General features: G+C 42.8%; 4 protein-coding genes, 1 long non-coding RNA gene and 3 pseudogenes across 14 annotated transcripts in view; 3 read left to right on the forward strand and 5 right to left on the reverse strand.

Annotated features, from left to right (window-relative positions):
* LOC311142493 (transient receptor potential cation channel subfamily V member 1-like) overlaps positions 1–1,145 on the reverse strand; it is an 18,032-nt gene extending 16,887 nt beyond the window's left edge. Inside the window, exon 1 of the mRNA XM_084178145.1 lies at positions 993–1,145. The gene's annotated coding sequence lies outside the window, so the exon portion shown is untranslated. The remainder of the gene's footprint in view (positions 1–992) is intronic.
* Positions 1,146–2,695: 1,550 nt separating this feature from the next.
* LOC311142836 (sedoheptulokinase-like) lies at positions 2,696–10,269 on the reverse strand (annotated as a pseudogene). The gene is made up of 8 exons (XR_014615534.1): positions 10,135–10,269; positions 9,317–9,458; positions 9,004–9,214; positions 5,027–5,182; positions 4,630–4,805; positions 4,160–4,360; positions 3,641–4,006; positions 2,696–2,893 (listed from the first exon to the last, which is right to left on the reverse strand). The product of XR_014615534.1 is annotated as a sedoheptulokinase-like (transcript).
* A 314-nt stretch (positions 10,270–10,583) lies between these two features.
* Positions 10,584–11,809, forward strand: LOC311142496 (ER membrane protein complex subunit 6). Of its 2 annotated transcripts, none has more exons than XM_084178146.1 (2): positions 10,584–10,773; positions 10,999–11,809. In XM_084178146.1, the coding sequence occupies exon 2, from the start codon at positions 11,041–11,043 to the stop codon at positions 11,371–11,373; it is 333 nt and encodes a 110-aa protein (XP_084034272.1). In that variant the 5' UTR covers positions 10,584–10,773; positions 10,999–11,040; the 3' UTR covers positions 11,374–11,809. The 2 variants fall into 2 exon arrangements, with proteins under 2 accessions (XP_084034272.1, XP_084034273.1); XM_084178147.1 differs by having other exon boundaries at positions 11,002–11,809.
* A 158-nt stretch (positions 11,810–11,967) lies between these two features.
* LOC311142497 (P2X purinoceptor 5-like) lies at positions 11,968–37,051 on the reverse strand (annotated as a pseudogene). Its single transcript, XR_014615535.1, has 12 exons — positions 36,826–37,051; positions 30,980–31,130; positions 27,496–27,567; positions 25,224–25,299; positions 24,838–24,922; positions 24,605–24,685; positions 19,221–19,362; positions 17,742–17,875; positions 17,279–17,372; positions 17,109–17,174; positions 13,487–13,569; positions 11,968–13,337 (listed from the first exon to the last, which is right to left on the reverse strand). The product of XR_014615535.1 is annotated as a P2X purinoceptor 5-like (transcript).
* A 14,921-nt stretch (positions 37,052–51,972) lies between these two features.
* On the reverse strand, positions 51,973–54,701 carry LOC311142919 (polyubiquitin-C). The gene is made up of 2 exons (XM_084178665.1): positions 54,395–54,701; positions 51,973–53,707 (listed from the first exon to the last, which is right to left on the reverse strand). Exon 2 carries the CDS (start codon positions 53,697–53,699, stop codon positions 52,098–52,100), a length of 1,602 nt encoding a protein of 533 aa, XP_084034791.1. The 5' UTR covers positions 53,700–53,707; positions 54,395–54,701; the 3' UTR covers positions 51,973–52,097.
* An 8,579-nt stretch (positions 54,702–63,280) lies between these two features.
* LOC311142498 lies at positions 63,281–87,632 on the forward strand. The gene is made up of 3 exons (XR_014614327.1): positions 63,281–63,365; positions 83,160–83,265; positions 85,152–87,632. It is a non-coding gene; the product is annotated as an uncharacterized lncRNA (long non-coding RNA).
* Positions 64,178–97,900, reverse strand: LOC311142494 (N-acetylglucosaminyl-phosphatidylinositol de-N-acetylase-like; annotated as a pseudogene). Its single transcript, XR_014615536.1, has 6 exons — positions 97,591–97,900; positions 96,988–97,087; positions 76,857–76,947; positions 72,279–72,346; positions 64,734–64,867; positions 64,178–64,254 (listed from the first exon to the last, which is right to left on the reverse strand). The product of XR_014615536.1 is annotated as an N-acetylglucosaminyl-phosphatidylinositol de-N-acetylase-like (transcript).
* Positions 97,901–98,544: 644 nt separating this feature from the next.
* Positions 98,545–226,173, forward strand: LOC311142499 (nuclear receptor corepressor 1-like). 6 transcript variants are annotated; one of them, XM_084178148.1, is made up of 47 exons: positions 98,545–98,678; positions 109,253–109,444; positions 118,239–118,333; positions 125,628–125,847; positions 126,112–126,294; positions 127,365–127,487; positions 129,790–129,846; positions 130,014–130,066; positions 131,055–131,121; positions 132,329–132,501; positions 134,719–134,809; positions 135,161–135,339; positions 150,782–150,836; positions 151,038–151,139; positions 177,406–177,536; positions 178,284–178,588; positions 181,976–182,059; positions 189,039–189,175; positions 189,480–189,570; positions 191,484–191,967; positions 192,267–192,513; positions 193,056–193,260; positions 194,093–194,254; positions 195,294–195,460; positions 196,452–196,569; positions 196,881–196,967; positions 197,846–197,904; positions 198,183–198,348; positions 198,425–198,544; positions 198,668–198,751; positions 199,176–199,432; positions 199,575–199,905; positions 200,178–200,402; positions 200,686–200,892; positions 203,016–203,165; positions 203,595–203,798; positions 204,041–204,179; positions 218,891–219,357; positions 219,630–219,782; positions 220,472–220,611; positions 221,110–221,354; positions 221,582–221,728; positions 222,089–222,231; positions 222,503–222,556; positions 222,811–222,999; positions 223,157–223,333; positions 223,537–226,173. In XM_084178148.1, exons 2-47 carry the CDS (start codon positions 109,334–109,336, stop codon positions 223,725–223,727), a joined length of 7,575 nt encoding a protein of 2,524 aa, XP_084034274.1. In that variant the 5' UTR covers positions 98,545–98,678; positions 109,253–109,333; the 3' UTR covers positions 223,728–226,173. The 6 variants fall into 6 exon arrangements, with proteins under 6 accessions (XP_084034274.1, XP_084034276.1, XP_084034275.1 ...); XM_084178150.1 differs by having other exon boundaries at positions 222,089–222,192; XM_084178149.1 differs by having other exon boundaries at positions 220,475–220,611.
* The last annotated feature ends 62,185 nt before the right edge of the window (positions 226,174–288,358 follow it).

Consider the following 288,358-nt stretch of genomic DNA (forward strand, 5'->3'; position numbering starts at 1 on the left):
TCACAGAGTGCTCTGTTGGATCACATTTTCTCTTATGTCTCTGTCTATCATATCATCCTTATATTAAATAAACATCTTAAATACACAACCGTAAGACAATTCAACCTCTATGGACAGAGGGTGTGTGTGTATGTTTGAATCTTACTCACTACTACTGTGAGTAGTAGGGAGGGATACTATGGATAAAGCGATGGGGATGAGCTTGGAGAGCAGAGCGAGAGTCAGATGCAGAAAGATAGTTAGAGCCCATCCCCAGGGAGTATCAGAGCACATTACCACCAGAGAGAGCTCTGCTCTGAGAGCTTAAAAGGCTACATGGCTGACCTTAGGTGTTATTGACCCGGCCTCTGTAGCACTGCTGAGAGAGCAATGATAAAGTGACCAGGAGATGCACAAAGGAATGAAGCTAATTCTTATGAATGTTGACAAATAACTGATTTAATGTAAAGGTGTTTTGTTAACATTATATTCAAAAGTAAATGCACATCCGTTTAGCCATTGGCTCTTATTTACTGTATGCATAAGAACCATATGTATACTATATCCCTATTGATAGAAACATAGAATACCACATACATACATTGATAAGGTGTTGAACCAACATTCTTAGTAAATCCTCAACGTTTGCATACACACATATTCAGTGCACACAATGGCATGGTAAAATTCTGCATTTCACAATCTCTGCTTCAAAAGTAAGTTCCAGTATCCTGACTTGCCCCTTGTTGTACAACATTATGTTGCAAATTCTTAAAGCCAAAATATCATCCCCTTCTCATTACTTTACACATTGAGTAGCCTACAACATTTTCCACAGCTGATCAGAGGTTTTCTAATATCCTCATAAGACCTAATGGTACTGTGTAGTTAGTTAGAGGCACAGGCATCTATCTTCTTGAATACGGTATATGTCATAACAATGTAATAACACAAACATTGATTTTTAATCTAATCGTACATAATTACATATTATCAGATGATACATTACTTACTTATTGTTTTGAATGTGTCTCTTGTCACAAGGGGCTTCCTTCTCCTTTTATATAACATTCAATTCAGTAAGCGTTTCTTCTTCTTTCTTTCAGAACAACTTTGCAGAGCTTCCTGAGTGCCTGCCTTCTCTCAGATCTGCTGTTGGTGAGTCTGTTCCTGTGACTAACATTGTGGTCGGAAAAAAACTTGTCTTGTGAGATTAGACTTATATACTGTAGTTAGAGCGATCAACAAACGTTATGACTTCTTTTACATGCTATGATTTTACATTTACATTTACATTTACGTCATTTAGCAGACGCTCTTATCCAGAGCGACTTACAAATTGGTGCATTCACCCTATAGCCAGTGGGATAACCACTTTACAATTTATTTTTATTTTTATTTTTTATATTTTTTTTGGGGGGGGGGGTAGAAGGATTACTTTATCCTATCCCAGGTATTCCTTAAAGAGGTGGGGTTTCAAATGTCTCCGGAAGGTGGTGAGTGACTCCGCTGTCCTGGCGTCGTGAGGGAGCTTGTTCCACCATTGGGGTGCCAGAGCAGCGAACAGTTTTGACTGGGCTGAGCGGGAACTATGCTTCCGCAGAGGAAGGGGAGCCAGCAGGCCAGAGGTGGATGAACGCAATGCCCTCGTTTGGGTGTAGGGACTGATGAGAGCCTGAAGGTACGGAGGTGCCGTTCCCCTCACTGCTCCATAGGCAAGCACCATGGTCTTGTAACGGATGCGAGCTTCAACTGGAAGCCAGTGGAGTGTGCGGAGGAGGGGGGTGACGTGAGAGAACTTGGGAAGGTTGAACACCAGACGGGCTGCGGCATTCTGGATGAGTTGTAGGGGTTTAATGGCACAGGCAGGGAGCCCAGCCAACAGCGAGTTGCAGTAATCCAGACGGGAGATGACAAGTGCCTGGATTAGGACCTGTGCCGCTTCCTGTGTAAGGCAGGGTCGTACTCTCCGAATGTTGTAGAGCATGAACCTGCAGGATCGGGTCACCGCCTTGATGTTAGCGGAGAACGACAGGGTGTTGTCCAGGGTCACGCCAAGGCTCTTCGCACTCTGGGAGGAGGACACAACGGAGTTGTCAACCGTGATGGCGAGATCATGGAACGGGCAGTCCTTCCCCGGGAGGAAGAGCAGCTCCGTCTTGCCAGGGTTCAGCTTGAGGTGGTGATCCGTCATCCATACTGATATGTCTGCCAGACATGCAGAGATGCGATTCGCCACCTGGTTATCAGAAGGGGGAAAGGAGAAGATTAGTTGTGTATCGTCAGCGTAGCAATGATAGGAGAGGCCATGTGAGGATATGACAGAGCCAAGTGACTTGGTGTATAGGGAGAAAAGGAGAGGGCCTAGAACTGAGCCCTGGGGGACACCAGTGGTGAGAGCACGTGGTGCGGAGACAGCTTCTCGCCACGCCACTTGGTAGGAGCGACCGGTCAGGTAGGACGCAATCCAGGAGTGAGCCGCGCCGGAGATGCCCAGCTCGGAGAGGGTGGAGAGGAGGATCTGATGGTTCACAGTATCAAAGGCAGCAGACAGGTCTAGAAGGACAAGAGCAGAGGAGAGAGAGTTAGCTTTAGCAGTGCGGAGAGCCTCCGTGACACAGAGAAGAGCAGTCTCAGTTGAATGACCAGTCCTGAAACCTGACTGGTTTGGATCAAGAAGGTCATTCTGAGAGAGATAGCAAGAGAGTTGGCTAAAGACGGCACGCTCAATAGTTTTGGAAAGAAAAGAAAGAAGGGATACTGGTCTGTAGTTGTTGACATCAGTGGGATCGAGTGTTGGATTTTTGAGAAGGGGTGCAACTCTCGCTCTCTTGAAGACGGAAGGGACATAGCCAGCGGTCAAGGATGAGTTGATCAGCGAGGTGAGGTAGGGGAGAAGGTCACCGGAGATGGTCTGGAGAAGAGAGGAGGGGATGGGGTCAAGCGGGCAGGTTGTTGGGCGGCCTGCAGTCACTAGTCGCAAGATTTTATCTGGGGAGAGAGGGGAGAAAGAAGTCAAAGCATAGGGTAGGGCAGTGTGAGCAGGACCAGCAGTGTCATTAGACTTAACAAACGAGGATCGGATGTCGTCAACCTTCTTTTCAAAGTGGTTGACGAAGTCATCCACAGAGAGGGAGGAGGGGGGGGGGGGGGGGGGGGGGGGGAGGATTCAGCAGTGAGGAGAATGTGGCAAAGAGCTTCCTAGGGTTAGAGGCAGATGCTTGGAATTATGATAACATAACAATTTAATCATTTAGTAAAAACAGCATTAAATAGTTGTAATCATTATAAATGATAGTTGTAATAATCAACAATACTAAAATCTTACAGATTGAATGATTGTTAATAACAAGCTAGCAGTAGCAGAACAATGTTTTAGTTAAAATGTCAAGTTCACTAATGCAAACATGTCAAATACAGTACATTATTTTACTGTAGTTAACTATGTCCTACATTAGCACTTACTTTAACTTTTAGTTCGTACTATAAATGTGAGACATCATTTTAATTGGAGATTGCACAATGAATTTCTAATAGTATTCGTTCATAAACATTTCTGAGGATATCACTGGATAGTAAAAGAAGCATGATCCAGAAAAAATACAGTTCAAGTATTCAAATATTCAAGTAAACAAATAGGCATGTCCCTTTTATAACTCACAGTCTGTCATGAAAGACCATAGCCACACCCACAGCTGAGTCCACATCCTGCCCGTATTCCACAGGTAGAGGAAACACCCTCTTTGCTTCCTGTCTGAGCACCGCATTATGGGAAAAGGCACTCCCGCTGCCCATTATCCTTTGCACTCCGGCCTCCAGCAGGAAGACAGGGTGCATCATGGAGGTGATATTGTCTAGAACGCCCCAGCACACCGCTCTGGTCATGTGGCCTAGGGAGAGGTTAGAGGGGTGTATTTTTTACACCTGGCCCAGGCTGAGCGGGTCGTGTATTTCCCCCAGGATGGTAGGACTCCAAGGGCACATCTGATCAGCTTCTCATACATGTTGGAGTCTCTCACCTCCACCTCTATAGGTAAAAACATGAAATAGGTGTAATGACTCAGTAGCTCGATCTCTCATGGACTTAACAGGAATTAACATGCCTTCTGTAAGTGACACAAACTTACAGGGTTTGTGACTAAGTCAGTGACAGTATGTGAATGTTTATGAATCAATTGACCTAGCTCATTCATCCAGCCACTCAGCATGCCTACAAGAGTAGCGACCACATTTCCTCCATTGAGCGATGCTGCCACCACCAAGTAGGAGCCATCAAAGTAGAGGAGGTAGGAGATGGAGGAGGTGGGATCAGGGATATTTGGCGGAGTGAAGTCAAGTGGCATGGCATAGGTCAGCTGGGCTGAAGTGCTTATATTGAGAACTGCAAATAGGGATAGAAATAGTTAGCTCAGTATAATCAATGATCAAGTTGTGAATTCTAACCAACCCCTAGCCCCTACCATTAGCATTTAGGCACTCCTGTAGATCTGAAAGATGGATAGGTGTAAGCACAGAATGCTTAGTTTTCCACCTAGCCTATTAGAAAGTGTAAGGTGGAGCTATTACTATATAACTTAAACCTATCCAATCCTCATTCAGCAATACTATTGACATTCAAAGGTCAGACCACCCCTCTTCCCCAGGATTCACCTGCATCTGTCCAGTCAGTCATGCAGGAGTAGTCAGAACACTGGAAGTCCCCCAGGGCTGCCCCTACAGGTGTGTTGGCGTGGACGCCATGCCACTCACAGCACGTCTGACCAGCCATGCAGCCAGATGGCACACACTCAGGGAGCAGGTGCACGGGAAAGCCAGCATCCTTCAGACTAGAGCATGCACACACACACAGATGCATGTTAGCTAACACACAACATAACACAACACATCCATTCATATTATGTTCAGTATGTAGTATGTCAGTAATAACAACCTTCTGTACTAAAATATAATTAGTGCTAGAAGAAGAAGATGAAGATGAAGAAGAAGAAGAAGAAGAAGAAGAAGAAGAAGAAGAAGAAGAAGAAGAAGACCAGGATATTGTGCTCACATATCTATGTTCCACTGGTTGGTGGCAATGTTGAAGTAGCCCCAGCTGGCTGCATTCTGGCCAGTCATCATGGCACAGCTCTCCGAACCACTAAGCATGGACACCACATATTCATGGTTGGTTCCTGCCACAGTGAAGTCAGACAGGAACCCCGGCCTGCATTCAAATGCAGTGAAAAGCAGAATGTCAAGCTTTCTGAATCTATCAGTATATATATCAATCAATCAATAAACTGTATTTATAAAGACCTTTTTACAAGCCCCGTGTAGCTCAGTTGGTAGAGCATGGTGCTTGCAACGCCCGGGTTGTGGTTTCGATTCCCACGGGGGGCCAGTATGAAAAATAATAATAAACGCTCTGGATAAGCGTCTGCTAAATGACTAAAATGTACATCAGCAGATGTCACAAAGTGCTATACAGAAACCCAGCCTATAGTAAACTCCTGCACATAGGATACAGTGCCTTGCAAAAGTATCCCACTCCCTTGGCGTTTTTCCTATTTTGTTGCATTACAACCTGTAATTTAAATGGATGTTTATTTGGATTTCATGTAATGGACATACACAAAATAGTCCAAATTGGTGAAGTGAAATGAAAAAAATAACTTGTTTCAAAAAATTATACAAAATAAATAACGGAAAAGTGGTGCGTGCATATGTATTCACCCCCTTTGCTATGAAGCCCGTAAATAAGATCTGGTGCAACCAATTACCTTCAGAAGTCAAATAATTAGTTAAATAAAGTCCACCTGTGTGCAATCTAAGTGTCACATGATCTGTCACATGATCTCAGTATGTTACGAACCCCGTGGCTTTAAACGTCTAGGGTGGATGGACATGAGACCCGTAACATAATTCATGCAAATTATAAGCGTGACATGGAACAGTGAGAACAAAAACTACATGACAACCATAAACTACCGTCAAACATAAAATATTTATTTTTGAACACACGGTAAAGGTTTGGGAAAAAGGGCTGAGCAGGACCCAAGAAATGAAACAATAGTGTAAAACACCCCTAAACTGATCTTGCCTGCCTCAAGAACCGCTAAGCTACTGCTAATCATACAAAAATACAGTGGGTGGTCCGCTCAGGTCTAACTAGTGTTTTTAGACAGTTTTCTTCCTACGGGTAATGTACACCCAAGGGCAACTTGCTTAAATTCCCCTTTTCCCAGAAACACACAAAGTTACCAAACAGAGTAACCAGCAAATGAGTGAGTACACAAAACACAGGACACCACAGTATCCATACTCGCATACGGAAATAGTCTCTCACAAAGTTACCAAACAGAGTAACCAGCAACTTAGTGAGTACACAAAACACAGGACACCACAGTATCCATACTCACATACGGAAAATAGTCTAACAAAGTTACCAAACAGAGTAACCAGCAACTTAGTGAGTACACAAAACACAGGACACCACAGTATCCATACTCGCATACGGAAATAGTCTCTCACAAAGTTACCAAACAGAGTAACCAGAAACTTAGTGAGTACACAAAACACAGGACACCACAGTATCCATACTCACATACGGAAATAGTCTCTCATAAAGTTACCAAACAGAGTAACCAGCAACTTAGTGAGTAAATAAAACACAGGACACCTGTGATTAGGGCAGAAGGAGAGGAAAAACACAAAAAGACACAGGATACCTGTATCCGTAACACAGTACATATACACCTTTTCTGAAAGGCCCCAGCTTCTGCAACACCACTAAGCAAGGGGCACCACCAAATAATAATAATAATAATATGCCATTTAGCAGACGCTTTTATCCAAAGCGACTTACAGTCATGCGTGCATACATTTTTTTTGTGTATGGGTGGTCCCGGGGATCGAACCCACTACCTTGGCGTTACAAGCGCCGTGCTCTACCAGCTGAGCTACAGAGGACCAAGCAAGCGGCACCATGAAGACCAAGGAGTTCTCCAAACAGGTCAGGGACGAAGTTGTGGAGAAGTACCGATCAGGGTTGGGTTCTAAAAAATATCAGAAACTTTGAACATCCCACGGAGCACCATTAAATCCATTATTAAAAAATGGAAAGAATATGGCACCACAACAAACCAGCCAAGAGAGGGCCGCCCACCAAAACTCACGGACCAGGCAAGGAGGGCATTAATCAGAGAGGCAACAAAGAGACCAAAGATAACCCTGAAGGAGCTGCAAAGATACACAGCGGAGATTGGAGTATCTGTCCATTGGACTACTTTAAGCCATACACTCCACAGAGCTGGGTTTTACGGAAGAGTGGCCAGAAAAAAGCCATTGCTTAATGGCCCAAAAGCCATGTGGGAGACTCCCCAAACATATGGAAGAAGGTACTCTGGTCAGATGAGACTAAAATTGAGCTTTTGGGCCATTAAGGAAAATGGTATCTACAGTTGAAGTCGGAAGTTTACATACACTTAGGTTGGAGTCATTAAAACTTGTTTTTCAACCACTCCACAAATTTCTTGTTAACAAACTAGTTTTGGCAAGTCGGTTAGGACATCCACTTTGTGCATGACACAAGTAATTTTTCCAACAATTGTTTACAGACAGATTATTTCACTTATAATTCACTGTATCACAATTCCAGTGGGTCAGAAGTTTACATACACTAAGTTGACTGTGCCTTTAAACAGCTTGGAAAATTCCAGAAAATTATGTCATGGCTTTAGAAGTTTCTGATAGGCTAATTGACATAATTTGAGTCAATTGGAGGTGTACCTGTGGATGTATTTCAAGGCCTACCTTCAAACTCAGTGCCTCTTTAATTGACATCATGGGGAAATCAAAAGAAATCAGCCAAGACCTCCACAAGTCTGGTTCATCCTTGGGAACAATTTCCAAATGCCTGAAGGTACCACGTTCATCTGTACAAACAATAGTACGCAAGTATAAACACCATGGGACCACGCAGCCGTCATACCGCTCAGGAAGGAGACACGTTCTGTCTCCTAGAGATGAACGTACTTTGGTGCGAGAAGTGCAAATCAATCCCAGAACAACAGCAAAGGACCTTGTGAAGATGCTGGAGGATATAGGTACACAAGTATCTATATCCACAGTAAAACCAGTCCTAAATCGACATAACCTGAAAGGCCGCTCAGCAAGGAAGAAGCCACTGCTCCAAAACTGCCATAAAAAGCCAGAATACAGTTTGCAACTGCACATGGGGACAAAGATCATACCTTTTGGAGAAATATCCTCTGTTCTGATTAAACAAAAATAGAACTGTTTGGCCATAATGACTGTTATGTTTGGAAGAAAAAGGGGGTGCTTGCATGCCGTAGAACACCATCCGAACCGTGAAGCACGGGGGTGGCAGCATCATGCTGTGGGGGTGCTTTGCTGCAGGAGGGACTGGTGCACTTCACAAAATAGATGGCATCATGAGGAAGGAAATTGATGTGGATATCTTATCACATCAGTCAGGAAGTTAAAGCTTGGTCGCAAATGGGTCTTCCAAATGGACAATGACCCCAAGCATACTTCCAAAGTTGTGGCAAAATGGCTTAAGGACAACAAAGTCAAGGTATTGGAGTGACCATCACAAAGCCCTGACCTCAAACCTATAGAACATTTGTGGGCAGAACTGAAAAAGCATGTGCGAGCAAGGAGGCCTACAAACCTGACTCAGTTACACCAGCTCTGTCAGGAGGAATGGGCCAAAATTCGTTAAGCACGCTCAAGTTCAGTTTTTTGTTTGTTTCACAAGAAAAAATATTTTGCATCTTCAAAGTGGTAGGCATGTTGTGTAAAAAAATAAAAACAATTTCAATTCCAGGTTGTAAGGCAACAAAATATGAAAAATGCCAAGGGGGGTGAATACTTTTGCAAGCCACTGTAAGTGTGAACTGGGTGGAATAGACATGCTCTTATCCTACAGGTGCAATTATCAGGAGTCGACTGGCTGTATATGAAGTACACTTATTCCTCAAAATCAGCCCAGTCATGTAGGCATGATACTATCGGCCTATGTACATGTGTCTCATGTACCAGGAGATAGTGACACAACCAAAGCCCGTGGCTATGCTGAGATGTAAGTCTGGGTTTGGAAGAGTAGACAGAAAATGACTGTTGCAGCGCACATCCTGCCGGGTGATCAGCTGACTGGTGTCTCTAGGTCTGAAGAGCTGACCGCTGTCTCCACCTGACCAATCACAGCCTGAGGGTATACAGTGATTATAAAGGACTTGTTTGGAAAAAGAGACCTGTGATTTTCTATATAAAAAATCTATATCACATAGGCCTAATAGTGGGTGACACACTATTTATGACCAAAAAAAGGTTTTACCTGTTTGGGCTTTCCAGAATACAACCCCATGCATTTGTCCAGACACCCCAATTCTACTGACATTTTGGAGCTTGTCTCTAGGCAGAGATATGATGCACTCATTCAGATTTGTTATGATTTGTGCAGTGGGCTGCTCTTTGGCCTGCAAAGGAAAACCCAATCATATATTTTTTGAAGAAATCTATAAACAGGATTATGCACAATTTAAGATCAAATACAGCAGTTTAAACTGCTAAAAAGGCTGAAACATTTAAATCTAGAATATTTTGTTGTTGTAAAATCCTTTGAGTGGCAGGTCGCCTAGCAGTTAAGAGTGTTGAGCCAGTAAACGAAAGGTTGCTGGTTCAAACCCCCGAGCTGACTATCTATCAATGTGCCCTTGAGCAAGGCACTTAACCCTAATTGCTCCTGTAAGTCGCTCTATATAAGAGCGTAAATGTACATCCATACAGTATGGACTTTTAAATTAATTATATATGCCCATTGATTCTTGAAGAATATAACTTATAAACGCCTCGTGAGCTTAGTTCAACTGTCGAACCCCATCAGAACCCCAAATATAAGCTTGTTTTATTCCTATATTTGTAAACAAACACTGTATGGCTTATAATTTTGATATCATGGATGTTCAGTCCTTGCATCCATAGTTCCATCTACGAATTTGACAGTAGTTACATTTCTCCAGGCCGATCTCTCAGTTTAAAAGAAACCCAAAACAGAGTGGGGTTCACCGCATTGTTATTGTTTCAAGGATTCTAGTTTTAAAAGAATAGCTCATTATGCACGGCGATCAGAGAGAGGCGCTGTCACATTCATACATGCGTTTCGTCGCTGATGATATCTGCCTTGGTTGGCAAAGATAAGCTATCCGTTACTGTTTTTGATCTAATATCAAGTAACACGACTTTGATTGAAGTAGTTCCTATATCTTTGCCCAGTACATAGTTCGCCATGGTTGGCTGCTTCTGCGATAGCATTAGGCTCCTTAGCCTATTAATTATTGTACGTTTTTTCCAGAGCTCATTGTTTGTAAACAGAGGGCGCTACTATTTTGATCTAAGGCAGACACCATAGACCAAAGTTCGTTTTGGTCAAAGGTCACAACACATAAATCTTAAAGATGTCACAAAATGTTAAAGTAATTGAATTAAAGAAAATGTGTAATTAAATGTAATAGATAAGCACATTCATCCATTCACTTCATCAAAAACGAGCAGTTGATACAAAAATAAAAGTCCCAGAATGCATTTCGCAAGAAAAAGGCCGATTCAGAATGACGGGTCGCATGGCTTTTGCCTCTGTGCTAGTTAGCTAGAATGTGCTTTATTTCTGTAATTACATTCCTGTAGTGAAGGTGTTAGTAAATCAATTGACACGGAATATTAAGTGTCACAAACTAGCTATGTGCTTTTGATGTGTTTGTGAAGTAAACGAAGCACTCTATAATTTTTCATTTGGTGAGTAAACCGCTTGCTATCTAACTTAGCAAGCTGCTAACGTTAGCTCCCAGTTTAGCTCCAGCTACAGTCAATATGTCAGCTGGCTATCCGGTTCGCTAGTGACAAACAGGCTTGCTTTATACAAGATTATGCAGAATTTGTACGATACCGTAAATTACGTATATGCAACAATGTAATCATTCAATATTATGTAATGTTTTTCTAATGCCCTCTTGTTTGCAGCAGCAGCTGTCATCGTTGGGAAACAAACAAGGAGGTGCCGAAATGGCCTCAGTCGTAGCAAAACGAGAAGGACCACAGTTCATCAGCGAGGTTGCTGTGAGGGGCAACGCCGCAGTACTGGACTACTGCCGGACGTCGGTGTCAGCTCTGTCGGGAGCGACAGCCGGCATCCTTGGGCTCACAGGACTGTACGGATTCATCTTCTATTTCCTCGCCTCGTTCCTCCTCTCCCTTCTTCTCATCATCAAGGCCAGTCGCAGGTGGAACAAGTGTTTCAAGTCTCGGAGGATGCTCTTTACCGGAGGGCTCGTTGGAGGTCTTTTTACCTATGTCCTGTTCTGGACTTTCCTCTACGGAATGGTGCATGTGTACTAATAAAATTGACCAGAATGATAAGCAAGTTTTAAACCTAACGTCATGCAAATCCAATTATATTGTCTAACTGCCCGCAAAATTATTTGTAGATATAGGCGATTTATTAAATACTTAGTTAGATTAACTGTTTATTATACAGCTATGTGAAGTATGTCTGTCAGCAACTCTATTGATACACTAATCAACTAAAACATGTCCTTCTTTCTCTCATTTACTGAACTGTTAACTGCTGCAGTATGTTATTGTTAATCTCTGCTCTATTGCATCTCTAGGATAACTGAATTGACCAAGTTTTCTCATCTAGCAGTTGATAAATATTATAATAAGCAAAGACGGGTAGTAGGCTACAGGGTGATGTGCCTGATGCAAAATAATTTTTCAAGTAGTGTAAATAGGATATAACAGCTCTGGTTGGATCCTTCAAAATAAATAACATCTCCATACAACCTGTTTGTACAATTTATTGATCATAAGATTTGTCAGACAAGTGATATGATTGTTCTAACAATGGCCATTAGCCCTAAAAATTCATTATCATACAATGTTTTGAATATAAAGTAAATACATTAAACAACTTGCCTCATACTCCTTTAGTTATGACTTTGTATAGACATTAAATGATAAGTATTTATGATAGACAACTCTCACGATATGTGGTGTTCCATAATATGACTCACAAGGATTTAATTGTACTACAAGCAGTCTAGGTGTGAAGAAACACCCCTGCCAGCATAATAACCTAGTTGAGCCCTCTGCCATGGTTTGATTGCATAGCCTAATTGACCCCTCAACAGATGCATTATGCTTAGATCTTGAACAAATAAATAAGACGTCAGAAATAGAATAGTGCTTTTTCCCTTTGATAAATATCTCGCTTCATAGAGCATCTGCATTGTCATTGCAGCAGTTAAGTGTAAGGAGAGCATTGCCATTTCTCTTTTCCAGCCCATAAGTCACCATGTCCAATCAGGACATGCATCACTCCTGAGAGATATTGGAAAACCAGAGCCATGTGTCAGCATCAGCAACCTCTGCTGGAAGAGGAGGAGGGTGGGCATCAGGATCAGCACCTCACCCACCCTCGTTTCACTTTCAACCTGCTACAGGACCCAGTCTAGCCGTCTTGACATTATCAGCACTTCTTTCTTTGTTTCAGGTCTCTCTTGAAAAACAGGTCTTCTGACCTCAATGGGACAACCTGTGTTAATAAAGGGTAAATAAAAATGTGTCTTGCCTTTTGGGAGCCCTAAGCGACAATGTATTATTATTTTTTAAATCCTGCAATTCTACACATTTTGCCTTGACTTATGCCATACCATTTATGTTCATACGATATCCGGGTGACTAAACAAAATCAATGGGGGCCTCCTGGAGGTAAGAGTCCCTGGAGATCAGGGCCCCTGGGCACGTTCCCTTCGAGCCCAGCAGGTAATTCAGCCTTGAAGGTTTAGATAGCTGGCTAGACTAACTTACCTAGCAATCTTATAAAATGTTAGCTGACATGGGCTGATAGAGTTACTGTCAGTGCCTGACATAACGAGAAGAACTGCTGATGCACTACCAAATTTTGAAATTGCACGTTGTCAAATTCAAATAAAAGTTTATTGGTTGTGTACACAAAGTTGTGTATTCTACTATGCTGTCTCAACAGTAAGTTGTCCTACACACAGCTTGTAGTCTGGTGTCTCACTCTGAATTAATCGTTAATCGGTTAGTGTCGTGGTCGTGGAGGGTGAGTATTATACCGTTGCCCCACAGTTCGCGGAGAGAGAATGTGAACCTCGTTTTTCTCCCCGGTTTTAAGGTCCTGTTTCTCCGCGTCCTGAGTGGTGGGCTCTGATTTCTCGTTTTTCGTAGAGAGCGTGGTGAGCTCGTGTTGTTCCCCAGCATGTTTCCTGTGTTTTCTTGTGTCTCGGTTGACCAATGTCTTCGCAATCTCTTTGTGCTTCTTGATCCGTTCTTTCCTGTTAAAGGGATGTTTTATTTGTTTTACTGACAGACAGAGAGAAGTAGCAAGGCAAACAATCCAAGACTGCAATTACTTACTTTAACTAAATAAACTACAAAGTGTAAATTCTGTAGTTAGTAGTAAAACCATGTCATAGTGTCTTACTTGAGAATCTCAAATTTCCTGTCTCGGTAGAAGGAACTCGTACTCAACATGTAGACAAATATCATATCACACGCAAATTTCCCCTGAAATAAACACAAAGCCCAAGTTTAAGTCAAGACATACAATAGAGTCACAGTAATCCTGATATAAATAAGGCCAATACCCTCAATAAAGCTTGAGGCAACTTAACAGGCCATAGCGAAAACAAAAAACAAAAAACACTAACTGTCCTGCAAGGGGATACGGATCGATTTGGAATTAAGAAGATTAGTACATTGTATGAAAAAGTATAGGGGATCGCCCTCTTGTGGTGATACAATGCATTCGGAAAGTATTCAGACCCTTTGACATTTTCCACATTTTGTTACGTTAAAGCCTTATTCTAAAATGGATTAAATAAAATAAAAATAATCATCAATATACACACAATACCCCATAATGACAAAGCGAAAACAGGTTTTTAGAAATGTTTGCAAATATGTTAAAAATAAAAAACAGAAATACCTTATTTACATAACTATTCAGACCCTTTGCTATGAGACTCGAAATTGAGCTCAGGTGCATCCTGTTTCCATTGATCATCCTTGAGATGTTTCTACAACATGACTGGAGTCCACCTGTGGTAAATTCAATTGATTGGACTTCATTTGGAAAGGCACACACCTGTCTATATAAGGTCCCACAGTTGACAGTGCATGTCAAAGCAAAAACCAAGCCATGAGGTCGAAGGAATTGTCCGTAGAGCTCCGAGACAGGATTGTGTCGAGGCTCAGATCTGGGGAAGGGTACCAAAACATTTCTGCAGCATTGAAGGTCGCCAAGAACACAGTGGCCTCCATCATTCCTAAATGGAAGAAGTTTGGAACCACCAAGACTCTTCCTAGAGCTGGCCGCCCAGCCAAACTGAGCAATCGGGGGAGAAGGGCCTTGGTCAGGGAGGTGACCTCTGTGGAGATGGGAGAACCTTCCAGAAGGACAACCATCTCTGCAGCACTCCACCAATCAGGCCTTTATGGTAGAGTGGCCAGACGGAAGCCACTCCTCAGTAAAAGGCACATGACAGCCCGCTTGGAGTTTGCCAAAAGGCATCTAAAGGACTCTCAGACCATGAGAAACAAGATTATCTGGTCTGATGAAACCAAGATTGAACTCTTTGGCCTGAATGCCAAGCGTCACGTCTGGAGGGAACCTGGCACCATCTCTACGGTGAAGCATGGTGGTGGCAGCATCATGCTGTGGGGATGTTTTTCAGCGGCAAGGACTGGGAGACTAGTCAGCATCAAGGGAAAGATGAACGGAGCAAAGTACAGAGAGACCCTTGATGAAAACCTGCTCCAGAGCGCTCAGGACATCAGACTGGGGCGAAGGTTCACCTTCCAACAGGACAACGACTCTAAGCACACAGCCAAGACAACACAGGAGTGGCTTCGGGACAAGTCTCTGAATGTCCTTGAGTGGCCCAGCCAGAGCCCGGACTTGCACCCGATCGAACATCTCTGGAGAGACCTGAAAATAGCTGTGCAGCGACACTCCCCATCCAACCTGACAGAGCTTGAGAGGATCTGCAGAGAAGAATGGGATAAACTCCCCAAATACAGGTGTGCCAAGTTTGTAGCATCATACCCAAGAAGACTCGAGGCTGTAATCAATGCCAAAGGTGCGTCAACAAAGTACTGAGTAAAGAGTCTGAATACTTATGTAAATGTGATATATACAGTACCAGTCAAAAGTCTGGACACACCTACTCATTCAAGGATTTTTCTTTATTTTTACTATTTTCTACATTGTAGAATAATAGTGAACACATCAAAACTATGAAATAACACATATATGAAATCATGTAGTAACCAAAAAAGTGTTAAACAAATCAAAATATATGTTATATTTGAGATTCTTCAAATAGCCACCCTTTGCCTTGATGACAGCTTTGCACACTCTTGGCATTCTCTCAACCAACTTCACCTGGAATGCTTTTCCAACAGACTTGAAGGAGTTCCCACATATGCTGAGCACTTGTTGGCTGCTTTTCCTTCACTCTGCGGTCCGACTCATCCCAAACCATCTCAATTGGGTTGAGGTCGGGGGATTGTGGAAGTCAGGTCATGTGATGCAGCACTCCATCACTCTCCTTCTTGGTAAAATAGCCCTTACACAGCCTGGAGGTGTGTTGGGTCATTGTCCTGTTGAAAAACAAATGATAGTCCCACTAAGCCCAAACCAGATGGGATGGCGTATCGCTGCAGAATGCTGTGGTAGCCATGCTGGTTAAGTGTGCCTTGAATTATAAATCAATCACAGACAGTGTCACCAGTAAAGCACCCCCACACCATAATACCTCCTCCTCCATGCTTTACGTGGGAATTACACATGCAGAGATCATCCGTTCACCCACATCGCGTCTCACAAAGACACAGCGGTTGGAACCAAAAATCTCACATTTGGACTCCAGAATAAAGGAGACATTTCCACCAGTCTAATGTCCATTGCTCGTGTTTCTTGGCCCAAGCATGTCTCTTCTTCTTATTGGTGTCCTTTAGTAGTGGTTTCTTTGCAGCAATTCGACCATGAATGCCTGATTCACACAGTCCCCTCTGAACAGTTGATATTGAGATGTGTCTGTGACTTGAACTCTGTGAAGCATTTATTTGGGCTGCAATTTCTGAGGCTGGTAACTCTAATCAACTTATCCTCTGCAGCAGAGGTAATTCTGGGTATTCCTTTCCTGTGGCGGTCCTCATGAGAGCCAGTATCATCATAGTGCTTGATGGTTTTTGCAACTGCACTTGAAGAAACTTTCAAAGTTCTTGAAATGTTCCATATTGACTGACCTTCATGTCTTAAAGTAATGATGGACTGTCGTTTCTATTTGCTTATTTGCGCTGTTCTTGCCATAATATGGACTTGGTCTTTTACCAAATAGGGCTATCTTCTGTATATCCCCCTACCTTGTAACAACACAACTGATTGGCTCAAACGCATTAAGAAGGAAATAAATTCCACAAATTAACTTTTAAGAAGGCACACATGTTCATTGAAATCCATTCCAGGTGACTACCTCATGAAGCTGGTTGAGAAAATGCCAAGAGTGTGCAAAGCTGTCATCAAGGCAAAGGGTGGCTATTTGAAGAATCTCAAATATAAAATATATTTTGATTTGTTTAACACTTTTTTGGTTACTACATGATTGCATATGTGTTATTTCATAGTTTTGATGTCTTCACTATTATTCTACAATGTAGAAAATAGTTAAAAAAATAAAGAAAAACCCTTGAATGAGTAGGTGTGTCCAAACTTTTGACTGGTAGTGTATATACTTCTTTTTATATACATTTGCAAAAAAAACTCTAAAAACCTGTTTTTTCTTCGTCATTATGGAGTATTGTGTGTAGATTGATGAGGGGAAAAATACAATTTAATCCATTTTAGAATAAGGCTGTAACATAACAAAATGTGGACGAAGTCAAGAGGCCTGAATACTTTCAGAATGCACTGTATATCAAAAGCATTTGATAGTATCCAACCTGGGCATGCTGCATGAAACAGAATATATTTTTTTGGGGAGAAAATAGATAAGTATGTCTATTGGAAACAAATTAATACACAAATCTATTAAATTACTTACCATGCCCATAATAGCGAGCCCAGACCCAATAGCTATTACTGTGGGAATGATGTTGAATTTTCCAGCCTGAAGAACACAATAAAGAACATTTGATCTGACACAGACTGTAATATTACTACTACCAACACATTAAATTAGATAAGTAAGTGTAACTAGAGTCACTGTCATACCCGTCCATTCACCATGATATCAAAGCGAATCCCATAGACTTTATACAAAGTCCGATAGCTCTCTCCAGCTTCATCTTTGTAATACCGTGCATATCTGGAAAACAAACAAATCAGCTGTCTGGAACAGAAATGTCAACAACTGCTTGGTAGAGCTGGATCTGAGATTAAATACAGTACTTGGAGAGAGCTCAAGCTTTATTAGCTCAAGATAATATATTTTCAGAATGAGTGCATGGATTATTATATCTACATGAAGTACAATGAGCTTAAAGATACAGTACGGGATCTTAAGCACAACACATTTGTTACATGTTATACCAATTGGATTAATAAAATATCATACGAATTGCAACAACAACAAAATATAGGGACCCGTTTTGGCTCGTGAGCACCACTTTCAAAACTTCTGGCTGAAATTATACAAAAGTTTGGGAGCATCACTTGAATGCATGTCAAGATGTACCTGAAGTTGTAGCCTGATGTGACAGAGCTGTTTAAGTTCCTATCCAAACGAGTAAAGCTGTACTCTGGGTTACACTGTGAGTAGTCCTTATCCAAATCACAGTTCCACTCAATCAGAATTCCAACTGACCCACCCTGAGAGATAGAGAGAGAGAGATTACACTGTTTATGAACAAACACCTGTGCTTGACGTTGCTCTAAATATGGAGGATTACTCTATTGCCCTGCTATTCAAGATTTACTTTCTTAACCTTGACTATGAACTGTGGTCACATTTACATAAACTCCTCGTTAAACATTAACAACTAGGAACATAAATATAATGTACTTTACAACTTTAAAATTGGCAACTCTAATGATAACACAGTAGCTACTACACTGCTGATCATCTTTGCCATATATGGTAAGAATGGCTCTGGTTAACCCATTGTCTTGTTCTATGCTGGGTGTCCGGCTATATTAACAACAAGAGGTAGTGTTTACTTGTAAATGTCTACCCTGAGCTTGCTGGGGAGTTGAGGTGAGGCCACTTTATGCAGGGCTCTTTGACAAGCCACTTAATACAGATCTAGCAACTTCTATGTTTCATATTGTTGTTGTAATTATGCAACCATCGTTGTTATTCATTTAAATGTCATGCCTAATGACTGCAGCCTATATGACAAATGTCAAATTAAATGTACTGTATTTTCTGCACTATAAGGCGCACCGGAGTATAAGCCGCAGCAGCTAAATTGAATGATATTGAATGATGTGTACATATATAAGCCGCACTGGACTATAAGCCGCAGGTGTTTTAATGTTTAATTACCATATGTAAGTGTTCGTGCACAGAGGGGATTGTCGGGAAAGAGACAAACTGTCTCGCTCTCGTAATGTCTGTCTGTCTTGCTCTCGTTCTGTCTCTCGTTCTGTCTCTCGTACCACTCTCGGTTCCACTTTTACTTTTGCGCGCTACCTGTCTCACTCTTTTCCGGCCTCCAGCTTTTCCTGCTGGAGCCCGCTGCTTAAAGGTGGGGGGCGCGGACCGGTCATAGAGCCCATAGAGTTAAAGTTGGTGGACTGTAACCTGTAAAATCCATAGATTTAGGAGGTCTTCTAGTGGCCGTTAGCTGTAAAAATCCATAGATTAGCCGCACCGTTATATAAGCCGCAGGGTCTAAAAATGGGAAAAAAGGCGCGGCTTATAGTCCGAAAATTACGGTAATCAAAATTATGGTACTTACCTAACTGCCTGAAAGCAGGCATCATTATCAAATGGACTGGAGGAAAAGAGAACTACATCACTCCCACACTGCTTGGATAAAATGATGAAAGCCTGAAAAGCCTAATCTGGATTCACTGGACTCAGTGTTTAACCAGAAACCCAACCCTCTCTGCCAGGTCTCTCTCTGCCAGGGAAACAGGTCTCCTGACCTCAATGGGACAACCTGGTTAAATAAAGGATAAATTGGAAGATAAAAAAATAAAGAATATGTACCACTACAGCCATGTCCTGAAAATCATGTCCAGTCCTGCTGACTAGGTCTCCCAGACGGAAGATGGGGCAGTAGGGATGGAGGTCGTTGTCATAGGAACATCTCTTTAGATAGGAGTCATTACCGGTGTCCAGGACATTTGACCTGAGGGGAAAGAAATTTTTTTGCTACATGATTAGTAGTCCAGTATCATACTTTTCCTTGGCTAAATCCAAAAAAGGTCATAGGCCTAAACCAGTAAGAATGAACTGAACAATTAAGTTATCTTATCAGCTTCAAATTACAAGCTTTTCTCTTTGACCCTTAGATAAGGAATAGCACAGAGCTACATATCTTATCTATAATTTCTTAAATAGCTCATATGGCACTGCAAATATAGCATGCTATTTCAAGCTGCACATCTACAAAACTGTTCTTCATTTTATTCATGTTGCTCATACAAGTAGCTAACTTCATAGTTCAAGAACTTCATAGTTTAGACACTTTCCATTCCATACACACAATATAGGGGAGAGTGGGGTATGTTGAGACATCTTTTACATTCAGTATCACTACGTCAAGGGAAATATAGTATTCTTTCTAACAAATATATCTACATATATTTCAGGATATTGTGTATCCCTGGAAATAATCTGAATTCATGTAAACATAAAATATTTGAAAACATAGCTTGTCCAAAACAAGTGGTCTCTTGGCACAACTTACCCTGGGTATGTTGTGCAATAATGCCTACCATTCAGCTGTTTTTCTAACCTCATTGTCTGAACCGTTAACGTTAGGTAGTAAGGAGCTACTGTGCTCGAAATGTAGCTAGCTTGTTGCTACCTGGATAGCTAACTAAACAATAGTTGGAACGACCTAGCAAACAGACGCGAACTGGCTGAGTCGATTCAGTGGCTAGCATTGCACTTGGCTAGCTAACAGTAGCTGCTAGGGGTAAGTTATAACCTACATTTGTGTTTTGTTTTTACATACCGGCAGCCAGAGTTGTTCAAGGGAATTCGGGACATGGGTGACTAGTTAACGTTAGCTTGGCTCTCTCTGTGTGTTCGTGCCATGGGTGGAGGGGTTTTTTCATTGGCAGAAAGCAATGGCTAGCTAGTATGCTAACTATTCTAGCTAACTAACTGGCTGAATAAGTTGACGACGGACTCGCTCAAGCTGTCGGGACTAACCCACAACGTTAGACACGGACACGAATGATCTGCTTGGCGTGTTGACACACTGGTGGTTTGTTGTGACCGAGTATTGGTGCTAAACCGTGTTGTTGGAGGCTGGCATGCTAGTTGGCTGTGGCGTCATAGGACTAGGTGCCCTGGACGGTTTTCACTGAATAATACTGTACCAAGTTAGCTAGCTGAATAAACTAAGTTAGTCTATTCCTAGAAAACATTGAACCGCTGTAGTTTACAACAATTATAGTTTCTGAGGTGGAAGTTGGGAGAGTTATATTTGGGTGTTTCAGTGAAACGTAAGTGAGGGAGGCCCCGCTCTCTCGCTTTCCCAGATGTTTAGTTCATTTCATTCCGATCTCCTTTGCATTATTGTAGCCATTTTCTGTAGCCTGTCAACTATGCCTCTGTCTATCCCTGTTCTCTCCTCTCCGCACAGGCTATACAAACGCCTCACACCGCGTGGCTGCTGCCTCTCTAACCTGGTGGTCCCTGCACGCACAACCCACGTGGAGTTCCAGGTCTCCGGCAGCCTCTGGAACTGCCGTTCTGCGGCCAACAAGGCAGAGTTCATCTCAGCCTATGCTACCCTCCAGTCCCTCGACTTCTTGGCGCTGACGGAAACATGGATTACCACTGAAAACACTGCTACTCCTACTGCTCTCTCCTCGTCTGACCATGTGTTCTCGCATACCCCGAGAGCATCTGGTCAGCGGGGTGGTGGCACAGGAATCCTCATCTCTCCCAAGTGGACATTCTCTCTTTTTCCCCTGACCCATCTGTCTATCTCCTCATTTGAATTCCATGCTGTCACAGTCACTAGCCCATTCAAGCTTAACATCCTTGTCATTTATCGCCCTCCAGGTTCCCTTGGAGAGTTCATCAATGAGCTTGATGCCTTGATAAGTTCCTTTCCTGAGGATGACTCACCCCTCACAGTTCTGGGTGACTTTAACCTCCCTACGTCTACCTTTGACTCATTTCTCTCTGCCTCCTTCTTTCCACTCCTCTCCTCTTTTGACCTCACAGTCCCCCCCTACTCACAAGGCAGGCAATACGCTTGACCTCATCTTTATTAGATGCTGTTCTTCTACTAATCTCACTGCAACTCCCCTCCATGTCTCCGACCACTACTTTGTATCCTTTTCTCTCTCGCTCTCCTCCAACACTACTCACTCTGCCCCTACTCAGATGGTAATGCGCCGTCGCAACCTTCGCTCTCTCTCTCCCGCTACTCTCTCCTCTTCCATCCTATCATCTCTTCCCTCTGCTCAATCCTTCTCCCTCCAATCTCCTGATTCTGCCCCCTCAACCCTCCTCTCTTCCCTTTCTGCATCCTTTGACTCTCTATGTCCCCTATCCTCCCGGCCGGCTCGGTCCTCCCCTCCTGCTCCGTGGCTTGACGACTCATTGCGAGCTCACAGAACAGGGCTCCGGGCAGCCGAGCGGAAATGGAGGAAAACTAGACTCCCTATGGACCTGGCATCTTTTCACTCCCTCCTCTCTACATTTTCTTCGTCTGTTTCTGCTGCTAAAGCCACTTTCTACCACTCTAAATTCCAAGCATCTGCCCTAGTTAGACCCACTTTGCCACCTTCTCCTCCCTGCTGAATCCCCTCCCCCCCCCCCCCTCTCTGCGGATGACTTCGTCAACCATTTTGAAAAGAAGGTTGACGACATCCGATCCTCGTTTGTTAACTCAAATGACACTGCTGGTCATGCTCACACTGCCCTACCCTATGCTTTGACTTCTTTCTCCCCTCTCTCTCCAGATTAAATCTTGCGACTTGTGACGGCCGGCCGCCCAACAACCTGCCCGCTTGACCCTATCCCCTCCTCTCTTCTCCAGACCATCTCCGGTGACCTTCTCCCTTACCTCACCTCGCTCATCAACTCATCCTTGACCGCTGGCTATGTCCATTCCGTCTTCAAGAGAGCGAGAGTTGCACCCCTTCTCAAAAAACCTACACTCGATCCCTCCGATGTCAACAACTACAGACCAGTATCCCTTCTTTCTTTTCTCTCCAAAACTCTTGAGCGTGCCGTCTTTAGCCAACTCTCTTGCTATCTCTCTCAGAATTACCTTCTTGATGCAAACCAGTCAGGTTTCAAGACTGGTCATTCAACTGAGACTGCTCTTCTCTGTGTCACGGAGGCTCTCCGCACTGCTAAAGCTAACTCTCTCTCCTCTGCTCTTGTCCTTCTAGACCTGTCTGCTGCCTTTGATACTGTGAACCATCAGATCCTCCTCTCCACCCTCTCCGAGTTGGGCATCTCCAGCGCGGCTCACTCTTGGATTGCGTCCTACCTGACCGGTCGCTCCTACCAAGTGGCGTGGCGAGAATCTGTCTCCGCACCACGTGCTCTCACCACTGGTGTCCCCCAGGGTTCAGTTCTAGGCCCTCTCCTATTCTCGCTATACACCAAGTCACTTGGCTCTGTCATATCCTCACATGGCCTCTCCTATCATTGCTACGCAGACGACACACAACTAATCTTCTCCTTTCCCCCTTCTGATAACCAGGTGGTGAATCGCATCTCTGCATGTCTGGCAGACATATCAGTGTGGATGACGGATCATCACCTCAAGCTGAACCTCGGCAAGACGGAGCTGCTCTTCCTCCCAGGGAAGGACTGCCCGTTCCATGATCTCGCCATCACGGTTGACAACTCCGTTGTGTCCTCCTCCCAGAGTGCAAAGAGCCTTGGCGTGACCCTGGACAACACCCTGTCATTCTCCGCTAACATCAAGGCGGTGACCCGATCCTGTAGGTTCATGCTCTACAACATTCGGAGAGTACGACCCTGCCTTACACAGGAAGCGGCACAGGTCCTAATCCAGGCACTTGTCATCTCCCGTCTGGATTACTGCAACTCGCTGTTGGCTGGGCTCCCTGCCTGTGCCATTAAACCCCTACAACTCATCCAGAATGCCACAGCCCGTCTGGTGTTCAACCTTCCCAAGTTCTCTCACGTCACCCCGCTCCTCCGCACACTCCACTGGCTTCCAGTTGAAGCTTGCATCTGCTACAAGACCATGGTGCTTTCCTACGGAGCTGTGAGGGGAACGGCACCTCCGTACCTTCAGGCTCTCATCAGTCCCTACACCCAAACGAGGGCATTGCGTTCATCCACCTCTGGCCTGCTGGCCCCCCTACCTCTGCGGAAGCACAGTTCCCGCTCAGCCCAGTCAAAACTGTTCGCTGCTCTGGCACCCCAATGGTGGAACAAGCTCCCTCACGACGCCAGGACAGTGGAGTCACTCACCACCTTCCGGAGACACTTGAAACCCCACCTCTTTAAGGAATACCTGGGATAGGATAAAGTAATCCTTCTACCCCCCCTTACCCCACCCCAAAGAAAGAAAGAAGAAAAAAAACATATTGTAAAGTGGTTGTCCCACTGGCTATAAGGTGAATGCACCAATTTGTAAGTCGCTCTGGATAAGAGCGTCTGCTAAATGACGTAAATGTAAATGTAAATGTATGGGGTATATTGAGCATAGGGACAGGGTAAGTTGAGCCGCCTTGGGGTAAGTGGGTGATGGTGTCCTGTGACAGTGGCGGGTGATGGTAGGTCAAAGTTGAATTCATGTATGCCTACATTCAGACTCAATGAAATGATGACCTCTTCTTAAATATTTGGTCACATTATTCATTTTGTGTATGGTTTCCTAGAAACAAATGGTGGCTCAATTAACCCTTTGGCTCAATTTACCCCACTCTCCCCTAATCAAAAGATCTACAACTGAAATGATGAATCATGAATTGGCAGAGGACTGATGTCTCTGTGCTTTCCTGTTAGGCTTGGAAAGACAACACCGATGTTCTGGCTGATTAACCCTTCTACAACAACAGCCTTACTGGCATGAGAGCACAGTGAGCCAATCAGATCTGTCCTGACACCTGTCCTGGACTGGGCCTGCTCTGCTGTCAAGGACATCTCAGATGACCGCTCCACTGTCTCACTGAACACACACATACACGCACCCCCACCCAGTACGAATGGCTATGGGTGTATATAAATAGAAGGGACTGTGCACCCTCATAGCTATTCAAAGCAGTTCTAGGACATGTATCCCCCCCTCTGCCCAACTCACACATACTTAATGATCTATGTCACCGACACTGACTGTTTCCCTAGAGAAAGATTGCCTCTACTACCCTGAGGTCTGCATGAATAAGCCCCACTTAACACCACTCATAACCACTTACTTGGAGAATTCAAACTTCGGAAACCTGACAGAGTTCTTGATGTAAATTGTGAAGTTTTCTGCCTTGCTTAATAAAGCATCCCTGGAAATTAAGGGGAAAAGTGTTAAACCAGAGTGACTGCTACATAATGGTAGATGATCAGGACAAGGTACTTCATACTGAAGTACACAACGTAGTGTATGTAGTGGGTGCATTTATACTGAGAGTCAATGCAAAAGAGGATGAATTCTCACGAGGGTTTACGCCCCGTCTCGACGGGACACCAGCCATGTATCTCACAGGTCCCTGTAGAGTTTAAACACAGTCCGGTCTTTACCCCTGCAGGGAAAGGCAAAGATCACTGTCAACATCCTGGAAAGACATAATAATCTGGGGGGAAATTAGGGGGAAGTGTAACGCGTAGGAGTTAATTTTGGCATGCAAAAATGCATTTTCTAAGGTAAATTCCAAGGAATTTCCTAGAGAGACGTTTGTCTAATTTCAACGCTGGTGATTCTCATAAGCTTTCTACACATTAGTGGTGTACATAGCCAGTGTTAATCTGTAAATAAATGTTAATTTTGGAAATGTAAATAGAAATGAGATAAAGACTGCCCCAGTTGACCATATTAGTCCTTACCATTGCCAGCTACCACCGCCTCACCCTCAGCACAATCCTCATTGTTTACACATTGGCCATCTGGCACCTTAGGGCTCTGGAGAAAATAGGACACGTTGCTGTAGTTAAAAATGCAAACCTGTATTCAAAGCAGTGTATTGAAGAGCCTAGAGACGACGACAACATACAATAGCATTGTGACCACAATGGGGAGTACCATTTGAATGCTAAAGCAATATAGGAATACACAATGTTATTGGACCAGTGAACAGTGACACACTGACCCCATCATACTATGAAGTTCATTAAATATAATTAATCATTCATTCATAACTTATCATAGCGGCACCGAAAGCGTACTCTAACATCAAATAAGCTATTCTTGGAAGACAATGGCAAGGTCAAGCCATCTATCTCTGAGGAAAGAACTGTTGGGCCTGAGGCATCATAAATAAAGCTCTAGGCAGTTTGGATTCTGACATCCGCCTCAAATTACTAGTCGATTTTCTGCTTGCTTTGCCATATATGGTAAGAATCATTGCATCATCAATGCTGACTTAGTGGAGTTTAATTTCCTTGTTTGATTGGATCATTATACAGTGGGGAAAAAAAGTATTTAGTCAGCCACCAATTGTGCAAGTTCTCCCACTTAAAAAGATGAGAGAGGCCTGTAATTTTCATCATAGGTACACGTCAACTATGACAGACAAATTGAGAAAAAAATATCCAGAAAATCACATTGTAGGATTTGTAATGAATTTATTAGCAAATTATGGTGGAAAATAAGTATTTGGTCACCTACAAACAAGCAAGATTTCTGGCTCTCACAGACCTGTAACTTCTTCTTTAAGAGGCTCCTCTGTCCTCCATTCGTTACCTGTATTAATGGCACCTGTTTGAACTTGTTATCAGTATAAAAGACACCTGTCCACAACCTCAAACAGTCACACTCCAAACTCCACTATGGCCAAGACCAAAGAGCTGTCAAAGGAACAAAATTGTAGACCTGCACCAGGCTGGGAAGCCTGAATCTGCAATAGGTAAGCAGCTTGGTTTGAAGAAATCAACTGTGGGAGCAATTATTAGGAAATGGAAGACATTCAAGACCACTGATAATCTCCCTCGATCTGGGGCTCCACGCAAGATCTCACAAGAACGGTGAGCAAAAATCCCAGAACCACACGGGGGGACCTAGTGAATGACCTGCAGAGAGCTGGGACCAAAGTAACAAATCCTACCATCAGTAACACACTACGCCACCAGGGACTCAAATCCTGCAGTGCCAGACGTGTCCCCCTGCTTAAGCCAGTACATGTCCAGGCCCGTCTGAAGTTTGCTAGAGTGCATTTGGATGATCCAGAAGACGATTGGGAGAATGACATATGGTCAGATGAAACCAAAATAGAACTTTTTGGTAAAAACTCAACTCGTCGTGTTTGGAGGACAAATAATTCTGAGTTGCATCCAAAGAACACCATACCTACTGTGAAGCATGGGGGTGGAAACATCATGCTTTGGGGCTGTTTTTCTGCTAAGGGACCAGGACGACTGATCCGTGTAAAGGAAAGAATGAATGGGGCCATGTATCGTGAGATTTTGAGTGAAAACCTCCTTCCATCAGCAAGGGCATTGAAGATGAAACGTGGCTGGGTCTTTCAGCATGACAATGATCCCAAACACACCACCCGGGCAACGAAGGAGTGGCTTCGTACGAAGCATTTCAAGGTCCTGGAGTGGCCTAGCCAGTCTCCAGATCTCAACCCCATAGAAAATCTTTGGAGGGAGTTGAAAGTCTGTGTTGCCCAGCGACAGCCCCAAAACATCACTGCTCTAGAGGAGATATGCATGGTGGAATGGGCCAAAATACCAGCAACAGTGTGTGAAAACCTTGTGAAGACTTACAGAAAACGTTTGACCTGTGTCATTGCCAACAAAGGGTATATAACAAAGTATTGAGAAACTTTTGTTATTGACCAAATACTTATTTTCCACCATAATTTGCAAATAAATTCATTAAAAATCCTACAATGTGATTTTCTGGAATATTTTTTCTCATTTTGTCTGTCATAGTTGACGTGTACCTATGATGAAAATTACAGGCCTCTCTCATCTTTTTAAGTGGGAGAACTTGCACAATTGGTGGCTGACTAAATACTTTTTTTCCCCACTGTAAAGTATTGCCATCTCAGCTGCACAGTCATCCAATCTCTATCTCAGGGGGATCTTTGAAAATAAATTCAATAAACAAGATTTTTGTCTAGAATATGGTAGTACAATATTGCTTTTCACTCACCTCAGCACAGAACCCAAGGCTCTGATTTGGGGTCTCGATGTAATTTGTAACAATGAAGAAGACCTGTTCACCCTGAAAAACAACAACAAGCTAAAACTATACTTTCCTCAATCAGGTTAGTCAGGGGACTGATGGACTGTGTGTTGACTGTACAAAATTAAATCCCTAAATACATATTCATTTGTCAAAGCTTTTAATACTGTAAGCTTAAATATAAATAGAACAGTTTCTCACCACATATTAATATAGCCTTACAAAATACAAAATTAAGGACATCCAGTGGTGGCTGACTGGGCTCACCATGTGGACAAGAGCAGGCTTTTCTATTGAATCTGTTTATCATTGAGTCGCTAAAGGTTAAGTGAATTATAGTGATTAGAGTTGAGAAACAACTGCCTATCTTTTATTTAACAAGACAGATGAAATGAAGTGTCTCTTGAGGAAAAAAGACTCAGTATGTTCATAGCTAAAATGTATATAACGAAAAGTATGACTGTCCTGTTGCTCTACAGGCTGTGCAGTATAATGTCCAATGACCCTAATCATTGCCATTTCCACGACCGTATAAGATAAACATTATTTAAAGAAGAATTGAAGAGCACTCTAAATACATGTCAACTTCTCATATTCTAAAACAGTACCAAATGGATGTTCAAAATAGCTGACAAACATGCTTATGCCAATGTTTCATAAAGTGCACTACTCTATCCTGGATGGATATAGATCTCATTCCGTCAGTAGAGGATGCCTGGTTGTTCCTTAAAAGTAATTTCCTCTCAATCTTAAATAAACATGCCCCATTCAAAAAATACAGAACTAAGAACCGATATAGCCCCTGGTTCTCCTCAGACTTGACTGCCCTTGACCAGCACAAAAACATCCTGTGGCGTACAGCATTAGCATCAAATAGCCCCCGCGATATGCAATTTTTCAGGGAAGTTAGGAACCAATATACACAAGCAGTCAGGAAAGCAAAGGCTAACTTTTTCAAACAGAAATTTGCATCCTGTAGCACTAACTCCAAAAAGTTTTGGGACACTGTAAAGTCCATGGAGAATAAGAGCACTTCCTCCCAGCTGCCCACTGCACTGAGGCTAGGAAACACTATCACCACCGATAAATCTACAATAATCGAGAATTTCAACAAGCATTTTGCTACAGCTGGCCATGCTTTCCATCTGGCTACCACTAACCCGGCCACCAACTCTGCACCCTCTGCTGCAACTTGCCCATGACCCCCCCGCTTCTCCTTCACACAAATTCAGACAGTTGATGTTTTGAAAGCGCTGCAAAATCTGGACCCCTACAAATCAGCTGGGCTAGACAATCTGGACCCTTTCTTTCTAAAACTAGCCGCCGAAATTGTCGCTACCCCTATTACTAGTCTGTTCAACCTCTCTTTCATAACGTCTGAGATCCCCTGAGATTGGAAAGCTGCCGCGGTCATCCCCCTCTTCAAAGGGGGTGACACTCTAGATCCAAACTGCTACAGACCTATATCCATCCTGCCCTGCCTTTCGAAAGTATTTGAAAGCCAAGTTAACAAACAGATCACCGACCATTTCGAATACCACCGTACCTTCTCCGCTATGCAATCCGGTTTCCGAGCTGGTCACGGGTGCACTTCAGCCACGCTCAAGGTCATAAACGATATTATAACCGCGATTGATAATAGACAGTACTGTGCAGCCGTCTTCATCGACCTGGCCAAGGCTTTCGACTCTGTCAACCACCGCATTCTTATTGGCAGACTAAATAGCCTTGGTTTCTCAAATGACTGCCTCGCCTGGTTCACCAACTACTTCTCAGATAGAGTTCAGTGTGTCAAATCGGAGGGCCTGTTGTCTGGACCTATGGCAGTCTCTATGGGGGTGCCACAGGGTTCAATTCTTGGGCCGACACTTTTCTCCGTGTATATCAATGATGTCGCTCTTGCTGCTGGTGACTCTCAGATCCACCTCTACGCAGATGACACCATTTTGTATACATCTGGCCCTTCATTGGACACTGTGTTAACAAACCTCCAAACGAGCTTCAATGCCATACAACAATCCTTCAGTAGCCTCCAACTGCTCTTAAACACTAGTAAAACTAAATGCATGCTTTTCAATCGAACGCTGCTGGCACCCGCCCACCCGACTAGAATCACCACTCTCGACGGGTCTGACCTAGAGTATGTGGACAACTACAAATACCTAGGTGTCTGGTTAGACTGTAAACTCAACTTCCAGACTCACATAAAGAATCTCCAATCCAAAGTTAAATCTAGAATCGGCTTCCTATTTCGCAACAAAGCCTCCTTCACTCATGCTGCCAAACATGCCCTCGTAAAACTGACTATCCTACCGATCCTTGACTTCGGCGATGTCATTTACAAAATAGCCTCCAACACTCTACTCAGCAAATTGGATGTAGTCTATCACAGTGCCATCCGTTTTGTCTCCAAAGCCCCATACACTACCCACCACTGTGACCTGTACGCTCTTGTTGGCTGGTCCTCACTACATGTTCGTCGTCAAACCCACTGGCTCCAGGCCATCTATAAATCACTGCTAGGCAAATCCCCGCCTTATCTTAGCTCATTGGTCACCATAGCAGCACCCACCCGTAGTCTGCGCTCCAGCAGGTATATCTCACTGGTAATTCCCAAAGCCAACACCTCCTTTGGCCGCCATTCCTTCCAGTTCTCTGCTGCCAATGACTGGAACGAATTGCAAAAATCTCTGAAGCTGGAGACTCTTATCTCCCTCAATAACTTTAAGCATCAGTTGTCAGAGCACCTTACCGATCACTGCACCTGTACACAGCCCATCTGAAATTAGCCCACCCAACTACCTCATCCCTATATTGTTATTTATTTTGCTCTTTTGCACCCCAGTATCTCTATTTGCACATAATCTCTTGCACATCTAGCATTCCAGTGTTAATACTATTGTAATTATTCTGCACTATAGCCTATTTATTGCCTTACCTCCATAACTTGCTACATTTGCACACACTGTATATATATTTTCTGTTGTATTTTTGACTTTATGTTTTTTTACCCCATATGTAACTCTGTGTTGTTTTTATTGCACTGCTTTGCTTTATCTTGGCCAGGTCGCAGTTGTAAATGAGAACCTGTTCTCAACTGGTTTACCTGGTTAAATAAAGGTGAAATAAAAAAATAAAATAAAAAACTCTCATGCCATGGCCAGATATACTGTCTCTATGGATGTGATATAAAGCTGCATGTGGTGGCCTGTTACTTAAAAAATTAGTTGGGTGTGATTGAAAACTGATGAAAGTGAGTTAATGGAGAGACCCCATAAAAATGTTACTCATTGTACTTGAAAACATACAATATCAATGACTTGCTGTATCACTGACTGAGCTTCGGCTTCAACTCAATTAGACTTGAATTAATCATCTAGCAGTAGGCTCTGTACTGTATGTCAGCTCTACCTGTGTACATAAAATCTCCCAAAAAGTCCCAGAATCTCACCGTTGGAGGTATGACATAATCCTCAGGCCCCCACAGGTTAAATCCAGCTTCTGTGTTGTTGGTCATGACCACTCCTTTCAGCTTGGTGATGACAGAGCTCTGGACGGTCTCTTCCCTTGATTGGTACCCCTTCTTATACACTAAAACCCACCTGAGAATTTAAACACACTGATTATTGATTGATTGATTTTTTTCTGTAATTTCATTCATTTTAACTCTCGGTCACATATGAAAATGTAGAGAAGTTGTCAGTCACGTATAAAATTGACATTGATGGTTATTTGAACAAACGTATTACAGTATGGGTCTAGTGCCCTGGATAAATTAAAGTTTTAATTCATGTGCTGAGTGTTCATAAGACACAAAAATGTCAAATGCAGTCTATAAAACGGTTATAGAATGCTGTAAAACATGTTAATGAGATGAGGGAAAGGAGGCAGTCATGAAAGGATACTTTCATTTTGTGGAGGAACAATTTGCCTCTGTGAAATGGGTGGATTATTTATGGTCAAGAGTAATGTAACAAAAAAAAATGCTTTATTTACATTTACCTAAACTGCAATTATTAATTAGATTTGGATTACATAGTACTGTATCTCAGACCAGAGGGCAGGCTCTGGAAGAAGCCACACAGATTGTGAATTGAGTCCCCTGCTCTTTGTGTTGCATTCTTCCTTTGCCTGTGTGCCATACAGCCTCTTTGCTTTATCTTGGCCAGGTCGCAGTTGTAAATGAGAACTTGTTCTCAACTGGCTTACCTGGTTAAATAAAGGTGAAATAAAATAAAAATAAAATATAAAAAAAAGGCCTGAGCACTGCTGCCCTCAGACAGCAGAGCCCATACTGACTACCTTCCTCAGCTTGATGAAACAGGTGGCAGGTGTATGTGGCAGTTTGGAGTGTGACTGTTTGAGGTTGTGGACAGGTGTCTTTTATACTGATAACAAGTTCAAACAGGTGCCATTAATACAGATAACGAGTGGAGGACAGAGGAGCCTCTTAAAGAAGAAGTTACAGGTCTGTGAGAGCCAGAAATCTTGCTTGTTTGTAGGTGACCAAATACTTATTTTCCACCATAATTTGCAAATCAATTCATTAAAAATCCTACAATGTGATTTTCTGGATTATTTTTTCTCAATTTGTCTGTCATAGTTGACGTGTACCTATGATGAAAATTACAGGCCTCTCTCATCTTTTTAAGTGGGACTAAATACTTTTTTCCCCCACTGTATAACTCTTTAATAGAAGCCATTGCTTTAATAGAAGCCATGTCTAGCACATGTTTATTACCAATTTGTTATGCATCTTTATTTCTTACTTTATTCCATGTTTCCAGACACTACTGATGATCACCCATTATTACCATGTCTACCTCCAGTTTCTAAATATAGCTTTAATCTCTAGCTATAGCTAAAAGACTCCTGATATCTCCAGGAGTGATAAGTATAATTTTTGGTATTCATCTGTTATCTAGTACTGCCTTTTTGCTAGCTAGGGCCATCTACTTAAAGTGCTGCCTGTCTTCCCAGTAGCCTACTTGGTGTGTGAACTGCTGACTGCTCATAACTTGCAGCTGATTGTTGACACATCAACCAGGATTAAGGGGCAAAACTAAGACCGTCACTGAAACAAAGACTGTTCTGCAGAGTTGTTCTGCTGAGTTTTTCGAGAAAGGAAAGTGAGGAAGGCTCCACACCATTCTCTCACTTGATCTTACCTAGTTATTTTCAGATTATCTCATTTTGCTCTTTTGTAGCTTTATCAACTATGTGTGTGTTTTCTATACCTGTTCGCTCCTCTCACTGTAGGCTTTACAGACACTCCCCACCACTTGGCTGCAACCCTTCTATCAGAACAGGGCTGCGGGCAGCTGAGCGAAAATGGAGGAAAAATAAACTTCCTAGGAGGACCTATCATCCTTTCACTCCCTCCTCTCTATCTTCTCTTCCTCTGTATCCGCTGCTAAAAGCACTTTCTATCACTAAATTTCAAGCTTCTCCCTTTAATCATAGGAAACACTTTTCCACCTTCTCCTCCCTCCAGCCACTCAAGCCATAGACTGACAACAACAGGCTCCTGAACAGCTTCCATCCCCAAGCCATAAGACTGCTAAATATCTAACAGAATGGTTACACAGACTGAGTTGACCGTTGTATTTTATTTTTTATCTTTGCACTGTCTCTATGCACACTCACAGGACTCTACATACTCACGCACACTGACACTCCAACACACACATAACATGTACACACATTTATACTGACTCTACACACACACTCACATACAATCATAATTTACACTGCTGCTACTCTGTTTATCATATATCCTGATGCCTAGTCACCACTGCTAGTCACCTTACGTCTATACATACTGTATCTACCACTATCACTCCAGTATCCCTGCACATTGTAAATATGGTATTGGAACTGACCCTATATCTAACTTCTTACTTTCTCGTGTTCTTCTTATTTCTTATTTTTATTTATTGTGTTTTTTTGTTCTACCTTATGTTAATTTTAGTGCTACATTGATATCGATTACTGCATTGTTGGGTTTGGAGCTAGCAAGAAAGGCATTTCACTGTACTTGTGCACGTACAACTTGAAACTTGAAACTAATCCTCCACCCCCTCCCTTTCTGAGGACAACTTTGTCTCATTCACTCAGCCTATTGAGTCCACTGGTCCCGCTCACACAGAACTATCATACGTTTTGACCTCTTTCTCCCCTCTCTCTTCAGATGAAATCCTGCAACTTGTGAGGTCCAGCCACCGACAACCTGCCCTCTCAACCTCATCAACTGATCCCTGATCACTGTCTGCGTCACCTCTGACTTCAAAATGTCGAGAGATGCTCCACTTCTCAAGAAACCAACACTCGACCCCTCTGACGTCAAAAACTACAGACCGAGGGCCTCCCGAGTGGAGCAGCGGTCTAAGGCACTGCATTGCAGTGCTTGAGGCATCACTACAGACCTGTGTTCGATCCCAGGCTGTGTCACAGCCGGCCATGACCGGGAGACCCATGAGGTGGCGCACAATTGGCCCAGCATCGTCCAGGTTAGGGGAGGGTTTGGCTGGCCGGGATGTCCTTGTCCCATCGCGCTTCCGGGTTAAGCGAGCAGTATGTCAAGAAGCAGCATGGCTCTCGACCTTCGCCTCTCCCGAGTCCGTACGGGAGTTGCAGTGATAGGACAAGACTGTAACTACCAATTGGATATCACGAAATTCCGGAGAAAAAGGGGCAAAGGTAACTCTGACCAACTCTCTCGCGATCTTCTTGACCCTAAACAGTCAGGCTTCAAGACGGATCACTCAACTAAGACTGTTCTCCTCTGTGTCACGGAGGCTCCCTGCACTACCAAAGCTTACTCTCTCTCCTCTGTTCTCATCCTCCTAGATCTATCCGCTGCCTTCGACATTGTGAACCATCAGATCCTCCTCTCCACCCTCTCAGGGCTGGGAGTCTCAGGCTCGGGACACTCTTGGATTGCAGGGCGCTTCTACCAGGTGACGTGGAGAGGATCTGTGTCTGCACCACGTACTCTCAGTACTGGTGTCCCCCAGGGCTCGGTTCTAGGCCCTCTCCTCTTCTCTCTATTCACCAAGTCACTCAGCTCTGTCATATCCTCACATGGTTTCTCCTATCATTACTATGCAGATAACACTGAAATACTTTTCTCCTTCCATCCTTCTGACACCCAGGCGGCGACTTGCATCTCTGCGTGCCTGGCAGATATCTCAGCTTGGATGTCGGCCCACCACCTCAAGCTCAACCTCGACAAGACGGAGCTGCTCTTCCTCCCGGGTAAGGCCTGCCAGCTCCAAGACCTCTCCATCCCGGTTGACAAATCCACGGTGTCCCCCTCCCCTTGGCGTGAACCTGCACAACACCCTGTCGTTCTCTGCAAACATCAAAGCAGTGACTTGTTCCTGCAAGTTCATGCTCTACAACATCTGTAGAGTACGACCCTACCTCACACAGGATGCGGCGCAGGTCCTTGACTTACGACCATGAGACAAGGTTGAGTATAGCCCAGGAAGATCTCCCTCACTCCACTAGCCCTAGGGGGTGCAAAACCAGATAGGAAGATTACGTCAGTGACTCAACCCACCCAAGGGAGTAGAGTATAGTGAACGAAGCCTGGCATGACCTGATGCACCCTCATAGGAATGACATGGGAGAGCGCGAGCAGGCCAGTGACTCGGCCTCCGTAATAGGGTCAGAGGAAGAGAATCCCAGGAGAGAGTGGGGAGCCGGCCAGACAGACACAGAAAGGGTGGTTCCTATTGCCAGTGCCTTGCCGTTCACCCCAATCATAGGACCTACTGAAGAGATGAGTCTTCAGTAAAGACTTAAAGGTAGAGACCGAGTCTGCTTCTCTCACATGGATCGGCACACCATTCCATAATAGAGGAGCTCTATAGGAGAAAGCCCTGCCTCTAGCTGTTTCCTTTGAAATTATAGGGACAATAAGGAGGCCTGCGTATTGTGACCGTAGCGTACGTGTAGGTACATTATGTAAGGAAGAACCAAAACAGAGAGATAAGTAGGAGTAAGTCCATGCAATGCTTTGTAGGTTAACAGTTAAATCTTGAAATCAGCCCTAGCCTTAACAGGAATCCAGTGTAGAGAGGCTAGCACTGGAGTAATATGATACAATTGTGGGGTTCTAGTCAAAACATCTAACAAGAAATGTTATTAAATACCCATAAAACCTAGCGGTCAAACAGGGAAATGGTTCCAATCATTTTTCCACCATTCATTTTTCCCATAGGGAATTTTAGAAATACTTAAAATAAGGGCAGTGTTTTGTGTATGCTTACCCTGGTGTGACGCTTTGATAACCATGTAAATCTCTCTCGGACAAGGTGACATTTATTAATATATTCGGCTCTATTTACTCTCAGATTCAAAAATGCTAATTAGCATCAAAGTAGACATCATGCAAGACTACAAATTCCTGCAAGCTCCTGCACGTCATCTATAGCTGACACCTTTGCTAACAGGTATTGTGTCAATTTAAAACTTGCACAAGACAGTTCACAGAATTGTTAATTTAAAGAAATTTAGCCAATTTATTCATTACTAAATGTAGCTAGCATTAGATCATTAATCCAGAGATTCTTACCTTTGCCTCGATTCAGCAGTCTCCTACAGATCATCATGGCATTTGTAGTTCTTTATTATAGCCACATTAGCAGCTAATTAGCATTTCATTTTGGGGCTGCGGGGGGTAAATACAGGCGAATATATTGATAAAAGTCACCTTGTCCTAGGGAGATTTACTCGGTTATCAAAATGTTACACCAGAGTAAGCCTACACGAAACACATCCCTTATTTTAAGTGTTTCTAAAATCCCCTATGGGAAAAATGAATGGTGGAAAAACGATTGGAACCATTTCCTTATTTGACTGCTATATTTTATGGGTATTATGCCTCATACTGTGGTACTCCAGGCTACCTACACCATTACTGTGTGATTATGAAATTCGAGTCTGAATCGGAAAATAAGACCTGTGCAAGAGCCTAACCTGAGGTATGTTGCTCAATTTGTTCGTTAGCTATTGAAGTTTGAAAGTCCGAATGTATGACGAATTTCGAATCTCAAACTAACTTTACCACGGTCCTGAACCGTGAATATTATAGTCATGAGGGAAACCCGAACTCCGTAGCCACGTTTCATGATGACAGCTTGAACAACCTCAAAGACACCCACGATTGACAATGAAATCTAATTGCGACTTTATATGGAAATAGTTATTGCCATTTTAATACATTATTGTCGCTGTATTATTGATTATTTCTACGTTGTTAGCATGCAATAAAATAGACATACACCTCACCCGATCACGTATGCCAGCACACAGATTTGAAAAACTCTAAATGAGATTCCCAATTTTCTGTTTTCGGCGATGACATATTTTTCTGTCTTGAAATTAAGGAAACCAAGGAAAAATGTTCCCCAAGTCAATTCGCCCATATTCCTGTCCCCAGACTTCGACAGCTGGTGATCGCGCGTGTGAGACTGGCAGCACTGAAGTGTGTCTTGGCAATTGCATGGGCTTTCATTAGTCAAGTAAGTTGCTGCAATTCCAATGACTTGTGACTAGGCTAACCTAACATGAACGCGGTTTCAGTTTCTGCTTTAAATTGATAATGAAACACAATAATAATGTGTATAAATTAACATTCTTAAATCTGATCTCATATCAGCTAATCATTAACTTCGTATTATTGCAATTAATCTATTTATTCCCATGACTGCCAATCTTAAACATTACCTTCACACTTTCCAATGGGTCGGCAACAGGCGGCCCAAGTGATTTTTTAAGGGGTCAAAAAAAGACTGTAAAATCATCAGGAATTCAGCAAAAGCAAATGTTTAATTTATAAAATATTCCTACAAATAAAAAAAGAGACGTGATTGTGTCTCAATGTAATCAAGGTATGAAATGATTGTTATTTTCAAATGCAACCTCTTTGGATTTAGTTGAGGTGAATTAGCAGTTTAGAAATTATTAGAATTATGTTCTGCCCCTCGACCATTCTCTCTGACACAACTCGGCCGCTTCTGAATCTAGTTCCCTACCCCTGCCCTATGCTATCTCTAGACCACATCACCAACAGTGCTGTTTTAAGCACTTTATTTCTGTCAATAAACCTGTAGCAAATATTTAGGCATAGACTAAAACAGTGTTTCCCAACTCGAGTACCCCAACAGCACACATTTTTGTTGTAGCCCTGGATAAACTGATTTAACTAATTGAGGACATGGTGACAAGTTGAATCAGGTGTGCTTGTCTGGGGCTACAACAGAAATGTGTATTGTTTGGGGTACTCGAGGACTGGAGTTGGGAAACACTGGACTAAAACAACAACAGGATAATTTGTATGAGCTATCATATATGGCAAGAGCAGCCTACATGGCACCCTGCTGGGCTGGGCTGCAAAAATAAAATTGTTCAGTTGAGTAGCTAACTAGAGCAAAAGTAAAAAATAGACCCTGGGTAGGTTACCGGCCACTGGTTAGAGTGGAGTGGAGTGGGGTTGTTAGGAATTCTTACATCACACATGAATGACACCTTGAATGGGAAATGTGGCCAGGACTGTCTGGGTAATAGCCTAAATCTTATGGCCATTCTAACAAGTAATATGGTGTTAGGTCTAATCAATACCAAAACACATTGGGTGTGTGTGTGTGTGTGTGTGTGTGTGTGTGTGTGTGTGTGTGTGTGTGTGTGTGTGTGTGTGTGTGTGTGTGTGTGTGTAATATGACATTGCAGACTGCTGAACTGTGTCACCTGAATTGCAGTACCATCCCATTTCATTCAATCAAACTGTATTTATAGGCTATAACACTTTTCACAACAATATTCTCACACAAAGTCCTTATCTAAATACTGTTGGAGGGGGTCAGGGGTCACAGGGTGTTCAACTCTTCAACAGTACTTGGTTCAGGTTCAGCTCATGAGTGTACTGTATACATTTAGGGAGTTACATTCTCATTCTATAGTATGGATGTACTATGTGGGCTCCTCTTCAGGTTGCAAACACTTTGATTACTGAAGCTGGAAAGGTCACTGCATATGAGAAACTTTTAGTCAGGCTGCTTGAGCCAGCTAATTTTTGTGTGGTAGTAATCCTGTTTTATGGGGGAATGTAAATAGAGTTTACTTGATCCAATCCTATTTCAGATTCAGATGGAAAGATAATACAGTCCTATGATCTTTTTCGGTGATCGTATTTCAAATAACACCACATAGTCGGGTGTAAAGTAGCGAAATAAAAATACTTTGAAGTACTGCTTAAGTAGTTTTTTGGGGGGTATCTGTACTTTAATTGAGTATTTATAGTTTTGACAACTTTTACTTTTACTCCACTACATTCCTGAAGAAAATATGTACTTTTTACTCCCATACATTTTCCCTGACACCCAAAAGTACTCATTACATTTGAAATGCTCAGGCAGGACAACAATATGGTCCAATTCACACACCTATCAATATAACAAGTTGTCATCCCTACTGCCTCTGATCTGGCGGACTCACTAAACACAAATACTGCGTTTGTAAATTGTTTCTGAATGTTGCGATTGTGCCCCTGGCTGTCAGTAAATAAAAATAAAAAAGACAATCGTGCCGTCTGGTTTGCATAATATAAGGCATTTGAAGTATAATTTACTTTTACTTTTTACCTTTACTCAAATATGACAATTGAGTACTTTTCCCTCCACTGTACTAGAGTACATTTAAAACCAGATACTTTTAGTTTTTACGCAAGTAGTATGTTACTGGGTGACTTTCACTTCTACTTGAGTAATTTTTTATTTAGGTATCTTTACTTTTACTCAAGTATGACAATAGAGTAATTTCCCCACCACTGTTATCAGTGAGCAGATACAGTTGGGGAAAAAAGTATTTAGTCAGCCACCAATTGTGCAAGTTCTCCCACTTAAAAAGATGAGAGAGGCCTGTAATTTTCATCATAGGTACACGTCAACTATGACAGACAAATTGAGAAAAAATAATCCAGAAAATCACATTGTAGGATTTTTCATGAATTGATTTGCAAATTATGGTGGAAAATAAGTATTTGGTCACCTACAAACAAGCAAGATTTCTGGCTCTCACAGACCTGTAACTTCTTCTTTAAGAGGCTCCTCTGTCCTCCACTCGTTACCTGTATTAATGGCACCTGTTTGAACTTGTTATCAGTATAAAAGACACCTGTCCACAACCTCAAACAGTCACACTCCAAACTGCCACATACACCTGCCACCTGTTTCATCAAGCTGAGGAAGGTAGTCAGTATGGGCTCTGCTGTCTGAGGGCAGCAGTGCTCAGGCCTTTTTTTTATATTTTATTTTTATTTTATTTCACCTTTATTTAACCAGGTAAGCCAGTTGAGAACAAGTTCTCATTTACAACTGCGACCTGGCCAAGATAAAGCAAAGAGGCTGTATGGCACACAGGCAAAGGAAGAATGCAACACAAAGAGCAGGGGACTCAATTCACAATCTGTGTGGCTTCTTCCAGAGCCTGCCCTCTGGTCTGAGATACAGTACTATGTAATCCAAATCTAATTAATAATTGCAGTTTAGGTAAATGTAAATAAAGCATTTTTTTTTGTTACATTACTCTTGACCATAAATAATCCACCCATTTCACAGAGGCAAATTGTTCCTCCACAAAATGAAAGTATCCTTTCATGACTGCCTCCTTTCCCTCATCTCATTAACATGTTTTACAGCATTCTATAACCGTTTTATAGACTGCATTTGACATTTTTGTGTCTTATGAACACTCAGCACATGAATTAAAACTTTAATTTATCCAGGGCACTAGACCCATACTGTAATACGTTTGTTCAAATAACCATCAATGTCAATTTTATACGTGACTGACAACTTCTCTACATTTTCATATGTGACCGAGAGTTAAAATGAATGAAATTACAGAAAAAAATCAATCAATCAATAATCAGTGTGTTTAAATTCTCAGGTGGGTTTTAGTGTATAAGAAGGGGTACCAATCAAGGGAAGAGACCGTCCAGAGCTCTGTCATCACCAAGCTGAAAGGAGTGGTCATGACCAACAACACAGAAGCTGGATTTAACCTGTGGGGGCCTGAGGATTATATGTTACTGGGTGACTTTCACTTCTACTTGAGTAATTTTTTATTTAGGTATCTTTACTTTTACTCAAGTATGACAATAGAGTAATTTCCCCACCACTGTTATCAGTGAGCAGATACAGTTGGGGAAAAAAGTATTTAGTCAGCCACCAATTGTGCAAGTTCTCCCACTTAAAAAGATGAGAGAGGCCTGTAATTTTCATCATAGGTACACGTCAACTATGACAGACAAATTGAGAAAAAATAATCCAGAAAATCACATTGTAGGATTTTTCATGAATTGATTTGCAAATTATGGTGGAAAATAAGTATTTGGTCACCTACAAACAAGCAAGATTTCTGGCTCTCACAGACCTGTAACTTCTTCTTTAAGAGGCTCCTCTGTCCTCCACTCGTTACCTGTATTAATGGCACCTGTTTGAACTTGTTATCAGTATAAAAGACACCTGTCCACAACCTCAAACAGTCACACTCCAAACTGCCACATACACCTGCCACCTGTTTCATCAAGCTGAGGAAGGTAGTCAGTATGGGCTCTGCTGTCTGAGGGCAGCAGTGCTCAGGCCTTTTTTTTATATTTTATTTTTATTTTATTTCACCTTTATTTAACCAGGTAAGCCAGTTGAGAACAAGTTCTCATTTACAACTGCGACCTGGCCAAGATAAAGCAAAGAGGCTGTATGGCACACAGGCAAAGGAAGAATGCAACACAAAGAGCAGGGGACTCAATTCACAATCTGTGTGGCTTCTTCCAGAGCCTGCCCTCTGGTCTGAGATACAGTACTATGTAATCCAAATCTAATTAATAATTGCAGTTTAGGTAAATGTAAATAAAGCATTTTTTTTTGTTACATTACTCTTGACCATAAATAATCCACCCATTTCACAGAGGCAAATTGTTCCTCCACAAAATGAAAGTATCCTTTCATGACTGCCTCCTTTCCCTCATCTCATTAACATGTTTTACAGCATTCTATAACCGTTTTATAGACTGCATTTGACATTTTTGTGTCTTATGAACACTCAGCACATGAATTAAAACTTTAATTTATCCAGGGCACTAGACCCATACTGTAATACGTTTGTTCAAATAACCATCAATGTCAATTTTATACGTGACTGACAACTTCTCTACATTTTCATATGTGACCGAGAGTTAAAATGAATGAAATTACAGAAAAAAATCAATCAATCAATAATCAGTGTGTTTAAATTCTCAGGTGGGTTTTAGTGTATAAGAAGGGGTACCAATCAAGGGAAGAGACCGTCCAGAGCTCTGTCATCACCAAGCTGAAAGGAGTGGTCATGACCAACAACACAGAAGCTGGATTTAACCTGTGGGGGCCTGAGGATTATATGTTACTGGGTGACTTTCACTTCTACTTGAGTAATTTTTTATTTAGGTATCTTTACTTTTACTCAAGTATGACAATAGAGTAATTTCCCCACCACTGTTATCAGTGAGCAGATACAGTGGGGGGAAAAAAGTATTTAGTCAGCCACCAATTGTGCAAGTTCTCCCACTTAAAAAGATGAGAGAGGCCTGTAATTTTCATCATAGGTACACGTCAACTATGACAGACAAATTGAGAAAAAAATATCCAGAAAATCACATTGTAGGATTTTTAATGAATTGATTTGCAAATTATGGTGGAAAATAAGTATTTGGTCACCTACAAACAAGCAAGATTTCTGTCTCTCACAGACCTGTAACTTCTTCTTTAAGAGGCTCCTCTGTCCTACACTCGTTACCTGTATTAATGGCACCTGTTTGAACTTGTTATCAGTATAAAAGACACCTGTCCACAACCTCAAACAGTCACACTCCAAACTCCACTATGGCCAAGAACAAATAGCTGTCAAAGGACACCAGAAACAGAATTGTAGACCTGCACCAGGCTGGGAAGACTGAATCTGCAATAGGTAAGCAGCTTGGTTTGAAGAAATCAACTGTGGGAGCAATTATTAGGAAATGGAAGACATACAAGACCACTGATAATCTCCCTCGATCTGGGGCTCCACGCAAGATCTCACCCGTGGGGTCAAAATGATCACAAGAACGGTGAGCAAAAATCCCAGAACCCCACGGGGGGACCTAGTGAATGACCTGCAGAGAGCTGGGACCTAAGTAACAAAGCCTACCATCAGTAACACACTACGCCGCCAGGGACTCAAATCCTGCAGTGCAAGACGTGTCCCCCTGCTTAAGCCAGTACATGTCCAGGCCCGTCTGAAGTTTGCTAGAGTGCATTTGGATGATCCAGAAGAGGATTGGGAGAATGTCATATGGTCAGATGAAACCAAAATAGAACATTTGGTAAAAACTAAACTCGTCGTGTTTGGAGGACAAAGAATGCTGAGTTGCATCCAAAGAACACCATACCTACTGTGAAGCATGGGGGTGGAAACATCATGCTTTGGGGCTGTTTTTCTGCAAAGGGACCAGGACGACTGATCCGTGTAAAGGAAAGAATGAATGGGGCCATGTATCGTGAGATTTTGAGTGAAAACCTCCTTCCATCAGCAAGGGCATTGAAGATTAAACGTGGCTGGGTCTTTCAGCATGACAATGATCCCAAACACACTGCCCGGGCAACGAAGGAGTGAAGACTTACAGAAAACGTTTGACCTGTGTCATTGCCAAAGTATTGAGAAACTTTTGTTATTGACCAAATACTTATTTTCCACCATAATTTGCAAATAAATTCATTACAAATCCTACAATGTGATTTTCTCGAGAAAAAAATTCTCAATTTGTCTGTCATAGTTGACGTGTACCTATGATGAAAATTACAGGCCTCTCTCATCTTTTTAAGTGGGAGAACTTGTACAATTGGTGGCTGACTAAATACTTTTTTCCCCCACTGTAATTTGATAATAGCGTTTTTTTCAATTGCTTTGGTGCAATTTTCACAAGTATGTTGTACATTTTCACAACGCTTAGTACAAAACTCAAAACAGATCAACAAAAAGGCAGTCCAAGCACATTTTCAATTGACTAAGTACAACACACAAAATCTTAGAGTAACTTTTGCAGCAAACTTAATCAGTGTTTCATCTATAAATACATGTTTCACATTGCAACATTTTCATATAAAGTAATTTATTTTCACATTGCAATGCTAACATTACTTTTGATATGATTGTCTTCTCATTTGTTAAAATACATTTTACTATTACTTAATTGATAATCACTTAAACGTTTGGTAAACCTATAGATTTTAAACAGTTTTGTCTACTACAGATTTGAGAACTACAGTGCCTTGCAAAAGTATTCATCCCCCTTGGTGTTTTTTCCTATTTTGTTGCATTACAACCTGTAATTTAAATGGATTTTTATTTGGATTTCATGTAATGGACATACACAAAATAGTCAAAATTGGTGAAGTGAAATGAAAAAAATAACTTGTTTCAAAAAATTATACTAAATAAATAACGTAAAAGTGGTGCGTGCGTATGTATACACCCCCTTTGCTATGAAGCCCCTAAATAAGATCTGGTGCAACCAATTACCTTCAGAAGTCACATAATTTGTTAAATAAAGTCCACCTGTGTGCAATCTAAGTGTCACATGATCTGTCACATTATCTCAGTATATATACACCTGTTCTGAAAGGCCCCAGAGTCTGCAACACCACTAAGCAAGGGGCACCACCAAGCAAACGGCACCATGAAGACCAAGGAGCTCTCCAAACAGGTCAGGGACAAAGTTGTGGAGAAGTACAGATCAGGGTTGGATTATAAAGAAATATCAGAAACTTTGAACATCCCACAAAGCACCATTAAATCCATTATTAAAAAATGGAAAGAATATGGCACCACAACAAACCTGCCAAGAGAAGGCCGCCCACCAAAACTCACGGAGGTTGGAGTATCTGTCCATAGGACCACTTTAAGCCGTACACTCCACAGAGCTGGGCTTTACGGAAGAGTGGCCAGAAAAAAGCCATTGCTTAAAGAAAGAAATAAGCAAACATGTTTGGTGTTCGCCAAAAGGCATGTGGGAGACTCCCCAAACATATAGAAGAAGGTACTCTGGTCAGATGAGACTAAAATTGAGCTTTTTGGCAATCAAGGAAAACGCTGCATCATGGCAGCATCATGCTGTGGGGATGTGTTTCATCGGCAGGGACTGGGAAACTGGTCAGAATTGAAGGAATGATGGATGTCGCTAAATATAGGGAAATTCTTGAAGGAAACCTGTTTCAGTCTTCCAAAGATTTGAGACTGGGACGGAGGTTCACCTTCCAGCAGGACAATGACCCTAAGCATACTGCTAAAGCAACACTTGAGTGGTTTAAAGGGAAACATTTAAATGTCTTGGAATGGCCTAGTCAAAGCCCAGACCTCAATCCAATTGAGAATCTGTGGTATGACTTAAAGATTGCTGTACACCAGCGGAACCCATCCAACTTAAAGGAGCTGGAGCAGTTTTGCCTTGAAGAATGGGCAAAACTCCCAGTGGCTAGATGTGCCAAGCTTATAGAGACATACCCCAAGAGACTTGCAGCTGTAATTGCTGCAAAAGGTGGCTCTACAAAGTATTGACTTTGGGGGGGGGGTGAATAGTTATGCACGCTCAAGTTTTCAGCTTTTTTTTGTCTTATTTCTTGTTTGTTTCACAATAAAAAACATTTTGCATCTTCAAAGTGGTAGGTATGTTGTGTAAATCAAATGATACAACCCCCCCTAAAATATTTTTTAATTCCAGGTTGTAAGGCAACAAAATAGGAAAAATGCCAAGGGGGGTGAATACTTTCGCAAGCCACTGTACATAATGAAAATGTATGTTTGTAAAGCATAAACATATAAAGTATCATAAACAGTTGAAGTCTGAAGTTTACATACACCTTAGCCAAATACATTTAAACTCAGTTTTTCACAATTCCTGACATTTAATCCTAGTAAAAATTCCCTGTTTTAGGTCAGTTAGGATCACCACTTTATTTTAAGAATGTGAAATGTCAGAATAATAGTAGAGAGAATGATTTATTTCTGCTTTTATTTCTTTCATCACATTTCCAGTGGGTCAGAGGTTTACATAAACTCAATTAGTATTTGGTAGCATTGCCTTTAAATTGTTTAACTTGGGTCAAACATTTCGGGTAGCCTTCCACAAGCTTCCCACAATAAGTTGGGTGAATTTTGGCCCATTTCTCCTGACCGAGCTGGTGTAACTGAGTCAGGTTTGTAGGCCTCCTTGCTCGCACACGCTTTTTCAGTTCTGCCCACAACTTTTCTATAGGATTGAGGTCAGGGCTTTGTGATGGCCACTCCAATACCTTGACTTTGTTGTCCTTAAGCCATTTTGCCACAACTTTGGAAGTATGCTTGGGGTCATTGTCCATTTGGAAGACCCATTTGCGACCAAGCTTTAACTTCCTGACTGATGTCTTGAGATGTTGCTTCAATATATCCAAGTAATTTTCCTTCCTCATGATGCCATCTATTTTGTGAAGTGCACCAGTCCCTCCTGCAGCAAAGCACCCCCACAGCATGATGCTGCCACCCCCTTGCTTCACGGTTGGGATGGTGTTCTTCGGCTTACAAGCAACCCCCTTTTTCCTCCAAACATAACGATGGTAATTATGGCCAAACAATTATATTTTTGTTTCATCAGACCAGAGGACGTTTCTCCAAAAAGTACGATATTTGTCCCCATGTGCAGTTGCAAACCATAGTCTGGCTTTGCTATACAGGTTTTGGAGCAGTGGCTTCTTCCTTGCTGAGCGGCCTTTCAGGTTATGTCGATATAGGACTCGTTTTACTGTGGATATTGATACTTTTGTACCTGTTTCCTCCAGCATCTTCACAAGGTCCTTTGCTGTTGTTCTGGGATTGATTCGCACCAAAGTACGTTCATCTCTAGGAGACAGAACGCGTCTTCTTCCTGAGCGGTGTGACGGCTGCGTGGTCCTATGGTGTTTATACTTGCATACTATTGTTTGTACAGATGAACGTGGTACCTTCAGGCGTTTGGAAATTGCTCCAAATGATGAACCAGACTTGTGGAGGTCTACCATTTTTTTTGGCTGATTTATTTTCATTTTCCCATGATGTCAAGCAAAGAGGCACTGAGTTTGAAGGTAGGCCTTGAAATACATCCACAGGTACACCTCCAATTGACTCAAATGATGTCAATTAGCCTATCAGAAGCTTCTAAAGCCATGACATCATTTTATGGAATTTTCCAAGCTGTTTAAAAGCACAGTCAACTTAGTGTATGTAAACTTCTGACCCACTGGAATTGTGATACAGTGAATAATAAGTGAAATAAACAATTGTTGGAAAAAGTACTTGTGTCATGCACAAAGTAGATGTCCTAACCGACTTGACAAAACTATAGTTTGTTAACAAGAAATTTGTGGAGTGTTTGAAAAACAGGTTTTTATGACTCCAAGCTAAGTGTATGTAAACTTCCGACTTCAACTGTATACTGTAATGTACTATTACAGTTTTTTTCAATCACTTTGGTGCAATTTTCCCAAATATGTGGTACATTTTCACAACTTAAAGCACAAAAATCTAAACAGATCATTAAAATAGCTCATGTTTCAAAACTCTAAGCACATTTTCAATTGACTGAGTACAAAAAACAAATTCACAAAGTCACTTGTTCACTGCACCAAATCACTCTTTCAATTTGGATACACATTCAATCTTAGTATCTGCTTTTAAAAATGGAATATTCACTTTACATTTTATATTATTTTAATTTGTTAACAATACAATTAACTATCACTTAATAAAACTGCTCAAAATTGAAAACTACTGAACCAAAATGATTTAATGCCTAGTTAACCTATATAGTTTGATAACTGCTGAGCACTGTAAAATTCGATATTTTTACCTCATAAATGTATCAATTTGATGTCAATTTATGTTGGAAGGAAACCAAATCATATATAGATGTGGCTGTAAATACTACATAATCATTCTCCATCAGCCAGTGTGCTTCAATCGGACAAAGTGGAGTCACTTTATTGTATGTGCTACCATTTGAAATCATTATGTACTGCTGAAATACCTGGGTTGTATATAACAATATATTCCACTCATTATCTGAATTTCATTGATACACTGTAAACTGATTAATTTCAAGCAGAGAGACAGATGATACTGTATCAGTTGACAAGTCACGAAGAAAAGGTGATCTTATACAATGCTGCATGGGGCAGAAATGGCATACAACACGGTGCTATGTTTTTACAGTAGCCAACTACTTTACAATACTATTTTTTCCACAGCTTCTGATGATTTGTCCTACATTTGTACTGTATAATGATAATGAAACTGTAAGACTGACATATTTCTCAACATGCTCACAACTTGCCATTGGACAAAATATATATATATATATTTTTATTGCATGTCAAGATATAGTCAAATACTGTTTGGAAAATTCTATTTACCATCTACTATTCTTTCTATTCAGCACTTCAAAAAGAACACTTTTGAAATGTGTATTTTTTTTGCTATTGGATTAAATGGTAGTTAAAATGACTAAATGGTGAGCCTATCATTATCTGATGCATTGCTGTCTAAACAAAATGTTCTCATGGTATTAACGGAAAATGTTGATTTTGCATTAATGACTCAGGGGTGAAAGATGTGTGAAAACCCAATGAATGCACAACCAAAGGTTCTGAACATAAAAAAGGGGCATTACAAGTGTTATCAGTTTAGAGTTTTGTACTTAGAGTTTTGAAAATATACCACTTACATCTGAAAAATGTGCCAAAGTGATTGAAAAAAGACGGTCTGATATTGACAAGATCAGAGATGTATTGTATTTAACAAATGCATCCCCTATACAGTAAACATGTATTCAAAATGAAGTTGCTGGTGTCTTTTTGATGGGGGGGTTTCACACTGAGATACTAATATTGCATTGGCCAGTAAAGTGTTGTAATACCATTATATATTCCATTTACATAGCAGGCACTTTTATCCAAAGTGACAAACCACATTTTCCTATGTGACTCTAGTGGGAATCAAACCCACAACTCTGGTGTTGCTAGTGCCATGCTCTTACTAACTGAGCCACACAGGTCCACTACAATACATACTGTAAGTACAATACAATACTGTAAAATACAATACATGATTACAATACAGGTGGAATGTGTATGTTTGCCATCCCCATGAGCGTGCCACCCTCCTTCAGGCCATGGATGAGGCATGCAATTACGTCAATCCAGATCTACAGTACCAGTCAAAAGTTTGGACACACCTACGCATTCCAGGGTTTTTCTTTATTTTTACTATTTTCTACATTGTAGAATAATAGTGAAGACATCAAAACTATGAAATAACCCATATGGAATCATGTAGTAACCAAAAAAGTGTTAAACAAATCAAATATATTTTATATTTGAGATTCTTCAAATAGCCACCCTTTGCCTTGATGACAGCTTTGCACACTCTTGGCATTCTCTCAACCAGCTTCATGAGGTAGTCACCTGTAATGCATTTCAATTAACAGGTGTGCCTTCTTAAAAGTTTCTTTCCTTAATGCGTTTGAGCCATACAGAAGATAGCCCTATTTGGTAAAATACCAATTCCATATTATGGCAAGAACAGCACAAATAAGCAAAGAGAAACGACAGTCCATCATTACTTTAAGACATGAAGGTCAGTCAATACGGAACATTTCAAGAACTTTTAACGTTTCTTCAAGTGCAGTCGCAAAAACCATCAAGTGCTATGATGAAACTTGCTCTCATGAGGACCGCCACAGGAATGGAAGACCCAGAGTTACCTCTGATGCAGAGGATAAGTTCATTAGAGTTACCAGCCTCAGAAATTGCAGCCAAATAAATGCTTCACAGAGTTCAAGTCACAGACACATCTCAACATCAACTGTTCAGAGGGGACTGTGTGAATCAGGCCTTCATGGTCTAATTGCTGCAAAGAAACCACTACTAAAGGACACCAATAAGAAGAAGAGACCTGCTTGGGCCAAGAAACACGAGCAATGGACATTAGACTGGTGGAAATGTGTCCTTTGGACTGGAGTCCAAATTTGAGATTTTTGGTTCCAACCGCTGTGTCTTTGTGAGACGCGGTGTGGGTGAACGGATGATCTCTGCATGTGTAGTTCTCACTGTAAAGCATGGAGGAGGAGGTGTTATGGTGTGGGGGTGCTTTGCTGGTGACACTGTCTGTGATTTATTTAGAATTCAAGGCACGCTTAACTAGCATGGCTACCACAGCATTCTGCAGCGATACGCCATCCCGTCTGGTTTGGGCTTAGTGGGACTATCATTTATTCCCCCAACAGGACAATGACCCAACACACCTACAGGCTGTGTAAGGGCTATTTTACCAAGAAGGAGAGTGATGGAGTACTGCATCAGATGACCTGGCTTCCACAATCCCCCGACCTCAACCCAATTGAGATTGTTTGGGATGAGTCGGAAGGCAGAGTGAAGGAAAAGCAGCCAACAAGTGCTCAGCATTTTTTGGAACTCCTTCAAGACTGTTGGAAAAGCATTCCAGGTGAAGCTGGTTGAGAGAATGCCAAGAGTGTGCAAAGTTGTCATCAAGGCAAAGGGTGGCTATTTGAAGAATCTCAAATATAACATATATTTTGATTTGTTTAACACTTTTTTGGTTACTACATGATTCCATATGTGTTATTTCATAGTTTTGATGTCTTCACTATTATTCTACAATGTAGAAAATAGTAAAAATTAAGAAAAACCGTTGAATGAGTAGGTGTGTCCAAACTTTTGACTGGTACTGTATGTCAGGCTTGGATTCACCATGCCAAAAGGTTTTTCCACAGGTACATGAACAATGAGGCCATTTACTGCGATGTTGATGAGAACCTATGGCCAAATGTGAAAACAGTGTAATGTACTGTTATTTACAGTAGTGTAGCATATTACATTCAAAGGGCAATTTTGAAACATATATTTTGCTATTGGATTAATTGGTTTTTAAAACAAATAAATTGAGAAGATATCATATTGTTGTGTTTTGGGGTTTAAATCAATGTTCTCATGGTATTCCACAGTAAACTTATATTTTGGATAAATTGTTGTGTGGTGAAAAATGTCTCCAAACAAAACGAATGCACAATCAAAACTTTTGAATACAAAACTTGCTGCGTTACAAGTGTTACCAGTTTGGAGTTTTGTATAAAACGTTTTTAAATTCACCACATGCACCAAAGCGATTGAAAATAAAACGTTATTGCTCCATTCTATAAACTGTAGCGTTGGTTTGTTGTTTTAATATTTAGTCAACAGGGGGCGGCAAAGGCTCATTAATTGGAATTCAGGTTTTTGGCAAAGGCTCATTAATGGGAATTCAGGTACAAAAACAGTAGGTAACTGCCTGTGACCTTTCTTTTAACATTTGGTGTTGGGGAGTATTGAACTACATGTAGTTCAACTAGTAATTTAACGACATTTTGCAGTAGCTTGGTGGTCATTGAACTAAATGCAAATCTAGGTAGTGTTTTCAGTAGTGAATTACTTTATTGCTATGTAGCGGTGTAGCTAAATACTGGCTACACACTACTTATTTTTACAAAATTAAAATATGGTTGAAGAAAGCAATAGATTTTTATAACTAACCCAAGATAGACCACAGCCTGTCGTAACCAATGGGAGCAAATTAATCCTAGTGGGCAGAGCCTATTGGCGCGTTCTAGCATGTATTTGCATTAGGGGAACGCCTATTCTGTGAAGTGTGCAACTAAATTCGCCCCTGCACTCCTAAACGCAATTTTTTGAAACTTTGGCAAAGGGTAAAGTCTATAAAACTTAGTCCACTCTGTACGTAAGACTGTCGTTTTGGAAACAAAACTATATTGAGATGAAATGTTTCAATGAGAAAAGTAGCAGAAACTCCAAAATCCAACTCGCACTGCCGGCCACTGGGCTTCCTCACCACATTTGGTAGGGAGTGGAAATGCAAACTGGATGTTTCACATTTATAAATCCCCGAAATATCACTCATTGTTGTGGCAATAATTCCCAATTTTGGATCAAATACATCCCCAGCCATTTCTTGTAGGTCAGATGGGCCGATTCACTCCAGCTTTAAAACCAGTGAAGTATCACTGTGGCAGATTTAAATATTTTACAAAAATCACTCATCCATCTTATGATACGCCTCCTATATAGGGCATTGGCAAGTACTAAGCGTGATGGCCACTCAACATAGGCAGCTGTTTTCTGTACATATTATAGCACACTTTCACAACAAGTGTGAATTAATGTACCATGTTCCTTATACTTCATAAGTGACACCTCATGTAACCAATTTAAGATAATATATTAAGTTAAATTGTTTGCTATCACAACACTTCTCAGAAAGCAATGAAAGTAAACACTGAAGAACAAATAAATTAAATGCCTTTATTGACTTCAATAATAAAAATCAAACATGTGGAAAAAACTTAACTGAAAACATTTTTGGTCAGAACAGAAGCAAGGGAAACTATTACTGTCCTCCCCAAAGGGAAACTGTTACTGTCCTCCCCTGAGTCGCAGCACAAGATGGAGGGTGGACTCTTTCTGGATGTTGTAGTCGGAGAGGGTGCGGCCATCTTCCAGCTGCTTGCCTGCGAAGATCAGACGCTGCTGGTCTGGGGGGATGCCCTCCTTGTCCTGGATCTTGGCTTTCACATTCTCAATAGTGTCACTTGGCTCCACTTCTAGTGTGATGGTTTTGCCCGTGAGGGTCTTGACGAAGATCTGCATGCCTCCCCTGAGACGCAGCACAAGATGGAGGGTGGACTCTTTCTGGATGTTGTAGTCGGAGAGGGTGCGGCCATCTTCCAGCTGCTTGCCTGCGAAGATCAGACGCTGCTGGTCTGGGGGGATGCCCTCCTTGTCCTGGATCTTGGCTTTCACATTCTCAATAGTGTCACTTGGCTCCACTTCTAGTGTGATGGTTTTGCCTGTGAGGGTCTTGACGAAGATCTGCATGCCTCCCCTGAGACGCAGCACAAGATGGAGGGTGGACTCTTTCTGGATGTTGTAGTCGGAGAGGGTGCGGCCATCTTCCAGCTGCTTGCCTGCGAAGATCAGACGCTGCTGGTCTGGGGGGATGCCCTCCTTGTCCTGGATCTTGGCTTTCACATTCTCAATAGTGTCACTTGGCTCCACTTCTAGTGTGATGGTTTTGCCTGTGAGGGTCTTGACGAAGATCTGCATGCCTCCCCTGAGACGCAGCACAAGATGGAGGGTGGACTCTTTCTGGATGTTGTAGTCGGAGAGGGTGCGGCCATCTTCCAGCTGCTTGCCTGCGAAGATCAGACGCTGCTGGTCTGGGGGGATGCCCTCCTTGTCCTGGATCTTGGCTTTCACATTCTCAATAGTGTCACTTGGCTCCACTTCTAGTGTGATGGTTTTGCCCGTGAGGGTCTTGACGAAGATCTGCATGCCTCCCCTGAGTCGCAGCACAAGATGGAGGGTGGACTCTTTCTGGATGTTGTAGTCGGAGAGGGTGCGGCCATCTTCCAGCTGCTTGCCTGCGAAGATCAGACGCTGCTGGTCTGGGGGGATGCCCTCCTTGTCCTGGATCTTGGCTTTCACATTCTCAATAGTGTCACTTGGCTCCACTTCTAGTGTGATGGTTTTGCCCGTGAGGGTCTTGACGAAGATCTGCATGCCTCCCCTGAGACGCAGCACAAGATGGAGGGTGGACTCTTTCTGGATGTTGTAGTCGGAGAGGGTGCGGCCATCTTCCAGCTGCTTGCCTGCGAAGATCAGACGCTGCTGGTCTGGGGGGATGCCCTCCTTGTCCTGGATCTTGGCTTTCACATTCTCAATAGTGTCACTTGGCTCCACTTCTAGTGTGATGGTTTTGCCCGTGAGGGTCTTGACGAAGATCTGCATGCCTCCCCTGAGACGCAGCACAAGATGGAGGGTGGACTCTTTCTGGATGTTGTAGTCGGAGAGGGTGCGGCCATCTTCCAGCTGCTTGCCTGCGAAGATCAGACGCTGCTGGTCTGGGGGGATGCCCTCCTTGTCCTGGATCTTGGCCTTCACATTCTCAATGGTGTCACTGGGCTCGACCTCAAGGGTGATGGTCTTGCCGGTGAGGGTCTTCACGAAGATCTGCATTTCTACACCTGAAAAGACAGTGAAACTTTTAATTACCAAACCAAATTAATTATTAAAGCTACCACTGACGTCCATTCCCGCAAGATGAAAATATTTTACTTTGCTAGTTACTGCGGTTACTAGCACTCACTAACTCGCTCTGGATAAGAGCGTCTGCTAAATGACTAAAATGTAAAGTTAAACCTCAAACTTTTATTCAGATACCATTAACTTAAGAACATTTGTATTTAACGTATTAGCTTTTATGAAAGCGCAAGTCGGTCCAAAAACTGACTTAAACAATTGTAGAACTGCGTAGCTATCGTTTGGATTACGAATTCGATCGGGCGCCATTTCGCCAGTGCCATTCGTTCAGCCGGCTAAAGTACGATAGCTAAAGCAGCATGATGGGGGGGAGAAGAAAAAAAAACGGACAATCGTCGCCATGGCTAGCAAACTTGTAGATAGTAAGCCATACGAGGAGAAGTCACAATTTCTTGTAACAAGGCTTATTTAAATTAAGGCACAAAATCTAAATATTTTGTGAGGGAAGGGCGAAAAACGACGGTTGGTCAACAACACCATTCGAGAAGACTAACGTTAGGTCAGGCCGAATTGTACAAAGTAACGTTGCAACTCCAGCACAGTAGTTCACACATGAATATCAGTAAAATACAAAAATTAAACTGACAGAAATATAAAATGTAGCTACTTACGATTAACCTCGACGTTAATTTCACGAAACCTTCTTCTTGCTTCTGTGTTCAATATGATTCACGAAGGGCGCGGACACTGTATTTATACTAAGAAAACATTTCGACGTGGAAAAGCGTCATGTGACAATATCCATCCGCGTTTGAAAATATAGTCCGTGCTTTAACTTTAAAACGTACAATTTACATTTCATTAATTCATTTAGATTCGAATAAATACACATATTATAACACATACACTAATTATTGATTAAGACAAGATGATTTTAAAACATATTACTCTCGGCGGAGTTACATTTATTTAATGTGTGCTGAGACGTCTGTAGAAATTGCTAGAACGACCCACATCAAGAACCCCCCCCCCCCCTCAAGTCTGTGATTGGACGCTTATATTGTTTGTCTGATCAACGATTGGTGGATACTGTGTTGGTAATGTGACTTTTTTTAAACCTGTCTGACTGTACCATGAACTTTGTCAACAACACTGATCTGCTGGAAAAGCCAGTTACATAATAAACATACGTGGTTTGTGTAATTTGAAATACTGTAAAAACTGTTTTAGGCTCAAATGATTATTTCCCTTGTTTCCACGTCACAATGTTTTCTTAGTGTAAATACAGTATCAGTGTTGAGGGATAATTAATGAAACAATGGAAACTTTTGAGACTTGTGTGTTATGCATTTTAACAATATGTACTGTCTGTCTCATATCCTATTGATATAGGCCTACTCATATCAACACCAAGACAAACCCTTCATTCATGCTATATGGCACAACCTGTCCAATACAATTATTTGTCAGTTGTCACATTTGTTTCATGTAAACATAATACATAGAGAGCAAATGTCATGGCATTTCCCAATCCTAAAAAAATCCCAACATACTTCTTAATGTAGAGCAGAAACTTGCAGCATGAGGTCCAGCCTCCAGCAGATGAGAACATGTTTCCCAACATATGCTACCAGCTGCTTTATCTGCACATGTAAAATAGGTCAGGCTGAAGAGAAAGCTGACACTCTACTACCAGTACAGCTCTCTACCTTTCCTGCTCTACAGAGCGCCTCCATGAGAAATGATTGAGAAATTCAGAGACATAAAGCAGAATGAGTAAAAAAAAAAATATATATATACAGGCATGAAGGGCCTTACTATTTTCAGACAGAACAACTTGAGGATTGTAATGTATAGGCTATTCATAATGGTAAATACAGTTGCTTGGTAACACAACATAGTACCTAAATACTGGTTTGCCACACAAGTGCATATCTTTTTTGAAGGCCAGATATAAAAAAATAAAATAAAAAATAATTACATTGTTTCGACTTTGAACAACTCCTTTGACTCCTGATTCAGGATGAGATACAGATCAACCCAGTTCTAACCTTTACCATCCTGACCCAATAACAAATCTGGTTTGGATTGAATTTACACTCTTGATTCAGTTGGTGAACTATTGCACCGTTGGAGGTCAGGTCCAAAGTTGACAGTTGTTTATTCAGAATGAACCAGGCCGAAATTGTAAAACGGTGCTCTTTTGCTCTGCTTATCTAGATCCACTGCACTGTGAAAATGTTAACATTGTTAGGTTAGGGGCAGGGCTATGAGATGAATTCCACAGGCAGGGCCAACAGCTGCCTGACACCAGATTGTTGAGCCAGTTGGGTCCTGGAACAGCAGCAACTACTAAAACACAAGCCTGACATTTTCCATACCTTCACAGTCTTTTATTTTCATACATTATTTAACACACTTTTCCTGTTGCTATAGTCCTTCTGTTTTATTTCAAGAGGAGGCATAGACTGGTGGTCATAATGACCAAGCAGTTATCATCAGTTATTTTTAGGTGCACTGATTTGGCAGTGTGAAGGTAAAATGTATATCTGTCACATGTCCATACTGAGCACCATCTAGACTAGAGACTTGACCTGAGCTGGAATATACTTAAAGGCCCACTGTAGTCCATTAAAGGCCCACTGTAGTCCAAAATGTGATTTTCCTGTGTTTTATATATATTTCCACACTATGAGGTTGGAATAATACTGTGAAATTGTGAAATTATGTTAATGCCCTTTTAGTGTAAGAGCTGTTTGAAACGACCGCCTGAAATTTCAGCCTGTTTTGGTGGGATGGACTTCTGTCCTGCCTGGTGACATCACCAGGCGGTGAATTAGTTAATAAACCAATAAGAAAGAGTTCCAAACCTCTCTGCCAATAACAGATAGTTTTCCCTTCCCAGCTCAGACCACTCTCAGACAGTCCTAACAAAATTCTTGCTTGAGAAATTGGTCTTTGCTAAGAAGCTATTTTAGTGTCTTTTTGACCATTTTAATTGAAAACAATCACAGCAAAGTACTTAATTGTTACCCAGAAATGTTTTGATATTGAGATAAAAATGGCTGCATTGGACATTAATAATAACATAATATTTGTGACATTATTAGATTCAAGCATTTTAATTTAAGTTTGATGAACAGTGTACTGACAGCCATTGAGATGCTGAGGGTCTAGTTTGATATTTTACTTCCTTCTAGGAAATCCGTAACTGGCCAACTGTACAGTATATTGAGAGCAAAGAGTGGTCTGGTCTGGTTTAGGTCAGTCACAGTATTCCAATGCGGATACACAGCAGCACTGTGGACTGTTGATTCTTCTTGTGACTCAATCCCAATGCGTGATCTCCACGTCACTCTTTCCTCAAGACTGGTTGAGCTTCACTGGAATGTGTTTGTGAAAGCCTCCAGTACTTTGCAACCCAGTCTGACTGTTTATAATTATGGGAGGGAGGAAAAGTTTTCATGCAAAACATGATCCATAAGTCTCTGTTGAGTACTGTATATAAAGAGCTGCTTCAGCAGTGTTGATGTGATTTGAGAAAGTGTAAATTATTGTTTTTGAAAATATATTTCACAACAGACAGACATATGTCAATATATGTTTCTTGTGTGCTACAATAACCACAGCCCTTTTTGCATAAGGTTATTTTATAATAACCCCCTACTCGATGTGATCATCTTTATAAAAGGGATAGTTCACCCAAATGACATATTGGTTTCCTTACTCTGAAAGCAGTCTATAGATAAGGTATGACAGCAATACATGATTTGGTTTTATTTCCCTGGCATGGTTTCCAAATCATGTAAAATAAAATGTTATTTGTCACATGCTTCGTAAACAACAGGTGTAGACTAACAGTGAAATGCTTACTTACGGGTCCTTTTCCAAAAAAATATACAATAAAAATACAAATAGTGACACAAGGAATAAATACACAGTGAATAACAATAACATGTAAAAATATATACAGAGTACCAGTATCGAGTCGATGTGCAGGGAGCGGAACAAGGTAATTGAGGTAACTACAGTGGGGAAAAAAAGTATTTAGTCAGCCACCAATTGTGCAAGTTCTCCCACTTAAAAAGATGAGAGAGGCCTGTAATTTTCATCATTCCTCCATGCAGATCTCCTCTAGAGCAGTGATGTTTTGGGGCTGTCGCTGGGCAACACAGACTTTCAACTCCCTCCAAAGATTTTCTATGGGGTTGAGATCTGGAGACTGGCTAGGCCACTCCAGGACCTTGAAATGCTTCTTACGGAGCCACTCCTTCGTTGCCCGGGCGGTGTGTTTGGGATCATTGTCATGCTGAAAGACCCAGCCACGTTTCATCTTCAATGCCCTTGCTGATGGAAGGAGGTTTTCACTCAAAATCTCACGATACATGGCCCCATTCATTCTTTCCTTTACACGGATCAGTCGTCCTGGTCCCTTTGCAGAAAAACAGCCCCAAAGCATGATGTTTCCACCCCCATGCTTCACAGTAGGTATGGTGTTCTTTGGATGCAACTCAACATTCTTTGTCCTCCAAACACGACGAGTTGAGTTTTTACCAAAAAGTTATATTTTGGTTTCAGCTGACCATATGACATTCTCCCAATCCTCTTCTGGATCATCCAAATGCACTCTAGCAAACTTCAGACGGGCCTGGACATGTACTGGCTTAAGCAGGGGGACACGTCTGGCACTGCAGGATTTGAGTCCCTGGCGGCGTAGTGTGTTACTGATGGTAGGCTTTGTTACTTTGGTCCCAGCTCTCTGCAGGTCATTCACTAGGTCCCCCCGTGTTGTTCTGGGATTTTTGCTCACCGTTCTTGTGATCATTTTGACCCCACGGGGTGGGATCTTGCGTGGAGCCCCAGATCGAGGGAGATTATCAGTGGTCTTGTATGTCTTCCATTTCCTAATAATTGCTCCCACAGTTGATTTCTTCAAACCAAGCTGCTTACCTATTGCAGATTCAGTCTTCCCAGCCTGGTGCAGGTCTACAATTTTGTTTCTGGTGTCCTTTGACAGCTCTTTGGTCTTGGCCATAGTGGAGTTTGGAGTGTGACTGTTTGAGGTTGTGGACAGGTGTCTTTTATACTGATAACAAGTTCAAACAGGTGCCATTAATACAGGTAACGAGTGGAGGACAGAGGAGCCTCTTAAAGAAGAAGTTACAGGTCTGTGAGAGCCAGAAATCTTGCTTGTTTGTAGGTGACCAAATACTTATTTTCCACCATAATTTGCAAATCAATTCATTAAAAATCCTACAATGTGATTTTCTGGATATTTTTTTCTCAATTTGTCTGTCATAGTTGACGTGTACCTATGATGAAAATTACAGGCCTCTCTCATCTTTTTAAGTGGGAGAACTTGCACAATTGGTGGCTGACTAAATACTTTTGTATGTACATATACAGTGGGGAGAACAAGTATTTGATACACTGCCGATTTTGCAGGTTTTCCTACTTACAAAGCCTGTAGAGGTCTGTCATTTTTATCATAGGTACACTTCAACTGTGAGAGAGGGAATCTAAAACAAAAATCCAGAAAATCACATTGTATGATTTTTAAGTAATTAATTTGCATTTTATTGCATGACATAAGTATTTGATCACCTACCAACCAGTAAGAATTCCGGGTCTCACAGAACTGTTAGTTTTTCTTTAAGAAGCCCTCCTGTTCTCCACTCATTATCTGTATTAACTGCACCTGTTTGAACTCGTTACCTGTATAAAAGACACCTGTCCACACACTCAATCAAACAGTATCCAACCTCTCCACAATGGCCAAGACCAGAGAGCTGTGTAAGGACATCAGGGAAACTTGTAGACCTGCACAAGGCTGGGATGGGCTACAGGACAATAGGCAAGCAGCTAGGTGAGAAGGCAACAACTGTTGGCGCAATTATTAGAAAATGGAAGAAGTTCAAGATGATGGTCAATCACCCTCGGTCTGGGGCTCCATGCAAGATCTCACCTCGTGGGGCATCAATGATCATGAGGAAGGTGAGGGATCAGCCCAGAACTACACGGCAGGACCTGGTCAATGACCTGAAGAGAGCTGGGACCACAGTCTCAAAGAAAACCATTTGTAACACACTACGCCGTCATGGATTAAAATCCTGCAGCGCACGCAAGGTCCCCCTGCTCAAGCCAGCGCATGTCCAGGCCCGTCTGAAGTTTGCCAATGACCATCTGGATGATCCAGAGGAGGAATGGGAGAAGGTCATGTGGTCTGATGAGACAAAAATAGAGCTTTTTGGTCTAAACTCCACTCGCCGTGTTTGGAGGAAGAAGAAGGATGAGTACAACCCCAAGAACACCATCCCAACCATGAAGCATGGAGGTGGAAACATCATTCTTTGAGGATGCTTTTCTGCAAAGGGGACAGGACGACTGCACCGTATTGAGGGGAGGATGGATGGGGCCATGTATCGCGAGATCTTGGCCAACAACCTCCTTCCCTCAGTAAGAGCATTGAAGATGGGTCGTGGCTGGGTCTTCCAGCATGACAACGACCCGAAACAGACAGCCAGGGCAACTAAGGAGTGGCTCCGTAAGAAGAATCTCAAGGTCCTGGAGTGGCCTAGCCAGTCTCCAGACCTGAACCCAATAGAAAATCTTTGGAGGGAGCTGAAAGTCCGTATTGCCCAGCGACAGCCCCGAAACCTGAAGGATCTGGAGAAGGTCTGTATGGAGGAGTGGGCCAAAATCCCTGCTGCAGTGTGTGCAAACCTGGTCAAGACCTACAGGAAACGTATGATCTCTGTAATTGCAAACAAAGGTTTCGGTACCAAATATTAAGTTCTGCTTTTCTGATGTATCAAATACTTATGTCATGCAATAAAATGCAAATTAATTACTTAAAAATCATACAATGTGATTTTCTGGATTTTTGTTTTAGATTCCGTCTCTCACAGTTGAAGTGTACCTATGATAAAAATGACAGACCTCTACATGCTGTGTAAGTAGGAAAACCTGCAAAATCGGCAGTGTATCAAATACTTGTTATCGAAAATATCTAAAATTGATTGTGAAGCTCAACAAAATCACTTATAGATGATTTGAACATGATGCGCAAAAAAATTGAATATCGGTACCATGACTTGAATGGGATTTGTACCCCAAATACTAAAACGTTACCATTTGGAAACAGTGCCAGGAAACTAAACCAAAGCATGGATTGCTGTCATACCTTGTCCATAGACTGCTTACAGGGTAAGGACCCCAACATGTCAATTTAATTAACCTTGAGTGTTTGTTTGTCAACTGTTACCACCAAGCTACTCATTAGCTTTGGATACAGTAGTAGACCTATCAGTGTTTTGGGACAGAATGATTATTCAGCATGTAGGATGGGACATGTATTGCCAAGCACCTCAACTCCTCCACAGAGTTGAGCGCAGACTAGAGTTTTTTAAATGAACCTCCGACTCACTATGAGTTGATACTTCAAAAATGTAAATTCTTAAACCCTTACCGTGTACATACGTTTGTCCTATGTTGTTGATTGCCTTTCTTTGTTTGCTAAAATACATACTTTTTAATAAAACGTCAATCAAATAGAGAGCAATAGTAATTGCGTCCTTTTGTAGGCACTAACTCCACCATGGTTCATTGGACAAAGCCTATGTGAAAACTAATGGAGTTTCTGGAGGGTTTTTAGATAACCACCGAAAGATCTGTGGTAAACACAGGCTTAGGACATCTTATACGTTTTGTTCTATGAGATAATCTTCATCAGCTAACTTTTTGTGAATTTTGAAGACTTTATGTAATCCAAAAAAGCATATATAGGCTTCATAATTCATAAATGCACTATGCAGAAATCGCTCAGCCATTTCCTGGTTGCAAAAATTGTAATAGTTAGCCTAATTTCAGTTTATGTGACAAAACAAGCAAGTATAGTGTAGAGAATCATTGTACCATCTAAACCGCTGTAAAATATATTTTCCATAACTAAAAATATTGTATTTTCAACTGTTTGAAGCTGGTGGACAAAACCGAAAGTAAAAGACGCAAAAATGAAATTTAAGCACGGGAAGCATAGAAATAGCACACATAGAACAGATATACCGCTTCTTAAACTTGCTTAAATGAGAATGACAGATTTATAACTCACATTTCTATGTGAATATGTGGCAGCTTTAACTGACTGATATTATCTCATAGAACAAAATGAATAAGATCTCCCTAAACCTGTGTTAACCTCAGACCTTATTTTCAGCGTTTCTCCCAAAACCCTATTCTTTCCCTATAAGAATGGCTGAATGAACCACAGGTAACTCGTTTCCGGATTTTAGGACTATACGCTGGCTAACTAACTCAAAAACCGACCGTTTCCTTTTTGAGATTCAATTGGCACATGCGCATTCACACTGAGTTGCCATCAGAGTAACAGCAATAAGGAAATAGTCTGTGGTTGTATTTGATTTCCGTTTTATTAAAATGTATGGATTTCAGCAAACAAAGAAAGGCACGCAACAACTGAGGACAAACATAGGTACAAGGTAAGTGTTTAAGAATGTCCTTAAAAAAAAAAAGTTTCTACGCATAGCGACTCGGAGGTTCAATTAAAAAACTCTAGTCTACGCTCATTGCCTTGGAGGAGTTGAGCTACTTGGCAAGGACATGTGAACGTTCTTATTATGCCTCAGTGCATGTGACTATGGTTACAGAAGAAGGTGGCAACAGTGGTAGACGCCACGTGATTCCATGTAAACAAGGGAACTTGTTGAGATGTGTCACTATCTTGTTTGGTGGAATGTTTCATGAATAGACTGGAATTCGCTTTCCATTCCATTGAAAGGTTACACGGGAAAACGGGGTGTAACCGGAAGAAAAAAGGAGTCGCTGTCAGTTCTGAAAATAATCATTAAGTAATGCCTCACGAACAGTCTAAATAGGTTGTGTTGTCTTTACACGGGGTGGGACTGGTGATGGATCACGTGAAGCACACAGGCGCATGCCATTGTGGGGCTGTCCGATTCGAAGTCTGGAATTCCCCAGAACTTATCGTTTTCGATTGCGAGTATGCCGGTTCTTTACCATTCCAATAATACCTGACAGCGTATCGTTAATTTTAAAAAATGGAGAGCATCTGATCTTTTCACATTGAACAGAATGGTTTAACAAACACTGGACATCAAGGCATCCTTTTTAATAGTGATGGAATAGAGAAACAGGTCTGACTGAGAATGAGAAAAAACGGCCCTAATCACAAATGGGGAACTGTCATGACTCATGTCTCAATGTTATAATGCAATAACTGGACATAACATAATTACTGCAATTCATGAAAGAAATGTAGTATGACAAAATGACTCACCCATGTTTCTTTACCTAGCTGTAGAATTTGCACCAAGAAGCAGAACTATCATTATATTGTGCCAAAGAATCAGTTTACCCTTTTAAAGGTTGGATAACGTTCATATGTATAGAGGTGTCACTCAAAATGTATTCATATATGGTTCAGGTTCATTGGTAGTGAATCCTGCAATTAACGTTTAAAAACGGATTTTGATTATCTTGTTTTACAGGGTATGGATAATCTGACCACATATACATTCAATACACACGCTGCCATGCACACCTTCTTTAGGACCTGTGGAGTCCAAAGTTTCTACACCCCACGCTCCAATCCTGATGGAGATGGTAAGGACGACCAGTAACAAACACAGTAACAGTCATGTTTACCTTTTTATGTAAACCTGAAACACGCCCTGTATTGTTGTTTGTGGTAAAACAGGGAGGATAGCAACATGTTGGTGTGTCTCACATGCATGAAACTGAACCGACGGGTTTGGGTGTGTGTTTGTTCCCACCCCAGACATAGCTCCACACTGTTCGGACCCAGGTACAGTACGCAGTGTGACAGTAGAGAAGTTCTGTAGGCAGAAGTAGGAGGAGACCATGTAGAACTACCCAAATATCAGAGACTTGTCTAAGCCTGTAGCAGACACACACAGCTGAGATAAAACACAGTCCCTTATTGTGTTATAACTGAGACAACTTTTTATTCTAAATCAAATTAACTTTATTGGTTCATGAACAATTTGAACATTTGTTCTAAACTATTGTATATCATTTCCAAAAATAAAAAGACCAAACCTACCCTGTTTGGTTACAGTCAATGTATGCAAATGTTTCTTATATTTGGCAAATTCACTATTCATTTATGTCAACATTTGTACGGTAAACTGAGAATAGTAGTGTATTAGGAATCATAAGTAAACTGTTCTTGACTAGGAAAATAGACTTTAATAACGTATTTCCTTCAACAATAGTTCATTCTGGATATATCAGTGCTATATGATCAATAATCGGAATATGTCAGATACATAAAAATCAGAGCAAACAGATGTAACTACATACTGTAAGATTAACAAACCCAAGTAATAATGTTCTCAGAAGACTAATAGATCTTCAGATTATTTGGTCCTTGATCAATAACTTGGAATGTGTTGACAATCATATAGCGTCAAAACCAAATCTAGAGGTAACGAAACCACAGGAGCTGAGTACGGTGACAGAGCATGGCCCTCTGGTGAATAGAAAGGAGGGGGGTCTATTAGACTAGAGAAATATCTATCAGAGTTAGAGAAAATTGTCAGACACCCCTTGCTGGACATCAGTTGTTACAGACATACAGATTGATTATAACTGCTGGAGAGATTCATGCTTTTACCCTGCATCAATATTCATAGTCAAAGACTTTACATGCACTCTTAGTGCCAGGGTCAGTACCAGTCAACTCAGGTGTTGAGACCTCATTTCACTTTTATAGAGAAAGAGAGAACAAGGACTTTTACTTTGTGTACTCCGAGCTTAGGCATAGTCTTTTACACTTGCGGATGTAAAACCCAATGCTGTTTTTATACATGCCTCACTCTAACTAAACATTGGGTAGGCTATTGCATGTATCATTGACATTTGTCCCCTAATAATAAGAGTAGGGATGTTTGTAGAACTGACGTAACATTTGTCTATTTCGAGGTCTAATGTAGGCTTATGATGACTCACCTTAACTTTGCCGTATCCCTTTGAGCCTATGATGCAGCAGAGATCTGATGGGAGGAGCCAGCTGATAGGGAACTCCAGGAAGGAGAGGTACTTCCTGAGGACACCGATGGTTGACAGAGAGAGGAGACTGCAGTCTGTGGCAGAAAGGAGAAACCTAGTTAGTGTACCACTTAAGGCCAGGCACCACAGGCTGAACTATCTTTTTTGCATCTACACCTATCAATCTTGAGATTTGTTGGCATTTTGGTCCAGTAATCTTAGTATTTTCAAAAGGTTTACATAAAAATTGTCAAAAATGTGAAATGTTTTATTTTGTTTATCATACTACCATCATTAACATTTTAATGAATTTTAACCACTTTAAAATGGACATCAATAATTTCAAAGCTCACTACATTAAATTACACAATTTAAAAGACCATTTCAAACTGGACTATATTTAGTAACTTTCTTTGAAGAGATGTGATTCGGTCTAAATATGTGTTTGTTGTTTGTAGTATAAATTAGTGTACTTCTCTTTAACTGCAATTTCCCTTTACATTTACATTTTAGTCATTCATTCAAGGGTTTTTCTTTATTTGTACTATTTTTTTACATTGTAGAATAACAGTGAAGACATCAAAACTATGAAATAACACATATGGAATCATGTAGTAAACAAAAAAGTGTTAAACAAATCAAAATATATTTATTGAAATAGCCACCCTTTGCCTTGATGACAGCTTTGCACACTCTTGGCATTCTCTAAACCAGCTTCACCTGGAATGCTTTTCCAACAGTCTTGAAGGAGTTCCCACATATGCTGAGCACTTGTTGGCTGCTTTTCCTTCACTCTTCAGTCCGACTCATATCAAACCATCTCAATTGGGTTGAGGTCAGGGGATTGTGGAGGCAAGGTCATCTGATGCAGCACTCCATCACTCTCCTTCTTGATAAAATAGCCCTTACCAAGCCTGGAGGTGTTGGGTCATTGTCCTGTTGAAAAACAAATGATAGTCCCACTAAACCCAAACCTGATGGGATGGCGTATCGCTGTAGAATGCTGTGGTAGCCATGCTGGTTAAGTTTGCCTTGAATTCTAAATAAATCACAGACAGTATCACCAGCAAAGCACCCCTACACCATAACACTTCCTCCTCCATGCTTTACGGTGGGAAATACACGCGGAGATCATCCGTTCACCCACACTGCGTCTCACAAAGACACAGCGGTTGGAACCAAAAATCTCAAATTTGGACTCCAGACCAAAGGACACATTTCCACCGGTCTAATGTCCATTGCTCGTGTTTCTTGTCCCAAGTAGGTCTCTTCTTCTTATTGGTGTCCTTTAGTAGTGGTTTCTTTGCAGCAATTCGACCATGAAGGCCTGATTCACACAGTCCCCTCTCAACAGTTGATGTTGAGATGTGTCTGTTACTTGAACTCTGTGAAGCATTTATTTGGGCTGCAATTTCTGAGGCTGGTAACTCTAATGAACTTATCCTCTGCAGCAGAGGTAACTCTGGGTCTTCCATTCCCGTGGTGGTCCTCTTGAGAGCCAGTTTCATCATAGCGCTTGATGGATTTTGCGTCTGCACTTGAAGAAACTTTCAAAGTTCTTGACATTTTTCGTATTGACTGACCTTCATGTCTTAAAGTAATGACGGACTGTCATTTCCTTTTGCTTATTTGAGCTGTTCTTGCCATAATAGGGACTTTTACCAAACAGGGCTATCTTCTGTATACCACCCCTACCTTGTCACAACACAACTGATTGGCTCAAACGCATTAAGAAGGAAAGAAATTCCACAAATTAACTTTTAAGAAGGCACACCTGTTAATTGAAATGACTACCTCATGAAGCTGGTTGAGAGAATTCCAAGAGTGTGCAAAGCTGTCATCAAGGCAAAGGGTGGCTATTTGAAGAATCTCAAATATAAAATATATTTTGATTTATTTAACACATTTTTGGTTAGTACATGATTCCAATGTAGAAAATAGTAACAATAAAGAAAAACCCTGGAATGAGTAGGTGTGTCCAAACTTTTGACTGGTACTGTATTCTCCAGACTTGCCCAGAGGGAATTGTTAATTTAAATAAAATGTTATTTTCAAAAATGCGCCAAAAACGCATTGAAAGTATCTTAAAGATAGAAAGATGAAAAAAGTATTAATCCACAATCTGCTCTGGACAAGTTCGGTCCTAGAGTGTCTTAACAAAATGACTTCATCCAGTGTCCAGAAAAATTGATTTGTGCGATATGTAAATATACACATATTTACAGTGCATTCGGAAAGTATTCAGACCCCTTCACTTTTTCCACATTTTGTTACGTTACAGCCTTACTCTAAAATGGATTAAAATGTTTTTTTCCCCTCATCAATCTACACACAATATCCCATAATGACAAAGCAAAAACTGGTTTATAGAATAAAAAACGGAAATATTCAGACCCTTTACTCAGTACATTGTTGAAGCACCTTTGGCAGCGATTACAGCCTCGTCTTCTTGGGTATTACGCTACAAGCTTGGCACACCTGTATTTGGGGAGTTTCTCCCATTCTTCTCTGCAGATCCTCTCAAGCTCTGTCAGGTTGGATGGGGAGCGTCGCTGCCCAGCTATTTTCAGGTCTCCCCAGAGATGTTCGATCGGGTTCAAGTCCGGGCTCTGGCTGGGCCACTCAAGGACATTCAGAGACTTGTCCCGAAGCCGCTCCTGCGTTGTCCTGTTGGAAGGTGAACCTTTGCCCCAGAGGTCCTGAGCGCTCTGGAGCAGGTTTTCGTCAAGGATCTTTCTGTACTTTGCTCCATTAATCTTTCCCTCGATCCCGACTAGTCTCCCGGTTCCTGTCACTGAAAAACATCCCCACAGCATGATGCTGCCACCACCATGCTTCACCGTAGGGATGGTGCCAGGTTTCCTCCAGATGTGACACTTGGCATTCAGGCCAAAGAGTTCAACCTTGGTTTCATCAGACCAGAGAATCTTGTTTCTTATGGTCTGAGAGTCCTTAGGTGCCTTTTGGCAAACTCCAAGCGGGCTGTCATGTGCCTTTTACGGAGGAGTGGCTTCCGTCTGGCCACTCTACCATAAAGGCCTGATTGATGGAGTGCTGCAGAGATGGTTGTCCTTCTGGAAGGTTCTCCCATCTCCAAAGAGGAACTCTGGAGCTCTGTCAGTCTGACCATCGGGTTTTTGGTCACCTCCCTTACCAAGGCCCTTCTCCCCCAATTGCTCAGTTTGGCCGGCCAGCTCTAGGAAGAATCTTGGTGGTTATAAACGTCTTCCACTGTGTTCTTGGAGACCTTCAATGCTGCAGACATTTTTTGTTACCCTTCCCCAGATCTGTGCCTCGACACAATCCTGTCTCGGAGCTCTACGGACAATTCCTTCGACCTCATGGCTTGGTTTTTAATCTGACATGCACTGTCACCTGTGGGACCTTATATAGACGTGTGTGCCTTTCCAAATCATGTGGTAAATTCAATTGATTGGACATGTGGACTCCAATCAAGTTGTAGAAACATCTCAAGGATGATCAATGGAAACAGGATGCACATGAGGTCAAATTTGAGTCTCATAGCAAAGGTTCTGAATACTTATTTACATAAGGTATTTCTGTTTTTTATTTTTAATACATTTGATAAAATTTCTAAAAACCTATTTTGGCTTTATCATTATGGGGTATATTGTGTGTAGATTGATGAGATTTTTTATTTATTTAATCCAATTTAGAATAAGGCTGTAACGTAACAAAGTGGAAAAAGTGAAGGGGTCTGAATACTTTCTGAATGCACTGTAATTAAATATTGCGTAATTTGCATATTCTAATAAGTTATTTCAGATTTCTTTTTTATACAAAAAAGTATTATATTTGTGTCTACATTCAACTGGTAAAAGTTGATTGTGATATGATTAAGGGAAAACAATTACCCTATGAGGGTGTGGTGTCTGGCCTTAAGCAACATGTCACTCAATGTCAATGAAAAACACTGATCATTTACATCTTTTGAGGAGACTGTGAAACTTGGATATCTACAGTAAATGGTTCATGGGGCAAAAGAGGCTTTAGGTAAGCTGGTGAAAATGAGAGGGGAGTAAATGTTAGCTTTGCTAACAGGCTTTAGAATCACATTGAGGCTTATCTCTCTCTCTCTCAACACTGAACACCAATTTGAAATCACACACTTTAAGGTCTGGGTGTGGCATGTTTACAGCTAATCAACTTGTGAAAAAACAACCCTCTCTCAACAATGCTCATCATTAGATAAAAGGTTCCTGGCAGAAATCTAATGAACAGGTTGATCTCACACCCTATAGTAATAGAAATGTGTCATCTCTCTTGTCTGTTCTCTAGATTAAGGGGAAGGAGGACAGGGTATAGAGTGGTAAATGGTCTTGTTTGTTCAAAACAGTGATCAAGAAAGTCCCACTCTATAAGTCTAATAACACTTAAAACATGCAATATTTTCTACTGTGAGCCATGATGTGGCACAGTAATAACATTATCTAGTAATAGCAGTAACTACTTAATTTACACTTAATTCACAATAAGAGTCAAGATCCAGATAGCTGGATTCAAGAGTCTGAATATTATGTAAGAGGAAGGTTTGAATCAGACGTAAGGCAGATTAATCTAGGCCAAGATGGAGTTAACAAGAGAGAAAGAGATCTGCCCATCTGCTACATTAAGAGGGGTTTAAAAGTTGGACCCTGGCCTAAGCAGTGTAAAGCTTTAGGAGGGGCTGTGATGATGTGGCTCCACTATCTTACAAAGGCCAAAGTCCTAAAGAGTTGGCGGAAACACAAGTGTAACAGAGGAGGGAGGGTGTTGTTGTATGGGAATAGATTCACATCCAGTTGGGAGAAAGGGACAGATGGCGACTGTGATAAAGGGGAGTTGTAGGTCCACTTGTAAAATGCCCTTTGTCTTTTATTACTGTAATTGTGAATAGGCTGACTAAGAATAAAGTACCTGCAGGATTTTTAGGTACTTAATTCATATTCAGCCTATTTACAATTACAGGAATATCACCCAGTTTGTTGTGTCCCTACCTACTCCTTACTGCCACCAGCTGACTAAGTGCAAGTGACACTAATTTCAACAGTAGGTGGCGGTCTTTGCTTAGGCTCCAGTTCCAACTACACTGCTTTAGATCAGTTCTCCCTTCTTGTCCTTACGAGCTTATACGTGTACCAATTTAGATCTGTTGTTCAAAACTCAATTTACCAACATGCAATGTCCTGTAACTGATGCAAATTGTTTTAGATGTGTAATTTATAATAGGCTAAATCCCTTATGCTGACAATTATTATCTGAATACAGGTATTTGATAAGGGCTTGGTCAAATGAAATCTTTGACTTGCAAGAAAATCCTACAGATAGGCCTACTTGCTTTCCCCAGGTTTTCCTATGAGACAAAAAGTTACATAAAATCTGGACAGGGAACTAATTACATTGCCAAAGTTCTGGGCAGTGAAAGACTTCGTGTGAGTGAACAATACACAATAATTATCAGGACACAGTATGGCCCTTCCAGCCATATTAAGCCCGAAGGTTCCGTTTCCCTGGTTGCAGCTCAAATGGGTAAAAGGTCAACATCTTTAAGCCTTCACAAGGGAAAGTAGCAAGGCAGCAAAGTAACCTCTCAAATGTTAGGAATAAGATAATATGCAATTTGGGATGGTTGTCAACCTGTTTATGTTTTCTAATGAATTGTCATGTGGTTCATGATCATTTATGGATGGATTATGGTCTCTGGATGTTCCATGTCACATTCCACACTCTACAGTAACTCTACCTCTCCTCTCCCACTCTCATCAGTGTCTGAAACTAGAGAAAACTTCACTTCTCCTCTTCCCTGTTTAGTACAACCTCTCATTGGAGACTTAATCCAAGTTGAGGAAATACAGATGGCCTTATACATTCACTTCCACATAGTTTTCCCTCCACATCCTGGGGATTTGGCACAGTGGAGAAAATGGTGTGCATCACTTGTGGGTCTAAGTCTAATGTCACATTCAACACTCGCTACAGTAACTCTACCTCTCCTCTCCCACTCTTTCTCTCTTGTTAACTCCATCTTGGCCAAGATGAATCTGCCTTACGTCTGATTCAAACCTTCCTCTTACATAATATTCAGACTCTTGATTCAGATCTGGACACACCACACACTCATCCTTCCAGACAAGAGATGAGGTCTGGGTGTTGGAGGAGAGCCAGGGAGGCTCAGCTCAGAGCAATCTGGTCTCAGAGCATTTCATATGATTCTGTACGTAAATCCGAGACACTCCATTTAGTATGATATGTTACGTTTCATGTGGTATGAATTAATTTGTGAATGTCCATCACCCATTTCGTATTATATGTTACGAATTTGCAAAAAGTACAATATATTACGAATTTGCAAAACGTACAATACGTTACGAATTTGCTAAATGTATATGTTACGAATTCTAGCAAGGTGGCTAACGTTAGCTAGCTGGCTAACATTAGCTAGGCTAGGTGTTAGCATTAAGGTTAGGGGAATAGTTAGGGGAAGGGTTAGCTAAAAGGGTTAAGGGAAGGGTTAGGGGAAGGGTTAGCTAACATGGTAAGTAGTCGCAAAGTAGCTAAAAAGTAGTAAGTAGTTGAAAAGTTGTTGATTAGCTCAAATGCTAAAGTTGTCCATCATGAGATTCAAACTCGCAACCTTTGGGTTGTTATACATTCACGTTATACGCCCAACCATCCACCCTGACCTTGCCTTAAGTAATCATCTGTCTTATGTAACCATACCAAACGTAACATATACTAATTTCAGTGTCACGATTTACATTTACTATGTCATGTCTAGCCTATGAGACCAGGCTGCTCAGAGAGGAAGTGACCGAGCAGGAAGCACTAGTCAATGAACACATCTGTTCTCTTCACTTACTGTGTAAACCTTACTACACTGTAATGCAGCTACAGTACACATCACAATAATTGCTGAGGGAACCCAAAACCAAATATCCTGTGCGCGCTGGCCAGCTACTACATTTTTAACATCTATTAGTTTATCACATGAGACTATGATACGACCAAACACAAAAACAGTCTTTATTTCATTTCACAATAGTCTGATGCTACTGTTGGACTGGTGTCCTCTACAGTTCTCCAGACATCCTCTCTCCTCTTCTCCTTCGCTAGTTCTCCTCCCTACTCTCGTTAGGACGTGATTTTGTGTGGGTTTCTGAGAGCAGGGCCATCTGCAGATCCAGCGGTGGAGTGTGTTTTTGTATGTGTGTGTGTTTGTAGGGGGGTGTGGGGGAAGGGAGGTTGATGTGTGCCGAGATTTTTAGCATGTGGTGTGTGTATGCTTTATAATTATGGAGTCTCGGAATGTAGCCTACAGAGCTGGTTTCTGGAATAGGTCCTGGATCTGTGGACAATGTGTTTCTTAGAGTACTTCCCTTGGGACGGCATGTGCTTTCCACAAACAGATGAAGAACACACTATTAAAATACAATTAAATCTAAAGGACACACACAGGTCCGCCTTACAATGACGGACAGTGTTTTAAGGACATAGTCTAGTTCGTACCTGACAGCCTTGTAGATGGCAGTGGGATTGCTATGGCCACTCACTCCTCTTCCATTGAAGGTCAGCACCTGAAACAACAAAAATATTAATTTGAAGATACTTTATGCCATAACATAAGATAGTTATCAAATATCAATGTGAAATGTACGCTATATGCTAAATAAATACATTGAACAAAAATATTAAACCCAACATGCAACAATTTCAAAGACATTACTGAGTTAAATTCATTAAGCCCTAATCTATGGATTTCACTTGACTGATAATACAGATATGCATCTGTTCGTCACAGATACCTTAAAAAAAAAGTATGGGGCGTGGATCAGAAAACCAGTTAGCATCTGTTGTGACCACCATTTGCCTCATGCAGCGCCACACATCTCCTTTGCATAGAGTTGATCAAGCTGTTGATTGTAGCCTGCGGAATGTTGTCCCACTCCTCTTCAATGGCTGTGCGAAGTTGCTGGATATTGGCGGGAACTGGAACACTCTGTCGTACACATCGATCCAGAGCATCGCAAACATGCTCAATGGGTGACATGTCTGGTAAGTATGCAGGCCATGGAAGAACTGGGACATTTTCAGCTTCCAGGAATTGTGTACAGATCCTTGCGACATGGGGCCTTGAATTATCATGCTGAAACATGAGTGGATGAATGGTAGGACAATGGGCCTCAGGATCTAGTCACGGTATCTCTGTGCATTCAAATTGCCATTGATAAAATGCAATTGCGTTCGATGTCCGTAGCTTATGCCTGCCCATACCATAACCCCACCGCCACCATGGGGCACTCTGTTCACAACAATGACATCAGCAAACCGCTCGCCCACACGATGCTGCTCTGCCATATTCCCGGTACAGTTGAAACCTGGATTCATCTGTGAAGAGCACACTTCAAATCAAATTGTATTTGTCACATGGGCCGAATACAACAGGTGTAGACCTTACAGTGAAATGCTTACTTACAAGCCCTTAACCAACAATGCAGTTTTAAGAAAAATAAGTGATAAGTCAAAAATATAAATAATTAAAGAGCAGCAGTAAAATAACAGTAGCGAGGCTATATAAAGGGGGTACCGGCACAGGTTAGTAGAGGTAATTTAGGTAATATGTACATGTAGGTAGAGTTAAAGTGACTATGCATAGATAATAAACAGAGAGTACCAGAAGCGTAAAAGAGGGGGTGGGGAATTAATGCAAATAGTCCGGGTAGGCATTTGATTAGCTGTTCAGGAGTCTTATGGCTTAGGGTTAGAAGCTGTTAAGAAGCCTTTTGGACCGAGACTTGGCGCTCCGGTATCGCTTGCCGTGCGGTAGCAGAGAGAACAGTCTATGACTAGGGTGGCTGGAGTCTTTGACAATTTTTAGGGCCTTCCTCTGACACCGCCTGGTATAAAAGTCCTGGATGGCAGGTAGCTTGGCCCCAGTGATGTACTGGGACGTACGCACTACCCTCTGTAGTGCTTTGTGGTCAGAGGCCGAGCAGTTGCCATACCAGGCAGTGATGCAACCAGTCAGGATGCTCTCGATGGTGCAGCTGCAGAACCTTTTGAGGATCTGAGGACCCATGCCAAATCTTTTCAGTCTCCTGAGGGGGAATAGGCTTTGTCGTGCCCTCTTCACGACTGTCTTGGTGTGTTTGGAACATGATAGTTTGTTGGTGATGTGGACACCAAGGAACTTGAAGCTCTCAACCTGCTCCACTACAGCCCCGTCGATGAGAATGGGGGCGTGCTCGGTCCTCTTCTTTTTCCTGTAGTCCTCAATCATCTCCTTTGTCTTGATCACGTTGAGGGAGAGGTTGTTACCTGGCACCACACGGCAAGGTCTCTGACCTCCTCCCTATAGGCTGTCTCATCGTTGTCGGTGATCAGGCCTACCACTGTTGTGTCATCGGCAAACTTAATGATGGTGTTGGAGTCGTGCTTGGCCATGCAGTCATGGGTGAATAGGGAGTACAGGAAGGGACTGAGCACGCCAGTGGCCATCGAAGGTGAGCATTTGCCCACTGAAGTCGGTTACGGCGCTAAACTGCAGTCAGGTCAAGACCCTGGTGAGAACGACGAGCACGCAGATGAGCTTCCCTGAGACGGTTTCTGACAGTTTGTGCAGAGATTCTTCGGTTCTGCAAACCCACAGTTTCATCAGCTGTCCGGGTGGCTGGTCTCAGACGATCCCGCAGGTGAAGAAGCCAGATGTGGAGGTCCTGGGCTGGTGTGGTTACACGTGGTCTGCGGTTGTGAGGCCGTTTGGACGTACTGCCAAATTCTCTAAAACAACGTTGGAGGGGCTTATGGTAGAGAAATGAACATTAGATTCTCTGGCAACAGCTCTGGTGGACATTCCTGCAGTCAGCATGCCAATTGCACACTCCCTCAAAACTTGAGACATCTGTGGCATTGTGTTGTGTGACAAAACTGCACATTTTAGAGTGGCCTTTTATTGTCCCCAGCACAAGGTGCACCTGTGTAATGGTCATGCTGTTGAATCAGATTCTTGATATGCCACAACTGTCAAGTGGATGGATTATATTGGCAAAGGAGAAATGCTCACTAACGGGATGTAAACAAATTTGTGCACAAAGTTTGAGAGAAATAAAGCTTTTTGTGCATATGGAAAATGTCTGGTATCTTTTTATTTCAGCTCATTAAACATGGAACCAACACTTTACATGTTGCGTTTATATTTTTCTTCAGTGTAGATCAATTTTATGTCTGGTTAATGGAAGCTTGCCTTGAATATCTGTGTCTCTGCCTGCATCCCGAATGGCACCATATTCCCTATCTAGTGCAGTTCTTTGACCTGGGCCCTGGTCAAAAGTAGTGCACCAGAATAGGGTGACATTTGGGATGCACAGTCTTGGCAGGAGACAACTGATATTTAAGAGCCTATTTCTGCTTGCATGCGTGTTCACAAGAGAACTAAGGGAAGATGGGAAAAAGAGGAGAAAGCAGGTCAAAGGGAAAGTAAAATAACTTGACTAAAGACGCATCAGTTTGAGAGTGATATAGGCAGAGGCTAAACGATGACCATGATTATGCCCCTGAAACCAAACATAAAGTAGGACACCACCCACCTTCTAATTTAACCCATGAACTGTGTGCTCAGAGCAGAGAGAATCCCTTGCCATGTACTGGCCTGAGGGAGATATTTTACATCTGTCAGAGTTTAAGTAGTGATGGGGGGGAAAAAATGGATACAGTTACATAGAGATATTATTTTTGACAATATATCGTATTGTATAATTTTTGACAAAATCGCAATATAATTTTTGCGCTAGTTTGCTGTAGCTGCACCAAAACTCCTGTTTTTTTCCTTCATAGCTTGTTCTCCATCTTCTTTTAAAATAGGGAGCCAATTCGTTTTCAGCACTTTTATTTCCATGACTGATCAATACTCGTTTTCTCCTGGCTCTCTCTTGACCCTCTGTAGAAGACATATGGTGAGCAATATGTTTGGAACATCGAATCGCAATAAAATCACAGTATAGAATCACAATACATATAGAATCGGCACCTAAGTGTCGTGATAATATCGTATCGTGAGGTCCCTGGCAATTCCCAACCCTACTTGGATGAGACAAAAATATATAATTACACATAAAAACACCAGTTTCTATAAATATTAGGTGTTGCCAAAGCAAACAGATAATAACAATGGCTTCCAAGCGGGGAGAGAAGTGGATATCTGCTTTAACTCTTTCTTTGCTTATTCTAGGCTTAGACTTAACATGCTAAAAACTCTAACAGCAGTAAACCAATAGGAATAGGTTATATTATGGGAAATATTATATTTAACTTTTATGATTTAGTAAATCTTTGTGCATAATCCTTAACAGGATGGGGGAAGACATAACCATCCATTGTTGTCTTTGATTTAAAAAAACACATCAGTAGGATAGCCTACACTGAGCTGTTTGGTTCTTAAGTGAAACTGCTAGCATCCTGCTGTGCCCTCTCATGCTTATTTATTTATCTGAGAAAGACTGCATTCAGCTTTTGTCAGAATACTAATGGTTAAGGGCAGACATAAAAAAAACAAATAGTTAAGATCTCAATTCCCAAATTCCTTTTGGTAAATGTCCTGGAACGTCTTTGTGCGGTTGATAGAAATCTGGGAGTAAACATGCCAACAGTGACCCGATCTCCAACTAGCACCACAACCACATTCTGCTGCTGCAGACAGCAGCCATGTTGTTCCTGAGAGATGTTTACATGTCGCCTAGTCCCAGATCTGTTTGCGCCGTCTTGCCAACTCCTATGCTCATTGCCATTATGTTGCATGACAATGACTATAGGAGTTGGCAAGACAGACAGCACAAACCAATCTGGGATCAGGCTAGTTTACATGTAATGTGGGGTTAATACAGAGAAAGAAAGACATGGCCCTCTTTCATTTCATTATTAGTGGAGCTTGGGAAGCCTGTGAGAGACATATGCAGATACAAAACACTATTGACAATGATCATGAGACTGTGGTGCCAAAACTGATATACACACAACAGTCTATACAAATGATCCAGCATTTTTCAGGATTAGAAATAATAGTGAGATTTGTCGATGAGTTGATCATCATACCAGGTTGATGGAGTGTGCTCTGATGTGCTTCAGGATTAGAGAGGAGGCCATTGAGATGCTCCATTCTACGTTGGGGTCGTCTGGCAGTTATCTGAAAGATGAAGAGGGGAAAACGTTAGAGTTACACTGGGGCTCTGGTTGAAAGTACGAACAAATATGAAAATGTATGCACTCACAACTGTAAGTCGCTCTGGACAAGAGCGTCTGCTAAATGACTAAAATGTCAATGTAAAATGAAAGTAGTGCACTATATATGGAATAGGGTGCCATTTGGGACATACACAGTATTAACAGAGGCCTATGCAGGCCCTTCTCTGCCTGGCTAGAATATTGCAGCACACCAACCAACCAAAACAGTAGCCTGACTTCAATTCAACAAAATGGTTGCCCAGTTTTAGAATTAAAAGTTAGTTTTTGCCACTGATCCACACCTTTTGGATTTAGGAAATGTAGCCAACTTCTTACTATGCAGAAGATTCACACACTGAGCACACTGGAAAATGTGTTATTTCTTTTAGAATGTATGCCAGCCAGGGTTTACTGTGGCTGGGAGGTTAGGGGTCAGTGGGGCCTTAGCATAGCCTGGCTTACGTGACCCACGTGACTCACAGCGCAGGGAGAGCTGTGGCCACACTGGTCTGAAAAAGGAGGCTGTTTGTTAATGCAATATTTGCTCAGAAATTGTGCAACGGTTTTGATTGGTTCTCTCAAATGCAATTATTTTCTCAGGGGTTGAGACCTCTCGTTGTTTGGATTTCAAAATACAACTATTGTAATTGAAGGGGGTGGCGCTTGGGGGCTGTGTGTGGCTGGGTGTTTGAGTGATAAAGACACAGAGGAGAACCAAACAGTAAAAGCACAGCCCCCTTTATTGTCGACGCATTGTGCCGACAACATCAAAGAGCCATTCCAGACTCTGAAGTCAGGAGGACTGAGAGTTTTAGGTGTTAGCCAGACTAGCCTTAGCATCCTATTCAACTGAAACTACAGCCCAGCGAGAACAAAGACCATAACAGTTACATCGCACACACCACTGGGTTCAAATAGTATTAACCCTTTTCAAATACTTTAGCTGTGCTTGATTGAGCCACAGAGTTTCTAAACCCAGAGGTGTAACATCGTGAGACTTCCGGGAACGCTTGCAAAACAGACCAAGCAGACCAGGCCAGGGTTTGAGAAGTCATTGAAAGAAGTGAAAAATTCTTCCTTAGTTGTTAATTTTCTCAAAATCTGAAGGCACAACCTAGATTTGAGCCATTGTCTTAAGTAGTTGAACATATTACTCCAACCACGTGAAAGTGACAAACTGACACGTTTTCATTTTCGGCGTCATTGCCCATAGGAGGCACAGGGGCACGTGCCCCCTCAGGACAAATCTGGGGGGCACATGCTCTACCAATTGAGCTACAGAGGACCACATTACATGTTTTGTTGTTGTTTCTCTGTAATACTACTAGCCAGCTAGCAATTTTATGAAGTTGGCTTTAGCTAGCCCAGATAGGTTCCCAATCTCCCAACCTCATAACTAGCTACCTCTGTAGCTCAATTGGTAGAGCATGGCACTTGTAACGCCAGGGTAGTGGGTTCGATCCCCGGGACCACCCATACGTAAAAATGTATGCACACATGACTGTAAGTCGCTTTGGATAAAAGCTTCTGCTAAATGGCATATTATATTATATTATTATAAGCCATTTCAGGCTATCAATCAAGTTAGCGCTAGCTTGTCTAACTATCTTAGCTGGCATACCTGCTGGCAAGATTGGTAGACTATAGAGATCAAATCAAATCAAATGTTATTTGCCACATGCGCCGAATACAACAGGTGTAGACATTACAGTGAAATGCTTATTTACAAGCCCTTAACCAACAATGCCATTTTTAAAATCTCTCTAAAATCTTCAGTCATCCAAAAGTTATACTTAAATCCGAACTGGTTCTCAAGCAAATTAGTAAGATTGTCTCACCCACTGTTCAAGAAAGGCCTTTTTCCCTTTATTCAGATTACAACCTCTCACTTTCAGTTATTTGAAAAGGAAATAATCTCCCAAATGTCACTATTTCTAAAACAAGCCATAGAAAGTTGGTTGCAATTTCAATTTAATCCTCCAGAAACGACAGAACAAATAATGCAACAAATATTGTGGTTAAATTCAAATATACTAATTGACAAAAAACCTTTATTTTTTGACAGAATGTTTAAAAAAGGTATAATCTTCGTAAATGATATCATCGGTAGGACTGGTGGAGTTATGTCGCACATGCAGCTAACAAAAACATATGGAAATGTCTGCTCTACCCAAAATTACAACCAAATAATTGCAGCCTTACCGCAAAAGTGGAAGAGGAAAGTTGAAGGGGGAGAAAGTAAGGAACTTGTCTGTCGGCCTTGCATTAAAGAACATAATTGGTTAAGGAAAACTGTGATAAATAAAAAAGTATATCAGTTTCACTTAAGGACCAAAGGATTGACAGCCGTCCCATATAGATTGCAAAATAGTTGGGAAGAGATCTTTGACGTACCGATCCCATGGCATAGTGTTTATGAACTGACACGCAAAACGACACCGGATTCAAAAATTAGAATCTTTCAATTTAAATTATTATATAAAATTCTTGCTACCAATATAATGTTATTTATATGGGGGATACAATCTTCCCAGCTCTGCAGATTTTGCTGTGAAGAGACAGAATCATTAGATCATTTGTTTTGGTTCTGTCCATTTGTAGCTTGTTTTTGGACACAGGTCCAGGAATGGCTAAAGGATTGCAATATTTACCTGGAACTAACCTTGCAGATAGCATTACTGGGTGATCTGAAAAGTCATAGTCAATCAATCAATAATATAATAATACTTTTAGCAAAAATGTTTATTTTTAATTCACAATCTGTAGAAGCAATGAGAATAGAAAGGTTCAGAACTTTTGTAAAACATCACAGTACGGTTGAAATATATATGGCAAATAGAAATCCTATATGGATGGTGTTAAGAGATAGGTGGGAGGTATTGAATAGAGTTGAAGGATGGGACTAATAACAAATAACAACAAATAATAACAAAGATAGCTAATAATGTAAGCATACTGTGTCCATAATAAATATATAGGTTGTATGTTGGGAGCTTTTGGGAAAGAGCACAGTTAGAAAGATATGGCATTTAGAAGCAAACCGGATGGACATCATGAAAATGATCGGAGAGGTTGAGAGTAGAAGAAGTTCAGGAGCAAAAAAAAAAAAAAAAATATATATATATATATATATATATATATATATATATATATATATATATATATATATATATATATATATATATATATATATATATATATATATATATATATATATATATATAGAATTATTGTAAAATTAACTCTGTCCATAAGGTGTAGATAGTAAGTATAGACCGGAAGTAGAGGCCTGGGCGTTGTTGTTCACTAATTTACTCCAAGTAGGGAAAGGATGGTGGGGTTGAAAAGTAATAAAGGGGAATATATATATAAAAAATAAAAATAAACATGGGGGATTGGAAGTGATGCAGACAATTACATTGATAGAAGATACAATCTATCTGCAATATTAAGCTGATCCATTCCCCCCGAAAAAAAAAAAAAAAAAAAAAAAAACAATGCCATTTTTAAAAATGTTTTTTCTTTTTTCTTTTTAAGTGGTAAGTAAAATAGAAAAAAAGCTAACAACCAAAGAGCAGCAGTAAAATAAAATAACAGTAGGGAGGCTATATACAGGGGGGTACCGGGGCAGAGTCAATGTGCGGGGGCACCGGCTAGTCGAGGTAATTGTGGTAATATGTACATGTGGGTAGAGTTAAAGTGACTATGCATAAATAATAGACAGAGTAGCAGCAGCGTAAAAGAGGGGGGTGGGGGTGGGGTGGCAGTGCAAATAGTCCGGGTAGCAATGATTAGCTGTTCAGGAATCTTATGGCTTGGGGGTAGAAGCTGTTGAGAAGCCTTTTGGACCTAGACTTGGCGCTCCGGTACCGCTTGCCGTGCGGTAGCAGAGAGAACAGTCTATGACTAGGGTGGCTGGAGTCTTTGACAATTTTGAGGGCCTTCCTCTGACACCGCCTGATATAGAGGTCCTGGATGGCAGGAAGCTTGGCCCCAGTGATGTACTGGGCCGTACGCACTACCCTCTGTAGTGCCTTACGGTCGGAGGCCGAGCAGTTGCCAAACCAGACGGTGATGCAACCAGTCAGGATGCTCTCGATGGTGCAGCTGTATAACTTTTTGAGGATCTGAGGACCCATGCCAAATCTTTTCAGTCTCCTGAGGGGGAATAGGCTTTGTCGTGCCCTCTTCACGACTGTCTTGGTGTGTTTGGACCATGATAGTTCGTTGGTGATGTGGACACCAAGGAACTTGAAGCTCTCAACCTGTTCCACTACAGCCCTGTCGATAAGAATGGGGGCGTGCTCAGTCCTCTTTTTTTTCCTGTAGTCCACAATCATCTCCTTTGTCTTGATCACGTTGAGGGAGAGCAAGCAATTACTAAATGTACTGAATAAGACTCACATTCCTTTAAATTTTTGCAGGGAAGCATATTTTGTAAAAAAAAACTTTTAAAAAACAAATGTTTTCTTACATAGAATTAAGCATAATGGTTATGGCTCCAGATTGCAGGAAAAAGCTGTTTCAGGTGTTAGAAAAATTCTAAATTCTCCAATTTACGGATGGGAGGCCTAACCCCTATTCCTGACCACCCCCCATCCTTCCTTACGTATTTTGTGCCCCTTCAGATTTTTGGGGTGCATGACGCCCCTGCCTGGCACAATGGAACCAATGGAATAGCCCCAGAAAGTGTAAAACCCACCCATCTGGTACTCAAGGCAGACTCAATCAAGCAGACATAGTATTTGAACGATTTCAAATACTATTTGGACCCAAGTCTGCATCTCACACCTTCCTGAGCTACCCAAGTCTGTTCATCAGACAACCTGATCACTCAACACACCATCTATCTATGGGGGTCACTCATTGGCTAAATGCTGATCACTCTCACAGCCCCCCCCCCCCCCCCCCCCTCTTTCTCTCTTGCACACTCTTTCCCTCGCTCTCAGTCCCTTTCATTCTCTCTCTTGCTCTCACATCGTCTTTCATTCCTCTCTCCCGCCTCTCTCTCCCTCCAGAGACATCAAACATTAAAAAGAGAGAGAAGGAGAGAGGCAGTGGAGCATGTCAAGAATGATTCAGACACACTCGGGTCGACGCAGTTCAGATGAAAACAAGGCGGGTGGAGGCAGTTCAGGTTCCCTCTCCCTCTCTCTCTCTGGTTAGCCATTCTCTGCTAGCTACATGTTGGTCCTCTGTAGCTCAGCTGGTAGAGCACGGCGCTTGTAACGCCAGGGTAGTGGGTTCGATCCCCGGGACCACCCATACACAAAAATGTATGCACGCATGACTGTAAGTCGCTTTGGATAAAAGCGTCTGCTAAATGGCATATTATTATTATTATTATTATTATTATTATTATTATTATTATTATTATGTTGATCTGAACCACAACAAGAATAGGAGGTTTGACTGGTGCAAAATGGATGCATAGGGCTAATAGAACACATGATGATATTGGGGGGGGGGGGGGGGGGGGGGGGGGGGGTGTAGACACTGGACAGACAGCAATGACCTGATGTCTTGTACATTTTGAGATGAGGATGGGGGGCGGAGGTGATGGGGTAGAGGGTGAATAGAGGTCGTCCCACCTCCCCTTGGTTCTTCACAATGGGGGCAGGACAGTTGTTCCTGTGGAGGGGCTGATGGATCAGGAAACAAATCAAATGCCTGCCTGTGCTATGGGGTCAGGCCTGAGGGGTGCTGCGTCACAGGGGTGGGGGCTGGGTGCATGAAGGGTGTTCTGGGAGGGGGGAGTATTGGGGTTGAAGTAGTCTGCACTCCTACAGCATTATGATGATTCCTAATTATGGTTATATGCTCCATGTTGTCTTATTTTTTGGACTTTGGTCCAAAGCATTGGTAAATGGTCATTAGGTTAGTATGCATGGAGGCACAATGTGGAAAAAAGTAAAGCGTGATATAAAATTAGAAATGTCCTATGGTTGCAAAGGCGTGAGACGTCGAACAAGAACGTTCGGCTTCACGTCCACATCTCCATTAACAAGACATGCAAATAACACCAAAACACATCATCAACTTTAATCCTTCATACCCTTCACAGCGAACAGCTATTGTTTATTTTTGTAAAATGTTGCTTTGAAGTGCAACTGTAACTTTCTGTTCTTCTTCCACAAGCCTGTAAAAGAAAATTACGATTCCGTTTTTACCCAGGCAACCGTAGCTGAGCAGAAGAGGACAAGGAGAGGGAAAAAAAGAAAATTGAACAAAAGACAGATGATCTACCTGACCTTTCTTGAAGCGGGATGCAGGCAGCAGAGTGAGTGTCGGCTTTGCTATGGCAACAGTGCCAAACGCCCTAGAGTAACCTCCCCCTCCCCTTCCCTAGCCCCCCTCCTGCAGCTTTGCATGTGGATGTTTAATTGCTTGCAGGCGTTTGGATGGAGTGGTTGAACTTTGGTCCAGTAGACTAGAGGGCACTGGCTTGTTTAGTCTGGTCACATGGGCCAGCCAGAGGCCTAGGAAACAGCCACGCAAGTTCGAGCTCCTGTCCCCACTGTCAGGTTTATAGGGCATGCTGGGACAATGCTGAGAACCACCACTGGTTGGTTGACTCCTTCACGGCACACTGACCTTACATGACACACAAAATGTCTTATATAAAAGAAAACACTGCAATATTGAATTTATTTACTTAGGAACCGTGGGAAGTCTAGTGTAGTCTAAATTGTGTTACACAATGTGTTTTGTTAAATGTTATCTTTTACAGAGGGGATGATTGGCTGTGATTTTACTTTCAATATTTCTACAATGTTTTATTTGTACCCTTATAGGCCTACATGTATTTAACCTTAAAACAGCTGTAGCAAATACAGTGTTCAGTCAGATAAGGGCTGCTATGCAAAAACACCTATTCTTCTCAATATACGCACACATTATTTACTATAAGCTGAGCTCCATCATATCACTTTATTTCCCCCATCCAAAATGGACAAGTGTGCCCTTGAGATGATGAAGCGTTTCAACCATCAACAGACAATTTTTTACTCTAGGGCAATTCCATGGTAAGAGAGTGACACTGAGACTGAGATTTTTCACTTTAAAATGTATGTCAAACAAAAACCAATGATTGCAAAGTTAAACAAACCATACAACTATGCACAAGGACTACTTTTAACATTATCCACAGAACATTTTACAAAAACACATTTACTTGAAGAACAAAGTTTGGTAACAGAATGACTGCACAAACGGCACAAACTGTCATTCTGTTACCAAACTTTGCATTTGGACTGTTTTTCAGGTAAATGTGCTTTAAAAAAAAAAATATCTGTGGAAATTGCTAAAAGTAGCCCATGTGCATATAGTTGTTGGTTTATTTAACTTTGCAATCATTGATTTTTCTTACTCTAACACCATGGAATTGCCCTCTACTATACTCCCCCATGTGTTGCTGTGATTGCATTAACAGGAGGCCAGGACAGGACAGTGTGTTGAGTGGCTGATATGGGAACACAGTGAGGGGTCAATGCCAGGGCCAACACCGTGGGGTAGGATGATACTTGGTGACTCTGCTCTGAGTGACTCCTGCCCTCTCTTTACTCTTAATGGATACCAAAACAACAAGTTGGCTATGACACTTATATCCTACCAAACTATCAGGGTCAGGGTCATCTTCCTTAGGAAATACTGTATCTACTTGGTGCAGTGGACAGATCAACATAAACACAAAACGTATTTTAATTTGTGGAGCGACACTCAGGTCCAAATGAGGCTGTGATGAGGCCACTGAAGTTAGTCACCTCTGCAGAAGTTATAAAGCAGTGAGGTGGCCTGTGTCTCAAATGGCTCCCCATTCCATATATCGTGCACTACTTTTGACCAATGCCCATAGGTGGTCCTCTGTAGCTCAGCTGGTAGAGCATGGCGCTTGTAACGCCAAGGTAGTGGGTTCGATCCCCGGGACCACCCATACACAAAAATGTATGCACGCGTGACTGGTAAGTCGCTTTGGATAAAAGCGTCTGCTAAATGGCATATTATTTATTATTATTGTCAAAAGTAGTGCACTATATTGGGAATAGGGTGCCATTTTGGATGCATCTATGAAGTTGCTGCTGTACTCAGTCAGAGGGAAGACTACAGTACAGTCTGCTCCATGCCAATGCGCCGACCGACAAGTTCTCTCCCTCTCATGTTGTGCAGGGGGTGAACGGAGGTCGCGCCAGTGCAAGTGGAGAGGCAGTGGAGCATGCTCAGATAAGGGCTGATCACAAAGGCCATGCCCCGTGATGCACTGGGGCCCTGCACAGAGACTGTCAACACAGCTGTCCTATTCAGCTGGCATTAAGGTCTGATGAGGACGAGGGCCAGACAGCCAGCCACCAGTACGACTGACTGACTGTCTAGAAGAGAGGCAGAACACTGACTGACGAGAGAGAGAGCGATAGATAGAATATAAAAATAGAGAAAAGAACAGCATGCTCCACTTAGGATATGCATGCATCACATGATGGTGCAGGGGCCCAAGTAATTTTTTTTGGTGCTAATGCCTGATTTTAGACGTTATGCTGAACTACAGTGCCTTCAGAAAGTATTCACAGAAAAACCTGGTTCAGTATGCTTTCTACCACACTGGGAGATTAATTCACCTTTCAGCAGGACAATAACATAAAACACAAGGCCAAATCTACACTGGAGTTGCTTACCAAGAAGACAGTGAATGTTTCTGAGTGAATGTTACAGTTTAGACTTAAATCTACTTGAAAATCTATGGCAAGACCTGAAAATGGTTGTCAAGCAATGATCAAATACCAAGTTAACAGAGTGTGAAAAATGTTGAAAAGAATAATGGGCAAATTTTGAAAAATCCAGGTGTGGAAAGCTCTTAGAGACTTACCAAGAAAGACTCACAACTGTAATCGCTGCCAAAGGTGCTTCTACAAAGTATTGACTCATGGGTGTCAATACTTACGTAAATGAGATATTTCTGTATTTCATTTTGAATAAATGTGCAAAAATGTCCCCCAAAAATGTTTTCACTTTGTCATTATGGGGTAATGTGTGTAGATGGGTGAGAGAAAAAATACATATAATCCATTTTGAATTCAGGCTGTAACACAACAAAATGTGGAATAAGTCAAGGGGTATGAATACTTTCTGAAGGCACTTGGCTCTAGAGACTGGGTAAACCATATTAATTAAATCACTTTTTGACAGCATCCCTTTTGATTTGAACAAAACTTTCCATACATGTTTGCCCATGGAAGAAGCGTCAGAAAGTGACTTTTTGGACCTGAATGACAAAACATTCAGGAGATAGAGGTTCTCAAAGTTGACCTATTTTGCATACCCCACTGTACCATGAGACATCCATGTCTTCATCCCTGGAAAAAATACACGGTTGAGTTTGATATAATTTAAGCTTACAAACAGGTTTAATAATTGCTTTTATTAAATTTTTTAACCTTTTAATGTCAACAATTACTGAGTTACAGTTCATATAAGGAAATCAGTCAATTGAAATAAATTCATTAGGCCCTAATCTATGTAGTTCACCTGACTGGGAATACAGATATGCATCTGTTGGTCACAGATACCATTTAAAAAAAAGGTAGGGGTGTGGATCAGAAAACCATTCAGTATCTGGTGTGACCACCATTTGCCTCATGCAGTGCGACACATCTCCTTCGCATAGAGTTGATCAGGCTGTTGATTGTGGCCTGTGGAATGTTCTCCCACTCCTCTTCAATGGCTGTGCGAAGTTGCTGGATATGGCGGGAACTGGAACACGCTGTCGCATCCCAAACATGCTCAATGGGTGACATGTCTGCTGAGTATGCAGGCCATGGAAGAACTTGGACATTTTCAGCTTCCAGGAATTGTGTACAGATCCTTGAGACATGGGGCTGTGCATTATCATAATGACAGCGATGGCAGCGGATGAATGGCACGACAATGGGCCTCAGGATCTCGTCACGGTATCTCTGTGCATTCAAATTGCCAACGATAAAATGCAATTGTGTTAGTTGTCCATAGCGTATGCCTTCCCATACCATAACCCCACCGCTTGTAGCATCATACCCAAGAAGACTCGAGGCTGTAATCGCTGCCTAACGTGCTTCAACAAAATACTGAGTAATACTTATGTAAATGTGATATCAGTTTTTTATTTTTAATACATTTGCTCAAATTTCTAAAAACCTGTTTTTGCTTTGTCATTATTTACATTTACATTTACATTTACATTTACGTCATTTAGCAGACGCTCTTATCCAGAGCGACTTACAAATAGGTGCATTCACCTTATAGCCAGTGGGATAACCACTTTACAATTATTATTATTATTTTTTTATGTAGTGTTGTGGTGTCTCTCTTGTCGTGATGTGTGTTTTGTCCTTTATTTTATTTTTGCCCCCGTCCCTGCAGGAGGCCTTTTGACTTTTGGTAGGCCGTCATTGTAAATAAGAATTTGTTCTTAACTGACTTGCCTAGTTAAATAAAGGTTAAATAAAACAAAATAAAATAGGACTTTGCCTGTGCTTAGCTCCATTCCGTTTCTTTCTTATCCTGAAAGACTCCCCAGTCCCTAACGATTGCAAGCATACCTATAACATGATGCAGCCACCACTATGCTTGAAAATATGGAGAGTGGTACTCTGTAATTGGATTTGCCCCAAACATAACTCTTTCTATTCAGGACAAAAAGTTACTTTAGTGCCTTGTTGCAAACAGGATGCATGTTTTGGAATATTTGTATTCTGTACTGGCTTCCTTCTTTCACTCTGTCAATTAGGTTAGTATTGTGGAGTAACTACAATGTTGTTGATCCATCATCAGTTTTTCCTATCACAGCCATAAACTCTGTAACTGTTTTAAAGTCACAATTGGCCTCATGGTGAAATTACATTTACATTTACATTTACGTCATTTAGCAGACGCTCTTATCCAGAGCGACTTACAAATTGGTGCATTCACCCTATAGCCAGTGGGATATTATGGGGTATTGTGTGTTGATTGATGAGGAGGGAAAAAAACTATTTAATCCATTTTAGAATAAGGCTGTAACGTAACACAAGTTGGAAAAAGCGAAGGGGTCTGAATACTTTCCGCACAATTTTTAAGACACACATTTTGTCTCCTCCTCTCCTGACTGCATGTGCTACCATAGAAATAGAATGAGTAGAACATGCATCCAAATTCAACTCAATGATGGCATAATGGGTGGACTGGTGGCCATTGAGAGGGGGACTCCCTAAAAACACACCACTTCGATACAGCTACGACCAGAAGTGACTTTTCGTAGCAGGTTAAGAGAGTATTTTCCTAACCTTAACCTACTTTTCCCAACCTGCTCCGTTGATTCTCCTAACCTGCTGCTTAAGTTCTCCTAACCTGCTACGAAAAAGTCACTTCCGGTCATAGCGGTATCGAAGTGGTGTGTTTTTTTAGGGAATCTCCATTGCGAGGAGCATAGCAAGAAGTAAAAGCAAGTGTACCCATCAATATGTGCTGTGATTTGTTGATTAAACTCAACTGACATTACAAAACATACGTTCCATTGCATGAGCCACATCAGAATGAAATTATTCCAGAGTCACGGGGTAGGAGTTGTGTTCAAAAGTTGTGGAGTTGTGCTCACATTATGGGGGAAAAGTGGAGGGTTAAAAGGTGGAAACAAATAGTAGGATACCTTTCACTTTCACAATCCCCAGTGGCTGTAGCAGGAAATGATGGAGGTTCTCAGAACAGAACATCAGGTCTGTCTGCCGCGTGAGATTACACAGTGGCTCGCCAGGACAGGAGTGTCATGTGAACCTGACCTGGAACTGGCAGTAATAAGATGGTAGCGTGCCCAGATTGTCTGCCCCACAGTACATTGTTGGCGTTTCATAACCCCCTCACACCCCCCCCTCTCCATTTTATCATCTTGTGCACACAGAGACATGGATGAACTTTGATCTGAGTCAACGTTGTGTGTGAGTATGTGTGCTGAACTCTACACTACACCCATCCTATGCTATGACCCCCACCTTGTACTAGTGGCTTCCCCCTTCTGTGTTTTTGGTGCCTAAAGGACACACCCCCTAAACTACTCTTCAAGATCACCACCCCTACCTCCACCTCAGTGGATGCTGCTGAGGGGAGGACAGCTCATAATAATGGCCGGAATGGAGTGAATGGAATGGTATCAAACACAATGTGTTTGATACCATTCCATTCACTCCATTCCAGCCATTATTATGAGCCATCCTTCCCTCAGCAGCCTCCACTGCTCCACCTTCTCTCTCTCTCTCTCTCTCTCTGTCTCTCTGTCTCTCTGTCGCTCTCTCTCTCTCTCTCTCTCTCTCTCTCTCTCTCTCTCTCTCTCTCTCTCTCTCTCTCTCTCTCTCTCTCTCAATTACATGGATTTATTGGCATGGGAAACGTGTTTACATGTCAAAGCAAGTAAAATAAACAAACAAAAGTGAGAAGACAAAACAACATCAACAAAAAACTATTAGAATTTAACAGGAAATATTGCACCCAAAAAGGTTTAAAAGAGATAGACATTTCAAGTGTTATATTATCAGGATTTTAGCCATGTGCAACTGGTTATACTGTAGTACAAATAGTAGGGGAAGATTAATAACAGATAGATGTTGGTGGTATTTACATAGTTGTTTACTTGTTTGTGCTCCACTGGTTACCATTTTCTCATGGCTACAGGCCACAAATCTTGCTGCTGTGATTGCACATGGCAGATATGGGAGTTTTGTCAATGTTTGATTTGTTTTCAAATTCTTTGTGGAGCTGTGTGAAATATGTATCTCTAATGTGGTCATACATTTGGCAGGAGGTTAGGAAGCGCAGCTCAGTTTCCACCTCATTTTGTGGGCAGTGGGGACATAGCCTGTCTTCTCTCGAGACCCAGTTCTGCCCATGGCGACCTCTCTCAATAGCAAGGCTATGCTCACTGAGTCTGTACATTTTCTTAATTTTGAATCAGTCATAGTGGTCAGGTATTCTGCCACTGTGCACTTACTCTATGTTTAGGGCCAGAAAGCATTCCAATTTGCTCCGTTTTTTGGTTGATTCTTTCCAGTGTGTCAAATAGTTATCTTTTTGCTTTCTCATAATTTGGTTGGGTCTGATTGTGTTGCTGTCCTGGGGCTCTGTTTGCGTTTGTGAACAGAGCACCAGAACCAGCTGGCTGAGGGGACTCTTCTCTAGGTTCATCTCTCTGTAGGTGAGGGTTTTCTGGTGGAATGTGTGGGCATCGCTTCCTTTTAGGTGGTTGTAGAATTTAACAGCTCTTTTCTGGATTTTGATAACTAGCGGGTATAGTCCTAATTCTGCTCTGCATGCATTGTTTGGGGTTTTACATAGTAAACTAAGTATATTTTTGCAGAATTCTACATGCAGAGTTTCAATTGGGTGTTTTTCCCATTTTGTGAATTATTGGTTGATGAGTGGACCCCAGACCTCACAACCATAGAGGGCAATGATTCAAGTATTTTTAGCCAGATCCTAATTGGGACATAACGTTTTTTGTTCCTTTTGATGGCGTAGAAGGCCATTCTTGCTTTGTCTCTTAGATAGCTCACAGCCTTGTGGAAGTTACCTGTGGTGTTGATGTTTAGGCTGAGTTAGGTATAATTATGTGTGTGCTCTAGGGCAACGGTGTCTAGATATAATTTGTATTTGTTGTCCTGGCTACTGGACCTTTTTTGGAACACAATTATTTTTGTCTTACTGAGATTCACTGTCAGGGCCCAAGTCTGACAGAATCTGTGCAGAAGATCTAGGTGCTGCTATAGGCCCTCCTTGGTTGGGGACAGAAGCACCAGATCATCTGCAAACAGTAGACATTTGGTTTCTGAGTCCAGTAGGGTGAGGCCAGGTGCTGAAGGCTGTTTTAGTGCCCTCGCCAATTAATTTATATACAGCATATGTTGAAGAGGGTGAGGCTCAAGCTGCACGGCCCTGAGGAAAGAAATCTCTGTGTTTATTGCCATTTTTGTGTGTACATTGATTTTATAATGTCATATGTTTTTCCCCCAACACCGCTTTCCATCAATTTGTATAGCAGACCCTCATGCAAAATTGAGTCAGAAGCTTTTTTGAAATCAACAAAGCATTAGAAGACTGCTTTTGTTTTCTTTGCTTTTCAATAAGAGTGTGCAGGGTGTATACGTGGTCTATCTTACAGTATTTTGGTAAGAAGCCAATTCGACATTTGCTCAGGACATTGTTTTCACTGAGGAAATGTTGGAGCCTGCTGTTGATGATTTTTCCCAAATTCCTGTTGACGCAGATTCCACTGTAATTATTGGGGTCAAATTTGTGGGGTGATCAGTCCTTGGTTCCAAATATTGGGGAAGATGCCAGAGCTGAGGATGATGTTAAAGAGTTTAAGTATAGCCAATTGGAATTTGTGGTCTGTATGTTTTATCATTTCATTTAGGATACCATCAACACCACCGTCCTGGGTTGGAGGGTTTGTATTTTGTCCTGTAGTTCATTAAATGTAATTGGAGAATACAGTGGGTTTTGGACTGGTCATCTTTAATAGCTGATTCTAAGATTTGTAGTTGATCATGTTTATGTTTTTGCTGTTTGTTCTTTGTTATAGAGCCAAAAATATTTGAGAAGTGATTTATCCATACAGCTCCATTTTGGATAGGTGGCTCTCTGTGTTGTTGTTTGTTTAGTGTGTTCCAATTTTCCCATAAGTGGTTAGATTCTATAGATTATTCAATTACATTGAGATGATTTCTCATCAGCTGTTATTTGTTTTTTCTTAGTGTATTTCTGTATTCTTTTTGGCTTTTTGGATTTCTGTGTTTTTGGTTGGATATGTTTCTCAATTTCTTTCTTAGGGTTTTGCATTCTTCATCAAACCATTTGTCATTATTGTTTATTTTCTTAGGTTGTCTGCTTCACATTTTTATATTTGATAGGGAGGGTGAAAAGGTCAACATTACAGTTTGGCTTTCTACTGCCAAGTTTACACCTTCACTATTGCAGTGAAAAGTTTTGTCCAAGAAGTTGTCTAAACGGGATTAGATTTGTTGTTGCCCAATAGTTTTTTGGTAGGCTTCTACACTACTTTCCTTCCATCTATAGCATTTCTTAATAGTATGCAGTTTGTTCGGCTTTGATGCCTCATGATCACTTAGGTCTAAGTCCCTCACAATCAAGTCCTAATATTCACCAATTAGTCTCAACAATTCCTGAAAGAATGTGTGGCCAAAATATCATATCATGTTGCAGACCTGGTGCGATTTCAGAGGGCAGAGAGAGAATGTCCAACAGGGGCAGACCTCTCAAAGCCTCTGGGGTCTAAGCGTTTATGGCCCCTAGTGACAGAGTAGGCCAATATATCAGGCCAGGCTGACTAGGCTCTGTTATGGTAAGAAAGGAGGAGTTTGATTTGTGGCTGGCTCACTGTTTGTTCTGACAGACACTGGGGGAGGTGGAGGGGCCAGGCAGAGCTTGATGTGCTGCTAATGGGCAGGCATGCTGGGTTCAGGGTCCTGGGCTGGCTGGGGGTAGTGCACTGCACCACACACTGTTTCTTCATGTTTGTTTTTACTTTTCACCATCAGCCCCTAATTTAAAACAAGGCAACAGTAAACAACTCGTCTATGGCAAGACGCACCATTCACCCAAGTTTAGTCAAAATCAGGCCAGTGGTGTCTGAGATATCGCGTGGGTTAGCTAGACTCATATCCCTGAGCATATGCACCAAATTTCATAACTCTGAGCTAAACAGATCAAGTGATATAAACATGTGTCCATTATAGCGCCACCGTGAAGTCTATATGAATGTTCTTGCAAATGTTGAGTCTTGACAATGTTTGCAACATGTGTACTACATTTTGTTACAATACGAATACACTTGACTGATTTACTGTGCATTCAGAAAGTATTCAAACCCCTCGACTTTTTCCACATTTTGTTATGTTACAGCTTTATTCTAAAATGGATTAAATAAAACAAATCCTCATCAATCTACACACAATACCCCATAATGACAAAGTGAAAAAATATTTAGACATTTTAGCAAATGTATTACAAATAAAAAACAGAAATATCTTATTTACATAAGTATTCAGAACCTTTGCTATGAGACTAGAAATTGAGCTCAGGTGCACCCTGTTTCCATTGATCATCCTTGAAATGTTTCTCCAACTTGATTGGCGTCCACCTCTGGTCAATTCAATTGATTGGAATGACTTGCCTGGTTGGTAGTATCATGCTGGGGAGATGTTTTTTAGCGGCAGGGACTGGGAGACTAGTCAGGATCAAGGGAAAGATGAACGGAGCAAAGCACAGAGAGACCCTTGATGAAAACCTGCTCCAGAGCGCTCAAGACCTCAGACTGGGGCGAAGGTTCACCTTCCAACAGGACAACGACCCTAAGCACACAGCCAAGACAACGCTTTGGGACAAGTCTATGAATGTCCTTGAGTGGCCCAGCCAGAGTCCGGACTTGAACCCGATCAAACATCTCTGGAGAGACCTGAAAATAAATATCTTTTTTTTTTTTAAGGGAAATGTTTTGTCCATTAAAATAACATCAAATTGATCAGAAATACAGTGTAGACATTGTTAATGTTGTAAATGGCTATTGTAGCTGGAAACGGCTGATTTGTCTCTAACCAGAATAGAAAGAGGAGTGGGAGGCCCCGGTGCACAACTGAGCAAGAGGACAAATACATTAGTGTCTAGTTTGAGAAACAGATGCCTCACAGGTGCTCAACTGGCAGCTTCATTAAATAGTACCCGCAAAACACCAGTCTCAATGTCAACAGTGAAGAGGCGACTCCGGGATGCTGACCTTCTAGGCAGAGTTGCAAAGAAAGGGCCATATCTCAGACTGACCAATAAAAAGAAAAGATTAAGATGGCCAAAAGAGCACAGACACTGGACGGAGGAAGATTGGAAAAAAAGTGTTATGGACAGACAAATCAAAGTTTGAGGTGTTTGGATCACAAAGAACAACATTTGTGAGATGCAGACCAAATGAAAAGATGCTGGAGGAGTGCTTGATCCCATCTGTCAAGCATGGTGGAGGCAATGTGATGGTCTGGGGGTGCTTTGGTGGTGGTAAAGTGGGAGATTTGTACAGGGTAAAATGGATCTTGAAGAAGGAAGGCTATCACTCCATTTTGCAACGCCATGCCATACCCTGTGGACGGCGCTTGATTGGAGCCAATTTCCTCCTACAACAGGACAATGACCCAAAGTACAGCTCCAAACTATGCAATAACTATTTAGGGAAGAAGCAGTCAGCTGGTATTCTGTCTATAATGGAGTGGCCAGTACAGTCACCGGATCTCAACCCTATTGAGCTGTTGTGGGAGCAGCTTGACCGTATAGTACGTAAGAAGTGCCCATCAAGCCAATCCAACTTGTGGGAGGTGCTTCAGAAAGCATGGGGTGAAATCTCTTTAGATTACCTCAACAAATTGACAACTAGAATGCCAAAGGTCTGCAAGGCTGTAATTGCTGCCTATGGTGCTTCAACAAAGTACTGAGTAAAGGGTCTGAATACTTACAGTACCAGTCAAAACTTTGGACACACCTACTCATTCAAGGGTTTTATTTATTTTTACTATTTTCTACATTGTAGAATAATAGTGAAGACATCAAAACTATGAAATAACACATATGGAATCATGTAGTAACCAAAATAGTGCTAAACAAATCAAAACATATTTTATATTTGAGATTCTTCAAAGTAGCCACCCTTTGACTTGATAACAGCTTTGCACCCTCTTGGCATTCTCTCAACCAGCTTCATGAGGTAGTCACCTGGAATGCATTTCAATTAACAGGTGGGCCTTGTTAAAAGTTAATTTGTGGAATTTCTTTCCTTCTTAATGTGTTTGAGCCAATCAGTTGTGTTGTGACAAGGTAAGGGTGGTATACAGAAGATAGCCCTATATGGTAAAAGACCAAGTCGATATTATGGCAAGAACAGCTCAAATAAGCAAAGAGAAACGACAGTCCATCATTACTTTAAGACATGAAGGTCGGTCAATACGGACAATTTCAAGAACTTTGAAAGTTTCTTCAAGTGCAGTCGCAAAACCCATCAAGCGCTATGATGAAACTGGCTCTCATGAGGACCGCCACAGGAAAGGAAGACCCAGAGTTACCTCAGCTGCAGAAGATAAGTTCATTAGAGTTACCAGCCTCAGAAATCGGCAAATAACCTCAGATTGCAGCCCAAATAAATGCTTCACAGAGTTCAAGTAACAGACACATCTCAACGTCAACAGTTCAGAGGAGACTGCATGGTCAAATTGCTGCAAAGAAACCACTACTAAGGACACCAATAAGAAGAAGAGACTTGGATGAGCCAAGAAACACGAGCAATGTTACATATTACTTCAACTACCTCAACTAGCCGGTGCCCCCGTACATTGACTCTGCACCGGTACCCCCCTGTATATATAGCCTCCCTACTGTTATTTTATTTTACTTCTGCTCTTTTTTTCTCAACACTGTTGTTTTATTCTACTTTTTTATTAAAAATAAATGCACTGTTGGTTAAGGGCTGTAAGTAAGCATTTCACTGTAATGTCTGCACCTGTTGTATTCGGCGCATGTGGCCAATAAAATTTTATTTGATAGACCGGTGGAAATCTGTCCTTTGGTCTGATGAGTCCAAATTTGAGATTTTTGGTTCCACCCGCCTTGTCTTTGTGAGACGCAGAGTAGGTGAACGGATGATCTCTGCATGTGTGGTTCCCACCGTGAAGCATGGAGGTGGTGGTGTGATGGTGCTTTGCTGGTGACACTGTGATTTATTTAGAATTCAAGGCACACTTAACCAGCATGGCTACCACAGCATTCTGCAGCGATATACCATCCCATCTGTTTTGCTCTTAGTGGGACTATCCTTTGTTTTTCAACAGGACAATGACCCAAAACACACCTCCAGGCTGTGTAACGGCTATTTGACCAAGAAGGAGAGTGATGGAGTGCTGCATCAGATCCCCCAACCTCAACCCAATTGAGATGGTTTGGGATGAGTTGGACCGCAGAGTGAATGAAAACTAGTAACCAAGTGCTCAGCATATGTGGGAACTCATTCTAGCATTCCAGGTGACTACCTCATGAAGCTGGTTGAGAGAATGGTGTGTCCAAACTTTTAACTGGTACTGTATGTAAATGTGATAGTTGTTTTTTATTTTTAATAAATGTGAAAAAAATGAAAAAAAATGTTTTTACTTTGTCATTATGGGGTATTGCGTGTAGATTGTTGAGGGGAAAAAAACTACTTAATCAGTTTTAGAATATGGCTATAACGTAACAAAATGTGCCAGACCACGCCCCGTGAATGTATATTGGTCATGTTGTTTTAGGTACTAGTCTGGAAAATATTGTGTTGAGAGACCTTTGTCCATAGATGCCACTTATCAAATGTCGTGCAGATCGGTCATTCGGTACCAGATGTGTAGCATTTTAAGTGTTTTTCACAAAATTCAAAATTGCGGAAAATCCATCATGCGGACCATATGGGTCCCTAAGGAGAGGGACCTATGTTCTGAATTTCATGACTTTAGGTCAGATGGGGTGAAGGTCGTGACCTTTCGAAGTTGTTATTTTCAATCTCCTGTTATAGCGCCATCATCTAGCCAATTAGTGTAATTGTGTAAATGCCAGATCTCTATGGCAAGATGCCTCATTCACCCAAGTTTTGTCAAAATCAGGCCAGTGCTATCTGAGATATTGCGTGCAACTAGTTCGTACTAACGGACAGAGACAGATCCACAGTCCCCTCCCCGATTTCATCGTGGGGGACAAAAATCACATTATGGGTTAGGCTTAATAAATTGACCATCGGTTGACTGTTCTGACAAGGTTACTTATAACAACGATTTTATGCTAAGCAGGCACTTCTTATTTAAAACAGCAGATTACTTTCTAAACCTAGATCAATGGCTGTTTTTAAAAGGAATGTGTGGGACTGGTTGGCCAGTATGTTCTGATAATTGTGCTGAAGATTGCCTACTTGCTAGCCTCGCTGACAGAGACAACTTACTTGCAGTCATGTATAGTGACTCTGGAGGCTGGTATTCCCAACACTGCACAGCTGCCTAGAAGCTCTTCTCGACGCTGTACACCTTGATTGTAGTAATTGCCTAGGTAATTATTTTGAGAAAACCAAATTACTTTATATGTTGTCATTTAAAGCATTGCTACATGGCTATATAACGACATATAAAGGAATTAACACAAAAAAGTTACATTCACCGAAAAATGTTATAACCTTCCGACCTGTGCATAGCAGTAATGTTAATGCTATCCGGGATCCTTGGGACGTGAGCGATTCATTAGAGGTGGAAAATAGTCATTTTTTTGGTTGCTTGTACATTTTTATTTAGACCTTTTTTTAGAAGTACATACCGGCCGTGACGGCAGTAAATGACGATAGTTAGTAATCGAAACTCCATTTTTGGTGAGTAACGCCCGTATTTTGACATTAAGCTTGAAAAGCTGTTGCATGGCAAACTGAAAGGCTGCTTCCTGGGCTTAAAGGAGATTCGCCATATCAATGTCTCCTGTAAAGCCAGATTCTGGTTCAGGAATACATAGGCTACTCAAACAAATCAAAACCATAAGCTGTTTTCTATTGTAAACCCACCTTGAGATAAACACACTAAATGAACAGAGACATTTAGTTCCACGAGTCTTAAAATTGCTGGTGCAAAGAACATACATTCATCATCTGGATGGGCAGTTAAAAAGAGTGCTCGAACATCGCCAGACAAATCGCTTGTTTGAGACGAGTTGAATTGCTTGTCTCTACATAACATAAATTTAAACAATTGTTTACGTGACTTTGCTGAATTCTGCCTTTAGTAAATGCATTTTATCCAAACAAAGTAGGACAAAAGTGCTACGAAAATTACAAATAAAACATGCACTATTTTCTTTACCGTTCTTATAAACATTCCGCATTTTCAAAGTCTCATTTTCCAAAGGTTCCGCCAAAAGTAAATATTCTGCTACATTTCCTGTTTCTGGAACGCAACATAACATTTGAACACCCGACCATGTATAATATGTAGTTACAAATACACAGAAAATTGGCATAAGTAAACGAATATCCATTTGATATGAAATTCAGAAATGTTCTAATTATAACGTTAGTTAGGCATCTGAAAGTTGCCCGTTTCTGTTGCATGTGTAAGGTTAGGTAAACAACCAACCGATCATTTGTAGACAAGTAATGTATTAAAAAATTAAAAATAAAATCTAAACTGTGGACACATTATTACTTATATTTTTGTTATGGATAAATCATAAATCAGGATCAACAAGCATGTTCTGTGTCAGGCGGGAGCCACAATTGATATTTAGTTTGCCTGTGGGAATGGTTTGAACGTTACACAACCTTATCCTCTTTGGTATATCAAATAAAAATACTTTTAAAAAATCGCCTAATTTAGACAGCATTTATTTAAAGTCTAATCACTGTTGTAATCTATCTTTAACACACACAGTAAGCACTGAGAAAATATGCAAATGTTATTAATGAAAGTACTGATTTTTTCCCCCCATATAACAATTTATACAATCCTACCAGGACATCGACAGACAAATGTGGTGCAGCGTTCTGTCTCCTACAACCGTCTACAGTCCGTCAACTGCGGATTTACAAGCATCTGCCCTATAAGACCAATAAGAACACATTTACTTCTTACAGGGTATTTTTTTCCCGAATGTGAGGTGAGTGTCTATCTCTTCATATGTGCACAGAAGTTACATGTTTTTAAAATAGGGCAGAACTTTGGGTTGCGTTTTGCTAGCAAGTTAGCCACTTTAGCGTACTATATCGAGGCTGCAAATTTCCCTTTGCAAGATGGCGGCTTGCTTGAGAATTCTAAGGTGAAATATTGTAGCTATCAACACAATGTCGTTTCGCAGCATCCAATGTTTTTATGCACTTTATAAGGTTCAAGTATGCTGTATTTTACATATTTATGGAAAATCAATGCTAATTCGTAAATTCAAACTAAAATTAAACGCACATATCCTTCAATTCAGCAACAAACAATTTATATTGTAAGTTAGCTAGCTTACCCAGTTAGCATACAAGCTAACAAGGCAAACAACACCTGAGGAAGGTGTAGACTGCGAAAAGCATTACATTTGTCAAGTTGCTACTAATGTTTGCAGCTGTAATCTTGTTTAATACGTTTAGACAATCATAACTAATAATTGATTTCACCTTATGTAAAACGTTTCGCGCCATACAGTAGTATCTGCAAACTATCTAGCTAAGCTAGCTAGGTAATCATGGCATGTAGGCTAACTAACGTGATTACAAACTAGCTAACGTTAGCTAACTAGATAGGTAACTATTATTGTAAACGTCTGTATAACCAACATCATCAGCAAACCCAAAAGTAACCATTTGCATCTTTCATGGAGACACCATCCATGGTTAGTCAATAAATTGCGCTAATATGATCTTAGTGTGGTTTGTTGCAATATGTGCTTGTTATTTATTCAGCCTCAACAGTAGGTTTTGTCCTTGCAGCTGAAATTCAACATCTGGTCCTGCCTGTCAACAAACTGGTATTAAAGGATAATGAGTTATATAAGATATGATGTTCTGTATTGATGAGAACTCACTACTGAGGAGAATGTAAACTAGTTCAATAATGTAAGCTGGCCTAAAGATACAGACTCAAATAATCCCGTTTATTTACAAAGTGCACACTTAACCAGTGTCCTCCTCATTGATTGTGAGTTGGTTATGATTTTATTTGTTACTTTTTATGTCAAATGATATTGAGGGAAGTGGAAGAGACTCATTCAACACTTTAATTGGTTGTTGTGATGTTGCATTGCCTTAGGTTTTATAACTGTTACATTTCTTACAGAAGATAATTATTGTGCTGTCCGTGTGGGCATGCAGAACAAGCATTAGAAATGCACTGGGGCAAGCTGCCACTTCACCTTGAATTTTGGGCCTTGTTTGCACTCGCGGCTAGTGCAATTAGTTTTCTGTAGCCTCTATCCAAACTGTATCAGAGATGGTTTACAATCAGATTAAGAAATTCCCATGAGAGGACTAGATTTTTTTTTAGTCTCCATGTTTCCTCTTAGGCTAGGTGGTGTGTAGAGTTAATTCCAAGTATTAATTTGGATAGCGTTTCAGCAGCATATTTTAAGCATTTGAAGGAAAAACTCACTCAACACAATATTTTCTTCCCTCCAACATACACCTGTCTTTTTTTTTTTTGAAAAGCAGCATGGCATTGTAGATGCATAACAGTTCATGATTTGTCTGACAGATTAATCCTGGCAAAAAGTGTGCCAGGTTTGGGATTCCTAGCATTCTTGTCGTCGCCATATCTGCCTGGATGACACCCCATGTAGCAGAAGTTTTTGACAAATCCTAGATTTTAAGAGGACCGGATGTTCATCAGATCAAGATTCAGGCTTTCCTTCTCAAACAGACTCTGTACAGGCTGCCACTTGTCAGTGTAACTCTGAAACTATAGGAAGATAGGGACCTTAAATGTAAGCGGTTAAAAAAATTACATTATAGCATGGCATTTCAAAATGGTGTGTGTGTAGTGTGCTCTCTTTATTGGACAAGGAGGAGGTTTGCCCTCTATGAGGTTTGCTCCAGAGAGCCCCTCCGTTTACATTTACATTGGGCTCCAACCTTGCAGCAGTCTCCTACTAAACTGCCAGATCCTCCCTTCCAGACTTCATGCTATCATCAGATAAATGTAGGACATCGATGGATGCTTGTATCTATGCTGCATTCTGCAGTATTAGAACCCTGCACGGGCATGAATTTTAAGCCTGAGCCCTACCCATGCCTGTGACGTTCAGGCCCTAACCTACCCAGGCCCGAATGCATCTGCCAAATTTAAGGCCCTGTAGGTAAACCTGTAGGTAAATCCATTAGCTGCTCCTCTCCGTCTGTCACTCACTCCCTGCACGCTCTGCATGCTCTCTACTCATGGCAGGTCTGAGTCTGTGAGTAAACATAGCAAAGGCTCTGCTTGGGCTGCTCTGCTCAATGAAGAGACATGAGAGAGCAGTTAGCTGTTAGCTACTTTTCATCACTCTAAACTCAGACAAATTATTTTCTGTGAAATAATCTCTCCTGTCTTTTTTGACGAGGTTGAAGCACTTCTGACACCATGTTATGATCTTAGTCAGATATGAGCTGTACTGCGCAGCAGAACATGAGAGAATAGTTCAGCTTCAAAATGTTTAATGATACCCGAGCCTTGCCCGTACCCTAGTTATTGATGAAAAAACAGGCCCTAACCTGACGTATAATGTCGAGACCCGTCGGGGTCGGGTAGCAGAACTCTATACAGTGAGGGAAAAAAGTATTTGATCCCCTGCTGATTCTGTACTTTTGCTCACTGACAAAGAAATGATCAGTCTATAATTTTAATGGTAGGTTTATTTGAACAGTGAAAGACAGAATAACAACAAAAAAATCCAGAAAAACGCATGTCAAAAATGTTATAAATTGATTTGCATTTTAATGAGGGAAATAAGTATTTGACCCCCTCTCAATCAGAAAGATTTCTGACTCCCAGGTGTCTTTTATACAGGTAACGAGCTGAGATTAGGAGCACACTCATAAAGGGAGTGCTCCTAATCTCAGCTTGTTACCTGTATAAAAGACACCGGTTCACAGAAGCAATCAATCAATTAGATTCCAAACTCTCCACCATGGCCAAGACCAAAGAGCTCTCCAAGGATGTCAGGGACAAGATTGTAGACCTACACAAGGCTGGAATGGGCTACAAGACCATCGCCAAGCAGCTTGGTGAGAAGGTGACAACAGTTGGTGCGATTATTCGCAAATGGATGAAACACAAAATAACTGTCAATCTCCCTCGGCCTGGGGCTCCATGCAAGATCTCACCTCGTGGAGTTGCAATGATCATGAGAACGGTGAGGAATCAGCCCAGAACTACACGGGAGGATCTTGTCAGTGATCTCAAGGCAGCTGGGACCATAGTCACCAAGAAAACAATTGGTAACACACTACGCCGTGAAGGACTGAAATCCTGCAGCGCCCGCAAGGTCCCCCTGCTCAAGAAAGCACATATACAGGCCCGTCTGAAGTATGCCAATTAACATCTGAATGATTCAGAGGAGAACTGGGTGAAAGTGTTGTGGTCAGAATACCAAAATCGAGCTCTTTGGCATCAACTCAACTCGCCGTGTTTGGAGGAGGAGGAATGCTGCCTATGACCCCAAGAACACCATCCCCACCGTCAAACATGGAGGTGGAAACATTATGCTTTGGGGGTGTTTTTCTGCTAAGGGGACAGGACAACTTCACCGCATCAAAGGGACGATGGACGGGGCCATGTACTGTCAAATCTTGGGTGGGAACCTCCTTCCCTCAGCCAGGGCATTGAAAATGGGTCGTGGATGGGTATTCCAGCATGACAATGACCCAAAACACACGGCCAAGGCAACAAAGGAGTGGCTCAAGAAGAAGCACATTAAGGTCCTGGAGTGGCCTAGCCAGTCTCCAGACCTTAATCCCATAGAAAATCTGTGGAGGGAGCTGAAGTTTCGAGTTGCCAAACGTCAGGCTCGAAACCTTAATGACTTGGAGAAGATCTGCAAAGAGGAGTGCGACAAAATCCCTCCCGAGATGTGTGCAATCCTGGTGGCCAACTACAAGAAACGTCTGACCTCTGTGATTGCCAACAAGGGTTTGGCCACCAAGTACTAAGTCATGTTTTGCAGAGGGGTCAAATACTTATTTCCCTCATTAAAATGCAAATCAATTCATAAAATTTTTGACATGCGTTTTTCTGGATTTTGTTGTTGTTATTCTGTCTCTCACTGTTGAAATAAACCTACCATTCAAATTATAGACTGATCATGTCTTTGTCAGTGGGCAAATGTACAAAATCAGCAGGGGATCAAATACTTTTTTCCCTCACTGTATATGCGGTGTACAGTTTAGGGTATTTAATAGGGTACACAAAACAAAAACTGCAACCTATAATGTGATTGAAATTGTATACTTTGTTAAGTCCAACACTAAAAACATGAACATACAGTGCATTCAGAAAGTATTCAGACCCCTTCACTTTTTCCACATTTTGTTACGTTACAGCCTTATTCTAAAATGAAGAGAACCTTAACCTGACCCAACTATTCTCCTCCCGCTCCTGCTGGCTTTCGCAGATTCTGCCATTACTCTCCTGAAGTTGCCGGTAATAGGCTACACGAGGAGTCAGCAATCTTTCTCATGTGGAATGCCAATTTATCTTACGATTTTTACCAATCTGTGTGCCAGTTATGGTTTTCGTATGCACATTTTTGTGAAACAGTTTAATTTAATTTATAGTAACATCTTCATATCTCAAAATCATTGTCATGTGGTTAATCAAAGTTCTATCTAAATGAAAATGATACAAACCTAAAAAGTAACTATTGTTGCCATTGCCAACTATGTAAAAATATCCTACATAAAGCCAACAAATTAAAACATTGCAGCCTGCAGGTAGAAAATATCCTGATAAAAATAAATATCCTATAACTCACATTGGCTACACATGGCCTATCTGCAACAAACTTGATTTTTTTTATCAACTATTAACTTTGATCAGGCCCGAAGCTTGCGCTAGTGAATTTACAACATTGTATAAAATATTCTGGGCCCTCAGTTTCCTGCGCCAGTGAGCTCAGGACAAACACAGTTGTAGGCTATTTGCGCAAGGGATAAGAAGCAGTGCTTGACTTGAGCAGGAGTACCGGCACCTCAAATTTTCTACTGCTTGAGCTCCTGTTCCTCTTATAGAATATTAGCTCAAAAGTACTGTGGAGCTCCTGCACCTAAATGTAAACAGTACCAGCACCCAAAATGAGTACCGGAACCTATTTCAGTCCAAGTCAAGCACTGATAAGAAGTAATCAGATAGGCCTATTTTGTTAAGTGTTCCACTGGATCAGAGCATAAAATGTTTCCCTTTCACGCTGAGTGGTTATCGAAAGGGAGAGAAATTGAATGATTTTTCAAATACTTTGAGGAACTATTGTAATTCTCAATGGATGTAAAAACACTTTTTTGCTTGCTATTTGATGTGAAGAAAACATTACTTTGAGAAGCTCCACAGGTCTTTAGTGGTGGTGCGTTAAGCCAATCAGAAATACTATCAGATCCCCAAATGGGCACATTTTATATGCCTACATTTGCACACAGGCCAGGTAGCCTATAGGCCTACTTCTATGCGTGCGTGTCCTTACTTAACATTGACAGGAGCGCTCCAAACAAAAGACAATGACTAAATTGACAACTCGTAAATGGAATGAAATAAACAAAACTTGTTTCTCACAAGTGTAGCATAGGTTGTGCACTCTTCTGACAATGTCCTCTTGGACAATGATAACGGGAAGACTGGAAGAATAATATTGAATGCATTAACAGAAATTACCATAACCAAAGTAACAAACATTGTAGATTAGGAATTAACGGTAAGTGTACTACTGGTGGTATGTAATGGGGAATTGATATACACTAACAATAAAATGCAAACAGTTCACACAGTTAAGTTATGAAACTATGAATGTGCACAAATGGTGGGAGAGACCGAATTCTGAAGAGAGAAGTGCATTGTGCATCTGGGCACATGGTCAATCCGACGCCTGTATTGGCCATGCAGAATTTACGGTGATACGGCCTCCGCAGAAGTCAGGGCATTCATACTACTTGCGCTTCGCGGAGAAGTACAGAGCTGTTGTCAAGGAAGTGAGTTTGTTTTCTACAGGATGTACCGCCCCCACCTATCGTCAACCAATCATGTCAATGCGGAGCTATACAAAGCCATACGCATTGTTAAAACATTTAGGAGGCGCATGGCGATGCGGTGCGGAGCTCGATTTGGCCTCTGCATGCTTCTGGAGGCTATGCAATTGCGTCACACCCTTCATATGGAGACTCCAACCACATTTTCGGATCAAGCATAAATTTAATTTTAGTCTGAGATGGCCGCAAATATATACAGTACCAGTCAAAAGTTTGAAAACACCTACTCATTCCAGGGTTTTTCTTTTTACTATTTTCTACATTTTAGAATAATAGTGAAGACATCAAAACTATGAAATAACACATGGAATCATGTAGTAACCAAAAAAGTGTTAAACAAATCAAAATATATTTGAGATTCTTCAAAGTAGCCTCCCTTTGCGCACTCTTGGCATTCTCTCAACCAGCTTCATGAGGAATGCTTTTCCAACAGTCTTGAAGGAGTTCCCACATGCTGAGCACTTGTTTGCTGCTTTTCCTTCACTCTGCGGTCCGACTCATCCCAAACATCTCAATTGGGTTGATGTCAGGTGATTGTGGAGGCCAGGTCATCTGATGCAGCACTCCATCACACTCCTTCTTGGTCAAATAGCCCTTACACAGCCTGGAGGTGTGTTTTGGGTCATTGTCCTGTGGAAAAACAAATGATAGTCCCACTAAGCGCAAACCAGATGGGATGGCATATCACTGCAGAATGCTGTGGTAGCCATGCTGGTTAAGTGCCTTGAATTCTAAATAAATCACTGACAGTGTCACCAACAAAGCACCCCCATACCATTTACATTTTAGTCATTTAGCAGACGCTCTTATCCAGAGCGACTTACAGTTAGTGAGTGCATACATTATTATTATTTTCATACTGGTCCCCCGTGGGAATCAAACCCACAACCCTGGCGTTGCAAACGCCATGCTCTACCAACTGAGCTACATCCCTGCCGGCCATTCCCTCCCCTACCTTGGACGACGCTGGGCCAATTGTGCGCCGCCCCATGGGTCTCCCGGTCGCGGCCGGCTACGACAGTGCCTGGATTCGAACCAGGATCTCTAGTGACTACCATCACACCACCTCCTCCATGCTTCACGGTGGGAACCACACATGCGGAGCATCCGTTCACCTACTCTGCGTCTCACAAAGACACAGCGGTTCGAACCAAAAATCTCAAATTTGGACTCATCAGTCCAATTGACAGATTTCCACTGGTATAATGTCCATTGCTCGCGTTTCTTGGCCCATGCAAGTCTCTTCTTCTTATTGATGTCCTTTAGTAGTGTGTTTTCTTTTTACAGCAATTCGACCATGAAGGCCTGACTCAAACAGTCTCCTCTGAACAGTTGATGTTGAGATGTGTCTGTTACTTGAACTCTGTGAAGCATTTATTTGGGCTGCAATCTGAGGTGCAGTTAACTCTAACTTATCCTCTGCAGCAGAGGTAACTCTGGGTCTTCCTTTCCTGTGGCGGTCCTCATGAGAGCCAGTTTCCTCATAGCGCTTGATGGTTTTTGCGAATGCACTTGAAGAAACTTTAAATCCTTAATGTTCCTTATTGACTGACCTTAATGTCTTTTTAAAGTAAAGCTGTTCTTGGCAGAATATGGACTTGGTCTTTTACCAAATGGGGCCATCTAATGTATACCACCCCAACCTTGTCACAACACAACTGATTGGCTCAAACGCATTAAGAAGGAAATCAATTCCACAAATTAACTTTTAAGTAGGCACACCTGTTAATTGAAATACATTCCAGGTGACTACCTCATGAAGCTGGTTGAGAGAATGTCAAGTGTGCAAAGCTGTCATCAAGGCAAAGGGTGGCTACTTTGAATAATCTCAAATATAAAATATACTTTGATTAACACTTTTATTTGGATTACTACGTGATTCCATATGTGTTTTTTCATAGTTTTGATGTCTTCACTATTATTCTACAATGTAGAAAACAGGAAAAATAAAGAAAAACATTGGAATGACTAGGTGTGTCCAAAGTTTTGACTGGTACTGTGTGTGTGTGTGTGTGTTACTGCTCGACCAAAACAATCTGTCTACCAACAGCTTAATGACCGAACAGTCGACTAATTGGGGTCAGCCCTAATCCTGTTTCCGTTGATCATCCTTGAGATGTTTCTAGGACTTGATTGGAGTCCACCTGTGGTAAATTCAATTGATTGGACAAGATTTGGAAAAGCACACACCTGCCCTTTATAAGGTCCCACAGTTGACAGTGTCCCCAAGGACACAGTGGCCTCCATCATTTTTAGGTGGAAGAAGTTTGGAACCAACACGGCTCTACCTAGAGCTGGCCGCCCGGCCAAACTGAGCAATCGGGGGAGAAGGGCCTTGGTCAGGGAGGTGACCAAGGACCTGATGGTCACTCTGACAAAGCTCTAGAGTTTCTCTGTGGAGATGGGAGAACCTTCCAGAAGGACAACCATTTCTGCAGCATTCCACCAATCAGCCATTAGAGTGGCCAGACGGAAGCCACTCTTCAGTAAAAGGCACTTGACAGCCCGCTTGGAGTTTGCCAAAAGGCACCTAAGGACTCTGAGACCATGAGAAACAAGATTATCTGGTCTTATGAAACCAAGATTGAACACTTTGGCCTGAATGCCAAGCGTCACGTCTGGAGGAAACCAGGCACCGCTCATCACCTGGCCAATACCATCCCTACGGTGAAGCATAGTGGTGGCAGCATCATGCTGTGGGGATGTTTTTCAGCGGCAGGGACTAGAAGACTAGTCAGGATCGAGGGAAAGATGAATGGAGCAAAGTACAAAGAGATCCTTGATGAAAACCTACTCCAGAGCGCTCAGGACCTCAGACTGGGGTGAAGGTTCACCTTCCAACAGAACAACGATCCTAAGCACACAGCCAAGACAATGCAGGAGTGGCTTCAGGACAAGTCTCTGAATGTCCTTGAGTGGCCCAGCCAGAGCCCGGACTTGAACTCTGGAGAGACCTGAAAATAGCTGTGCAGCGACGCTTCCCATCCAACCTGACAGAACTTGAGAGGATCTGCAGAGAAGAATGGGAGAAACTCCCCAAATACAGGTGTGCCAAGCTTGTAGCATCATACCTAAGAAGACTCTAGGCTGTAATCGCTGCCAAAGGTACTTTAACAAAGTACTGAGGAAAGGGTCTGATTACTTATGTAATTGTGATATTTCATTTATTTTATTTTATAAATGTGCAAAAATGTCAACCTTTTTTTATGCTTTGTCGTTTTGGGGTATGGTGTGTAGATTGAGGCAAAACATTAATTTAATCCATTTTAGAATAAGGCTGTAACGTAACAAAAAGCCCATGGGGCGGCGCACAATTGGCCCAGCGTCGTCCAGGGTAGGGGAGGGAATGGCCGGCAGGGATGTAGCTCAGTTGGTAGAGCATGGCGTTTGCAATGCCAGGGTTGTGGGTTCGTTTCCCACGGGGGGCCAGTATAAAAAATGATGTATGCACTCACTAACTGTAAATTGCTCTGGATTAGAGCGTCTGCTAAATGACGTAAAGGTAAATGTGGAAAAAGTGAAGGGGTCTGAATACTTTCCGAATGCAATGTACATAAGGAAATATTTATTTGCTCTTGTTTGTTTACCTAGTATTTAATTTTCAAAGGAGAGTGACAAGGCTAGGCAGTCTCTGAGGAGACTAATCTTGGTCAACCATAATACTTGACCTAATCCATTACCAACTGATTCATATGGTGCATCATAATCCAATACAGTTCAGATGTAGCTCAGCTGCAGAAAAACTGCAACTGCCACAATGCATATTCAATAGATTTGTGCATGAATTGAGTTATTGAGCTTGTTTTGGCTGATTTCGCCGGGCTACAGATGACAATCTATTTCCCTTCCATTTGGGACATATTTTATTGTACTGATCAACAACATTTGCATAGAAGTAGCTTTTGTAATTTTTTCCCAGAAGTTACGTCATTCACGAGGCAGTCAGTGTGCTGAGGCAATAGAGAATGTTTGGGTGAGAGACGGAATAAGTGAATGCCACCAAAAACGTTATTCAATCAGCATATTTAGCATAATGGTTAGCAAATCATCACGAACAAGGTACTAGGGTAGTGAATTGATGTTATCTTTAGCTGTCAGCTAGCAAGGAAAGTTAGCCTACAAAGCTGGAAGCTACCGGTATCTTCTTCCATTGTAAAGTGTTCTAGCCTGTTTTGCAAACAGCAATTAACAGTTTCAACATTTCTACATGCCGTGTCATATTATTAAAGTGTGTTAACTACTGTGCAGCTTGAGTGGGGAGCTAACATGCACCAGCCCCCCAGTGCAGGCTAGCAATGAGTAAGTAGGCAGGCACGGTGTACGCTATAATAAGGGGTAGGCTGCGCTGATACAGACTTGATCTGTGAGACACATTTGACAGAAGTACCAAAAGTAACATTCTAGTACCAAACCGTTTTTCATGTTCTAGTATCGAAGTTTCGGTATACCGTGCAACTCTAGTGTCCATCTATCTGTCCTACCTCAGGTGGTTTGGGTCTCCAGCCATGCTCCAGCAGAGCCCCTGATCAGTGCAGCAACAGCCCGCCCGGCTCAACCCTGAGCCAGGATGTCCAGTAGCTCGGGCTATCCCCCTACACAGGGCAGCTTCAGCAGCGAGCAGAGCCGCTACCCACCACACTCTGTCCAGTACACCTTCAGCAACACACGCCACCAACAGGTAAGAAACTGAGCTCAGAGAAACATCATAACTCTCTCATAGCCTCTTAATGATGGCAGTGGCGCTGCACTGCACTGAATCTCATTTTTATTTTTTACATCTACTGCTGGTGAGAATTTCTCTCTTTCTCTCCATGCAAATGATTCACTATTGCATATGAATGCTGAATCCATAAAATAAGGGAAAATAGAGATTTCAAGCTGAGACATGCCTCGGGATCTGCTCTGGAATCATGCAGACTTCTCTTCAAAACACATTTTATTTGCCACATGTGCTGAATACAACAGTTATAGACCTTACAGTGAAATGCTTACTTACAAGCCCTTAACCAACAATGTAGTTTTAAGAAAATAAAAATAGCAAATAATTAAAGAGCAGCAGTAAAATTTAAATAACAGTAGGGAGGCAATGTACAGGGGGTACCGGTACAGAGTCAATGTGCGGGGGCACCGGTTAGTCAAGGTAATTGAAGTAATATGTACATGTGGGTAGAGTTAAAGTGACTATGCATGTATAATAAACAGAGTAGCAGCAGCGTAAAAGAGGGGGTGGGGGTGACAATGCAAATAGTCTGGGTAGCCATAATTAGCTTAGTCTTATGGCTTGGGGGTAGAAGCTGTTAAGAAGCCTTTTGGACCTGGACTTGGCGCTCCGGTACCGCTTGCCGTGCGGTAGCAGAGAGAACAGTCTATGACTAGGGTGGCTGGGGTCTTTGACAATTTTGAGGGCCTTCCTCTGACACTGCCTGGTATAGAGGTCCTGGATGGCAGGAAGTTTGGCCCCAGTGAAGTACTGGGCCGTACGCACTACCCTCTGTAGTGCCTTGTGGTCGGAGGCCGAGCAGTTGCCATACCAGGCGGTGATGCAACCAGTCAGGATGCTCTCGATGATGCAGCTGTATAACATTTTGAGGATCTGAGGACCCATGCCAAATCTTTTCAGTCTCCTGAGGGGGAATAGGCTTTGTCGTGCCCTCTTCACGACTGTCTTGGTGTGTTTAGACCATGATAGTTCGTTGGTGATGTGGACACCAAGGAACTTGAAGCTTTCAACCTGTTCCACTACAGCCCTGTCGATGAGAATGGGGGCGTGCTCAGTCCTCTTTTTTTCCCTGTAGTCCACAATCATCTCCTCCCTATATGCTGTCTCATCGTTGTCGGTGATCAGGCCTACCACTGTTGTGTCGTCGGCAAACTTAATGATGGTGTTGGAGTCGTGCCTGGCCATGCAGTCATGGGTGAACAGGAAGTACAGGACGGGACTGAGCACGCACCCCTGAGGGGCCCCCGTGTTGAGGATCAGCGTGGCAGATGTGTTGTTACCTACCCTTACCACCTGGGGGCGGCCTGTCAGGAAGTCCAGGATCCAGTTGCAGAGGGAGGTGTTTAGTCCCAGGGTCCTTAGCTTAGTGATGAGCTTTGAGGGCACTATGGTGTTGAACACTGAGCTGTTGTCAATGAATACCATTCTCACGTAGGTGTTCCTCTTGTCCAGGTGGGAAAGGGCAGTGTGGAGTGCAATAGAGATAGCATCATCTGTGGATCTGTTGGGGCGGTATGCAAATTGCCTCGAAGCGAGCATAGAAGTGATTTTAGCTCACCGGGCAGCTTGCGGCTGTGCTGTGCTTCCCTTTGTAGTCTGTAATAGTTTGCTAGCCCTGCCACATCCGACGAGCGTCGGAGCCGGTGTAGTACGATTCAATCTTAGTCCTGTATTGACACTTTGCCTGTCTGATGGTTCGTCTGAGGGCATAGCGGAATTTCTTATAAGCGTCCGGGTTAGAGTCCCGCTCCTTGAAAGCGGCAGCTCTACCCTTTAGCTCAGTGCGCATGTTGCCTGTAATCCATGGCTTCTGGTTGGGGTATGTACAGTGGCTTGCAAAAGTATTCAACCCCCTTGGCATTTTTCCTATTTTGTTGCCTTACAACCTGGAATTAAAATTGATTTTTGGGGGGGTTGTGTCATTTGATTTACACAACATGCCTACCACTTTGAAGATGAATTTTTGTTTTGTTGTGTGAAACAAACAAGAAATAAGACAAAAAAACTACTTGAGCGTGCATAACAATTCACCACCCCAAAGTCAATACTTTGTAGAGCCACCTTTTGCAGCAATTACAGCTGCAAGTCTCTTGGGGTATGTCTCTATAAGCTTGGCACATCTAGCCACTGGGATGTTTGCCCATTCTTCAAGGCAAAACTGCTCCAGCTCCTTCAAGTTGGATGGGTTCCGCTGGTGTACAGCAATCTTTAAGTCATACCACAGATTCTCCATTGGATTGAGGTCTGGGCTTTGACTAGGCCATTCTAAGACATTTAAATGTTTCCCCTTAAACCACTCGAGTGTTGCGTTAGTAGTATGCTTAGGGTCATTGTCCTGCTGGAAGGTGAACCTCCGTCTCAGTCTCAAATCTTTGGAAGACGGAAACAGGTTTCCTTCAAGAATGTCCCTGTATTTAGCGCCATCCATCATTCCTTCAATTCTGACCAGTTTCCCAGTCCCTGCCGATGAAAAACATCCCCACAGCATGATGCTGCCACCACCATGCTTCACTGTGGGGATGGGGTTCTCGGGGTGATGAGAGGTGTTGGGTTTGCGCCAGATATAGCGTTTTCATTAATGGCCAAAAAGCTCAATTTTAGTCTCATCTGACCAGAGTACCTTCTTCCATATGTTTGGGGAGTCTCCCACATGCCTTTTGGCGAACACCATACGTGTTTGCTTAGTTTTTTTCTTTAAGCAATGGCTTTTTTCTGGCCACTCTTCCGTAAATCCCAGCTCTGTGAAGTGTACAGCTTAAAGTGGTCCTATGGACAGATACTCCAATCGCCGCTGTGGAGTTTTGCAGCTCCTTCAGGATTATCTTTGGTCTCTTTGTTGCCTCTCTGATTAATGCCCTCCTTGCCTGGTCCGTGAGTTTTGGTGGGCGGCCCTCTCTTGGCAGGTTTGTTGTGGTGCCACATTCTTTCCATTTTTGTAATACTGTATTTAATGGTGCTCCTAATCTCAGCTTGTTACCTGTATAAAAGACACCTGTCCACAGAAGCAATCAATCAATCAGATTCCAAACTCTCCACCATGGCCAAGACCAAAGAGCTCTCCAAGGATGTCAGGGACAAGATTGTAGACCTACACAAGGCTGGAATGGGCTACAAGACCATCGCCAAGCAGCTTGGTGAGAAGGTGACAACAGTTGGTGCGATTATTCGCAAATGGAAGAAACACAAAATAACTGTAAATCTCCCTCGGCCAGGGGCTCCATGCAAGATCTCACCTCGTGGAGTTGCAATGATCATGAGAACGGTGAGGAATCAGCCCAGAACTACACGGGAGGATCTTGGCAATGATCTCAAGGCAGCTGGGACCATAGTCACAAAGAAAACAATTGGTAACACACTACGCCGTGAAGGACTGAAATCCTGCAGTGCCCGCAAGTCCCTTTGGAGGAGGAGGAATGCTGCCTATGACCCCAAGAACACCATCCCCACCGTCAAACATGGAGGTGGAAACATTATGCTTTGGGGGTGTTTTTCTGCTAAGGGGACAGGACAACTTCACCGCATCAAAGGGACGATGGACGGGGCCATGTACCGTCAAATCTTGGGTGAGACCCTCCTTCCCTCAGCCAGGGCATTGAAAATGGGTCGTGGATGGGTATTCCAGCATGACAATGACCCAAAACACACGGCCAAGGCAACAAAGGAGTGGCTCAAGAAGAAGCACATTAAGGTCCTGGAGTGGCCTAGCCTGTCTCCAGACCTTAATCCCATAGAAAATCTGTGGAGGGAGCTGAAGGTTCGATTTGCCAAACGTCAGGCTCGAAACCTTAATGACTTAGAGAAGATCTGCAAAGAGGAGTGGGACAAAATCCCTCCTGAGATGTGTGCAAACCTGGTGGCCAACTACAAGAAACGCCTGACCTCTGTGATTGCCAACAAGGGTTTTGCCACCAAGTACTAAGTCATGTTTTGCAGAGGGGTCAAATACTTATATCCCTCATTAAAATGCAAATCAATTTATAACATTTCTGACATGCATTTATCTGGATTTTGTTGTTGTTATTCTGTCTCTCACTGTTCAAATAAACCTACCATTTAAAATTATAGACTGATCATGTCTTTGTCAGTGGGCAAACGTACAAAATCAGCAGGGGATCAAATACTTTTTTCCTCACTGTATATACTGAGATCATGTGACGGATCATGTGACACTTAGATTGCACACAGGTGGACTTTATGTAACTAATTATGTGACTTCTGAAGGTAATTGGTTGCACCAGATCTTATGTAGGGGCTTCATAGCAAAGAGGATGAATACATATGCACGCACCACTTTTCCGTTAAATTTTTTTGAATTTTTTTGAAACAAGTAATTTTTTTCACTTCACCAATTTGGACTATATTGTGTATGTCCATTTATATGAAATCCAAATAAAAATCAATTTAAATTACAGGTTGTAATGCAACAAAATAGGAAAAACTCCAAGGGGGATGTATACTTTTGCAAGGCACTGTATGTACGGTCACTGTGGGAACGACGTCATCGATGCACTTATTGATGAAGCCAGTGACTGATGTGGTGTACTCCTCAATGCTATCGGAAGATCCCGGAACATATTCCGGTCTGTGCTAGCAAAACAGTCCTGTAGCTTAGCATCTGCGTCATCTGACCACTTCCTTATTAACCGAGTCACTGGTGCTTCCTGCTTTAGTTGTTGCTTATAAGCAGGAATCAGGAGGATATAGTTATGGTCATGATTTGCCGAATGGAGGGCGAGGGAGAGTTTTGTACGCGTCTCTGTGTTTGGAGTAAAGGTGGTCTAGGGTTTTTTTATTTTTTCTCCTGTTGTTGCACATTTAACATTCTGGTAGAAATTAGGTAGAACGGATTTAAGTTTCCCTGCATTAAAGTCCCCAGCCACTAGGAGCACTGCCTCTGGATGAGCGTTTTCCCGTTTGCACTCAATGAGCTGTATAAGGCCATAAGCAATCTTAGTGCCAGCGTCGGTTTGTGGTGATAGATAGACAGCTACGAAAAATATAGATGAAAACTCTCTTGGTAAATAGTGTGGTCTACAGCTTATCATGAGATACTCTACCTCAGGCGAGCAAAACCTTGAGACTTCCTTAGTATTAGATTTTATGCACCAGCTGTTGTTTACAAATATACACAGATCGACACCCCTTGTCTTACCGGAGTCAGCCGTTCTATCCTGCCGATGTAGCGTATATACCGCCAGCTGTGTGTTATCCATGTCGTCGTTCAGCCACGACTCGGTGAAACATAAGATATTACAGTTTTTAATGTCCCGTTGGTAGGATAACCTTGATCTTAGGTCGTCCAATTTATTTTCAAATGATTGAACGTTGGCTAATAGGATTGATGGAAGAGGCCGTTTACTTTCTCACCATCGTGTCCTTACAAGGCACCCCGACCTACGTCCACAATATCGCTGTATCTTTCTCATGCTAATGATGGGGATTTGGGCCTTGTCGGGGTGTCTGTAGAATATCCTTCGCGTTCGACTCGTTGAAGAAAAAATCTTTGTCCAATACGAGGTGAGTAATCGCTGTGCTGATATCCAGAAGCTCTTTTTGGTCATAAGAGATGGTGGCAGAAACATTATGTCCAGAATAAATTACAAATATCGTGAAAAAACACACATAATAGTACAGTTGGTTAGAGGGCCGTAAAACGGCAGCCATCTCCTCCGGCGCCATCTTGTGAAAGCATGAGAGTATGCACTGGCTTGAACAGCCAAAAGGTACAACAGATCAGAGTTATTCTGAAGTTAGTTTTTTATTCTGGCTGCTTTAGTATTATTACATTGCACATGTGGTTATAGTGATCAACCGATTATCGCCTAATGATGAAATGATCACTAATCAGAGAGGACGAGAGGCCCAACTCCTCAAATCTGTCTCACTCCAGCAGGTGGTGTGTTTTCGTTGTTTCGCCCACCAAGCAAGGAGTTTTTACGAGTGTATTGAAATACACTATATATACAAAAGTATGTGGACACCCCTTCAAATTAGTGGATTCAGCTATTTCAGCCACACCCGTTGCTGACAGGTGTAAAAAATTTAGCGCACAGCCATGCAATCTCCTTAGACATACAAACATTGGCAGTAGAATGGCCTTACTGAAGAGCTCAGTGACTTTCATTGTGGCACCGTCATAGGATGAGCTGCTCCGGTCAACTGTAAGTGCTGTTATTGTGAAGTGGAAACGGCTCAGTGGAAACGGCTCAGCCGAGAAGTGGTAGGCTACACAAGCTCACAGAACGGGACCGCCGAGAGCTGAAGTGCGTAGCGCGTAGAAATCGTCTGTCCTCGGTTGTAACACTCTCTACAGAGTTGCAAACTGCCTCTGGAAGCAACGTCAGCACAATAACTGTTCTTCGGGAGCGTCATGAAATGGGTTTCCATGTCCGAGCTGCCACACACAAGCCTAAGATCACCATGTGCAATGCCAAGCGTTGGCTGAAGTGGTGTAAAGTTCGCTGCCATTGGACTCTGGAGCAGTGGGACCGCCTTCTCTGGAGTGATGCTTCACCATCTGGCAGTCCGACGGACTGATCTGGTTTTGGCGGATGCCAGGAGAACGCTACCTGCCCGAATGCATAGTGCCAACTGTAAAGTTAGGTGGAGGAGGAAAAATGGCCGTTGTGATTCTCTACACTATGCTTGCTTGTTTTGTCACAAACTGAAAATAGGGGAACTTAGAATTTTAGCAACCAGGAAATGGCGGAGCGATTTTTGCGTAGTGCATCTTTTTAACATCCCAAATGTGAACAACAAAGTTAACTGCCAACACTCTGTGCCGAGGTGCTTAGTACCTATCGGAGGTCAGATTTCTCGTTGTGTCTGACCCTTGAGACTTCATCAGAGAATACATGTTTATTTCGGTCATTGGGTTATTATGGAAATTACTCAGTGTGTGAAATATGTTTTTTGTATGGTAGGCAAAGAGCTACAAAAAGCTGCAGCCTGTAAAGATTTGAGGTGTGTGTGTGTGTGTGTGTGTGTGTGTGTGTGTGTGTATTTCTGAACACTTCAGTGTTTTATCTCTCCTAGAATATGCCAGAACTTACTGTTCTAGATAAGTTTAGCATGGCTCTAGCCAGACCAGAGCTATGCTGTGTTTTTCTCTCCACCACTTCCCCCTGGTCAGATGAGACTCCAGAAAGCGCTGAGTTTCCATGGCTATAAATCAATTTGGTTATCACTGCTCAGTGTTGTGCATTCCTCAGGCTGCTTTCACTCTGGTTTCACATTTAATGCAACATAATCCTCAATGACTGATAGTTTTACATGGAATTTACTTTCTGCATGTGTGTAGGCCTATGTGTTGAGGTTGGGTAAATGGAGAGTACAGTAAAAGGCCTATGTTTTGTGGTTTTGTGCAGACACTATGTAACTGTTTTGAGATTAATTAGTTAGCAGTTGGTCTGACAAAGTTGAGATGCACTAGGTTTTCTTGCAGTTATAGTAACATGATCCAAAAACACATCACAAAGGTCATTTAATGTTTGTTAGGTTGATTTGATTAGCGGTCAATTGTACTTTTATTTTTTTATTTTTGTACTAACATACAATGGGGGGAAAAATAAGTTTCTTTTTAGGAAATGTTTGGTCTAGGTAGGGCTGAACTTTCTGTTTAAAGTGCGTTGCCATGCTCAGGTTTGTTTGTAGGTCATTGTGCTGATAGCAAAAGGGCATGACATGCTAATAACTCCCTGATCGAAGCCTTTTAAAGGCCCAGTGCCGTCAAATGTGATTTTCCTGTGTTTTATATATATTTCCACACGGAGGTTGGAATAATAATGTGAAATTATGATAATGCCCTTTTTTAGTGTAAGAGCTGTTTTGGAAAAGACTGCCTGTTGTGGTGGGATGGAGTTTTAGCCTGCATGGTGTCATCATAAATTAGTTAATTAATAGACCAATTAAGTTCCAAACCTCTCTGCCAATAACAGAACGTTTTCAGTTTTCCCCTCCCCACTCAGATTACGCACAGACAGTCGTAGCTAAATTCTTGCTTGAGAAATTGCTCTTTGCTGAGAACAATCACAGCAAGGTACTTAATTGTTACCCAGAAATGATTTGATATTTAGAGACAGATGCATTTAAAAAAAAATTAAAAACACGTTTAAATAAATTCACTGTCCTCACTTGAAAGCAAAAAAAACAATTTTGATTTCTAGTGTGATAGATTAAATAGGTGTTCGTGTCACATTTGACCGAGGTAATAAGGTGCTTGAGGACGTGTGCGTTGATGTAGCAGTTGTGCCAATAACCGCAGTGACGCACAACCACACCCTCAAGTGTCTTGTTGCTTCTCTGCGGTGGCTGTACAAAGAGTTTTGTTTAGATCGTTAATAATCATCATCAAGTAGAGAGGTTTCCCCTTTGATAGTGTCTGTATCATAGGCATAAATGTCTCTGCCTGATTATACACCCTCACAAACACATTACCTTGCAATCTAACATGCTGGATTCTGCAATGCTGGGCTTTTAAAAAATGTATTATTTATTTTATTTTAATCTGAAAAGCATAGGGTCCTACAAGTAGTTTTATCTTAAACAATTTTGTAAAAATTGTAATCGATTGGTTTGGGCTATAGATTTGTTGTTTTGGTGAGATGTGTTGTTGCTCTGACTTGCCATGTGTTAGCAACAGGCTGTCTCTCGTGGCTGTGCAGACCTGCCCTGTTCACTGTGCGACTTGCTCTAGTCTAAACCAACATGTTATTATAATTTGCTTACTGTGTGTGTGTGTGTGTGTGTGTAGGAGTTCACCGTCCCGGACTACCGAGGTCACCTGCAGGACCAGCAGGGTCGACGAAGGCCTTCCTTGCTTTCTGAATTCCACCCTGGAACTGAGAGGTACTTAACAATACCAACAGCCATCTCAGCTTAAAAAGCCTGTTATTATAGTCTGTTGGGGGGATGATGACAGTCATTTCTGGGATGTTTCAGTTATCATAGAAGTAGCACAAAAGAAAAGATCCACTCATATGGCCAGTTTCCCTGACCCAGATTAAGCCTAGTATTGGATTAAGAAGTACTTCCAATCGAGAGTCTCCACATGCCTTTTAGTCTAGCACTGGGCGTTGTCTGGGAAACCAGCCTGTAGAGCAGGGTTGTTGAATTCCGGTCCTGGTTTGTATTTGCACTCACCTGGTGTCACAAGTCTTAGAAGGAGAGGATGAAAACCAGAAGTGTTTCGGCCCTCCAGGACCGACATTGAACATCCCTGCTATAGAGTGTACTAGTGCATAGATCCCCCATACTCAACTGGCGGACTGCGTTCCGGATCCGGACTCAGAACAGGGTCAATACGTACAGCGGGTCCTAGGGCTGACCCCATTTTGTCAACTGGTCGATAGGCTGTTGGTTGACCGAAATTTCTTTAGTCGAGCAGTAGCAAAAAATTATAATAATTTTATGGTGTACAAGACACCTGTCTAATTCTCGCCTGTCCATGGTGGAGTCCGTGGGGATGGTACAGTTCATCACTGACGTGCTACTGCAATTGTATATGGTTATATTACGTAAGAACAATGGTGCAACACTAATAAAAATATTATTTTATAACAAATGCGCTTTCTCCCACGTTTGATAGCGGTCGCTGTCCGCAGTTATGAAGCATCAGTGCGCTGTTGAATTAGCGCTTTTTCCTAGACCATGTTGCTATGTGCGTAATAGCGAAGTTAACCAGCAACATGCAGCGGCGTTGAGACGAAAAACAGCACTTGCCTTAATTGTCTAAGAAAAGTGAGGAGAAGACGTTCTAAGGAACTGCATCGCAGTGCTAGAGGCGTCACTACAGACCCGTGTTCGATCCCAGCTGTGTCGCAGCCAGCCGTCACTGGGAGAACATTGAGGCGTTGCCCAATTGGCCCAGCATTGTCCGGGTTAGGGGAGGGTTTGGCCGGTCGGGATGTCCTTGTCCCATCGCGCTCTAGTGACTCCTTGTGGCGAGCCGGGCACATGCACGCTGACTACGACCTTTGCCTCTCCTGAGTCTGTACGGGAGTTGCAGCGATGGGACGAGACTGTAACTACCAATTGGATATCACAAACATTGTGGAGAAAAAGGGGTAAAATGTACCAAAATAAAGAAAGAGAAGTGAGGAGAGGAAACGGCAACTTAATTAGGTCTATAATCAATAGCCTTCGGAATGTATTCAGACCCATTGACTTTTTCCACATTTTGTTAGGTTACGGCCTTATTCTAAAATTGATCAAATTTGTTTTTCCCCGTGTAGCTCAGTTGGTAGAGCATGGCGCTTACAACGCCAGGGTTGTGGGTTCGATTCCCACGGGGGGCCAGTATGAAAATGTATGCACTCACTAACTGTAAGTCGCTCTGGATAAGAGCGTCTGCTAAATGACTAAAATGTAATGACAAAGCAAAAACAGGTTTTTAGACATTTTTGAAAAATACTAAACAGAAATATCACAAAAGCAATTTTTATGTCCATTAAAATAACATCAAATTGATCAGAAATACAGTGTAGAGATTGTTAATGTTGTTAATGGCTATTGTAGCTGGAAACGGCTGATTTGTCTCTAACCAGAATAGAAAGAGGAGTGGGAGGCCCCGGTGCACAACTGAGCAAGAGGACAAATACATTAGTGTCTAGTTTGAGAAACCGACGCCTCACAGGTCCTCAACTGGCTGCTTCATTAAATAGTACCCGCAAAACACCAGTCTCAATGTCAACAGTGAAGAGGCGACTCCGGGATGCAGACTTTCTAGGCAGAGTTGCAAAGAAAAAGCCATATCTCAGACTGGCCAATAAAAAGAAAAGATTAAGATGGGCAAAAGAGCACAGACACTGGACGGAGGAAGATTGGAAAAAAGTGTTATGTACAGACGAATCAAAGTTTGAGGTGTTCGGATCACAAAGAAGAGCATTTGCGAGACGCAGACCAAATGAAAAGCTGCTGGAGGAGTGTTTATTATCTGTCAAGCATGGTGGAGGCAATGTGATGGTCTGGGGGTGCTTTGGTGGTGGTAAAGTGGGAGATTTGTACAGGGTAAAATGGATCTTGAAGAAGGAAGGCTATCACTCTATTTTGCAACACCATGCCATACCCTGTGGACGGCGCTTGATTGGAGCCAATTTCCTCCTACAACAGGACAATGACCCAAAGCACAGCTCCAAACTATGCAAGAACTACAGTGGGGGGGAAAAAAGTATTTAGTCAGCCACCAATTGTACAAGTTCTCCCACTTAAAAAGATGAGAGAGGCCTGTAATTTTCATCATAGGTACACGTCAACTATGACAGACACATTGAGAAAAAAAATCCTGAAAATCACATTGTAGGATTTTTAATGAATTTATTTGCAAATTATGGTGGAAAATAAGTATTTGGTCCCCTACAAACGAGCAAGATTTCTGGCTTTCACAGACCTGTAACTTCTTCTTTAAGAGGCTCCTCTGTCCTCCACTCGTTACCTGTATTAATGGCACCTGTTTGAACTTGTTATCAGTATAAAAGACACCTGTCCACAACCTCAAACAGTCACACTCCAAACTCCACTATGGCCAAGACCAAAGAGCTGTCAAAGGACACCAGAAACAAAATTGTAGACCTGCACCAGGCTGGGAAGACTGAATCTGCAATAGGTAAGCAGCTTGGTTTGAAGAAATCAACTGTGGGAGCAATTATTAGGAAATGGAAGACATACAAGACCACTGATAATCTCCCTCGATCTGGGGCTCCACGCAAGATCTCACCCCGTGGGGTCAAAATGATCACAAGAACGGTGAGCAAAAATCCCAGAACCACACGGGGGGACCTAGTGAATGACCTGCAGAGAGCTGGGACCAAAGTAACAAAGCCTACCATCAGTAACACACGACTCAAATCCTGCAGTGCCAGACGTGTCCCCCTGCTTAAGCCAGTACATGTCCAGGCCCGTCTGAAGTTTGCTAGAGTGCATTTGGATGATCCAGAAGAGGATTGGGAGAATGTCATATGGTCAGATGAAACCAAAATAGAACTTTTTGGTAAAAACTCAACTCGTCGTGTTTGGAGGACAAAGAATGCTGAGTTGCATCCAAAGAACACCATACCTACTGTGAAGCATGGGGGTGGAAACATCATGCTTTGGGGCTGTTTTTCTGCAAAGGGACCAGGACGACTGATCCGTGTAAAGGAAAGAATGAATGGGGCCATGTATCGTGAGATTTTGAGTGAAAACCTCCTTCCATCAGCAAGGGCATTGAAGATGAAACGTGGCTGGGTCTTTCAGCATGACAATGATCCCAAACACACCGCCCGGGCAACGAAGGAGTGGCTTCGTAAGAAGCATTTCAAGGTCCTGGAGTGGCCTAGCCAGTCTCCAGATCTCAACCCCATAGAAAATCTTTGGAGGGAGTTGAAAGTCCGTGTTGCCCAGCGACAGCCCCAAAACATCACTGCTCTAGAGGAGATCTGCATGGAGGAATGGGCCAAAATACCAGCAACAGTGTGTGTGAACCTTGTGAAGACTTACAGAAAACGTTTGACCTGTGTCATTGCCAACAAAGGGTATATAACAAAGTATTGAGAAACTTTTGTTATTGACCAAATACTTATTTTCCACCATAATCTGCAAATAAATTCATTACAAATCCTACAATGTGATTTTCTGGATTTGTTTTTCTAATTTTGTCTGTCATAGTTGACGTGTACCTATGATGAAAATTACAGGCCTCTCTCATCTTTGAGTGGGAGAACTTGCACAATTGGTGGCTGACTAAATACTTTTTTCCCCCACTGTATTTAGGGAAGAGGCAGTCAGCTGGTATTCTGTCTATAATGCAGTGGCCAGTACAGTCACCGGATCTCAAACCTATTGAGCTGTTGTGGGAGCAGCTTGACCGTATAGTACGTAAGAAGTGCCCATCAAGCCAATCCAACTTGTGGGAGGTGCTTCAGGAAGCATGGGGTGAAATCTCTTCAGATTACCTCAACAAATTGACAACTAGAATGCCAAAGGTCTGCAAGGCTGTAATTGTTGCAAATGGAGGATTCTTTGACGAAAGCAAAGTTTGAAGGACACAATTATTATTTCTATTAAAAATCATTATTTCTAACCTTGTCAATGACTACACTTCCTATGCATTTTGCTATATTTCCTATTCAAACTCATTTAATGTATGTTTTAATGGAAAACAAGGAAATGTCTAAGTGACGCCAAACTTTTGAACGGTAGTGTAGCTCTGCAGCGACGCTCCCCATCCAACCTGACAGAGCTTGAGAGGAACTGCAGAGAAGAATGGGAGAAACTCCCCAAATAAAGGTGTGCCAAGCTTGTAGCGTCATACCCAAGAAGACTCGAGGCTGTAATCGCTGCCTATGGTGCTTCAACAAAGTACTGAGTAAAGGGTCTGAATACTTACAGTACCAGTCAAAACTTTGGACACACCTACTCATTCAAGGGTTTAATTTATTTTTACTATTTTCTACATTGTAGAATTAATAGTGAAGACGTCAAAACTATGAAATAACACACATGGAATCATGTAGTAACCAAAAAAGTGTTAAACAAATCAAAACATATTTTATATTTGAGATTCTTCAAAGTAGCCACCCTTTGCCTTGATAACAGCTTTGCACCCTCTTGGCATTCTCTCAACCAGCTTCATGATGTAGTCACCTGGAATGCATTTCAATTAACAGGTGGGCCTTGTTAAAAGTTAATTTGTGGAATTTCTTTACTTCTTTAATGTGTTTGAGCCAATCAGTTGTGTTGTGACAAGGTAAGGGTGGTATACAGAAGATAGCCCTATTTGGTAAAATACCTAGTCGATATTAAATCGCTATTGTAGCTGGAAACTGCTGATTTTTAATGGAATATCTACATAGGCGTACAGAGGCCCATTATCAGCAACCATCAATCCTGTATTCCAATGGCACGTTGTGTTTGCTGATCCAAGTTTATCATCAAAGGCTAATTGATCATTAGAAAACCCTTTTGCAATTATGTTAGCACAGCTGAAAACTGTTGTGCTGATTTAAAGAAGCAATAAAACTGGCCTTCTTGAGACTAGTTGAGTATCTGGCGTATCAGCAATTGTTTGTTCGATTACAGGCTCAAAATGGCCAGAAATTAATAACTTTCTTCTGAAACTCTTCAGTCTATTCTTGTTCTGAGAAATGAAGGCTATTCCATGCGAGATATTGCCAAGAAACTGAAGATCTCGTACAACGCTGTGTACTACTCCCTTCACAGAACAGCGCAAACTGTCTCTAACCAGAATAGAAATAGGAGTGAGAGGCCCCGGTGCACAACTGCGCAAGAGGACAAATACATTAGTGTGGTCTTCTGTAGCTCAATTGGTAGAGCATGGTGCTTGTAACGCCAGGGTAGTGGGTTCGATCCCCGGGACCACCCATACGTAAAAATGTATGCGCACATGACTGTAAGTCGCTTTGGATAAAAGCGTCTGCTAAATGGCATTATATTATATTATAGTTTGAGAAACAGACGCCTCACAGTTCCTCAACTGGCAGCTTCATTAAATAGTACCCGCAAAACACCGGGATGCTGACCTTCTAGGCAGAGTTGCAAAGAAAAAGCCATATCTTAGACTGGCCAATAAAAAAAGATTACGATGGGTAGTCTGAGATATGGGTTTTTCTTTGCAACTCTGCCTAGAAGGTCAGCATCCCAGAGTTGCCTCTTCGCTGTTGACGTTGAGACTGGTGTTTTGCGGGTACTATTTAATGAAGCTGCCAGTTGAGGACCTGTGAGGCGCCTGTGTCTGTTTTTAATCTTTGCTATGCTGTAATAAAGGCTTTACACTTTTTTTTCGTTAGATCATCCTCTGGTATTACTTATAATTTATTTAGTGTTTACACTCTTCCAAATTGTCTGAAAGATAATATTTATTATAATAATAATAACACTCCTTTTTCTTAATCTTATTGTTATTATAATAAGTAATGTCGTTATCATTAGTAGGCTTAGTATAGCAGCCTTGTATAACCACCATCGAGCTGTAGGCCAAAGAGCACATCCTGTTTAGGCTTAATACCATAACTTTCTTTGGCTTATATTTCAATACTTATAAGCTACTGTATCAATCAATCATTCATTCGTTCATGTCATCACACAGCATATGAGTCATTCATGATTTGAAAAGCAATCAAGCATTTTCGTTTTAAAATAAAATAAAGCGACCCTTAATAATTAGCGTAAACAATAAATAAACAGTTCCATTTCACTAATGAATGTGACTGTTTTTAGTCTTTGCCGTAAACAAAAAAACAGACTCTGGTACGCTTATAATTTATTTAGTGTTGTTTACATTGTTCCAAACTATCATAAATTATATTGTAATCTAACAGCACCTGTTTGGCACACATAATATGGACGCAGTGCTTGCTCCTTACTTTCTTTATCTTGATCTCCAGTATTTATTGCACACATCCGACTTCCCATTTACTTCCTGAGCAACCAGTAAACATTCCCCCATTTCAAGTTTATTTGTCACGTCCTCTGCGTCCATTTTGCTGTCACGTGTTGGACTTTGTTATATCCAATTTATTGATGTGATTGTGATATGCTATAGGTCAGGCCCTATTGGTCACGTGCATGCGACGCATACATGTGTCACGTAAAGAGAGCAAGGGTTGAGGGAATAGGGTATGTTCTTACTAAATTAATTAGGGATTTTTGGAAACAGAACCTTTCAGTCAGAAATGGCTGTGATTATGTTGCAGCTTCAGCAACATGGACACCGCGTTACAAACTGTTGAAGTTCTTTAGTGGTCGCTGCAGCATGGAGGAGAGCGAGACAACAGGCGCAGCAAGTCTGAGCACAATCAAATCAATTGCAGTCGGACTCCCTCTAGTCTTAATTATTTCATCAAACGGTGCGCTTAAAGCATCAGACAATCTCAGTGCAAATAGTTGATATGATGAAATCACATACGATGTGTCTATAAATGGAAAAATACACATTTTAACATTTCAACCAATCAATTGGTCGAAAGAACAGACAACTCTCGGTCGACCAAGATTTTTTGAAACTCGGAAATTTGTGTGACCGGACCTTCTCAAATAATACTTGAGTACCCCTGTGAAAGATGTTATTGTAGAAGGCAGTCACTATAGATGGTATTCCTGTTTCAGGAGGAGTGTGTGTGATGTGATGTTTACCTTCCCCCTCCAGGCCTCCAGAGAGACGTCATGGCTACGAGCAGCAGTTCCACAGCGTCACCTCCCAGCAGCAGGCCGACGGCCACGAGGCTCTGGAGGCCAAGCGGCCCCGCATGGAGACTGTCTCGGAGGCCCACTTCGCCCGCGGTGCCCTGCCCGGGGGCATCATTTTACCCCTGCAGTCCCACCAGGTCCAGGACAGCCTCAGAGCCACCGTAGGGGAGGTCAAGAAGGTGCACGTTGCCTATCTACCTAGTTCTAATACAGACATAGAAAACAATTGCTAAAGCAATGTATTAAACCCTCAATGACTTTCAGTATGTTTGAGGGTATCGATTTCAGCAAGGTGAGGTGCAGCATGGCTCATTTTGATCACATAATGAGTATTTATTTGGGATACAAGTTCATTTGTAGATTCTGTGCAGTCCGACATGCACAATGTATTGAACCCTCGTTGACTGCAGTGAATTCACACTTTCTCTATGTCTGTGTTCCAGGAGACCCAGTTCAGTGGCATGAAAGCCGAGTCCCAGGCCCCAGGAGGACTGCACCATGGGGGAGAGGAGCAGGACAGCTCGCCCTCCAGATTGTCCAAGGAGGAGCTGATCCAGAGCATGGACCGTGTGGACAGAGAGATCGCTAAAGTGGAGCAGCAGATCTTCAAGCTGAAGAAGAAGCAGGTTGGTTAGGCCATTGTGACGTGACACACTTTACTAGCCTGCCCCAGACCTGTTGGAATGATTAATATTCTGTGATTCTGTGATAGGAAATATTTTCTATCTTAGATCTCTAGCCAATAACATAAATATTGGAGTAGATTTAAACAGTGTCCATAAACCAAATGCAGCAAAATTACAGCTGACTGAATGTTGATTGAACTAAACAAATCTCTTTTTGTCACTCATACATACCCACTAATACAAATATTTCACAAGAGTTAAAAGCCTCTTATCTCAATGACAAGGAGGTGGAACTGAGCCAGTCTCTGTTGGAAGTGAGCCAAGCAGGGTGAAAGGGCTTTAAGTTAAGCCCCACAGGTTAGCTAGTAGTCCCAGGGAGGGCCACTCATCTCCAGGCAGAGCTACAGGTTGCCCCTCTGCCTTCACCGCCACGTTTGAAGACACATCTCTGGGGCTTTAAAATGCTTACCACGGGAGTACAGGTCAGCTAGCTTGTTGCACACCTATGTCTTCTTCGAATTACTTGCTCTGGCTTTGGGAGGAAGTCCTTTTTTGTGTCGTTTTCCTGAAGCGTTTCCCAGGATTTTCGGGGATTTATTTATTCAAGGTATTCCAGGAGCCCCTAATCTCAGGTGGCCCTCTGTAAACTGGTTGTTTACTTAACCTTAAGCATGTAAACACACAGACACACCAGTTCAACTATCAGTCAACAGTCTTAGATGGTGCATAGATCAGCCATTATCAGTTACATTACAGAGTTCTTAAAATAAATGCCCTGAAACAAGTGGGTGGGGAATAATCCAGCATGAGCCTGACATATCAGAGGCTGCAATCAGATTAGCACGGTTGAGTTAAAATGGAACCTTGTCCTCCTGTCCAGCCACCACCATTAGCTGTATGGAGGTGGAATTAGAAAACATGAAAATTTATATGCAGCATGAAACCCATGCCTAATTCTTTAACTGAATGATTTATGGAGGAGAGGAAGTTTACCATATCGTATTTTCCTGTGTGTGTCTAAGCACACACTCATTTATTGACAGATGTTATGTGTTGCTGTTGTCTCTTAGCAACAACTGGAGGAGGAAGCGGCAAAGCCAGTGGAGCCAGAAAAGCCAGTGACCCCTCCCCCTATACCACAGGAACACAACAAGCACCGCAGCATTGTCCAGATCATCTATGACGAGAACAGGGTGGGTTTACCAGGGAATCCCCCTCTACTGTACACCTACTGCACTCCACTTTTACTATACCTGTGACTACACAGACAGCTCTCCATGTGTCTGGTGGTTTTACTATGCTGTACTGTTATCTACTCCATACATGCTAAAAGTTATAAATCTGGAGGGGCAATGCATAACAATACTTAAATCTTAGAACGCTTGTGTATGTTTCAAGGGCTTGAAAGGCTTGAATGTCATCCAGGATTCCGTGAAGTCTTGTTCTTCATGCATCATTTATATTTTTTCAAGACAGTCCCTGTGGAGGTGTATGTGTGTGTGTGTGATCTCAGTCTGTGCATGATTAAATGTGTGCACTGTTCTCTGTGTGTGTGTGTTGTGCTCATGTGTATTTCTGTCAGCGAGTGAGACATAGAGAGAGGGCAATGGAGAGAGACAGGGTGCGTTCATAGCCGAAAAAAGTGTCCCAGCTGTCCCAAAAAATTACGCCGCCAGAAGTGGAGTCACTGCCTGCGTCAGCGAAATGGCCGCGAATTGCGCATCGCTATAGGTGCTCTCCCCCGCCTGGCTCACGCAGCAATGCTGCTCAATGAACAAATGGGAAAGAGGGAAAGAGGAGCTGAGCACAGTGTTATGCTAATTATCGCCATCTACACAGAAGGTGTGAACTGCATGCAATTACCACATGCCATGTGCTCAGGTAGAAGCTATTAGCCATAGCCATTAGCCCAAATGAGTAAAACCCTGTTTCAAAGTTGATACATTTGCATCCAGGAATACTGATGTGGGTGAGTCAAATTATTTGAATGACATTATTTCATATGATTTAACACATGCTATTAACAAAGTGTGTTCCATTTGAAGTAGAACATCGAAAATAAACTTGATTACATAATATAAATGTTTAATCATTTAGAGACTACAGGAAATAGGTTGACTGCTATGTTAAACAACTGCAGCCATGGTTGCCTTGTTTGTCTACATCCTAGTGGCTACTGTAGTCTTTGGACTGTAGAAAAACGGTTATCTCTGAAGTGTTCCCAGGTGTGGCAGGCAGCATGCGAGGGAGGGCCAACTGCCCCTGCGCAGTACACCGACTGAGCAAAGGAGTATGGCCACAGACTGTGTGCATCTGTGTTTTTTAGCAGAAGGAAAAGGGAGGGAGTGACTGTGTGTGTGGAGGTTACTGTAGGTTGTGTCTGCTCTGCATCCTTTTCAGCCAGCCATTAACCCTTTTAGCAGGAAAGCCTCTCCTCAGCCCAGCCGGTGAGAGCAGCGCTACAGGCAACATAGAACATTCCCCCTGTGGCCTTGGTTATCTGCCACAGCAGTCTCTGGGCAGAGTTTCTATGAAAATATATTTTTTATTTTTTTTATTTACGTGTTTTTAAGTTGTTGTTTTTTACAGAGTTGACCGTCTTGTGTGATACGAGATCGGCCACTAGTGCCAAGGTCTATTCATTATGCTCTACCGGAACTCTATTTTCTCTCTGTCTTTGTATTGTCTGCTTTTCAAACAACTTTTTCTCAATTTTTTATGCATTATTTGGACAAAAGCTTAGAAACCACAAAAATTCACATGCAAAAATAATTCAGAGATGGACACATTACTATTCTCTAAAATAGTTTTGAAATACAGTACATGGAGATAACATGCTTCAGGGCATTTATCCGGTCGCTCCCTCAGCTGTTCGAGCTTCTTATTGAAACTTGTTGTGTAACCTCACCCGACAATCTCCCTTGGCGTTCCTCTTTTGGGCAGGGAGATTCACCACGCGGAGCTGCCTGGGGAAAAAATATGTGGTATTTTCAGAGTTCAGAGGCTTGGGAAGACTAAAATATTGGAGTGTTTCTTTTATGTCATTGTGTGTAGTTGAGGGGGGAAAAAGTGAAGATATTTTGCAAATGAATGGGTCCAAATTCTGCTGCTGCTCTTTAATTATTTGTTACTTTTATTTCTAATTTTTTTAGGTATTCTTTCTTAAAACTGCATTGTTGGTTAAGGGCTTGTAAGTAAGCATTTCACTGTAATTTGTAAGTCGCTCTGGATAAGAACGTCTGCTAAATGATGTAAATGTAAGGTCTACACCTGTTGTATTCGGCGCATGTGACAAATAACATTTGATTTGAAATAGTTATTGTCCTACACTGGCAAGAATTTTTGCAGCTGTAATCAAACACATCGAACCACAGAGCCTGCAGGCCACGTTTTGTGTTCAGTCACCAAGGACTACTACTTTGAGTGAAAGGTTTCTATTATTTTGATGTCTACTAACTATCATCATATTGTGTATTTTATTACATTTTTTTGCAGAAAAAAGCTGAAGAGGCCCATAAGATATTCGAAGGTCTTGGTCCTAAGGTTGAACTGGTAGGTGGTTGAGGGGTTTTTCAATGGTAGAATGATTATTGTTTTCTAGATAAGGTTCTTCGAAAACTGCATATGGTAGCAATGAGTTGAGCTATTACAATGCTTGTAGCTAATGATAGTCATTACTTATAGACTGATTTCTCCCCCACCCCCCCCTCTTTTCTTAGCCCCTATATAATCAGCCATCGGATACTAAAGTTTACCATGACAACATAAAGACGTGAGTATGCACTTTTGTTTCTGGCGTGTAGAGTTTATATATAGAAGTGTGTGTGTGTGTGTGTGTGTGTGAACCTTTTGACCTCTATTTTGATAACCTGAACTAGTGGTTTAGTGTTGTCTGCACTGTCAGCCGGGTCATCAATTCTCTGTTTGCTCCATTGACACTAGTGAGAAAGATTGAAAAAGAGGATCTGTCGGTGTAAAGTGAAAACATATAGCTAGGTTAATGTAGGGGTGTAGTTGGTAGGGTTGAAGGCCAGGCTGTCTGGGTCTAACACTCATATCACCCTGTACCATGAGAAACTGGCCTCAGGTTGGGGCCTTTTATCAAGGACTTTACTTTTGGGAGAATCCACTGTACTGACTCTCAGGGTCAAGGTAATGAGAGCGCCTCCCCTGGCCTGTGTGTGTAATGTACTTGTTACGCACCGATCACACTGCTGTTATTTTTCTCAGACGGCAAGTAAATGAAATATAAAATTAACCTGTTTCTTGTGGATCGATTAGGATTGTTTACTGTGTCTGCAATCTCAGTATGTGAAATACCTCATACACTGCATGTTGCTTTTGGAGAGAATGCTAGTTACTACACCACAGATGTTTTCCCCACTCTATTGCTTTGGTGCCCCTCTCAAGTTGTGACTCTGCAGTCTGCTGCTGTGTTGTAGGAAGGAAGTAGTGATGTTGTCCAGATCTTGTTGACCAATTATAGACTGCGGTTGTGTTGTTGATACAGGATACTCTCATTATCGAATTCTTTATATCAATGGAGAGGTGAAAGGCAGATTATTATGCTGATTATTTTAGTACAGTTAAAAAGAAGCATGTTTTGTGAGCATATAATCTTGTGTGCCCGTTTTAGTGCATCCTTGGTATTTCCTATAGGATCATTTTGTTGTTGTAGTGTTTACAGTAACAGTAGTGTCCCTATGGGCCCTAGATCAGTGCACACCTCACTGAACAAACTGTTTTTCTCTCTCTCCCAGTAATCAAGTGATGAGGAAGAAGCTGATTCTGTTTTTCAAGAGAAGGAACCATGCTCGTAAACAAAGGGTAAGTCTCTCTCCCTGCTGTTGAGGGAGGGATTCAAGGGAAGGAAACTTCAAGGAATGTGCTGGATGCGTTGAACAAAACAGACTGATACACACGGACAGCCTGACTGACATGGTCGTAAATCTCCACCACACACAAGCTGTGCTCTCATAGAGATGACCCAAACAGATCATGGGCAATAATACTTTGATTGTTTACCCCATTGGCAAGCTCTCTAACCCTCTAATTGTATGCATGTACAGGACGTTAAACTGCATCGCATTTCTTAATTTGGTGGCGTTTTATTGTCTGCTGCAGGTCTCTGATGCCAATTTGAATTTTTAAGCAATAGGTGGCAATCACGCACACTAGCTTTAACTTACATGCCATCCTATTGGTTTCAGAATTTCATGGTTGATATGTTTGTAACACTAATACTGTTTGAACAGGGTATCTCCTTGCATCCCTGCTAGTATGGTACTGCAAGTCTGATCAGTGGCTTTCCCTTGGTCAATGGATTTAGTAACCAATGTCATCAAAGGGACAGACCTCAGACTGAAACAGCACTGGCTAGCCAAATTACTCCTTTTTGTTATGTCAGTCAGTCAGCCCATGATTAAATGTAGTTTAGTCTAATAATCACCCCATGTGGAAACATTTTCCTTTTTTAAATGATGTAGGTAGCTAGTTATGGTTAACTGAGTGCGACTTTTAGCAGGCTCCTTCCAGGCAGGGTCAGAACAATGGCAGCAGAGTACGCAGCTTGGCAACCTGCCAAGAGGAAGGTGGATTGTTTGGCCCTTGCTGGTCGAGAGTGGAAACAAGGCTGTATTGTCTTCCCTGTATGGGACTCTCTCCATCTCTTCTAGTCTTTTTTTTTCTCTCTCTCTTTTGTAACAGTAAACTCTTGGTTAATGCCCATCATTTGTAGAAGCCTTAATGTTCCACCTCAAACATCTCACATTTCAAGTCCAAGATGGCCAATGGAACTCTCTGGATTTTAAAGTTGTGGCCAGCATTATTTTTGAGAGGCATGGTGAAATATGACCAATAGGACAGGGTGTCATCAGCAGAAGATTTGTGATTTTGGATACATTCTACTTAGCCATTTGCTTTCAGATGTAGGTCAGGAGAACCATGGCTAAGGTTTGCTTTAGGTAATCGTCATCATGTTGTACCTCAACATTCAAATCCCCTTTTTATAAATGTGTATTATTGTGTGGTTCAGGAACAGAACATCTGCCAGCGCTACGACCAGCTAATGGAGGCATGGGAGAAGAAGGTGGAGCGGATGGAGAACAACCCGCGTCGCAAGGCCAAGGATAGCCGCACCAGAGAGTACTACGAGAGACAGTTCCCCGAGATACGCAAGCAGAGAGAGCAGCAGGAGCGCTTCCAGAGGTAAACTGAGGGAACAGTGAACTGGAATTAAACTTTTCTCTTGTTCTGCCTGGCAGCTACAATGCAACAGTAGAGCTGGGATGAATCTAAAAAGTCTTCCCTCGATTGCTTGCGTCCTCTTGCCGCCACTTCAAAATGCATTGGCAAGGATCCGAGGATCCTCCCCTCCTCCCAATGTTTTGACACCGCAAAGGTGAAAGCAATACAATCAGTGCCTCATATAATAAGAAATTGCTATCACCTGTCCAGTTTCTTTCAGGTAAGTGCAGAATAATGAAGGAGATGAAACAAGGAGAGCAGGCCTCTTTACACTATTCAGATGCATCCTAGGTGGTGTGCTGCAGGCAGTCTGCAGGGGGTTTATCAGCTGGCTGTGTCAGGGGTCAGAGTCCAGCCAGCATCTGGCTGTTCCTGGCACACAGGCATGGGTCTTTCGCTGAAATCTCAGAGCAAGGATGTTAAGAGGCAGGTCAGGGCTGTTTGTTCAGACTGGTAGTACTAGACGAGGCAGTGAGAGAGCGCAAGCAGTGATTAGCCCCAAAAAAGTCTAGCAGATTTATCCCCCCCCCCTTTTTTGTACACCAATGTCCCTGTATTTTAAACTGTTTCCTTTTGAGAATTCTTCACATGTTTTGGATGCTATCATTGTAGCCATAAAGAATCACCATTAGGGTCAGGATGTGTCATGGCATGTTGATTCATGATGCAATACAGTCCAGATTAAAAAGTTAATTGTGTCCTTTTTAGAAGTCAACTATGCAGTAATTTCCCCCCAGTTTGAATGATTTCAGTCAATTTAAAGACTAACTTGTTTTTTGTTGGCTATGTTTCATTTCATTCATGTTAGCTCTTTGCCTTTTGTACTTTTGTTGACAGTGATTTCGTTTTTTTTTTATGAACTAATTGAGCTATTGTTGCCCCAGCATTAAGAAATTAACCACCATTACAAGTTCTTAAGAACAAGGAAGCAACTGTACACGTCTTTGATCCTTGTGATTTTCAGTTTTCCACTTCAAAGGCGTTTGCGGAACCCTCCCTAAATGTACACTTTTAATCATTTTACTATCATTCATTTTTACTTATTTTAGAAAGTAGGTTAACCCCTAAAAGTATTTCGTGTGGAGGGGTGGGGGTTCTACTAAGCTAACATTTGGAATTGTTTTAAGATGGTCATACAATGGATCATTTTGCTATTTGATTTGGAATTTTAGGACCCCTGTAGGTATCAAAAAATATATAGAATGTGTCCTTTACATTTTAGTCATTTAGCAGACGCTCTTATCCAGAGCGACTTACAGTTAGTGAGTGCATACATTTTCATACCTATGACATGCAAACAATTAGATCAATAGATAATGCTAAACCAATAGTGACAGTATGACACACATTTGTACTCATATGACAGGTTTAGAACACTATACAACCAATAGTGAAAGTATTGACGTCTTTATGTACTCATATGACAGTGTTGGATCACTGACCATTTCATATGTCTGCATGGCAAGCTGCACTTTGTCATTGCTGAACTCTTTGCACTTGCTGTAAGAACACTGGATCTTCTGCAGGTGCTCAACCCTCTGTTCCGAAGCCAAGTTCCTTACACTTGAGATGTACTCCTCCGCCAGCTTGTCGATCTCCTTTTTTCTCTTCAGTTCTTTTGTCTTTACTGCTATAGCCCATAGAAACGCATTGAATAACACACATTAATAAATGGCAAAACAGACAGTCAAAACATTTATCATAAGGAATAAGGTTTTCAAGTGTCTTTCCTATAGCTAGAAGATATAAGAAAGTTCAGGGAATATATATACCTTTTTTTGGACACATTTAACCCTCATTTTTTTTGTTGCACAAAACTACTTCCATAAAATTTTTTTGCGGGTACCGGGTTACCTTCAGACGAGTCCCATGACACTTGTGGGGGTCGTAGAGCAAAACAGAGTGTTCGTGAGTCTCTCATCTTTCCATATAGTGGTCATATTAGTTTGTGGGTCAAACCGTTCGGACGCTACATACGTTGTTATAGCTTGATTTAGCCTTTTTTCTTTCAAGTAAAGAGGTGACAGAAGGGTCATGAGGGAAGGAGGGGCACACTGTGATTATGTGATGGCACCTACCCAGCATTGTTATATGGAGAATGCGAATTTGGTATTTTTAAACGGTCATTATGTTTCCGGTAGTTTCTTTAATTTCCCTGTTTGTTTCTTCTCCCATTAGGGTTGGTCAGAGAGGAACTGGAATGTCTGCGACCATTGCCAGAAGCGAGCATGAGATTTCTGAAATCATCGACGGCCTTTCTGAACAGGAAGTGAGTGCTGTCAACTTTGAAACATCTCAGTTTAAGGTCATCGTCCATTACCACTTCCTCTAGTTCTCAAGAATTGTAGGCTACATCCCGATTGTCCACCATTCTCTCTGTGCACTTACGCTCTTCCTGTAATGGATTTCGCAATGGTTGAAACTCCCTCCAGCCAATGCTTACACCAATCCTATGCTTTTAAATTCATGATGGGAAGTGTGCAAGTGCACACTTAGGGAGAACGGTGGAGAATCTGGATGCAGCCATCAACCCTCACAGAGGAGTCAAATTCAAGTTGAAACAAGGTTAACAAAAATTGCAATTTCTAAACCCCTCCTCTCCACACCCCTCGTCCAATAGAACAACGAGAAGCAGATGAGACAGCTGTCCGTCATCCCACCCATGATGTACGACACAGAGCAGAGGCGAGTCAGGTTCATCAACATGAACGGCCTGATGGATGACCCCATGAAGGTGTTCAAGGCTCGGCAGTTCATGAATGTGTGGACCGAACACGAGAAGGAGATCTTCAAGGAAAAGTGAGTACCAGTTATTTGGTTGTCCTTATAGCATCAACTAGATTCAGCCGCGGGACGATTTGTTCTTGAGCAGATGGTCAGGGGGCCAGAACATAATTACAAATAATTAGTAGACTGCAAATTGACTGCAAGAAGCCCAAACAGACACTATTTGATTAGAACATAATAATTTCAAACCTTGCTTACATTTGTATACGATCACATACAGTGGGGAGAACAAGTATTTGATACACTGCCGATTTTGCAGGTTTTCCTACTTACAAAGCATGTAGAGGTCTGTAATTTTTATCATATGTACACTTCAACTGTGAGAGACGGAATGTAAAACAAAAATCCAGAAAATCACATTGTATGATTTTTAAGTAATCAATTTGCATTTTATTGCATGACATAAGTATTTGATACATCAGAAAAGCAGAACTTCATATTTGGTACAGAAACCTTTGTTTGCAATTACAGAGATCATACGTTTCCTGTAGGTCTTGACCAGGTTTGCACACACTGCAGCAGGGATTTTGGCCCACTCCTCCATACAGACCTTCTCCAGATCCTTCAGGTTTCGGGGCTGTCGCTGGGCAATACGGACTTTCAGCTCCCTCCAAAGATTTTCTATTGGGTTCAGGTCTGGAGACTGGCTAGGCCACTCCAGGACCTTGAGATGCTTCTTACGGAGCCACTCCTTAGTTGCCCTGGCTGTGTGTTTCGGGTCGTTGTCATGCTGGAAGACCCAGCCACAACCCATCTTCAATGCTCTTACTGAGGGAAGGAGGTTGTTGGCCAAGATCTCGCGATACATGGCCCCATCCATCCTCCCCTCAATACGGTGCAGTCGTCCTGTCCCCTTTGCAGAAAAACATCCCCAAAGAATGATGTTTCAACCTCCATGCTTCACGGTTGGGATGGTGTTCTTGGGGTTGTACTCATCCTTCTTCTTCCTCCAAACACGGCGAGTGGAGTTTAGACCAAAAAGCTCTATTTTTGTCTCATCAGACCACATGACCTTCTCCCATTCCTCCTCTGGATCATCCAGATGGTCATTGGCAAACTTCAGACGGGCCTGGACATGCGCTGGCTTGAGCGGGGGACCTTGCGTGCACTGCAGGATTTTAATCCATGACAGCGTAGTGTGTTACTAATGGTTTTCTTTGAGACTGTGGTCCCAGCTCTCTTCAGGTCATTGACCAGGTCCTGCCGTGTAGTTCTGGGCTGATCCCTCACCTTCCTCATGATCATTGATGCCCCACGAGGTGAGATCTTGCATGGAGCCCCAGACCGAGGGTGATTGACCGTCATCTTGAACTTCTTCCATTTTCTAATAATTGCGCCAACAGTTGTTGCCTTCTCACCAAGCTGCTTGCCTATTGTCCTGTAGCCCATCCCAGCCTTGTGCAGGTCTACAATTTTATCCCTGATGTCCTTACACAGCTCTCTGGTCTTGGCCATTGTGGAGAGGTTGGAGTCTGTTTGATTGAGTGTGTGGACAGGTGTCTTTTATACAGGTAACGAGTTCAAACAGGTGCAGTTAATACAGGTAATGAGTGGAGAACAGGAGTGCTTCTTAAAGAAAAACTAACAGGTCTGTGAGAGCCGGAATTCTTACTGGTTGGTAGGTGATCAAATACTTATGTCATGCAATAAAATGCAAATTAATTACTTAAAAATCATACAATGTGATTTTCTGGATTTTTGTTTTAGATTCCGTCTCTCACAGTTGAAGTGTACCTATGATAAAAATGACAGACCTCTACATGCTTTGTAAGTAGGAAAACCTGCAAAATCGGCAGTGTATCAAATACTTGTTCTCCCCACTGTATATCTCTCTATTATGCACAGATAATAGAGAGCTAGGGCTGACCCCTAGTCGATTGTTTGGTCAACAGGCTGTTGGTCGACCGAGATTTCTTTAGTCGAGCAGTAGCAAAAAAAATTAATTATATCATGGTGTATAAGACGCCTGTCTGATTCGCGCTGAGTGGACTGATCATTAAGGGGGCCGTGGGGATGGCACAGTCCATCAGTCTAAGACGTGCTACTGAAATTGTATATGGTTATATTACACAAGAACAATGGTGCAACAATAATAGAAATTATATTATTTTATAACAAATGCGCTTTCTCCCTCGTTGGATAGCGGTCGCTGTCCATGGTTCTGAAACACATCAGTGTGCTGTTGAATTGGCGCCTTTTTCTAGACCATGTTGCTATGTGCATAATAGCAAAGTTAACCAGCATATTGGTGTTGAGAACAATGCGGCGGAGACAGCAGCAGAATGAGATGAGAAAACAGCCCTTGCCTTATTGTCTAAGAAAAGTGAGGAGAGCGGAAACCTGAACTTAATTAGGTCTATAATCAATAGCCTAACATGCTGACCACACTGCCCGCGTACACATACATGTTATTCAATCATTGCACCCACACTGCTCACGCACGTCAACGAGAGTCTGCGTAGCCAGGCGATAAAATAAAATAAAGTCCCGCCTGTCCCATCTCCTCGTTGGTATTTAGGAGCACATACCCACGTGGGTGATTGAAAGATGAACTGAGGTCCACACCCCAGTCCAGTTCGTTGTGCTAATGCACCTTTAAAGTTGGTTGCCAACCGCCATATAAAGTCCAAAGAAGAAGAAGAAGAAGCCCGAAGGAGGAGAAATTACTAGAAACGAACTCGGTTTACCCTTTTATCTGTGGATTAATTGTCGGAGTAGAGGATCTTTTGCATTTCAGGTAAAATAACAACCCAATGTTTATATCCCAGAACAAATTAGCTAGCAACAGCAAGCTAGCTAGCTAAATTACCATAAATGTTTAATGCTTTTCAACCTGTCCCCAAATTAATATAGTTTGTTCAGAGTTTGTTTTGATATTTCAACCTGCGTGTCCTGATCGTGTCTGGTGTGGGTGGACAAAATCAACATGCGCGCGAGCAGTGTGGTCAGCATGTAACTGTTAAATGTGCCTGACTTTATAAATCAGCAATATATCTACAGAAATAAGACAGATCCTGCATTTGTTGCCTGTTTGAGTGTTTGTTTAATAGCCTACTGATTCTGTGAGCACCAAGCCTCACACAACTACAGTTGAAGTCGGAAGTTTAATACACCTTAGCCAAATACATTTAAACTCAGTTCTTCACAATTACTGACATTTAATCCTAGTAAAAAATTCCCTGTCTTAGGTCAGTTAGGATCACCACTTTATTTTAAGAATGTGAAATGTCAGAATAATAGTAGAGAATGATTTATTTCAGGTTTTATTTATTTCATCACATTCCCAGTGGGTCAGATGTTTACATACTCAATTAGTATTTGGTAGCATTGCCTTTAAATTGTTTTAACTTGGGTCAAATGTTTCGGGTAGCCTTCCACAAGCTCCCCACAATAAGTTGGGTGAATTTTGGCCCATTCCTCCTGACAGAGCTGGTGTAACTGAGTTAGGTTAGTAGGCCTCCTTGCTCGCACACGCTTTTTCAGTTCTGCCCACACATTTTCTATAGGATTGAGGTCAGGGCTTTGTGATGGCCACTCCAATATCTTGACTTTGTTGTCTTTAAGCCATTTTGACACAACTTTGGAATTATGCTTGGGGTCATTGTCCATTTGGAAGACCAAGCGACCAAGCTTTAACTTCCTGACTGATGTCTTGAGATGTTGCTTCAATATATCCACATAATTTTCCTTCCTCATGATGCCATCTATTTTGTGAAGTGCACCAGTCCCTCCTGCAGCAAAGCACCCCGACAGCATGATGCTGCCACCCCCGTGCTTCATGGTTGGGATGGTGTTCTTCGGTTTGCAAGCAACCCCCTTTTTCCTCCAAACATAACGATGGTCATTATGGCCAAACAGTTCTATTTTTGTTTCATCAGACCAGAGGACATTTCTCCAAAAAGTACGATCTTTGTCCCCATGTGCAGTTGCAAACCGTAGTCTGGCTTTTTTATGGCGGTTTTGGAGCAGTGGCTTCTTCCTTGCTGAGCGGCCTTTCAGGTTATGTCGATATAGGACACGTTTTACTGTGGATATAGATACTTTTGTACCTTTTTCCTTCAGCATCTTCACAAGGTCCTTTGCTGTTGTTCTGGGATTGAGTTGCATTTTTCGCACCAAAGTACGTTCTTCTCTAGGAGACAGAACGCGTCTCCTTCCTGAGCGGTATGACGGCTGCGTGGTCCCATGGTGTTTATACTTGCGTACTATTATTTGTACAGATGAACGTGGTACCTTCAGGCGTTTTGGCTCCCGAGTGGTGCAGTGGTCTAAGGCACTGCATCTCAGTGCTTGAGTCGTCACTACAGAATCCCTGGTTTGATTCCAGGCTGTATCACAACCGGCTGTGATTGAGAGTCCCATAGGGCGGCGCACAATTGGCCCAGCGTTGTCCGGGGTTGGCCGGTGTAGGCCGTCATTGTAAATACGAATTTGTTCTTAACTGACTTGCCTAGTTAAATAAAGGTAAAATAAATTGGAAATTGCTCCCAAGGATGACCAGACTTGTGGAGGTCTAAAATTTTTGGCTGATTTATTTTGATTTTCCCATGATGTCAAGCAAAGAGGCACCGAGTTTGAAGGTAGGCCTTGAAATACATCCACAGGTACACCTCCAATTGACTCAAATGATGTCAATTAGCCTGTCAGAAGCTTCTAAAGCCATGACAGCATTTTCTGGAATTTTCCAAGCTGTTTAAAGGCACAGTCAACTTAGTGTATGTAAACTTCTGACCCACTGGAATTGTGATACAGTGAATTATAAGTGAAATAATCTGTCTGTAAACAATTCTTGGTAAAATTACTTGTGTCATGCACAAAGTAGATTTCCTAACCGACTTGCCAAAACTATAGTTTAACAAGAAATTTGTGGAGTGGTTGAAAAACGAGTTTTAATGACTCCAACCTAAGTGTATGTAAACTTCCGACTTCAACTGTACATGTCAAGTCAACAATTTCACAAATTGTGCTGTTTTTAATCTTTGCTTTGCTGTAATAAAGGCTTTACAGCCTCTGGTATTATTTATTTAGTGTTTACACTGTTCCAAATTGTCTGGATGATGATGATGATAATAATAATAATAATAATAACACTCCTTTTTCTTCATCTCATTCTCATTGTTATTATAATAAGTAATGTCATTATCATTAGTAGGCTTAGTATAGCAGCCTTGTATAACCACCATTGAGCTGTAGGCCTAAGAGCACATCCTGTTTAGTCTTAATACCCTAACTTACTTAGGCCTAAATTTCAATACTTCTATAGGCTACTGTATCAATCAATCAATCAATCATTCATTCGTTCATGTCATCGCCCAGCATACGAGTCATTCATGATTTGAAATGCAATCTAGCATTTTAGTTTTAAAATAAGATAAAGCGAGCCTTGAATAATTAGCTTAAACAATAAATAACCGTTCCATTTCGGAAATTGCATTCACGAATGAATGCGACTGTTTTTAGTCTTTGCTGTAATAAAGTCTTAACAAAAAACGTTACAACAGACTCTCTGGTACGCTTATATTTGATTTAGTGTTGTTCAGAGTTTGTTATAACATTTTAGTCATTTAGCAGACGCTCTTATCCAGAGCGACTTACAGTTAGTGAGTGCATACATTTTCATACTGGCCCCCCATAACCCTGGCGTTGCAAGCGCCATGCTCTACCAACTGAGCTACACAGGGCCTAACTAATTTATTGATGTGATTATGATATGCTAAAGGGACGGCCTGCCCGCTCATTAGGGCAGCATTTTCTGAGCTAAACTGACACGCCTCCAACAACAACACATAAAACCTCACATAATTCTGCCCAAAAACAATGACAATTTCTCTGTGGCATATGGGCTTTTTAGGTGAGTGCTGATACCGCCCTTTGATAAGCAGTGCCCACTTTGTCAAAGGCAGGGGCGCAAAATATTTTGCTTGTCCATTCCCAGCGCGCCTCTCCAGGGTGCTGTTGGAGAGACGCATCTCTGCAGCGCTCCACCAACGTTCAGTCTAAAAAACATATCTAACATAAATCATGTAGCAGATATAGGATATGGTAGAAATAGTACAGTATGTGTCATTTTATGAAGCCTTCAGGCTGGAGATAAAAATGTATAACAATGTAATGAGACGGACACTTTTTACATCATGCAGGTTTTTCTGATCAAATAGCATAAATGGCGCTCAATCATATAAAAATGAGCTGTCATGTTAACAAACAACAAATCCTGAAAAACAGGACAGGTCAAAGTAAAATGGACATTATGGAATGGAGAATCACAACTGTTGTCCAGGAGTTTCACCCCATTGTCATGATCAGTGGTTTCCAGTTTGTATCTGTCAATTTTTTGACAAGCTGATCAAGCTTGCGATAACTCCTGATAAAGTTGGGTAGCTGATATTCAGTGCTTAAATAGCCAAATTGATTAGTCACATGAATCAGGACTAATAAAGCCAACGCAATGGCCTGTTTTACAAACAGTGGGCCTACCACATGGATGGGCATTTATAAAATGTAATTGTGGGCCGACATGGTAAGCTACAACCTAGTAAGCACGAGCAGTCGTCTTTTTTTGGTCCTGTCCGGACGTCGTTTTTTGGTGTTTTACAAACTATAGGCTTACAATATAGATGGGCGTTCATAAAATTCAATTTCAGGCAACACTGTAGGCTACACCTCAGTAAGCATAGACAGACGGCGATGCCTTTTGGATGTATTATTTTGGTGCAGTTCCGGACCGGCTTTGATTTCCACATCCATGGACATTGGTTTTGGTCCGGTATGGACCAAATCTGAACCAATCATAGACGTTTATAAATGATTATTTTCAACTTTCATTCAGAACCAAAAATTAATCTTATTTCAATGTCCGGAAAATACTTATTTTTTCAACGTCCAGAAAATATGCCTTTACGCCGTTTCCGCAAGAAAATAATAACTGATTTGGTAAATTGAACTAACTGCTGTGCGTAAGCTATATATGAATGGCCTACACTACCAGTCAAAAGTTTGGACACACCTACTCATTCAAAGGTTTTTCTTTATTTTTCTATTTTTTAAATTGTAGAATAATAGTGAAGACATCAAAACTATGAAATAACACATATGGAATCATGTAGTAAACAAATTATATTTTATATTTGAGATTCTTCAAATAGTCACCCTTTGCCTTGATGACAGCTTTGCACACTCTTGGCATTCTCTCAACCAGCTTCACCTGGAATGATTTTCCAACAGTCTTGAAGGAGTTCCCACATATGCTGAGCACTTGTTGGCCGCTTTTCCTTCACTCTGCGGTCCGACTCATCCCAAACCATCTCAATTGGGTTGAGGTCGGGTGATTGTGGAGGCCAGGTCTTCTGATGCAGCGCTCCATCACTCTCCTTGGTCAAAAAGCCCTTACACAGTCATTGTCTTGTTGAAAAACAAATGATAGTCCCACTATGCCCAAACCAGATGGGATGTTGTATCGCTGCAAAATGCTGTGGTAGCCATGCTGGTTAAATGTGCATTGAATTCTAAATAAATCACAGACAGTGTCACCAGCAAAGCACCATCACTCCACCTCCTCCATGCTTTACTGTGGGAAATACACATGCGTCGATCATCCGTTCACCCACACTGCGTCTCACAAAGACACGGCGGTTGGATCCAAAAATCTCTTAATTTGGACTCCAGACCAAAGGACAAATTTCCACCGGTCTAATGTCCATTGCTCGTGTTTTTTGGCCCAAGCAAGTCTCTTCTTCTTATTGGTGTCCTTTAGTAGTGGTTTCTTTGCAGCTTTACAGCCTCTGGTATTATTTATTTAGTGTTTACACTGTTCCAAATTGTCTGAAAGATAATATTTATTATTATAATAATAACACTCCTTTTTCTTCATCTTATTGTTATTATAATAAGTAATGTCATTATCATTAGTAGGCTTATTATAGCAGCCTTGTATAACCACCATCGAGCTGTAGGCCTAAGAGCACATCCTGTTTAGTCTTAATACCCTAACTTACTTAGGCCTAAATTTCAATACTTCTATAGGCTACTGTATCAATCGATCATTAATTCGTTCATGTCATCACACAGCATACGAGTCATTCATGATTTGAAATGCAATTAAGCATTTTAGTTTTAAAATAAGATAAAGCGAGCCTTGAATAATTTGCTTAAACAATAAATAAACTGTTCCATTTCCACCGGTCTAATGTCCATTGCTCGTGTGTTTTTTGGCCCAAGCAAGTCTCTTCTTCTTATTGGTGTCCTTTTAGTAGTGGTTGGGGTCCCACCCCCCACCCCCCTTGTCACAACACAACTGATCGGCTCAAACGCATTAAGAAGGAAATAAATTCCACAAATTAACTTTTAACAAGGCACACCTGTTAATTGAAATGCATTCCAGGTGACTACCTCATGAAGCTTGTTGAGATAATGCCAAGAGTGTGCAAAGCTGTCAAGGCAAAGGGTGGCTATTTGAAGAATATAAAATATAAAATACACTGCTCAAAAAAATTAAGGGAACACTTAAACAACACAATGTAACTCCAAGTCAATCACACTTCTGTGAAATCAAACTGTCCACTTAGGAAGCAACACTGATTGACAATAAATTTCACATGCTGTTGTGCAAATGGAATAGACAACAGGTGGAAATTATAGGCAATTAGCAAGACACCCCCAATAAAGGACTGGTTTTGCAGGTGGTGACCACAGACCACTTCTCAGTTCCTATGCTTCCTGGCTGATGTTTTGGTCACTTTTGAATGCTGGCGGTGCTTTCACTCTAGTGGTAGCTTGAGACGGAGTCTACAACCCACACAAGTGGCTCAGGTAGTGCAGCTCATCCAGGATGGCACATCAATGCGAGCTGTGGCAAGAAGGTTTGCTGTGTCTGTCAGCAGGCGCTACCAGGAGACAGGCCAGTACATCAGGAGACGTGGAGGAGGCAACCCAGCAGCAGGACTGCTACCTCTGCCTTTGTGCAAGGAGGAGCAGGAGGAGCACTGCCAGAGCCCTGCAAAATGACCTCCAGCAGGCCACAAATGTGCATGTGTCTGCTCAAACGGTCAGAAACAGACTCCATGAGGATGGTATGAGGGCCGATGTCCACAGGTGGGGGTTGTGCTTACAGCCCAACACCGTGCAGGACGTTTGGCATTTCCCAGAGAACACCAAGATTGGCAAATTCGCCACTGGCGCCCTGTGCTCTTCACAGATGAAAGAAGGGTTCACACTGAGCACATGTGACAGACGTGACAGAGTCTGGAGACGCCGTGGAGAACGTTCTGCTGCCTGCAACATCCTCCAGCATGACCGGTTTGGCGGTGGGTCAGTCATGGTGTGGGGTGGCATTTCTTTGGGGGGCCGCACAGCCCTCCATGTGCTCGCCAGAGGTAGCCTGACTGCCATTAGGTACCGAGATGAGATCCTCAGACCCCTTGTGAGACCATATGCTGGTGCGGTTGGCCCTGGGTTCCTCCTAATGCAAGGCAATGCTAGACCTCATGTGGCTGGAGTGTGTCAGCAGTTCCTGCAAGAGGAAGGCATTGATGCTATGGACTGGCCCGCCCGTTCCCCAGACCTGAATCCAACTGAGCACATCTGGGACATCATGTCTCGCTCCATCCACCAACGCCACGTTGCACCACAGACTGTCCAGGAGTTGGCGGATGCTTTAGTCCAGGTCTGGGAGGAGATCCCTCAGGAGACCATCCGCCACCTCATCAGGAGCATGCCCAGGCGTTGTAGGGAGGTCATACAGGCACGTGGAGGCCACACACACTACTGAGCCTCATTTTGACTTGTTTTAAGGACATTACATCAAAGTTGGATCAGCCTGTAGTGTGGTTTTCCACTTTAATTTTGAGGGTGACTCCAAATCCAGACCTCCATGGGTTGAAAAATTTGATTTCCGTTGATAATTTTTGTGTGATTTTGTTGTCAGCACATTCAACCATGTAAAGAAAAAAGTATTTAATAAGATTATTTCATTCATTCAGATCTAGGATGTGTTATTTTAGTGTTCCCTTTATTTTTTTGAGAAGTGTATGTTTTGGTTTGTTAACACTTTATGTTACTACATGATTCCATATGTGTTATTTCATAGTTTTGATGTCTTCTCTCTTATTTTACAATGTAGAAAATAGTAAAAAATAAAGAAAAACCCTGTTATTAGTAGGTGTGTCCAAACTTTTGACTGGTAGTGTACATTTAGCCTTCACTTTCACAGTGAATGCTTTTGTTTATATGTTTTGTGCGTATGAATTGAATATTACCAAATGCATCAGTAAAAAATATTGAGCCTATTTAATGCAACCCTTGCTGTTAATAGATCACAAAGCAGCAGCAGCATACAACTGACCTAAACGTTTGGAAATGATAAGTTAACTTTCTCATCCATAGCCTTAAAATGCATCTCAAGTGCAATTGCACTGTTTAGCTGACATCTGAAGGCTGGGGGGCATTTAGGACGTACTATGGATCGCTAAAATATCCTAATGATTATGATCACTCTTCCTCAATTCAAATATTATGTTCACACTCTAGGAAAGATGGTTTAGAAACTTTAGAACCAAGCTCGAGTTATCAGTGTGGCCCTATCACCTGGACATGTTGAAATACTGTAGGCTTGCGTCTTAATTGTCAATTTATTGGGAAAAAATAAAGAATTACAGTGGGCCGTTTGGAAAAAACTAATCCCGTCCAAATCATCCTCTGGAATAACTGAAATTCAGGAGGAATGATTACATAACCAACGTTCTATAGTAATACTAGTCCCATGCGAATAGGTCTTTGGTCACGTGCATGCAGTGCATACATGCATTCGGAAAGTATTCAGACCCCTTGACTTTTTCCACATTTTGTTACGTTACAGCCTTTTTCTATACTCAGTACTTTGTTGAAGCACCTTTGGCAGCGTTTACAGCCTCGAGTCTTCTTGGGTATGACGTTACAAGCTTGGCACACCTGTATTTGGGGAGTTTCTCCCATTCTTCTCTGCAGATCCGGGCTCTGGCTGGGACACTTGAGGACATTCAGAGACTTGTCCCGAAGCCACTCCTGCGTTGTCTTGGCTGTGTGCTTAGGGTCGTTGTCCTGTTGGAAAGGTCCTGAGCGCTCTGGAGCAGGTTTTCATCAAGGATCTCTCTGTACTTTGCTCCGTTCATCTTTCCCTCAATCCTGACTAGTCTCACAGTCCCTGCCACTGAAAAACATCCCCACAGCATGATGCTGCCACCACCATGCTTCACCGAATGGATGGTGCCAGGTTTCCTCAAGACGTGACGCTTGGCATTCAGGCCAAAGAGTTCAATCTTAGTTTCATCAGACCAGAGAATCTTGTTTCTCATGGTCTGAGAGTCTTTAGGTCCCCTTTGGCAAACTCCAAGCGGGCTTTCATGTGCCTTTTATTGAGGAGTGGCTTCCGTCTGGCCACTCTACCGTAAAGGCCTGATTGGTGGAGTGCTGCAGAGATGGTTGTCCTTCTGGAAGGTTCTCCCATCCCCACAGGAACTCTGGAGCTCTTTCAGAGTGATCATCGGGTTCTTGGTCACCTCCCTGACCAAGGCCCTTCTCCCCCGATTGCTCAGTTTGGCCGGGCGGCCTGCTCTAGGAAGAGTCTTGGTTGTTCCAAACTTCTTCCACTTAAGAAAGATGGAGGCCCATGTGTTCTTGGCGAGCTTCAATGGTGCAGAAATGTTTTGGTACACTTCCCCAGATCTGTGCCTCGACACAATCCTATCTCTGAGCTCTACGGACAATTCCTTCAACCTCATGGCTTGGTTGTTGCGCTGACATGCTCTGTCAACTGTTGGACCTTCTATAGACAGGTGTGTTTCTTTCCAAATCATGTCCAATCCAATTGAATTTACCACAGGTGGACTCCAATCATCTTGTAGAAACATCTCAAGGATGATCAATGGAAACAGGATGCACCTGAGCGCAATTTCGAGTCTCATAGCAAAGGGTCTGAATACTTATGTAAATAAGATATTCGTTTTTTTTTTTTTTTTTTTTTATACATTTGCAAAAATTCTACAAACCTGTTTCCGCTTTGTCATTATGTGGTATTGTGTGTAGATTTTATTTATTTATTTATTTAATACATTTTAGAATAAGGCTGTAACTAAACAAAATGTGTAACAAGTCAAGGGTTCTGAATACTTTCCGAAGGCACTGTAAAGGGAGCAAGGGTTGAGGGAATATGGAATGTTTTTCCTAAACAAATGAGGGATTTTGGTAATAGAACTTTTCAGTCAGAAATGGCTGTAATTATGTTGCAGCTTCAGCAACACGGACAGCGCGATAAACAGTTTGATGTTCTGTGGTGGTCGCTGCAGAAGGGAGCAAGTCTGAGCCCGGCCCAGCACAATCTAATCAATTGCTGGTTGGACTCCCTCTAGTCAATTGTGTGTCTGTTTAATTATTTAATCAATCCGTGTTCTTATAGCATCAGACAAGCTCAGTGAATATAGTTGATTTGATTAAAACACATAGGATGTGTCAATATATGCAAAAAGACACGTTTAAAAATGTAGACCAATCGATTGGTCGAAAGAACACTTTTTTTTTAATTATTTTTTTGTCGAGGACAGCCCTACTTGGAGCTGATTTACTGGTGTTTTTACGGTCTTATGTCCAACAATAAAATATTATAATAATATTCTTTGCTCAGAAAACTTGGGGCCAACTAAAATCACCCACGAGCCGCCAGTTGGGGAACCCTACCTTATAGGTTGTCCTTAATAGGTTGTCTAGAAGGTTGTCCTTGGTTGATATCACAGTAACTACGTCTATATCACTGAAAGGAATATTATATACAGTGCATTCGGAAAGTATTCAGACCCCTTGACTTTTCCACATTTTGTTACATTACAGCCTTATTCTAAAATTAATTAAATAGTTTTTTTCCCTCATCAATCTACACACAATACCCCAGAATGACAAAGTGAAAACAGGTTTTTAGAATTTTTTGCACATTTATGAAAAATTAAAAAACATAAATACCTTATTTTCATAAGTATTCAGACCCTTTGCTATGAGACTTGAAATTGAGCTCAGGTGCATCCTGTTCACATTGATTATCCTTGAGATTTTTCTACAACTTCATTGGAGTCCACCTGTGGTAAAATCGGGGGAGAAGGGCTTTGGTCAGGGAGGTGACCAAGAACCTGATGGTCACTCTGACAGAGCTCTAGAGTTCCTCTGTGGACATGGGAGAACCTTGATGGACAACCATCTCTGCAGCACTCCACCAATCAGGCCTTTATGGTAGAGTGGCCAGACGGAAGCCACTCCTCAGTAAAAGAGACATGAAAGCCCGCTTGGAGTTTGCCAAAAGGGACCTAAAGACTCTCAGACCATGAGAAACAAGATTCTCTGGTCTGATGAAACAAAGATTGAACTCTTTGGCCTGAATGCCAAGCGTCACGTCTGGAGGAAACCTGGCACCATCCCTACGGTGAAGCATGGTGGTGGCAGCATCATGCTGTGGGAATGTTTTTCAGCAGCAGGGACTGGAAGACTAGTCAGAATCGAGGTAAAGATGAACGCTGCAAAGTTCAGGGAGATCCTTGATGAAAACCTGCTCCAGAGCGATCAGGACCTCAGACTGGGGCGAAGGTTCACTTTCCAACAGGGAATCAACCCTAAGCACACAGCCAAGACAACGCAGGAGTGGATTCGGGACAAGTCACTGAATGTCCTTGAGTGGCCCAGCCAGAGCCCGGACTTGAACCCGATCTAACATCTCTGGAGGGACCTGAAAATTGCTGTGCAGCGACGCTCCCCATCCAACCTGACAGAGCTTGAGAGGATCTGCAGAGTAGAATGGGAGAAAGTCCCCAAATACAAGTGTGTCAAGCTTGTAGCGTCATACCCAAGAAGACTCGTGGCTGTAATTGCTGCCAAAGGTGCTTCAACAAAGTACTGAGTAAAGGGTCTGAATACTTATGTAAATATCATAGTTTAAAAAATATATACATTAGAAATAAAATCTAAAATAACAGTTTTTGCTTTGTCATTATGGAGCATTGTGTGTAGATTGATGAGGGGGGGAAAACTATTTAATGATTTTTAGAATAAGGCTGTAACGTAACAAAATGTGGAAAAAATGAAGGGCTCCGAATACTTTTCGAATGCACTGTAGATCTATCCATAGTCCAGGCCCATGGGAATGGTGCCCACTCTGGGTGCTATGCTCCAACACTGGCCTTGAAATGCAGAGGACACATTCAATAGTGAGTTTGAATAGAGCATTTAACTCGCATTTGTTTCTGTCAGAATCAAAACTGGCAAGAAGCAAGGCGCATTTTTTGTTGTATTTTACCCCCTTTTTCTCCCCAATTTCTATCTTGTCTCATTGCTGTAACTCCCCAGTGGGCTCGGGAGGCGAAGGTCGAGTCATGCGTCCTCCGAAACATGACCTGCCAAAATGCTCTTCTTAACACCCACCCGGATCCAGCCGCACCACTGTGTTGAAGGAAACACCGTTCACCTGATGACCGAGGTCAGCCTGCAGGCGACCGTTTCGTCACAAGGAGTCGCTAGAGCGCAATGAGCAAAGCAAAGCTCCCCGGCCAAACCCTCCCTAAACCCGGAGACGCTGGGCCAATTGTGCGCCGCCCTATGGGACTCCCGATCACGGGCGGTTGTGATACAGCCCTGGATCGAACCTGGGTCTGTAGTGACGCCTCTAGCACTGCGATGCAGTGTAGTGACGCCACTCGGGAGGCCCTCCAATATCCTGTATCTTATCCACAGATACTTCTCTGACCTCTTTTGGCTAGTGCTTTGTGGAAAAATACAATTCTAAACAAATTAGTCCCTCATAATGATTTTAATTTAGTTTCCTACCACAAGTCAAGTTCACTTGGAATTCAAAAATGTAAAATGTGTTAAATGCCTGCCGAGGATGGAAAAGCATTTAGTGACTGTAGGGCCGCAAATATTATTTATGGAGCTTTGTGGCGTCCTAACTCAACATTGTATTCTTTGACTTAGCATAAGCTCTTTAGCTATGAATTTGAGAGGGGATACATTTCTTTAGCACCATCCCTCTAGCCTGATGACTCACACTAAAGTCGTTTGCGACATACTTTAGTCTGAGACTGCCATCACTGAAGTCATTTGTTGTGAGGGGCATGAGGGGCGTTGTACAAATCAGTCATCAGCGATTGGATCGCCGCTTTACCCACGTGTGTTGTGGCTCTGGACCAACCCATCGGTTTCTGGACCAATCAGACGGCCCCGAATGTGTTCGCATTTGGTGACGTGTCAGGGAAGGTACTCAGATCCAGACTTTTGCAGAGAAGAAACTAACGTGGTGTAGCGTTTGGCCGGAGCAAGGAGTCTGGGTAGCCAGGCAACCATCCCTCAGCTGTATACCAAAACAAGTGGCAGGGCTGCCATTTGTTCTTTTTTGAATCCCAGAATGTAGCTTTAATCGTGACTATTTTCCCTTTTGTTTTTCTCACAGGTTTGTTCAGCACCCAAAGAATTTTGGCCTCATTGCTTCCTATCTAGAGAGAAAGGTAGGCTACGGTGGATTGAATTAATTCTCTGGTGATTTTACTCTGTAGTAACCCCCATTCTCCACTCTCCCCCCTCTGTTTATGAAGTTAATCGAACAAACCCAAAAGCATATGGTTTGCATTTGTTGTCTTGTCTGTTGTTATTTATATGTTTTTCATGTGCTCATATGTCCCTCTGTCGTCTCCTCTCTCTCTCTGCAGTGTGTGTCCGATTGTGTCCTTTACTACTACTTGACCAAGAAGAACCAGAACTACAAGACACTTGTGAGACGCAACTACGGCAGACGGCGAGGGAGAAACCAGGTGAGTTCTAGAGGGCATCTTCACTAGGGAATGACTAAATGTATTTGTGTGTTCATGAATGTGCTTTGGAAATACAGAGAGGCTGTCTGGATGGGATTTAACCAATAAATTATGCTTGTGTGTCAGGGCCTGGCATGCCAGAGGGGGAGACCCTCTTTGTATAACACTCTATGGCTCAATCCCAATACCTCCCCTTAGCCCTCCCCTTCTTTTTGGAGTGTCCCTCGATGGGGGAGTGTCCCTCAAACGGAGAAACTAGTTGTACGGAGAGATAAATAACCCTATGGAATGGGACATCACTACATCACTCGCGAACAGAAGATGCGCCAAAGGATAGCCTACCACGCAATTCATTGATGACGAGCCTTGTGTTTTTCACAAGGCCTGCACTGGCGGCATACCTTATATTTCTCATGCAACAAATACGTACTTACCATATGAGCAACATACAGTATGAGAACTGCAATACAATAATGTGCCCGTAATGTACCTATCCTCTGGCTGTAGTTCAATGTGGAGTAGTAGTGAAGCAGGACTTTCCATAATAGCAGTTTGACATTTAACAGTTGCATTTCCTTTGCGCAGTCATTTTCTGCAATTACTGAACCAGTGGAAGCAATTAAACATGAAAACCATTGTTCTGAACTAATATTTATACCAACTGTTTTAGGATCCATACACAGATAAGCTACTACGCATTCTTTTCATTCTCCACTACACAGTAAGCAAGAAAATAGAGAGTTATCAACATTACTGCCGCTGTTGCATTTCAAATATCTCTAACGTTAACGTTACTACAATAAAGAACAATGACAAGTTGGACATTGAACTATTTTTTTATGAAAAGCAAGGCAAGCTTACAAAATGTATTTATTCAATTTACATCCACTGGGTTTCACAAGATGACAGCCTGGTTTGCTCAGGAGTACCTAAAACATTAACAGGGATGCAAACTCATCACTTTTTGGCGATATCCGCCATTTTGATTTCAAAATAGTTCATCCACGTGAATCGTGTAAAACTGAAGAAAAAAGTTTGGGGTGGGGGGCATGTTTCTCATATAAAAATTATTGACTGATCACAGAATGCATCCCTGCGCTTCCTATAATGAGAATATCAGTTCAGAGCGCAATGTCAGATGTGTCATATCAGAATGAGTGCTTCATCCAATATCACGTGTGACAGCTGTGATCAGTCAGCCACATCACCTAACCAGCCATTAGTATTAGGCCTACATTAGCCTACTCAGCTTCTTCTGTCTGTCTGCTGTTTCTGCGCATCTCCATCAGTTTTTAAATGTAATTTAGCCGTAATGGCGATCTGGGGTGGGCTGACTGAGGCTTCTGTTACATTTGTTTAATTATTGGCTCACAGCCGGAGCAACGTGGATACATTGTATATTTGAGCTTCGGCTGTGAGAACAAGTGCACATGCCAGTCTGACTTCGCTGTCATCGCAGCCTCTGAGTGCCACTGCCATAGAGGAGGATCCGAGCGTCACCAGCATCAAGAGCGACATCATTGATATACACAGAGAATAGAGTCGGCCCAAGAATTGAACCCTGTGGCACCCCCATAGAGACTGCCAGAGGTCCAGACAACAGGCCCTCCGCTTTGACACATTGAACTCTATCTGAGAAGTAGTTGGTGAACCAAGCGAGGCAGTCATTTGAGAAACCAAGGCTATTTAGTCTGCCAATAAGAATGCAGTGGTTGACAGAGTCGAAAGCCTTGGCCAGGTCGATGAAGACGGCTGCGCAGTACTGTCTTTTATCGATCGCGGTTATCGCGAGGGGGCTGTTCGATGCTAATGCAGTACGCCACAGGATGTTTTTGTGCTGGTCAAGGGCAGTCAAGTCTGAGGAGAATGGGGCATGCTTATTTAAGATTGAGAGGAAAGCACTTTTAAAGAACAACCAGGCATCCTCTACTGATGGAATGAGGTCAATATCCATCCAGGATACCCGGGCCAGGTCAATAAGAAAGGCCTGCTCGCTAAAGTATTTTAGGGAGCGTTTGACAGTGATGAGGAGTGGTCGTTTGACCGTGGACCCATTACGGACGCAGGCAATAAGGCAGTGATCGCTGAGATCCTGGTTGAAGACAGCGGAGGTGTATTTAGAGGGTACATTTGTCAGGATGATATCTATAGGTTGCCCATGTTTACAGATTTAGGGTTGTACCTGGTAGGTTCGTTGATAATTTGTGTGAGATTGAGAGCGTCTAGTTTAGATTGTAGGTTGGCCGGGGTGTTAAGCATATCCCAGTTTAGGTCACCAAGCAGTACGAACTCTGAGGATAGATGGGGGGCAATCAGTTCCCATATTGTGTCCAGGGCACAGCTCGGGGCTGAGGGGGGTCTGTAGCAAGCGGCAACAGTGAGAGACTTATTTCTGGAAAAGTGGATTTTTAGAAGTAGAAGCTCAAACTGTTTGGGCACAGACCTGGATAGTATGATGGAGCTCTGCAGGCTATCTCTACAGTAGATTGCAACCCCACCCCCTTTGGCAGTTCTATCGAGACAGAAAATGTTGTAGTTGGGGATGGACATTTCTGCATTTTTGGTGGCCTTCCTAAGCCAGGATTCAGACACTGCTAGAACATCAGGGTTGGCGGAGTGTGCTAACGCAGTGAATAACTCAAATTTAGGGAGGAGGCTTCGGATGTTAACGTGCAAGAAACCAAGGCTTTTACGGTTACAGAAGTCAACAAATGATAACGCCTGGGGAGTAGGAGTGATACTGGGGGCTACAGGGCCTGGGTTAACCTCTACATCACCAGAGGAACAGAGGATGAGTCGAATAAGGATACGGCTAAAGGCTTTAAGAACGGGTCTTCTAGTGCTTTCGGTACAGAGAAAAAAAGTGGCAGATTTCCGGCCGTTGTAGAATAGATTCAGGGCATTATGTACAGTCAAGGAAATGGAAGGATATGAGTACAGTAGAGGTAAACCTAAGCGTTGGGTAACGATGAAAGAGATGGCATCGCTGGAGGCACCGATTTGAGTCGGTCTCCACGTGTATGGGGGGTGGGACAAAGGAGCTATCTAAGGCAGGTTGAGCTGGGCTGGGGGATCTACAGTGCAATAGTACAATAAGAAATAACCGAAACAGCAATAAACAAGGCATACTGACATGGGAGAGAGGCATAAAGCAATCACAGGTGTTATTCGAGAGAGCTAAGACAACAGCTGGTAATGGCGACAAAGTTTGGGCTGAGGCTAAACATAAACAGGATGCGGTACCGTATAAAGGAACAGTCCAGCAGGCATCAGCTGTATAGCTGAGTTATCATAAGGTCCGGTGAACAGCAATAGGAGAGTTCGGGGGCTGCTACAGCACTGGCGAGAAAGAGGCCACGGCTTGCGTGTGCTAGCGGGCTGGGGCTAGCAGATGGATCTTCGTGGTCGACGTCGTAACGGGAAGCCTGTTGAAACCACATCAGACGATTTCGTCGGCAGACCAGTCGTGTTGGATCGGCGGGGCTCTGTGTCAATACTAGGAGGTCCCGTCCGGTTGACAGAGAGGTAGATAGCCGGGAGATGGGCCTGGCTCGAGGCTAGCTCAAGGCTAACTGGTGCTTGCTAAGGGGCAATGGTAATTAGCCAACGACAACAGCCATTCGGTTGCAGCTAGCTAGTTGCGATGATCCGGGGTTAGGGTCCAGTGATTCCGGCAGAAAATCTGATATGCTCTGGGTCGATAGCACGCTGTGCAGACTGGCCGACAAATTGTCCAGGCTAGAGCTATAGCTGGCTGGTGGGTAGTGGAGGCCACGGACAATGGTTTAGACCGCTAACGGTGGCTAATAGCAAGTAGCTAACTAGCTGGCTATAACAGCCATTCGGTTGCAGCTAACTAGTTGCGATGATCCGGCGCTAGGGTCCAGTGATTCCGGCATTAAATCCGATATTATAATAATAATATAATAATTAGTCATTTAGCAGACGCTCTTATCCAGAGCGACTTACAGGAGCAATTAGGGTTAAGTGCCTTGCTCAAGGGCACCGACAGATTTTTCACCTAATCGGCTCGGGGATTAGAACCAGCGACCTTTCGGTTACTGGCACAACGCTCTTACCCACTAAGCTACCTGCCGCCCCTATGCTCTGGGTCGATAGCACACTGTGCAGACTGGCCGACAAATTGTCCAGGCTAGAGCTAGTGCATCCATTTGAGAATGACAATAGTTCCTCAACATAGCCTATTTGAAAACCTATATATTTCGATAACCACTCAGCGTGAAAGGGGGAAAAAAATGTCATGCTCTGATCCGGTGGAAACGACATAAAACAGGCCTACCTGATTGCTTCTTATCCCTTGCGCACATATCCTATAGCTATGTCTGTCCGGAGCTCACTGGAGCAGGAAACTGAGGGCCCAGAATATTTTATACAATGTTGCAAGTTTTCTAGCATGAGCTTCAGGCCTGACCCAAGTTAATAGTTGATACAATGTTTCAAGTTTCTTGCAAAGACAGGCCATGTGTAGCCAATGTGATTCATAGGATATTTATTTTTATCAGGATATTTTCTACCTGCAGGCTGCAATATTTGTATTTGCTGGCTTTATGTAGGCTATTTTTACATAGTTGGAAATGGTAATAGAAGTTACTTTTTAGGTTTATCATTTAAATTTAGATTTGGATATAATTTTGATTAACCACATGACAATGATTTTTAGATACAATGGAATGGCCGGCAGGGATGTAGCTCAGTTGATAGAGCTGTGGGGTTGTGGGATGCAATGCCAGGGTTGTGGTTTCGATTCCCACGGGGGGCCAGTATAAAAAAATATGTATTCACTAACTGTAAGTCGCTCTGGATAAGAGCGTCTGCTAAATGACTAAAATGTAAATGTGTGTATAAGGGAAAAATACACATTTACAAATTTCAACTAATCGATTGGTCGAAAGAACAGACCAAGATAAAAAATAAAAAAATTGGGTAGAGCCCTAAGCTAATATAATCATAGTAAGGAGATGGATATGTTTTGTTTTTGTGTAGCACACGTATAGAAAACGGTATCTTGATACTTGACTTGGTATCACATCGTTAGTAAAATGTTGGTATCTTGACAACCCTACTCTGAAAATATGGCAATTTTCTTGCAGTTTACACAGAATTGATGCGTTTCCGTTTCACGTTTTTGGGCATTCACCTGTTTGCATCCCTGCATTAAACAACAAGAATTACAATTCATACAAATGTCAAATGCACATAAAGCAAGCTAAATGTATATCTAGCTGGCTATGTTAGCTAGTCAGCTTGTTAAATAACGATGTTCTTTAACTTTGACAGAGAAATATGCATAATCGTTTGTCTCCACATTAACTAACATATTCCTCTTAACTGTAAATGTTTTACATGATTCATTGGGAAGTTATAATTACTTACATTTGTTTACATCCTAGTATTTTTGTCAGCCATTATTCTTGAAGCAACTCTCCAGTGTTGGGTCTCAGCGCTTCATGGGAGTTTTGGGAAACACTTGATAGAAAGTCTGCTCGACGTAGTTCTGTGCCACATGACAATTGTAACGCGCCTTATCATCCCTTCCGTAGCCATGAGGGCAGTGTAGGCAATGAAGCTTGCTTGGTTCCTTGATCTGATCTATAGGCTATTGGCTATGCATCAAAGTAGACTATTTTGCATTGATAAGCAAATATAATCTCAGCAACTGTTCACACAATAAACCAAAAAACATTGTAGCCTTATCATTATCCCCCCCAAAAAAAGTATTTTGTTTAGATGTAATAACTAGTGATTCCAGGTTACTGGTAAAAACCGCTGCGAGATATGTGCTTTTTCTCCACGAGCAAAACATGATGTTCTATTTTTAGCTGATATGGGAGCAAATACATTGAAGCAGCATATCAAATTAGGATAATGTTGTAGATTACACTGGCAAGTATAAGAATATTTGCCAGGGCATATTATTTAATTATAAATCTGATAATTTCACATGAAGATGTGGGAAGCTAAAAGGTTAGCTAGCTTGCAGTGTTTAGCCAACTTGCTAGCAAGGGAAGACAATACTATTTTGCTTTCACAACAAATGAAAAGACAACAAGAAAACCAAAGAATCCACCCAAAAGTATTTTGTTTAGAAGTAATACCTAGTGATTCCAGGCTATTGTGAAATGGTAGACCCTGCTGTAGCCAACTAGCTAGCCATGTGCTTTTTTTCTCTGTGACCAAAACACAACATTCTATTTTTAGCTGATATGGGAACGAATACACAAGCAGCATATCAAACTGGGATAATGTTTTAGGTTACACAGGCAAGTGTAATATATTGCCTGGCATATTTTTTCTTATAAATCTGATTATTTCACATGGAGATGTGGAAAGCTAAAAAGGCGAGCTAGCTTGCAATGTTTTTAGCAAGGCTAAAACCAGCTAGCCAGGCTGCCAGCTAGCTACTACTAGCAAGGAAGGGCGACTCAAAATGAAAAGACAATAATCAAATACTTTGCTATTGCCCCCTTGTGAATGGGAGTGGGATCGGCGAGGATGTCATGTTACCAAAAGGCGCATGCATGCACATAGATCAACAGAGTGGAGCTTGTAGTAACCTTTAGCCCACAGTGCCTCCTCAGCTCTCCCTCCCTCCCTCCCTCTCTCTGTGTATCAGGCTAGCAGTAGAACCACAGGGGCTTATGAGGAGTGTGAGGTTTGGGAGCCGAGCGAACAGAGGCTCTTGATGTGCTGTGTGGGTAAATAAGAACCAGGCCCCAGGCATAGAAGCAGAACAGAGTGGTGCTAGGTCTGGGCTGGCTTGCTGGGACTGATTTATGGAAGGGGAGCAGCAGACGTTCCCAGCAATCTTTTTAATCTGGTTGCCATAGTCGGGAGGCTCCGTGTTGCTTTCTAGAGCCTGAGGAAAGAGAAAGAGAGAGGGAGGTCAAAAAGGAAAGTCAGACTCCCTCTCTGTGAAAACTCACCCGGTCATCCTCTATTCTAGTCTCCGTCCTTCCTTCTAACTGCTGAAATATGTTGATGCACATCAGTAGGCTCTTTTGTTTAACTTTTTCGGGAGGTTTAAGGTAATTTCCTCAATTGTTTATGGTGAGAAACTTGTCAGAACCTTTATTCCTGCAGAGGGAGTGAGAGGGTGGCGGTTGCTTTTACATTGGATGAGTTGCAGACTTCACTTCACACAACAAGGTTATCCGTTGCCATGGAGCTATGCTTACCAGCGGAGTGCCCGTGCTGTTTTACTTCAGACGTGTTTCAAATTGTTTCCCTCTAATCACAAGAACACTGGAGGAGTTTTAATCAATGAGGTTCTTGCACATTTTGTCATTTGTTTCGTAATCTCCTACTCAGCCCTGAGACCCGGTGGTGTTGTGTTCCCTCATTCAAATTCAACAAGGCGCTCTGCCTGGAGAGAAGAAAAAAAAATAAACCTAGTTGGAGGCTGCAGTTGAGTTGATGATTGAGTGTTTTCCATTGGATTTCAGCAGTGGGCTGAATGTGGGTTAGCGTTACATACAGTGCATTCGGAAAGTATTCAGACCCCTTCACTTTTTTCCACATTTTGTTACGTTAGCCTTTTTCTAAAGAATTTTTTTGGGTACTTTTTTAAACAAATCTACACACAATACCTTATAATGACAAAGTTAAAACAGGTTTTGGGAAGGGTACCAAAACATTTCTGCAGCATTGAAGGTCCCCAAGAACACAGTGGCCTCCATCATTCTTAAATGGAAGAAGTTTGGAACCACCAAGACTCTTCCTAGAGCTGGCCGCCCGGCCAAACTGAGCAATCGGGGGAGAAGGGCCTTGGTCAGGTAGGTGACCAAGAACCCAATGGTCACTCTGACAGCGCTCCAGAGTTCCTCTGTAGAGATGGGAGAACCTTCCAGAAGGACAACCATCTCTGCAGCACTCCACCAATCAGGCCTTTAAGGTAGAGTGGCCAGACGGAAGCCAATCCTCAGTAAAAGGCACATGATAGCCCGCTTGGAGTTTGCCGAAAGGCACCTAAAGGACTCTCAGACCATGAGAAACAAGATTCTCTGGTCTGTTGAAACCTAGATTGAACTCTTTGGCCTGAATGCCAAGCGTCACATTTAGAGGAAACCAGGCACCGCTTATCACCTGGCTAATACCATCCCTACGGTGAAGCATGATGGTGGCAGTCATGCTGTGGGGATGTTTTTCAGCGGCAGGGACTGGGAGACTAGTCAGGATCGAGGGAAAGATGAACGGAGTAAAATACAAAAGAGATCCTTAATGAAAACCTGCTCCAGAGCGCTCAGGACCTCGGACTGGGGCGAAGGTTCACCTTCCAACAGGACAACGTCCCTAAGCACACAGCCAAGACAACGCAGGAGTGGCTTTGGGACCAGTCTCTGAATGTCCTTGAATGGCCCAGCCAGAGCCCGACTTGAACCCGATCGAACATCTCTGGAGTGACCTGATAATAGCTGTGCAGCGACACTCCCCATCCAACCTGACAGAGCTTGAGAGGATCTGCAGAGAAGAATGGGAGAAACTCCCCAAATACAGGTGTGCCAAGCTTGTAGCGTCATACCCAAGAAGACTCGAGGCTATAATTGCTGCTAAAGGTGCGTCAACAAAGTACTGAGTAAAGGGTCTGAATACTTATGTAAATGTGATATTTCAGTTTCTTTTAATAAATGTGCAAAATGTCTGAAAAGCTGTTTTTGCTTTGTCATTATGGGGCATTGTGTGTAGATTGAGGGGAAAAAAACGATTTAATCTATTTTAGAATACGGCTGTAACGTAACAAAATAGTGAAAAATTGAAGGGGTCTGAATACTTTTCCCGAATGCACTGGAAGTGTGGTAGTGATATACCCTGCGGCTGCTGTTGAAGCAGCCAGCCTGCACTCTAGGGCTGGGCGATATGGACGAAATATCATATCACAACATTTTTGACGGTATTTTATGTTTTTCAATAATACGTTTTAAATATGCTTTCGGAGTAGTTGAAGGCCCTAGGGTGGCAACACATACATTATAATTTATTTCAATGGGGCTTTCTCCATTTATTCTGTTCAATCCAACTCCAAAAAAATTATAATCTAGGCCTAGTTAATTGTTAGTCATGGAAATATAATGATTATTCTAATTCTATAGATATAGTAGGCATCACCTTGACTACATTGTTTAACATGAAAACAAATGAATAAGCCAGTGAGGAATTACTGACAGGGTAGGAAAACAAAGTTTTCGTCAGTGTTTCCAGGTGAACCTAATTAGATGTTACATTAATGTTTTCATACTTCGTGTAGCTAGCCAAGATATTTATGCTTTGCCTATTCCTCACTGATAAGATACCGTTGCACAAACATGCTTATCTAGGCCTATACCAGCACTGGTACCAGGCAGTGTTAGCTAACTAGCTACGTTTGCTCTGACTCTTAGTACATTTAGCAAGCTAGCTAGCTAGATAACTAGCGATTAGCATTTGCGGCTAACACTCATTATTTTAGCAACACCTTGCTAAGAAAAGACAAACTAGCAGACCGAATGATACACAAACGAATGGTGTAAATATAGAACACTTGCGGAAAGCAGCATGTCACCAACATTGTTGCATCCATCTGACCATGCGGAGTGAATGGCAAGAAAATGCTTGTGACTCCGTGGTCGAGCAACTGCTCTCTCCTTAAGTGACTGGGGGCAGGGCTTGGTGTGGTTAGTGGCATGCATTTAGAGGGATGACTCAAAAAGCAAACGGGGTAAACTATAAAAATTGACATTATACTCGCCGGAGTTGCATATCACGTTTAACAAACCAAACACTGAAATACCATTATAGAAGTAAACTGAAAACTCAAACCGGTCCGTGCGTCAATACCAGTATATAGTAAACTACGGTATACCACCCAGCCCTACTTCACTCTGGGGTTGTTCCAGCCTCTTAGTTGAGCAGAGGCCAGGCAGTCCCAGAGCAGCCTAGGGCAGGGTAAGGGATGGCACACAGGTGGGCTATACGCCTAGATAAGGGTTGTGTGGGTGAGAGAGGGACTAGTGTGTATTGTGTCTGAGGACAGTACACCAAGTCCCATCTATTAACTGTTTGCAGGGTTACGATAATATAAACCAAATGCAGACAAAATGTTATGAATTGTTGTATGCTAAACGCTGTGTCTGTGCCTTTTGCATACGAAGTGAGTCGATGATCATCTCCATGACTCACCTGTGACTGTTTCTGGGCGACAAACATTTAACCCTGTTCTGAAATCCCCAGCATAGATCTAACAGCTGATTTCATCATTCATTCATTACCATCATCTCGTGTGGTGTCTCCTCTCTCTTACTGGCTGTGTCCCAGGAGGATGGACTGCCTTGGCTTTCCCTCTTGGGCTTTTCTGCCTCATCAATGCCTCTGGCTCTTCTGCCTCATCAATGCCTCTGGCTCTACCTCTGGCCCCTGTATGTGTACTTCATTCATGCCCCTCTATGTGCAGAACATACAGTGCGGTCCGGAATTATTGGATCCCTTGATAAAGATGAGCAAAAAAGACTGTATAAAATATAGCTATATTGTATGCACATAAAAAAAGAGATTATTTTATACTAATACAATTGCTCAGAGAAAGAGATTTTGTTTAACAAGTAATAAAAAAATATAAAAAAGATGGGGGTCAAAATGATTGGATCCCCTGTTTTCAATACTCCAGCATCCTCCCCTTGTGAGAATAACGACACTGAGCCTTTTTCTAAAATGTTTTATGAGATTGGAGAACACATTAGGAGGGATCTTAGACCATTCATCTGTACAGAATCTTTCCAGATCCTTGATATCCTTCATCTGCGCTAACAGACTGCCCTCTTCCACTTGCGGCCAAGTGTCAGCCTCCTGGCGGAGTCAACCAGGTTTTTGCCTAAAATGTAAAGTTTGTGATGCTGTTGACCTTAACAAGGGCACCAGGACCAGTGGAAGCAAAATAGCCCCATAACATCAAAAGTACCACCACCATATTTTAAAGTAGGGATGAGGTATTTTCTGCATATGCATTTTTCTTTTGAAGGCCTAACCCACTGCTGGTGTGCGTGGTCAGAGACTTTTTCGTGTCATATGACCATACCATATAGCTCAGTATTTGTACTAGGCTATTTATTAGTCTTTTTTGCTCATCTTTTTCAAAGGATCCAATAATTCCAGACCCCATTGTACATGTACTTCATTGATCCCTGTGGCCCCTGAATGTACAGAACATGTCTATGTATGGATTATGCCCCCAGCCAACCAAACACATAGATCAGGTCACAGAAAGGGCAGAGCACCAAGAGGGACCACGTCAGAGACTTAATAATAATCGGTTAGTCTAGCAATAGTGCTGCCTGCTGCCTCCAGACCAAATATTGCACACCCCCTGGAGACCGAGGTTCGATTCACCGGTCCATCTCGTCTCATCTTCTCCCTCTCTGACGTACCACTGTCTGTGGAAAAAACTTACAATAAAATACAGGTGGGAAAGGGGGTGTAATTGATGTGAGAAAGTGTTGGTGTGGTGCAGTTGTATTAACAGTATCTTAATAGTACATCACATTTTATCAGTGATGTAACATCGTGTTCCTCTCACTCTTGTGTTTCCTGCTGCCTGGTGACCTTCAGTCTTATCTCGGTTGGCAGAGTAGCTGTGTATAACTGCAGAGTGGAGGCCCGAGTGGACTTCCCTACTTCTGAACCACTGTAGATTAATGCCACCAGTCAAGTGGTAAGAATCGTGTTTGTAGTACACATACTTGATGAGAGAATAGACTAGTGTGTTAAGTCAGACATTCCTGCTACTACTACTTGAGAGTGCATTAAAGGATTGTCTGGCTTCTGAACAAAAATATAAACACATCATGCAACAATTTGAACGATTTTACTAAATTAATTAGGCCCTAATCTATGGAATTCACATGACTAGGCAGGGGCACAGCCATGGGTGGGCCTGGCTCCCAAGTGGGTGGGCCTATGTCCACCCTGGCTGGGGAGCCAGGCCCAGCCAATCAGAACGAGTTTTCCCCCACTTTATTACAGACACAACTACTCCTCAGTTTCATCAGCTGTCTGGGTGGCTGGTCTCAGATGATCCCGCAGGTGAAGAAGCCGGATATGGAGGTCCTGGGCAGGCGTGGTTACACGTGGTCTGCGGTTGTGAGGACGGTTGGACATACTGCCAAATTGTCTAAAACGACGTTGGAGGAAGCTTATGGTAGAGAAATTAACATTAAATTATCTGGCAACAGCTCTGGTGGACATTCCTGCAGTCAGCATGCCAATTGCACACTCCCTGAACACTTGAGACATCTGTGGCATTGTGTTGTGTGACAAAACTGCACCAAAAAGTGGCTTTTTGTTGTCCCCAGCACAAGGTGCACCTGTGTAATGATCCGGCTGTTTAATCAGCTTCTTGATATGCCACACCTGTCAGGCGGATGGATTATCTTGGCAAAGGAGAAATGCTCACTAACAGGGATGCAAAACATTTGAGAGAAATAAGCTTTTTGTGCTTATGGAAAATGTCTGGGATATTCTATTTCATCTCATGAAACATGGGACCAACACTTTACATGTTTCATTTATATTTTTGTTCAGCATAGTTAGAGGAAATGACTCTGTTACTATATGTCAGTCTATACAAGCAACTACAAAAGAGGGGGCTCTGTTTGCCTCGGAGACAGGAGGACATACTGTATCACAAGCATGATGTGTCCAGCAGCCCTCAGCATCATCAGTTCAATAATCACAACTATTAGCCTGGCTCAGCCAGAGCACACAGCCACTGACCTTCTCACATGCAAATTCATCAGCCAGTCATTTCTTCTGCTATAATAGGGTTGTATGTAACAGCGGTGTGAAAAATGTGTTTGTATACATTATTGACAGGCCGTCATTATATATAGGAATTAGTTCTTAACTGATTAGTCTGTTTACATGAAAGTTAGGTAAAGTTCATATCCAGTCATGTGTTACGGTATGCATTTAAAATGCCCATTGTCAGTGAAGTGTAAATGCCACGGCCTTGTCATTTGGTGGAATGTAGCTCAGCCCGCCCCAGGCGGGACGTCGTGCTGATCCAAACAAGCCGTTGGCTGGAGTTTGTGTAAATTCTCTGAACATCCCCAGAGACTGTGTGTAGAGTGACTTGCGAGAGAGGAGGGAGGGGGAGCAATGGAAAAAGAGTGAGGGAGAGTGGAAAAAATTGAAAAAAACACTACAGTCTCAACCGATAACCCCCCTCAGTAAAAGCAGAGTGGTACGCCCCAGCGATCTGACAGGCCCAAAAAACTTGCTGTGCTGCTGCGAGTGCCAATCAAAGAGAAGCGCTCGGCAGGGATTACCTTGAGTGACCCCGCATAGATTAGAGTGCATGTGAGATGAGCGATTCTTCATGCGGTTTAAACGGACTGATGACTTGCTTTCCTGGAATATGTGCAGCAGTGCCGGGGACAGGCAGCCCTTCTAAGGAGCTCTGCTATGATGCTGCTATCCTGTCCTGCTGTGTCTGTAGTGCTGCTACCGTTACCACTGCAATGGAGATACTGCTACCGGGGGTCCGGCCAAACTCACGCCTGCTACGCCCATAGGCTGTGGCTTGCTCAGGGGCAAAGGGCTTTTATGACCGACAAATGAATTTGCAGGTATGTCGCGTCTGGCTTTGAAACTAGTACTGTGGTGTGTTGTCGCCCCCCCTAATCTGTCTCGTTCTCACTTTTTCAGTTTCTTTCTCCTCGTGCTCTGTTGCTCTCTCTCCCCCTCTTTCAGTTTCTCCCTCTTTCAGTTTCTTGGGACAGCCACAGTTTCTTGCATTCATGTTTTTTTTCTGTACTGTTGTACAATCACACAGTTGCATAGCTACAGTGCCTGCTTTTTGTTCTTGATGATGTACCCCCCTCCCTCCCTCCCAGGGTGAATGAAAATGAGTGAAGTACATAGGAGGGATCTGAAATAATTATCTGCGCTTGCCCATAGACGATGTTATTGCTCCATAGCCGCCGTCAAAAAATGACAAATATAAAATAGATCGCTACGCATTTGGAGGGCATGCTACGGGAGGGACGAGAGGAATCATGACATTAACTAAATATGTTTAGTGGGGCCAAATCTTTTCGAATAGCCTATTCCACTCTGGTGGAGCTGTGGCATGAAAGATATGTAGTAGTTTAGGCTAGTATCTGTGTGTCTATTATGTGCCGAAGCGCGTACATTGAGCGAGTGACAGTCATCGAGCCTCGCTGGCTGTGCGTCTTGTGATGGGTTGTAAATCATCATGGCAACTCTGCTGTCCTTAGAACTGGATAATTATAAACTGATTTGCAGTTTTCCCTCTTCCTCTTCTCTTATTAGGCCTAGGCTACTATATACGTTTTTAGGTAGGTTGCACATTGCTAGAATAATATGGAAATAGTCCTAGGCCAGCTACATATTTTCATTCATAAACTTTCCACAGCTGTAGCGTAAGTTTTCTTTTGACTTTTCATTAGATTTTTCCATCTTGGTATTGTTTGCTCACTTTCACAGCTTGTGTCCTAAAATATTTGTCATTCAAAATAAACATTTGAATGTGAATAGCATAGACTCCGACTTTTAATAATTATTCCCATTTAAAAGCTGCAACTTTAGGATGTTAAACACTTTATTAGAATAGTTGGGAAAATACTCTTCATAACCAGTGGTGTAAAGTACTTAAGTAAAAACACTTCAAAGTACTACTTAAGTAGTTATTTTGGGGGTATCTGTACTTTACTTTACTATTTATAGTTTTGACTTTTACTTAACTACATTCCTAAAGAAAATTGTGTTTTTTTACTCCATACATTTACCCTGACACCTGAAAGTACTCGTTACATTTTGAATGCTTAGCAGGACAGGAAAATGGTCTAATTCACACACTTATCAAGAGAACATCCCCTAGTCATCCCTACTGCCTCTGATCTGGCGGACTCACTAAACAGTGTGTGTGTTGGAGCGCGCCCCTGGCTATCCGTCTGGTTTGCTTAATATAAGGAATTTGAAATGATTGATACTTTACTTTTGATACTTAAGTATATTTAAAACAAAATACTTTTACACAAGTAGTATTTTACTAGGTGACTTTCAATTTTACTTGTCATTTTCTATTAAGGTAACTTTACTTTTACTTAAGTACGACAATTGGGTACTTTTCCCACCACTGTTCATAACTTTAATTTGCCTTAATGATTTAATGATATTTCAGTTAGTAGTATTAGGCTTTTGGTCGTTTGGTTCGCAACGGAGAGGAGGGATTTTTTTCCTGGCCTCGCATGCATGCATCATTTCGGTCTTACAATGCTTTGCTCCACTGTAAGGTTTGTTGAAATTTCTCATTAGATTTTTATATCTTGCTATTGTTTCTTCTATCTCTTCTCATTATTACCTTAGGCCTCCCAATTTTGGGGGTTATTCAAAAACAACTTAACTTTCTGAGCCTGGAACTCTGTTAGATTCATTAGTTTGATCATGAAATATCACAGCAGTAGAAATATAGCATGCATTAAACTGAAAGAGTGGCTTAATAGGCCAAGTCATATATAAAATGGAGAGAAAAAAAAAAGTGGGCTTCTATAACAATAAGACACGAGTGTCCGCTATAAAAAAATTAATTGACTTTTGCTATTGGCCCAGATCATATCCGAATGCACTGTATACAGTGGGGGAAAAAAGTATTTAGTCAGCCACCAATTGTGCAAGTTCTCCCACTTAAAAAGATGAGAGAGGCCTGTTATTTTCATCATAGGTACACGTCAACTATGACAGACAAAATGAGAAAAGAAACTCCAGAAAATCACATTGTAGGATTTTTAATGAATTTATTTGCAAATGATGGTGGAAAATAAGTATTTGGTCAATAACAAAAGTTTCTCAATACTTTGTTATATACCCTTTGTTTGCAATGACACAGGTCAAACGTTTTCTGTAAGTCTTCAAGGTTTTCACACACTGTTGCTGGTATTTTGGCCCATTCCTCCATGCAGATCTCCTCTAGAGCAGTGATGTTTTGGGGCTGTCGCTGGGCAACACGGACTTTCAACTCCCTCCAAAGATTTTCTATGGGGTTGAGATCTGGAGACTGGCTAGACCACTCCAGGACCTTAAAATGCTTCTTACGAAGCCACTCCTTCGTTGCCCGGGCGGTGTGTTTGGGATCATTGTCATGCTGAAAGACCCAGCCACGTTTCATATTCAATGCCCTTGCTGATGGAAGGAGGTTTTCACTCAAAATCTCACGATACATGGCCCCATTCATTCTTTCCTTTACACGGATCAGTCGTCCTGGTCCCTTTGCAGAAAAACAGCCCCAAAGCATGATGTTTCCACCCCCATGCTTAACAGTAGGTATGGTGTTTTTTGGATGCAACTCAGCATTCTTTGTCCTCCAAACACGACTTTTTTTAACCAAAAAGTTATATTTTGGTTTCATCTGACCATATGACATTCTCCCAATCCTCTTCTGAATCATCCAAATGCACTCTAGCAAACTTCAGACGGGCCTGGACATGTACTGGCTTAAGCAGGGGGACACGTCTGGCACTGCAGGATTTGAGTCCCTGGCGGCGTAGTGTGTTACTGATGGTAGGCTTTGTTACTTTGGTCCCAGCTCTCTGCAGGTCATTCACTAGGTCCCCCCGTGTGGTTCTGGGATCTTTGCTCACCGTTCTTGTGATCATTTTGACCCCACGGGGTGAGATCTTGCGTGGAGCCCCAGATCGAGGGAGATTATCAGTGGTCTTGTATGTCTTCCATTTCCTAATAATTGCTCCCACAGTTGATTTCTTCAAACCAAGCTGCTTACCTATTGCAGATGCAGTCTTCCCAGCCTGGTGCAGGTCTACAATTTTGTTTCTGGTGTCCTTTGACAGCTCTTTGGTCTTGGCCATAGTGGAGTTTGGAGTGTGACTGTTTGAGGTTGTGGACAGGTGTCTTTTATACTGATAACAAGTTCAAACAGGTGCCATTAATACAGGTAACGAGTGGAGGACAGAGGAGCCTCTTAAAGAAGAAGTTACAGGTCTGTGAGAGCCAGAAATCTTGCTTGTTTGTAGGTGACCAAATACTTATTTTCCACCATAATTTGCAAATAAATTTATTAAAAATCCTACAATGTGATTTTCTGGATTTTTTTTCTCTCAATTTATCTGTCATAGTTGACGTGTACCTATGATGAAAATTACAGGCCTCTCTCATCTTTTTAAGTGGGAGAACTTGCACAATTGGTGGCTGACTAAATACTTTTTCCCCCCACTGTATATACACACTACCGTTCAAAAGTTTGGGGTCACTTAGAAATGTCCTTGTTTTCCATGAAAGAATACATGAAATTAGTGAGTAGGAAATATAGCAAAATGTATAGGAAATGTAGTCATTGACAAGGTTAGAAATAATGATTTTTAATAAAAATAATAATTGTGTCCTTCAAACTGCTTCATCAAATAATCCTCCATTTGCAGCAATTACAGCCTTGAAGACCTTTGGCATTCTAGTTGTCAATTTGTTGAGGTAATCTGAAGAGATTTCACCCCATGCTTCCTGAAGCACCTCCCACAAGTTGGATTGGCTTGATGGGCACTTCTTACGTACTATACGGTCAAGCTGCTCCCACAACAGCTCAATAGGGTTGAGATCTGGTGACTGTGCTGGCCACTCCATTATAGACAAAATACCAGCTGACTGCTTCTTCCCTAAATAGTTATTGCATAGTTTGGAGCTGTGCTTTGGGTCATTGTCCTGTTGTAGGAGGAAATTGGCTCCAATCAAGCGCCGTCCACAGGGTATGGCATGGCGTTGCAAAATGGAGTGATAGCCTTACTTCTTCCAGATCCATTTTACCCTGTACAAATCTCCCACTTTACCACCACCAAAGCACCCCCAGACCATCACATTGCCTCCACCATGCTTGACAGATGGCATCAAGCACTCCTCCAGCATCTTTTTATTTGGTATGCGTCTCACAAATGATGTTCTTTGTGATCCGAACACCTCAAACTTCGATTTGTCTTTCCATAACACTTTTTTCCAATCTTCCTCTGTCCAGTGTCTGTTATTTTGCCCATCTTTTCTTTTTATTGGCCAGTCTGAGATATGGCTTTTTCTTTGCAACTCTGCCTAGAAGGTCAGCATCCCGGAGTCGCCTCTTCACTGTTGAAGTTGAGACTGGTGTTTTGCGGGTACTATTTAATGAAGCTGCCAGTTGAGGACCTGTGAGGCGCCTGTTTCTCTTGCTCAGTTGTGCACCGGGCCCTCCACTCCTCTTTCTATTCTGGTTAGAGCCAGTTTGCGCTGTTCTGTGAAGGGAGTAGTACACAGCGTTGTACGAGATCTTAAGTTTCTTGGCAATTTCTCGCATGGAATAGCCTTCATTTCACAGAACAAGAATAGACTGACGAGTTTCAGAAGAAAGTTCTTTGTTTCTGGCCATTTTGAGCCTGTAATCGAACCCACAATTGCTGATGCTCCAGATACTCAACTAGTCTCAAGAAGGCCAGTTTTATTGTATCTTTAATCAACACAACAGTTTTCAGCTGTGCTAACATAATTGCAAAAGGGTTTTCTAATGATCAATTAGCTTTTTAAAATGATAAACTTGGATTAGCAAACACAACGTGCCATTGGAACATAGGACTGATGGTTGCTGATACTGGGCCTCTGTACGCCTATGTAGATATTCCATTAAAACGTTTCCAGCTACAATAGCCATTTACAACATTAACAATGTCTACACTGTATTTCTGATCAATTTGATGTCATTTTAATGGACAAAAAAAGTATATACACGGTACCAGTCAAAAGTTTGGACACACCTACTCATTCCAGGGTTTTTCTTTATTTTTACTATTTTCTACATTGTAGAATAATTTGAAGACATCAAAACTATGAAATAACACATATGGAATCATGTAGTAACAAAAAAAGTGTTCAACAAATCAAAATATATTTTATATTTGAGATTCTTCAAAGTAGCCACCCTTTGCCTTGATGACAGATTTGCACGCTCTTGGCATTCTCTCTACCAGCTTCATGAGGTAGTCACCTGGAATGCATTTCAATTAACAGGTGTGCATTGTTAAAAGTTAATCTGTGGAAATTCTTTCTGTCCTTAATGCGTTTGAGCCAATCAGTTGTGTTGTGACAAGGTAGGGGTGGTATACAGAAGATAGCCCTATTTGGTAAAAGACCAAGTCCATATTATGGCAAGAACAGCTCAAATAAGCAAAGAGAAACGACAGTCCATCATTAATTTAAGACATGAAGGTCAGTCAATCCGGATTTTTTTTGAAAGTTTCTTCAAGTGCAGTCGCAAAAACCATCAAGCACTATGAGGAAACTGGCTCTCATGAGGACCGCCACAGGAAAGGAAGACCCAGAGTTACATCTGCTGCAGAGGTTGAGTTCATTACAGTTAATTGCACCTCAGATTGCAGCCCAAATAAATGCTTCAGAGTTCAAGTAACAGACACATCTCAACATCAACTGTTCAGAGGAGACTGCGTGAATCAGGCCTTCATGGTCAAATTGCTGCAAAAAAAAACTACTACTAAAGGCCACCAATAAGAAGAAGAGACTTGCTTGGGCCAAGAAACACGAGCAATGGACATTAGACCGGTAGAAATTTGTCCTTTGGGCTGATGAGTCCACATTTTTAGATTTCTGGTTCCAACCGCTGTGTCTTTGTGAGATGCAAAGTAGGTGAACGGATGATCTCCGCATGTGTGGTTCCCACCGTGAAGCATGGAGGAGGAGGTGTGATGGTGTGGGGGTGCTTTGCTGGTGACACTTTCAGTGATTTATTTAGAATTCAATGCACACTTAACCAGCATGGTTACCACAGCATTCTGCAGCGATACGCCACCCCATCTGGTTTGCACTTAGCGGGACTATCATTTGTTTTTCAACAGGACAATGACCCAAAAACACCTCCAGGCTGTGTACGGGCTATTTGACCAAGAAGGAGAGTGATTGAGTGCTGCATCAAATGACCTGGCCTCCACAATCACCTGACCTCAACCCAATTGAGATGGTTTGGGATGAGTTGGACCGCAGAGTGAAGGAAAAGAAGCCAACAAGTGCTCAGCATATGTGGGAACTCCTTCAAGACTGTTGGAACAATATTCCTCATGAAGCTGGTTGAGAGAATGCCAAGAGTGTGCAAAGCTGTCATCTAGGCAAAGGGTGGCTGCTTTGAAGAATCTAAAATATATTTTGGCTACTATATGATTCCATATGTGTTATTTCATCGTTTTGATGTCTTCACTATTATTCTACAATGTAGAAAATAGTAAAAAAAAAAAAAAAAAAAACTTGAATGAGTAGGTGTGTCCCAACTTTTGACTGGGACTGTATGTTTTATATAGACCTGCATTAGTAGTTAGTACCTCATAGTTATTGCATTAAAAGTGATTGCATTAAAACGCCATCAAATTGAATACTGGAGAAAAGCATTCACAAAAAGTATACACATTACACTTGTATTTCCAAAATGGCTGTCTATCCACCAGACCCGTTGTGTGTCCCTCTGCTTGGCTGCCTGCATGTTGAAATGGATCCTGACTGGAATAGCTGTTATTTCATGAGGTGACAGAGGCTGCTGACCTTCTCCTCCAGCCACGTCCTCCAGGGCCAAAGGGCGTGTGTGTGTGTGTCATGGAGTCGTAAAGGTGACCTAGAGAGGAGTTCAGTTCACTGGGCTGTAACTAAGTCCCAATGCAGGTTACATGGGAATTTCTACCCCCACTAAAAGCCACACAGATGTTACTCTAGTCAGGAAGGCGGCAGACTTCTACACAGACAGCAGGAGAAGAAATTAAATGTAATTGTAGGGAAATTAGTCAGCGCTATTGCCACGTCTTTCTTTTACACTACTTCAATAATGCCTGCTCCTGTTGAACATGCAATGGCAAGAAGTGGTTTACCTCCCTTGTTCTTTTCTTCTTTGTAATCACTTGGCAGTGAATGTTCATCTAGCAGCAGTCAAGCAGAACCCATTAGCTTTGGATAGCGACGCCAAGAGAGCCAAGCCTTCAGAGCCTAAATGACCAGGTGCCTACTTGGCACGGTTACCTGGAGCATGACATGAAGTGGGAGAGTGGATGAGCCACTGTATTTGAGTTAGACATGTGTTCAAATACTATTTGAGTCTTTCAAATACTTCGCGTGTTTGGTCTAGCCCACCTGGAGTGCCAGATGGACAGGTTTTGCTGTTTTGCAAGCTCAATAAAGCACAGCGTATTTGAACCCAGGTCTGGAGTCCAGTGCAGTGGAGGACAGAAATTCTAGTAAGTTTGTTATCTAATTGGATTAGCCTATTGGATCATTGGATTGTAAAAGGTCAAACTGAACTGTAGGTAGGTGGGTTAGATGGCTTGCGGTAGATGGTAGATAAGTATTTTCTGCGAAGTTAATTCTTTTTTTCTTTGCTCTCTTGGAGAGGAAACCAAATCTGACTGAATTGTACATGGTGAGTGTGTTCTGAAAGGGTTATTCAGTTTTTTCCGCTCATTTGAGTTAAAGGTCATACCAAACTGAATTGTAGGGAAATAGGTAGGTTGAATAGCTAGCAGTAGATAGTAGTGTGTTTTTGAACGGTCTATTCTCCTCCCTTTCCTCATTTACAGTTTGTTGATAACAGCAAGTGTGTGTGTTTGAAAGATCTCTCTGATGCCCCATTAAACTCCAGGTTAGGAAAAGGAAAATATTAGCTTGTGGTTGTCATTTCCTAACTCAAACAGCACTAGGGAATCAGTGAAAAGAAGGTGAGAGAGGGGGGGGGAATTAAAACTCAGACCAGGTCAGGGCGGGGAAAAAACTCCATCTAAAAACCTGGCAAACAGGGCTCCATTGAGTTTTGGAGAACATCAGTTGTGTGGAAGCAACACTGGAAGCACTTGAGCAGAATGGGGAGAGAAGACAGGAATGCCATCGTGGTGCCCAGATGGCCTCTAAAATAAACACGGGTGATCCCTGACCCCACCAGGACTGCTCTAGTGTGGAGGAATAACTGTGGTACAGAAAACCGAAACCTTTCAAATGGAGTTTAACAGGTGGTATTACCTGAATGTGTCCAAAAGGAACAGAGATTTTTGTTGTTGCAAAATAATTTCAGTTTTTTTGCTGAACACAACCTATGTCTACTTGGCCAAATGGTCTCTCGGATCTGTCTGTAGATGGAGCCCACCACTAATGTCTGTCTTCATACATTCAAATTCATCCTTGTCCCTCTTCCTGCTTTTTAAATGATAATGTCCCTCTTCCTGCTAAAATGTAAATGTAAATGTAAATGATCTCCTTATCTTCTCTGCCTTTCTCTCTTTTTCTACTATTTTCTCTCTCGTTCTCTTTCTCTCTTGCTCTCGCTCATTTTCTATTGTCTTCTCTCTCTGGCTCCTTTTATCTTCTCTGCCTCATTCCCCCTCTCCTCTGCCGCACCACTGAGTTTTGAAATTCCTTGGCCCCATCCGGTACCAGTATGGGATGTTTGGCTTGGCATAGCCAGACATGTTCCAGCACAGCACTTTCGTGGAACAGGCAGAGGAGGGAGGTAGTCTGTGGTGTCCTGCGCCAGCAATGATAATAAAGAACGTTGCTGTATTCTCAATCACGCAGTGGGACTTGTCTTCAGACCTGTATCTGACTCGGGAGTTCTGCTAACTAGTATCTACTGCTTTTAGTGAATACATTGAAAACTATTACCAGTAAATATGTACAGTATGTAATGTATGCTTATGTGTTATGAACATTCACTATGTGAATATATATAAATGTGTACTTTAGTATTTATAAACAAAAATGCAACGTTAAGATCCTTCCCATCATCGGTGCATCAGTATTGACCTTTGTAGCCAAAAGTGATATTGATTGGTGGCTGCAAAAGTAAATCTTGGTTTGTACAGTATCTGTATTCATGCTGTAAGCTAATGTGATTATTAGTTGTCATGGGCAATCATAATGACTTGAATGATTGATCATATGAACTCTGCTTTCTATAAGTTGGGTTGTGTTGGGGTGGTTGTGGGTTCAGGACCCGGACACCCTCTCATCACCCCATCTATTACAGTGTAATTCTCTTCATTTAGTCATGTGAGGCCTTTGATTTTCTACAAAGGCTGAATCCGGGGGGGAACAATAGCATGTATTGTGCTTATGTTGTGTGTGTGTGTGTGTGTGTCATGATCCTGTGGACACCCTCTCCATGTGAAGATCATCAAAGGAAGCATAGTCATAATCTTATCTACAATGGGTGCATGACCAGGCTGTTAAACTCCACTCCACTTTCCCTCTGTCCGGTTGCCTTTCTTTTCTTATCTGGTTAGCGTTGAGGAAATTGGACTGCCTGGTAAGCGGGGGAATAACCCTAGGGAAGTTAGGCTAGCTCATCACATTATGACATAGTACTGTTGTTGACGCAGTGGGGCAGTCTGTCTGCTCTCTCATTAGTCTGAAGAATTAAGCAGCAGTATGCATCTTTCACAGTGAACCGTTGGCATCTTTCAGTGAATTTTATCGTCTTTCACAGTGAGCCTTTTAGCGTCTTTCACAGTGAGCCTTTAGCATCTTTCACTGAACTTTTTGTATCTTTCACAGTGAACTTTTAGCAGTCTTCTGTATCTATAACGGGTCAGATGGTGTGAGTCTGGATGATTGCTGCAACAGTAAAGGTACAGTTGAAGTCGGAAGTTTACATACACTTAGGTTGGAGTCATTTAAAACTCGTTTTTCAACCACTTCACAAATGTCTTGTTAACAAACTATAGTTTTGGCAAGTCGGTTAGGACATCTACTTTGTGCATGACACAAGTAATTTTTCCAACAATTGTTTACAGACAGATTATTTCATTTACGATTAACTATTTCACAATTCCAGTGGGTCAAAAGTTTACATACACTAAGTTGACGGTGCCTTTAAACAGCTTGGAAAATTCCATAAAATGTCATGGCTTTAGAAGCTGATAGGCTAATTGACATCATTTGAGTCAATTGGAGGTGTACCTGTGGATGTATTTCAAGGCCTACCTTCAAACTCAGTGCCTCTTTGCTTGGGAAAATCAAAAGAAATCAGCCAAGACCTCAGAAAAAAATTGTAGACCTCCACAAGTGTGATTCATCCTTGGGAACAATTTCCAAACGCCTGAAGGTAGCACGTTCATCTGTACAAACAATAGTACGCAAGTATAAACACCATGGGACCACGCAGCCGTCATACCGCTCAGGAAGGAGACGCGTTCTGTCTCCTAGAGATTAACGTACTTTGGTGCGAAAAGTGCAAATCAATCCCAGAACAACAACAAAGGACCTTGTGAAGATGCTGGAGGAAACCGGTACAAAAGTATCTATATCCACAGTAAAACCAGTCCTATATCAACACAACCTGAAAGGCCGCTCAGCAAGGAAGAAGCCACTGCTCCAAAACCGCCATAAAAAAGCCAGACTACGGTTTGCAACTGCACATGGTAACAAAGATCGTACTTTTTGGAGAAATGTCCTCTGGTCTGATGAAACAAAAATAGAACTGTTTGGCCATAAGGACCATAGTTATGTTTGGAGGAAAAAGGGGGTGCTTGCAAGCTGAAGAACACCATCCCAACCGTGAAGCACAGGGGTGGCAGCATCATGCTGTGGGGGTGCTTTGCTGCAGGAGGGACTGGTGCACTTCACAAAATAGATGGCATCATGAGGAACGAAAATGATGTGGATATATTGAAGCAAAATCTCAAGACATCAGTCAGGAAGTTAAAGCTTGGTCGCAAATGGGTCTTCCAAATGGACAATGACCCCAAGCATACTTCCAAAGTTGTGGCAAAATGGCTTAAGGACAACAAAGTCAAGGTATTGGAGTGGCCATCACAAAGCCCTGACTTCAATCCTATAGAAAATGTGTGGGCAGAACTGAAAAAGCGTGTGCGAACAAGGAGGCCTACAAACCTGACTCAGTTACACCAGCTCTGTCAGGAGGAATGGGCCAAAATTCACCCAACTTATTGTGGGAAGCTTGTGGAAGGCTACCTGAAACGTTTGACCCAAGTTAAACCATTTGAAGGCAATGCTACCAAATACTAATTAAGTGTATGTAAACTTCTGACCCACTAGGAATGTGATGAAATAAATAAAAGCTGAAATAAGTCATTCTCTACAATTATTCTGACGTAAAATAAAGTGGTGATCCTAACTGACCTAAGACAGGCAATCTTTACTAGGATTAAATGTCAGGAATTGTGAAAAACTGAGTTTAAATGTATTTGGCTAAGGTGTATGTAAACTTCCGACTTCAACTGTAGATGGATTTAACTGCTGTTTGATTTGTAGCTTCGCTTGGCCTGAGAATGCATTAATAGGCCATGAAATGGTATATCATATCCGAAATAAACCGTAGGTCGCTCTAAGATTTATAGGTCCGTCACTATATTGCTTTGTGAAGGGTTCTGAGTTGCGAATGGTAATGAAGATATTGAGAACAAACGCTTGAATCCAATTCAAGTCTTTGAATTTACATCGCAATGGAAGGATCGTGCTCAGACGAAACACCTTGCCAAACAAGTTTTACACCTCATATACTGTCAACTTAAACATGTTCATTTGTCTCATCATTTGTCAAGTACAGAAACACCTATACATTCTCATTGATCATTTACATGAACACTTTGTGAATTGGTCAACATGGCAACATATGGCTTCTAGACAGTACTGAAGGTTGTGTATGCATTGGTACATTTTATCTTCTTAGTTCTCTGTGAGACGTCCAAAGCGGCCCAAACCTTCCCGAGATGAGTTACCTATTCACACACACAATTAACATACTACTATGTGTTGTGTTCAAATGGATATTAGAAGTGTGTTTTGGGCATATTACAGAAATACACATATTATACACATATTACACTGTCACTGCATGTTATTTTTCATCCTGAATCCTTTCTTTCCTAAAGGGTGTTATTCTGGCGCACCACTATTATGTTGTTGCCTTAAAAGGAAAGTGGGTCATGGCGAGCTGCTTTAGCTGTGTGCCTCATTAACCCCACTCACTCAGTCACGAAATAGGAATTCAAACATGCCCAGACCTTTAAAACTAGACGTGAATGAGCAGTGGGCTGCCTTTTTGTAAACTTTCTGGCCCAGATTGAACTGCGTCATCATGATGAACTTGCATAGACTAGAGTGCTCTCTGTCTGGCATCATGAGAGTCTAGAGAATCTCCCTATTTGATCACTCTGGTCAAGAGTTGGCATGTGTATATATTTATACTTTTTAAAATAGTAAAAACAAATTATCCTTGTGTTTTTTCTAGCAAATAACACGATCCTCGCAAGAAGACAAGTCAGACGATAAACCCGAAGAGGACAAATCGGAGAAGTCAGAGAAAAAAGAGGACGAGCAGAATAAGGAAGAGGAAGAGAAAGATGAAAAGGAGGACTCCAGGTGAGTGTTGAATAGCTCTGTGTGTGCGTATAAACGTGGGCATGGGTTTCCCACAGGTACTGCTGTTAGTCCTGGCTAAAGTCAGCCTCTGGCCTGGTCCGCCTCTGACACTTTTAGGGAGAATCTGTACCTCCCAGTAAATGTTTGCCCTCAGTTGAGGCGACAGGAACTCTGGAGCCTTATCACAGGGATCAGCATCCCTCATAGATGTGTTGTAAATTAGGCCATAGAGAGAGTGCGAGCGGGAGAGAACCACTGCCCTTCTCTGGCGTGATGGACAGGCTGACCAAACCACCCACCACCCGCTGCTTTCAGTGTTCCATTGATAACTTGTGTCCTCTCCTTCGAATGTTCTACTCCAATTAATTTTGAGATGGAGAAAGAATGAGAAGAATTGAGGAAAGGCGAATTGAAAAAGAGCCACTGACTCTTAAGAGGCAGACATCTTGACCCCAGGACTCTGATCCTTTAGCCAGATGACTCCCTGCCTTTTTACCCAGCTGGATCAGTGGGCAGCAGTTAGTCATAACTCATGTGTCCTAACCAACCACTAAATGAGAAATGCAAGTGCCTGTAAAAAAAAAAACCTGCTAATGAAAATGTATTTTATTTAGATTTTGATTGGACTATTATTTTGATTTTCCTAAGAATTCAGCTGTGCAAATAATAGGCTTGTACAGTTAATGAAAATGTCCATTGCGGAGGAATTGAATAAAATAAAACAATCCCTTCTCTTGTCTCCTCCAGGGACATCGGCAAAGACAAAGACAAGTGTGACGGCGGGGAGGACGAGGACTGTAAGGAGCAGAGCACGCCACGCGGCAGGAAGACCGCCAACAGCCAGGGCCGGCGCAAGGGAAGGATCACCACGCGCTCCATGGCCAATGAGGCTGCCTCTGTGGCGGCCGAGGAACCACCGCCACCCGCCCCCGAGCCTGCCTTGCCCACCGAGCCCCCTCAGCTCCCCAAACCTGAGCCTACTACCCAGAAGGCTATGAGAGAGCCCACCAAATCTGCAACGGGGGAACCCCCCATGGACCCTAACAGAGGAGGTAAGCACCTCGGCTATTCTACGCTTTTATTAGCCTACTACCATCCCCTCTTTCTTTTTTTTTATGAAGATGCATCTCAAAAAGATAGAGGAGGAGACTTACGCTTACTAAGGTGGTTTACTAGTTTTATGGGTATGTTGTATTTGTGACCATGGGACTTAGTAGATAATATAACTCTCTACTCCTGTCCACTCGCGGTATTGATCCTCGGTTATGAAAGTTTGAACGAGTGTGTGGAGTGCGAACTGTGGCTTCATGATTATCTTATGTGAGAGATCAGCTGTTGTGTGTTTTTATCCTGGAAAGGCCCTGAAATATAATAGCATTGTGAGGATGCTGTTATAGGTCACTGCTGTAGAAGAGGGCGGCACAACTTGAGAGCCTAAACAAGTCCCAATGGTCATGCAGCTGAGCTGAAACACCTCTAGCTTCAAGAAAAACACCACCACATACCATATAAACAACCCCAATTACCTTTACACACACACACACACGTGATAGGGTGGTCAGTTAACAACTGGGGTCAGTTCCATTCATTAGCTATATTTCTAAATAAGGAATTGTCAGCTCTATTCATTAGCTACATTTATATCTGTAATGTCACCGTTCTGAATGCATCCCTGGTTCACCAGGTTCAGGTTGTTGTTGTTTTGCTCCTCAACACAATGCCATAACAGACTTCTATCTCTCACTTCTGTAACCCAGCCAGGGGTTCGGTCTCAGTCTAGCCCTAGCCTATACCCTAGCCATCATCACCATGGCAATAGTGTGGTGTCTGGGGTGGACCTGTTGTCATGGCTCCTCACAGCTGTACTTCAGCCTAGCCACTTAATTTGTCCTTGTGCTGCTCTGAGAGCTTATTTTGATGTTTGTGTGCTGAATGTCAGACAGACAGTGCAGGCCCAGGGCTCTAACCAGAACATTCAAGCAAACACAAAAGTATTTTAGAAAGGTCAATTTAGGCTACATCCTTGAATGGATAATCAATTATTCCATTCTAATCTATCTCAGAAAGGTGAATATCCATCCAAGGAAGTAAAATCAAATTGTATTATTTTTCAAGGAATTTTGATTTTTTCAGTCTTTATGGCTGATTCTGTATTAACCAAAAGCTACATGTTGTGCTGTCCTTCCCTCCTCTCTGCTCTGTGTCTTAAGTCTGCACCTTATTTCCCAGTCAGTCTGTCAACCCCCTGACCCCCCTTGGCTCTGGTGCATCAGGGATTTGCATAGGCCCATGTCAGGTTCAATCTTTTGAAATGACTGACTGCTGAGCAGACTGTGCTTGTCTCCTCTCCTGATTCACTGGGGATTCACAGCCTCCGTGCTGGTTTTGTGTGTGTGTGTGTGTGTGTGTGTGTGTGTGTGTGTGTTAGGCTTGGGCGGTATCCAGATTGTCATACCTTCATATCTTGTGCCATCCTGAGCTATTCTGTAATACCAGCACTGAACACAAGGGGCGCTATTTTCAAACCCCACTGAGCCTCTGTAATCCGAAGGGTAGCAATGTTAACAAGTACATGTAAAATCCCATAGAGAATGCTAACGAGCGCATTGCGAACATTTTATACGTCCTCTGACTTACACTATTTGCAGAACAGACATCCCAGCTCAAAGTTATACAAGTAACAAAAAAATGCTACTCACAGTTTGCTGCACGCACAAAACAAATATTAGATCCAGGAGGGGATTCTCTGCTTTTACCAAGAGAAGCTTGATTTTGGAAGAAGCTAACCATTTAGCTAGATAGCTAACTAGCTACTAAATCAGCAAACCAAAAGCACAACTGCATTTAGCACATTTTACACTGTTAACTTAGTAGTTATAAGACATCTAGCTGGCTAACATTTAGTTGTGAATTCCAAACTGTAACTAGGTCACCTGGCGCATTCTGCACAAGAGTGAGTAACTCTCAAGGCTCCGGTCTCTCGTCGTTGTGTGCTTGTAAACAAACACCACGTGACTGGGGACTACCGGTAAGCTTCATAATGATAAATTATGTGACAGGTGAAATTAATAATGCGATCTTCTTTCTCTCCTAATGTATTGCACAAGTTAACTGCAGGTATTTGCTTAAAAATTAGCTACAAATATTCAAATTTATAAAAATACTTCAAATAAATAGTAGCTCAGTTGGTAGAGCATGGCGCTTGCAACGCCAGGGTTGTGGGTTCGTTTCCCACGGGGGGCCAGTATGAAAATGTATGCACTCACTAACTGTAGGTCGCTCTGGATAAGAGCGTCTGCTAAATGACTGAAATGTAAATGTATTGAAAAACCATCCTGTGGCTATTTCCAAATACCCCGGGATACGGTATATACGGTATATCACCCAAGCCTAGTGTTTGTGTGTTTTAAAACCTGGTTTGATCTCATTAGGAGTCACAGAGGGGGTCCCTGTCTGTTGTAGCCTCCTACTCTGTATTTATAACTATATGTATGCATCTGAAATGGCACCCTATGGGCCCCTATTCCCTATATAGTGCTCTACTATTGACCAGAGCCCTATGGGCCGGGTCAAAAGCAGTCCATTATATAGGGAATAGGGGGCCATTTTGGACTGACCCTATCTCTTCAAAGAGCCAGGCGAGATTAATGACCTGCCCACCTCCCTGGATCTTAACAGGCCAGATGGGGGCACGAGGGAATGGGGGTAAGATTAGGCGAACACGTTGAACGTACCACGGGACAGGAGCAGCGATTCAGCAATTGTTTGAGTAGATTTAAGTCTGTGAGGCCCCAGACCGTTTTTTCTAGGAGCTGTCTAAACAGTGAGAATGGATCTCCTCAATAATTTATTTGGGTTGTAAATGTCAGGGGTTCATACTGCAGCTATATTGGTCCAAATGTTTACACAATCTCTGTGGGTCCAATGGAATAGAGTGGGCCAGGGTTCACTCTCTCTCTCAGCCCCAGCCTCCATCAGCACCCATCAGTGTGTGTGTGTGGTTAATAGTTACTTTGCATTGTAGCAGTGATATGAGTGGTAAGTCTCTGTCTGTCGGCTGTTCTCTCTGTCTGTTTTGTCTCTGTCCAAGGCCGTTTCCCAAAGAGGGGGAAGTTGGGAGGCGCGTCTCTCTACTCCTCCGCTGTCTGGAGCCAGATCAGGTGACATGGAACCTCCCCTTGTGGGGGAGAGAGAGGAGGAGGGGATTGGGAGGTAGAGAGCGAAAGTGCAACAGAAGGAGGGAGAGCGAGAGAAAGGGAGTGTAAGAAAGAGAGAGGGAGAGAGCGTGAGGGGCAGGTCTCGGCAGCGAGCCACAGAATGTAAACGGATTATTAGATTAGCAGCCATGAGAAGCAGACGGCTGAGAAGCGGAACGAGCTCGGTACTTTCTCTCTCTGTGGGCTGTTATGAAGGTTTCTGTTCTCTCTCTGTGACTTAAGCAGGAGGAGCTGCTGCCGCTGCGAACGGCGAAACCGGAGAGACTTCTCGCTGGACCGAGGAGGAGATGGAGGTTGCCAAAAAAGGTAGCGTTATCATTTTATTTCTCTATCTACCGTTTCTCTCTCTCTCTCACCCCTCTCTCTTTCTATTTTGATCTCACTCTCCTCGTCATTTGTATTTGTATTTATTATGGATCCTGCCAAGGCAGCAGCTACTCTTCCTGGGGTCCAGCAAAATTAAGGCAGTTATACAATTTTAAAAACATTACAATGCGTTGATAACAGATTTCACAACACATTGTGTGCCCTCAGGCCACTACTCTACTACCACATATCTACAACACAAAATCCATGTGTACGTGTGTGTATAGTGCGTATGTTATCGTATGTGTGTGTATGCATGTGCCTGTGTCTCTTCACAGTCCCCGCTGTTCCATAAGGTGTATTTTTATCAGTTTTTAAAATCTAATTTTACTGCTTGCATGAGTTACATGATGTGGAATAGAGTTCCAAGTAGTCATGGCTCTATGTAGTGCTCTGCACCCTCCATAGTCTGTTCTGGACTTGGGGACTGTGAAGAGACTTCTGGTGGCATGTCTTGTGGGGTATGCATGGGTGTCCGAGCTGTGTGCCAGTAGTTCAAACAGACAGCTCAGTGCATTCAACATGTCAATACCTCTCATAAATACAAGTTTGCTCCCACACAAACTGTCTCCTCTGACACTCTCCTGGCTGGGTGCATAAATGGTGGAGGCTTTTAGGGGGAAGCAGGACGGAGTGGTTTGAGCGAGGATGCTTTTTCTGGTAGCTAACTGCATAGGCTCTGCTCTGTTTTGCGTGCCTCTCAAAACTGACCTATTAGGGCCAAAGCATGAAGTAACCAAGCGTGACAGTTTGAGTTTCCTCTAAAGATCAAATCTATTATTCACAAAAACACTTTGCCAGGCCTCTGGATCTTGTAGGACTTCACCTTAAAACATTTTTTAAAGTTTTTATCATTTTTCTCTCCAAAATAACTTATTTTGAGAGGTGAGTGTTTCATTTCATGGAGTTGCTGACAGTGGACACACCAGCGTTTCTGCTTTCACCAGTTGCGTCACACACTCAGTCCATGGGAGATTGACCCCTAACCCCAACCCCCATCGACCCATAGCTACCTTCTAGCCAGGCCAGTACTCCTCCATATTTGTCAGTGTAGACTCTGGTGGACAGAGGGAGAAAAAGGGAGCGGGCGAGACTGATGTCGAATTTCCATCTGAGATTTATCCTGGTGTTTTACCCAAAAGGCTCAGACTTTTCTGTTTCCATCTACGTGGACCGGCACCCGTGTCTCACTGGGTCATGTCTCCGGCGGACCTGCTCTGACCAGGCCACTGGTACCTTTCAGCTGTTATTTACATAATAATGGAAAACTGTGAACTTTAGCACCTTCTCACAAAGTAACAGTCTTGATAATGTAGAGGTTGTTGATTCTGCTCGCCCCAAGTCTTTAGTGTCACACTCCTGATGGAGAAACAATAACACTAGAGCTTACATTAATATAAATCACTGGCAATACTTTGGTGTGGGGTAAGTCTTAAGTGGAAGTGCAGCATGAGAGGCCCAATGGGGATAAGCTCATTGGACTGGGGAGAGTAAATAGAAGGATTGATGGGGATTAATTAAGGCTCTCTTGGGTGGGTTTGAGGATTTGGTCATTCCTCCCCAACCCATGTACATGTTCGCTTTCTCCCGTACATACACTTCAGTTGACAAACCTAGCCTATATATTACCTCTGCTCTGCTGTGTTTCTGTATTTATGTATCGCAGATGCCAGATACAGTATTATTCTTTGCCATTGGTATCATATTTGGTTGGTCATACATTCACAGCCAAAAGTGAATCACTGTGATCTTACAGTAACTAGGGCTGTTAATTTAGAATAGTCTGGTTGAATTAACAGGGTCTATCAGAGATGCCACTATCATACCCAAGGTCTTAAATCTGGAGCTCTTCCAGACCAGACAGTACAGAGGGGGAGTTTCTAAAAGCTGACACGTTTGAAAGGAGCACCCCCCCCCCCCCCCCCCTTTTAATTAACAGAGTAGCAGCAGTGTAAAAAGATGGGGTGGGGGTGGAGGGGCAGTGCAAGTAGTCCGGGTAGCCATGATTAGCTGTTCAGGAGTCTTATGGCTTGGGGGTAGAAGCTGTTGAGAAGCCTTTTGGACCTAGACTTGGCGCTCCGGTACCGCTTGCCGTGCGGTAGCAGAGAGAACAGTCTGACTAGGGGGGCTGGAGTCTTTGACAATTTTGAGGGCCTTCCTCTGACACTGCCTGGTATAGAGGTCCTGGATGGCAGGAAGCTTGGCCCCAGTGATGTACTGGGCCGTACGCACTACTCTCTGTAGTGCCTTTTTTTTTTTTTCTCAGACGTTTTTTCCCCCCTATCTTCAAGTAAGCTGTAACAGGGCTCGTACATCAAATCAAATTTTATTTGCCACATGCGCCGAATACAACAGGTGTAGACGTTACCGTGAAATGCTTACTTACAGCCCTTAACCAATAATGCATTTATTTTTTTATAAAAAAAGTAAAATAAAACAACAATAACAAAAAAGTTTTGAGAAAAGAGCAGAAGTAAAATAACAGTAGGGAGGCTATATACAGGGGGGTACCGGTGCAGTCAATGTGTGGGGGCACCGGCTAGTTGAGGTAATATGTACATGTGGGTAGAGTTAAAGTGACTGCATAAATAATTAACAGAGTAGCAGCAGCGTAAAAAGATGGGGTGGGGGTGGGGGGGCAGTGCAAGTAGTCCGGGTAGCCATGATTAGCTGTTCAGGAGTCTTATGGCTTGGGGGTAGAAGCTGTTGAGAAGCCTTTTGGACCTAGACTTGGCGCTCCGGTACCGCTTGCCGTGCGGTAGCAGAGAGAACAGTCTGACTAGGGGGGCTGGAGTCTTTGACAATTTTGAGGGCCTTCCTCTGACACTGCCTGGTAAAGAGGTCCTGGATGGCAGGAAGCTTGGCTCCAGTGATGTACTGGGCCGTACGCACTACCCTCTGTAGTGCCTTGCGGTCGGAGGCCGAGCAGTTGCCATACCAGGCGGTGATGCAACCAGTCAGGATGCTCTCGATGGTGCAGCTGTATAACTTTTTGAGGATCTGAGGACCCATGCCAAATCTTTTCAGTCTCCTGAGGGGGAATAGGCTTTGTCGTGCCCTCTTCACGACTGTCTTGGTGTGTTTTGACCATGATATTTCGTTGGTGATGTGGACACCAAGGAACTTGAAGCTCTCAACCTGTTCCACTACAGCCCTGTCGATGAGAATGGGGGCATCCTCAGTCCATAATCATCTCCTTTGTCTTGATCACGTTGAGGGAGAGGTTGTTATCCTGGCACCACACGGCCAGGTCTCTGACCACCTCCCTATAGGCTGTCTCATCGTTGTCGGGGATCAGGCCTACCACTGTTGTGTCGTCGGCAAACTTAATGATGGTGTTGGAGTCGTGCCTGGCCATGCAGTCATGGGTGAACAGGGAGTACAGGAGGGGACTGAGCACGCACCCCTGAGGGGACCCCGTGTTGAGGATCAGCGTGGCAGATGTGTTGTTACCTACCCTTACCACCTGGGGGAGGCCCGTCAGGAAGTCCAGGATCCAGTTGCAGAGGGAGATGTTTAGTCCCAGGATCCTTAGCTTAGTGATGAGCTTTGAGGGCACTATGGTGTTGAACGCTGAGCTGTAGTCAATGAATAGCATTCTCACATAGGTGTTCCTCTTGTCCAGGTGGGAAAGGGCAGTGTGGAGTGCAATAGAGATTGCATCATCTGTGGATCTGTGTGGATCTGTTGGGGCGGAAGCAAATTTGAGTGGGTCTAGGGTTTCTGCGATAATGGTGTTGACGTGAGCCATGACCAGCCTTTTAAAGCACTTCATGGCTACAGACGTCAGTGCTACGGGTCGGTAGTCATTTAGGCAAGTTATCTTAGTGTCCTTGGGCACAGGGACTATGGTGGTCTGCTTGAAACATGTTGGTATTACAGCCTCAGTCAGGGACATGTTGAATATGTCAGTGAAGACACTTGCCAGTTGGTCACCACATGCTCGGAGTACACGTCCTGGTAATCCATCTGGCCCTGCGGCCTTGTGAATGTTGACCTGCTTAAAAGTCTTATTCACATCGGCTACGGAGAGCGTGATCACATAGTCATCCGGAACAGCTGGTGCTCTCATGCATGCTTCAGTGTTGCTTCCCTCTAAGCGAGCAGAGAAGATGTTTAGCTCGTCTGGTAGGCTTGTGTCACTGGGCAGCTCGCGGCTGTGCTTCCCTTTGTAGTTTTCAAGCCCTGACACATCCGACGCGCGTCAGAGCCGGTGTAGTACAATTCAATCTTAGTCCTGTATTGACTCTTTGCCTGTTTGATGGTTCGTCATAGGGCATAGCGGGATTTCTTATAAGCATCCGGGTTAGAGTCCCGCTCCTTGAAAGCGGCAGCTCTACCCTTTAGCTCAGTGCGGATGTTGCCTGTAATCCATGGCTTCTGGTTGGGGTATGTACGTACGGTCACTGTGGGGACGACGTCATCGATGCACTTATTGATGAAGCCAGTGACTGATGTGGTGTACTCCTCAATGCTATCTGAAGAATCCCGGAACATGTTCCAGTCTGTGCTAGCAAAACAGTCCTGTAGCTTAGCATCTGCTTCATCTGACCACTTTTTTATTAACCGAGTCACTGGTGCTTCCTGCTTTAGTTTTTGCTTATAAGCAGGAATCAGGAGGATAGAGTTATGGTCAGACTTGCCAAATGGAGGGCGAGGGAGAGCTTTGTATGCGTCTCTGTCTGTGGAGTAAAGGTGGTCTAGAGGTTTTTTTCCTCTGGTTGCACATTTTTAACATGCTGGTAGAAATGAGGTAGAACGGATTTAAGTTTCCCTGCATTAAAGTCCCCGGCCACTAGGAGCGCTACCTCTGGATGAGCGTTTTCCTGTTTAGTTATGGCCTTATACAGCTCATTGAGTGCAATCTTAATGCCATCATTGGTTTGTGGTGGTAAATAGACAGCCATGAAAAATATAGATGAAAACTCTCTTGGTAAATAGTGTGGTCTACAGCTTATCATATGATACTCTACCTCAGGCGAGCAAAACCTCAAGACTTCCTTAGTATTTGGTTTGGTGCACCAACTGTTGTTTACAAATATACACAAACCACCACCCCTTTTCTTACCGGAGTCAGCCGTTCTATCCTGCCTATGTAGCGTATATCCCATCAGCTGTATGTGTCCATGTCGTCGTTCAGCCACGACTTGGTGAAACATAAGATATTACAGTTTTTAATGTCCCGTTGGTAGGATAACCGTAATATTAGGTCATCAAATTTATTTTCAAATGATTGAACATTGGCTAATAGGATTGATGGAAGAGGCAGTTTACTCGCTCGCCGTCGGATCCTTACAAGGCACCCCGACCTATGTCCACGATATCTCTCTCTTTCTCCTGCGAATGACGGGGATTTGGGCCTTGTCGGGTGTCTGTAGGATATCCTTCGCGTCCAACTCGTTGAAGAAAAATTATTCGTCCAATACGAGGTGAGTAATCGCTGTCCTGATATCCAGAAGCTCTTTTTGGTTATAAGAGATGATGGCAGAAACATTATGTACTGAATAAATTACAAATAACGCGAAAAAACACACATAATAGTACAATTGGTTAGAGGGCTGTAAATCGGCAGCCATCTTCTCCGGCGCCATTAATGTGAGGAGGGGGATGGGTGATTTTATTTTGGTTTGTGGTAGGCCTCATGATGAATATTAGGGATCAGTCTGTCTGAAACCCGAATTAAGTCATACACAATTTAATTCATACATATCCCCCAAAAAATTTACGCCTTTTAACTTTTAGGAAAGACCCTGATATGATTACTTCTATTAACCTAAGAGATGAGTGAATACATCATTCACAGTATTCACACGTTTTCAAATAAAATCAACATTTATTTATCACGTGCTTCGTAAACAACATGTGTAGACTAACAATGACATGCCCTTCCCAACAATGCAGAGAGGGGGAAAATATACATAGTAGAACAAATAGCAAAAAACATTGAAAAATAATAACACGAGGAATAAATAAACTATGAGTAACTTGGCTATATACACGAGGTAACAGTACAGAGTCGATGTGCAGGGGTACGAGGTAATTGAGGTAGATATGTACATATAGGTAGGGATAAAGTGACTAGGCAACGGGATAGATAATAAACTGTAACAACAGCGTATGTGATGAGTCAAAAGTGCAAAAAGGGTCAATGCAGATATTCCGAGTAGCTATTGGTTAACTATTTAACGAACTATTTAGCAGTCTTATTGCTTGGGGCTAGAAGCTCTTCAGGGTTCTGTTGGTTCCAGATTTGGTGCATCGGTACTGCTTGCCGTGTGGTAGCAGAGAGAACAGTTTGACTTTGGTGGCTGGAGTCTTTGACAATTTCTGGGGAGAATGGATAATGCCCATGTTGTATGTGGCCAGTCACTAAATAGGGCAACTGGACCACCATTATCATTTTGAAGTGATTACTACTACTAAAAAAAATATCTAATCATAATACTGTATTACAGTCCAAGAGCCTGAAATCCTCCTCACCCGAAGTCTCTTGTAAACAAGTGACTCAAAACGTGACGCTAAATGTTCTGTCCAGTGTCCTCTGTCTTCCATTAATTCAGATGGTGTTGTAATGGGCCTTTGTCCTATTCTGGGCTCCAGTCTGAGGTGATTTGTCAAAGTGCCAGTGTCCTTTAGCTCAGAAATGCAGTGGAGGGAGGGAGGGTCAAGAGACACCCTAATTTCAAAGGTAATCGGCTGTCCACTGCACCTCTCTGTAAGCGTGGTCTGTCTTTCTTAAACAGTTTATTGAGACTCCATTAAAGCTAATTGTTGGATTAGATAAGTACTGTTGGCCTGCAGGGTTTTACCAGGTGAGGTGGTGTGAATCTGTAGTAGGTTAATATTCAATGAATAGGCTTAATCTGGGCCTGTTTTAGGTTCCGATCCCAACCCAGTCTCCCTCCCTCTCCTCTGCCAGGGCTTGTCGAGCATGGGCGTAACTGGCCAGCCATTGCCAAGATGGTGGGCACCAAGAGCGAGGCTCAGTGCAAGAACTTCTACTTCAACTACAAGAGACGGCACAACCTGGACAACCTGCTCCAGCAACACAAGCAGGTACAGCAACACTCAACACGATTGTGTTCATATGGGCACACAAAAAATGAAATTAAAATACAATGGCAATAAAAGAGCTTACCTTATCGTCCAAGGAGTCCCTCCCGGTTTCAGTTTGTTTTCTTCAGTTTAGTGCCTAATGAATACACCCCTGTTCAGGTACAATGTGAAGAGGTTTTATTTCTGTAACGTCTATCAGAACATGTATGTCTGTCACTGTCTTTAAACTATCTTTAAGGTATTTTCTGTATTAACCAGAGGAGCAGTGAAGTTGTAGTCTGTTCTATAACCTGTGTTTGTTCAGGACACACGGCGGGCGCGGGGTGATCGAGACCCGTCGCAGAGCGAGAGCATGGCCTCAGCTGACGACGACGAAAACCCAGAGGAAAGCGATGGTCAGTCAGAGAGATGACACACCCACACCAGAGTCGCACACCATCCATCTGTTTATCCAAACTCACATTCAGACACACTTACACTGTCTGCACAGCCCAAAACACAAACACAACCATTGTTAAGAATTGTTTTTGATTATTATTTATTTACTTTTGATCTGAGTGAATGTACGATGTAGTAGTGAGTGTGTGTGAATGAGCGAGAGAGAGAGAGAGAGAGAAAGACACTGGGAGTTAGAGAAACGCCTCTATAGAAGAGTGAAGAGAACTGTAAGAGTGAGTCCACTTCAGAAAGAACCTCTTGAACTGTCTGTCTTGTGAAAATTTGATTTGAATGAATGGCGAAGGAGCCCCAGTAATTTCTCTATACTGTCTATAGTTTTAATGAGAGAGAAAAAAGGGATCAAATGTAAAGGGAGAAGGCGGGGGGGGGAAAGCGAGAGATAAAAGATGTGAACTAATTCTGACTGCTGGGCCTGGGTTATGTAACTGTTCCTTGGCTTTGAAGAGTCAAGAAAGCATTCTGCATGGAATGCTGAGTGCTGCTCCACTCGTTTGATCCACAGGGCCTCCCCGTCTCTCTCTTTCTCCCCTTTGCTCTCTCCCGCTCTCTCTCCTCCTATCCCCCTCTCTGTCCTCCACTCCATCTCTCCCCAACTCTCTGCTCTCTTCCCATCACTCCGTCTCTTTCTCCCTCTCCTCTGCATCTCTTCACTCCCCCATCACTCTCCCTCTCCACTTGCCGTCTTCTCTCTCAATCTTGCTCTTGCTCTCACTCTCTCCACTCTTTAAAGTTCTAAAATGCTGTCGGAACAGGGCAGAAAGGGCCTGTTTTGAATATTCAACTCCCTTGCCCTACAATGCTCTGCCACGTATGGGGATGGGTTAATGGATGTGAGTCCAGATTAAGTCTGGGACCTTTCCATTTCATCCTGGCCCTAAATGTCCTCATGAATTCAATGTCTCCCTGGGTTTGTCACAGACCGATCACTCACTGTCTGTCACTCTTGGCCATCTCTCTCTCTCTCTCTCCCTCTCTGCTCCCCTTCTCACCCTCTATCTCTCTATTTCTCTATTTTGGAGTGGAGCCCCAATCTCCCTCCAGCTTTTGGCTGTGGTAAAGTAAAGTGGCTGAGGTGAAGCAAATCGGTTTAGGGTTGAGCCTCTCACCTGACCGGGAGGAGGGAGGTAGTAGAGGCTTTCCCGTACTCTTGCAGCCTGCTAGTCTCTCTGTGCCTGTCTCTCTCTCTCCCTCCCACTGCCTCTCTGCCCCTCCTGATGACAACCAACTACGATCCGGTAGTTGAAAAGTTGTCGGGACTACAGGAGGTCACTATATCATGTGTTGTTTTTGAAGCTCTTATTGACTCCCAAGGAAACCCAAATCTGTCCTCAAGGTCTTAGTTGGTTGGTGTAACTGCCTGCTGACTGCAGAGTGTCACGTGGTTGAGCATGGCCAGTAATGCTGCTGGGAGGGCAATGTTCAGTGTTCTTAAAACCCTGCTTCTGTCTGAGGGGACACATTTTGATTAGTTTTTTTTGGTCACCTTATCTGGACAGAATCTTTGGCGTTTGATTTGATTCAGTTTGACCTCTGTGTCAGATTTATCTTGGCATCGACATATGCTTTATTTTATTATTTTCATTATTCAAGGTTCAGGTTTCTTCTCTCCATGGCAACAGTGCCAGACACAGGCAACATTGCATGCATCATTGGTTTTATGGTTTGCAGTATATTTATGCATTTTATGTGGTCTGTGTTTTTATCTATACTGCATATTTTTATCCATAACATTTCTATCTGCATTGATCAGTATGTGTCCCTCTCCCCAGGGTCAGTTCCTATGTATGCCATGCAGAGGGATTTGAGTGCGTCTCACCCATGTCTTCTCCTGTTCTGTGTGCCCTTACAGGTGGAGAGAATAGCTCAGACACAGAGAGCGCCCCGTCCCCGTCCCAGGCGGACCCCTCCAAGGCCGGAGGGGATTCCCAGAGGGGAGACAGAGCTGGAGGGTCAGAGAACCAGCGGTCTGACCAGGACAAGGGCCAGGCTAGCAATGGGAGGGTCCAGGAGCTGCCCTACGGGGAGCTGAGGGTCAAGCTGGAGAAGAGCCCCGAGGTAGAGGCCAGAGAGCCTGGCTATCAGGAGGACGGGGAGAGGGCCCAGGTGGCCTACGAGGGCCATGGGCACCCCAAGAGCGAGCCCCAGGACGTGGACATGAAGCCTGGGGGTGCTGGGGCCGGGGAGGTGCAGGTGAAGGTAGAGCCTGACTCTGCCAAGGAGAAGGGGGACAAGGGGGAGCATGAGAGGCAGAGGGAGGGGCACCACTCGGACAACGACTCCAGCGCCACCTGCAGCGCGGACGAGGATGTAGACGCTGAGCCCGAGAGACAGAGGTGGGTCAGGCTGGTGATCACAGGGATGGGATTAAGGCCACTTGAATTTAAAAACTAAGCTATTTGGGTGAAGCTAATGATCACTCAGCTGTTGATACTATCAGTATAGGAGATCAGATGAGGGCAAAATGTACTTGGATTAATTATTAAGGTGGTAAATGGTTGATATTATTAGTGGTAATTGAATCGTTCCATACAGGACTCCTTTATCGTAACTCCTGTGACCATTACCTCAACTCTTTCTGACCAGTGTGTCTCACCGTTCCTCTGCTGTCTCCCCCTCTCTCCTGTGACCTCAGGATTTTCTCTAGTATGGACAAGCCTTCGTTGCTCAGCCCTCCTGGCTCAGTGCTGATGTCCACGGCCAAGCAGGCCCACCTCAACATGCAGCAGCTCCAGCAGCGCGCCGCTACCATCCCGCCCATGGTCAGTCACTATAGCAACCCACACTTTTCTATGATCAGATATGCCCATTCGGAGAGGCAGGCACACGGAGGCAGGCAGCAGGGGGAAAGCATGTCTTATTTAGACCAACCTCCCTGTCAAGTGAGTCCATCATCCCCTGCACTTTTCCAACCAACCTGTCAATCAATCAATTCTTACCAATCATTAATTTTCTGTCATTGAAATGTTCAATCAATCAGTTGATCAATGTGTCAGCATGGATCTAAATCAATCAAATTGTGCCCATCTGTTGTGTAATCTAATCATGCTAATGTGCTGACACTGTCAAATTGTTTTCTGATGTCAATTTATTTCCCTCCAATGATCTCTTCTATGGTGCTTCTGTCTCTCTATTTCTTATGGAATGAGATCAGACAAACTGGATCGTTTAAGCAGTGGGGCCGAGATTTGCGTGCAAAACACGAACACTATCTAATCTGACAGCTGTTTAGCTAATTTCTTTACATTTCATTCATCCAATAAGGTCCATTATCTGTTCTCTGGGATGGTTTAAAGACATGCGCTAGTACTATTCTTAGTACTATTAGAGGGCAATGCATCAGCCGCTCGCTTCACTGGTACAGAGCTTGTGTGTGTCCCCAGTCTTCCTCACATGGGCATCTCTCCTCACCCCCTTCCTGTAGGTGGGGCCTTTCGGCCCTGGCGGAATGCCCATAGGAGCCCCCCTCAGCGGTTTCGCCATGTTCCAGCACCAGATCACGGCTGTGCACGAGTCGGCCCACGCTGAGGAGAAACAGAGGCAGGACCAGGCTGACCCCGAGCGCAGCAGACAACCCCCCAACTGCCCCGGCTTCACCACCCACAGCCCCACCATACTGGACAGGGAGGGTAAGAGAGAGTACACACAAACACATACACGCCTACACACACACCGATATCCTCCCTCTGAGCCCCTACCTACCTGAGCCTCTCAACCAACAGCAGCCTATTTGTAGCCAATGCATTTATTCTGTCCCGTTCGCTGTAGTTCACCGTCAAAAAAGGAAATATGAGAGGAGAGAGAGAGCAGGTTCAGACTGCCACTCTAAAATGTCTCTGAGCCAGAACAAGATGTTAGCTGACCCCATTTTACCTGTGGTGCGAACATCAAAACCTGAAGCCTCTGATGGGGAAGGCTTGTTTTTCCTGAAATGCCTCTGGGGGAAGAGAGGGATTCTGCTGTCAACTTTTGAAGGAGCATGTCTTGACTGTGTCAGAGCAGGACACAGTCAGTGCCTCCCAGGCAAACCGACAGAGAAGGGGTCCTATTTTTAACAGCAGGAGAGTCATTCAGCCACAAAGGTCACATCAGCCTAGCCTGTTTCGGAGTCTGAATGGTGAAAGAGGGAAAGTGTGTGATTAGACACCCAAGCTAAAAAGGTTTTCGGATAGTCTCGTAATACCATATTTGAAGAAGCCTGCAAAATCTAAGTTCGTGTTGGTGCAGTAAAGCAGGCTGAGGTTGTTTTGTGAAAACTGCGAATTCATGCCAAGATGCTTCTCAATAATTTTTTGTTGATTTTGGAATGTATAATCAAAATCAACAGCATGTGTCCTCAGATAACTGATGAATTTCCTTTAATTGTGTTTCATCTTCTGATTCTTTGTCTATTTGTGTGTGTAATTTATCTTGTGGCAGTGTTTTCATTCATGTGTCTCTGTTCTGTGTTGTGTTCTCCAGGTAAGCCCTTCCCCTACATGCCTTATGATATGAAGATGGCTCTGGAGCAGGAGGCCCAGTCTGGTCGGCCAGGCTCTCCCTACAGGCTCTCTCCCAGGGACATGAGCAAGGCCTCTCCTCAGCCCAACGACCCCAATGCCTCCCGCTACAGCGTGCCTCCAGGTGACCGCCCTCTGCTCTATCCTCCCCCATCTGGCCTCCTCTCTACCATTCACCTAGCCTGGTCCCATACTGTTTGTGCTGTAGCCAACTCTTCTTCCGTTGGCTAAAGCTCGTACAGAACAGTTGGCCTTATTTTTTTCCACCCCACCCCCTACTCTTTCCCCTTTATCTCTGTGAGTAGATTAAGCTGCATTGTAGCTGGCCTTGAGCATCTATCTGTCCCTATCATGAATTAATATTAACATTACACACACAGCCTGGCTGCAGAAAGGCTTTATCAGTATTTCATTATGGAGTAGCTTGTTTTCTTATCTCTCGGTGTGAGCTGCAAGGGTGCTGACATCTGTGCCTTCTGTAGGAACTCCCCCAGACAAATTAGCATTTTTGATTTAGTAAAGTGCAGGGGCATGGAGGCCAGGCGTGCGGCGGGGCGGAAGGGAGCGGGAGTTGCTTCCTCAAGGAAGGTCACTCCTGGTCACCGTGACTCACTAACAGGATAAAACACAGACCGACATCTCTCCCTGAGGCCCCGAGGCAGCTCCTACAGATGTCTAGGCCTGCCCCAGCATTTTAACTCTAGCTACCAAACTCACTTCACTGTTCGCTTCAGTCTGGGAAATCTGTGGGGGCAGGCTTAAACATCTGTGGGAGCAGCCTCAGGGCAAATCAATATTTGATCATCGTGCACTCATAGATGGGAGATGGGCTGCTGGTGGAGCCTTTTGTTAAGACTAATTAATGATTCACTGGCTGAGAATGAGAAACAATTTGGGCTGAATTGAGTTGCAAATTGAAGGAAATGGCACCCCCAAAAACAATATCCATACTGGACATCAATTGAGTTTCTTTTTTCCTGAGGTGTTTTTGGTGCAGTAGTGCAGATACTTTTCAGTGCCTCTGGATTCTCTATTCTTGCCACACATTTGTTGTGTGTTTTCTCTTTCCTTACTTACCCTATCCTGGACAAGTCTCATGCTAAATGACCATATTATTGAGGGTGTCACTTTCTAACTTTGGCTGTTTTTCTTTTCTCTCCCAGTGCTCCACCCAGCTCCCAACCAGGTGGTCCAGAGCCTGCCCGATGGAGTCCGTGTGACTTTCTCCAGACACAGCCGTCCCGCCAACATTCCATCTCCTCCGCCGCTCATTCCAACCTCCAAACCCACAGACAAGCCTTCCTTTATCCAGGGTGGCTCCATCTCACAGGTAAGACCCCTATCCATCAGGTGAGGGCTCAGTTCCAGCCAGCCCCCTGGTAAGACCCACACAGGTGTAGCTGGACAGGGCCGTTTCTAGCATTTTGAGGGCCCTAGCAGTCCCTTGTGCAGCCTTTCCCAAGCTAGGGGTCGCGACCTAATGTGGGGTCGCCTGATTTGAAAATGGGGTCGTGAGAGAAACTCTGAAATACATTTTAAATGCACTTGTTTCATAGAACTGGGCGGTTTCTGTTTTCTTCCTACAGATGTGACTCTATCATTTGAACGGTTTATGCTACAAAATATAATGACCCCATCACCGAAAGATAAGACTCTCAGGAACACGTATGGGTCTTCTGTTTCCCTCTACAATGCAACAAGCCTCATTAGAACAGAGTAGTCATGAGGAGGCACTAAATCAGAGTGTGGGAATAAGAACATCAATGATGATGTTCTTTTCTACGCAGAAGATCATACAAAATTATTGCCTGATGATCTTCTGAACTTCCCAATACCTTTCTGATGCATTTCAGTCACTTGAAACTAAACTGTCTTCAGATTGAAAAACTGCCAAAACTACTGTCAGACTGATTTGTAATATAATGTCATAGCCCCAATTAAAAAAGTAAGCATTGGCTGTTGATAACATCACTTTTTATACATGTATATTATATCGTTTTTCGGCACCATTCTCTCTTTCTCGTTGTCATAATATAACAGTATTTGTTGTGTGATAATGATTTACTAAGAAACCGATAAGGGTATTTGCCTTTGTAGCACACGGTAGTCTGTTTTTCTAACTGTTACTAGCCAATATGCCAAAGGGGAAACTTTGGTACATGTCACTTGGATCCACCTTTATTTGTGGACATTGCACCTTCCCTGTATTTCCCTGCTGTATAATTCCAGACAAGTTTCAAGGTTTTTCAGAAATCCCAGTTAACCAACTGGAATTTTGCAACCCTGACCTGATTCTGACCTGTCTGTTCCGGCCATTTCAGGGGACTCCTGGTACGTACCTGCCGTCTCACGCGGTCTACGGTGGCCCAGAGGGGGCAAAGAGCTCTGTGGGCTCCATATCCCTGGGCCTGCCCAGGCAGCAGGACCCCCCCAAGCCTGGTATGACAAGCCAGTCTGGACAACACACACACCCTACCCACATTCCAATTACTAAACTAGCATACTACTTACAATAAATGCCCAATACATGTCTTCTTACTAAGTGGTATGCTAGTGTGGATAATGGAACATAGCCCTGCTGTCTATCATCATCTCCTTTCCTCTCACTGCTATTAGATTGGCATGAGAGAGAGCCATATTGTCAAAGTTTGATCTCATTCAGACCTGATGTGACAGTCCCAAATGTCCCACTTCCCTTCCCTAATTGTCCCCTGTTCATTCCCTCCATCTCCCTCCCTTCCTCTCCCTAGTGACCTACATTAAGCAGGAGGAGTGTTCTCCGCGTGGCCAGTCTGAGGGCCTCCTCTCTCGGACGCAGTATGAGGGGGTAGTCAGAGGTGCGTGTCTGTCAGTATGTCCATCTCACAACCTTTCCATCTGTGTGTCAACCTGTCTGTCCTTGCCTTCTGTGTGTTTCCCCTTTCACCGTGGTAAAGTGTGTGAGTATGTCACTCACCACACCCGTGCTGATTCCAACAGTGAATACTCAGAAACCACACCTGTTCAAATAATATATGAAATCTTTCAAATACTCAGTGTTTGTCTGCCTGGAGTGGCAGATGGGTGGGATTTGCATTTCTGGGACTAAATATTTCAAATACTATTTGAACTCAGGTCTGTGAGACATTTAGAGAAAAATAGCATTATCGCAGGCTGAGGGAGAAAATAGAAGAATGAAGTGGATGAGTCTGGCCCTGACCTCCACCCTACCTCCCTCTGTTTGCACAGACCTGACAGAATGTGGCATGCTGGTGAGGGAGGGAGGGAGAGAGAGGGAATGGGCCTTCACAAGCCCAAGTTCAACGAGCACCTCCTCTCACCAGTAGTCCTCCTCACACCTTCTTCTACAACTGACCTCTGAGATGACATGGGGGTGTGGTGTGGAAACCTCAGTCTCCCTCTTTCAGGCTTCAGCCAATTGCTCTACTTTTCTCCCTGAAGTGTGCATTTGTTCACTCCCCCTCAAAGATTTAAAAGCATTACATTAGTGTAGCCAGAGTGTACCATATTTCTTACACCAATTATTTTAAAAGTACACAGTTCAGGGAGAATGAGGGAAAATTGGAATTGGGCTTGAGTGATTCTGACCAGGAATATAATGCGAACAACTGTACAGCCCTCATGTATCCATGCATACCAACCTCTCTCTCTCTCTCTCTCTCTCTCTCTCTCTCAATCTCTGTCTCTGTCTCTCTGTGTGTTGTCTTCCTTCTAGGAGGCCCAATGGATGGGGGTATCAGCAGAGGAAACCCAGCCAGAGGATCAATCACACAGGTATTAGAATGACATTAACATTGTTAAACCAGTCTGCGTATCCAAGCACCACCCTGTCTATGGACATCTTATAGAACAACTTCGTTTATGATTATGTATATCTGTGTGTATACTATGAAGTAGTCTAATATTCTTGGAGCAAATTTCTTCGAAATGAAAAATGTAACATTTTTAAAATAGTTGAGTTTCTGGTTGCTGATCTTCTCCCTCTCTCTGGACCTATTTCTCTCTCCTTATCCCTTTCTCTCTCTCTCTCTCCCTTTCTTCTGTGTGACCAGGGCACGCCAGCCCTGTCCGGGTCCAGCATTGCGGCTGACCTGCTGAAGGGCACCATCACCAAGCTGCCCACGGAGGACCTGAGCAGCCCAGAGAAGGCTCGGGAACAGCTGGCCAAGGGACACGTCATCTACGAAGGCAAGAGTGGACACATCCTCTCCTACGACGGTAAGGCTAAGTTCTGTTAGTGGTCACTCTGACTTGATCCTCTTGTAAATCTGTAATTAATCTCCTGTCTCTGTAGCCATTAAGAACCCAAGAGAGGCCACGCGTAGCCCCAGGACAGGCCATGAGCTCAAACGCTCCTACGATATGATGGAGGTCGCCAGAGGCCACCCCGGGAGAGAAGGAGCTCCCTTCGAAGGTAAGGCGCGTGTGTGTGTGTGTGTGTGTGTGTGTGTGTGAGTTTTTTTTTTTCTTCTACCCTCATCTCTGTGCATATATTCAGGCCACTGTGTGAGAGTGACTGACTGTGTGTGTTTGTCAGGGTTGATCAGCCGAGCCCTGCCCAGAGACAGTCCCCACGGGGAGTCTAAGGAGAGGCCCATGATGGCTGGATCCATCATGCAAGGTAATTAAGTTATCAGGTGTCATCACAGCTCCAAAGCTCAGATGTACTGGGGCATGAGCCAGAACGTGGCAGTTCAGAGAATTACAATGCAGACAAATGTATGTAAATCAGTAAATTGAAAACAGCTAATTAAATTAAATTCAGCAGATATGATTTTTACTATGTAAATGTAACCCACATTAAAGCTGAAATCTGAAATGGCACCACTGTTCGCCCCCCCAGTGCATTTATTGTTTTTGTTTTGTTGATGAAACAGAGGAACAATGCTGTTCAATCGCATGTGCAATGATGTCCGAGGGAAATAAAATGTGTTTGTTGTTTGAAGTAACTTCTTTGTTGTTATATCGTGTCATTTTCACCAAGTACAGATTCCAGCTTTAAGCCAAGTTTCAAATTCATTTGTGTTTTTCTCTTCCCACTCCAGGTACACCCAGAACCTCTGCAGAGGCCTATGAGGAGAGCATGAAGTACAGCAAGCAGATAAAGAGGGAGAGCCCACCCATCCGCTCCTTTGAGGGGGGGATAGGTAAGGGTAAGCCCTACGAGGGGGTGAACACCATTAAGGAGATGGGCCGCTCCATCCACGAGATCCCCCGCCAGGAGCAGCCTGGACAGGACCCCCGCAAGACCCCCGACATGGCTGGCAACATCCGAGCCTCCATGGAGGGCTCCATATCCCAGGTGCGTGTTTGTGAGGGAGAGGGAGCACATTGGTGTGTGTGTGACAGTGTGTGTTATTAGCTTGATTTGACTGAGTTCATCCACTCAGTCTGTCTGTTCTCACCAGCAGACACTCTAATTCCTCCTCTCCTTTCTCTACCAGGGCCATCCTCTGAGCCAGTCGGCCATCAAGCACAACGTCAAGTCCCTGATCACCAGTCCCAGTAGGCTGTCCCACGGCCACACCATGCCCCCGCTGGAGGCCATGGAGCGAGCCAAGTATGAGGAGAGCAAGGCGGCGGCGGAGCAGCGGGCGCGCCACACCTCTGTGGTCAACTCAGCCACCTCCGTCCTGCGTTCCACCCACCAGGAGCAAGGAAAGTCCCAGCTCAGCCCGGGCATGTACCAAGATGCCGACGCCCGCAGGACCCCGGTCAACTACAGCACTAGCTCCATGTCCAGAGGCTCACCAATGCTGGGCCGAGGACAGGAGGGTACGTCTTGTCTGACCCATCCCTCTCTTAGTCTTCACTTTCAATGCAGATGTATCCTGTCAGCTGTATCTGACTGCACCATGTAGTTTCACTGTACAGCAATTATTCACAAGCAATGATGGGGCCATCATTACAATTTGCCGACATTGAAAGTGTTGAACACATTTTTGTATTAGATATTCATTTTTACTGTACTATATATAAACCAAGTTTATTGTGACTTTGTATTGATGAAACCCATTTGTAATTGTGATCATTTCTCCCCTATCCAGGCTCTGGGAAGCCTGCGTCCCACGACAGGAAGAGTGCCATGACCCCTACTCAGAGGGACAGTGTTCCAGCCAAGTCCCCTGTGTCAGGGGGTGACCCCAACCACCCTATGGCCTCCCACAGCCCCTTCGACCCCCACCACCGCCCCATGGCCCCCGGAGAGCCCCGCTTCCACCTGCCTCCACACCTAGACCCTGCCCTCTTCCACAGGGCTGTCCTGGACCCAGGTAGGACACTCACACACACCCTGCTACCCAGCCACCCCCAGTGAACCTAAGCCAACCTCTGTTAAACGACAAAATAATAGACCTGAATCCTGGAATGATAGAATGATTCTGGGTAAACTGATGAAGGGTATCTTTGGCATCTCTCATTCGTAGGCACTGAATGTCCTGTCTAGTCTCCGGTTGAGTCAATTGACGTCAGTAGGGAGTGATTACTCTGTTCGCCTGTTGTTCATATTATTGGTCTCTGTTTGCTCCTCACCTATCCCCCTCTTCCCCCCTGCAGCTGCGTACATGTTCCCGAGGCAGCCGTCCCCAACGGGCTATCACAACACCTACCAGCTGTACACCATGGAGAACACGAGGCAGACCATCCTCAATGATTATATCACCTCCCAGCAGATGCAGGTTATCCCACGGCCCGACGTTACCAGGGGCCTGTCGCCACGGGAACAGCAACCAATAGCTCTGTCTTACCCTCCCGGAGCGCGAGGTACTGGACTCTGGTGGCTGGCTTGTCTGTGTGTCCCTCTCTCACGGGAGGGAGGGAGGTGGGGAGGTGGTTGGGTGGGTAGTATGCAGGCTGTGTGCTTGTGAATTAGTGGCTACCTTTTCCAGACGCTCAGAAGCAAATGACCCTGACAAATTGCCTCATCATATTGATTTAGAATTTTATTTTATTATTGCTGATTTGTTTATGTACAGTGGGGAGAACAAGTATATGATACACTGCCGATTTTGCAGGTTTTCCTACTTACAAAGCATGTAGAGGTCTGTAATTTTTATCATAGGTTCACTTCAACTGTGAGAGACGGAATCTAAAACAAAAATCCAGAAAATCACATTGTATGATTTTTAAGTAATTAATTTGCATTTTATTGCATGACATAAGTATTTGATCACCTACCAACCAGTAAGAATTCCGGCTCTCACAGACCTGTTAGTTTTTCTTTAAGAAGCCCTCCTGTTCTCCACTCATTACCTGTATTAACTGCACCTGTTTGAACTCGTTACCTGTATAAAAGACACCTCTCCACACACTCAATCAAACAGACTCCAACCTCTCCACAATGGCCAAGACCAGAGAGCTGTGTGAGGACATCAGGGATAAAATTGTAGACCTGCACAAGGCTGGGATGGGCTACAGGACAATAGGCAAGCAGCTTGGTGAGAAGGCAACAACTGTTGGCGCAATTATTAGAAAATGGAAGAAGTTCAAGATGACGGTCAATCACCCTCGGTCTGGGGCTCCATGCAAGATCTCACCTCGTGGGGCATCAATGATCATGAGGAAGGTGAGGGATCAGCCCAGAACTACACGGCAGGACCTGGTCAATGACCTGAAGAGAGCTGGGACCACAGTCTCAAAGAAAGCCATTAGTAACACACTACGCCATCATGGATTAAAATCCTGCAGCGCACGCAAGGTCCCCCTGCTCAAGCCAGCGCATGTCCAGGCCCGTCTGAAGTTTGCCAATGACCATCTGGATGATCCAGAGGAGGAATGGGAGAAGGTCATGTGGTCTGATGAGACAAAAATAGAGCTTTTTGGTCTAAACTCCACTCGCCGTGTTTGGAGGAAGAAGAAGGATGAGTACAACCCCAAGAACACCATCCCAACCGTGAAGCATGGAGGTGGAAACATCATTCTTTGGGGATGCTTTTCTGCAAAGGGGACAGGACGACTGCACCGTATTGAGGGGAGGATGGATGGGACCATGTATCGCGAGATTTTGGCCAACAACCTCCTTCCCTCAGTAAGAGCATTGAAGATGGGTCGTGGCTGGGTCTTCCAGCATGACAACGACCCGAAACACACAGCCAGGGCAACTAAGGAGTGGCTCCGTAAGAAGCATCTCAAGGTCCTGGAGTGGCCTAGCCAGTCTCCAGACCTGAACCCAATAGAAAATCTTTGGAGGGAGCTGAAAGTCCGTATTGCCCAGCGACAGCCCCAAAACCTGAAGGATCTGGAGAAGGTCTGTATGGAGGAGTGGGCCAAAATCCCTGCTGCAGTGTGTGCAAACCTGGTCAAGACCTACAGGAAACGTATGATCTCTGTAATTGCAAACAAAGGTTTCTGTACCAAATATTAAGTTCTGCTTTTCTGATGTATCAAATACTTATGTCATGCAATAAAATGCAAATTAATTACTTAAAAATCATACAATGTGATTTTCTGGATTTTTGTTTTAGATTCCGTCTCTCATAGTTGAAGTGTACCTATGATAAAAAATTACAGACCTCTACATGCTTTGTAAGTAGGAAAACCTGCAAAATCAGCAGTGTATCAAATACTTGTTCTCCCCACTGTATATGTTGGGGCTGCAGCTGACTACAGCTAATACTCAATTTTATAAATTGGGTGTTGACAAACTTCCAATTTTCATTTGCCCAGTGGTTACCTCTTACAATGTGACCACCACTCCACACACCTTTTTGAAAAAATAAGCAGCCCTTTTACAAAAAAAAATATATTATTTTTGAGCACTGTTCAGAGTAAGGTGACTGGTAAAACCAAGGCTACTGTACACAGTGTTCATTCATAACTCTTCAAATTGATCCTATGGATTTGGTTCGTGTTGCTCACCGTTGGCCCTTTGCTTCTGTCTGTAAAAGGGATTATTGATCTAGCCCAGATGCCTCCAACTATCCTGTTGCCTCACCCTGGGGGAACAGGTACTCCCACTTTGGACCGCATCACCTACATCCCTGGAGCTCAACCCCCTTTCCCTCCTAGGCCTTTCAACCAAGCCTCCATATCTCCAGGTGAGGACCCCATCCTGCCCCAACCCCGACCTGACACCCCTCTTGTTCCTTTATACCCTCCTCCTAACCCCACAGCCCCTTATGCACTCTGCCCTGCTGCACTCCCCTGAGGTCTGAGAATCTGAGCGTACCTCTACGCACCTCTATGGACCAGATCTAAATAAACACATAGTTCAGTAACTTCTCTTCTCAAAATCAGACTTTCGGTTTGCCTCATTTATTGGGAAATGTAAACAATAAATTAAAAATAGTTCAATTTGAGGTCAACATCACGGTGGGACACTCTTCTCTCTGTCTTGTCAGGCATTCACAACAGCACTGTGTGCTTAAGGCGGCCCAACCACTCTTCTTACCCCTCAGCGATGGTGTCCTAAGTAGAGATGGTGTGTAAACCTACTGTGTGTGTTGTCTGTTTCTTTGTGTCTACAGGCCACCAAGCCCACCTCGCAGCTACTGCAGCGGCCAACCAGGAGCGAGAACGAGAGAGGGAGCGTGAAAGAGAAAGGGAGCGAGATCGAGAGCACCGAGAGAAAGAGAGAGAAAGGGAGCACAGGGAGCGGGAACAGGAGCACAGACAACGAGAGCGTGAGCGAGCAGTGGCTGCAGCGGTTGCCAATGACTACATGCGTGGAGGTGAGACTCATTGTCATTATATTGTATATTGCTGTACAGTGTCATCAATAATACAGAAATGTATGTGAATGTGAACAATTTAATAGTAGTTTATTTCGATTGAACCTGGCTGGACAGATGCTCTTCCGGAGTTAAGGATTTATGTAGCCTGGCTTTTGCACAGTGGTGGAAAAGCCATTATAAGCTTCTATCTTTGAATTGCTCTTCTCTGTTATTGAAGTCTACTCTTATTTGTCCCCCAGGTCCAGGGCAGCCAGACAGACCAGGTAGCCGTGGTTACCTGCGTAGCCCCTCCCCCTCTATGAGGTCACAGGATGCCCAGCAGCAGCGGCCCAGCATCTTCCAGGGAGCCAACAGCAAGGGTGTCATCACCCCTCTCATGTGAGTCTAAGCATGCTCTTCTCTGGCCTCATAAGCCCTGACCTCACCTCATGTAAACTCTGAGTCTTAGTGTGTATGTGTACTGTTAATCCATTCTTATGGGCATACTTTCAGTTGCACGTTAGGAGCATACCTGCCTGCACTAAATATTTTATAATGTTATGCCGTTTGCAATGAAGACCCTCACAAAACATAACAGCCCTTCTTACCCTCTACCTTGTTCTATATATATATATATATACAGTGAAGGAAAAAAGTATTTGATCCCCTGCTGATTTTGTACGTTTGCCCACTGACAAAGACATGATCAGTCTATAATTTTAATGGTAGGTTTATTTGAACAGTGAGAGACAGAATAACAACAACAAAATCCAGAAAAACGCATGTCAAAAATGTTATAAATTTATTTGCATTTTAATGAGGGAAATAAGTATTTCACCCCTCTGCAAAACATGACTTAGTACTTGGTGGCAAAACCCTTGTTGGCAATCACAGAGGTCAGACGTTTCTTGTAGTTGGCCACCAGGTTTGCACACATCTCAGGAGGGATTTTTGTCCCACTCCTCTTTGCAGATCTTCTCCAAGTAATTAAGGTTTCGAGCCTGACGTTTGGCAACTCGAACCTTCAGCTCCCTCCACAGATTTTCTATGGGATTAAGGTCTGGAGACTGGCTAGGCCACTCCAGGACCTTAATGTGCTTCTTCTTGAGCCACTCCTTTGTTGCCTTGGTCGTGTGTTTTGGCTCATTGTCATGCTGGAATACCCATCCACGATCCATTTTCAATGCCCTGGCTGAGGGAAGGAGGTTCTCACCCAAGATTTGACGGTACATGGCCCCGTCCATCGCCCCTTTGATGCGGTGAAGTTGTCCTGTCCCCTTAGCAGAAAAACACCCCCAAAGCATAATGTTTCCACCTCCATGTTTGACGGTGGGGATGGTGTTCTTGGGGTCATAGGCAGCATTCCTCCTCCTCCAAACACGGCGAGTTGAGTTGTTGCCAAAGAGCTTGATTTTGGTCTCATCTGACCACAACACTTTCACCCAGTTCTCCTCTGAATCATTCAGATGTTCATTGGCAAACTTCAGACGGCCCTGTACATGTGCTTTCTTGAGCAGGGGGACCTTGCGGGTGCTGCAGGATTTCAGTCCTTCACGGCGTAGTGTGTTACCAATTGTTTTCTTGGTGACTATGGTCCCAGCTGCCTTGAGATCATTGATAAGATCCTCCCGTGTAGTTCTGGGCTGATTCTCACCATTCTCATGATCATTGCAACTCCACGAGGTGAGATCTTGCATGGAGCCCCAGGCCGAGGGAGATTGACAGTTATTTTGTGTTTCTTCCATTTGCGAATAATCGCACCAACTGTTGTCACCTTCTCACCAAGCTGCTTGGCGATGGTCTTGTAGCCCATTCCAGCCTTGTGTAGGTCTACAATCTTGTCCCTGACATCCTTGGAGAGCTCCTTGGTCTTGGCCATGGTGGAGAGTTTGGAATCTGATTGATTGATTGCTTCTGTGGACAGGTGTCTTTTATACAGGTAACAAGCTGAGATTAGGAGCACTCCCTTTAAGAGTGTGCTCCTAATCTCAGCTCGTTACCTGTATAAAAGACACCTGGGAGCCAGAAATCTTTCTGATTGAGAGGGGGTCAAATACTTATTTACCTCATTAAAATGCAAATCAATTTATAACATTTTTGACATGCGTTTTTCTGGATTTTTTTGTTGTTATTCTGTCTCTCACTGTTCAAATAAACCTACCATTAAAATTATAGACTGATCATTTCTTTGTCAGTGGGCAAACGTACAAAATCAGCAGGGGATCAAATACTTTTTTCCCTCACTGTATATATCACACACACACACACACACACACACAGTGCATTCGGAAAGTATTCAGACACCTTCCCCTTTTCCACATTTTGTTTAGTTACAGCCTTATTTTAAAATGGATTAAATAACTAAAATTCCTCATCAATCTACACACAATGACAAAGCGAAAACAGGTTTTTAGAATTTTTTGCAAATTTATAAAAAGAACAAAACAGAAATACCTTATTTACATAAATATTCAGACCCATTGCTATGAGACTCGAAATTGAGCTCAGGTGCATCATGTTTCCGTTGATCATCCTTGAGATGTTTCTACAACTTGACTGGAGTCCACCTGTGGTAAATTCAATTGATTGGACATGATTTGGAAAGGCACACACCTGTCTATATAAGGTCCCACAGTTGACAGTGCATGTCAGAGCAAAAACCAAGCCATGAGGTCGAAGGAATTGTCCGTAGACTCTGAGGCACAGATCTGGGGAACGGTACCAAAACAATTCTGCAGCTTTGAAGGTCCCCAAGAACACAGTGGCCTCAATCATTCTTAAATGGAAGAAGTTTGGAACCACCAAGACTCTTCCTAGAGCTGGCCGCACGGGCAAACTGAGCAATCGGGGGAGAAGGGCCTTGGTCAGGGAGGTTGACTAAGAACCTGATGGTCACTCTGACAGAGCTCCAGAGTTCCTCTGTTAAGATGGGATAACCTTCCAGAAGGACAACCATCTCTGCAGCACTCCACCAATCAGGCCTTTATGATAGAGTGGCCAGACGGAAGCCACTCTTCAGTAAAAGGCACATGACAGCCCGCTTGGAGTTTGCCAAAAGGCACCTAAAGACTCTCAGACCATGAGAAACAAGATTATCTGGTCTGATGAAACCAAGATTGAACTCTGGCCTGAATGCCAAGCGTCACGTCGGGACGACACCTGGCACCATCCCTACGGTGAAGCATGGTGATGGCAGCATCATGCTGTGGGAATGTTTTTCAGCGGTAGGGACTGGGAGACTAGTCAGGATCGAGGGAAAGATTAACGGAGCAAAGTACCTCAGACTGGGGCGAAGTACCTCAGACTGTATGGGTGGTCCCGGGGATCGAACCCACTACCCTGGCGTTACAAGCGCCATGCTCTACCAATTGAGCTACAGAGGACCACAGGTGATTGTGGAGGCCATTTCATCTGATGCAGCACTCCATCACGCTCCTTGGTCAAATAGCCCTTACACAGCCTGGAGGTGTGTTTTGGGTCATTGTCCTGTTGAAAAACAAATGATAGTCCCACTAAGCCCAAACCAGATGTGATGGCGTATCGCTGCAGAATGCTGTGGTAGCCATGCTGGTTAAGTGTGCCTTGAATTCTAAATAAATCACAGACAGTGTCACCAACAAAGCACCATCACACCACCTCCTCCATGCTTCACGGTGGAAACCACACATGCGGAGATCATCCATTCACCTACTCTGTGTCTCACAAAGACACGGCAGTTGGAACCAAAAATCTCAAATTTGGACTCATCAGACCAAAGGACAGATTTCCGCTGGTCTAATGTCCATTGCTTGTCTCTTCTTCATATTGGTGTCTTTTAGTAGTGGTTTCTTTGTAACAATTAGACCATGAAGGCCTGATTCACGCAGTCTCCTCTGAACAGTTGATGTTGAGATGTGTCTGTTACTTGAACTCTGTGAAGCATTTATTTGGGCTGCAATCTGAGGTGCAGTTAAAACCTCTTAAGGATCTGACTCTTTTTATTTCCAATTTCCGCCTAAAATGACATACCCAAATCTAACTGCCTGTAGCTCAGGACCTGAAGCAAGGATATGCATATTCTTGATACCATTTGAAAGGAAACACTTTGAAGTTTGTGGAAATGTGAAATGAATGTTGGAGAATATAACACATATCTGGTAAAAGATAATAGAAACAAAAAAAAACATGTGTTTTCTATTTTTTGTTTAGTTGCATCAGCTTTGAAATGCAAGAGAAAGGCCAGACAGTGATGTAGGAATATAGGTGTAATTTAGATTTAGTCCACAAGATGGCAGCATTGTGTGTGCAAAGTTTCAGACTGATCCAGTGAAGGATTACATCACTACACAATATTTTGTATCAAGTCTGCAAGGAGTTTTCCCAAATGTTCCGAATTGGTCAATTTATACAGTTTCAAGTACATAACTATAGAGAACATACAAAAATGCTATGGTAATTTTATTTTTTATTTTACACACTCCCAGGAATGTCATACATGGTGGATCATTAGCTTCCCTACAGAAAATACACTAACCTTCACACATCTAGATGGCCGGAGGGAGATGTGGTGTGGGGTGTGGAGCAAGAGACAGCAGGGTGTCAAACTATAGAACCCAGTTCCTACATTTGAATATAAAAATAGATTTTATAAAACAAAACTATGCTACATTTTATCTCTGGGACCATCAGGACAACAAATCCGAGCAAGATTACTGAATGTAAGTACATTATTTACCTTAAGAGGTGAATGTATCAAACCAGTTGCCGTGACAAAAGTGTTTTGTTGTGCACTATCCTCAAACAATAGCATGGTCTTTTTTAGCTCTAAAAGCTACTGTAATTTTTTTTTTTTTTTTTTTTATTCGCCTTTATTTAACCAGGTAAGCCAGTTGAGAACAAGTTCTCATTTACAACTGCGACCTGGCCAAGATAAAGCAAAGCAGTGCGATTTAAAAACAACAACAACACAGAGTCACATATGGGATAAACAAAACGTACAGTCAATAACACAATAGAAAATCTATATACAGTGTGTGCAAATGTAGTAAATTATGGAGGTAAGGCAATAAATAGGCCATAGTGCAAAATAATTACAATTTAGTATTAACACTGGAGTGATAGATGTGCAGAAGATGATGTGCAAATAGAGATACTGGGGTGCAAAATAAATAACAATATGGGGATGAGGTAGTTGGGTGGGCTAATTACAGATGGGCTGTGTACAGGTGCAGTGATCGTTAAGCTGCTCTGACAACTGATGCTTAAAGTTAGTGAGGGAGATAAGAGTCTCCAGCTTCAGAGATTTTTGCAGTTCGTTCCAGTCATTGGCAGCATAGAACTGGAAGGAATGGCGGCCAAAGGAGGTGTTGGATTTGGGGATGACCAGTGAGATATACCTGCTGGAGCGCATACTACGGGTGGGTGTTGCTATGGTGACCAATGAGCTAAGATAAGGCGGGGATTTGTCTAGCAGTGATTTATAGATGACCTCGAGCCAGTGGGTTTGGCGACGAATATGTAGTGAAGGCCAGCCAATGAGAGCGTACAGGTCACAATGGTGGGTATTATATGGGGCTTTGGTGACAAAACAGATGTCACTGTGATAGACTACATCCAATTTGCTGAGTAGAGTGTTGGAGACTATTTATTTTGTAAATGACATCACCGAAGTCAAGGATCGGTAGGATAGTCAGTTTTACGAGGGCATGTTTGGCAGCATGAGTGAAGGAGGCTTTGTTGCGAAATAGGAAGCCGATTCTAGATTTAACTTTGGATTGGAGATGCTTAATGTGAGTCTGGAAGGAGAGTTTACAGTCTAACCAGACACCTAGGTATTTGTAGTTGTCCACATATTCTAAGTCAGACCCGCCGAGAGTAGTGATTCTAGTTGGGCGGGCGGGTGCAAGCAGAGTTCGATTGAAGAGCATGCATTTTGATTTTACTAGCGTTTAAGAGCAGTTGGAGGCTACAGAAGGAGTGTTGTATGGCATTGAAGCTCGTTTGGAGGTTTGTTAACACAGTGTCCAATGAAGGGCCAGATGTATACAAAATGGTGTTGTCTGCGTAGAGGTGGATCTGAGAGTCAACAGCAGCAAGAGCGACATCATTGATATACACAGAGAATAGAGTTGGCCCGAGAATTGAACCCTGTGGCACCCCAATAGAGACTGCCAGAGGTCCAGACAACAGGCCCTCCGATTTGACACATTGAACTCTATCTGAGAAGTAGTTGGTGAACCAGGCAAGGCAGTTATTTGAGAAACCAAGGCTATTTAGTCTGCCAATAAGAATGTGGTGATTGACAGTGTCGAAAAGCCTTGGCCAGGTCGATGAAGACGGCTGCACCGTACTGTCTTTTATCGATCGCGGTTATAATATCGTTTAGGACCTTGAGCGTTGCTGAGGTGCACCCATGACCAGCTCGGAAACCAGATTGCATAGCGGAGAAGGTACGGTGGTATTCGAAATGGTCGGTGATCTGTTTGTTAACTTGGCTTTCAAATACTTTCGAAAGGCAGGGCAGGATGGATATAGGTCTGTAACAGTTTGGATCTAGAGTGTCACCCCCTTTGAAGAGGGGGATGACCGCGGCAGCTTTCCAATCTCTGGGGATCTCAGATGTTACGAAAGAGAGGTTGAACAGGCTAGTAATAGAGGTTGCGACAATTTCGTCGGCTAATTTTAGAAAGAAAGGGTCCAGATTGTCTAGCCCAGCTGATTTGTAGGGGTCCAGATTTTGCAGCTCTTTCAGAACATCAGCTGTCTGAATTTGGGTGAAGGAGAAGCGGTAAATTGAACACTGCAATTAGATTAACACGATTTTAAGCTTTCTGCCCATATAAGACATGTCTATGTCCCGGAAAGTTGGCTGTTGTTTACAACTCCATTCTAGTCACATATCGCGTATTGAGCAGCAACCGTCCCGGTATAGGGACACCGATCCTGTAGAGGTTTAACTCGAATGAACTAATCCTCTGCAGCAGAGGTAACTCTGGGTCTTCCTTTCCTGTGGCGGTCCTCATGAGAGCCAGTTTCATCATAGCGCTTGATAGTTTTTGCGACTGCACTCCGGATTGACTGACCTTCATGTCTTAAAGTAATGATGGACTGTCATTTCTCTTTGCTTATTTGAGCTGTTCTTGTCATAATATGGACTTGGTCTTTTACCAAATAGGGCTATCTTATGTATACCACCCCTACCTTGTCACAACACAACTGATTGGCTCAAACGCGTTAAGAAGGAAAGAAATTCCACAAATTAACTTTTAAGAAGGCACAACTGTTAATTGAATTGCATTCCAGGTGACTACCACATGATGCTGGTTGAGAGAATGTCAAGTGTGCGCAAAGCTGTCATCAAGTCAAAGGGTGGCTACTTTGAAGAATCTCAAATAAAATATATTTTGATTTGTTTAACACTTTTTTTTGGTTACTACATGATTCCATATGTGTTATTTCATAGTTTTAATGTCTTCACTATTATTCTACAATGTAGAAAATAGTGAAAATAAAGACAAACCCTGGAATGAGTAGGTGTCCAAACTTTTGACTAGTACTGTATATATACTGAACAAAAATATAAACGCAACATGTAAAGTGTTGGGCCTATGTTTCGTCAAATCAAATTTTATTTGCCACATGTGCCGAATAAAACAGGTGTAGACATTACAGTGAAATGCTTACTTACAAGCCCTTAACCAACAATGCAATTTTTTATATATATAAAAAAGTGTTAAGTAAAAAAATAAAAGCTAATAACTAAAGAGCAGCAGTAAAATATAATAACAGTATACAGGGGGGTACCAGTGCAGAGTCAATGTGCCGGGGCACCGGCTAGTCGAGGTAATTGAGGTAATATGTACAGTGAGGGAAAAAAGTATTTGATCCCCTGCTGATTTTGTACGTTTGCCCACTGACAAAGAAATGATCAGTCTATAATTTTAATGGTAGGTTTATTTGAACAGTGAGAGACAGAATAACAAAAAAATCCAGAAAAACTCATGTCAAAAATGTTATCAATTGATTTGCATTTTAATGAGGGAAATAAGTATTTGACCCCTCTGCACAACATGACTTAGTACTTGGTGGCAAAACCCTTGTTGGCAATCACAGAGGTCAGACGTTTGTTGTAGTTGGCCACCAGGTTTGCACACATCTCAGGAGGGATTTTGTTCCACTCCCCTTTGCAGATCTTCTCCAAGTCATTAAGGTTTCCAGGCTGACGTTTGGCAACTCAAACCTTCAGCTCCCTCCACAGATTTTCTATGGGATTAAGGTCTGGAGACTGGCTAGGCCACTCCAGGACCTAAATGTGCTTCTTCTTGAGCCACTCCTTTGTTGCCTTGGCCGTGTGTTTTGGGTCATTGTCATGCTGGAATACCCATCCACGACCCATTTTCAATGCCCTGGCTGAGGGAAGGAGGTTCTCACCCAAGATTTGACGGTACACGGCCCCGTCCATCGTCCCTTTGATGCGGTGAAGTTGTCCTGTCCCCATAGCAGAAAAACACCCCCAAAGCATAATGTTTCAACTTCCATGTTTGACGGTGGGGATGGTGTTCTTGGGGTCATAGGCAGCATTCCTCCTCCTCCAAACATAGCGAGTTGAGTTGATGCCAAAGAGCTCGATTTTGGTGTCATCTGACCTCAACACTTTCACCCAGTTCTCCTCTGAATCATTCAGATGTTCATTGGAAAACTTCAGACGGCCCTGTATATGTGCTTTCTTGAGCAGGGGGACCTTGCGGGCGCTGCAGGATTTCAGTCCTTCACGGCGTAGTGTGTTACCAATTGTTTTCTTGGTGACTATAGTCCCAGCTGCCTTGAGATCATTGACTAGATCCTCCTGTGTGGTTCTGGGCTGATTCCTCACCGTTCTCATGATCATTGCAACTCCACGAGGTGAGATCTTGCATGGAGCCCCAGGCCGAGGGAGATTGACAGGTCTTTTGTGTTTCTTCCATTTGCGAATATTCGCACCAACTGTTGTCACCTTCTCACCAAGCTGCTTGGCGATGGTCTTGTAGCCCATTCCAGCCTTGTGTAGGTCTACAATCTTGTCCCTGACATCCTTGGAGAGCTCTTTGGCCTTGGCCATGGTGGAGAGTTAGGAATCTGATTGATTGATTGCTTCTGTGGACAGGTGTCTTTCATACAGGTAACAAGCTGACATTAGGAGCACTCCCTTTAAGAGTGTGCTCCTAATCTCAGCTCGTTACTTGTATAAAAGACACCTGGGAGCCAGAAATCTTTCTGATTGAGAGGGGGTTGTTGTTATTCTGTCTCTCACTGTTCAAATAAAGCTACCATTAAAATTATAGACTGATCATGTCTTTGTCAGTGGGCAAACGTACAAAATCAGCAGGGGATCAAATACTTTTTTCCCCTCACTGTACATGTGTGTAGAGTTAAAGTGACTATGCATAAATAATAAACAGAGTAGCAGCAGCGTAAAAGAGGGGGATGGGGTGGGGGGGGTGGGGCAGTGCAAATAGTCCGGGTAGCCATGATTTAGCTGTTCAGGAGTCTTATGGCTTGGGGGTAGAAGCTGTTGAGAAGCCTTTTGGAACTAGACTTGGCGCTCCGGTACCGCTTGCCGTGCGGTACCAGAGAGAACAGTCTATGACTAGGGTGGCTGGAGTCTTTGACAATTTTTAGGGCCTTCCTCTGACACCGCCTTGTATAGAGGTCCTGGATGGCTGGAAGCTTGGCCCCAGTGATGTACTGGGCCGTACGCACTAAGTCCCCTGTAGCTCAGTTGGTAGAGCATGGCGCTAGCAACGCCAGGGTTTTGGGTTCGTTTCCCAAGGGGGGCCAGTATGAAAATGTATGCACTCACTAACTGTAAGTCGCTCTGGATAAGAGTGTATGCTAAATAACTAAAATGTAAATGTAAATGTAGTGCCTTGCGGTCGGAGGCCGAGCAGTTGCCATACCAGGCGGTGATGCAACCAGTCTGGATGCTCTCGATGGTGCAGCTGTAGAATCTTTTGAAGATCTGAGGACCCATGCCAAATCTTTTCAGTCTCCTGAGGGGAAATAGGTTTTGTCGTGCCCTCATCACGACTGTCTTGGAGTGCTTGGACCATGTTAGTTTGTTGGGGATGTGGACACCAAGGATCTTGAAGCTCTCAACCTGCTCCACTACAGCCCCGTCGATAAGAATGGGGGCGTGCTCGGTCCTCTTCTTTTTCCTGTAGTCCACAATCGTCTCCTTTGTCTTGATTACGTTGAGGGAGAGGTTGTTGTCCTGGCACCACACAGCCAGGTCTCTGACCTCCTCCCTATAGGCTGTCTCGTCGTTTCGGTGATCAGGCCTACCACTGTTGTGTCATCGGCAAACTTAATGATGGTGTTGGAGTCGTGCCTGGCCATGCAGTCATGAGTGAACAGGGAGTGCAGGATGGGACTGAGCACTCACCCCTGAGGGGCCCCCGTGTTGAGGATCAGCGTGGCGGATGTGTTGTTACCTACCCTTTATTCCTGGGGGCGGCCCGTCAGGAATTCAAGGATCCAGTTGCAGAGGGAGGTGTTTCGTCCCATGGTCCTTAGCTTAGTGATGAGCGTTGAGAGCATTATGGTGTTGAACGCTGAGCTGTAGTCAATGAATAGCATTCTCACATAGGGTTCCTTTTGTCCAGATGTGAAAGGGAAGTGTAGAGCGCAATAGAGATTGCATCATCTGTGGATCTGTTGGGGCGATGTGCAAATTGGAGTGGGTCTAGGGTTTCTGGGATAATGGTATTGATGTGAGCCATGACTAGTCTTTTCAAAGCACTTCATTGCTATAGACGTGAGTGCTACGGGTTGGTAGTCATTTAGGCAGGTTACCTTAGTGTTCTTGGGCACAGGGACTATGGTGTTCTGCTTGAAACATGTTGGTATTATAGACTCAGACAGGGAGAGGTTGAAAATGTCAGTGAAGACACTTGCCAGTTGGTGAGCGCATGCTCGGAGTGCCTGTCCTGGTAATCCGTCTGGCCCTGCGGCCTTGTGAATGTTGACCTGTTTAAAGGTGTTACTCACATCGGCTACGGAGAGTGTGATCACACAGTCGTCCGGAACAGCTGATGCTCTCATGCATGTTTCAGTGTTACTTGCCTCGAAGCGAGCATAGAAGTAATTTAGCTCGTCTGGTAGGCTTGTGTCACTGGGCAGCTCGCGGCTGTGCTTCCCTTTTGTAGTCTGTAATAGTTTGCAAGCCCTGCAACATCCGACGAGCGTTGGAGCCGTTGTAGGACGATTCGATCTTAGTCCTGTATTGACGCTTTGCCTGTTTGATGGTTTGTCGTAGGGCATAGCAGGATTTCTTATAAGCTTCCGGGTTAGAGTCCTGTTCCTTGAAAGCGTCAGCTCTACCCTTTAGCTCAGTGCGGATGTTGCCTGTAATCCGTGGCTTCTGGTTGGGGTACGTACAGTAACTGTGGGGACGACGTCATCGATGCACTTATTGATGAAGCCAGTGACTGATGTGGCGTACTCCTCAATGCCATCGGAAGAATCCCGGAACATATTCCAGTCTGTTTTAGCAAAACAGTCCTGTAGCTTAGCATCTGCTTCGTCTGAGTCACTGGTGCTTCCTGCTTTAGTTTTTGCTTCAGGAGGATAGAATTATGGTCAGATTTTCCAAATAGTGGACGAGGGAGAGCTTTGTATGCGTCTCTGTGTGTGGAGTAAAGGTGGTCTAGTGTTTTTTTCCCCTCTGGTTGCACATTTAACATGCTGGTAGAAATGAGGTAAAACAGATTTAAGTTTCCCTGCATTAAAGTCCCCGGCCACTAGGAGCGCCGCCTCTGGGTGAGCGTTTTCCTGTTTGCTTATGGCCATATACAGTTCATTGAGTGCGGTCTTAGTGCCACCATCGGTTTGTGGTCATAAATAGACAGCTACTAAGTATATAGATGAAAACTCTCTTGGTAGATAGTGTGGTCTACAGCATGTCATGAGATACTCTGTCATGCTATTCATCCGCCGCCATCACCTCATGTTTCAGCATGATAATGCAGGACACCACATCACAAGGATCTGTACACAATTCCTGGAAGCTGAAAATGTCCCAGTTCTTCCATGGCCTGCATACTCACCCATTGAACATGTTTGGGATGGTCTGGATCGACGTGTACAACAGCGTGTTCCAGTTCCCGCCAAGATCCAGCAACTTCGCACAGCCATTGAAGCGGAGTGGGACAACATTCCACAGGCTTCAATCAACAGCCTGATCAACCCTATGCGAAGGAGATGTGTCGCGCTGCATGAGGCAAATGCTTGCACACCGTTCTGGCGCTCCACGTCCTTTCCAACCACTCCGCTACAAACCGCTCTGCGCTCACAGGGGAATAAACTACTGCTCCATTCATTTAAAATCACAATTTAACCAACACCCATCTATTTTTCTGACTACCTGGACCTACCACTTGGTTTTGAAGTATTGAAACCAAACCATATGATTTGAATGAGAAGTATTTTAATAAACATGAAAAGGTGAATGTAAGAAGCGCTCAACATTTCAAAAAAGGATACATGTCATATTAAACAGCATGTAAACACTCTAAATAGGTCAGGAGCCAAACACGGCGCCTAAGAATGAATGAAAATGAATTATTTAGACAATTATTTCAAGGCAATATCCTACAAAGAAATACATTGTGAATACATTTGCGAGTGCGACACAATGGGCTGGTAGGGACATAAAGAGCTCAGCATTTAAACAACATTTCGTTGTATTAAATCATTATAGTCTATAAATTGCGCATATAGGCTGTGACTTACTTACAATTACAGTGAGGGAAAAAAGTATTTGATCCCCTGCTGATTTTGTACGTTTGCCCACTGACAAAGAAATGATCAGTCTATCATTTGTCAAAAATGTCAAAAATGTTATAAATTGATTTGCATTTTAATGAGGGAAATAAGTATTTGACCCCCTCTCAATCAGAAAGATTTCTGGCTCCCAGGTGTCTTTTATACAGGTAACGAGCTGAGATTAGGAGCACACTCTTAAAGGGAGTGCTCCTAATCTCAGTTTGTTACCTGTATGAAAGACACCTGTCCACAGAAGCAATCAATCAATCAGATTCCAAACTCTCCACCATGGCCAAGGCCAAAGAGCTCTCCAAGGATGTCAGTGACAAGATTGTAGACCTACACAAGGCTGGAATGGGCTACAAGACCATCGCCAAGCAGCTTGGTGAGAAGGTGACAACAGTTGGTGCGATTTTTCGCAAATGGAAGAAACACAAAATAACTGTTAATCTCCCTCGGCCTGGGGCTCCATGCAAGATCTCACCTCGTGGAGTTGCAATGATCATGAGAACGGTGAGGAATCAGCCCAGAACTACACAGGAGGATCTTGTCAATGATCTCAAGGCAGCTGGCCCAATAGTCACCAAGAATACAATTGGTAACACACTACGCCGTGAAGGACTGAAATCCTGCAGCGCCCGCAAGGTCCCCCTGCTCAAGAAAGCACATATACAGGCCCGTCTGAAGATTGCCAATGAACATCTGAATGATTCAGAGGAGAACTGGGTGAAAGTGTTGTGGTCAGATGAGACCAAAATCGAGGTCTTTGGCATCAACTCAACTCGCCGTGTTTGGAGGAGGAGGAATGCTGCCTATGACCCCAAGAACACCATCCCCACCGTCAAAAATGGAGGTGGAAACATTATGCTTTGGGGGTGTTTTTCTGCTAAGGGGACAGGACAACTTCACCGCATCAAAGGGACGATGGATGGGGCCATGTACCGTCAAATCTTGGGTGAGAACCTCCTTCCCTCAGCCAGGACATTGAAAATGGGTCGTGGATGGGTATTCCAGCATGACAATGACCCAAAACACACGGCCAAGGCAACAAAGGAGTGGCTCAAGAAGAAGCACATTAAGGTCCTGGAGTGGCCTAGCCAGCCTCCAGACCTTAATCCCATAGAAAATCTGTGGAGGGAGCTGAAGGTTCGAGTTGCCAAACGTCAGCCTCGAAACCATAATGACTTGGAGAAGATCTGCAAAGAGGAGTGGGACAAAATCCCTCCTGAGATGTGTGCAAACTTGGTGGCCAACTACAAGAAACGTCTGACCTCTGTGATTGCCAACAAGGGTTTTGCCACCAAGTACTAAGTCATGTTTTGCAGAGAGGTCAAATACTTATTTCCCTCATTAAAATGCAAATCAATTTATAACATTTTTAACATGTGATTTTCTGGATTTTTTTGTTGTTATTCTGTCTCTCACTGTTCAAATAAACCTACCATTAAAATTATAGACTGATCATGTCTTTGTCAGTGGGCAAACGTGCAAAATCAGCAGGGGATCAAATACATTTTTCCCTCACTGTAAATAGAAATTAAACGAAAAATGCCTTATTAGTAGGCTCAGTCTACAGTGCCTTTTTGAATTAATTTTTTTAAACACGAGTTTGGCCAGAGTCTGTGGCTTCAGGCTCATGTGATGGTGCCTGGAGAGCAGGCCAGCAGCGGAGAATATCCTCACTCCTTTGGGAATCTCACTCTGCGCTCTAGTACAATTTGGTATGCTCTGCTCCTCGCTCTGCTCCAGCTCTGCTCACATACTCTGGTGGTCACACAAGATACTGACTGGTTTTCTGATCCATGCCCCTACTTTTATTTTTTAAAGCTATCTGTGACTACCAGATGCATATCTGTATTCCGAGTCATGTGAAATCCATAGCTTTGGGCCGAATGAGTTTATTTCAATTTACTGATTTCCTTTATATGAGCTGTAAATCAGTAACATGTTAGAAATTGTTGCATGTAGCGTTTATATTTTTGTTCAGTGTATATATAAATAATATCAATACATAATGTTAACGCCTCGATCACACCGATAGTGTCATTGCATTTTGCTACACCAGAAGTACATTCATTTCCAATGGAACGCTGCGTTTGCCTTGCAGCGTTGCAGAGGCAGTTGCAGTGCGTTCTGTGTGGTGCATATGTTGGATTTATCGAACGTATGCATGAAACTGTATGCGTAGACAGCTTGACAGAAATGGTAGCAGAAGGTGAATGTTGAACTTTTGTTCGACACATATCCAGATGCTGCTGCATACCATTTTGCGGGATGGCGCTGTCGGTGTGATCGAGGCGTAACCCTCTACCTCTCTCTGCCCCCTCCAGGCCGGCAGCAGCAGCAGCCCAGGCAGGAGCCCGCTACAGCACTGCAGCCGATGCCCTGGCTGCCCTGGTGGATGCCGCCGCCTCCGCCCCTCAAATGGACGTCAACAAGGGCAAGGACTCCTCCAAGCACGATCGAGACGACGACATGTCTTTATCATCTGCGGCGGCCAGGCGGCAGCACGAGCTGCAGCTGGAGGCAGACAGGCGCTCCATGCAGTCTCCCTACGGCCCCATGTCTCTGCCAGGGGGGAAACTCCACCCAGGATACGCTGAGGGGCCCGGTGGTCCCCAGGGGAGTAAAGACAAGGGTCCTCCCAGCAAGTCACGCATCGAGGAGGAGCTGAGGACCAGAGGAAAGACCACCATCACGGCCGCCAACTTCATTGACGTCATCATCACGAGCCAGATCGCCTCGGACAAGGACTCCCGGGAGAGAAGCTCCCAGAGCTCCGACTCCTCCAGCAGCTGTGAGTCTTCCACATAGAACAACATAGAACAGGGAACAGTATAGAACGTAGACACGATGGGACAGATGGGATGGAAGCCAGTACTGTAACACTGCTGTGGTGGGTGGATACCTGGATATAGATTTGGTTTGCGTTTTAATTCCCAACATTTCTAACATGTAAGGCTTAACAACATAGCAAATAACAAAAAAAAAATATATATATATAATTATAATATCTCATATGTTAGTGAGAGGGTTGTTTTTAAAGTGTGTCTGTGCCTGGCCCTGCAGTGTCGTCCAGTCGGTATGAGGTCCCCAGTGGAGGAGCTATCGAGGTGATCAGCCCAGCCAACTCTCCAGCCCAGTCCCAGCAGGAGAAGCAGCAGCAGCAGGACGACAGGGAGAGGGCCGACAGGGACAGGGCCGCACAGGCAGCAGCACAAGGTGAGATGGCTCTATATACTGTGAAACATACAATAATAAGATGTGTTCTCAGTGCTGGTTTCCCTGACACAGATTAAACCTGCACCTGGACTAAAAAAAGCTTGCTCAATAGTGAATATCTATTGAAAGTGCATTTCAGTCAAGGCTTAATGTGTCCGGGAAACTGGCCCTTACTGACCGGTAAAGCTCTATAGATGCCATATATGGAGACTTGACTTGAAGTATTCTCTTGACGCTCTCAATCACTCCCTTTCTCAAGTACTGTTTTCCTTTTCCAAGGTTTAAGTTACCTACCATGTCCTACTTGATTACAGTACATTCTCTGTACTGAACTGACTTCTAATACTAAATTGAACCGGCTCAGCTCTACAAGCTGTATTGAATTCAGGTTACAACTGCAGAGGCATACAGTATCTTATAGTGATGATATGGAGTAAACATACTACAACCCGAATGACTCTTCACCCGAGTCATCTGAGTACAACAGATATAGCAGACGATACCATTCCATTCCCAACTAGCCCCCGTCTGGTCACCAGACCGCTCCACAATCTATTTCTGTCCGCTGGAGGCAAATGTGTATCAGCTGGTGCTGGAATACAGTGCAGTGCTACCCCTCCTCTCCCTCATCTCCCCCTCCCCCAACTCAGTCTGGTGTGTGTGTGTGTTTGTGGAATATTCTCACTCAGCAGCTGGCATGCGTCCCTTTGACATGAGCCGCTACCGACAGTCAGCGGAGTCACAGCAGCCCCCCTCCTCCCAGGCTGACGGAGGGTACTCCCAGGTCCCCAAGACCCACCGAGTCATGACCCTGGCTGACCACATCTCGGTAAGATACTCTGGTAGCTTTCCACGGTTGCATGCCATGTCATTGCATGCGCAGTCGGGCATCAGATAGCTATAACATATTATGTGGCTATCTAATATGTTAAACAGGTCTGAGAGATCTGGCAGGCATCTGCAATGTAGTCAGCCTGGAACGCACCCACTGACTGAAGAAGAGCCCAATGACTCATTAATTCATAGCCCTTTTTAACTGGAATCCTGAATCCTGAGGCAAACAATCCATATTCTGTGTAACCAATACAAATGACTTTACCAAAAATGTATGTACCTCCTATACCACTTTTTGTTGAGTTATGATATCTTGAGTGATCCATCGACTGAACTGCAAATTATGATCTGAACAACTCTGACAACAGCCTCTACTAGACATCTTAATAGAGAAATACTTTTAAGAGTAGTGACTGAAAATTGATGTATGCCTCCAAGTAATAACATATCCCTGATGTCTGTCCTTTTGTCCTCTCCTCTTTCTCCTTTATAGCATATCATCACCCAGGACTTTGCCAGGAACCAGGACCCTCCTCAGTCCTCCACCACCATCTCCTCCACTGCCACCACCACTTTCCAAAGTGCCCAGCTGCCCGTGTCTATCTTGGGCCCCGGGGGCCGTGCCAAGGGCCCCAGCCGCTACAGCCCAGAGAACCAGGCCCAGGCCCCATCACACCACCAGAGACCCACACCCAGCAGAGTGTCTCCCGATAACGCCCCTGACAAGCCCAGAGCCAGGTACAGTAACAGCACCCGCCGGTAGCCCAACACAGCCTCTTCACCAAGCCAGCCTGGGACATGGTCATTAGGGTACACCATAGCAAAATGTTTTGCAACAAAAAACAAAAACTTGTGTTCAGGTAAAAAAAAACATTTTCTCCCTACTGAACATAACCCTGGTGGTGCACCTCTGACCATTCCATCAGATTCTCACTTTTCCCTCTCTTCCTCTGTGCCTCCCCCAGACCTGGTAAATCCCCTGATCGGGGTGGCAGGGGGGCATTGGAGAGCTATGAGCCCATCTCCCCTCCCCAGAGCTACCAGGATAAACAACAGGAAGCCAGAGAGCAGCAGCAACCCCAGAGACGAGAGGCTGACCAGCCTGAGATGAGGTGTGTAGGACTGGTATATCTTCATACGTAGTGGGTGTACTCGCATTTGTTTATATTCACGTAACGTTGGCTTTCAATGTTATAGCTAGGCATATCTGTATGTTTCGGTATCTTTAAGGTTTAAGTGACAAACCGAAAAGCATAAGATCATTTTTGTTGTATGTCTACATGCATTTGTGTGTGTGTGGATACTAGATACCTTCCCCTGGCACATGGATTCAGTGCCCATGGGCAGAATGTGTCTTGTGGGCAGCTGTGACCCATTTGGCTTGCCAACAGAGTGGAAACTGGGGAGAGGTGCCAATGGCACACTAGCCTACCTGACTCTTAACCCCTGTGGTGGCCTTTCTCTGGTTACAGGGGTGACTCTCGCTCCCCTGGCAGTGTCAGCTACCTGCCCTCCTTCTTCACCAGGCTGGAGAACACCTCCCCTATGGTGAAATCCAAGAAGCAGGAGATCATTCGTAAGTTGAACTCCTCTTGTGTCAGTGATTCTGATGTTGGTAAGTGTGCTCTCTTCTTATCTACCTTGTACTTACGTCATTTAAGAAAGCTTGCCATGATGGAAATAATGTAATAATTTGATGGAACTCAACTTATACAGTATTATATTAATATATAATGGGATGCATTGCACTCATTTCTCATTTTCACAAGGGAAAACATTGTAATAGGAAGGCATACTGTAAAACGACTAACAATTAACTTTGTCTTTAGCGCCATTTTAGTTTCAGTCAGACATTTTGTTTACTGTGCTATCATTTCTCCTTTCAGGAAATGCACAACCAGGCACAGAGATCTTCAACTTGCCTGCTGTGACCAGCTCAAGTGAGTGTAGATATTTCTAACAACATAGGATCCCATTCTATCACCATACAAACTCTTCTCATATTCAAACAAACTAGAATCATTTAAACCAGCCACTTGTTGGTAGTGTTCAGTAAGCACCAAATGGAATAAAATACATTTAAACACGTTTCAAAATGTTTTCTGTTTGCATACCCTAATGAACACGACCGTGCTGGCTGCTCCATGTCTTCCCTGTCTAATCAGCCTGTGTGTGCGTGTGTTTGGCCCTCCAGGCAGCGTGAACCCCAGGAACCACTCCTTCAGCGACCCGGCCAGTAACCTGGGCCTAGAGGACATCATTCGCAAGGCCCTGATGGGCAACCTGGAAGAAAGGCCAGAGGAGCACCAAGGAGGGCCTCAGCCCAGCTCTAACACCCCCAGCAACGAGGCCCGCCAGGAGGCCAACCCTTCACCTAGCATGGGTCAGTGGCAAACAACCACACCAACTAAAACCCATCATGGGAATCAAATTATTTTAATTTCTGATATTTAGAACAAACTCACCAGACTAGTTCTAAGCTTTTGCTAACTCTCTTGCATTATTGCTAACACTCTTGTATTTGTCTGATTGTCCAACAGGCAAACATAAACAGCAGAGCAAAGCCAACAGCCGAAAGTCAAAGTCGCCCAACCCAGGCCAGGCATACGCAGCAGCAGGAGGGGAGCGGCCCTCTTCAGTCTCTTCCGTCCACTCAGAGGGAGACTACCACCGGCAGCCCCCGGCCTGGTCCTGGGAGGACCGGCCCTCATCCACAGGTACATTAGGCCCTTAGCCCCATATAAACCCTGTCTGTCTGGCCATTTGTCTGTACACCATTCCACATTAACAGCCACACAGGTATTCAGAAATCTGGATTGTATTTTCTTGTCTCTCAAACATTTATTTTCAGCCTGACATAAGACACAAATGAACAATCTGAATCCCTCTAACGACAATCCTGTCTCACTTTACTCTCCAGGCTCCATGCAGTTCCCCTATAACCCCTTGACCATGCGCATGCTGAGCAGCACACCCCCCACCTCCATGCAGGCCCAGCAGCCTCCACCTGGAGGCCCTCCGGGACCCCAGCAGCAGCAGCAGCAGCGTGTATGGGAGCGGGAGCCCCTACTGTCGGAGCAGTATGAGACCCTGTCAGACAGTGACGACTGAGCCCTGCCACTAGAGTCCTACCTGCCCCCCATCCCACCCCAGAGGAAGGGCAGGCCTCTCAGTACAGGCCTGCATGCCCACCCCCTCCCCCCAAAACTATCCTCACTCACTGGTGCTGATCGAGTGTTGGGAGAACAGGGGGTATGGCGGTGTCCATTTCGGTGCAACAGCGCCCTCTAGCTGCCAGCAGGAAGAAAGGCAGCAAGTGACTTCTGACTGGCTGGAATCTTCAGGATAGACTGACTGACTCCCTTTATGTCCAGAAGCTTTGATAGACACAGCCTGTCAGGACAGAGAACGCCTGAGTGGAAGATATGATGAAAGATTAAGATGAAGAACTTGTAATGTAAAAAGATGAAAAAACCCAACGTTTTTTTGTGGTCTTTCTATAAAGAAATGTTTTTGTCTTTAAGAAAAATCATTGTATGTAAATAGTGAAACCTTTTGCAGTGTTTTTCTTTCTGAACTTGATTATTTCTCATTTTAGTGATGCTTTTAAATGGATCCACTTTGTTATTGAATGAATTGGGGGGGGGGGGTTAATCTTGAATATCACAGTCGGTCTCTCCCTGTCCATCTCTTACCCCCCACCTATCTAGCACCACAGTGAAGCTGAGAGACACAGAACCTGTGGGTTGTACTTGATAATGAGTGGGGAACAGAGAAGTGTAGGAGGCGCCCTAACCACCAAGCACCACCAAAGCCTGAATATTGTGGACATAAGTGAATGAAACAAACACACATGTTAACATTTAAATTACGGCTTTGTAATTTGATGCCTGTCTTTGCAACACTGTGGAGAAAGATGATGCATGGATCTAACAATATTCCCCCTGATCTAGAATTTAAAGAAAGCTTTTGTCAGTCCGTCACCACACCCTTGAGAAAAACAAAACCAATGTCTTTGGTACAAGTTGAGAACACTGGTGTAGGAGCAAGCAGAAAGGCAAAAGAAGACTAATTAATAAGCTTGACGTTGTCCCAAGTTGTTTCTTCTACTCATGACTACTTTACTTCTGGGCCCCCATGTTGATCTGAACTCTGTCATTGAGCCAATAGTTTTTGGATTAAGCTGGCCACCACCACGGTGGGTGTACTGTATGGCGCACAGTCTGACCCGTAGCTGTCCCTCTAGGGTTTCCAACAAGTGCAGAATGTTCTACTTACAGTACTCTGCAACCCATGTTGTCAAGGTAACTAAAGTACATCAGGAACCTTTTTTTAGAGGTTCGCCCATGCCTTGTGGCTGGAGAAAAATAAGGCAGCTTTAAACACATTTTCTCAGAGCTATACGTTGATGTTTTTTTGTTATGTTTCCGTAGTCCCTCTTAACTTTTTTTTATACTGTCTTGACAGAAAACCGATTTGTGTGATTTGTCTTTTATGTTTTAGACAAAAAAAGACAACTAACCAAACATAAATGGTCTGCACCATTGTTGCACTTTTTGCTTTGTAACCTTTGACAACAAAAGCATACTTTCTACCTGTTGTATAACTTATTCAAGCTCCTGCAGAGGATTGTACTGAGATGTGCTTTGACTTTGCCCATCACTCATGGAAACCTGGATGTTTATGACTGAGTTCCTGTCTTCTCTTGTAGCTGGTACATGGTTTTGTAGTGTGACACATGCATTGCAGTTTTACTTTTGTGTAGGGTACAGTCAAGATGTTAAGGAAGAGTAGTTTTTTTGCTGTCATGGTGACTATTCAAATCCATGGCCTCGTAATCTATTCTCTCAATATTCAAGATTTATATCAACCGTTTTTTGTCAACAGACATGTAGCTTCTTTAAATGTTGAATTATGACTAGGTCAGCATTGATAATGACAGTAATGTTCCATTGAAAGACCTTTATGTCCGGATATGTGAAAGCATACCATGTGTTTTGGTTCTCTCAGCTTTTGCTTTGCTTAAATAACAATCCCAATCTGCTCTAAACCAGATCTTTTCATTTATTTTCATTTTCTTTTTGCTTTTGAATTGTTAAGTCCTAGAGCTGATTTTCGGATTTTTTTCCTATCATTTTCAACATCAGTTATTCAACATCCTATTTTTGATGGGATGTCAAGTGTTTACAACAGCAATGACAAAAAGTTTACAAAACTTGAATCTTAAAAAAGAAAATCGAAATGAAGCCAGAAAATAATTAGTGCGTCTTTTCAGCTTGATGGCTGTGTCCACAATGGCAACCTATTCCCTATATAGTGCACTACTTTTGACCAGAGCCTGTGGACCATATAGGGAATAGGGTGCCATTTGGGTGGCATCCAATCTGTCAAACATCCAGTGCTAACTTTTTTTGGCTGTTTTAAAATTTGAGACTTGAAAACCCATGTATCCCGTGATGTTGAAATGCAATGTTTGTATCGCACAATGTCTCTTAGTAGTCTATTACAAGAGTTCAGACCAATCAATAAAGTGGGTCAGTTCTCCACCTCAAACGTGTGCATCTTTGTTTCATTCTCTGATTGGTCATTGGCTTACAGGTTCTGAGACCTCCATCACTTAGCCTCTCGGCCTAGCCCTAGACTAACGGCTCATCTATAATGACTCCTTACAGTATAGTGAAATGACCACAACAAAACAATAAACTTTAATTGCTAAAATGTTCTATTTGGTATGCCGAAGAACCCTCAACGGAACAGCCTTTTCACATTCCTGCTGAAGACCAACAGATGGTATATCAGGGCAAAAGCCAGCAGCAACAGCCACAGAGTGGTGGTAACTCTGCGAGTGCAAGTTGTTTTGGTGTGGTGAGGAGAGAGCAAGGTCGCAGATGCCCTGATCCCTCTGCGTTTCTGGTCCAATTGTAGCAATCTTTTGTTTGGAACGTGTGATCTTTACCATGAGGTACGCCTGAAACACAAGACAACTTTTTTTAGAGAACAGACACGAATGATAGGGGTTAAAGTTCTAGTCTATGCTGTTTCTCATAGTTGTTTGACAGATCTGCTCTTTTTTTTGTGGTATTTTAGTCCCGTTTTCCACCCAATTTCGTGGTATCCAATTGGTACTCAGTCTTTGTCCCTGCCGGCCAAACCCTCCCCTAACCAGGACGACGTTGGGCCAATTGTGCGCCGCCCCATGGGTCTCCCGGTCGCGGCCATCTGCGACTGAGCGACAGATCTGCTCTCTCACCATATGTCTTCCGCTCCCCGGTCTCTTCAGCAGCCTGAAGGCCCACAGCAGGAGGTGGGCAGGGTCCTGGCCGGGTCACGGCTCAGGGTCGGTGCCCATTCGGACCATGACCAGTGGCTGGCCCAGGGAAAATAGCAGGAAATGCATCCTGAACCCACCCAGCCAGAGAGACATAGGGAACAGTTAAAGTTAGATGAGGACTGTACCTGGTCTATAGACACAAACTGTATAATGTAAACTGATCACAACAAAAAGTTGATAGCCTATTTGTTGTATAAGCCAAGACAGTCAGTTAGCCTAGCATCCATTTGGGGTTTTAAAGATACATTCTAGTCAATGTGTGCTAAGGGCCTCCTGAACTGGGCAGTCCCACCTCCTGAATACCTCACAACCCTCTGCGCATGGCAGACTCAGGCTTTTTAAGCCAGATGGCTGGCCCCTCTTAAGTCCATCATGAGGATCCTGGATGGGGGCAGGCACCCTGGTCCATCCTTCTGCAATGACCTGAGATCTCAACAGCTCCCTCCCTCATCCTTTCCAAGTTCCTGAAAAATAGGAAATGTATCACTTAAAGCAGTCCGGTGGTCTTCAATTCAGAAAATGTAATTTGAGAAACGAATGTAAGTGCCCAGGTATAGGATTGCAGCTTGGTATAAAGCACTACACTCAACAGTCTACTCTTATAGAAACACCTATTTCTTACATTAAACATATACCACCTTTGCATTGGAGTCAAATTCATCTCAGTAATTTAAGGGATAAATACAACCTAAACATGCTCCAAGAAATAGAAATAAAGCAGCTAGAGAAAACTGTCACTCTCCTGAACATATTTTACATCGACATTTTAGTCACTTATCCAGAGCGACTTACAGTGCATACATTTTTGTACTTTTTCGTACTGGCCTTTGAACCCACAAACCTGGTGTTGCAAGCGCCATGTTCTATCAACTGAACCACACGGGACCCACACACATATTGCTCAGGATCAGCAGGGCAGGCCAGTCAACCGTGTGAAAACAAAACAATATGCCTTGCTTGTTCAACTAGAAATGTAGCTGAGGAACGCTCAACTCAAATTTCAAATTTTAATGTCACGTGCACAAGTACAATGAAATGCCTTCCTTGCAAGTTCCAAACCCAACAATGCAGTAATCAATGTAGCACTAAAAATAACATAAGTTAGAACAAAAACACACGAGAAATTAAAAAGCTATATAGAGGATCAGTTCCAATACCAGATTTTGCAGGGACACTGGAGTGATAGAGGTAGATATTAGAGGAGCTTGTTGGGAGGAGCTATAGGACGGGCTCAGTGTAATGGCTGGAATGGAATCAATGAAACGGAGTCAAACACGTTGTTTCCATGTGTTTGATGTGTTTGGTACCATTCCAATGATTCCATTCCAGCCACTACAATGAGCCCATCCTCCTATAGCTCCTCCCACCAGTGTCCTCTGTTAGATATCTATAGGGGTAAGGTGATTAGGCTTCAGGATATATGATAAACAGAGTAACAGCAGCAGCGTAAAGTATGATTGCATGTGAGTGTGTGCGCGTGTGTTTAGAGTCAGTATAAATGTGTGTGCATGTTATGTGTGTGTTGGAGTGTCAGTGTGCGTGAGTGTGTAGAGTCTTGTGAGTGTGCATAGAGACAGTGCAAAGATAAAATACAAGGGTCAACTCAGATAGTCCATGTAGCCATTCTGGTTTTTAGCAGTCTTATGGCTTGGGGATGGAAGCTGTTCAGGAGCCTGTTGGTGTCAGACTTGATTCACCGGTACCGCTTGCTGTGCGGAAGCAGAGAGAACAGTCTATGGCTTGGGTAGCTGGAGTCTTTAACGATTTTCCGGGCCTTCCTTTCAAACTGCCTGATACAGAGGTCCTGGATGGCAGGGAGCTCGGCCCCAGTGATGTACTGGGCTGTCCGCACCACCCTCTGTAGCGCCATGCGATCGAGGGAGGTGCTGTTGCCATCCCAATCAGTTATGCAGCCAGTCAAGATGCTCTCAATGGTGCAGCTGTCCCTGGGTCCTAAGTTTGGTGACGAGCTTGGAGGGGACAATGGTGTTGAACGCTGAGCTGTAGTCAATGAACAGCATTCTCACATAGGTATTCCTCTTATCTAAGTGAGTGAGGGCAGTGTGGAGTGCAATTGAGATTGTGTCGTCTATGGATCTGTTGGGGCGGTATGCAAATTGGAGTGGGTCAGGGATGATGGAGTTGATGTGTTCCATAACCATCCTTTCAAAGCACTTCATGATTACAGATGTGCGTGCTACAGGTTGGTAGTAATTGTGGCATGAAGATTTAGAGTTCTTGGGAACAGGAATGATGGTAGTCATCTTAACACATGGGGATTACAGACTGAAAATTACAGTGAATATGCCTGCCACCTGATCTGCACATGCTCTGAGAACTCGCCCTGGAATACCGTCCGTCCCTGCGGCCTTGCGAGTGTTGACCTGATTAAAGACCCTACTCACTTCGGCCTCGGAGAGATCACCCAGTTCTCTGGGTCAGTAGGGGACTCACACACGGTACCATGTTGTTATTGTGGAAGCGTGCATAAAATGCATTGAGTTTGTCTGGAAGAGAGGCATCGTTGGGCAGATCAGGACTTGGTCTTCCTTTGTAATCCGTAATGGACTGTAGCCCATGCCACATGCGGTGGGCGTCGGAGCATGTATAGTATGAGTCCACCTTATTCCTATATTGTCCCTTTGCTCGTTTGATGACTCTGCGGAGATTGTAGAGGGACTTCCTGTACTTGTTCCTGTCCTCAGTCGTAGCCTCAGGGTTGGCTGCAATAGCCCTGTGTGCGGTAGCCCTGTACTCTACTGAGTTGAGCGTTCCTCAGTTAAGTTTTTCACTAATATACAGTGGCCGTTTCAGGCCTGCAAGTCATATTATGCTGGCTTGCAAAGTGATATTCAATTCCTATTGGAATCCAGCAAGACTGGGGATATCCAAGGAACTTTTATTCACCCACAATCTGCATTCAGAATGACAGTCAAGGTTAGAAAGATGAATATGTAAATGAGACTACCAAACAATTTTAAACTGGAACAACCATTTCAGTAACGGGTGCAATAAATCCAACTAACAGATTCGATTAGTTTAGAAAAATTTATGTTATTTATCTTTGTGCATAACATTTACTAATCAATCAATGCAAAAACACAACAAAAAATATATTGAAACAAACAATTCTAAAAATCTAACTGCAATAGAGCATGCTAGGAAATATGATAATTGAGGCCGTGGTTTTGCCAGTCTGGCTTGACCAGTTAGACCAGGGGTTTTCAACTCTTACCCTACAAGGTCCGGAGCCTGCTGGTTTTCTGTTCTACCTGATAATTAATTGCACCCCCCTGGTGTCCCAGGTCTAAATCAGTCCCTGATTAGAGGGGAACAATTAAAAAACACAGTGGAACTGGCTTTGAGGTCCAGAGTTGAGTTTGAGGGAGCTAGACCATGCTGGACCAGCATAGACCAGCATGGACCAGCTTAGTCACCAGCATACCAGCAATAAACTGGTCACCAGCATACCAGTATGAGCTGGTCACCAGCATCACCAGCATACAAGCAAGAGCTGGTCACTAGCATCACCAGCTTGACCAGCTGGTCAGCTAGCCTAACCAGCTAGACCATGCTGGTCAGACCAGCATGACCAGCATAGAAGAGCATGGATCAGCATAAACCAGCATGGACCAGCTTGAAAATGAAGGCTGGTCTATGCTGTTTTTTTCAGTAGGGTAGTTCTCATATAATTCTCAATATAGCAAGATGTGTTATTTAGGAAATGTTTTACTAACATACGCAGGCCTCAGCGTCAAGGATGGATGTAGATCAGGGGTACTCAACTACTATTTGGGAAGGCCACACACATTTCCTAGGTGGCAAAAAGTCCAGATGGATATTGTAATTTATCGGTGTAGTAACAAACCCCCACCTCGCGACCCATGTGACCCCAAACTGTTCACAAACCTCTTGTTGTCGGAAAGAAAATGTTGCAATTTGTAAGTTAATTTCCTGCAATTCAACACATTTTGCCATGGGGCGGAGATACATTTTGACCGTTTTTAGCGTATCATTTTTAAATGTGAGCAGGCTTTTCTCTTCCAAAAAAACAACAGCTGATTTAAGGGGGTGTGGCGGATTTCAAAACTCTTCCGTGGTAGGATACACCTGAGTATCTTCCGCCGGAGGAGGCAATCGAGGATTGACACTGTCCTACATATGGCGCCCACTTTCCGGGTCAGAGATCCGAGGAGAGGAGGGCGGAGGAGTCGAGGAATGACTTTTTTCCAATTGAGAATCTCCCATACTCCCATAGACTTTGTCAAATTCCGGAAGCTGTAGCTACAATTCAACTGTTGTATTTTGGAACACCTACCTATGTTCCAAATTGTAACAAAATAAAACAAACATTACCACAATAATTTGTCAGTTTCTAATATACAGAGGGAAAACACATAAAAAATACCTTACATTCATTTCACACACCCATACACAGAGATCCTATTAAATCACCAGTGTGTATGCCTATAGAAAGTCTACATCCCCTTGAACTTTTTTTACATTTTGCTGCGTTACAAAGTAGGATTGAAATAGATTTAATTGTACTTTTTTTTTATTGATGTACAAAAAAACTAAAAAATATATATATACACACTGCTCAAAAAAATAAAGGGAACACTTAAACAACACAATGTAACTCCAAGTCAATCACACTTCTGTGAAATCAAACTGTCCACTTAGGAAGCAACACTGATTGACAATAAATTGCACATGCTGTTGTGCAAATGGAATAGACAACAGGTGGAAATTATAGGCAATTAGCAAGACACCCCCAATAAAGAAGTGGTTCTGCAGGTGATGACCACAGACCACTTCTCAGTTCCTATGCTTCCTGGCTGATGTTTTGGTCACTTTTGAATGCTGGCGGTGCTTTCACTCTAGTGGTAGCATGAGACTGAGTCTACAACCCACACAAGTGGCTCAGGTAGTGCAGCTCATCCAGGATGGCACATCAATGCGAGCTGTGGCAAGAAGGTTTGCTGTGTCTGTCAGCGTAGTGTCCAGAGCATGGAGGTGCTACCAGGAGACAGGCCAGTACATCAGGAGACGTGGAGGAGGCCGTAGGAGGGCAACAACCCAGCAGCAGGAACGCTACCTCCGCCTTTGTGCAAGGAGGAGCAGGAGGAGCACTGCCAGAGCCCTGCAAAATGACCTCCAGCAGGCCACAAATGTGCATGTGTCTGCTCAAACGGTCAGAAACAGACTCCATGAGGGTGGTATGAGGGCCCGACGTCCACAGGTGGGGGTTGTGCTTACAGCCCAACACCGTGCAGGACGTTTGGCATTTGCCAGAGAACACCAAGATTGGCAAATTCGCCACTGGCGCCCTGTGCTCTTCACAGATGAAAGCAGGTTCACACTGAGCACATGTGACAGACGTGACAGAGTCTGGAGATGCCGTGGAGAACGTTCTGCTGCCTGCAACATCCTCCAGCATGACCGGTTTGGCGGTGGGTCAGTCATGGTGTGGGGTGGCATTTCTTTGGGGGGCCGCACAGCCCTCCATGTGCTCGCCAGAGGTAGCCTGACTGCCATTAGGTACTGAGATGAGATCCTCAGACCCCTTGTGAGACCATATGCTGGTGCGGTTGGCCCTGGGTTCCTCCTAATGCAAGACAATGCTAGACCTCATGTGGCTGGAGTGTGTCAGCAGTTCCTGCAAGAGGAAGGCATTGATGCTATGGACTGGCCCGCCCGTTCCCCAGACCTGAATCCAATTGAGCACATCTGGGACATCATGTCTCGCTCCATCCACCAACGCCACGTTGCACCACAGACTGTCCAGGAGTTGGCGGATGCTTTAGTCCAGGTCTGGGAGGAGATCCCTCAGGAGACCATCCGCCACCTCATCAGGAGCATGCCCAGGCATTGTAGGGAGGTCATACAGGCAGGTGGAGGCCACACACACTACTGAGCCTCATTTTGACTTGTTTTAAGGACATTACATCAAAGTTGGATCAGACTGTAGTGTGGTTTTCCACTTTAATTTTGAGGGTGACTCCAAATCCAGACCTCCATGGGTTGATACATTTGATTTCCATTGATCATTTTTGTGTGGTTTTGTTGTCAGCACATTCAACTATGTAAAGAAAAAAGTATTTAATAAGATTATTTCATTATTTTAGATCTAGGATGTGTTGTTTAAGTGTTCCCTTTATTTTTTTGAGCAGTGTATATGTATATAGTCATTGCATAAGTATATAATAGGGGTTGACATAATTTTTTTATGACTACCCTGTCTGTCCCCCATACAGTGCATTCGGAAAGTATTCAGACACCTTGACTTTTTCCACATATTGTTACGTTAAAGCCTTATTCTAAAATTGATTAAATTGTTTTTTCCCCTCATCAATCTACACACAATACCCCATAATGACAAAGCAAAAACAGGTTTTTATTTAAAAATATTAAAGACCCTTTACTCAGTACTTTGTTTAAGCACCTTTGGCAGCGATTACAGCCTCGATTCTTCTTGGGTAGCTTGGCACACCTGTATTTGGGGAGTCAGGTTGCATGGGGAGCGTCGCTTCACAGCTATTTTCAGGTCTCTCCAGAGATGTTCGATCGGGTTCAAGTCCGGGCTCTGGCTGGGCCACTCAAGGACATTCAGAGACTTGTCCCGAAGCCACTCCTGCGTTGTCTTGGCTATGTGCTTAAGGTCATTGTCCTGTTGGAAGGTGAACCTTTGCCCCAGTCTGAGGTCCTTTGCGCTCTGGAGCAGGTTTTCATCAAGGATCTCTCTGTACTTTGCTCCGTTCATCTTTCCCTCGATGCTGACTAGTCTCCCAGTCCCTGCCGCTGAAAAATATCCCCACAGCATGATGCTGCCACCACCATGCTTCACCATAGGGATGGTGCCAGGTTTCCTCCAGACATGACGCTTGGTATTCAGGCCAAAGAGTTCAATCTTGCTTTCATCAGACCAGAGAATCTTGTTTCTCATGGTCTGAGAGTCCTTTAGGTGCCTTTCGGCAAACTGGCATGTGCCTTTTACTGAGGAGTGGCTTCCATCTGGCCTCTCTACCATAAAGGCCTGATTGGTGGAGTGCTGCAGAGATGTTTGTCCTTCTGGAAGATTCTCCCATCTCCACAGAGGAACTATGGAGTTATGTCAGTGACCATTGGGTTCTTAGTCACCTCCCTGACCAAGGCCCTTCTCCCCCGATTGCTCAGTTTGGCCGGGTGGCCAGCTCTAAGAAGAGTCTTAGTGGTTCCAAACTTCTTCCATTTAAGAATAATGGAGGCCACTGTGTTCTTGGGGACCTTCAATGCTGCAGACATTTTTTGGTACACTTCCCCAGATCTGTGCCTCGGCTCAATCCTGTCTCGGAGCTCTATGGACAATTCTTTCGACCTCATGGCTTGTTTTTTGCTCTGACATGCACTGTCAATTGCGGGACCTTATATAGACAGGCATGTGCCTTTCCAAATTTACATTTTAGTCATTTAGCAGACGCTCTTATCCAGAGCGACTTACAGTTAGTGAGTGCATACATTTTTCATACTGGCCCCCCGTGGGGTGGGGTGGACTCCAATCAAGTTGTAGAAACATCTCAAGGATGATAAATGGAAACAGGATGCACCTAAGCTCAATTTCGAGTCTCATAGCAAAGGGTCTGAATACTTATGTAAATTAGGTATTTCTGTTTTTTATTTTTAATAAATGTGCAAAAGTCTGATTTTTTAAAATAAAAACCTGTTTTCGCTTTGTCATTATGGGGTATTCTGTGTAGATTGATGAGAAAAAAATATTAAATCAATTTTAGGATAAGGCTGTAACGTAACAAAATGTGGAAAAAGTCAAGGGGTCTCAATACTCTCCGAACACATCTGTAAGGTCCCTCAGTCAAGTATTGAATTTCAAGCACAGATTCAATTACAAAGACCAGGGATTTTTTCGAAAGCCTCATAAAGAAGAGCAGTGATTGGTAGATGGGTAACAATAACAAATCAGACATTGAGTATATCGTTAAGCATGTTCAAGTTAATGATTTTGCTGTGGATGATGTATTAAACCACCCAGACACATCAAAGATGCAGTCGTCCTTCTGAAATGAGCTGCAGGACAGGAAGGAAACTACTTAGGGATGTCACCATGAACGCATTGGTGATTTTAAAACAGATACATAGTTCAATGGCTGTGATGGGAGAAAACTGAGGATGGATCAACAACATTGTAGTGACTCCACAATAATGACCTAAATGACAGAGTGAAAAGAAGAATACAAATATTAAGAATAAAAATATTCCAAAACATGCATATGTACTGTAAGCAACAAGGCACTAAAGTATACTGCAAAAAAAAAAAAAAAACACGGCAAGGGAATACACTTTTTGGCCTAAATGGAAAGACTTAATTTTGGGCAAATCCAACACAACACATCGCTGAGTAACTGCCTCCTTATTTTCAAGCATGGTGGTGGCTGCATCATGGTATTGGTATGGTTGACATCGGCAAAGCCTGGAGAGTTTCTCAGGATGAAAAGAAACGGGATGGAGCTAAGCACAGGCAAAATCCTAGAGGAAAACCTGCTTCAGTCTGCTTTATACCAGACACTGGGAGAGGAATTTTCCTTTTAGCAGGACAATAACCTACAACACAAAGCCAAATCTACGCTGGAGTTGCTTACCAAGAAGACAGTGAATGCTCCTTAGTGGCCAAATTACAGTTTGACTTAAATCTGCTTGAAAATCTAGAGCAAGACTTAAAAATTGCTGTCTAGCCGTGATCCCCAACACCTTGACAGAGATGATATAATTTTGAAAAGAATAATGGGCAAATATTGCACAGTACAGGTGTGCAAAGCTCTTATGAGACTTACCCAAGAAGACTCACAGCTGTAGTCACTGCCAAAGCTGTTTCTAACATGTATTGACTCAGGGAGGTGAATACATGGTCCTCTGTAGCTCAGCTGGTAGAGCACGGCGCTTGTAAAGCCAAGGTAGTGGGTTCGATTCCCGGGACCACCCATACATAAAAATTTATGCACACATGACTGTAAGTCGCTTTGGATAAAAGCGTCTGCTAAATGGCATATTATTATTATTATTATTATTATTACATATCTAATCAAGGTATATTAGTGGGGGTTTTCCACATTCATCTTTGTAACACAATAAAATGTGAAGATATCCAAGGGGGTATATACTTTCTATAGGCACTGAATGAATTACAGGTAACTGCCTAAATAAAGGGATACAAAGTACTGTAGCTATTATTATTTTACTATTGGCTAACTCTAATGTAAACAACTCAGTACTTTGACCAACCTATATCCCAATCCCAGTATGCACTACACATATTGCGAGCTTCTAATGGATTACAGGTAGACTTCTGCTTCATTTTGTATCATACATTTTGTATCTCATGCCTTAATGTTGGCATTTTGCCCATAAACTTTTCTCTGGCACATTTGCAGGTTCTGAGATGCCTTTATTTCAAAGACATACAGAAGACATAAGAGAAAACTCAAAGTAAGTTATAGCTTGAAAAAAACACTAGTTCCTGTATCTCATCTGTGAATGTTATGCAGACACATCTCTAGTCGGGTGTGCCAGCCAGCAGATAGCACTGTTATTATGGCTTTGTTATGACTGACCATTTGGCTGAGTTTCCTGTTTTTATCACATCTGTTGAGGCAACACAGATGTTTGTCTGAAGACAACTCGCATTGGACTGAAAACTGTTCCATTAATTGTATCAGCCAGCCATATTCTCCCTTCAACATTTTGCCATGGATTAAATTCTAACAGGTTTTTAGTTATTTCTCTCTTTCCTTTGCGCCACTGAGATTTCCTCTGTGTGTAGATTCTGGGAATTCTCTCTCCTTATTACTCTCGCCCCCTCAGAGTATCACTCAGCCTGGCTTAGTCATCACTGGTAGACTATATTTGCATCATAGACAAGAGGAAAGATAGCTGTGGCTGGGTCACATCCTGTCCTGTGTGTTGTTAATCCTGAAGGGTCATTTGCCTGGTTTAGCACTTCTTCCTCCCTCTTCAGTCTTTTGTTACCTGCTTTCACTTAGATAATTAGCTGAGTGTGTTAGGAATGATGCCATCAGGCTTACTGTCTCAGTCGCTCTCTTACTCAGGTGTTTGTTTAAATGAAAGTATTTTCATTAAAAGTGCTACGACAGTCCATGGCTAGCCTTAATATGGGTCCCTCTCCCTGCCTGTCCCCTGTCCCTGTCTCTCTCCCAGGCTAAGGTTTGTGTTTGGCTCCTGTGCCCTGCAGGCCCTGGACCTGGTGGACCAGCGCTCTGTCACCTGTGTCTCATCCCCCAGTGGACGGACAGCATATCAGGTAAACATCTGCTAACCACTTTGTACTAGGGTTTAATACTGGTGACCGGTATCCCGAGATATCCCAACCAAAAAAAATGACGGGTACTGGGGACTTACAGTCAGCTCCAAAATTATTAGCACCCTTGATAAAGACTAACAAAAAAGACTGTATAAAATAAATGATACAAACACTGAGCTATATTGTATGCAAAAAAAGGGGAAATTATATTATTTTATACCAATACAGTTGCTTAGAGAAAGAGATTTTGTTGAACAAGTACAACATTATTGTCATCCCTAAAGATTCTTAGAAATAAAATGAAACAAAATACAATCTGCATGAACATTTTGCATTTATAAGTTAATCTAATTTTAAGAAACTGTACTGTGCGCTTCCATTGCTTCCTGTGCCACTGGTGTATAAAAATGAGGTAACACTATGTAAAATGCGTTTTTCATTCATCCCCTTGGGGAAAGGTAAAGAACTCACAAACAAAAAATAGACAAATGGTTGTTGACCTTAAATCAGGCACCATTTTTAAGGCAATAATGAAGAAGTTTAAAGCCACTGGAACAGTGGTAAACTTGCCTGGTAGAGGACCACGTGTAACTTGTCCCCCCACATAGTGAGGAGGATTGTTCTGGAGGCAAAGAAAAATCCAATGGCCACAGGTGGAGAATTACAGAATTTGGTTGCATCCTGGGGTCACCAAGTCTCTTAATCTACAATTAGTGGCCACCTCCATGCCAATAGGCTATTTGGAGGGGTTGCCATAAAAAAGCCTTATTGAGAATAACCAACCAATGTAAATGCCTAGAGCAGGGTTCCCCAACTGGCGACTTCTCACCAAGCTGCTTGCCTATTGTCCTGTAGCCCATCCCAGCCTTGTGCAGGTGTACAATTTTATCCCTGATGTCCTTACACAGCTCTCTGGTCTTGGCCATTGTGGAGAGGTTGGAGTCTGTTTGATTGAGTGTGTGGACAGGTGTCTTTTATACAGGTAACGAGTTCAAACAGGTGCAGTTAATACAGGTAATGAGTGGAGAACAGGAGGGCTTCTTAAAGAAAAACTAACAGGTCTGTGAGACCCGGAATTCTTAATGGTTGGTAGGTGATCAAATACTTATGTCATGCAATAAAATGCAAATTAATTACTTAAAAATCATACAATGTGATTTTCTGGATTTTTGTTTTAGATTCCGTCTCTCACAGTTGAAGTGAACCTATGATAAAAATTACAGACCTCTACATGCTTTGTAAGTAGGAAAACCTGCAAAATCGGCAGTGTATCATATACTTGTTCTCCCCACTGTATGTGATCATATACAAATGTAAACAAGGTTTGAAAGGATTATGTTTTGGTCAAATATATCTGGTCTACAAATGATTTGTAATTATGTTCCGGCCCCCTGACCATCCGCTCAAGAAAGAATCCTTGCGGTTGAATCTAGTTGATGATCCCTGGCCTAGAGCTTGCTAAATGGCATTGGCACTTGGATTGGAACCAGGTGTTATGGTGATATAAGAGAAAAATAGAAGGATTTGACCACACACACCAGCGGTGGGATGCATATGCATATGTGGTTTGAATTGAAGAAGACAGTTCACAAGTGCAGACCAAAGGATATCAAGGATCTGGAAATATTATATATGGAGGAATGGTCCCAATGTGTTCTCCAATCTCATAAAACATTATAGAAAAAGGCTCAGTGCTGTTGACTTCATTCATACATTAGACAAGTCATCTCAACGCTAGCAGCATACCATTAGGCTACTCAGCATAAAGTCTCCAATAGAAAACATCACTTACATGGCGTCTATAAATCGAGTTGCTGACTATCATGTGTAGGCCTAGGCTACACGCAACCTCTCGACGCAGTTATGGTAGACAATCTCCATCTCACATTCACACATCTCCAAACAAGCTGTGTGACACTTGTAGGGTCTCAAAATATAAATTGTGGCTACTCACTCTTAACAAAACGGCTGATACACTGTGTCCACAAAAGCACTTGAGGAAATAGACATTTGCAATATTGTTCCATGATGTTACACTAACAAAAGCGAGAGCACTGCGAGTTTAGTCAGATTCGCGGGCAATTGATCTACTGTGGCACTCACTATTAATGTGGCCTAGTCAGCTGATGGGCGCTAGATCTGCACTATCGTCTAGGCCTGATGTGCGTTGCCGGTAATACACTCGTGTCCCCCGTGGACCAGCTCGTACAGTGAGCTCCAAAAATATTGGGACAGTGACACATTTTGTTGTTGTTTTGACTCTGTACTACAGCACTTTGGATTTTAAATGATATGAGGTTAAAGTGCAGACTGTCAGCTTTAACTTGAGGGTATTTTCATCCATATCGGTTGAACCGTTTAGAAATTACAGCACTTTTTGCACATAGTATTGGGACAAATTCACTTATATGTGTATTAAAGTAGTACAAGTTTAGTTATTCTAATGGTGAGAGGTTAGCATGTCTTGGGGGGTATGATATTTGTGCGTCTGTAACTTTCACACTCATCATTATTCACAATTCACTCAGGACTATCCGTAATCATGGTTGCATCCACATTAATGTAGAAGTGTTTAGAAACATATTCTATTCTTGTTTACAATAAAAGTGACTCCAAAATGACACAATACATTATTTACCATTAATTTCTACCATATTCTTACAATTTCTTACCATTCAGTGAATTTGTTCCAATACTTTTGGTCCCCTAAAATGGTGGGACTTTGTACAAAAGGTGCTGTAATTTCTAAACGGTTCACCCGATATGGGGGAAAATACCCTCAAATTAAAGCTGAGTCTACACTTTAATCTCATAATCAAAGTGCTGGAGTACAGAGCCAAAACAACAACAAATTTCACTGCCCCAATACTTGTGGAGCTCACTGTACATAAAACATCCTCCATTTAGGCTGCAAAGGCATCATTTTCCTCCTTAACTAGCTTTAATGGCAAGAAGGCGGAAAATAACGGGAAAACTAGGCGTACTTTCTTTATGGAACACCATTTCCCACCACCATTTTTGTATTTTCGGACAATTTAAGGTGTTGCACACCACGTTCAGCCAAGGATGTGCGATATCCTAAATTGTCTGAAAATGAGGGGGAAATTAACAGCTAGGTCTTGAGAATGTTGACCATCTTTGAGCAGCTTTTATCTTCCCAACACTTTACATCAATGCCAGGACTATGCTTATTACTGCTATGCTTATTCTCATGGAAAACCCATAACCATTCCCTACAGTACCAGTCCCAGACTCCCTGTAGGTCATATCCTCTTGGCTGATAGCAGGGCCTGTCCAGTCCAGTCAGTGTAGTTCAGTTGTGGTCATTGTGACTTAAGTTTCCTGTAAATGCCTTCGACAGCTTTTATATAATGGGACAGAAAAAAACACAATGAGGCTGAATATAGACAGCGGTTTCTGTTTCTTTGGAAGATATTGTTTTATTCCCTTTCCCTCAAGGTTTTGGTGACTACTGTGGTCTAATTATGTGCAGTTTATTGGAAATGATTAGGCTATAATATGATGTGGTTCCGGGCACAAATTCAGTTCTACATTTCCATAGAAATGTACATATTTTTAATGATGTGATTACAACATATGCGAGTGAAAAGCACAAATCCTACTACACAGATAAAGTGTTGGAAAGCCTAAAAAGAAACAAGAAGGTCTTCCAATAACACCATTTACAACATACTGTCAGGTCTGAAATGATTGGATCCCTTGATAAAGATGAGCAAAAAAGACTGTATAAAATAAATAATACAAATACTGAGCTATATTGTATGCCACCCAAAATTAAAAAAGTATATTATTTTATACCAATAAAATTGCTTAGAATCTCAAAAGTATAGGGGTCAAAATTATTGTATCCCCTATTTTCATTACTTTTTCATTACTTAAGACACTGAGACTTTTTCTAAAATGTTTTATGAGATTGGAGAACACATTGGGAGGAATCTCAGAACATTCCTCCATACAGAATCTTTCCATATCCTTGATATCCTTCATCTGCGCTTATACAGTGCATTTGGAAAGTATTCAGATCCCTTGACTTTTTCCACATTTTCTTACATTACAACCTTATTCTAAAATGGATCAAATGAAATAAAATCCTCATTAATCTACCCCATAATGACAAAGCAAAAACCGGTTTTTAGAAATGTTTGCAAATTTATAAGTATTCAAACCCTTTGCTTTGAGACTCGAAAATTGAGCTCAGGTGCATCCTGTTTCCATTGATCATCCTTGAGATGTTTCTACAAATTGCTTGGAGTCCACCTGTGGTAAATTCAATTGATTGGACATGATTTGGAAAGGCACACATATGTCTATATAAGGTCCCATAGTTGACAGTGCATGTCAGAGCAAAAACCAAGCCATGAGGTCGAAGGAATTGTCCGTAGAGCTCCAAGACAGGATTGTGTCGAGGCACAGATCTGGGGAAGGGTACCAAAACATTTCTGCAGCATTGAAGGTCCCCAATAACACAGTGGCCTCCATCATTCTTAGATGGAAGAAGTTTGGAACCACCAAGACTCTTCCTAGAGCTGGTCTCCCGGCCAAACTGAGCAATCTGGAGAGAAGGGCCTTGGTCAAGGAGGTGACCAAGAACCCAATGGTCACTCTGAAAGAGCTCCAGAGTTCCTCTGTGGGGATGGGAGAACCTTCCAGAAGGACAACCATCTCTGCAGCACTCCACCAATCAGGCACATGACCGCCCGCTTGGAGTTTGCCGAAAGGCACCTAAAGACTCTCAGACCATGAGAAACAAGATTCTCTGGTCTGATGAAACCAAGATTGAACTCTTTGGCCTGAATGCCAAGCATCAAGTCTGGAGGAAACCTGGCACCATCCCTACGGTGAAGCATGGTGGTGGGAGCATCATGCTGTGGAGATCTTTTTCAGCAGCAGGGACTGGGAGACTAGTCAGGATCGAGGCAAAGATGAACGGAGCAAAGTACAGAGAGATCCTTGGTGAAAACCTGCTCCAGAGCGCTCAGGACCTCAGACTGGGGCGAAGGTTCACCTTCCAACAGGACAATGACCCTAATCACACAGCCAAGATAACTCAGGGGTGGCTTCGGGACAAGTCTCTGAATGTCCTTGAGTGGCCCAGCCAGAGCCTGGACTTGAACCCGATCGAACATCTCTGGAGAGACTTGAAAATAGTCTCTCCAAATACATGTGTGCCAAGCTTTTTGCGTCATACCCAAGAAGACTTGCGGCTATAATCGCTGCCAAAGGTGCTTCAACAAAGTACTGAGTAAAGGGTCTGAATACTTATGTAAATGTAATATTTCAGTTTTTTATACATTTGTCATATGATCATAGCAATGGTTTCAATCCAAGTGCCAATGCAGGCAGTGCTATGGTCAGATGACATGAAAATAGAGCTCTGTGGTTTGAATTGAAGAGGGCAGTCAATAAGCGCATACGAAGGATATCAAGGATCTGGAAAGATTCTGTACACCATCAGTGAGCTGTGCTATCTTCCAATATATTTGGAGTAACTCATTACCGTGGCTCTGTTGTTCTATAAAAACATAAACCCCCAAAATCATGAAATGCAAGCTATGTCATTCCTCTTAAATTACTTTCTCTCCTCCTGTCTTTTACTTTTTGACCACTAATCTTTAGGGAGAAAGTGATTTGAGAGCAAATGTCACCAAGCTATTGTTTTCAATCCACCCCTGGACCTTTCTGTCATACGGTGGAAAGGAGGTCATTCAGAAGTATTGGGACACATCCCGAGGGAGGAAGTGCGTAAGTGTGTGGGTGTTTTTGTGTTTGTGATAAACTGGTCTTCATTTAGGTTAGGGTGCCTTGTTTTGTGGTCAGAGGGGGGGGGGGTAGACCATATTTGGACAGTTGAGAGTCAAGGTTTCCTCTTATTCATTAGTGGAAGACCTTTTGTTTCCCTCCTCCCCTGAGTTCTTAGCCAGGAGGGAATACTTTGTCCTTCTCTGAATTTAATTGAACTTTGGTCTCCGGGGGATTTTAATCAACATGTCAATTACAGTATAATGGGCAATAAAACAATGCAACCTGGGGCAACCATCCAAGTGGCACAACGTTGAATGTCATGGTGATCATGGTGTTGGAGGATTGCCACAGCACCTGCATCCTATTTTTCTTCCATTTGGCAACCCTCCAAATGAAAACCAGGGCTATTGACATATTGTTTTATTTTTAAAAAAGAGTGTGTTTATGTTCTCTCTTTAAAATGCCTCGCTGCAGAATCCCTAGTCAGACAGTAGCCTACAGCCCAGTGTCTGTATTACGTTGTCAGCCCTGGCTAGAGGCTCCTATAGTTCTAGTGTGGGATACTAACTAATAGTAACCATTTTGCATGGCCTTTCTCATGAGTTTGTTTTATAGAGACAAGAGGTTGATAAATGAGACTCCCTTCTCCTCTTCTTCTCTTCTGCTATCCCTTCTTCTAATTTCCCAGTGTTCAGTTACACAGATGGTAGTTAGTTATGCTTGCCAAGATATCTTGTAGTAGCGGTCTAGAGTTGTATCTATAGTTGTAAATCATTGTTAAAAACCTGCCCTACTCTCTGTGTTCCACGCTCATAACCAGGGCGTAACCCATGGAGTTACAGATAATTATCTCTACCTGATTGTTTTGTATCATGACTACAGATATCACCTTTCTGCCTGTGAAGGACACACAATACGCTCCTTATCCCAGTACCTGAGGACACATGATGAATGAATCTGTTGGATTGATTGCACATTGCTTCCACAGTCTTAGATGGATTGATTTACAGTACAGTAGTATGGCATTTAGCACCACTTATGGAATACATTCATTCAAGAAGACATTTATGAGACAAGTGTGAGGATTTCTGTCCAAAGTCATATAAAAATTGGCTAGGAGACCTTCTGTAGGCTGTTGGGTGGACAGATGTTACCAGGGGTACTCTGCCCCGGCCTTTACGAAAACGTTTCCCAGAAAGATTCCAGGAGCATCATTTAGGGTAAATCTGTCAGCAGCATCATGTATGAGTCTGTCCATTGTCATCTCACCAACCCACGCCTCTGACTCTGTCCAGCAGCTCAATGCTTTTATGATGTCAGAGAAACTTCAGACCCCAGATTTAGTGTCTGGAACCATGACACAGCCAGTTGGACGTCACTTCTGAGGAGAAGCTTGCAATAACACCTACCTAACTTAGTCTGAGGAGTTTAGCCTAATACTTTAACCCCCTTGTCCTATGTACTTTGTAGCTCTGGGCTAGGGAGAGGAGCCGCTGGGGGACTTGTTGCTCTGGTCTTTGTTTTTGATTGTGTATGCTGTGAAACTAATGAATAAGATGGCCTTTCCCTGCTCATAGGTTGCTACTGTTTGTTTGCCACATTGGCTCATCAATAACTTTGGGTGACCTTTTCCGTGAGAATATGGGGTTGTCTACTGGTTGACAGTTGTGACCCATTGGTTGTGACAGGGCACAGAGTATCAGGGAAAAGTTTAAGGTGGAATAGCAATGTGCTCTTTTGTAGCAGCTTTTCAAAGGGCATAATACTTGGAAAGCATTTTCTTTTTTTTATGCTGTAAAATTATTGTTGACGTACTGTATCTCATCAAGTATCCGACCTTGTAGGTAGGTCTTAAATCCAAAACATTTGTCCACAACATTGGGACTTAATATTGGCTAATATTTGGAATATTATGAACAATTAAGCATATACATTTAGCTCTCTGCAGTTGTAAGGATTAGACCTGATATGTGTAGCAACATCAGCCCCCTTTTGATACACTATCGGTCAAAAGTTTTAGAACACCTACTTATTCAAGGGTTTTATGGAATCATGTAGTAATCAAAAAAGTATTAAACAAATCAAAATATATTTTATATTTGAGATTCTTCAAATAGCCACCCTTTGCCTTGATGACAGCTTTGCACACTCTTGGCATTTTCTCAACCAGCTTCATGAGGTAGTCACCTGGAATGCATTTCAATTAACAGGTGTGGCTTCTTAAAAGTTAATTAGTGGCGTTTGAGCCAATCAGTTGTGTTATGACAAGTTTGGGGTGGTATACAGAAGATAGCCCTATTTGGTAAAAGTCAGTCAATACAGAACATTTCAAGAACTTTGAAAGTTTCTTCAAGTGCAGTCAAAAAAAACATCAAGCGCTATGATGAATCTGGTTCTCATGAAGACCGCCACAGGAATGGAAGACCCAGAGTTACCTCTGCTGCAGGGGATAAGTTCATTAGAGTTACCAGCCTCAGAAATTGCAGGCCAAGAAACACGAGCAATGGACATTAGATTGGTGGAAATGTGTCCTTTGGTCTGGAGTCCAAATTTGAGATTTTTGGTTCCAACCGCTGTGTCTTTGTGAGACGCGGTGTGGGTGAACGGATGGTCTCTGCATGTGTATTTCCCACCGTAAAGCATGGAGGAGGAGGTGTTATGGTGTGGGGGTGCTTTGCTGGTGACACTGTCTGTGATTTAACCAGCATGGCTACCACAGCATTCTGCAGCGATACGCCATCCCATCTGGTTTGGGCTTAGTGGGACTATCATTTTTTTTTCAACAGGACAATGACCCAACACACCTCCAGGCTGTGTACGGGCTATTTTACCAAGAAGGAGAGTGATGGAGTGTTGCATCAGATGACCTGGCCTCCACAATCCCCCAACCTCAACCAAATTGAGATGGTTTGGGATGAGTCGGACCGCAGAGTAAAGGAAAAGCAGCCAACAAATGCTCAGCATATGTGGGAACTCATTCAAGACTGTTGGAAAAACATTCCAGGTGAAGCTGGTTGAAAGAATGCCAAGATTGTGCAAAGCTGTCATTAAGGCAAATGGTGGTTATTTGAAGAATCTCAAATATAAAATATATTTTGATTTGTTTAACACTTTTTTGGTTACTACATGATTCCATATGTGTTATTTCATAGTTTTGATGTCTTCACTATTATTCTACAGTGTAGAAAATAGTAAAAATAAAGAAAAACCCTTGAATGAGTAGGTATTCTAAAACTTTTGACCTGTAGTGTATGTCTACTGTAACTAAGTAAAGACTACACTGTTTCTTAACAGGGGGGATCCATATTTATGAACAGAACACAAAAAAAATTATTAGGTTTTGCTACAATAAATTAAATTGAAGAAATGTTTTAACACTCAGAGCACCAGAATTCCATAACATAACAACTAAAATGGCCATGATGGTCATTTATATTTAAATTGTATAAATATTGCTAAATTAATGTATTTATTATGTTAAAATAGGTCATAAGAAACCTCAGGACACCAAATGCAAATTGTAATCAGTTGGGAAATGTATTGATTGATCCTGAAGTGCATAGACTTTAAATGCTAAAATAAAATTATAGTGTATTTTCTCACTGTAAGACAACAGTTGCCTGCCCAGTTGGCCCGTCCAAACTACACCTAAACTATATTGAAACTAATTTCACACATATAATAATAATAGATGTGGCCTAAAGACAAGATTAAATTGACAATGGGTGACAATATTATCAACTGTCAATTATACAACGGGTGGGTCTAATCCTGGATGCTTATTGGTTAATGCCTATTTACGCTGTTCCATCTCAATGCGCAATCCACTTCTCATCAGCCCAGCCAGGCAATTTATAAAATGTATCTCTACTATAAAAAGCATCTAGACATTATATACCACTGTTTGACGTGACTGTAAATTAGCCGTAGTTGGCTAGCTAGCAAGCAAGGGATAAGAACGTTGCCAGCCAGTATGGCAATGGAACATTTAGAACAAACGACTGGGTCGCTCGCGCCCATAGATACAGAACAAAAAGACTAAACAACTGGGTCGTGTCTCTGGCAACCGAATCGATAGAAAGAACGACCAGCTGGCTTGGGTAGCAACCTTAGATCTGTGTCGGGACTATATCTTGTGGAAGGATGAAATAGTATGAATAAATTCAGCAAAATAACTTTTTTTATGAAAATATGTCAATCATTATTTGAATATGTTGGTAGCCTGTTGTATAAAAGTGATAATGCCCTCGAAGCTGGTGTTTGGAGGATATATTGGCACGGTTTGCTGGCCTTCGAATTCGTCTCGGGCCTAACAACACCCGTGCTAATATACACCCGTGCATTATCACTTAAATAGAGAATGAAGAGACTGATGACCTGTGCAGTGTGCATTGACTGCGTGCAATGACAAAGAAGCAAGGAGCTTACCAAATAGCACTTCTTCCATATCATCCTACAGAGGTCCATGCAGGCCAGACGTAGGCCTGCCTGCATGGGCTAATAAACCTATTTTTGCCAAACAACTGTACAAATTGCACAGATGGTCTCTGTTTCAAAATATAACTTTTTCCTAAGAATAACCGTAGCTCCATGCATTCCTCATGTGAGTAGGCTAATCGTGACAATCAGCAATAGCCATTTGGGATATTCCATTATATTCTTACTGTAAAATATTCTGTTCTTTTGAAATAAATTGCCTTGATCATGTTTTTTATGACCTACCTAAATTAAATGTTAATGGTTTTATTTGTGATTGTGTATATGAACACTAGAAAGGCAGAGAGCATCATAATGACTCAAAACTAATTTCAATGTTTAATTACTCTGTCATTTTTAAAGTCATGTCCCCCTCATCTTTGACTTTTCCTAAATAAGTCTATATAACACAGTCGTTGTTAGAATCTTAATATCACAAACAGAACTGGAGTTATAACCAGTTTTAGGAGGGCATGTCATTTTTTTTATGGTTTTCCCCGGCCTGCTTCGCTCCTTCTCTGATAGTTGAATGTGCCATGCCCAGTTGATAATCACCCTGATAATTGCCTCGAAACTGAACCTAAACTATACCGAAACGTATTTCACACATATAACAACAGATTAAATACATGACGTATAGTATGATGGGGGAGAATGGGTGAGTTGATGAGTGAGGGGAAGGGAAATTATGCATAATGATGTAATCACCAATTGTGAATGAAGAACAGGGCGGGCCATTCTATTGTATTCATCTATTCTAATTATAATCTCAATACGCTGTAGTCTGTATCAGTCCACCGAATCCAAGCAGTTGTATTAGTCTACTCTGTGCCTACTTGGAGTAGGCAGGGCCGGATTAAAGGAAAACTCCCCCCAAAAACTATATTTTGGTATTTGTTTCATTAGTCCATTGTTGATATAGTCCCAAATGTTTTGCATGACAGCAATTACGTTTTCAAGATACAGTGGGGGAAAAAAGTATTTAGTCAGCCACCAATTGTGCAAGTTCTCCCACTTAAAAAGATGAGAGAGGCCTGTAATTTTCATCATAGGTACACGTCAAATATGACAGACAAAATGAGACAAAAAATTCCAGAAAATCACATTGTAGGATTTTTTATGAATTTATTAGCAAATTATGGTGGAAAATAAGTATTTGGTCAATAACAAAAGTTTCTCAATACTTTGTTATATACCCTTTGTTGGCAATGACACAGGTCAAACGTTTTCTGTAAGTCTTCACAAGGTTTTCACACACTGTTGCTGGTATTTTGGCCCATTCCTCCATGCAGATCTCCTCTAGAGCAGTGATGTTTTGGGGCTGTCGCTGGGCAACACAGACTTTCAACTCCCGCCAAAGATTTTCTATGGGGTTGAGATCTGGAGACTGGCTAGGCCACTCCAGGACCTTGAAATGCTTCTTACGAAGCCACTCCTTCGTTGCCCGGGCGGTGTGTTTGGGATCATTGTCATGCTGAAAGACCCAGCCACGTTTCGTCTTCAATGCCCTTGCTGATGGAAGGAGGTTTTCACTCAAAATCTCACGATACATGGCCCCATTCATTCTTTCCTTTACACGGATCAGTCGTCCTGGTCCCTTTGCAGAAAAACAGCCCCAAAGCATGATGTTTCCACCCCCATGCTTCACAGTCGGTATGGTGTTCTTTGGATGCAACTCAGCATTCTTTGTCCTCCAAACACGACGAGTTGAGTTTTTACCAAAAAGTTCTATTTTGGTTTCATCTGACCATATGACATTCTCCCAATCCTCTTCTGGATCATCCAAATGCACTCTAGCAAACTTCAGATGGGCCTGGACATGTACTGGCTTAAGCAGGGGGACACGTCTTGCACTGCAGGATTTGAGTCCCTGGCGGCGTAGTGTGTTACTGATGGTAGGCTTTGTTACTTTGGTCCCAGCTCTCTGCAGGTCATTCACTAGGTCCCCCCATGTGGTTCTGGGATTTTTGCTCACCGTTCTTGTGATCATTTTGACCCCACGGGGTGAGATCTTGCGTGGAGCCCCAGATCGAGGGAGATTATCAGTGGTCTTCCATTTCCTAATAATTGCTCCCACAGTTGATTTCTTCAAACCAAGCTGCTTACCTATTGCAGATTCAGTCTTCCCAGCCTGGTGCAGGTCTACAATTTTGTTTCTGGTGTCCTTTGACAGCTCTTTGGTCTTGGCCATAGTGGAGTTTGGAGTGTGACTGTTGGAGGTTGTGGACAGGTGTCTTTTATACTGATAACAAGTTCAAACAGGTGCCATTAATACAGGTAACGAGTGGAGGACAGAGGAGCCTCTTAAAGAAGAAGTTACAGGTCTGTGAGAGCCAGAAATCTTGCTTGTTTGTAGGTGACCAAATACTTATTTTCCACCATAATTTGCAAATAAATTCATTAAAAATCCTACAATGTGATTTTCTTGAATTTTTTTTCTCAATTTGTCTGTCATACATGACGTGTACCTATGATGAAAATTACAGGCCTCTCTCATCTTTTTAAGTGGGAGAACTTGCACAATTGGTGGCTGACTAAACACTTTTTTCCCCCACTGTTTGTAACTTTCAAAATACAGAAATATGGCCGTATGATGCATTTACATGACAGAAGACTTTAGCCTAATCTTTTTTAATACCCCACAAATGACCGAAATGAGTGGCTACTCTGACTGACAAACTGAGATCAATCTGGTCTTGAATTCAAACCAACAGTAGACCAGGCCAATGAAGCAACACACAGATTGTACAATATTATGAGGAAATATATATACAGTATATATACAGTGAGGGAAAAAAGTAATTGATCCGCTGCTGATTTTGTACGTTTGCTCACTGACAACGAAATGATCAGTCTATAATTTTAATGGTAGGTTTATTTGAACAGTGAGAGACAGAATAACAACAAAAGAATCCAGAAAAACGTATGTAAAAAATGTTATAAATTGATTTGCATTTTAATGAGGGAAATAAGTATTTGACCCCCTCTTAATCAGAAAGATTTCTGGCTCCCAGGTGTCTTTTATACAGGTAACGAGCTGAGATTAGGAGCACACTCTTAAAGGGAGTGCTCCTAATCTCAGTTTGTTACCTGTTTAAAAGACACCTGTCCACAGAAGCAATCAATCAATCAGATTCCAAACTCTCCACCATGGCCAAGACCAAAGAGCTCTCCAAGGATGTCAGGGACAAGATTGTAGACCTACAGAAGGCTGGAATGGCCAAGCAGCTTGGTGAGAAGGTGACAACAGTTGGTGCGATTATTTGCAAATGGAAGAAACACAAAATACTGTCAATCTCCCTCGGCCTGGGGCTCCATGCAAGATCTCACCTCGTGGAGTTGCAATGATCATGAGAACGGTGAGGAATCAGCCCAGAACTACACGGGAGGATCTTGACAATGATCTCAAGGCAGCTGGGACCATAGTCACCAAGAAAACAATTGGTAACACACTACGCCGTGAAGGACGGAAATCCTGCAGCGCCCGCAAGGTCCCCCTGCTCAAGAAAGCACATATACAGGGCCGTCTGAAGTTTGCCAATGAACATCTGAATGATTCAGAGGAGAACTGGGTGAAAGTGTTGTGGTCAGATGAGACCAAAATCGAGCTCTTTGGCATCAACTCAACTCGCCGTGTTTGGAGGAGGAGGAATGTTGCCTATGACCCCAAGAACACCATCCCCACCGTCAAACATGGAGGTGGAAACATTATGCTTTGGGGGTGTTTTTCTGCTAAGGGGACAGGACAACTTCACCGCATCAAAGGGACGATGGACGGGGCCATGTACCGTCAAATCTTGGGTGAGAACCTCCTTCCCTCAGCCAGGGCATTGAAAATGGGTCGTGGATGGGTATTCCAGCATGACAATGACCGAAAACACACGGCCAAGGCAACAAAGGAGTGGCTCAAGAAGAAGCACATTAAGGTCCTGGAGTGGCCTAGCCAGTATCCAGACCTTAATCCTATAGAAAATCTGTGGAGGGAGCTAAAGGTTCGAGTTGCCAAAGGTCAGCCTCAAAACCTTAATGACTTGGAGAAGATCTGCAAAGAGGAGTGGAACAAAATCCCTCCTGAGATGTGTGCAAACCTGGTGGCCAACTACAAGAAACGTCTGACCTCTGTGATTGCCAACAAGGGTTTTGCCACCAAGTACTGAAGTCATGTTTTGCAGAGGGGTCAAATACTTATTTCCCTCATTAAAATGCAAATCAATTTATAACCTTTTTGACATGCGTTTCTCTGGATTTTTTTGTCGTTATTCTGTCTCTCACTATTCAAATAAACCTACCATTAAAATTATAGACTGATCATGTCTTTGTCAGTGGGCAAACGTTCAAAATCAGCAGGGGATCAAATACTTTTTTCCCTCACTGTATCATGGGCTATTGTAGGCTACTAAATATAATTTCCAGTGGTACACTGATTTACCTAATGATGAAGATGAAGCCATAGGCTACTCATGGTGATGGCCGGTGCGCTTGTCGTGCCAATAGCCTATCTCCAGATGAGCTACTTTGAAAAACAGTGCTGCTGTTAGCTAATAATTAGGAGCTGTTGAGAAGAAAAAAAATCTATTGGTTCTACAGACAGATTAGTCTCCTCTTTTCAGCAGTAGGCATTTGCTTTCTGAACTGTACGTTTTTCCCGCGATTGTATTTTGAAATCTGCAAAAGGCAAACCAACAGCCGCAACCAACCATGGAAATATAATCCATAGATGGCAGTTCCCATTGAAGTTAGGACTGGCAGCCACTGCTAGTGTTCCCATGAATTTAACAGTCAAATTGCCAGGGTAAGAGGTTACAAAACCCTTCTATGGATTATATGTCAATGGCCACAATGAAATGTATATTTGGCGTGCATGATGCCCAAACTGTGGTAACTGCCAACATAAAGGAAACACTTGAGTAACCAAGTATATGTTATGGTGTGGGGTGTATTTTCCTGGCATGGTTTAGGTCCACTTGTAGAATCTATGCCATGGTGTATTGAAGCTTTTCTGGTAGCTCATGGTGGCCCAACACCCTTTTAAGACACTTTATGTTGGTGTTTCCTTTATTTTGGCAGATATCTGTATGCGCTTGTTATAAAACTTAATCCACAGTTATTTTTTATACACTATTGATCCTCTGTGGCTAAATTATGCTCTCTGGTGTATTTTGAACGTTGACAGCGGGCTCCTGTGGTTGGATAAAAAATAATAATAATAGAAAAATAACATATTGGGCCACCTACAGGCTGGGGCCCAGCCCTTGACTCACACAATTGACCAGTCACATTTATTTATTATGCAGTTTATTTAAACATTTTTATGAATCAGTTACCCAATCAAGGCAGGGCCCCCTACCTCCTCTCCTCCCCCATCTGATAATTAGCAGAGCGGCAGCAGCAGGCGGTCTACACTCATTGAGAGCGGGCTCCTGAGTCCTCCTGCGGTTGGCGGTTGCAGTAAAAAAAATTAGGCCCTATATAATACATATATAATATATACTGTATATATAATATATACAGTATATATTTCCTCTGTAATGTTTTGAGGTAGATATTATTAGTATTTAATGTTTTGCTTTCTCTTGGGCCCCCCACGGGCCTGGGCCCAGGGGCTTCAGCCCTGGTAAACCCCTGCATGAAGCCTGCCCTGGGTGTAGGCTACACAGTGAGAGCGTGAGTCATTTGCAATGGCAAGACCAAGACTACAAAATCTGAATGAAAACAACTCAGATGGCGGGGAATAAATGGATCATGACATCTCTGATTATTATTATTCTGATTCATGCTGAACGGCTTTCCATATCTGGGAAAGGATCCATATCGGGTAGCAAGTGAGCGAGTGTCTGATAATGTTTCGGATCAGCTGGCATGGCTGTACTAGGTGAGAGGAACTTGCCACTGGCCTGTTGCTGTTTTCTACAACATTCTTGACTCAAGCAGTGCATGAACAACACCATGAGCAGGAGTGACTTCATCATGAGTCTGGCACACGGGCTACGTGAGAGACATATGAGGGCCAAGGCAGCAGCAAAGATTCCACGCGAGCCGTTACACGAGCAAAATTGCACACAGCTCCCGGGGAAGAGAAGCTGCAAGGTGGGCAGATGCACTCTGAACAACATCTGTTTCAGCTGCAAGTGACTTGTTTGTGGGAAGTGTTGCAACCCTTAATGGTTCCTCAAAGAGCCTTTTGGGGTGAAAAAAATTACCCCCCACCCCATTATTATTATTATTATTATTATTATTATTATTATAATCAGCATAACAATAACACAATATTTTAGTTGTCAGTGTTTATTATGCTTTTAGTGGCAAAGCAGAATTAAACAAAAACAAATATGAGGTAAACTTTTAAGAATTAAAAGTGACAGTCTCTAAAATGGAAACGGACGTTAGGGAACTAAAAAAGGAGAACAACCTTCTGAGAGAAGCCTTACTAGACATCCAAACTAGATCGATGAGGGAAAATCTAGTACTTATGGGTATTCAGGAAAAGGAGGGAGAAATAACAGAGAATATTATGAAGGACTTCCTGCATACAGCGCTACAAATCCCACTCGAGGCTGTCGATAAAATCCAACTCGAACGTGTACACCGTTTTGGAAAAAGAGGACAGAAATATGAGCGCCCAATCGTTGCCAAATTTGCTTTTTTTAAGGATAAAGCTATGGTGAAAAGCCTAGGAAAAAGACTTGCTGGCACGAAAATAGGCACGAATGATCAGTTCCCGAGGGAGATTGTAGAAAGGCGCAAGTTCTGTATCCAATCTTCAAGGAAAACAGATTAAAAGGGAAACGTGTTGCACTCGTGGTGGATAAACTATATATTGACAACCAAATGTTCAGAGACACAAAGACTACTCCATGGCTATTCTAAAAGTTGTAATAGAGGAGTCGAATATTGGAGCACCTGATACTAGCAATGATAGGGATTGTAATATTAAATAACATTTATAGTAAGTATAGTATTTTATAAAAGGATAAAACGACATAACAAGCAGAATAATACATCTTTAAATACAAATAATTAGAACATGGCTTTTTTGGCGGGAGGTTGTTGTTTTGGCGGATGGTTGTGGTGGTTGGTCCTGTGTTCTCTCTGGCGTCCTTTCCCCCTTGCGGCAGATGCGGGTGCGTTTGCACGCTCGGCCCATTTCTTCCGCAGTCAACCATGTGGTGTGCATTTTTGTGTTTGAAAAGGTGCTGCGTTAAGTGAGTGAGAGGGGAAATGGTTGCATATCCCAGAGCCGACCGGGGGTCTATGAGCAGGGGTAGTGAGAGAGAGCTTTCAATTTTGTGTAGATGAGGGATATACATTTTTAAATATAGTATACATCTAATCTAATTTTTCATTGTCCTATCATGATGGAAAGATCCCTAACCCTATAACCTGGACACCCACCTGAGCGACCCATACACCAAAGAGAAGTTCCCATCTCTTTTATGGACCTGCTGTGAGTATGCAGCCTAAACAGAGAAATAAATGCAGTCAGAGACCTACTTGAGCAGCACCGCCCCCTCAAGATTCTGAGCCTGCCTGGCAGGGTTGGTCCTACAAAGCCAGAGCCCCCTGAAGGGAGAGCATAATATACAAGGAAATTCTCAAAGCTGCTAATGAGAACCTTGACGACCTTTTACCTAGCCGGTGGGGATTCCGGTGGGGTACGCCCACCCAGGTAGTGGCAGTGCTGGCAACACTGGCTGCAGTAACCCATGGGGAGGGGGTCACACTCGGACAATCAGAGAGGGGGTTTATCATTGTGGCCCAGGTGGCACAAAATAATCAAAGGTCTGACCGCACGGAGATGCTTGGGAAAATGGTTACAACAGGGGATCAGAGTGTTTGTGTCTCAGGTGAAGAGGGTGGATCTGATCTCCATCACCTAGGACTTGACATAGATTAAGTAGATTAATCAAATCTCACATTGTTATCAATTTCTGCTCAATCTGCATGCTTTCTCAATCAGCTTTAACTGTATGTGCACTCGTAAATCAAGTTATTTTTCGAGTTGGGCTCTGGGATATAACAGCCGTTGAGTATCTGATTTTATGGTGGATTGTGGAGGAGGGGGGTTGAGTGTGTTGGAGTATGTGAGTATGTGCGTGTGTGCTTGTCTGGCATCTGTTGTGGGGGGGTGGGGATGTTGGGGGGGGGGGGGGTATGGGATGGACCATGGGAATTATTTGCTAGGATAATAATTGCTTGTCAATGAATTAAATGTAATACAATGGCAATCCGGGTTATATGTTAGAATCCTACGCGTGAACTGCCGACATTATTACGCATATTAATTGATAATGATGGAAAATAGGATATGCATAATGTTTTTTAAATAGTTAAATAGATATATATAGAGAGAGGTGAAAGCATTGGAAATGCTTTTGGTGGTTAATCTGCTTCTGTTTTGTGGGTGGCACTGTGTGCTGTTTTCGATGGATGGGTCCTGGCCTCTCGGGCCTTAGGGATCCGGAGGGACGTGGGTGGGATGCTGATCACTGGGATGACGGCTCAACTTGGGATGGGGAGGGGCTTTAGCGGGGGAATTAGTGGAGAACAATTAAAGGGTTACTCCGTAGTAATGCAAATATCACGGTACAGCTATATGGACACTCAATCATTACGGTATTTTTTATTGGTAAATTTACAAACATATATAATGATAAATAGACTTGAAACTTGTATCTCATTATGGTGTATGGTGAAATAAGTATAGCCAGTTATAATTGTAATGGCTTAGCTGATAATAACAAAAGAAGAACAATATTTACATGGCTCAAAGAGAAGGAATATAATATCTATTGTATACAGGAAACTCATTCAACAATTCGAGATGAAGTAGCGTGGAAAAAATAATGGGCAAAGAAATTCAAAAGGGGTGATGATATTAATTAATAGTAATTTCGATCCGAATGTGCAAATTGTCAAAATAGATAAGGTAGATGGATTATTTTAAATATGTTATTGGACCATAAACAGATATGGCTCATTAACCTTTACGGACCATATAATGATGATCCACAATTCTTTGACAATATATATAATAAATTATCAAGCCTGCAAGCAATTCAAGACAATATTGTTATGGTGGGGGATTATAATACTGTTTTAAATAGCTCAATGGACCGTAAAGGAAATCACACCACAAACAATCACCCACATGCTCTTAAGGAAATTGTGAATGTCATGGATACATTAGAATTAGTAGATATATGGAGGCTTAAATATACTGATCTAGTGAGATATACATGGCGGAGACTGAATCAAGCTAGTTGTCTTGACTTCTTTCTTATCTCATTCTCGTTGGCACCAAAAGTAAAAAAAGTGTTGATTGGGGACAGAATGCGGTCGGACCATCATATAATACATTACTCTTACTGAATTTCCACGTGGGCGAGGATATTGGAAATTTAATCAAAGCCTATTGGATGATAATTTATTTATAATTAGAACAAAGGAATTTATAACTGACTTTTTCCAACATAACATAGGTACAGCGAATCCCCTCATTGTATGGGACACCTTTAAATGTGCCTTTAGAGGCCATGCAATTCAGTACTCATCTCGAAAACAAAAGCAATTTAGGTCAAAAGAGTTTATACTAAGAAAGGAAATAGAAAGTCTAACAGAACAGATAGATGGCAATAATAACTGTAACATAGAGGCTCAGAATAAATTAGAGGAAAAACAAAAAGAAATGGAGAAACTTATTCAAGAAAGATCAAGTGTAATATATTATAAAAATAAAGCAAACTGGATGGAATATGGGGAAAAATGCACAAAATTCTTTTTTAATCTTCAACATAGGAATGCTACCAAAAAGAACTTAATGAAACTAGTTACAATTGACGGAGTCACCCATATTTCACCAAATTATATTTTGAAGGAAGAAACAAAGTACTTTAAGCATATGTTTTCTTTTCAGTCGCCTCCATCTCCTCTAACTGAAGCTAATTGTAGAGATTTTTTTTCTATTGATAATGTCAAATTAACAGCCACACAGAAAGACTCATGTGAAGGTGAAATTACAGAGGAGGAACTTCTGGATGCAATTAAAGACTTTAAGTCTGGGAAAACTCCAGGGTTGGATGGCATACCGTTATTAGCATGTTTTAACCACTCCTATGTAAATGGTAGAATATCTGACACTCAAGAAGAAGGTCTGATCTCATTATTACTGAAACAGGATACAAGTGGAAAATATAAAGATCCAGTCCATTTACAAAATTGGAGGCCCCTTACACTTCAGTGTTGTGATGCAAAAATCCTAGCAAAATGTATAGCGCATAGAATTAAAAAGGTATTGTCGGATATTATTAATTCTAATCAGACAGGTTTTTTACATGGAAGATACATTGGAGATAATATAAGGCAAGTATTGGAAACAATAGAACACTATGGAAAATATGGGAAACCAGGCCTGCTATTCATAGCAGACTTCGAAAAGGCATTTGATAAAGTTAGACTGGGGTTTATATATAAATGCCTGGAGCATTTAAATTTTGGAGAATCTCTTATAAAATGGGTCAAAACCCTAGGTGTAAAATAGTAAATAATGGCTATTTCTCAGAAAGTTTTAAACTGTCAAGAGGAGTGAAACAATGTTGTCCACTATCGGCATATCTATTTATTGTGGCCATCGAAATGTTAGCTATTAAAATCAGATCCGATAATAATATCAGAGGATTAGAAATACAGGGCTTAAAAACAAAGGTGTCATTGTACGCTGATGATTCATGTTTTCTTTTAAATCCACAACTAGAATCCCTCCACAGCCTCATAGAGGATCTAGATACATTTTCTAACCTCTCTGGATTACAACCAAATTATGACAAATGTACTATATTACGTATTGGATCACAAATTTTTTTTTACATTACCATCTAGTTTACCAATAAAATGGTCTGATGGTGATGTGGATATACTCGGAATACATATCGCAAAGGAAATAAATGATCTCACTTCAATACATTTTAATAGAAAGTTAGCAAAAATAGATAAGCTCTTACTACCATGGAAAGGAAAATACCTGTCAATTTGTGGAAAAATCACCCTGATTAACTCTTTAGTATTATCCCAGTTTACCTATTTGCTTATGGTCTTGCCTACGCCTAGCAAACAGTTTTTTAAATTATATGAGAAAAAAATATTCAATTTAATTTGGAACGGCAAGCCAGACAAAATTAAAAGGGCATATTTACAGTGGGGAAAAAAAGTATTTAGTCAGCCACCAATTGTGCAAGTTCTCCCACTTAAAAAGATGAGAGAGGCCTGTAATTTTCATCATAGGTACATGTCAACTATGACAGACAAAATGAGAAAAAAATTTCAAGAAAATCACATTGTAGGATTTTTTATGAATTTATTTGCAAATTATGGTGGAAAATAAGTATTTGGTCAATAACAAAAGTTTCTCAATACTTTGTTATATACCCCTTGTTGGCAATGACACAGGTCAAACGTTTTCTGTAAGTCTTCACAAGGTTTTCACACACTGTTGCTGGTATTTTGGCCCATTCCTCCATGCAGATCTCCTCTAGAGCAGTGATGTTTTGGGGCTGTCGCTGGGCAACACGGACTTTCAACTCCCTCCAAAGATTTTCTATGGGGTTGAGATCTGGAGACGGCTAGGCCACTCCAGGACCTTGAAATGCTTCTTACGAAGCCACTCCTTCGTTGCCCGGGAGGTGTGTTTGGGATCATTGTCATGCTAAAAGACCCAGCCACGTTTCATCTTCAATGCCCTTGCTGATGGAAGGAGGTTTTCACTCAAAATCTCACGATACATGGCCCCATTCATTCTTTCCTTTACACGGATCAGTCGTCCTGGTCCCTTTGCAGAAAAACAGCCCCAAAGCATGAAGTTTCCACCCCCATGCTTCACAGTAGGTATGGTGTTCTTTGGATGCAACTCAGCATTCTTTGTCCTCCAAACACGATGAGTTGAGTTTTTACCAAAAAGTTATATTTTGGTTTCATCTGACCATATGACATTCTCCCAATCCTCTTCTGGATCATCCAAATGCACTCTAGCAAACTTCAGACGGGCCTGGACATGTACTGGCTTAAGCAGGGGGACACGTCTGACAATGCAGGATTTGAGTCCCTGGCGGAGTAGTGTGTTACTGATGGTAGGCTTTGTTACTTTGGTCCCAGCTCTCTGCAGGTCATTCACTAGGTCCCCCCGTGTGGTTCTGGGATTTTTGCTCACCGTTCTTGTGATCATTTTGACCCCACGGGGTGAGATCTTGCGTGGAGCCCCAGATCGAGGGAGATTATCAGTGGTCTTGTATGTCTTCCATTTCCTAATAATTGCTCCCACAGTTGATTTCTTCAAACCAAGCTGCTTACCTATTGCAGATTCAGTCTTCCCAGCCTGGTGCAGGTCTACAAATTTGTTTCTGGTGTCCTTTGACAGCTCTTTGGTCTTGACCATAGTGGAGTTTGGAGTGTGACTGTTTGAGGTTGTGGACAGGTGTCTTTTATACTGATAACAAGTTCAAACAGGTGCCATTAATACAGGTAACGAGTGGAGGACAGAGGAGCCTCTTAAAGAAGAAGTTACAGGTCTGTGAGAGCCAGAAATCTTGCTTGTTTGTAGGTGACCAAATACTTATTTTCCACCATAATTTGCAAATAAATTCATAAAAAATCCTACAATGTGATTTTCTGGATTTTTTTTTCTCAATTTGTCTGTCATAGTTGACGTGTACCTATGATGAAAATGACAGGCCTCTCTCATCTTGTTAAGTGGGAGAACTTGCACAATTGGTGGCTGACTAAACACTTTTTTCCCCACTGTATATAATGAATATGAATTCGGAGGACAGAAATTATTAAATATTAAAGCATTAGACCTATCACTAAAAGCCTCAGTCATACAAAAGTTATACTTAAACCCGAACTGGTTCTCAATCAAATTAGTAAGATTGTCTCACAAAATGTTCAAGAAAGGCCTTTTCCCCTTTATTCAGATTACAACAACTCATTTGCAGTTATTTGAAAAGGAAATAATCTCCCAAATATCACTATTTCTAAAACAAGCCATAGAAAGTTGGTTGCAATTTCAATTTAATCCTCCAGAAACGACAGAACAAATAATGCAACAAATATTGTGGTTAAATTCAAATATACTAATTGACAAAAAACCTTTATTTTTTGACAGAATGTTTAAAAAAGATATAATCTTCGTAAATGATATCATCGGTAGGACTGGTGGAGTTATTTCGCACATGCAGCTAACAAAAATATATGGAAATGTCTGATCTACCCAAAATTACAACCAAATAATTGCAGCCTTACCGCAAAAGTGGAAGAGGAAAGTGGAAGGGGGAGAAAGTAAGGAACTTGTCTGTCGGCCTTGCATTAAAGAACATAATTGGTTAAGGAAAACTGTGATAAATAAAAAAGTATATCAGTTTCATTTAAGGACCAAAGGATTGACAGCCGTCCCATATAGATTGCAAAATAGTTGGGAAGAGATCTTTGACGTACCGATCCCATGGCATAGTGTTTATGAACTGACACGCAAAACGACACCGGATTCAAAAATTAGAATCTTTCAATTTAAATTATTATATAAAATTCTTGCTAGCAATAGAATGTTATTTATATGGGGGATACAATCTTCCCAGCTCTGCATATTTTGCTGTGAAGAGACAGAATCATTAGATCATTTGTTTTGGTTCTGTCCATTTGTAGCTTGTTTTTGGACACAGGTCCAGGAATGGCTAAAGGATTGCAATATTTACCTGGAGCTAACCTTGCAGATAGCATTACTGGGTGATCTGAAAAGTCATAGTCAATCAATCAATAATATAATAATACTTTTAGCAAATTTTTTTATTTTTAATTCACAATCTGTAGAAGCAATGAGAATAGAAAGGTTCAGAACTTTTGTAAAACATCACAGTACGGTTGAAATATATATGGCAAATAGAAATCCTATATGGATGGTGTTAAGAGATAGATGGGAGGTATTGAATAGAGTTGAAGGATGGGAATAACAACAAATAATAACAAAGATAGCTAATAATGTAAGCATACTGTGTCCATAATAAGTATATAGGTTGTAAGTTGGTAGCTTTTGGGAAAGAGCACAGTTAGAAAGATATGGCATATAGAAGCAAATCGGATGGACATCATGAAAATGATCGGAGAGGTTGAGAGTAGAAGAAGTTCAGGAGCAAAAAAATTAAAAAATTAAAAAAAAAAAAAAATATATATATATATATATATAATAGAATTATTGTAAAATTAACTCTGTCCATAAGGTGTAGATAGTAAGTATAGACCGGAAGTAGAGGCCTGGGCATTGTTGTTCACTAATTTACTCCAAGTAGGGAAAGGATGGCGGGGTTGAAAAGTAATAAAGGGGAGTATATATATAAAAACATGGGGGATTGGAAGTGATGCAGACAATTACATTGATAGAAGATACAATCTATCTGCAATATTAAGCTGATCCATCCCCCCCCCCCCCCAAAAAAAAAAAAAAAAAAAAAAAAAAAAAGAGGTAAACTTCAGCAGAGCCCCAAGTCCATCGGGTATTAACTCTGGCGTGTTGATGTTGATGTGTTGAATGTCCTCTGTAGGCTATCCATAGCCAGAATGATTTTGCAGTGCATGGTGATCAAACAGGTTTCCTGTTATATTCATCAGAGGTGTAGGGAGGGTGAAGTCTATGAATGCAAAAAATTATAATTATACAGATGATTAACACCTTGGTTTTTGTGGTAAATGTGAATGCAAAAACGTTTCACTTTTGACAACAATTTTTATACACATACCTTGTCCATAATGTAGAGAGGCCTTTGGGATCTTCATTGAAGAGTTAAGGGAGGAAGAAGATGGCTGCTGTGATCTACATAACATTATGCGGCAACCCAATAACAATTGCACATACCTTTGTGTGCCTTCTCATCAGTATACAAGCAGACACAGACACACCCAAATAAGGGAGCAGTTTAGTCATCTTGCGCCCAAGGCAGCTATCGCTTTGACATATTCTTACATATTCTCACCTCTTTGTTGATTGATATCCATTGAACTGTCTCCATTTTCTATTTTAGAAATACTTTTAAAAAGGGAGAACGTGTCAAACAATAGCCATTTGCACAAATATGAAAAGATAGATGGTATCATCATAAAAACAATATCAATTTAGATCATAAAGGGAGAAACCTTACTTTAAATTGAGGAGACCTTACATTCTTCTGAGTAAGTGCCAAATTCAAATCAAACATTTTGGTTGGGCAGTTAGCTTCCTGCAAGAACCCCCAAGAACTGAAGGGGTTTCTCAATGAACCCCACCTCCTATGGGGTTCTTGGAAGAACCTTTTGGGGGTATTTTTCAGTGCCAAGAACCCTAAGGTTCTTCGAGGAACTTTGAGGATCTTAGAAGGATCTTAGGATCTTAGAAGAACCCTTGTTGAACCTGTAATTTTTAGAGCAGGCAAAGTGAAATGATACAATTAATTTGCTCGTGGTGATCGCAGCTCAAATTATATGTAACAACACCATTGGACCAACACCATCGAACATGTAACAAATGTAACAACAGCACAACAAAATAGATAAACAATTTTCTTTTGCAGGTGCCTTTTAATTTAAACACCGGTGGTGCCATTAGTGCTTTCTAACTGCACTGAACCAAAACAGTGGCGTGGGAGCGAAGCAAAACTTTACAGTGGCGATGGTGGGAGGGGGTGCAAAATGCAATCTGATAATTATTATATCACATACACTGAGTGTACATGACATAGACTGAACAGGTGAGTCCAGGTGAAAGCTATGATCCCTTATTGATGTCAGTTGTTCAATCCACTTCAATCGGTGTAGATGGAGGAGACAGGTTAAAGAAGGATTTTTGCACCCATATTTTGAAAGTGGGGGTGCAGCTGCTCCATTTGTGCCATTGCTCAGGCCCCTATGTCTCTAACTATCTCTCTGTCTCCCCATTAATGTATATTAGTCTATGGGCCACAGGGTAGAGAGGGGGGCTGGGGGTGTTGCTGATGAGTCCTCACCAAACCTTAGCCCCTGGATATTGGCTGTGTGTAAACTCCAGGCAGTAGCAGCAGCTCTCCAATCCGTGTTATAATTTCACCCACTCAGCCTTTGCTCTTCTAAACCATCCTTCCTGTTGGAATGTAAGCAGAGTCGCCCTCAGTGACTTTTAAAAAGTCAGTTTATCACTTTAAAAAGAAAAGTTTGCAGTTTGCAGTTTCATACACGTGTTGTTGGCTGCTGACTCTGGTTTTTGTCACTTTTCAGCTTTCCTTCCAGTAATAAAGTTTAATATGGATCTCTGCCATGTGGTTATAGTTTGAGGCCTTAAATGTGGTGAAATATTTACCACGTTTGGTTGAAATATGACTCAGTTTTTGACTCAGAGTTAACGCTGAAAGGCAGACATTTCACCAATTTATGACAAATCTAGCCAAACAATCCAGAGTTATGATGCAGTCTGAAGCCTTGAGTAAGATGCATCATTGGCCCTGTGCCTGTCGTGACTTCCCACAAACAACTGCAGTCCTCCCTGACGGGCTGTAACTGATAATCGGGGCTGGCACTGATGGACTGTTGACAATGCCGTCCCTCCAACCCTCTGAGCTCTCTGGCACATGATGGCTTCCCTCTAAGTAGTCCAGCGAGAACCCGGCATTCCTACCATAAAAATAGAGAAGCCAACTCCAGTCACACTGGGGCTGAATCTCATGTTTATGTCACTTGCTGAGATTGAAGAGTAGCTTGTGCTTCTTGATTTACAGTCTAGCTGACTGTGGAATCCCCTTGCTAGGATAGCTTGTACATCTGCCAAACAGTGGAAGGAGAATACCAAGGAGCATTTAAGTGTGGTTTTGTGTTGGGCCTACCCATTGGCTTTGTGGCCAGAGCTCAGCAGTGGTACATTCTGAAATGTCAGCAGAGGACAAAAAAGACCCAAATGTGAGTTGGCTTTCAATGACTCTAATGCTTTAGAGGGTTCAGCATCACTGATTGGCCTAGGCCGGTCCCATAGAAATAAAATACATTTTATTTATTCTATTTTTTACATTTAAGTCATTTAGCAGACTCTCTTATCCAAAAGCAATTAGGGTTAAGTGCCTTGCTCACCTAGTCGGCTCAGGGAATTGAACCAGCAATCTTTCAGTTACTGGCCCAATTCTCTTAACCGCTAGGCAACCTGCCGCCCCTGAGTGCAAAAGTATGTGGGTGTTTGTAGTTGGGATAACCTGGTCTTTTAGGTTAGGGTGCCTTGTTTTGGGATCAGGGAGGGAGGGTAGACCATATTTGGACAGTTGAGAGTCAAGGTTTCTCTCCTCCCCTGAGTTATTAGCCAGGAGGGAATACTTTGTCCTTCTTTGAATTAAACTTTGATCTCCGGGGGATTTTAATCAACATGTCAATTATAATGGGCAATACAACAATGCAACCTGCGACAACTGTCGCAGTGTTAATTAACTATTTTTTAGATTTTGTCTAGTCTTAGTCATTTTGACTAAAATATCATTAAGTCTAGTCACATAGCCTTGTCCTACCAACATATTTTTTCGGCATAACATCCTATTCTCTTCCCAAAAGCAGAAATATGACAAACATATATAAGAATATATAACAATTATCTGGCTATGTAAATTCTTAATTCAGCCTACATGGATATTGCATATTACATACAAAACAGACACACACAAGCAGAGAGAGAGAGAGAGAGAGAGAGAGAGAGAGAGAGAGAGAGAGAGAGAGAGAATCACGAGATGGTGCCGCAAAGTAGTATGGGTTGCACCTACGTCACTCGGTCGCGTCATTGCCATTGTTATCAACGTTCCACAGTCACCGCAGCCACATCGAGTCCAAGTCCGAGTCGAGTCACGAGTCCCTATGGCTGAAGTCCGAGTCCCTGTGCTTGAGTCCTGATCCAAGTGCTCAAGCCTGAGTCACTGGGTCATTATTAACTGAAAATAGTTATTTATCCAGTCAGATATAGTGTAGTGGCAAGAGGAATTTAGTCAATAAATTGTTTGCGTTTCCTTTCTTTCTGTGCCACCAAATGTTTGGATATAGGCCACATGTAATGTTACCAGGGCCACGTTCAGTTGTAAAACATTCTCAATCATTGCAGATAGAAATTCCATGAATAGAGCCAACGTTATTCCTTATTCAAAATGTCAGAGAGGCATGTTTGTCTACATAGCATATTTCTTTCTGAATGTTCCAAAATGTTGCGTCCTGCTGAACGCGCCCCCAGGTTGTTAGTTAGGCCTATAGCTAGCTAATGAGGTAACATGACTGAACAAGGTGTAACCTAAACAAGTGATTATCGGTCCAGTCCACAAGTAGCCTAAGTTTAGAACGGCCCGCGACATGCTTTTTGAATGTACAATGCAGCCCGCCAATGCATGATAGAAAGAAAAGAAAGTTGCGCCGGTATTATGGGTCATGTCTTTTGAACGGTAATCTCTCAAGCAGTTTTCTCTGAGGAAAAGAAGGAGACTTGGCTACGTTGGCTACAGAACCTGGCTATGAAATTCAGTGGGGAAAATGGGAGGGTTGAGCGAGACTACAAATTCAAAGACAGCCTACTTTTATATACTCAAGGTAGAGAAAAACATAGCTAGACTGTTTTTACTATTAAACTCAATGCTGCTATTGTTTTTTATTTCGTAAAGCAGCTTGGGTTTCTTAACCAAGCAAAGGGTAGCTAACTAGAATGATGGTGGTAACTGGTTAGCTACTGGGAAGCAAGAGAGTCGTCTGTGTATAATCAAAGGCGGAGCTGGAGCAGAGCCTGTCTGCCTGTCTGCCCACACTCATCGCTTGCTCCCCCGCAGCTCACCAGCTGATGTAGGCTGTGTGTGCCCGGTGTAGTTTTGTCCAGTCCACTTAGTAGTCAGATTTAGTCACAAATAATTTTTGTTTAGTTATATTTCTTTCTGGGGCAATTTAGTCAGTTATAGTCTCGTCAATTGCCACTGAAAAATAAGTGTTTGACAAATATTTTTGTCAACGAAATTAACACTGCTGTCCAAGTGGCACAATGTTGAACGTCATGGTGCTGGTCATGGTGTTGGAGGATTGCCACAGCACCTGCATCCTATTATTCTTCCATTTGGCAACCCTCCAAATGAAAACCAGGGCTATTGACAGTGCATATTGTTTCAAAAAAGAAAGTGTGTGTGTTTTATGTTCTCTCTTTAAAATTCCTCGCTGCAGAATCCCTAGTCAGACAGTAGCCTACAGCCCAGTGTCTGTATTACCTTGTCAGCCCTGGCTAGAGGCTCCTATAGTTATAGCGTAGTTCTAGTGTGCCTCTCTCATGAGTTTGTTTTACAGAGACAAGAGGTTGATAAATGAGACTCACTTCTTCTCTTTTGCTATCCCTTCTTCTCATTTCCCAGTGTTCAGTTACACAGATGGCAGTTATGTTTGCCAAGATATCTTGTATGGCCAGTCCTTCATATGTCAAGCTAAATTCCCATTTTTCCCCTCTCCCTGAAGTGTTCACTTGTTCACCCCCCCTCAACTACTGTATTTAAAAGCAATGAGTTGGTGTGTACATGGATTGTCTACCACACTGGAAGTCTTATGCCAATTTAATGCTCTTAAATCCTTGAGGGGGAGTGAACGAGTACACACCACAGTTTCCCTCCAGTGCCCTCAACCACGTGGTTTTCAGTCTCATTACTCTGGTTTTGTCACTTTTTAAATCGACTCCATGGAATTGTCCCTGCGGAGTAGCTCATTTATAATGTAACTTTTCAACAAATTAGGTGTTTTATTTTGTAGGTCACTGGGAAGGTAATTTAGAGGGACTACACGGCTGTGAATTTGTCTCGGCTAGGGAACAATGGAGCCTGTTTCTGCCATGTTGAGAGTCATTAGTTGTGGTGACGAGGCTGAGTAATCTTCTGAATTAATGGCCTCATGCTTTATCTTCAGAATGGGGTTGGAGCTGAGTACGTCACAAAGTATGGACTAAGTGTCTGGTATGGCCAGGAGTTGTTGTCTGGCACGCGAGTTTAGGTAGACTTTACAGCTACATTATTTGTTGGAGTATATGCAATATTTGGAGAAACTTGGATAGCTTAATGAGATTATTGTCTACCACTTTTAAACCCAATACATGTTTAACACGCTCCCAGACACCAGAGGTGTATTTAGTGATGTGAAACATTGTAGACGTTTCAGGTAAAAATAGAATGAACAGACCTGACACAATTCCATATTATATCTGACAGACAATCATATCTGTTCTACACCATACATTTCTATCTGAATGCTCTGTAGCTCAGCTGGTAGAGCACGGCGCTTGTAACGCCAAGGTAGTGGGTTCGATCCCCAGGACCACCCATACACAAAAAAAATGTATGCACGCACAACTGTAAGTCGCTTTGGATAGAAGCGTCTGCTAAATGGCATATTATTATTATTATTATTTAACATCCTCCTGAACAGGCCCCAAGGTTAAGTTTCAAGTTTTAATGTCACATGAACAAGTACAGTGAAATGCCTTTCTTGCAAGCTCTAACCCCAACATTGCAGTAATCAATAACAATGTAATAATAACAATAACAAGGTAGGACAAAAACACACAAGATATAAAAATAGGAAATAAGAAGAACACGATAATGTAAGTAAGCATACTATATACAGGGTCAGTTCCAATACCATATTTACTGGATCGATAGAGGTAGAGATGTATAGGGGTAAGGCATCAGGATATACAGTGAGGGAAAAAAGTATTTGATCCCCTGCTGATTTTGTACGTTTGCCCACTGGCAAAGACATGATCAGTCTATAATTTTAATGGTAGGTTTATTTGAACAGTGAGAGACAGAATAACAACAAAAAAATCCAGAAAAACGCATGTCAAAAATGTTGTAAATTGATTTGCATTTTAATGAGGGACCATTTACTATTTACCACCACAAACCAATGCTGGCATTAAGATTGCACTGAATGAGTGTACAAGGCCATAAATCAACAGGAAAACGCTCATCCAGATGCAGCGCTCCTAGTGGCCGGGGACTTTAATGCAGGGAAACTTAAATCCGTTCTATCTAATTTCTACCAGCATGTTAAATGTGCAACCAGAGGAAAAAAAACTCTAGACCACCTTTACTCCACACACAGAGACGCATACAAAGCTCTCCCTCGCCCTCCATTTGGCAAATCTGACCATAACTCTATCCTCCTGATTCCTGCTTATAAGCAAAAACTAAAGCAGGAAGCACCAGTGACTCGGTTAATAAAAAAGTGGTCAGATGACGCAGATGCTAAGCTACAGGACTGTTTTGCTAGCACAGACTGGAACATGTTCCGGGATTCTTCAGACAGCATTGAGGAGTACACCACATCAGTCACTGGCTTCATCAATAAGTGCATCGATGATGTCGTCCCCACAGTGACCGTACGAACATACCCCAACCAGAAGCCATGGATTACAGGAAACATCCGCACTGAGCTAAAGGGTAGAGCTGCCACTTTCAAGGAACGGGACTCTAACCCGGACGCTTATAAGAAATCCCGCTATGCCCTCCGACGAACCATCAAACAGGCAAAGAGTCAATACAGGACTAAGATTGAATCGTACTACACTGGCTCTGACGCTCGTCGGATGTGGCAGGGCTTGAAAACTATTACAGACTACAACGGGAAGCACAGCCGCGAGCTGCCCAGTGACACAAGCCTACCAGACGAGCTAAACCACTTCTATGCTCGCTTCGAGGCAAGCAACACTGAAGCATGCATGAGAGCACCAGCTATTCTGGATGACTATGTGATCACGCTCTCCGTAGCCGATGTGAGTAAGACTTTTAAGCAGGTCAACATTCACAAGGCCGCAGGGCCAGACGGATTACCAGGACGTGTACTCCGAGCATGTGCTGACCAACTGGCAAGTGTCTTCACTGACATTTTCAACATGTCCCTGACTGAGTCTGTAATACCAACATGTTTCAAGCAGACCACCATAGTCCCCGTGCCCAAGGACTCTAAGATAACCTGCCTAAATGACTACCGACCCGTAGCACTGACGTCTGTAGCCATGAAGTGCTTTGAAAGGCTGGTCATGGCTCACATCAACAGCATTATCCCAGAAACCCTAGACCCACTCCAATTTGCATACCGCCCCAACAGATCCACAGATGATGCAATCTCTATTGCACTCCACACTGCCCTTTCCCACCTGGACAAGAGGAACACCTACGTGAGAATGCTATTCATTGACTACAGCTCAGTGTTCAACACCATAGTGCCCTCTAAGCTCATCACTAAGCTAAGGATCCTGGGACTAAACACCTCCCTCTGCAAATGGATCATGGACTTCCTGACGGGCCGCCCCCAGGTGGTAAGGGTAGGTAACAACACATCTGCCACACTGATCCTCAACACGGGGGCCCCTCAGGGGTGCGTGCTCAGTCCCCTCCTGTACTCTCTGTTCACCCATGACTGCATGGCCAGGCACGACTCCAACACCATCATTAAGTTTGCCGATGACACAACAGTGGTAGGCCTGATCACCGACAACGATGAGACAGCCTATAGGGAGGAGGTCAGAGACCTGGCCGTGTGGTGCCAGGACAACAACCTCTCCCTCAACATGACCAAGACAAAGGAGATGATTGTGGACTACAGGGAAAAAAAAAGGACTGAGCACGCCCCCATTCTTGCCGTGCTGTAGTGGAACAGGTTGAGAGCTTCAAGTTCCTTGGTGTCCACATCACCAACGAACTATCATGGTCCAAACACACCAAGACAGTCGTGAAGAGGGCACGACAAAGCCTATTCCCCCTCAGGAGACTGAAAAGATTTGGCATGGGTCCTCAGATCCTCAAAAAATTATACAGCTGCACCATCGAGAGCATCCTGACTGGTTGCATCACCGCCTGGTATGGCAACTGCTTGGCCTCCGACCACAAGGCACTACAGAGGGTAGTGCGTACGGCCCAGTACATCACTGGGGCCAAGCTTCCTGCCATCCAGGACATCTATACCAGGCGGTGTCAGAGGAAGGCCCTCAAAATTGTCAAATACTCCAGCCACCCTAGTCATAGACTGTTCTCTCTGCTACCGCACGGCAAGCGGTACCGGAGTGCCAAGTCTAGGTCCAAAAGACTTCTCAACAGCTTCTACCCCCAAGCCATAAGACTCCTGAACAGCTAATCATGGCTACCCGGACTATTTGCACTGCCCCCCCACCCCATCCTTTTTACGCTGCTGCTACTCTGTTAATTATTTATGCATAGTCACTTTAACTCTACCCACATGTACATATTACCTCAACTACCTCAACTAGCCGGTGCCCCCGCACATTGACTCTGCAACGGTACCCCCCTGTATATATAGCCTCCCTACTGTTATTTTATTTTACTTCTGCTCTTTTTTTTCTCAACACTTTTTTTGTTGTTGTTTTATTTTTACTTTTTTTGTAAAAAATAAATGCACTGTTGGTTAAGGGCTGTAAGTAAGCATTTCACTGTAATGTCTGCACCTGTTGTATTCGGCGCATGTGACCAATAAAATTTTGATTTGAAATAAGTATTTGACCCCTCTGCAAAATATGACTTAGTACTTGGTGGCAAAACCCTTGTTGGCAATCACAGAGGTCAGACGTTTCTTGTAGTTGGCCACCAGGTTTGCACACATCTCAGGAGGGATTTTGTCGCACTCCTCTTTGCAGATCTTCTCCAAGTCATTAAGGTTTCGAGCCTGACGTTTGGTAACTCGAACCTTCAGCTCCCTCCACAGATTTCTATGGGATTAAGGTCTGGAGACTGGCTAGGCCACTCCAGGACCTTAATGTGCTTCTTCTTGAGCCACTCCTTTGTTGCTTTGGCTGTGTGTTTTGGGTCATTGTCATGCTGGAATTCCCATCCACAACCCATTTTCAATGCCCTGGCTGAGGGAAGGAGGTTCTCACCCAAAATTTGACGGTACATGGCCCCGTCCATCGTCCCTTTGATGCGGTGAAGTTGTCCTGTCCCCTTAGCAGAAAAACACCCCCAAAGCATAATGTTTCCACCTCCATGTTTGACGGTGGGGATGGTGTTCTTGGGGTCATAGGCAGCATTCCTCCTCCTCCAAACACGGCGAGTTGAGTTGATGCCAAAGAGCTCGATTTTGGTCTCATCTGACCACAACACTTTCACCCAGTTCTCCTCTGAATCATTCAGATGTTCATTGGCAAACTTAAGACGGGCCTGTATATGTGCCTCTTGAGCAGGGGGACCTTGCGGGCGCTGCAGGATTTCAGTCCTTCACGGCGTAGTGTGTTACCAATTGTTTTCTTGGTGACTACGGTCCCAGCTGCCTTGAGATCATTGACAAGATCCTCCCGTGTAGTTCTGGGCTGATTCTTCACCGTTCTCATGATCATTGCAACTCCACGAGGTGAGATCTTGCATGGAGCACCAGGCCGAGGGAGATTGACAGTTAATTTGTGTTTCTTCCATTTGCGAATAATCGCACCAACTGTTGTCACCTTCTCACCAAGCTGCTTGGCGATGGTCTTGTAGCCCATTCCAGCCTTGTGTAGGTCTACAATCTTGTCCCTGACATCCTTGGAGAGCTCTTTGGTCTTGGCCATGGTGGAGAGTTTGGAATCTGATTGATTGATTGCTTCTGTGGACAGGTGTCTTTTATACAGGTAACAAGCTGAGATTAGGAGCACTCCCTTTAAGAGAGTGCTCCTAATCTCAGCTCGTTACCTGTATAAAAGACACCTGGGAGCCAGAAATCTTTCTGATTGAGAGGGGGTCAAATACTTATTTCCCCTATTAAAATGCAAATCAATTTATAACATTTTTGACATGCATTTTTCTGGATTTTGTAGTGTCTAAACAGTTTATGACTTTGCTGATGTTTGCAAATGGTGTGTTAGAGGAAGTCTGTTATGTGGAGGCCTGGGATTGGTTTATGGGAAAACACCCATATTATGTTACAGATTATAAATACCATGGTTGAAACAAAGGACGAGGAGGAACAACATATTAGAGATTGGGTCAGTTGTTCTCCAGATGTCTGCAGGAGTCTGTAAATTGGCGCTGAAATCTTTGGTGTAATAAACTATTATAAACAAGGACAGTGTCAGCGGAGTTCTTGTCCTCACAGCATAATTAGCATCGTTATTTAGATACCACAGAATGGCGACGAGGACCTTTGGGATGTGTTGCGTCTCTCCAGTGTTCCATTCATGAGCTACGAAGTGACTCCCGCTCAAGACGCCGGCACATAAGGTGAGATTTCTCACAATTTTGGCCGCTGGTCGGTTTGTTTGCTTATGTGGGTGTGTGCGCTGAGGAGATGTACCGTTTGAAAGACTTATGTGTGCACTTTGCTGTTATTTGCTGTGGGATAAGAATCCGTTCTAAATTTCTAAATTTGTTTGCGTTGAAAACAACGGGGTTTTAGTTTTTTGTAAGGAAATATGTAAGTTAAGGTTAAAATCTTATGAGTCTCCGTTAGTGAGAACGTTAATAATTGTTAACTATATATGAGCCCCCTGGAAGGAAGTTAAGGTTAAAATCTTATGAGTCTCCGTTAGTGAGAACGTTAATAATTGTTAACTATATATGAGCCCCCTGGGAGGACGTTAAGGTTAAAATCTTATGAGTCTCCATAAAAAGAGAACGTTTAATAACTGTTAAAACATTATGAGCCTACAGGGAGGACGATTATTTGTAATGGATAAGAAAATAACTATAAATCTGCAGATTAGGATAAGTGAAGTTAAGAAACTTCAAAGTAGGATTTGTGTTCTATGTTTTGTGTTGGTTGGTGAGTTCTGTTAAGTGTTACTGTTTGTCTGTGTTGGGGAAATAACGGAGGGACAGCTGGTCTGTCTACTTTCTGTTGTTTAGCTTGGGGAGAGCTGCTGGGAGCTCTTCTCACTCTGAAATCGCACTGGTGAATGAACTGCGCATGTGTGGGATTTTATGAGTTTAGAGTTACGTAGAGCAAATATGTCACTCCCCTGCCTGCACTGAGCTGCTGTGACATGCAGACAGAGAAGGAGGGGGAGACTTACACACGAATAAAGTATTCTGTTTGTTAAATCGGCTGTTGCTTAACGATGAAACTATTTGATTGAGATCTATAGAATTTTTAAATGAGAGATATGTTGACGGATTAAAAATCAATTAAATGTTATTGAGCTATTTCTAATATTCCTGAGTTAAGCTGTTTGCTTATTTCTTAGCGCGAGTGTGAACATAGGTATTTCTAAAAGGGTATTGCATGGTTGAAATAACCCAGTGAGTGCATAAAATACTAAATTATTGTCTGTTCCTTTGTTCTTCTGTCATATGAGAGACGAGAAGGAGGAGACAGCGAGAGAGAGGAGGTGCTGACCAGTGCGTCACACGACAGTGTGTGCTGCCATGGATCAAGTCCAATCAAGACCAGTACTGTTCTGTTCACAAAACTTACCTTCCCATACAGGATATTTTGTGTGCCTAGCATATTTCATGTTGTGACAATTTGACAGGGACTTGGCAACAGACTGATCAATTGATGTAATTAAGAATTGCATATTGGAGTTTTTTGTGCATGAGTTGGTTTGATTAGAGTTGTGTTGGAAATCCAGCACTGACATTATTCTGTAATATTAAGGTAATTGGGTGCTTATTAAGCAATTGGTTTGTGGGTGCTGTAGTGTTGCTGGATTACAGGTCTTTCTTTTTTGGATTGCTCTGAAGTTGACTACTTTCCTTTACTTTTCCTGATCGGATGTGGTAAGATTGCCACTAATCAATAATTTGGTAAAATAAAATAAAATAAACATTAATTAATAAATAAATTAATAAATTAATAAAAATAAATATATTGATTAATTAATTATAATAAAAATAAAAAAATAAAAAAAGGAGGGAAACATAAGCTACATAGTCTATAGTATTTTTAGTTTACAAATTAATTGGTTTAGAATAATAATAATAATAATAAAACAATTCACAATAAAGGAATATAAAAGAGTTGTTACAATGCGGAAAAAGGACATCAAAACTATGAAAGTAATTACTCCTGTTGATGTAGTAGAAAATAGTAATCCTCTAGTTAATGGTATTGCAAGGTTATCTGGAAAAATGTATGCACGCATGACTGTAAGTCGCTTTGGATAAAAGCGTCTGCTAAATGGCATATTATATTATTATTATATATATATATTATTATATTATTATATTATATTATTATTATTATATAATGAAAGTGCTTCTGTCGATTTATAAGGCAGATCAAAAGAAGGGAAAAAAAAGGGATCAACGTAAAGAAAAGAGACAAAGATAGCTGGGTGTTCTTAAGCTGTTTGAAAATGAAGGACAAAAACTGATAAAAGATACCAACGATAAAAGAAACAGAGGTATAGAGAAAATGGCAAAAGAGGTGAAGGTGACAGAAAAACTAATGGCAGAAGTCAATACACCTTTCTCACATACGGATTCAGCAAAAAGACCCCACCTTACGAGAAAGAAGTAGAGTTTAAGGACGTCTATCCTCAGCTTCCAATGATCATTCAGGAGGGTGATTATTGCATCAGAGATGAAGATGAACGAATAATAGAGAGAGGACAAGCAGAAACGACCATAAAGATGAATCCAAACTCCAAAAGTAAGAAGAAAACGAGATGTCTGGAAACTAAGGGTGGAGTGAGGTTCAGGAGGATGGAACTTGAAGATGATGATGATGATGATCAGAGTGATTCAGAAGAGATCATGGGTGGATATGACCCTGTGATCAGACGGAGGTTGGCCAGAGCGGAAAGAAGGGGTGATGGATGTTTGAAGGAGAAGAATACAAGATATTCGAGTTCTGATGAAAGTGAAGATGAAGAAAGCGATGAAGATTTGGAGATTAAAGGTGCTTCATATTCAAGAGGATTTTATCCTACAATGATTAGCACAGAAGAAATAGAAAGAGATATAGACCGATGCATATTATGCCTGGATAAGGCGAATAATTTTGAAAAAGTAAGAGAACTGGAAGAACAACTCAAGAAGCTGAAGATACAGAAGAAAAAACTGCTGAGAAAAGGATCCCAAGAATTGGAGAAGAAGTATACATTGAGGCCAAGGAAGGAGAGCACAAGTAAGAATATGATGCCAGTGATAATTCGAGGACAGAACCTAGAGTATAAGCCTTTGCAGAATACCGATATGTCAGATATATTTGAGAAGCTGCCTACTCTTCAAGATGGAGCATATCCTTGGATTTCAAAATTGGAAGAAATTACGGTGGGAACACAGTCTGCCATAGGAGACATTAAGATACTTTTGGCTAATCTCCTTGGGATTCCAGATATGGAAGACATTTTTCAGAGAGCTGGACTTAATAGATATGTGGGGACTGCAGTGAATGACCCTGAATTGTTGACTGCAAGTAGAAATCGGCTGTGGAGAGCACTGAAAGATACGTTTCCAACAAATGTGCATCCTGACAACATTCTGATTGACCCACTAGGACAACAAGAAAATCTGAGAGCCTATGTGTCAAGAGTTCATCAAGTGTGGAGAAATATTACCGGAAATTATCCAGATGTGAGTCAAATTGAGCAGTCAATTTTGAGAGCTAAACTGCAGATGGGACTGCCCTTACCAGTAAGGAGCAAACTGGCAGAGGTGGTTGGACTTGGAAGCATGACAAAAGGTGTCTATACAGATCATATAGCCCATCAAGTGGATCTGTACAGGAAAAAGGAACACAACCAGAAAAAACAGGACCAAGAAACTCTCAGAAAACTCAATCAAATACAACTGGTGGAGAATAAGAAGGAGAAGAAACAAGCTTTGGTTATGCAGAATCAGTGTGCACCAAATCAACAATCACTGCCACAGCTTCAACCGGACCAGTTCCAACCGCAATTGTACCAGCCACCAATAGCGGTACCAGTTGTTTCATATCCACAGCCAGTCTCTGGACAGACACAGAATTGGAGAGGAAGAGGACGAGAAGGCTTAGAAAGAGGAAGGGGAGGAAGATTTAAGCCATACTTCCAGCAATCTTCAGAAGTGTGTTATAATTGTGGACAGGTTGGTCACTTTGCCCGTGAGTGTAATGGGCCAGGAGGAAACATCAGAGGGAATTTCAGAGGAAGATACAGGGGCCAGTCAAGATCATCTGGAGGACCGGTGAACCCTTATAGGGGCCTGGAGCAAGGATTCTAGGGGTGCCGAGAAGATCCGAAAGGGGGGTGTCAGCTGGTAGCATCAGGACCGGAAAAAGATCCAACAATTGAGGTGAAAATAAACAACCGACCATTGGAAGTGATGGCGGATAGCGGGGCTGCTTTTATCTGTGTTGGGCCTGAAGATGCTACACATCTCCCTATGTCCAATCAACTAATTAGGACAATGGGATTTGAGGGAGTGAAACAGCTGATTCCTCTTACGGAACCAATTGAGCTCTGCTATGAAAATCAGAAAATTACAATACCAATACTGGTATCAGAACATACACCTATTGCATTGTTGGGAAGAGATGCATTGTGTAAGTTGAACTGTACAATAAAATGTACACCAGACGGCTGTCTGGTAGAAGTGCCAAAGGAAAAGGTTTACGAATTGTTGATGATGACAGAGATGGATTCTTCTTCAGTATTCTGGATTGGAAATCTCAGTGAAGATTTTTTGAAGCAGGCTAAGATATGGGAGAAATTCATTGTGGCAAATATGCCAGATACGAGGCTTCCGGAATATCCATTTCATTGTACGCTCAAGTATTTCAAGAATGCTGCCAATCGAACTCAGAGGAATGGTTGAGTCATCAACCAAAGAAAGTTCAACTCAGCTCATGTTGCATAATTTTAGGACCACAAGGAGCAGCTATGAAGATAAACACAGACGATTATCTGGATAAAGAATCGGAGATTGAGAAGAGTGTGCCACATGTGACCTTGTTGGTTTCTGAAGGCTATGAGCAGAAGCAAATAGGAGAAATGATGACAGAAGCAGAGAAAGCTGTTTTCGTACCGATGAAAGAGAATTTGGCGATTTGGAGGAGTGAAGATCAGCGATTTCTCAAAATCATGATTTCGGCTCAAGGACAAGGAGAGCCACAAGCTGTACGGATGACACATTAATCTATTTGCGGTGTGAAGATGGATTCAGACCCTATGAAAGAGGAGATGCTGCAACAAGTTCCAGAATGTTTGTGGTCTCAACACAGTACCGATATTGGACTTGTGAAATCAGCCCAACCGGTGAAAGTTGAACTTCGACCAGGAGCCAGACCTCCTTGGAAGAATCAGTATCCATTGAAAGATGAAGCAATCCAAGGGATTGAACCACAAATTGAAGGACTTTCGAAAGCAGGTGTTTTGAAGACAATAAAAAAAATCCTCAGAGTAACAATCCTTTGTTGTCTTTGGAGAAACCATGAGGGGTTGATAGTAACGCCTCTAGACCTACTAGGTCTGATAATTCAGGAAGCACATGGGTTAGCTCATGTTGCAAGGGGGAGGTTAGGAGAAAGATCACAAAGGAGTATGGTTTTTGGGAACCATATTTGCTTGAACAGGGTGACTATGTCATAGGCAGGTGCACAATCTGTCTGAAAAATAATGTTCGCAGGGGTGTGACTGTTCTTCCTGGTTACATTCCTACACCGAGAGGTCCTATGCGTGAGTTGGTTATCGACTTTGTTGATATGATAAAACCAGTTGATGGGAAAAGATACATGTTGGTGGTTGTAGATAGATTTTCACGATGGCCGGAGGCCTGTCCAACCAAGCGAAAGGATGCTCAATCGGTTGCCAAGTTCTTGTGTAAAGAAGTCATAAGCAGGTGGGGACTTCCCGATCAAATATCCTCAAATTAGTGGGAAAGGAATTTGTGGATAAATCAGTGAAATGGTTTTTGAAAAAATTGGGGAAAACGTCAGACTAAAAACGTTACGAAAACTAGGGTTGAAGTAACTCTAGGAAAGTCAGCTCAGCTTCAATGTTAGTGCACGAGAGAGAACAGTGGTGAAGGGAAATTTAGAGTTCAGTGGGAAGATAGATATGGCAGGAGTTTAGATCTGTTGCATTGAGAAAGTATGCGTTGCTGAATGATAAGAGAAGAATGAAGATTGAGGGTGATTGCAGTCTCAATGTGTACAATTCCCAGCAGTAGGATCAAGGTGATTATAAATGTATTTTTTATAATCCACAGTTTGAAAGTGAGGGATTAGAGTTGGGACTGAGAGTTCATGTAGTGACACTAGTGGTGATAGGTGGAAATACAAGTAAAGAGCTCAAAGCTGTGGGAAAAATAGATGAATCAACAACAATGACATCAACACTTCAGCCTATTACAACAACAGTGAGAAGCAATTCAACTCTTTCAACATTGACAGTTATTAAAGCTATAAATGTATCACATTTGATTACAATGGCGCCTCAGACAATCGCTCGAAAACCAATTTTAGAAGAAAATACTGTCATTAGGGTTAGGATGGGTGGTACAGCTCATCTTCCTTGTAGATGTGAGAGAAGGAGTGGGGGTGGTGACATTCCTCCCACGTGGAGAGATAATTATGGAGAAGAAGTGTTGTTATCAGGACCAGAAGTAGAAGCTGTTTCATCTAGTCAAAGGAAGTATATTTTGTACAACAATATGAAGTGGAAGAGGGTTATGAGTGATTGCTCACTTATTTTGCGTAATGTTACATGGGAAGATCAGGGAGAATATATGTGTACTTATTTAGAGCCAGCGTTAAAATTTGTTCCGGTTAAGAATTATTGGTTAAAAGGCTATGTAACTTGTAAGGTGACGCTTATGATGGAAGATTTAAAGTCTGTTGAAGCTTCCACAGTCACCAAAGGAGTTCAGGAGAAGTATATTACAGTAGCCACTCTAACAGTAAATAATACACAGAGGACATCTGTCACTTTCCCACTGGAAATAATTAAGAGTGTTAATACATCAACTAAAGCAACTATTTTAACAGTAACTTTGAAAGAGATTAATGTTACGACGGTAATAACAAATTTAGGAAATGTGACACAGACACCAACAACAACTTTTCTGAAACTAAAGGATGTAGTAAGAGTGACTCAGAAGTTTATGATACGGATGGAGAGTGCTGTGAATGGTAGTAAGGATAGTGTTGAAATAGGAGAGCAGATGGTAGTAGAGAATGATGTAGATTCATCTGAAATAGTGCAGAATACTATCATGGAGGTACAGGATGAGTTCTTTGATTTTGATGGAAGACAAGAAGATATATCTGATCAATACCGCTCGTTAGGGAAGAGAGAAACTAAATGGAAGGCATATGGATTTGATTCTTCTGTTTTGCAAATTAAAGATGGATGGGCAGGTAGGAATCTATGCTTCCAGCAGTTAACTCATTCTGTAAGATCAGTGAGGAATCTTGAGGGTCCATGTCTGTTGAGAATTCCAGTACCAGTGTCACGATCGTCTAAGGAGGGAGAGGACCAAGGCGCAGCGTTGAAAGCAAACATATTTATTTTATCAAGATCACACGATCAAAACAACGACACGTGACGTCCTTGGTTACAAAAACAAACCAACACGGAACAAGAAACCACAACACAAAGTGAAAAGACCGATAGTTAAATATGGCTCCCAATCAGAGACAACCAGCTGTCACTCGTTGCCTCTGATTGGGAGTCACTCAGCCCAACATAGAAAATCAAACATAGAATACACACCCTGGCTCAACATAACATTGTCCCCAGAGCCAGGGCGTGACAGTACCCCCCCCTAAAGGCGCGGACTCCGACCGCGCCAACTAAATCCCACAGGGGAGGGACCGGGTGGGCACTCCGCCTTGGCGGCGGATCCGGCTCCGGGCCTGATCCCCACTCCCTCTCCAACCCCCCAAAGTACCCCTGGTCCGGTCTGGCCCCGCTGGCCGGAGCCGGACTGACGATACGCACCCCTGGCTTGGTGCGTGGAGCAGGAATGGACCGGACTGGGCTGGCGACGCGCACCACAGACTTGGTGCGGAGAGCAGGAACGGGCCGGACAGGGCTGACGAAACGCACCACAGACTTGGTGCGGAGAGCAGGCACGGGCCGTGCCGGACTGATGACGCACACCACTGGCTTGGTGCGGGGAGCTTGGATGGGCCGGACTGGGCTGGCGACGCACCCCGTAGGCTTGGTGCGTGGAGCAGGGACTGGCCGGGCTGGGCTGGCGACGCACACCGTAGGCTTGGTGCGGAGAGCAGGAACGGGCCGGACAGGGCTGACGAAACGCACCACAGACTTGGTGCGGAGAGCAGGCACGGGCCGTGCCGGACTGATGACGCACACCACTGGCTTGGTGCGGGGAGCTTGGATGGGCCGGACTGGGCTGGCGACGCACCCCGTAGGCTTGGTGCGTGGAGCAGGGACAGGCCGGGCTGGGCTGGCGACGCGCACCGTACACTTGGTGCGAGGGGCTGGAACAGGCCGGACCGTACTGGGGACACACACCACTGGCTCTACCTCGGGATCTGGAACGGGCCGGACCGGACTGGTAACACACCCCAGTACCTCTCGCCGTGCCTCTACATCCTCCATCCCCTCTTCGACCAGTGGCCCCCGTAACCTGGCGGCCTCCTCTGGCAACCCGCTGGGCCGCTCTATCGCGGCCTCCTGCTGGTCCGACGTCGTGAGCCCCCCCCTAAAAATGTTCTGGGGGTCTCTCCTCCCCGTGGGCCAGGCCTCCATCGTTCTCGCCAGACTCTCACCCCACTGCTCCAAAGTCCAACCTCTCTCCTCTTCTCTTGGCTTGGCCCAGTCGAGACTCCTACTCAACTGCTCCCAAGTCCATCCTCTCTCTTCTTCACGCTGCTTGGTCCTGTTATGGTGGTTTCTTCTGTCACGATCGTCTAAGGAGGGAGAGGACCAAGGCGCAGCATTGAAAGCAAACATATTTATTTTATCAAGATCACACGATCAAAACAACGAAACGTGACGTCCTTGGTTACAAAAACAAACCAACACGGAACAAGAAACCACAACACAAAGTGAAAAGACCGATAGTTAAATATGGCTCCCAATCAGAGACAACCAGCTGTCACTCGTTGCCTCTGATTGGGAGTCACTCAGCCCAACATAGAAAATCAAACATAGAATACACACCCTGGCTCAACATAACATTGTCCCCAGAGCCAGGGCGTGACAACCAGGCACATGGGGTTCAATCTTAGAGACGGTGGCTCAACCTCTATCAAGTACGTGTCAATCTTATGCTTTATCATGGCTGTTGTATCAGCAACAATCATTAACAGATATAATGATGTCGTTGTAGAAGCATTTGTTTAGGCCTAGGTTTAAGTGTTCTTGGTTAAATGAATTACCCTATGTGAATTTGTTAGATCGGAAGGAAAATCAGTTAACAGCGATTCCTGAAGCATTGGAGGTGAAACCCGTGAGGGCTAAAAGCTGTTTTTGTTCAAATAAAACATATGATGGACAGGGTATGTTTATGGAAATATCAGATTGTGATGATTATATGATGACTTTGGGTAAGCATGAACGTAAGGTTAGTAATGAGAAATATAATGTAACTTTTTATGTTCCAGTTAGTAAGAAGAGCAGGACTTTGATGGTGAAAGATCAGCTTTTGCCTGGTAATGTGACTATTGGGAATTTTAGAGATATTTGGTGGGTTTGTGGTGATAAAGCATATATATTCTTACCCTATGGATGGATAGGATGTTGTTACATGTCGACGTTGAAGCTTCCATATGAGGTTTTTACCATTAAAAGAGGGGAAGCACCGGACACAGATAAATCTGATTCTAGGTTTGGAAATAGGGTGAAAAGGGACATGGCGAAATTTCATAGTCTGGAAGCCTACCATTGGAGGATAAGTCTAGGAGAGAAGTGGGGACTTGGACTTTTTCCATGGTATGGTGTAACATTTTTGGCAGATCACATTGATAATATTACCTATACTTTGCAGGGTTTTGCAAATGAAACGATAAGAGGGTTTAACCTTCTGTCAAATACTCAAAGAAGTCACAGACTGACGCTGTTGAAACATGACATGGCTCTTGACTATATTTTAGCAAAACAAGGTGGATTATGTTTGGCTATGAACTTGACGGGGGATGATTGTTATACTTTGATCACCGATAGTTCTGATAATATCACTAGTGTTATAGATGCATTGAAGAATATAAGGGATGCGTTTGGTAGATCTGAAGGAGCTGGATGGTCAGCGAAGGCTTGGTTGCAAGATCAGTTAGGCCCAGTGGGAGCAGTGATAGTTTAGATTTTAGTAGCAGCTCTTATAGCGCTGTGTGTGATGTTTTGCTTTTGTACTTTGTTATTGACTTTTGCAAAGGCTATGATATTGAGATGGGTTGGAGTTGTGATGCCTGAAGAAAACACTCAGATGCCGTTGTTAACTGTTACTGATCTAGATGGAGATGAACAAGTGGGACTGGATGGAGTATTGATGGATAGATATCCATTTTGAATATCCGATCATTTTTCACGTTTTTACATATTATTGTGATATTTAGTATTTTCTTATGAATCAAAGGGGGGAAATGGAATGTGATTCATTTTATATATCATTTTTATATTGTTGTTGATATTGATGTTTTAATTTGCATGTGTTGTTTTGCAAAAGATACTGGTTGGTGTTTTCTTTTCTTCCAGAAGCATATGGGGGAATGTGTAGAGGGGATTCAAATACTCAAACATGGACAATATTGAATGGACTGGAGGAAGTGGAACAAGGAAGGTGTGGAAATGTTCAGATTCCATCATCGACGTTGCATTGAAAGTCGACACTGCTGAGGAGATGCAGTGTAGTGGACTACATTCCAGTGTCTGCAATGATATATAGACATATTTGCATGTGTAATACATAATTTGTGTCATATTCTTTCTGTATACATTTTTGAAGAACAATTACCTCGACTAACCTGTGCCCCCGCACATTGACTCTGTACCTGTACCCCCTGCATATAGCCTCGCTACTGTTATTTTACTGCTGCTCTTTAATTATTTGTTATTTTGTTATTTTTCTTATTTTTTTATTTTTACTTATCTATTTTTTACTTAACACTTATTTTTCTTAAAACTGCCTTGTTGGTTAAGGGCTTGTAAGTAAGCATTTCACTGTAAGGTCTACACCTGTTGTATCCGGCGCGTGTGACAAATAAAATAAGATTTGATTTGATTTGAAACACACACACACAGACAAACACAACCTGGTCTAGTCATGCTCTTTGTCTTGGGTAATGCATAGATCCTGAGCAAGAGAAGATTTCAACCATTCAGGGTTTACCCCCCCTAGAAGGTGCTCACATGTTGATCTCTATAACAGTTGCACTGAGCAGACAGGGGATATTTTGGTCAGGTCTCATCTTTGATTGAGGGTTTCTATTTGGATTGTAAATATCTATTTTTGCTACAAGACAACCCGGGCTCCTAGCTACACCTTGAATAAGGACAACTACAGTCCCTAGAGTGACATTGCTAAAATCAGCCAGAGAAACAGAAAGCAGCAAGAGACTAAAGGGTCCACCATATTCTTATATTCTTAGAATGCATCTACCATTGACATCCATGAGACAAAAGAGATCCTTATTGGATCATTATTAGCGAGACACTGGCACTAGTGGTCTTTTTACGTCTCATTTAAACCTGTCCATCCCATATGACACCCAGGAGCACAAAACCAAAAAGACCCCAAAGTCCCTTCAACCCTCAGCTGCCGCTGAATATTTCCCTGAATACAGTATACTGTATATCCATACCTCACAGTGAGGTTGACTACACTACTCCCGCTTTCTCCCACAGCCAGAGCTGTCTGTGTTTTTTTAGGGGCACTGGAGACCTTGACATCGTCATTGCAACCCTGTCATGGGTCGGTTAGGGCAGACCAGGACCAGGGGCAGGGCCACAGTCTCACTGTAGACCCCGTCATCATCCGCATCATTGGTCTACGTCTATCACCCAGAACTAGGTCACCCTAGTGGGCCACTGGGGGTTTCACATGGAGCCTACTGCCTGGACAGTCTACAGACCATGACAGCCCTGCCTCCCTGCTCCAGGACCACAGCCCAGCAGGAGAGAGACCACTGTGTACTGTACTGTTACTCTGAAAAATATGATGATGGAGCGTATTTTTGCCAAATGTTTTTTGGGGATATAATACTTTCTTCCTACCTTATTACATTGGTATGACAAATGCTGACATTGTGAAGGTGTTATGCATTTTTTAATCAATGTAATAACCTTAAGTTGAAAACAAATGAGTCATACATATATTAATCATGATAATAATGATAAGCGTATCTGCAAACTTGCCTGAACTTGAATTCTGTCTGCGTGACACACACACAGAAAAGAAAAGCTGCACACTCTCATGGCTCCAAATGCATTAGATTTAATAAGCTAGCTAAAAGTACTAACATTCCTCCTCCTGTGTCAGTGTAAGCATATCCTAGTGGCTTACCTCAGTCAGGCCATGGGACTGTCCCAGCAGGACAGCTATAACAGACCCAAAGTACAGACACATAGAGCACAGCCCAACAGGTCACTGAAACAGACTCAAAGGCTCGCAGCACCATCTAAGACTAAGCTGCTAAAGCACATCCTGGGGAAAGATGTTTAAAAGGCAAAGCCTACTGCTGCTGCATGGTCTCCTCCAGTCTGTCTGTGTCACGATCGTCGTATACAGAGGACCAATACGCAGCGTTATTTGCGAACATGCTTTTATTATTGATACACGAACAAAATAACAAAAACGATACGTGACGTCCAAAGGTGCAAACCACAAACCTACAACAGGAACACGATCCCACAAACACTGTGGAAAAACAGACTGTTTAAATATGGTTCCCAATCAGAGACAACCAGCAACAGCTGACACTCGTTGCCTCTGATTGAGAACCACTCTGGCCAACATAGAAACAAAATACAAGAACTATACCCTAGAAACACAAAACTAGAACAACATAAAGAACACTCACATCCTGGCTCAACATACAAGCGTCCCCAGAGCCAGGGCGTGACAGTACCCCCCCCCCCAAAGCCGCGGACTCCGACCGCGCCAACAGAACACCAAAGGGGAGGGACCGGGTGGGCACTCCGCCTTGGCGGCGGATCCGGCTCTGGGCATGATCCCCACTCCCTCTCTAACCCCCCACAGTACCCCTGGTCCGGTCTGGCCCTGCTGGCCGGAGCTGGACTGAACACTGGTGGAGCGGATTGCTCTAGCTCCGGCGTGGAGCAGCTGACCGGTACCGGACCAGGCACCGGTGGAACAGGCACGGGCTGTGCCGGACTGACGACGCACACCACTGGCTTGGTGTGGGGAGCAGGAACAGGCCGAGCCGGGCTGGCGACGTGCACCATAGGCTTGGTGCGGGGAGCAGGAGCGGGCCGGACCGGGCTGACGAAGCGCACCACTGACTTGGTGCGGAGAGCAGGAATGGACCGGGCCGGGCTGGCGACGCGCACCACTGACTTGGTGCGGGGAGCAGGAACAGGCCGGGCCGGGCTGGCGACGCGCACCATAGGCTTGGTGCGGGGAGCAGGAACAGGCCGGGCCGGGCTGGCGACGCGCACCATAGGCTTGGTGCGGGGAGCAGGAACAGGCCGGGCCGGGCTGGCGACGCGCACCATAGGCTTGGTGCGGGGAGCAGGAACAGGCTGGACTGGGCTGGCGACGCGCACCACAGGCTCGGTGCAAGGGACAGGAACAGGCCGGACCGTACTGGGGACACACGCCACTGGCCCTACGCGGGGATCAGGAACGGGCCGGACCGGACTGGTAACACACCCCAGTACCTCTCGCCGTGCCTCTACACTTTCCTTCCCCTTTGTGACCAGTGGCCCCCTTAACCTGGCGGCCTCCTCTGCCAACCCGCTGGACCGCTCTATCGCGGCCTCCTGCTGCCCCGTCGTCCACGGCGTGAGCCCCCCCCTAAAAAAATTCTGGGTGTCTCTCCTCCCCGTGGACCAAGCCTCCCTATCTCTCGCCAGACTCTTCCTCCACTGTTCCAAAGTCCAACCTCTCTGCTCTTCACTTGGCTTGACCCAGTCGAGACTCTTCCTCCACTGCTCCCAAGTCCACCCTCTCTGCTCTTCACTAGGCTTGACCCAGTCGAGGTTGCCACGGAGATCCGCTAGCGATTCCCCTGGCGATGGCTCCTGGACACGCTGCTTGGTCCAGTTTTGGTGGGATCTTCTGTCACGATCGTCGTATACAGAGGACCAATGCGCAGCGTTATTTGCGAACATGCTTTTATTATTGATACACGAACAAAATAACAAAAAACTATACGTGACGTCCAAAGGTGCAAACCACAAACCTACAACAGGAACAAGATCCCACAAACACTGTGGAAAAACAGACTGTTTAAATATGGTTCCCAATCAGAGACAACCAGCAACAGCTGACACTCGTTGCCTCTGATTGAGAACCACTCTGGCCAACATAGAAACACAATACAAGAACTATACCCTAGAAACACAAAACTAGAACAACATAAAGAACACTCACACCCTGGCTCAACATACAAGCGTCCCCAGAGCCAGGGCGTGACAGTCTGCATGTGTGAAGATGACTTTTATGGCTTTTAGGTCATTGTGCTGTTCTTCTGGAAGTCTGGTGTGGTTCTCTGCTTTCTGAAAATCTGTCAACAGATGTTGCGTTTTTTTGTGACTGTGTTCGTGTTCTTAATATGTTGCCAGAGAATCTGTTCATTGACTTTAGTTTTAGACTCTCCTTTTATTTGACGACAAGTCAGTCACTCTATGGTGCTGCCTGCTGAAAGGGAACTGTAAAGGTAAGATACATTTTACTCAGTCAAGTGGTTCAGTGACCAGAGTACAAAGATGTTTGTGTTTTTCAGAAGGTTTTGTATATTTCATTATTTGTTCTGAACTTAAAACATTGAACATTGTTATATGTGGGTTTGTACACTCTTCCTGTAAGAATATGAAAGTTTGACCTGTAACAATATAAGCATAGCTTTTATTAATAAAATAATTAACCATACGTGGCGATTTTAGCATGTAAATCATTGTTTTTAGATGTATGCCAGCAAAGCCACTACACAACACTAAACAATACATTAATTGCACTATAATAGTGACATACGGTGCTCACAAACTGTTAGGGCCTACATAAAGCTGTCCCAACAGCAGAGTCCCAACAGCAGTCCCAACACCTTACCACTGTTACACCTGGCTATCAGCAGAGCCTTGTCTGGCAGCGAAACTGTTCATTCAGCCTCATTTACTGCCTTTTAAAAAACATAGCTGATATGGCTGACTTGCTTAAACAAATGTGGTTTCTACTGACAATTGGGATGTACAAACTACGGCATAAAGGGACGACGAGCGGATAGGAGGCAATCCGTAATTTAGATTAAGACATTAATGAGCGAGCTAGGACGGACATAGTCAATATAACTATTTGTTCAGCACTTTAGAAATGTACAGCGACAGAATTCAGAACATGGGCCGTTCTTACAGTATTCTCCCTGTACACCAAGTCAGAACCATAGGATAAATAAAGGGGGCATATAAGCAGACAATGAAAGCTTTTACAATATTCAATGATGATATTTCTCTAAAACAGGCTACTGGCTAATTGTGCACCACCAAGTCAGAACAGTAGGCTAAGTTATGAGGGGAAAAGGGACCAAATTATTTGGGTGAGGCACATGGGCTACTAACAGCTTACTACACAACATACACTTAGTATTACTTTCTTAGCTACAGTATACAGTGGGGGAAAAAAGTATTTAGTCAGCCACCAATTGTGCAAGTTCTCCCACTTAAAAAGAGGAGAGAGGCCTGTAATTTTCATCATAGGTACACGTCAACTATGACAGACAAATTGAGATATTTTTTTCCAGAAAATCACATTGTAGGATTTTTAATGAATTTATTTGCAAATTATGGTGGAA

Source organism: Coregonus lavaretus (assembly GCF_964263955.1).
Source record: "Coregonus lavaretus genome assembly, chromosome: 15".
Lineage (NCBI taxonomy): Eukaryota > Metazoa > Chordata > Actinopteri > Salmoniformes > Salmonidae > Coregonus > Coregonus lavaretus.

Excerpts from the sequence above, each read along its gene's own strand:
- LOC311142919 (XM_084178665.1), bottom strand. The coding sequence starts at position 53,699 with ATGCAGATCTTCGTGAAGACCCTCACCGGCAAGACCATCACCCTTGAG.
- LOC311142496 (XM_084178146.1), top strand. The coding sequence starts at position 11,041 with ATGGCCTCAGTCGTAGCAAAACGAGAAGGACCACAGTTCATCAGCGAG.
- LOC311142499 (XM_084178148.1), top strand. The coding sequence starts at position 109,334 with ATGTCCAGTAGCTCGGGCTATCCCCCTACACAGGGCAGCTTCAGCAGC. Across the intron at positions 130,067-131,054 it reads TACCATGACAACATAAAGAC|TAATCAAGTGATGAGGAAGA; the intron begins GTGAGTATGCAC and ends TCTCTCTCCCAG. Across the intron at positions 151,140-177,405 it reads GACGGCGAGGGAGAAACCAG|CAAATAACACGATCCTCGCA; the intron begins GTGAGTTCTAGA and ends TGTTTTTTCTAG.